Source organism: Rhyacophila brunnea, unplaced genomic scaffold (genome assembly GCF_057557595.1).
Source record: "Rhyacophila brunnea isolate RB1 unplaced genomic scaffold, BYU_Rbru_1.0 scaffold_6, whole genome shotgun sequence".
In the NCBI taxonomy this organism is placed as follows: Eukaryota; Metazoa; Arthropoda; class Insecta; order Trichoptera; family Rhyacophilidae; genus Rhyacophila; species Rhyacophila brunnea.
In genome coordinates, this window is record NW_028233276.1 from 45,369,611 (window position 1) to 45,657,968 (window position 288,358).

General features: G+C 32.5%; 1 protein-coding gene across 1 annotated transcript; it reads right to left on the reverse strand.

Moving 5' to 3' along the window:
* Positions 1-11,654: 11,654 nt before the first annotated feature.
* On the reverse strand, positions 11,655-172,312 carry LOC147065728 (uncharacterized). The gene is made up of 6 exons (XM_085956632.1): positions 171,636-172,312; positions 71,836-72,002; positions 65,389-65,575; positions 18,868-19,001; positions 15,167-15,413; positions 11,655-11,919 (listed from the first exon to the last, which is right to left on the reverse strand). Exons 1-6 carry the CDS (start codon positions 171,709-171,711, stop codon positions 11,834-11,836), a joined length of 897 nt encoding a protein of 298 aa, XP_085812758.1. The 5' UTR covers positions 171,712-172,312; the 3' UTR covers positions 11,655-11,833.
* Positions 172,313-288,358: the final 116,046 nt, after the last annotated feature.

Here is a 288,358-nt window from a genome sequence, read left to right on the forward strand (position 1 = left end):
ATTTTGGATATATTAGGGTTTGAAGTCTTCGTTTTGTTAGGACAAATAGAGTTTCTAAAAAAAACTATAATATTTGGTTTATATCTACATTATATTGCATATTCTTTCAGTTACTTCACTTTTACATTATCAAGTTCACGACTTTTGTAGTTGTTTTGCATTTAATCTCGAAATTGAAATATTTGCAGATGCCTTTGTTTTATACTCACGGTGCGAAGTGAAACCATGAATATTTATTATTTCTCTATCATTTTAAAGCTTTTGGTTATGTTTCTCAAATTCTTTCTAGATTTTGTAGTTGTTACAATATATCTCTTTTTTTTCTCTTCGACCATGTTCGATTATAATAGAATCATATGGGCCTCCACAGGGTAGAGGTTTGTATTAACAGATTTTGTTTTTTTACGAGAAATGGACGTCAGCCACTTTCTCAACCTATTAGGTCCATACCCTGAATCACACACAAATACAATAATACATACAATATATCTACCGTATTGCAATCGATTTTATGTGGTTTATATAAAAAAAAGATTACTTTTAAAATTCAATAAGACAAAGTTTAGTGACAACAAATTAGTGTAATATCGACGTATTTATAGATTTTAAAGCAGCATACTATATCGTCAATAGAAATAAGCTATATTATGAGACTATAGAAAAGTTTGACATATAAAAAAATTCACAAATTTTAATAATAGTTTCACTAAACTTCAAATAAAAATGGTTCAATGCAGGCAAAATAGACTGTGAATTATACATTTTGTGAGCTAGAAAGAAAATTGAATATAGAAAGATCACGATGTCGATAGTTTAATGGCTAAAAAAGAGACTTGAAAACGTTGAGAGTAATCAACTGAATAAAGAGAGTGGAGGACAGAGAGAAATGATCGAGTCTGTTTGAGGTAGCTACTGTTGACTCCGGATTGTAGTACCAGAAAAGTGTAACAACATTACAAGGAGTATTTTACATTATGAAACTGAAGTTTTCTTGGTTTATTTATTACAGAATAATATATTGTAATGGCTAAAAACCGAGAAGGTTGCAAGCTTCCAGCGCTCGGATATGCGATTATGCAAAGTTAATATGCCGGATCGTTGATCTTCGGCTGTGGGAGCGTACCAAAGAGTAATTCACTTATCCTTGCCACGCGAGGGTCAAACAAAGGTGAAGCACACAAGTGAAAACTAAGACTAACAACTACCGTAGGGTTGATTTGGTTCGTCAGAAGTTACTTTTGAAATTGTGAGGTTCATACCCATAACTGAAGGTCCACCAATTTCCACTATTTCTGAAGTCTATATTTTGTATTAAACGCTGTTTAAATCACTATAATATTAAATTTCAATATTAGAACATATAAAAAGCGCCTAGTTTAAAATCCCCCTAAAACGGTTTTGGAAAATTTTTGAGTTAGATAATATGTAGGTATTTAGTTAGATGGATATTTTTGTTACCTTGAAAGATTGAAGTTTAAAAAACGCCAAAAACCATACCTAGGTATGATCTAAAGTTAAGGTGACTTTCAAAACCAGTTAAAATGGTTGGGTGTGCTTTTCAAATAACCCTAAAATGTATAAGCAAAATAGAATGTATGAATTAAAAAATAAATTCATAAAGTTCACAGATTTAATTGATATGAGTTTTATCTCATTTTTCTCAAAACTATCTCAGAACTACCTAAAATCATTTTAGAGGCCTTTGAAACTAGGCGCTTCATATTATTATCATTAATATTTTACCTACTTTACTTTCATTCAATTCAAATTATTCGTCTATTGACATGATCAATACTTACATTCAAACAACTAAGCAGTGTAGCAGATTTTTTTATAGATTACAAAACTTGTATTTTCTTATTAATCTCGTTATAATATAAATTTTATCTAATTGTAATTAATTACTATGTTTAACTATATATTTTGTTATGTATAGCTGCAAGGTGGTGCAGGATCAGCCACGGAGATGGAATTTGGGAGGCTATATACACAAGATTGCGGAGTGTCGCATCCTCTGCATACTCACGTAGATTATATACTAGTTTTTTGTTGTAATAAAATAATTAAGGTGCAAACAACAAAACTCACCTTTGCTTCTTCGGGTTTTGGTGCTGATTTTTATCGAAGGGCGACTAATTGAGACTATTAGTTTCAATGTCGGTAACCTCCATTTTTATTGTTATTTTTTTATATTTTTCTTGATTCTGAATCTGTAAGTATTTTTTCCCTTGTTGTACTTGTTAGTTAAGTAGGATTAAGCCGGAGATTGATTGCAAATTGTTTAAAAAAAATAGCCAATATACTTGATTATCAATTATTAGGTTAGGTAAGGTTAGGTTTTCATTCTTTAAATTGATGAATTTTGCCAATATCAGATATGAAAAAATTTTCATATTGAATCTAGTAAAATTTGAGACCGTATAGTTTAAGGTCATTTTCCGATAAGAAAGCTCACGGCAAACTGTGCTACGATGAAATGTTTTAGTATTGGCTGCTTTAATAAAACGTCATCATTTGTAATATGATTAGCATAATATTATTATGATATTATTATCTTCATATTACACCAATACAGCCGTATCTCATTTTGGTTAAAACTGAGTAATTCGGTCGATTGGTATACGAATTTGTATAATATCATCTAATTTTCGTGAATTTTGGAGATAGACAGTATTGGAATAGAACCCCACAATTACTTACCAAAATGTAACTATTTCTATTAATAATTCAACGAACGGTGTAATTGCCAGACTCTAGAGTTGATTATTCATTCTATATATTGTAATCGAATAAAATTGTAACTGGAATTGTAACATATTCGCTAAAAATATTGTTAATATTTTTAGTAATCTACGCTGAAATATTATTCGCTCAATTTTGATATTTGCTCACAATGTTTTATTTTGGATGCATTTATTAAGGTTTCTTTAAAGCTCTTTTATTATTTGGTTCTAAATTTTAAAAGATTTAAGTTTTCTACTATTCCATTTGAGTCGTTTTTTACGACCTGGGTTTCGCCTTCCAGCACTATGCGCACTAATGGTAAACGCACACTGAGAATGAACACAATTAATTCTCGGTTATATAATAAATAAATACACCATTAGTACCTACTAAATAAAGGATTATATTGTATAAAAGCCAAATAAATATTCTGAATACTTGAAGTGTTTGTAAAAACCCGTACCTAATAGATAATAAGATACACTTATCACTATTAATACATTCAGTAGATGTAGCAGATAATTGTCATTACTGGGAAACAATGGAACTAGGTAACCTACTGACAACAATTAATAGCAATGGATATACTCCATAATTGATAAATTGAATGCATCAATCGCGGTACCAAAATGTCACGATTTAAAAAAGATATATTAGTTAAATACGTACTTAGAAGCTTAGTTTCTTTCCTTCCATCTTAAAATGTTTATTTTATTATTAATATATTTTTGCCCATGCGAGATGGCAAGACGACATCATAAAGACAGCGGACCCAAATTGGCTACAAATAGCCAAAAACCAGTCCAGTGGGACTCTTTGGAGGAGGCCTTTACCCGAAGAGGGGTTCTTATAAACCAAACAACTAATTACATATCACTGTTTAATTTATAAACATTATCGAATAGTATTATGTATATACAAAATAAAAAAAATCTTAATATATACCTATTAATGTATTACACGAAAATATAAAAAAAATTATAATTATTGATACTATATAAACTAGAAAATAAGTAGATAATACAATCATGGATAGATATATATACATAATAGTTATATTCATAGGTTATATATATATATATTCATTAGATATAGTCAATTAACTGTCATTTACTTTTGTTTGTAAGAAATAAAAAGGCTTTTTTATTTTTTTTTTATTATAGTTTTATAATATTATTTAAATACTACATACCATACCATATAGGTAAATACACATACATACATTTACCCATGTTTTATATTATAATAACTATATCATCATCATCATCAGCCTGAATCTATCCACTGCTGGATGAAGGCCTCTTCGAGCTGCTTCCACTTCTCTCAGTCCTGTGCATTGCGTTGCCACGTACTTCCGCAGAACTTCTACCTTGCGGACGTTTTGTACTTCTTGCATATCACTGGATGACTATATTTTTCCAACAATTGTCTCTTCTTCGAGCTATGTGTCCATCCCATCTCCATTTAAGGCTTTTAATAAAACTCTATAACATTGTTACTATTACATATAAACCCTTGTCTGCTTCCTTAGCCGCTCATTCCTCTTTCGCGTTATGCCCAGCATGCACCTCTCCATACCACGTTGTGCTACTATAAGTTTCTGGATCTCTCTTTTACTTAGGGTTCATTTTTCACACGCATATGTGATCACGGGAAGCACACACTGGTTGAACACTTTGCGCTTTAGGCACAGTGGAAGGTCCGTTTTGAAGACATTATTCAGGTGGCCAAAAGCATTCCAGCCTATACACCAAAATTATGGTCTCGCATGTAGCAATTATAGGCTATTAGGGATGGTCAGCTGGTCATTAAGGATATATTATGTAACGCTTAAAGTCCTCGTTGAAAATTTGTTTGTTTTTTTATACTTTATCATTTATTTAGTATGCAATACGATTTACACTTGTAATAATTTGTTATATAAGCAAGAATTAACTGTACCTATTCATTGTCCGTGTTCATTTTCTATTGGTTAGTGGGCATAGTGCCTGAAGACGCCAAAAAGCGGGTCACAAAAAAATACTCAAATGGAATAGTATAAGACTAAAATCCATTATAAATTAAATTCAAATTACATCAAATAACACCCTCGGCCGATAGTATTAACATTATTCTTGTAGTAAAAACTGTTATATTCAGCTCCATTACCTACAGTAAGTTTTGTTCATATTGATTTATTATAAAAAGTTAAACTATTATTTTTAATTCCTACGCAAAATACATTATACCTAATTATTATGGTTCATTCGGTCTATTAGTGTTTTCCTTATAAATAATATTATGTTTATGTTATTTAAGGGGGGACATGCTCAGCGTACGTCATAATGGAGCTTTTATGCTATTTTCAAAACATGATCCTTGAAATTCGTTAAACGTTGTAGATAATCTATTTACATAATTTTGAAGCCTTATTATCCTTTATATTTATTTTAAACATTTGATGACTGCATAAAGTATTTTTATTACATAAAATAGTATTATAATATATTTTATGTAATAAAAATATTTACAATATACCTATAGTAAAATATTTAAAATAAAAAAATATATTGACTATCTCTGTGATCCCAAATTTGACAAGAATTAGGCATTTCATTATTCAAAAAATGCCTAATTCTTGTCAAATTCGGGATCACAGAGATTATCAATATATTTTTTTATTGTAAATATTTCACTATAATAATGTCGACATAAATTTTACTAATGGTTTTATAAATGCTTTTAAAAACTAATAAATATAAAAAATCGTAACACCACTTCACACGGACGTACTGAAATATGACTATATTCTAAAACATTAGAGCGAGAGGTTTAAAAGAATACTATTTTATGTAATAAAAATACTTTATGCAGTCATCAAATATTTAAAACAAATATAAAGGATAAAAAGTCTTTAAAATTATGTAAATAGATTATCTACAACGTTTAAGGAATGTCCAGGATCATACTTTGAAAATAGCATAAAAGCTCCATTTTGACGTACGCTGAGCATGTGGGTCGTTAATAATAATCACTTACGTTTTATACATTTTTTTAAAACAGTTAAAGGTGATAATAATTATTACCACTTACTTTTAATTACTTACCACTTAATTTACACATATTTTCCAGAAAATAAAGGCAAAAGTGTATTCTTTATTTAAATAATTGTACCCATATACAAATAGGCTCTAATTTTAGTTTCAAATGACACACTTTCCCTAAAATAAGCGACGATCTCAATTATTTAGTAATTATTCCTACTTTGAATAATTTAAATCTAAATTTCCTTGGGATTGATGAATAATTAACATCGGATGGCGAAATTTACGATCTGGAAGGTCGCCTTTAGGAGACCGAGTCTGAAATTTTAACGAAGTTTGGATTCACCTCTCGCCATAGTAATTATGGTTCAAATTATATTCTTTAAGTATATGCCTAGTTAAAATCAGCTCAATCAAAAAAATTAAAATAATTTAAATGCCAAACATTTAGATAGTATATCAACCATTGGCGAAAGGTAGGGATAGGCTGTTAAAATCCGCCATAAATAGTGCATACTAAACTTTGTTAGTCATAATTCATTGAAATAAGACTACAATTTACAGATGGTGTTGGTTAGTTTTTAAAATTCAATTAGACCCTGCGGAAACCAAGCCATAATAGATAACAGTCAAAAAATACTCGTCTATCTATAAAATATCTAAAATTATGCAATTAAATCATATGTAACTTTGAATATTTTATAGATAGAATAATATTTTTTATCCATTATAGTTTGGTTTAGGCAGGGCTTAATAATTTAAAAAAAAAAGGCCGACAATAATATTATGTGTTATAATATGTATTCTTAATTCCACGAAAACAAATAAGTATGAATGAAAAAGTGTGCACAATTTTGTCGTATCGCCCAAAATATACCAAAACTATTATGGTTTGGTTTAGACAGGGTTTAATTGATTTTTAAAAATTAACCGATACCATCTGTAAATTGTAGTCTTAGTTCAATAAAAACAAGTACATGTGACTAACAAAGTTTAATATACACTATTTATGGTGGATCTTAACAGCCTACATCTACCCTTCGCTACTGAATCAACGTATGTACGTACGTATGTATTACACACAGAACAGATAATAAATAAAATTCCGATAGGCAAAAACAAATACACTACATTTTGATGCAGGGTTTTGAATGTGTGAGTTTCCTACGAAAATGAAACACGCGTTATGAAGGTGCAATAGTGTGTGTAATACACCAATATTAAATGAGCGTTAATGCATAAACCAAGGGCAGTTGTCAGTATTCGACGTATGGCGTATTCTTGACACGCGTTTAAGTTTATCCAGGATTATTCCTTATTCGAGGTCAGTTACCTGCTACTCATTACCCATTAGGTATTTCAGTTCCCATTATTTCTGAGTTCCTTGTCTTTACCTGTATTTATTGGTATCCTCCGAAAATAAGCTTAAACAAGTATTGGACATCGTAAATTTGCCGACTTACGTATTATTTAAGTATTTTGTTTTAAAGTTTATAACATACATTTTTTTTTATGTTTGATCTGGACAAATTCCGAGAAGTCAGTCTGCATCTTAGTAGTTGTGCTCATCACTACTTACTTATATTTTAATTGCCGATCTCATTTTGTGTTGTACGACAATCCAAGGTGGATCATCGTTGCTTCAAGTAGACTCCATTTTGGTCACTTTGATTGTCTAGAGTCCAGATCATGACTTACAGAGCTTGTGAGCTTTTTCTGTTTACCATTAAGCCACTGACCTTGTAGTATTTCTGTACTCTGTTTTCCATACAGATCATTATAAATATACATGTAACTTGGCCTGATCATTAGGTGTTAGATTTTGACCAATCTGATGACGTTCATTAAAGACAAGGTCATAAAGACTGTAGCGACGTCGCCAAATGCCATCTTGCAACAGCAGTTATATTTTCTCCCAATGTCAGATTGAACCTGTTATTAGTAATTTAAATTGGGAGTGTAATAACTGTGGAAAATCATACAAATCGTCTTGAATAGGATTATAATATATTATATTTTACTTGCGTTCTGGTGAGTTGCATACAATTATGAATTTTGTATGTAATTTTCTTATTACGCTGTTTTTTGTTATGAAATAAAACACAATGTGTAATACGTATTATGCTGGTATTGTTAATTATTAAATTATGACGTGTAATACGTACTACATATTGATGTACATTATTTTAAATATAACTGATTGGGCCGATTGCGGTGGTCCTCATTCCTTTCTTCCCACCTCCCTCAATTCCCAGTATTATTGTCACAAGACCAAGTGACCGACATTGAAGTTAATCCCTCCAAACCATAACCCGACATGCACCACACCCAGTCTTAATCGGGCGTATCACGTGGCACTACATTGGCGATGTGAAGCATCTAGTTAAGTTTTAGGCCGGGAATGCCCTAGGAGGAGATACCCAGGACTAAGGTTGCTACGCTCAGAGTGAGCTCTGACTGAGTTTAAAGTTACTTTCTAATGCAAAATGCCGGGAGAGAAGAGCACAGGGAAATTATGAAGTGACCGACAGTTACGGGTCATGAATCGACCGTGATTGCAAATAATATTTAGTTAATCCAAGACAGCTGTGCGCGTGGGCTTGTTGAATTTATCGCGCTCTATCTGATACGATACGAACGAGGCCGTTGTTAACTACTGAGTGACTCAAAACACATATGTTCGACCTTCGTTGCGCTAAATTTGATACGGTTTGAGCGAACATCGCGTCTATCATCCATCCTGAACTTATCATCATCATTCATCAACCTCATATATAATCCATCAAAAGTGTACTGTCCGCTTACCAATGCGTGAGTGCATGGACACCGAACCAACCCCAGCGTGCGCCAGCCCACTCAACATGCATCCTGTAGGTAAACCCCCTTCTCCTAGATTCATAATCCACCAATCCAGCATCACCCTCAAATTGAAGTCTACTACTCAGTTCTCGAAATGGAACGGAACGCACTGGAGCACCGTTACGGCTCGTGAAATTTGTAAAATTATCGCTCCGTCTCGTGGAAAAAATATGTTGACCGTCTGAGTTAGATAGGCCATAGAATAGAAAATCTGACACACTTATTTTCATAAAATACGCATACGATTTGATGACTATGTAAATATCTTCAGAAAATTTGTCGAGCGCTCCGGTTCGTAAACTTTTCCATTTCGAGCGCTGCTACTACTAAAAGCGTAACCAATAACAATGTTTAAGTTCACTAAATATTAAGTCGGAATCACACGAAGTAATCTTTTACTTATATACGTAGTTCTACCAGTGCACACTATTTGAATAATAATGATAATTAACAATCCTTACGACTGATATATTGTTTGGTAAATATTAATGCTCAAGGTCATCGTGTGAATATTTACCGATAGCTAGCGGAAAAATAATTCTTATGTACACCAGTCGTGGAAATCCTCTTTTAGTTGCGACGTTATTCGTGAATCTCATTAGTAGTTGATACTATATTATATTCTTAGGAAAATTTAAAGTGATTTCAAAAAATATTAAAAATACATCTTGAAAAATTAGGAAATCTTGAAAATCAATGTATGTCGTAAAACATTCCTGGCTTTTTAGGATTTACTTTTTAACAACGTTTTTATTAGCTCGTATTCTTATTTGTACGGTGGTTGTTTATCCGGTACAAATCTTGCAATCGATTTTTAACTAGCTTCTCGACTAGCTAGACATTTGAAACTTTTAGAATATATCAGAACACGATGCCAATGCATTAAGACTTTTAGCCATTTTTAAGTACAATAATTGAATTAATTTTCAGTTAATTCTGTTTTGTATGAAAAGTTATTTCGGAAGAAATCCGTAATCTAATCCACTATTATTGGTTGCTAACGGGGTCGTCCTAGCAACTTAATTATTAATATATACGTGCGTTACTATGGAAATCAAAATGACATTTCAGTATTCAGTATTTCTATATTTGTTTGTTTTTTATTTCATATCAAGTACAAGTTTGAGCGTATTGAGCATAATAATTCAACAGAAAATTTAAAAAGGTTGTACCTATATAAAAAGTTCTTTTTATCTTGTAATTATTTTAAAATATTTAATTAAATAAAACACATTATAATACAATAAAAACAAATTTATTCATTCATAGTGCTTACAAAATTCTTTACAGAGTGCTATTTCATTTTTAAATGTATTTACATTTTGCGTTTTAATTTTTATAATATTCGATAGGTAATAATATTTCATTGTTAACATTAATTTTCATTTTTAACCACATATATTTGATTTTTATATTTATAATATGTACACTGAACAGATAAATTGTTTAAATTTTATTATTATTACGTTTTATTACTTGATAAATTTTATTCCTAAATAATTCATGACTTCACGAAAAAATCTTAATAAACTTTTAATTATGAAACCTGAGATAAAACATTTAATAATACCGAGAAACCATAACTAGTAAAATTATTTAAATTTATACAATATAATATTTTACAATAATGAAACAATTTTTGTGGGAATATAATTAAAATATTACTAATAAAAATGGATTCGACATTAGTCTAAAAAGAAAGTTTAACATTAAATTCAATTTTAAACTGATGGTTTTATAATTAACTGATTGTGGGTATAATTAATTTATAAAAAAGTCATTGTTATTGAAGAAAAAAATCTGTAAGTAAGCTATCTAACTCAATTATTGAGATATATTTATAGTCGTAGATTTACTGTACTTCCATTTTGCAACGAAATATCTACATATAACTTCTCTGTTAAAATACAAACCAAGTTACGAACTCTTTACCTTATTCTAAAGGGTTAATAACACCGGCAGACTCGCAGACCCTACCAGATTTAACGATCGTCGTGAGAAATCTTTGATTTTAAAATAGCATTTACACGGAACGATTCAGCTTTCTCTCAGTGTTGACGCTTGATTTGATTGGTTAGTTTAACAGCAACATTAAACAGTATTCTCTCATTATGTTGTTACTTTGAATACTAACTGGAGAAAACGTTTAGACAAGTAATGAGTTGAAGATTATATTTACTAGGATATTATTTTTGTTTTGTATTATTATTGTCAATTAAAATAATGAATACAATCAGGCACGCTTCCTTTCAATATGTAAACGTGAAATTATTTATGGTATGTCAAGACACACACGTGCGGCGAGACTTGGAAGCTCGAGGTTATTTTCGTATGTTCTCTGCAATCTTCGACACAATTATGCCCAAAAATAGGAATTATTCCAATTCGCTCACGACTTCAACATACTCCAGGGAGCGATCGAGGAAGATGGTCGGGCTAGAGAATCTGCCAATGTAATATGAGCGTAACAGATAATCTTCACCACTGTCATAATATATTGTGTAATAATGAAAAATTGTAATCGTATAGAATAGAGACTCGACAAATTACCAAACTGGTTATAACTAACGGATTTCATATCAACAGAGTTTATTTGAAATTATTAAAATAATCTAAATTGCAAGGGGTAATATTTGTTTTTAATTTAGAAAAATAAAAAGTAATAATTTAAATAATCATTTGTAGACAGACCTTGGCAGTAATATCACAGACCGCTATCTTTTAAACTGATTTTTTTAAATTAATTTATTTTTTAATAATTATTTAAAATAATAAAAAAAACCTTATGTCCCGATAAAATAAGACATACTCATAAAAATATATCAAAATCATGACAATATGTAAGTATAGTATTTTTACCTAAACACACTTGAATTTTTTATTTTTCCACAAAAATATTATAAAATTAATGTATGTAGGTACAAAGGTTTTATTCTTACAATATAATAATATCATAAAAATGCTCAATAAAATATTTGTATAACATTTATTTTACATAAGCTGTGAGAAATATAGTCTTTTTAAAATTTAATGTTATTTTTTTTTTTTGATGATTGGTGTCCACTTTGATATATAATTTAATATACATGTGTATTATAGTAGTGCTTATTTTGAAGATGTGACGATATTGTATATATTTACTCCACAAAAATGGTGTCAGCTGATGTATGTATAGCTAGAAGATGATTTTATGAGATATTTTAACAGTATTTTGAAGCAGTAGTTTCTTAGAAAATTAATTGTTTGTACAGAAATATTAATAAACTAGATAGTAAAAATGGCAGCACACAAGTTTGCGATCTGGATGCGTCACCTGCAAAAAAAAAGTTTTAGCATTATTGATTGATAGTAGAAAATAATTTTTAAAGGGTAAATCAATTTCCAAACGCATTCGGGGTGGGGTCTAGGACAATCTGGCGCCGGACAACTGGACGATACGCAATCGAGTTAGATTAAAAAATAAATAGACGTTTGTGAATTATACGTAATTTAAAAATATATATTATTTATTAATATTCATATTGAAACTATTATATTATAATTAATTAATACTTGATGAGAATTTAAATAATATGCACATGTAAATAATGATTAAAATTATGTATTTGTTTACGTTCCAACGAGGGAGGAGAGAGTTATTATAAACTGCCAGGAATAATAATTCTCAATCCGCAATAAAAAAACTTTATGCTAAAAGCGTCTACTTTCTGTATAAAATCGTAACACAGTCTATTCATTCAACAGTGCGGTTCCCAATTGTCCTGACGTCCAGTTGTTCCAGTCCCGAAAATTTTATGTACATACACATATAACTTTTATAATTATCTCTCATATAAAATATTGTTATGCAATATATTATTTGTATGCTGTGTATTACGTTATATATGTACCTACCAGGATATATGAGATTTTAACATAATAATACATAAATTTCACCGAAATTGAACGTAGGTATCTTAGTTTATCTCTGCCATAGAGATATTATTTTTTTATTCATTGTGGTTACTTGGAACGTGGTTACGTGGAATCAATTGTTATATATGAAATAATTTACACTGAATTATGTTAGATTAATTTATTTAAATTAGATATTTGTAAGTAAATGTGTAAAACCTACATACAATTACTAATCTAAAGTAGTTAAATGTTTATTATTTCTGCTGTGTATGTTATAATGAAACAGTTTATCGATACTGCGGGAACTTTGTATCAGGGAAAGACTATACAAATTTTAACAGCGTTGTATTATGTAATTGTTCCAGAATACTTTTTGCTGTGGTTTAGAAAGTCTCAAAAGGTTTATTTTATTGTTTTAGATAGAATGTCATATATTAGGAGCAGAGAGCGAGGCAAGAGCTGATAAGGTGGAGTGACCAGATGAAAGAATTCAGTGGAAAGCTCGTGTAATCTGCCACAAGGCTTTCTGGGAGAGACGGAGAAGGCTTGGGCAGAAGTATGTAGTATTCTAAAATGATCATAATCTTTTGTTGAAGAAATTAACTAAAACTATTTTTTTAATTGTAACTTAATTGTATACAAATTATTTTGAAATGAAAATGTCAGTAAATTCCGTAATTTTATCATTAAGTGACCGTGGTGGAGTTATATATTTATAATAAAAAAATAAGATAAACTATTTTTTCAATATATAAAAATCTTTGCCCTGAATCAAAGCACACAAATAATATTCTGATTGCAAAACTATGCTTTGAACTTGCATTTTTTTCTTATTATCCAGCGCTTTTACATTGGGAGAAAAGCATAATTTAAAACCAAGAACTGTTCATTATATAAAAAAAGTAATTTTATTATTAGTTTTTAATACTGAAGACATATGCCTACTGGTCAAATTCGAAAAATATCTTTTGCCATGCTAATCAATCACATTATCTGGAAACGACTGTCAATTAAAATTAAAATGAAAATTTTCTCAAGACAGTTCTAACAAAGGAATCCAATAATTCGTATTGATTTAGTTTTCACAGCCAATTATTTATCGCTAAAAATAAACATGAATATTTTGAAATTGGAATCTTTCATAACGTTAGTGTATAATGTTCAATCAATGTATACTTTCAGTATTGACATATTATGCTTATAAAATATGGACCCCAAGCGTGAAATATAAAAGTGTATGTTGGGTATGATGTGTAAGAACTCGAAAAGAAATCATTTGATGAGCAATAGTCATTGTGCTGTGATAAAACCACATAAATTAAATACTGGGCCGAGTATATCACTTGAAGGTGAGCTAATCGCTGGAAAAATTAAGTAATCAAGTAGTATCGTAGAGATGCAAAATAACAGGAACTTATTTTATCGGGGATACACGTCAATAATGAGATGAATAAAGAAAAAATGAGAAAATACTCATCCTCGAAAGGGCATACATATTTCACAAATGTACAGTATGACAAATATAAATTTGAGAAAATCAAATTACCCGAATAAAATATTTTAATAAAGATTTAAATCGATTTAAAATCATGGATCAAGCATGTATATTACCAGGTGGCAATGTCACTTGTCAATAATCTTAACGATTTGCTCAATGTTGCTATTTAGCTGACAATAATACTATTTTTTTAATCATAAGCAATGCAATATAAGATGGTTACAATTTATTTAGTAATTGCTGTATCTTATTTTTAATTAAATTGTTACTAAGTTATAATTAACGTCTGTTGAACAAAAATGATTACATTTAGTAAACATGAGACTTAAGCGCGAATTATATTATGATGCATGTCGCTGTCTATCACGTGACTTCACAAGCTACCGCTACGGGAAAAAGTGTATAATGTCGTTTTTCTTGATGTTCAAAATGTTATCAGACTGATGCTCCCATACAGTAGCATATTTTGAACCTTTAAACTAACATTGTCAGTTTGAAAAATCTGCCGAAATCACCAGGTCTCCTTACATTGAACTGCACTGCATCGACACCTGCATGACTCAATGAACGTTTTTATCATCTTCTTCTACATGCCTACACTTTTCGACTGTCATGTCAAAATCACGTTTTTTTGTCTTTAGCCGTTGGCACTATGTATTTTCAATAAGAATGTTGTCTATTATCTATGGTCTGCAGGTTGGGTTCAGTTCAAAATATTATCTATGGATGTCATGTCGCAAGTAATTTGAACGCACGCACACGTAGAAACTGTTTAAATTAACTGAAATTAGCATGGATAATCAATAATAATTCAAATTACTAATACATTATAGTTGGCACTCTTCATCAGTGTCAATCTTCGGTGAATTTACGGAGACGGTGATCGTTCAAAGTATTCTCCAAAATGACGAAACTATAGACTAAATTTGTCGCCGCGACAGCGTGACACTAGAAGACATGCACTTCAATTTGATTCGCGCCTTAATCCCCAAATTTTGGGGTTATAACTTTTTTGTATTCTGAAATTTCAATTTTAATTATTAATATATCGAGTTTCTTGTGTGTCGTAGAATAAGGGATTAATTGGGTGCAATGTGGACTGGATTATATTATATGAAAAAATATTCAAATATCAGAGTATGAAATAAAATAAAACTATACTTACTTCCCGGCCATGCCAGTTTCTCATTGGTGAGGAGCCCTTGCATCGCCAGCGTAGTCGTGCCGGTCGACTGCTTCACATCCGAGACTCCGGGAATGCGCGTAGAGAGTGTTGATTTGCATCTGAGTACCAAAGCGCCTGATATGAAGAGAGGACGCTCGGCGCGAAGGCGTAACCCAAGCTTCTGGCTCGTGAGCCCGAGACTATCTTCTGGACTCGTCCACGGGCCTTCTAGGTTTAGGAAGGACGCCTGTTGATTTAAAAAATACCGCGTCAATAATATGTTTATATTAATTAACTATTTATTTTAATCAACGAATAATTCACAAGATTTTAAGAATGTACCATTCTAATTATTTTCAGAGAGCGCTTATGAGCAGGTATTAAAAAGGCCAATACTTAAAATTTGTCGCAATTAAGCATGGCAGTCGTTGCATAGTGGTAATGCACAGGGCGCGATACCCAAGAGACGTAGGTTCGATCCTGCCGGGTGTCTTACTTTTTATAAAAAAAAAAATTTCTATTGGCTATAATAATGTCTCGTGAGTGTTTTCAAAATTATGTATGTTCAATATATTTATTATATATTTAGTGCTAGAAGATATCAATATTTGGCAACGTATTTTTTCGACTAATTCGTGGTGTAAATGAGAACTATGCCATTCTTGGTAGCATTGACTTGTGTATCCCTGATAACTGTCTTAGAAATTGAGAGCATCGGTTGTTTGTTCTCTCAAGGAACAGAACTAACCTGCCATTCCCTGCAATTGGGAGGGCAATAACTCTGTTCAACCAAATCGATTCGGATGTTGATATATTCCATCTATGTGAGGATGAGTATAGGTGGACGTTGTTCTATAAATTCTTAAAATAGGGTCCACTTAGCTCATTCGGTGTACTTCCAAGCTTTATCATTTATATTTGTAATAATTTTTGTTCTTTTTACTTTACGTCTTTTCATACTGTTTTTGTGATACAGCATAATATATTTATTTCTTCTTTACACTGTTTCTTTGTTTATAAATGTCATGTTGTGTACGTCTTATATCAAAAATTTGTAATGTTCACGATATGCAAAATAAATAAATTTTAATTGAATTAAATTAAATATTATAATCTGGGAAATATGATAAAAAAAGCTTCATAGATGATTCAGCAATGATATTACAGTAACGCAAAGAGATTGGAAATTATCAAATAAGGAAATTAAAAGCACCTACACTTTTATTCTGTTATTCAATCAACTTTATAAGCACGTGCTTATGACGTGCTGAGTACAAATTCTCATTTTTAGATCAAAGTATACGTTATATTATATTCCAGCTTTCTAAATTCTTTTCTGACGTTAAGTACAACGTTATGTTATATTACGTTTATATAGTATATATGCCATCATCCCTATTATATTGGCAGTGTAAAATGTTTCAGTGAATAAAGGTCATAAATTGAACAGATATATGAAATATAAATATTAATCATATACATGTATACACCTGCCACTTATAATTAAATGAAGAATGATACATTATAAAATATTGTGAATTATTCGTAAAATAAAATAAATAGTTTTTAAATCATTAGCAAGTGCAAGTACGTTATCACTAAAATTTGGAGACATCCTGAGATCGGTTAGTAATTGAGATAATATTAATACTTTGATTTAAAATACAATAATAGTAACGTAATTTAGAAAGCGCTTCAGGAGTAGGTATTGTAAACCACTTATGATTAACTTCACCGCAATTAGATAGGACGTACGTGACTTGGTTAGCAGAATACAATTGTTTGAGTCCAGTGGGTGCGGGTTCGAATACCGCTAGGCGTTGTTATATTATATTTTTCAAGTATTTTCATAATTTTAAAATAAAAGATCATACAGCTTAAACATACTAAATATCCATACTCTGAATACTTTGATCTAAACCTATACAATATCATCTTTTATGTACTTACAGCATTTCAGTTCGTCAGCTGAATGCAGAACTATTCTAACTTACATTTGAAATTTTTGAGGAGAGAGTTTTTTGAAAAAACTTACTGAAATTATTTATTATCTTTATGGATAAATGGATGCATCATATTTTAGTAGGATTGAAGCAGGCTGTTTCAAAAAACTCTTCTGCAAAATATTTCAAATGTGAGTTAGAATAGTTCTGCATTCAGTTGACGAATTATTCTACGACTACTAAATGAACCACACTAAAATCTTTGATAAAACTTAAGTATTAAAATACGATACGTACAGAACAAACCTAAACTTTTTGATTAAGAATATATTATATATTTTAAATAATTATTATGAAATAAGGCATTTATTTCCAAACACTGACTTTTTACTTATGCACGATTCAATATTTTTAGTATTATGTATGATTTATGCGTAAACGATTGGTTTTAAATAACACGCCCATTTTAATTAGCTGATAAAACCTTAATTACAATAAATATAAGTAACGTATAATTGGGCATATCGGCGTTGGATTATGTCTTTGATTAATAAATATTACAAAAAAACTATTATGTAGTCATCATCATCATCAGCCTGAATCTATCCACTGCTGAATGAAGGCCTCTTCAAGCTGCTTCCACTTCTATCGGTCCTGTGCATTACGTTGCCACGTACTTCCGCAGAACTTCATATCTATCGCTATCATTTCATCGATCCAGCGGCCTCTAGGTCTACCTTGCGGACGTTTTGTACTTCTTGGATACCACTGGATGACTAGATTTGTCCAACGATTGTCTCTTCTTCAAGCTATGTGTCCAGACTATCTCAATTTAAGGCTTTTAATAAACTCTATTACATTGCAAACCCTTGTCTGCTTCCTTATCCACTCATTCCTCTTTTTGTCCTTTCGCGTTATGCCCAGCATGCACCTCTCCATACTACGTTGTGCTACCCTAAGTTCATTAAAAACACATTGCGCTTTAGGCACAGTGTACGTCACTTTAGAAGACATTATTCAAGCGGCCAAAAGCACTCCAGCCTAGTTTTACTCTGCGAACAATTTCATCAAATATACATCCATATATAGACATTTATTTAGTACTTATTCCATAATAGTTATAGTTTATTGTTATTTTGACAGTATTCCATTAAAGAGGACAAAATCGATCCTGAATTATTATTAAACTCTTTTGAATAAGAACTACATATTATTATGTTTTATTTTCTTTAATACGATGTCTTTTCCACCAATTCTTGACAGTTAACTCTATTAGAAAAAAAATATTTATTTATCGATTTCTGTACATTTTACATTGTATGCTTTTGACGGGTTTTATAAATTATAGATAATTCCGACCATGTCCGATCCTAATATGATCATATGGGCCTCCACAGAGTAGACGTTTGTATTAACAGATTTTGTTTTTTACGAGAAATGGATGTCAGCCAGTTGCTCAACCTAATAGGTCCATACCCTGACACACACAATTTGAAAAACAATATGTGTACTTGCCAGACCCAGGATTCGAACCTGAGACCCACGGCATGATAGTCCAACGTTTAAGCCACGCGGCCATCGTGGGTGTATAGATAATAGGTGATAGATAATTACATATGTATTATACGCTGTTTGATCTTGACTGTATGTGGTTTTATCGGTTTTTAAATAAACGTTTCATAGTATATATAATATTATATATAAACCTTACGGTCGTTCATAAGCCATGTCTTGGAAAGTTTTCTTGTACATACTGACCTCCTTTTCGTTCACGTGCCAGGATAGTTCTGAGACTGGCATCGAAGAATCTGACGTGCAGTTTACCCTTATTTCATCCCCCAAGGAGTAACGGGGGGAAAGTCCTTCCAGCTTGGGCTCCTTTTTGGGCAAGGCTGTAAGAAAAATAACAAATCAGTAAGATAAGAAAACATATGACACGAGGAAATTTGAAAGGGACTGGAAATGGTTGGTAATGATACCCGAGACACGTGACATGTTACACGTTACAATGCGTTGTCCTTTTCTCTAAATTCAATGTTACTTTGTCATGTATTTCTTTCAAAAAAAAATATATAAATTTATTATTACCGACTTAAGTGAATTTACGTATTCTAAGTAGGTAATTGTTATTTATCATACTGTTATACGAGTAATATATACACGCGGTTTAAGCGTCAGTTTAGAGCGTCGTGAGTCCCAGGTTCAAATCCTGGGTCTGGCAAGAACACACATTGTTTATCAATTTGTGTATGAGTCAGAAAATGGACCTAATAGGTTGAGCAAGTGGCTGATATTCATTTCTCATAAAAAAAATCTGTTAATTGAAAACCTCCACTCTGTAGAGGCCCATATGATCCTATTAGGATCGGACATGGTCGGAACTATACGACCCAAAGAGGTTGGACTGACTTTAATATACGGCCATATATTTCCAATACAACGGTGAAGTGTGATACGCGAACTGCATACATACAAGTTTCCAGACACGAAATTTTCTTACGTAAAATGAGCAGTCACATGAAATCAAACCTTCTAAATGTGTGTGTATTCTGTCAATGGTGGATACTCGACACAGGATGTTACGTCAAGATACACAAAATGATGCAGCATTATTTTAATCTACCTGTGCAGGTAGATATTTCATTCATCCAATCGCAAAACACTGGTATAATTTTATTATTGCAAACTGAACGAGACCGCGGACATGGTCTATATAATACTGAGAGCGAAGTGCAAAAGTATCAACACTTGCATAGTTGGAAGTTTAATATTGTGTTTATAGTAGGTAGTATTTTTATTTATTGTTGAAGTGGCAATACGTTATCTACTCGTGTTCATTATTCAAATATTATACGTACGTACTAAATGGATCACATTTTTAATTGTATTTGTATTTTAGGTTTATTTTTGCGTAGACAATTAGTAGATAGTTGACATAATTTTGATTTGTTCGAAAATAGAAAAGAACATTTCATAATTTTGTGTTAAATACTTGATTTATATTTACTAAACGTAATTAGTTGACTTAATATTTGTCCGAAAATTAGTTACATAGCACACAAATATGTATATTATGCTTAGAGCACTAATGGCAAAGCTAATAAAATACAAAAAAGTTTTATTTATTTTTTAAGACGTACCTAATCAACATTTATTCAAATAGGATTAAGAGTAATATTTTTAGATTGTATTTTTGTTTGGTGTCTATATTATATATTAACCACATTATTAGGTTTTTAAACAGGCCTCATCATAAGTAGACAACTGCGCCAACGTCATAGACGTGGGAGAAATAGTCACAAGTTTTAACAACTAAATTGCAATTGTTGGTGGCGTCTTTGCTTATGCTGATGCCAAAACACTTATTTACAATACACATTAGAGCTTTTCTTCACTACTAAATAATTGCTGAAGAAACAGTCTATGCAAATATATCATTTGATTAGTAAGTTCATCAACTAATTGAAGTAGGGTTTACTGATTCTGTTACAATTTTAGAATAGTCAATCACAGATTAATTAATTAAACTCACGAATTCTCAAAAACACGATTATCATTATTATTCATTACCACTTTTCCAATGTCGGTAGGTATATTCAGTTAGCAAGATAAATGTAATTATAATTAAACTATTATGCATTATTTAACATACATAACTTGAAAACACACCAGATATATTATTTCCTCTAGAAAAAAATATATTTGAAAAAAAAATACGAAACTCGACAGGATTTGAACCTGTATAACCATTGGTGTCGCGCCAATCCGTGCATTAACGAATAATTATGCTACAAGCCTCTACGCTAAATTAGTACGTCATACATGACATGCTTATCAAATTGCGTTATTATTGACTATCGATTTTTATATATTAAATCATTCGCTGCTGACTCTATAATGATTTTTTAATTAGCACCTTTAAAATGCACGTTAATTACATCGATCGGCCGCCTGGTCATTACGCGCATGTGCGTCTTCAGCGTCCAAAGTATTAAATCAAGCAATATTAATTACATTAATTACTAACTGACGCCCGGCTCCCGCAAAATATTTTTAGTTATAATGTCTACTTGAATTTGCTAACAATTTTTAATAAACCATTGAGGGGCTTGGTGTAGAAAGTTGGTAACCCTCATTGAGACTATTCTGTAATAATCGCAGTTAAAGTTTTTTTTCGAATTTAAAAATAAACTAAAAAAGCTGTCGAAGTTTTTGTTACCTACTGATTTATGGGATTTTCGAGGTTCTGTATGTTGTATTAAATCTATTTTATGAGAATATATTTATTTATCAATTTAGGTGGTTTACCAAGTTTTTACATAGTCATAAATAGAGTTGGGTATTTCCCGAGAAAATCTCAATCTCGAGATTCGGGATTTCCCGAAATGATGAAATTTTAAATTCTCGAGATTCGGGATTTCTAGAAAAGAATTCTCGAGATGTCGGGAAATTTAAAAAAAAAACTGCCAAAAATACATGATTTTTTTATGTAAGAAAACAAAAAAATAGAAGTAGGAAAACAAAATTCAAAACATTATTTATTAAAATAGAATTTCAAAAAACACAGACTGTCAATCGCTGCGTCTGACAATCGCATACGTTTTTGAGACACAAACTTCCCTGACGTTGAAAAATTGCGCTCATTTTGAGTCGAAGTTGGCTTAATTGTGTTAAATGCCCCGATTAGTCTGTGAACCTTTTATGTTTTCTGTCTCCTTTTTCATATAGAAAAATTGTTTTTCAATTAATTTTTGATAATAAAGAAATCCCAATTCCCGAAAAAAGATTCTCGACATCCGGGATTTCCATAAACGTTAAAAATTTTAATTCTCGAGATTCGAGATTGAAAATCTCGAAAATTTCTCGAGAATTCCCGTCGGGAAATTCCCGAAACCCAACTCTAGTAATAAAGTAAAACACTGAGGGTTGACAAAAATTATTATTTTTGATAGACATACATTAATTAACCAATAAAACACTGTAAAATATAAAAATAAGAAAATTATTACATAATTTATAAAAAAACACAGGAATTATAAGTTTACTCGTCGTCTTGTTCGTATTGAGCATCATCAAGAAGAGGAAGTAGCCTTTGTGTACTTTTGTTTGATTTTATTCAAACGAATAATACACAAGATTTTGAGAATGTAATATTCTATATATTGAACATACATAACTTGAAAACATATCAGATATATACCTACCCGCTAGAAAAAAATATATTTAAAAAATATATTTTTTTTACAAATATTTCAATATATGGAATATTACATTCTCAAAATCTTGTGAATTATTCATTTTAATGAATGAAATGGTTTATTAAATATTGTGCATTATGATTTCCTATTTAAAAATGCAAGTATTTACTATAATATGCACATGTCCGAAAATACGTATCAAAACCACGTATAAATAAGCTTTCCTGCATCTTTCCATAAGCTTTAGTTATGAGAAAATTCACAAAAGATTTCACACCGCATCATGTGTTTCATATGGCATAAACGTTCGCGTTAAATGGATACCCGTTCAAATAAAGTGCCGTCGGAGTTGCCCGCCGTTCCGCGCAATGTTCCACAATACCCCGCAACGTCCCACATAGCAGTGGCCGAAACGTATAACGGATTTATTCAGCCACGAAACACCTTTATTCCGATGCAATATTTAAGGCCCCTTTGGAAACAAAGCGAGTGCACTTCATGCTGATGCTTTTCACGGAGCACTGCCCGTTAACGTATCGGCTGATTGCATAACTACCCACCTACTTCAGTGTTACGGCCAATGTGTGAAAAAAATCGCAATAAAATATTTACACAGTATTGCATTGTAGATAGTTTAATATATCGTCACTGTTCTGGCAGAAGATACTAATACGAAAAAATGACATATTGAGTTAGTTATACCAAAATGTTCCTTATTTCAAACTTTACCGTCTGAAAACTTTTTTAATAAGTAAACAGTCTTTATTTTAAAGTCATCCTTTTTATGATTACTTGCGATAAACTCACATGATAGACCGTTTCAAATATTTTAACAACTTCAAAGTCAAATTACTCAAAACTAGTATTCTCCAGTTAGTGTGTTCTGCCAGAACAGAGACGATATTTTCTCTTCGGTTACGTTACATAATGAAGATAATGCTAGAAACACGTTACCACAACGTCACGTGAGTGCACGTGCAACAAAATCAGAGCATAAGATAATTTTATTGAAACTGCGCATCTATTCTGTACAACACAAGACTGCTTTCGGCCACTAAGGCAGCTTTCGAGGGTAGGTTTGTATCGAAGTGCACTTATTGTAACAATTACAATGAGCCGTCAAAACAGTCTATCTCGCTCTAAAATTTACCATAGCCAAAAGAGGTGCTATTAAAATATAGCACTTATTGTAATAATTACAAATAATTTATTGTAATTGTTACAATAAGTGCTAATACTTCGATACGAACCGAATATATGCGCTGATAACCTACAAAAATACTGTGATTTGAAACCTGTAATTTGAAGCTTCCTTTCATATGACTAAAATCAAAGTTACGTGAGAACACAAAAAAGCGTTCCATTACGCGTGAAGTGTCCAATGTGGTTTTGAAAATTTTTAAGATTTTTCTAACTAACACTGGTTTGATGACAGTAGGCTACAAGATCTCTCTGATAATATTTTAAATCTGCCAAGTAAAACATTGCACACTTTTTTTCCGTGGCGTGAGCTCTCGTGCGCTCACGTGACGTGATCGTAAAGTGTTTCTAGCATAAGCGAGCCACTAGATATTTATTTCAACTTTGAATAGAGATAACCAATATTTTCTATATATGTGGGTCACACCCATAGGAAATGTTTGATTAGTACTATCGCTCTCCGATTGGCAGCGAGTCCGAAATTTCATTGCAACTATAGTTGACAATTATTAGCCGTTTCACTGAAGTATGCTCTTAATAGAAATAGGCATGTTATTCTAATTTTAAATCTATTGTTAAATAAAGTATACAACATTTTGGGTTTATGGGGTTATGAAAATAAACACTTCATATTATTATTATGTATGTTATACAACAGCATTTTATGTAACTTTTCACACTTTGACTGTAGCAAACTCACTGTAGGTTAGTGCAAAAATGTTGATTATTCGCATTCGGTTGCAGTTTGGATTGATTTAACAATGAGAACTCGCTTACAATGTAGTTTGTCTGTAAACATTCTCTTTGACGATGAAATACTTATTTAAAATGCAAGAGTTTTATTTAAATGCTTTTACCCTTTTCTCTACTCAGCAATTATAATTGGATATCGATTGTGAATAATTCATGCATTTCGGAGACTCATGAACGAAATTTACACTTTAACGCGTAATCGTAAATGCCATATGGTAATAAACATTTATTGACACCGGTATTGGTTTAATATAAATTAAACTGAAGATAAAAACAGGGTAAAAATAAAATTTATTATTAAATATGATTAATTTATTTGTATTAAACCTACACACGTTTGTTTTGAGATTTATTTATTACAAACACAAAATATCCAATAATAAGAATAATTATACCAATTAATCGTAAAGGATGTGTAATAAACTAAATATATGACTGAAATTAAAATTATAAAAAAATAAATAATACTTTAGCAATTGCAAGCAATTAGCAAACTAGAAATTCAACACTAAACACAAAAACAAATTAATATGCTTAAGTTATTAGACACGTCAACAAAAATAAATAATTAAAAAATATATATATTTCAACATATTGACAGATTTGATTATAAAACACCAAATCCTTTTATTACGGACTACCAATAATGTTTTCCATGATATTATCGTGTTACATTATTACCTATGAAATAAATACTTGTGCTAATTTATACTGGGACAGTGCTAAGGTAGGAGAGGATTTAAGCACCCAGAGGCCCATTTACAGCACAAAATAGTCTCATAGAAAAAAATTAGCTTCCCATTATAAAATAAAAAATATATTTCATAATTGAAGACCTGAGAATGAAAACTGGGCAAAGACCAATATTCATTTACATAGTATTTAAAAAAAAAAAAAATGATATTGAAAACAGAATAAAGCCCAAACACAATTTATTTGATAAAATGATATGTATCTGCAAATATTTAATTATTTTGATTATAACATGTGCAAAACCACTTCAACTTCAATCACACAATATATTTTACAACGTTTTTATTAGCTCGTATTCTTGTTTGTCCGGTGGTTATTTATCCAGTACAAATCTTGCAATCGTTTTTAACTAACTTCCCGATTAGCTAGACATTTGAAACTTTTAGAATATATCAGAACACGATGCCAATGCATTCTTTTATTACTTTTAGCCATCTTTAAGTAGAATTGAATTCATTTTCAGTTAATTCTGTTTTGTATGGAAAGTAATTTCAAAATGTAATGTCAAAATGACATTTCAGTATTCTAAATTTGTTTTTTTATTATTATTGTATTTGTTTGTTTGTTTTTTATTCACTTCATAATCAAGTACAAGTTTGAGCATATTGAACATAATAATTCAACAGAAAATTTCTTTTTATCTTGTAATTATTTTAAATCACTTTATAGACTCTCCTGCAAAATTCACTATTTGGTCTTTGTCCAGTTTTCATTCTCAGGTCTTCAATTGTTTAATTCCAAAAATTGACGAAATAAATATCTACCAAGTACTCATTAATTTTCATTGCTCCCATTCGTCTTTATCGTTACACACAAATCCTGTTTTTCTTTTAAATGTTTTCTTTTTAAAATGGTTCTAAAGTTTTGCATTTCTCTTATGGGTACCAAGATAATAATTTAGCAGTCAATAGTGGATACTTATTTTGTGACTGAATACATTAATTAGTAATTATTAGTTCAATATTATTATTGGATTCGTATTTTTATATTTTTCAAAGGTTTATGAATTTGGAGTCTAATACCAGCTCGAGGCAATACTCTTGAGTGCATTCGGAGTATCAGTAAATATACCCTGGACTTTGGATAGGGATTATAAATACTGCAAGTAAATTTCGTCTAAATTAGAACAAGAAGAAAGCTCTCTACTTAATTTAATATAGTACCCTAGTACACTTCTTAAATACCCTAATAATTCAAATAATAGATTCTATTGTTCTAGAAGTTATACGTGGTGAGAGATTTGATTCAATGTACTGTAAAATACTTCCTGCCGCACATTCCATTTAAAAGTAAATAAAAGGTTGGAGCGAGATTTGAAAGAAGTCTTAGATTGATGATGCAGTAGTAGGAAAAATTAAACGAAAAAACCGAGAAAGAAGAAGAAGGGGGAGAGAAGGCATTAGTGGAGAGATCTGTCTGCAATAGAGCCCCGAAAATGGGTGGGCACCCTACCAAATCTGACTGTAATGGTTCAAGAGTGGTTCGTGTTAAAACTATAACTTAATTTGACATGAAACTGAAATTTATAAAAATTATTTATAATTATCAAATATAATGTATAAAATGTAAATAAAATTATTAAATATCACGTATACAATTAAAAATTAATAATATCTTAAGAGTGTACTCAATGGAATTTGAATTTAAATTATAATTGATTTAAGTTTTGCACTATTCCATTTTAGTCTGTTTTTGTGACCCGGGTTTCGCTTTTCTGCATCTTCAGGCACTATGCTCACTCACTAATGGTAGATGCATACTGATAACGATTACAGATAATTCCCGCGTATACTAGTGGCGAAGGGTGGAGGTAGGCTATTAAGATCTGACATAAATAGTGCACACTAAATTTTGCCAGTCAAACGCTTTTATTTTTATTCAACAAAGACTACATTTTACAGATGGTGTTGGTTAGTTTTTAAAAATCAATTAAACCGTGTCTAAACCAAACCATAATAATTAGGTATGCTATGGGCGATCCGACAAAATAGTGCACACTTTTTTTACAAATAAGTATTCTTTTATTTTTGTTGAATTAAGAATACATATTATTACACACGGTGTTGGTTAGTTTTCAAAATTTTGTGTTAACAATGTATGTCGAATCTTAACTCATTCGACGCGGATGACACGGCTGCCGTGTCCCCGTTAAGCGGCCGATCGATCCAATTAACATGTTATTTAAATGCGGTAATTAAAAAGTAATTAAAAGGTACGCAGCGATTGTGTTAACAGCCCACCTTCACGCTTCTCTACTGGCGTATATAATAAATTAATACAATAAAATAAGTTAAAAACCGTATTAGATATTTAAAGGTAAAAGTAAAAACAAATTTTAAACAAATTATTGAAATACCCGTAATAGATACATTAGATACCTACTCATTTTGACATTAAGTAAGCGTATTAAATTGTCATTTATCATAAAGAATGAAACTAGGTGATGTATTGGAAATTTATTCAAATGTTCAAAATCATTATAATCGAGTTCTACCACGTAAAGATTTCTTATTTTTGTGCCATATCCGTAATAGGATGTCAATAAGTTCGACCATTTTCTTTCTGTCCATCACTGTTTTATATACAGATAGATCGCAGTGCTTAAATTTCTGAGGTAAAGCTAACGTAAAGCTCAGAAGCAAAAGTTGTATCTTTTTCAGATTAGGTATATATCCAGTACCTTTGTGGAATTTAAAAAAATAGGAACCTAATAAGATAAATTGCTCGGTTTTACATTTAGTAGGCATTATTTTATGACGTGTGTTTAATTTTATCTAAAAAGTTTATGTTAATTAGGTATTAATTTAAAATAAACGCAATTATTAAAGTATTGAACTTGATTCACCCTGTAATTCTTAGGGAAACAACAGTCTTGAAGAGTGTTTTTTATTTGGTCGATCTTCGCCGTGACTATTTCCCGATTGTTTGATGAATTGAAAAAAAACGATTCATTTCACTTTACTCCAAAGAATTCAATATTTCCTTTTAAACGGATACACACGATTACAAGAGAAAGAAAAAGGTGATGTTTTAAATATTTCGAACTATCAATACACTATCAAAATGTATTATCCGTTTACATCAACGTAGATAATATCTAAAGTAAGCGATATATTATTTGAAAATAATCTAATTTAATCTTTTTGATGTATTAGATAAGTTATTAAGTTAGTATTAAAAAACGTGATAGGTACCTAAAGGACATAAGTCAAAACAATATGAATTGAGTTTTGTATGTTAACTATAATTTGACAGATAGATCATAATTAGTAATATTTTTCTGTTTCATAAAATATTACAAGAAAAACAATAGTGTTCTGGCTTATTTCTTCATAACTTTTAACATTGTCATTGAAATATGGATGAGTTATTTCCTTTTTCCTCGACAACATAAATTTTATATTTTCTTTTGTATCTCACAGTCACACATATGGGGCTATTCTATTATGATACGTCGAAAAAATGATAAAACATGGTAACGATAAAATATTATATTGAATATTTTCTTTGATATTATATTTAAAATGTTTAATGTTTTCTCTAAAATTGGAATTTTATATTTATTATTTTACATAAAACTGGGATTAATTCTGAATATTTAGAAGATATTAAATTTAATAATATCAAATTGATGATTGTGACATATGAAAATATTAATATCGAATATCAAAGCAAATTGGTAATTCAGTTAATGTTTAGTGGAAATCTTACTATTCTTTATAAAGTAATTGAGCAGATTATTCGTCATTTAAAACTGAATAGCTATCAATTATTTTACATAAAATAGGATTAGTTAATACAACTTCCACACTGCAGACGCTGATATTAATAATAAGTTCTGCCTATAAGTGAAACGGTGATTTATTTTATACCTAATGATATATAACCTCCTTACCTATACTATATGATGATTTATATGCGAGACTATAAATGAGGTAATGGTATAATATACATCATTTATATGTATGTATGTGGATTTTTTATATTTAAAAAATAAGATAAATAATTTAAGAATATTAGTGAATATATATTAACTAATGACGAGTAATAACTTTTAAAGACTGATATCATAGATATATCTCATTTGTTAACTCCATTAATTCCCAATACGTTATCATTGTTCTCAAAATGGACGATTTTACACCTTTAGAGTGTAGTATTTTTATTGTTTATAGTTACTAATGATCTAATATTAGGTTTGACGATTGATATACGCTTATCGAGTGTATATTATTGATAAGGTAGGGGGTGTTTTACAAACACTTCAACTATTCATAATTTGTTTGTTATATATGTTTTTATTTAATTTTTTTTTATCATATTGTGGATATTACAAATTATAAGTTTAAGACGTTCACAACATGACATTTAGAAACAAAGATATATAAATATAACAGTATTACATAAAAAAAGAGATAGATCAGTAGATAAATTAGATAGGTACAAGGAAGTACACCGGATGAGTTGAGCAGACCCTATTTTAAGAATTTATAAAACAACGTCCACCTAAACTCATTCTCACGTAGGCGGAATATATCAATACCCGAAGCAATTTCGTTGAACCTCTTCTCGTTCTCCCAATTGGCATTACCAGTGGCAGGTTGGTTCTGCACCTTGGGAGAATAAACAACTGACGGTCTCTATTTTTAATATAGTTATCAGGGACACACAGGTCAACACTGCCCAGAATGGCAGAGTTCTCATTTATACCTCGTATAAGTCGAAAAAAATACGTAGCTAAATAAATATTTCTTCTAAATTGCAGACTGCAGTATGTATTTATTGTGATCCTTGACTAGATAGGTGATAAAGTTTGTACCTACTTTATTGCATTGATTTTTTATATAAGTTAGAGTTAACTGTGTTTATTGTCAGTGTATATTTGCTTTTTGGTGAGTGTTCTTTTTGCATGAAGATGCTGAAAGGCGTAACCTGTGTCGAAAATAACGACTTAAATGGAATAGTACAAAACTTAAATCCATTAGAATTTAAATTCAAATTCCATCCAGTACCTTCGGTGGATGGTACTATTATGATATTATATAACGTGATAGGAAGGTGCGTCGAATTATTACTAGGTTTCAATAAATAACCAAGTACAGGTAGACCAAGTAATTACATAGAGTAACATACTCGGACACATAACACAGAAAGTGTTAGATTTGAATTGGAAATAATGGCAAACACCTCTATAGATTTTTGTTAGATACCTTACTCCTTCTCACAAATGAAGATAAAGGTCCAACACGTGAAAAGGTTGTCACGCCAGTGTGACACATGGACCTTTTTACTACAGTCACATAGTTAAAAGTTGGTAAGTATATATTATAATATATAACCTAAGGAAATTATTATATTTAATATTTTAATTTATCATTCGTACAAAATGTACGCGTAATATAAAGTTGCGGGTAGGTTTAACCAAAGTGACACCTGATAATTAGAATTATCAGTTTTTAATTGGCGACAACGATATTTTGATCTATTATCATATCCTACTTACTTAATATTATTATGTAACACGGTGCACTAAATATCTAGTTATTAGATATACCACTCAGCTATGCCGCATGTCGTATGATATAGAGGAGGAAATCAAGTGATATCGGTACTGTTTCAAGCAGTAGCGAAGAGTGGAGGTAGGCTATTAAGATCCGCTATAAATAGTGCACACTAAACTTTGTCAGTCATACGTATTTGTTTTCTTTTAAATAAGATTACAATAATTTACAGATGGTGTTGGTTAGTTTTTAAAATCCAATTAAACCCTGTGAAGACTAAGCCATAATAGATAATAGTCCAAAAATACTCGTCTATCTATATTTAGTTATTAGATATATCACTCAGCTATGCCGTATGTCATTGGACATCGAAGAGGATATCGAGTACTATCAGTATTGTTTAAAGGCATGTGATAATATATGACAGCAGATGGGCGTATTACTTGTAAATAATCAAGGAGAATGGTGAAATGATATGATGACCTTAACTTATTCTAGAGTCTAGGAAGGAGGTAGTTTTTGAAAAATATTTTTCTTCCGGTCAGGTGAGATATGGTTTAAAATAAGCGTTGAAAATATTCGTACACTTTTCTATTTTTACGATTTTACCTAGGCTTTGACTGCGACTTGCTGTCATATCGCCTTTTCTCATCTAGAAGGGGATTCGTCGATCAGATCCTCACTCCAATTTTGTTAAAGAACTTTACAATTTTGTTAAGTTCTTCCATCTTGCCCACCGCCTGGGCACCTTTCAATTCTTCGACATTCACAAAGTTATCCGCAATTTGTAGTTGTACTCTGTGTCGTTCATATTTCGGGCATTGTACTGCTATAATATTATGTACAATGTCCTCCAAAAGATCACATTCATCGCAGAGCTGCAAATCGCTTCTTCGCATGAAGACATCACATCTTTTACCCATTGTGTGACATATTCTTAGACTCACTATCAGCTTAGAAATTTTACATTATACAAAAAATCATAAAATTAAAAAAATCATGGATTATTTATTATAACTCTGATGTAATATTCTGTAAAATCTGGAGTAATCTATGTACCATTTATGTGTCTGTATCGATAAACATATTATTATAATATACTAACTGAAGTACCCGGCTTCGCACAGGGTCGCTTCGTGGGTATATTTATCTTAGGTATTAAAAAAATAATAAGAGGTAATTGTTTTTTTGATATTAAAATATCTGTGTCAGTTGTTCCGTGTGCTCGGCGACCGTCGCACGTCACCAAACGAGAGAGCGAGTGTTTACAAATTAATAATAACCAGTTGTGCGCGCGGCGTAACAATAAATTATTGTTACAAAGTTGTTTACATTTAAGTGTCTCTGACTACAGGGGCGCTTATTAAAAATCAAAAATACAACGTTGCCAGCAATGGATCACCAAAAAGAAACCCAACAAACAATGTCTTATGCATCAGTTGCTCAAAAAATGCAATTTCCGAAGAAGGAGCAAGCCATCGTTTTAGATGCTATCGAGGGCATCTCTATACGAGAATATACACTGTCAATCGGGAATAAGGTAGGTCCATGTCATATAAGATATGTATCTAGGATTTCCCAGGGAAGAATATGTATATACTTGAGTAGTGAAGAACAAGCAGATAAATTAACAGTAAATAAAGAAACAGTTAAAATTGGAAACCACGTACTAGAAATCAGGCCGCTGATCACCAAATCAAAGAGGATAATAATATCAAACGTGTGTCCTATAATCCCACACAGCGTTCTGGAATCAAAACTCAACGAATTAAACATAAAAACTACTTCACGTATTACAAGCATCAGAGCTGGTATTAACGAACCGGGCTATGCACATATTTTAAGTTTCCGGAGACAGGTTTATGTAAACCCAGAAGACACTATTAAACTGCCAGAGTCAATACAAATAAATTTTGATAATACCCTGTACTGGATTTACTTCTCCACCGAAAAACTGACATGCTTTATATGCAAAGAAGAGGGCCATCTGGCCAAATATTGTAAAACAACTGGAAATAATGAACCTCACACTGTACAATTGCCTGACTCTCTCAATGTACCAAAAGTGTTAACCTCTCTTTCGTTAGAGAGAAAAAATACACTCCAGGAGGATGAACTAGCCGCAGATATAGAGTCGGACAACTCTATTATCAACAAGGATACGCCAATCGGTTCAAAAAGGCCGTTGACCAGTCCAACTGATATCAGCAGCGTAGAATTTGAATTTGAAGATACAGTGAAAAATAATGCAATCTCACGCATTCCTGCACTCCAACAGACACCAAAAAAATCAAAAAAAGAAAGAAAAAAAGTATCCACTGAAGATACAAATGAACTTTTGTTACCTGCCAAGGAACATGTTGAAAGTAATCGTCATAGATTTCCAATCGATTATGAAACATTGCTCAGTTTCCTTGTGAAAACACATGGAAATCCCAATACCGAAATGATTGCTAATGAATTTACTACTGATATAGAAGCTCTTAATAACATGCTAACAGAAATCTATAGTCATTTAAAAGAACGCAGCATTAAAAGTCGCATAACAAAGATCAAGAAAAGACTCAGTAATCCACAATTAAAAGTTTCCAGTGAAGATATTAGTTCGTTGGAAGGACAAGAGGAACAATAACATAATGCATAATTCCAGCAACAAAGTTAACCAATTTATTCAATCTGATATACGTATTGTTTTCTGGAATACAAGAAGCATTCTTAATAGACTAGAGGAGCTTAGAGTGATGCTAGATGAAATTGATATTTTTATAGGCGTGGAAACATGGTTAAACGACACCATTCCTCACATAGTTATTAGCTTCCCAGGTTTTATGGTGCTTCGGCGAGACAGGACGTACGCCAGAGGAGGAGGTATAATTTTCATTATTAGAAATACTATAGCTTACAAAGCTATTAACAACCTCATCATTCCGAACATATCCACTGAAGTTTTGGGCATTACACTGACTAACCTTAAAGATAAAATTAATATCATTGCAGTTTATAGGCCCCCGAGCAATAGCGGAAATAATACAAATCTGTCGCTTCAGGAATGGGACCAAGTTTTTAGTAATACTCTATTAGATGATAAAACCATATTGGTGGGAGACTTCAATGCCCACAATGTCGCGTGGAATTGCAATAGAAATGATATAAATGGTTCTAGAATCATCTATACTTTAGCTGATTACGACTTAATTTTAATAAACAATAATACTAAAACCCGTATTGATCTGCGACGAGGTACAAAATCAAATATTGATTTAGTTTTTTCTTCTCCTAATCTTCTACAACAGATTGTATTAAATATAGATGAAGACCCCCGGGGATCGGATCACTATCCAGTGCGTATTAATTTATCTGTACAAAAAGCAATTTATTTCAAAAAGACTTTCAAGTTGCAGACCAAAAAAACCAATTGGGTTAAATTTAAAAATACAATGGCTGAAAATATTAATGAATTCAAAACAGATTCTTTTCTCAGTTTAAGTTCAGTCTCGCAGTATAAATTCCTCATTAAAAAAATCACACAAGCAATCATAGATTGCACCCCAAAAAAAGGGAATAATCCCCAATTTCGCCATAGCAATCCAGTAGAATGGTGGGATTCAGAGTGTGATAAGGTAAAGAGAAAAAGAAAAGCTGCCTTAAAAAAATGGGAATTTACCTTAGATTTTAAAGACTTAATTGAATACAAAAAGAATGCTGCCATAGCTAAAAAAACTTTTATAAAGAAAAAGAGTGACTGCTTTCGAAAATTTGCAGAGACCATCAATTTTAGCACAGACCTTAAGTATACATGGGAAAAAGCAAAAATTTTTAAAAACAAATGGATAAAAATTAGACCCGATAGTATTGAACAAAATATGCAAAATAAAGAGAAAATTGAAGCTGCTCTTGAAAGACTATGCCCACCGTGGGTTCCAAGTAACCCTAACATTTTCCCTGTTACCAAAAATAACACGCTATTCGACACTCACTTTAGTTTCATAGAATTCAGCATAGCATTAAATTCTCGTCAACATAATTCCGCACCTGGAACGGACGGGATAACGTATGAAGTCATTAATATGCTTCCCACTCCAATAAAACATATATTCCTTGACATTTTTAACCTCATGTTTCATAGCATGGAATTCCCTGACGAATGGAAAAGCATATTTATACATTTTATTAATAAACCTAATTCGGATAGCTTAAGACCTATTGCACTGACCTCATGTGTCTGCAAAATCTTAGAAATCATGGTCGCAAATAGATTTCGCTGGTGGCTGGAAAGAGAAAAAATTATCCCAGATACACAAACCGGATTCAGGAAAGGTTTTTCCTGTGCGGATAACCTAACAAATGTTGCAATGTATATTGAAGAATCTTTTAATGAAAAAAAACATACGCTAGGTATTTTTTTGGACGTGATTGGAGCCTTCAATAACGTTCAATCAGATATTCTCGTTGAAATATTGGCACAAATAGGGTGCCCCTTTAAACTCGTTAAATTCTGTTTTTTTCTTGTCTACGAGAGATTAATCTATACTAATTCAAACATAGATCTCCCGAGAACACTGTATAAAGGCGTTCCTCAAGGAGGAATTTTAAGTCCGCTGTTTTACATTATATACGTTAGCCACATTGTTCGCAATATACCGAAAGCTATAACAGTCTCCCAATTTGCAGACGATATATCTTTGTTCCTTAAAACTAAAGACCCCAATCAGGATAAAAATATAATGGAATGTGCACTAGAAACAATTAGAAATAATCTATTCAAACTGGGTTTGGATCTATCTCCGGAGAAAACGGTATTCGTACATTTCAACAAAAACAAAATACTGCCGGGAGAATTTCAAATTAAATTGAATGATATGATGATTAAATCAACTGAATCAGCCAAATTTCTAGGTATTTATTTTGACTTCAAGCTTTCTTTTGATAAACATGTCAATTACATTGCCCAGAAAGTCAATAGAGCCACCAACATTATAAAGTTCCTCAGAGGTACTTGGTGGGGATCACACCCTTCCACTCTAATAACTTTCTATAAAAGCTACATCAGATCCATAATGGACTATGGAAGCTATATTTACTTCCCAAAAAATAAAGGAGCAAAGCTACAGTTAGAACGACTACAGAACCAAGCTATCAGATTGGCTCTTGGCCTAAGAAAAAGTACACCTACTAACATACTACTTGCCGAAGCCAAGATAACATTACTAGAAGAAAGATCTAAATTTCTATGTAAAAACTTCTTGATAAAATGTATGTCAAACCGTACTTCTAATACGAGATACAATGTCAACAGATTTCTACAAACAACTATAACGCGAGATCGTACTCCGAAGAGATTTCAAATTTTAAAAGAAAGTATCCAAGCTGTAAATTGTATTGATCATCTGATTTTAAAAAGAGACTTCTACAACTTTTTTAATTATACATATGAGGATATTATATATAACGTTTTAACTAATACAAAAATAGGAATGGAGCTATCGCACTCCGACTCTCCCGACTTATTATTCAAGTCCAAATTTAGCAATCAAAATGTAGTCCAAATTTTTACGGATGGAAGCAAAATTCCCGATTCACCTTCAGTAGGTGTAGCAGTGTTCTTCCCCCAATCCAACACGTCGGTTGCCAAAAGTGTCCACAGATTCACTTCCATCTATACAGCAGAGTGCTTAGCCTTATACGAAGCCACTCAAATTGCACTTAATTACAAAAATAAAAATATCAACATTTTCACTGACTCCTTAAGTCTGATTCACTCGCTCGAAAATCCAAATTTCAGCATCAAAACTAATGACTACATTCTTAATATTAGAACCAACATTTCCAAATTTAGCAATAGTAACGAACACGGTACAAATATACAGATATACTGGATTCCAGCACATAAAGGAATTAATGGCAATGAAATTGCGGATCAATTGGCAAAAAAATCTGTAAAATACCCATCAGAAAATATAAGAATTCCATACACAGATTTTAAAGCCCAGTTTAAACAAACAATGAGCGAAAATAACGGTAAATATTTAGAAAATCTTGGGAAAGAAAAGGGAATATACTACTATCAAAACTTTTATAGTAGATCTCCTAAAACTTGGTTTAGTAAACATTGTAAAATAAAGCGAGATGTAATAGTGACAATAGCTAGAAGCAGGTCAGGGCATTACAGTCTCAACGAATCATTGTACAAAATTAAAGTGGTAGATAGCCCTCAGTGTCAGTGTGGACATCCCACTCAAGATCTTAACCACATTGTCTGGCAATGTGATGCCTATGACCAGGAGAGAGAAGTGTTATTGAATAAGTTGGGGAAATGCAGGTTATACCCTCCTTTTACGATTAATTCGTTCCTGGCAAAACCAAATATTTCAGTTATGAAAATTGTACATGAATTTCTCCAAAAATGTAACGTAAATGTCTAGTGTATAGTGTAACAAAAATGTAATTCTGTATCATTAACAATGTAACTATTTATGCCTGTCGTTAAAAAAAAAAAATGTATGTATACTTTTGTAAACCATTGTAAAGCAGAATAGCCTTCCATTCAGAGAAGAGCTCAATTGCTTCCAAATAAAGAAAAAAAAAAAAAAAAAAAAAATATCTGTGTTATACAATATGGCAATATGAAAATAATTCTAATAGGAGTAAATGTCAAACAAAAGACCACTAAATTAAAATCGAATCCAAAATATGCAAACGTTATTAATATGTTGTAAAAAAATCAAAATTGCATTGAACAAACAAACAATAAACGTTGTATTTTATATAATACTAATTAAGAAACCTTTGCGGGCGTGCGCACAACAACTGGTCAAAATTTCATCGCAATCGGATAAATGGTATAAGAACGCATACAAATAGAAGAAGAAAAAGATGGTTGTACTAATTCAAAAACCTTTGCGGGCGTGCGCACAACAACTGGTCAAAATGTCATCACAATCGGATGAATGGCATAAGAACGCATACAAATAGAAGAAGAAAAAGATGATTGTACTAATTGAGAAACCTTTGCGGGCAAGGGCACAACACTTGATCAAATTTTCATTGCAATCGGATGAATGGTATAGGAACGCATACGAATAGAAGGAGAAGAAGATGGTTGTACGAATTCAGAACCCTTTGCGGGCGTGCTTACAACAACTAGTCAAAATTTCATCATCGGATCGGATAAATGGTATAGGAACGCATACAAATAGAAGAAGATAGAATAGAAGAAAAAGAAAATAGTTGTTTCAATTCAGAAACCTTTGCGGCGTGAGCACAACACTTGATCAAAATTTCATTGCAATCGGATGAATGGTATAGGAACGCATAGAAATAGAAGAAGATAGAACAGAAGAAGAAGATGGTTGTACTAATTCAGAAACCTTCGCGGGTGTTGGCACAATTACTGACAAAAATAGGAACGCATACGAATAGAAGAATATAGAATAGAAGAAGAAGAAGAAGAAGAAATTGGTTGTACTAATTCAAAAACCTTTGCGGGTGTTACCACAACAACTGACGAAGGTTTCATTGCAATCGGATGAATGGTATAAGGACCATACGAATAAAAGAAGATAGAATGATGAAGAAAAAGAAGATGGTTGTACTATTTCAGAAACCTTTGCGGGTGTTAACACAACAACTGACGAAGGTTTCATCGCAATCGGATGACTGGTATAGGAACCATACGAATAAAAGAAGATAGAATAAAGAAGAAGAAGAAAATGATAATTTTTATAATTTAAAAACCTTTACGGGTGTGCATACAACCATTTACCAAAATTTCATTGCAATCGAATGAATGGTATAGGAACCATACGAATAAAAGAAAATAGAATGAAGAAGAAGAAGAAAAAGAAGGTGATGATTTTTCTAATTCGGAAACCTTCATGGGTGTGCATGCAACCACTTACCAAAATTTCATCGCAATCGGATGAATGGTATAGGAAGGCATACGGGACAGACAGACAGACAGACAGACAGACAGACATACAGACATTCATTTTTTATATATTAGTATAGCCTATACTCTTTGCGCAAGTGCAAGCAATAAGTTGACAAAGTTTTATTGCAATCGGACGAACGGTATGGTTGCGCATTAAATACGAACAAACAAACACACAAATACTATTTTTCATATATTAGAAGATATTAATATGTACATTGGTATTAAAGACATATTTAGGTACATATTATTATTTTTTTAGCACTACAACAGGCCATGAGGCCCAGTGACAGTAAAATAGTAGTGTAGTAATAAATGAAACAATCACAAACACCCAAGCTTTGAGAAAATCACATAAATATATTGTGATATCACAAGTAATCTAATACGGAGCTGCCGGATGAAAGGCCTTGCGCACTGGACTACAAAAGCCATAATATACATAATAATATGACATAATAATTTGCCTTGATACATATACATAACAAAGTTGTTAGTAATTATTGATAAGATTTTAAAACACGTCTTTCAAAATCTGTAATGTCAATATTTTGGTTAGCAACTTATTGGTGAAATATACGAAAAACGTATTTATTTTCAACGATGTATTAAAATATTCTATATAATATCTTGAATAAAAGATAATCAATTATTCTGATTACATAATACTACGAAACAGTTTTAGATATTAATATTATTTTCATTGAAATATTATGTTGGCCGTGAAAATATGGCTCCGGACAGTATGTTATGTATCTAAAATTGGCATTTTTAACGATGTGTTCTGGTTTCATTTCAGCAGGGTACCTTAAGCCAACGGCATGTCAGCAAGGCAAGGTAATAAAGACGGACGAGGGTTACCTACACTTGGCAGATTCCTTCCATACCGACCGTGACCCCTCTTTTCATTTGTTGCCTTCGAGTCGTATCGAAGTAAATTGACCGTGTGCAAAGTACGTTATGGATATACTAGACGTGTAGTGGCAGACATTACAGATCTTCGCATGGTGAGTTTTCAAATAAAGAACAATTTAATCTGTCGGTATTGCCAGCATGCGAAAATATTTCCGTACAAATGTAGCCAAGATAAAAAACTACATTCCTCATTTTTTTTAATAAATAATTTATTTTCCGTTGTAATAAACAGTAAGTGCCGAATATTATTCTCTGTGCTATTAGCTCTAAATATAGTTATTTACAAATAAATCATTGCTTTTAAATAGCTACCAATTTTAAGAAGTTCTGGAATCCTAATGAAGTGTGTAATAAAAAAAATTGGAATCATATTTCACAAATTTCAAAATGACGTTAGGAAGACTAAATGTTTGTTTAATGTTTGAGACTTTCGCGGTTGTTTTTTATCGTAATAGATTCATGGGTTTTCACTGCGTGTACTTCTTTCCTTGACGTTTCGGGCTCGTTGCTGAGGCCATTATCAATAGGTATCGAGGTATTTCTCTTACCTTACACATTTTAATACATCTTCTCCCTATCTCCCTCTTTCTCCTACGTTAACGTGTATGTTCTGTCTTAGTTTACCATTATATCAATCTATTTTTCCTCTCATACATACATTTACGTGAGTTTTCTATCACCTTACCCCTTTTAATATTTCTTTTCTTTCTCGCTTTCTCCTGTACAGTGTCGTATTTGATTTTTTTCTCGCTCCGCATTACAGATACCAAGACATGATAAAAGACAAATAATATTACATGTTTATAAATATATGTACCTTTATAATTTGTAAAGCAAATAAAGATAAAAATGAGCATTTGAATGCAATTCACGTAGAAAAATATCGAGTAGAATTTTTATAAAAAAAAACTTAACTTAATTTACTCTCAACGTTGTAGAATTTACAATGTTTTCTTTCATTGAAGGGTGCAGTAGTAGGTATGTACCCAAGTCCAGCATGAATTGCTGCCGACGTCGCATTATTCGGACACAACTTCCGGTGGTTTTAAACAATGTCTCTTCGCTTGTTTGAGAGTTAAACAAATTATAGCCACTTACTTTCTATTGGAGAATACTCACCCTCTGCTGGGGTGGGTTAAGACAGTCATTTAAACAGACGGCGTTTAAGTTGAATAATAATTTATTGGTTTATGTTGGACAGAACAATGCAGTTGTTTTATTTATTCACCACTGATAAGAAGCATGCTCGTAATTGACTTACACCACAGTGCTAATGCGTTTAGCTGTATTTAATATAACACGAATTAGTGTCAGTCTCATAAAAGAATAATATTTGAAAAAATATCTAAATTCTTATTATTTATTGGGAACTTTTATCACTTACACATTGAGGGGAATGGGACAACTGGTCGCCATGACAATTGGACGCCGTACTGTCGTAGACACGTATACAGAGCGTAGACGAGGAATTTTAATCAGTTTATATGTACTACTTAGTAGTTATAATTCATTTTACTCTTAACATAATGTTTTTTTATTGTGAATTGAGAATAACCATGTCTAAGGCCTTATATAAAAATTAAAAACTCTTTTTTCGTTGGAAATTAAACATAATATGCACGATTAAATCATTATTTACGTATGCATATTTAAATTCTCACCAACTATTAAATCATAATATAATAATCTAAATATAAATAATAATATTAAACATATTTTTTAAAAGTATCTATAAGTACATAACGTCTATTTATTTTCGAAATGCGTGGTGTCCAGTTGTCCAGGCGCCAAATCGTCCTAGACTCCACATTGAGATATGCGCATAAAAATAATAAGACAATTTTGAGGAAGTTTAAGTTTTACTATATATTTATTGTCGTAATAGAGTATACTGAGCTACTTTGACCATTGTTTAAATTGAAAATATTAAAATTATTTGGTCTAATTTGAATATTATTAAAGAGTAATTGTTATGCATTTAACAAAAATGTAAAGATGCCATTTTTCTTTGAATCTAGTCAACCTAGGAACGTGTATCATTTAAAATATCAAAAAAGATTGCATGAAGTAAGTACCTTTTTATGTGATTTTACCGAGGCTTGGACTGCAACTCGCTGTCATACCGCCTCTTCTCTTCTAGAAGGGGATCCGTCGATCAGGTCCTCACTCCTATTCTGTTAAATAACTTTACAATTTTGCCTAGCTCTTCCGTCTTACCCACCGCCAGGACACCTTTCAATTCGTCGACATTCTCATAGATATCCGCAATTCGCAACTGTACTCTGTGAAGTTCATATTTAGGGCATTGTAGTGCTATATATACAATGTCCTCTAAAACATGACATTCATCGCAGAGTTGCGATTCGCTTCTTCCCATGAGGACATCAAATCTTTTGCCCATTGTGTGCCCTGTTCTCAGCCTCAGTATTAAAGTAAGTACCTTATCCCATCATTGTTTCTTTGATCACTGCCAAGGAAAATGTATTATTTATATATGTAAAAGTTTTATTGTTACACTTACGTATTATTGTTTAATTAAATCAACCAAATGGCTCGAAAGTCTCATATAATTCAACGTTTTCATAGAAAATCAGGTATTATAGTGGAAAATAAAATTTGTATTTATTACCCAGTGGATATTAAAATTTTTAGTTTTAAGAAAACGTTAAAGGGAAATATTATATCTTCATTTTTACTATTTTGTTAATAATATGACTTTCACACTCTATACAAATGCGTAATAAGAATGAGATTAAATGCTACATTTATGTATTTACAAAATATTGTAAAAAATTATTATCGAAATAATTGATTTCAAAATTGATAAAAATAGTTTCAACACACAGATATAGAAAAAATGCTGACTCGTCGAGAATCAAATTGTTGAAGTACTTTTTTTTTCGGTCACTAAAATTTATTATTATCTTATATTGTATTATATTTGTTTTAAATTAAAAAAAAATATAAAGCATGAGAAAAAACGTAATAAAAATATGTAATAAACATACAACGTGACGTATAAACACAAATTCTAAATTTGAAAAACTTGAGAAATCTTTTATTTTAATCAAGTTTTGAAAAAAAACAAATGATACTCTGACAATAGTTTGACAGATACATGCAGTGCGGTAATAGCAGATAAAGTAATTTGTGTATCGATAAAATTAAATGTCCAAGAGAATTAAGGATAATTATAATAAGGATTTGGTATTGTAACCTACTGTAACATTAGACGATATACACGATAAATTAAAAAAATAGAAACATTATGGGTGAAGAAGAACCATCAGATAATGGTCGCCGTTTGAACGTGTTCAGCGATGGCGTGCTTCGCAAAGTCAGGAGACTACTAGACTCTGTCAAATTGACGCGGTAGCTCACAGACAAATGATTAAGTCTAACACCGGAACACAACAATTAAAAGACAACTTAGAGAGAGGAAACCGGGAGAAAGCGTATTTTGACGAATGGTACTGAGAGACATGGTAATATTTATGAATATTTTTATCTATATATAGTGTTCACACTTGGCCTAGTCTACCTTATCATGTAAGAATATTATTGAATATTAATTGTTTAATGAATAACTTTTAAAGACTGATATCATAGACATATCTCATTAGTCAACTCCATTAATTCCCAATACGTTACCATTGTTCCCAGAATGGACGATTTTACACCTCTTGAGTGTAGTATTTTTATTGTTTATAATTACTAAATGATCTATTATTAGGTTTTGACGACTTATTAAACCGTTATCGTGTGTATTAGTATTAATAGGATATGGGTTTTTTATAAACACTACAACTATTCTTAATATTTGTTTGTTATATGTTTTTATTGTGACCCAATTGACTTGATAGGTAGCTAATGGAGTTTTTACCTACTTTATTGTATTGATTGGTTGCATAAGTTAGAGTTAATAGTATTCGTTGTGAGTGTTTATTTGCCTTTTGGTGAGTTACACAGTGCCTGAAGATGCCGAAAGGCGAAACCTAGGTCGCAAAAAACGGCTCAAATGGAATAGTACTAAACTTAAATCCATTAGATTTTGTTAATGTCAAAAAGATGAATATCGTTTTCAGTGACCTTGTTAGCTTTATTTCACCATCCAAAATAAATTAATAACCCGTGTCGCAGACAGACTACTTAAATCATTGACATGTTCTTCCAAAGTTTAATTATTTTGTTTCTCAATATTAAAATTATTAGTTGAAATTACATTTTGCTGTTTATTATAATTTTTGCTGAAGGGTATCCGAATAAGCACAGTGTGATTTGATTTAATACTTGTGTAATTATTTCGACTAGATAACTATAATAGTTGAAAACTTGTTTTACACCCAATTTATTTTGATTATTTTTCCTATGAATAGTTTATTTAATTCCACACGAATACGAGCAGTGCATGTCGAGGTCCGAGTTTTAATTTAAAATTTACAATGGTTTATTATACAAAGTAGTTTTATCCCTTGCGAAACAATATACACGAATAAAGCTTGGTTTGCGTTAAGACTCTCATAAATAAGGCTGCGGCTAGTAACATAGGTAGTGCCTAGTTGTGTGGAGAGGAGAAGAATACATTTAGGGTTTTAGGATATCGTGACCGTGTACTTGACAGGTATGTAGTCTTCCCAACTTGCATTATTTATACCGCAGACCAAATTGTTGAATAATTTGTCAAAGGGAAAACTAAAATAAGCCAGGAAGAGTATCATATTCAAAAGACGGTAATTTAATCTTTGCAGCTTTATACTGTATATGGTCATGATACTTGGGTATTTTTTAAATATATTTTTATATTGTAAGTACCAGTTGCGAAGGGTGGAAGTAGGGCTGTTAGTATTCGCCATAAATAGTGCACATAAACCTTTGTCAGTCGTAAGCATTTGTTTTCATTTCAATAAGACTACAATTTACAGATGGTATTTGTTAGTTTTTAAAATTCAATTAAACCCTGCGAAAACCAAGCCATAATAGCTGATAATAGTCAAAAAATACTCGTCTATCTATAAAATATCTAAAATTATGTAATTAAATCATACATAACTTTGGATATTTTATGGATAGAATACTATTTTTTAACTATTATAATAATCGGTTTAGTTTTGGCATGGCTAAATGAATTTTAAGAAATGGACCAACAATAATATGTGTGATATTATGTATTCTAAATCTAACGAAAACAAATAAGTATGAATGAAAAAGTATCCACAACTTTGTAGTATCGCCCAAAATATACCAGAACTATTATGGCTTGTTTTGGGTAGGGCTTAATTGATTTTTAAAAACTAACCAACATCATCTGTAAAGCATAATCTTAGTTCAACAAAAATAAATACATATGACTAACAAAGTTGAATGTGCACTATTTATGGCGGATCTTTACAGCCCACCTCCACCTTTTGCTACTAGTAGGTACATATTATATCAAAACCACTATACCTCATTATAAAACTCTCCTTCGGCTGCCAACAGTATTAATTCGTGTATGGCAGACATGTCCAACTTTAAAAATAAACTGTGATCTACTATGCAGAATTAAAAGTCTTAATATCATTATTGAAAAAACGAACTACACCGATGCGTTTCAAATTAAATGATAGATGTCTTTAATTTTCACAAAAACATACTCAATTTCCCATTCGTCATAAAAATTATAGGTTTTGATATTCTTTTGGGCAGTCATCAAACTATAATCCTACTGTGCAATGAGCCTACTCCGCGTTTGTTTAAAGCGCATGGGTTTTATCTTCTCTTACTCTAACTTCTGCGGCTGGCCATGAGTGATGCAATATGAATAAAGTAATACGACGAGGGCACGCAGGCTTCTTCATGGTTGATTTCAAAACGACTCTCCCGTAAGCTGGCTAAGGAAATAGTGCTTAATGTTTGACCTTAAAAATCTCATAAAATCATTTTGTTGTATTGGTATGTGCACGCTTTTGAATTTTTATGACTCAATCCATATAGGCGTATTTTGTTGCGAGCGGCAAAAATACTTCCCGCGATCGACCGTCCGATCTTGATCAACGCGATTTACATGCGTACGGCGCTCAGAAAATAGCTCTATCTGATTTGCTTTTGAATTTGGTTTATCCTGAAGTTGTATTTTTAAACTTTTTCTTCCATTATTTATCTCTTGTCACCATAAATAATAAGTATATAATCCCTGGACTATGTATAGCGGAGTCTGAACGATACGAAGATATTTGAAAATATTCGGCCAACATAATTGGATAGCTGCAGCATCGCCAGGGATGGATAAAATTTGGGAGAAGGCCAAAACCCGGGGAGGAAAATGGTGAAGTACCTTCATATTGTTTTTAAATGTATGCAAAGAAAGTTAGTTACTTCTATCTGTCGAAGAAATCAAAACCCATATAGGATTAATGTTAGTTGGTACATCAAACGTTTTTTTTTTCCAAATTTACTGAAGGACGAATGATTCAATTATTCCGTTTTTAATTTATTTTATGCGTAGTTATACTTGTAATGTATATGAGTAATTTAGAAGGCCACATAAAGCTATTAAGCTTTATGTGACTTTATGTAAATTTTGGCGTTCAACTTATTTTACCTGTCATTGAAAATAATCAAAATGTTGGCAATTGATATTATATTTTTTTCAAGTGTGTTTTTGTTATTTATTATTTTATTACACATATATTAATTTCACTTAGATAACAATATTACGACGGGTGATAGAAATATTTTTGTGTTAATATATTTTTTTTTATACCAATTATAAAGTGTTTCAATCAATAACCATCTCGCAAATATAAATGGGAATCTTTTATTTCGGATAGAGGTCAAGTGGAAAACCTTATAAATATTTTTTTATTTAATTGTGTAAGCAAATGGGAAAAGTTACACTTGCTTGCATCCATCCATTTCCTCTATTTTATTGTTCTTAATATTTCTTCTCTGTTCTGGCAGAACACACTAACTGGAGAATAGTAGTTTTGAGTAATTTGACTTTGAAGTTGTTAAAATGTTTGAAATGGTCTATCATGTGAGTTTATTAAGTAATCTTAAAAAGGATGACTTTAAAATAAAGACTGTTTATTTATTAAGATGGTTTCCAGACGGTAAAGTTTGAAATAAGGAACATTTTGGTATAACTAACTCAATATGTAATTTTTTCGAATTAGTGTCTTCTGCCAGAACAGTGCTACAGTTACTACTATATACGGTTCACAGACCAGAGAAAATCTCGCAACACACTACCAACGTAAAGATCTATTCACGTAGATTGTTTTGCAGTTTTGTATTAGCGTTTGCCTCTACATCTAAATGCTTCTCTCTCTGATGGGTTCTCTTAACATACAGTTATGTAAATTCAGTAAATTCACATTTCAGTGCACGGCGATTACAGTCTTGGGTAACTGCTCCTCAAACATTCTCAGTTATAAAAATAAATGGTGTTCCACACCAAACGTAGTATCCTCTGATACGGCCGATTAAAACCGGGTATGGTGCGGGGTGGATGTGGTTTGGTGGGGCCAATAATTATTTTAAAGCGAAAGAGCTGAGGCGTTCATCTGAGATGCCGTAAGATAGATGATAGAGTCTGTCATATGATAATGTGTACCAATTCATTGAGTGTGGTGGTACCTAAGAAGTCACAAAGTCGGCGTAAAACCGTTGGGTCGAAGACACAATTGAGTTTAGAAAAAATAGCTGAGAGATTTTGAGTCACATTTTTCTCATATCCGTGTAAGATTCGTATATTTTTTGCGGTCCATGCGTTGGCATCTGTCATAGCTGTGATATTAACTTTCAATATGTCAGCCATGGCGCAACTGGATGCGGCAAATGGATAAACCATCATGTGCCCAGTAGTTTCCTCGATGTAACCGTTTGTGGAATCACCAAAGTACCATCATTTTCATATAATACGTCTTATTATATCGGCATAGCGTTCTTCAAGCAGCGACGGTATAAGGAGACGTAAAATAAATCAGAGGTACGTATATTATATGTTACATGTAGGTTTAAATTACAACAGTAAGAAATATTTATTAGATCAGCGGTTCTCAACCAATAGGTAACACCTCACATAGGATTCACTTCAGACTGAATAATTGTGATAGTGAAATACTACATTTTATACTAACATTTTAACTTAAATCACTTAAAAAGGCACACTGAATACTAAAATTAATATAACTCATTTATTATTCATTTAATTCAACTAAATATTTTAAATATTTATAAATATTGAATTCTTTTAATATTTATTTAATTAGATTAATTTTGTGTATCAGTAAGATTGTGAAAATATGTCAAATAAGTATAGTTTTTATGTTTTTTAGCCTTTTTTAATACAACATGACATAATCACCTATATAAAAAGTCCATGATAGAAGTAGGTAAATGATAAAAGAAATATATACTAAATTAAATGTTTTTTACTGTCTCAAACATCTCATACTTACCAAGTTGATCATTATTTTGACATATTTAAATAAAAATAGATTTTATTAATCAAATAATTCTTAAAAAAAATATATCGGAATCTATAATACTAACATCATGATATGATAGCTACATAAATTATTAAGTATTTTAAACTTTAAAAAAAATCAAAATATGATTATTGATGAAATTGTTTGATTTCCACCATGTCCTGCATCCTTTAACAGCGGCACCAAATTGACGCTATGATCTTTATATTACAACATTTAAAAATATAAAATTATTATTGTGGAAAATTTGAGCATCTCTGTTATTAGTTAAGTAGGTACGGTGGAAGTACGTGGCAATGCAACGTAGTGAAAGTAGTTTTGAGAAACCTTCATTCAGCAGTAGATAGATTTAGTTTTAGACTGTAGTTGATATGGGATTACTTTATTTTAATATCAGTCATTATATGAATGATATACTTAATTTACAATATGTATATTTATGTAGAAATTGAAAACGTGATCGAAATTGTATTTCTTGACAATTATTAATAATCACAATTTTAGTCGACGAGTCACAAATCCGATCTGCCGACTTTTTCTATCTTAAAAAATGACAACAACGGTTTTTATTTCACACTTATTATTAGATTAATATAATATATAATTTTGTTTTCTCAATATATTAGTTAACTGACATACCGTGACTTGAAAAAGCAAGTACCTCAATTTGTAAAGAAATGTCATGCAACTTCGCAAAAATTCTAAAGCGCATTTTGCAACTCATTAAATATCCGCGAGTGACGGAGCGCACTGCATGTAATAAGTGCATGAAAAAACGAGTGTGTTTAAAATTTACCACAACATGCATTTGATTGGTACTACATTGCGTCGCCACACTGCAAATGTATTGTTTGATTTTTACCGCAGTCATTTAATTGTTGCGGTGAAATTGTAGTACCTTTGTAGTACTGAAATCATTATTAAGATCTTCACCAATTAATTCTTCGTGGTAAGTTTTCTATTATCATGTGTGTTGTCAATTTATTTTATTAGATAATTGACATAAACGTCAAAAAATAAATTATTACCGTAGTTTATAAGAATACGTCCGGATTTCTATAAATATCTGCAGTGCGCATCTGGAAAACGAGATTTTTTTTAAATCAAACAAAATTTCGATACCTACCAAAAATGTTGGAGTTCACTGTTTGTATTAGATAATTTATTCAAGGTGTGCGCATTGCTCAAATTTGGTGGCTTACTTTATCGTACTACAATCAGTTTGAGATCTTCACCAATTGATTCTTTGTCTTCGATTTTATATTATCTTGGGTGTTGTCGATTTATTTTATTAGATAATTGACATCAACGTAAAAAAATAAATTATTGCAGTATTTTTTAAGAATACATTCGGATTTCTGTAAATATATGCAGTGAGCATCCGGATTTAGGCTGGGATGAAATTGGTCACACGAGATTTTTTTTAGACCATGTCCGATCTAATAAGATCATATTATGGGCCTCCACAGAATGAAGGTTTGTATTAACAGATTTTGTTTTCACGAGAAATGGACATTTACTCAACCTATTAGGTCCATACCCTGACACAAACTCAAATTGAAAAACAATATGTGTATTTATTTTGTCAGAACCAGGATTCGAACCTCGGACCCACGGCGCTATAGGCCGATGCTTAAGCCATGCGGCTACCGTGGGTAAGTTACCAAGAATTGACAAGATTGCGATACCAAAAATGTTGAGGTTCACTGTATTAGATAAATTATTCAAGGTGTGCGCCATTGCTCAAATTTGGTGGATTACTTTATAGCTCTGTTTACAACTATGTAACATCCCCCAGTTCGTTTTGCGGCGTCTCGGGAATAAGCAATCGGAATCGCGGTGACGTATGCTTTTCTGCTGTCCGCCCTGAATACAAACCAGGATAATCTAAAGAACTTTTTCTCACACAAATCATATTATTTGTGTCGCAAAGTTAGCCGCGTGCCACAGTTTGCGAACATCTTTTTTGTCTCGAATTAAGTGCGTACGGAAAGATAATGTATCTGCATACTTACTTAATATATATATTATGTACCAGTAGCAACGGGTGGAGGTAGGCTATTAAGATCAGCCATAAATAGTGCACACTAAACTTTGTCAGTCATAAGTATTTGTTTTTGTTGAACTAAGGCTACAATTTATTTACAGATGGTATTCGTTAGTTTTTAAAAATCAAATAAACCCTGCCTAAATCAAACCATAAAGGTTTTGGTATACTTTGGGGGATACGACAAAATTTGGACACTTTTTCATTCATACTTATTTTTTTTGGTGAATTAAGAATGCATATTGTATTGGTAGTGGTTCATTTTTTTTTAAATCCATTAAGCCCTGCCTAAATTAAACTATAGTACCTGTATAAAATATATTATTCTATCTATGAATATATATTTAAAGTTATGTATGATTTAATTGCATAATTTTAGATAGGTAGTTTATAGATAGATGAGTATATTTTGTCTATTATATATTATGGCTTGTATTCCCAGGGCTTGAATTTTAAAAACTAACCAACACCGTCTGTAAATAATTGGAGACTGATTTCAATGAAAACAAATATGAAGGACTGACAACGTTTAGTGTGCACTATTTATGGCTGATCTTAACAGCCTACCTCCAACCCTTCGCCACTGATATGTGCTATTAGAAATAACAAATATTTCAAAACGTATACATACTTATAATTTTATTAGTAGGTACTTATTTCACTTCTTATATTATAATATTATACTACACTTAAAACAGGTTTCATCTTAATAGATGTTTTCAATTAGTATAGTTTTACAACACAATATTAAATTTATAAACTCTCTTTTGACACACACAACTCCATAATATTATATTCTCAACATTGCAGAATAACATGTCGTTCTATCAAGAATTAACACTTAGGAATATTAATATGCATACCTACTAATTATACAGTTGGGTATTTCCGAGAAAATCTCAATCTCGAGATTCAGGATTTCCCGAAATTATGAAATTTTGAATTCTCGAGATTCGGGATTTCCAGATAAGAATTCTCGAGAATTCTCGAGAAAATTAAAAAAATACCTGTAAAAATCCTAAAATCAGTGTAAAAACAGACGAAATATTCCAAAAAATATGATTTTTAAGTAAGAAGTATAGTAAGAAGAGAAACAAAATAGAAGTAGGAAAACTAAAATAATTCAAAACATTCTTTATCAAAATAGGATTTCTAAAAACACAGACTGTCAATGGCTGCATCTGACAATCGCGTACGCTTTTGAGACACAAAATTCCCTGATTTTAAAAAATTGCGCTCATTTTGAGTCGACGTTGGCTTAATTGTGTTAAATGCCCCGATCAGTCTTTGAATGTTTTGTATTTTCTGTCCACTTTTTTGATATAGAAAAATCGTTTTTTCAATTAATATTTTTTAATAAAGAAATCCCGAATCCCGAGAAAAAATTCTCGAGATTCGGGATGGATAATCTCGAGAATTGTCGTCGGAAATTCCCGAAACCCAACTCTACCTACATACATGCACCCTAACAACATTTTTTTGTCTAAGCTGACTGAGTGTCTTGGCATCCACGAAATAGAGTTTTTAATGAAATACTTAATTTTTTTGAGAAATATAACCAAATGGATTCGTTTCCTGGATAAAAGACAATGAAAATATAAATATTTTTTAGATATTATGTGATTTGAAGCCTATAAATGCTTTGAGCATATTCCCTCGTCAGTTAGTGCATATGGACGCCGCAGTGCATACCCAAGAATCCCTGTGGTTTGCATCTTCCAATTGGATATAATAATAATTGGTCAATTGTTGTACCTTGGGGTAACAAGCTTAATTTACTTAACTTACTTACTTAACACAAAGTTATCAAATATAATTACAAGATAAAAAGAACTTTTTATATACAACGTTTTTAAATTTCCTGTTGAATTGACCGGCTTAAACGATCAGAAAAATGTGTACTTGATAGAAATAATACTGAAATGTCATATTGATTTCCATAGTAACTCACGTATATATTAATAATTTAGTTGCTAGGACCCACTTAGCAACCAATAATAGTTTTACTTTTTACGGATTTCTTCCGAAATAACTTTTCATACAAAACAGAATTAACTGAAAATGAAATCAATTCTACTTAAAGATGGCTAAAAGTATTGAAAAAATGCATTGGCATCGTGTTCTGATATATTCTAAAAATTTAAAATGTAAAGCTAGTCGGAAAGTTAGTTAAAAATCGATTGCAAGATTTCTACCGGACAAACAACCACAAACTAAAACGTTGTAATAAATACATATTATTCAAAAAGCAGTTAAATTTTTTTTTAATTTAATGGTAGAAAGATGCATTTACATGAGTTTCTTTCGATGATCATCACGAATGAATCATTAATCAGAAATTATTTTATTGCTTAAACGTTGCATTGAAAATAAGATTGAGTACCTACTCAACTCTGCGGTCAACTTAAATTGAAATACAGGTTGGAATTCACTTGTTATTTGAAAGCAATATTTTCATCAAGAAAAACAGGAATTGGAAAAAAGAGTGGATACAACTATTGGAATTTTGATTTAATTATTATAGGAGTATTAAATGAATGGACTGCATAGTGCATATCCATATAAGACTTCCAAAATATCAATTTGATTAGCTTCTTATTGAAGGAGCACCGTTATTTACAAAAGAAAATAGTGTAACTATAAGAGAATTTATTATTGACCTAACCTAACCTAACCTAACCTAAACTAACCCAAACTAATAAATAATCCAGTATATCGGGTATTTTCAAAATGCGTTGTCCGCTGTATTCCGTATAACCGAACAGTACCCTAAAATCTTTTCATTAAGAACTGCATTTATATGACCAATAATTGTATAAGGTCACTTTACCTTAACGAAGATTATAATATTAAACCTAACATCTGCTATGAGAGGACGTAACAAAATATCTTACTGAAAGCAGAATATGAACCAAAACTTTTCTCATTTCATTTTATGTTCATATTGAGTCAAGATTTTTTGCCTTCCACATATTAATCTTACAAATTAAGATCTAAATCCGGGTTTTTATTCCGAGTTGTAAACAGTTATGCAAACATTTAAGAGACAAGGTACATAGTTTCCACCATCACTAACATCCTATATGATAATGAGGTGCGAAATATTTATAAAAAATTGTAATAACTACAATTAAAATATCTTTGAGATTTAATCCAATCTTAATTGAGGCTGTGTTGTAGCAAAATGATTTGCCATTCGAAAAAATTAGTACTGGACGAACAAGAATACGAGCTAATAAAAACGTGGTAAAAATAATGAAATCGTATTAAAACCGCGTTTAAAAATTGAAGCAATATTAGTAAAAATGTAAATACAAAAAATACGAACTACATACATGTAAGTACGCTGAATGAGCTGAAAAGACCGTATTTTTAAATGTATTAAACAATGTCCATCTAAACTCATCCTCACGTATGTAGAATGCATCAATATCCGAAACGATTTGGTTAAACACAGTTATTGCCCGCCCAATTGGCATTATCAACGGCAAGTTAGTTCTGCACCTTGGGAGAGCAAATAATTGATGTTCCCGATTTATAAGATTAATGACACAAAGGTCGACACTGAAAAAGTCGTCGGAAAAAGTACGTAGCCTAATATAGATTATATATTATATGGAAATAGTACCCACAGGTGTAATAATAATTTATGTATCACATTGACTTATAAAAAATTGTTATATAATTAGTTACCTACATAGTACTTAAATGTTATTATTACGCTACTATAGGTAGGTTTAAAAACGTACGATTGCCGTATTATTTATCCAATATTTCGACGCAAAATTTTCATATTTCGTTTGAAGGATTTCAAATGAAAAAATAATTCGAAAAAATATTTAGGTACTATTCACAGTAATTCACAGTAATTCACAGTAGGTATTCACTTTCTTTCAACATAATTCGAATTATTTTTGTTTTAGTCATTATGCAAAAAAAAATTTTTTAGCGTTTCACCCATGTCTTAATAATTAATGCCAAATTTATTGAAATGATAATATTATATTTCATAATTAATTAGTAGTAAGTGTCGTTATGTACTGCCGCGTGTTTAAATATTTATTTGGACCCTTTTAAACAAATTTTAAAGCAGTGGAAACAGATTAAGCTTTTTTGCTTTTAAAATCAGAAAGAACTAATAATATGTTGTAATATCTTTCAATTAAAATTGTAAATTTTATTTATACAGTTACCGAGGTACTAAAAAAAAATCACAAATAAAATGGTCTTTGACAAAAAATCTTCTTTGAAGATTTATTTTATCGAGATTGTAAAATACCTTTATCACAGACCAATAAATTATGATTAAAATATATACTAAGTAATTTTATTTTAAGAAAATATTTCAATCAAATTGTGTTCAAAATAGGAATGTCAAACATGTTTTTTTTGTACTGAGGCATGGTTTTGTCGATCATTTTATTTATTCCTCTCCTGGATACAAATAGATATTTTCTTTATAAAATGCTAAAAATTGTTATCAGAAGCATAATATGTATCAAATTGTATTATACTTTTAATAATTATTATAATTCCATACAAAAATAAGAATGAATGTACCATTTACTTGTTATTTTATAATTTGGGATTTAATATGCCTACATACATAAACATTTATATAACCGGTGCTATAAAATAATATCGAATGTAATTATTAATTGATTGTGTAATATGTTTTCTTAAATTAGAAACAGTGGACGAGTTTGTATATCTTGGATCAACCGTTAGTGGAAAAGGTGGATGTGAAGCGGAAATAAGAATGCGCACACAGATTGAAAAAAATGCGATGACAGGTCTTACCACTATATGGAAGGATCGGGGAATTTCGTTAGCCACAAAAATTATGTTTTTGCAAACATTAGTGTTCTCTATATTTATGTGGAGTCGAGTCATGGACCTTGAGGACAATTGATGACTTTGAGATGTGGTATTTGCGCCGAATGCTTCGTATTTCTTAGACAGAATACAGGACAAACCAGTCAATCATCCAAAGACTGCAGATAAAGGAATGGCTCTCGACAATATGTTTGAGACGGTTTCTGCAGTTTTTTGGACATATTGTCCGGCGCGGACCGGGCAACCTTGAGAGACTGGTGGTTTTGGGTAGCCTCCAAGGAAGGAAAAGCAGAGTAAGTGCGTACGCGTGCTGGAAAGAACTGACTGGGGGCACCATTCATTCTGCCCTGAGAGAAGCGGAAGATCGAGAAGGATTGAACGTCTTGGTCGCTCAAAAGATGCCAAAATTAAAAGTGGTCACGATCCTCAGCCACGAGTGTACGACCAAGAAGAAAAAAATAATATAATATAATTATTATAATATAGGTACTAGTCGTCCATAAATGATGTCATGCTTTAAGGAGGGAATAGGTCTGATATAATTCTAATGACATGTCATAATAGGGATAGGAAGGCTGTAAAGATTGTGATCCTACAAAACCAACAAAAATTAAACTATTAAATATTCCGTGAGAACACAATACTAATTTATTTTGATCTATAAAACAGACTTTCCTAACTGGTGAGCCGCAAGCGGTTTGCAATTTACCGCAAGATAATAATTTATTATTGTGTATAATAAAATTCATTTGAAGAACTTTTGCAGACTCTGCTTGAAACAAATGCGGCAATTTGTGGCTAAGCTTTGAAAAGTTAAATATTAAAACTCATATTAAATTACGGTCACATTGACTTTTGCACAGAAAGCTGTCATAACAAAGAATTTGGCATAAGATTCAATGTTCACATTAAATTACATCGTAAATGTGATACAACACCATTGCAGTACTTGAGCTTTTAGAGCTTTCTATGTAGAAAGGGGCTCAGAACAGCACACCATTAATTTATATATTCTTTTCAACACTATAACAGACTATGAACATAAAAATAGTGTAGTGAAACAGTAATGCAGTACGTAGTAGAAGTGAAACAATCAAGCTTTTAGAAAATTACATAATTTTAACCGTTAATTAATGCATGATGATCTACTTTTTAATAAAAAAATATATACTCATAAAAATATTATGTAAAACGAATATGTGTGATTACGGAAAAATAATAAAAAATATTTAATAGTTTTTTTTATATATTTTCATCAAAAAATACTTCGTACCTAATATAAAAATGCTATATTATATTTTTGGCCGCGCGGTTTTAGCGTCGTGGATCTTAGGTTCGAATCCTGGGTCTGGCAAGTTTACATATTATTATTTTTCAATTTGTGCATGAGTCAGAGTATGCACCTAATAGGTCGAGCAAGTGGCTGATATCCATTTCTCGTGAAAACTAAATCTGTTAATACAAACCTCCACTCTGTGGAGGCCCATTTCATCTTATTAGATCGGACATGGTCAAAGAAGAAGATTTTTTTAATAATGAAATTATGTTTAACAATTATTATAATATCATAAATAATCAATCAATCCACCTTATAGAATCTAGTAATATTTTCCCCCCACAAAATCTAATATGTTTATGGTTAAAACCGACTTTGAATATAATCGTTGAAAAATAACTCCCAAAATCCGGTCAAAACATAATTTCTCCGGCTCGCGTCGTTTGATACAAATTATATCCAACAACCACAACTTTACTAACAATGACATATTATATCGGCAAATTTGAAATAATAATTTCTATTTTACCATTGGATATAAAACTATTTATGATAAAATCGATTTCTGTTTTGCTTAAAAAACCGAAACTAAATTTTGTACTGCACGTAGTATGCATTTAAGGGTTAAATCATAATACAAAATACTAGTGAGTGCCCACTACTATAGAATGATTCAATTTTTTTCCCCAAATCAATGAGATAACCATTGGGTCTATGTATGCGACCCGCTACTTTTACCTCACCTTACCACCCCACCGCTGATATTTAATATTTTTACCTACTCGTAATCAATTATTATAAGTGCATTATATTATGTTCAGAATATTTTGAGATATCAAAATTGAACTACTGGTAGGTACCATTATTGCTTTATCAAGTATATATTCATTATAGCACTACAATAATTAATTAGGCTCAATGGCAGTAGTGTAGTAAAACATTCGTTTAATAATAGAAGTGGAATATTGCAAACACCCTGGCTTTAAGAAAATCACATACTTAAATAATATATTGTCATTTCATCGAAAATCGAACCTGGAGCCTACAGATGACAGACAAGCAGTTTACGCAATTGCACAAGTTGTAAGGCTCATTAATTTGAATTTTGTAGTTTTTGGTTATAACGGAACAAACAGACAAGGCACTAGAATTGTATTATTAATATTACCACAACATACTTAGGTATATTATATATATTTTTAATTAAGTAGGTATGTAAAATATAATACTACTTTTCGAAGAAATGTAATTTTAGTAATAATAGTAACAGCGTGGTGTGACGCAAAAACGATTTTGAAGCACTGTACCAAAATACTCAATTACAACAATATTTGTTAAAGTAAAATATTGTGTATTGAATACTAAAACAAGTTAAGTAACATTGTTGTCGAATCAGATGATATAAGATGTATCTGGTGGCACATGACATTTTTTGCCGATGTTGACTTACCGGGTAAATTACCGCAGATATACGGGGAACTATTCCCGACACGTATCGCGCCCTATCTGTCTGGAATCCCTAATTGTTATAAGATTCATGCCTAATAATTAGGTACAACTGTAATGGCTCAAAATCAATGGAGATTTATGGTAATTGAGACCTTGCTATCGCGAATGAAGTGATTTGGATCACGTATGAAATAATCATAACAATTAGGGAATACACTGTAATGTGGAGATACGTGTAATTGAATTTGCGTAACGATTCAGAGTAACATTATATATAAATTTAGGTACACAATATTATATACTACATAAATAACATTAATTTGTCATATTATTAAAATAAGTAATATACTAACCAATGACATTATTAATAGACACGCACTCAATACAGTAGTAAGCAAGTAAATTCGCGCATAGCGACATTCGCACATGTATAGGTAGACGTCACGCAATTTCCATTATACGATATCACGCATCGGGAATTTATAGCAATATCACCTTTATTGTAATGGCGTTAGAACAGTGCTTCTAGTGTCAATGTTCATTTGAGCGTAGGAGGTTCGTTCGAATCGAACCATTCGGCAGACCCGACAAAATGCATTGGGAATTTATAGCAATATCACCGTATTGTAATGGTGTTAGAACAGATTATGCCATTCGGCAGACCCGACAAAAAAGTGAGTGTCATTTTTTTTCTAGATGCTTCGTCCATATTGATGTCATTGAGTAGAACACATAAAAGAGTTTCGTCGATATTAATAATTATAATACACCTTCAAGAGAATTATTTCAACATAAGTACTAAAAAGAGACATACAAAATATTTAATAATAAACTGAAACCATTCAACACTCTTTTTTAATAATTCAAAGTTTATCTTTGAACGAATTAAAATAATATTAATTGATCTTCTTAGAGTAAGTAGTAGATTCGTACCGGAGCATATAAAACAACGTTAACCTCTGGCTTTTTTATATCGATCTACGTTTTGTAGACAAGGCTTACTATAAATAGACAGACCATGACAATAAACTGTAGTGCTAGTTATTTTGGCCACACTTACAATGATTTGCGAATGCATTAATAAGGTAAACTGTTTATAGAAAATGATAATTGATGCATAATGAAATAAATGGTCGAAAATCTTCATTTATTGCATTGCATTCGAGAATAATCAATATCTACCACTAACATCGTAATTCTCATTTCAGTGCTGCGGCGCTGTATGTCTCACAAGGTGGAAGGCGCGGAACGTGGCGATGGACCGAGGAAAGTGGCACGTCTATGTTCCAATGCTGGAGTGTGTTAGTACGAAGTAAAACGTAGCAGTGTCACCATCATGGCCCCCACAAAGGGGGGGGGGCTGACAGGGTTCTAGCCTGGGGGCCCGGGCTTAAAGGGGGCCCAGCGTGGTGATTCTACCAGTTAAGTAAGATAACCATACACCACAGATTTGCTGTAATATTGAAAAAAGTCGCCTGCGGCGCCATGTTACATAAAGAATAGTACCATTTAAAATGACTGCAACACAATTAAGTGTAATATTATGATGATTGATATAATTAAATGATAATTGAAGTGTACAATTATATTTTATAAGTAGTTATTTTTAGTGTATTTCTTGACTAATTAATGACAATGACTATTTTTCCAATATGATGAAGGTTTGCAAGTTACTTGACTACAAGAAAAGAGGGTCGTGATCAGTGCTTCATAATTTATGATGCCAAGTGCCGACAACATAATAATTCTAGATTTATTTAAAAATACAAAGTATCGCTAAAAATAGACGAAACACCCCTAATTTTACCTCGTAGAACCTTGGTGTTCCACGGAATACCAGTTGGGGAACACTACTATAGAACATCACACTGCCCTTAACCTTTGCGATAGGTAGAAGGCCCGCCAAACATCTTGACCTGGGGGCCAGCTTCAGGATGTGGGGCCATGGCCACCATAATCATCATCAGATGGCGTCAATCCATTGCTGCATAGAAACATATTAACTGCCACATATATCCATAAATTTTATGAGTTCCTCGATCCAGTGGGTTTAAGGATATCTCTGTAGTCGCTTACTGTCTCAAATAACACTAGACTAGTGACATAACCAGCCCATTACCATTTAATCAGTTGGGCGATCTACATCAAATCGCGTACTGTTATCTGCCTCATTATATATTGGTTATTTTGTGGTATTTCCGCGTTATGTCCAACGTGTACCTTTTGATGCCACGGTGCGCTTTTCATATATTTTGCATTTTACTGGATTGAACTGAGGAAAATATTGTGACGTTATGCTTGTTCTTAAATTCTGTACCATATAGCTGAAAGTCTGGAAGTCACATTTTCAATATTTTCTATAATCAAATCTTCATCCAAATCACTTGCGTTCGGACTAAAACTCCATCTGTTGGACTACCGCACTTTTGCAAATAATATTTTAGCTATAGATTAATGCAAAAATGACTAAAATTAGACATCAACTCTTTCAGTTCTAAAGTGTAATAATTATTGGACTACCATCGTTTTGTAAGTAAGTATTTTGAAAATCATGTGACATTGGATTCCCAAATTTTAAGCATTAAGAGGATAAGTTTATTAGTTTATAATGGAAGTGCGGTTAAAAATGGGCGGAGCATGTTAGTTCACAGTTTTAATACGTAGCCATGAAGATGTTGCTGATGAGTACTTTGATGTTGGAACGTGATTGGGTGAAGTAAGTAATGAGTTTTAAATCTATTGGTTTATTGTCTGACAGTTTCTCTCATATATTATATTATTTATTTTATTAATAATTTAATAAAACAAACTCTTTTGATTGATAGTATACGACGAACGACATTTCTATTATTTTCCATAACGAAGTAATCAAATGACAAAGCAAACATTCTGCAACTGTCGGCGCTGATTCGTCCGGGAAAAATCCGTAGCCAGAGAAATCTTTTGAGTTTGGTTTGAACCGTCTTGACAAGCGAAATGTTATGGAATTAGGTTCAGATAAAAGGCGTCCTCTTTTCGCACGGACGTCACTTTTGGTGGGGCGGGTGATTTATCTTTTGGTGACGCACTGGTCAGACATACAATTTCGAGAAGTTTTCCGACGGACCTGATCCTTCACGATTTTGTTGTAGAATTTTTACAAAATATGTTTTGAAAATTATTTTGGTAAGTACTGTTTCTATTTTTTGTCATCATTTTCGTTATAAGCGTTGTAGCATTTGTAAAAATGAAAACAAAATTTATTTTTCGAATTATAATAATATAAGTTATGGAAACAGGTAGCCACTTAAAATTGAAGGGCACATGGCAAAAACAGACTCATCGACAAAATGATAATAACTGTGCATGAGATCAAAAAGAAGAATCGTTAGTGGTTGGAAAATTGGTTTAATATTAAGATAAAGAATTTATATATTGGTTTCTCATTTATTTTGAAATATAGTAACAGTGAAAAAAGTAATAAAAACTTATCCACAATGAGCTGATTTTTGCCTTGACCACACTTTCTTCTCCCTTTATTTATGAAGCAATGAAATCGATTTTGGTAGTTTTAATGATACCATTATTGAGAAATAAAATTCCTCTGAAAAAATTAGCATTTAAGTCTCAAAAACTCAAAAATGCGATGAGCCTGTTTTTGCCGTGTATTCTTCAATTATTAAAATAACTAACAAAATTCGTCTTTGTTAATTTCAATATCATGTGTTTGCACCAAGAAATATAAAAAAATAGACGAGTTCATAATTTCTTTGATGGATTTTTTATAATACAATAGCATTATCAAGTTTGTAATAATGGATATTATAATACACATGATTAAAAAAATGAAAAACAGGGAAGGGTTTGGTGACTATAAATCCTATAAATCTATAACCACAGTATTAAGAAGCTATTTTAAAGACTTCCCAATACGCCCGTAAAAGAGTGAAGATAGTAAAAATTAAATCTTTTTTTTTTTTTTTTAATGTTTTGGGTCTACAAATACAGAAAAATACGAATATGCATTACAAAGCAACGCATTTTACCACGTTTTTCTTATCTCGTATTCTTGTTTGTCCGGTGGTTGTTTATCCAGTACAAATCTTGCAATCGATTTTTAACTAGCCTCCCGACTAGCTAGACATTTGAAACTTTTAGAATATATCAGAACACGATGCTAATGCATTCTTTTAATACTTTTAGTCATCTTTAAGTAGAGTTGAATTAATTTTCAGTTAATTCTGTTTTGTATGAAAAGTTATTTCGGAAGAAATCCGTAATCCAATCACTATTATTGGATACTAAGGGGGTGGACCTAGCAACTAAATTATTGATATATGCGTGCGTTACTATGGAAATCAAAATGACATTTCAGTATTCTATATTTGTTTGTTTGTTTGTTTCAAAATAGCAAAAAAATGATTTGTTGACAATTGCCTTATTTGTCCTAAATTATTAATACATAGAATTGTCAATTTTTTATGATTCAACAGAAATTTTAAAAATGTGGTATTTAAAAAGTTCTTTTTATCTTGTAATTATTTAGTATTTTTCTAGAAGTCGAATTGAAATTGACTTTGAGCAAAGCCAAAACAATATTCATATTATTAATTGTCAAATTTACAACGAGTAAATTATTGGATTCCATTAGAAATTTTTCATTTTTTTTATTTAACTAACAAATAAGTCTTCACACATAATTTGAACACATCTCATGCGTATTAAAACCCACTCATTGGGTGAAAATCCATTTTAGAAAAAAGTACGACACCCAACGGGACTTGAACCTGTAACCGCTGGACTCGCGAGAGTGTGATTTTCCAATTAAACTACGGGCATATTAATTATTTACGATGATTTTAATTTGTAGACTTCAGATGAAATGCTTATCATAATTGCGTTATTAAAGTTGGCTAAGGGTTTTTGTATATTAAATGAAGGTAGGTATCAATTAAATGCCTTAATTACTAACCGAAGTCACAGATTAATTTTAAGTATTTATTTTGTAAAGCGTACTTGCACTTGTTAATATATTTTATATTACAGGTTAAAATCTCGTTGGGTGTCGAATTTTTTCTAAAATGCATTTTTTCTAGTGGGTATATACTATGAGATGTTTTCAAATTATGTACGTTTAATATTTATAATTATAATGTTACATTCTCAAAACATAATTGAGTTATTCGTTGAATAAAAAATATGGTTTATAAAATATGTCGTCGTTTTGATAATCATTAAACCTATTCTTAAAAGTAGGCAAATACTTTTTATCACATATTCTGATTGAAACACCACCTGTATTGTTTACAGCATTGTAGCCTATGTATTGATTTCAAGGAGGGAAATGAAATGTATGGTTCTATGACTTCTGAAATGTGGGATGCTCTTCAAAATAAGGGATTTAATTTATGTAAACAGCTTATACCCAACAAGAGAATTACTTATAAATATATAATATATATGCGCTGCATCCAGAGCATTTATAGACCGCATGATACCGGTAAATCCCTATTATTGGTACCTACCTCCGTTTAAACTACAAAAGCCAGATATATTAACCAAATTTGATAAATGGTTCAGTCGTATAACTATTATTGAACATACATAATTTTGAACACAATTATGAGAAAATAATATATAGCCAATAGAAAAAATCTTTTTTGAAAAAGTAAGACACACCACAGGAATCGAACCTGCATCTTTCGGGTTTCAACCCATGCACATATACCACTATGCTAAAGGTCCAACTAATTGCTTTTAATACTCTCTGAAGCGCTTTCCAAATTGAGCTACTATTGGAGATCGGCTTTCGTATTTTAAATCAATGTCGGTATTAATTTAATTACTATTAGTTAGTTTTGTCAGTTTGTTTAGTTAATATGGTACAGGTGGCTAAATTTATAAAGCACATCATTGACCGCAATCCGATGGATGCGGGTTTGAGTCCCGCCCAATACCATATTTTTTCAAGATTTTTTGTAATAGTTTAATTTTAAAAGTATGTACGTTGAATAAATTATGATACATTATTCTTGGCAATTATTATTTGAATAGAAAATAAAGCACTTAAGTATATAACTTATACCTACCAACAATTCCCAAATGTTCTATAAATAATAAACCGCGTTGAATAAGATCCTAAAGAAAATCCGACACGAGTCACGAGATTGGCGTATTCTTCTTGACAAAGAAAGTTTGTCACGTCGCACATGCACAAATCATAATACGGCACGTCCCATCACAAGGCGTGAGGCCCGCGTGAGGCCTCCTAGTTTGAGAAGCCCTGACAAACTTGGCATAATACAAATAATAAAATACCCCTGGTACTGTGCGCGAAATTTTATTAAACTTTTGCAAGATAAATATATCACACTCAACGTACTTTTGTGTAGATAGTATTATGGAAAGAAACGCGCGATTTCTTTAAGTGAATTTATAACAGTGTCTAGAGAATATCTATAGGCACCGTGAATTTTAATACTATCTAATTGATGGACGGTTTAATTATTTCATATCAATTGGTTTCAGCCATCACAAACATGGACCCCTCCAAACCAACCCGTCTCGCACCACACTCGGTATTAATCGAGCGTAAAACGATGTCCTACATTTGGATGTAAAGCATCAGCAGTTGTTTATGCCTGGGAATGTCTCAGGAGCAGATACCCAAGACTGAGATGGCCATACTCCCGACTGAGCTTTGACTGAGTTTACTGAAAGACGTAATTTAATAAAAAAAGTGCCATGGGAGAGAAACCCACGGAGACTTAACAGAAATAAATGCATATCATCATATAAATCATCAGCCGGGGTCAATCCACTGCTGAATGAAGGCCTCCTAAAGCTTCTTCCTACTCTCTCGGTCCTGTGTCATTTGCTGCCACGTATTTCCGCCAAACTTTACCAGTTCTTCAATCCAGCGGCTTTTAGGACTACCCTGTGGCCGTTTCGTGCTCCTTGGGTACCATTGGATAATAGCATTTGTCCAGCGGTCGTTCTTTCGGCAAGCAATGTGCTCCGCCCATCTCCATTTATAAGATACAAAAAAAATATAGCAAAAACAATACGGACAAACAAAACTATGTGAGGAGATCTTAATGTCTGCAATGAGACGCCGCAATTTTTTTTGAATACAATATAATTATTGGCCTTTGTGGCGACCAGGTCAGACGGCCTGATGGGCTCATCAGCTGGTTGGACCTTCTTAAGCATCTCTTCTCTCTCGTAGCACATTCGCGAACATTTTCACATTATATGGTTTGCATCATGTAGTTCTCCGCCACATGGACATGTTGGCCGGTTAATAAGTCCGAGTTCGTAGAGTTTGGCAAGAATCCATCATGGCCTGTCAAAAACTGACTGATGTAGTGGTCAGGAGTCAGTTTGGTTTCAGCCGGCTAATTTAGAAGATATAGATCTTCATAATATTATTCTCTGATGCTATAACTTGGAATGAACCTTGGCTTCAATTTATTATTGTCGGCAATTTGCAATTCCTTACGTAAACAAACTATTAAACATCATAGTGACAGTTGTTACTTTAAACATAAAAAAACGATAAATAATTATATAATTTAGTAATATAAGTTAAAGTGTATAGAAATAAACCAACGGCGTTCCAATAAGCGGTCCTTTTTCTTGAGTGTGTAATTTAATAAGATAATTAAGAGCTAGTCGAAGAATCTATGTTATCACAAGTTTTGTTTTTGTTTTCTTACGCCAAAGAAGTATAACTTCTAACGCGCGTACAAGTACACACACCGTTTTTTTTAAATACGTACTAATCACCTCACGGTGAAATTCTCTACGACCAACGCATAATTTAGTCATAATATGATATGTCTACGGCAAACTGCATATGTAAAATTTACATATTATTGTAACCCTTAAACATACTAACAGGAAAATATCATGGCGTTTTTATTGGTTAAGTCTTAGCGTTGTTTCAACTATTGAGCTAAATATTCTCACCTGCTATCGTCATATTGGAGCTTTTACTGACAATCCTGAAGGTGGGAGCCTCCGTGGAAATCTCGCAACGGTAGAGGCCCTCGGAAACCACCGTCAAGTTGGTGAGCTCCAGGTCGCAGGCGAATGCTGAGCAGTCAGGAGATCGAGCTAAGTTTACTCCAATCACTGGGAATGGTAACCCCGAAGGCTGCAAGAAATAATAATACATCAATTATAATGGATTTTGATATATAACTGAAAAATATACTTTACTAAAAAATTAAGCATTTAAAAGTTTTTAATTTTCTTCTTGAATAGATATGTATTTATTAATATTAAGTAATATCGTAAAGTTATGAAAGACATAGATAATATTTTTTGCTCATTACATCCGTATCAAGTAATCATGGTACAGATTTGTGGCATATAATATGGGTATACAATACTGATAGACATTCCAAAAAAAAAGGTGGACCGAGTGGGACTTGAACTCTTATTTTTCCCTTTCCGGATGAATGATAATATAGCCATTTACTGATCGTCTATGATTCATGAAAAATTATTTCTAATAACTACCTTTTATCTGAGGTGCTTTAAGTATCACCAATAGAAGGCGATTGGCTTTATAATCAACTAAGGAACTAACTTTTTTGTAATCGACATCTGGTTCTAGCCATTTTATTATCGACGTTCTTTTCATTGTGAGTAGGCAATGAACTTATACCGTAATAATTTCATTATTAGCCCACTTGGTCCTATGTTTTATTCAAATATATATAAAGGTTTTTTTAAGAATGTGATCTGTATGTTATGGGCCATGGCTAGGCTTACCATAATTATGAAACTCTAAGCTGGGACAAGAATGGAAGATAGGTCAAAGAAACAAATTTAACCACTAAAAATTGTTGTATTATTAAAAGAAGAATTTTGCTGCAGCATAAATTTTAGTTATTTTATTTACCTATTTATTGTACTAGTCGTACTTCTCGTTGGAATGACCTTTTTTATCATTTACTCATAAAAAAAGTTGCACGTAATGCCAAAATGGCCTATTGAGTTACTCGAACTATGTAGATATGAACATATTTATATATTAAACATACATAATTTTGAAAAACACTTTCTGAGAAAATATATTATAACCAATAGAATAAGTCTTTTTGAAAAAAGTAAGCCTCCCCGGCAGGGAATCGAACCACGCATCTCCCGGGTTTACGCCCCATCCGTTGCATTACCTCTATGCTACAAGGCGACGTACTAATTGCGACAAATTTTAACTATTGGCCTTTTTAATACCCACTCATCAGCGTTCTTCCAAATCAAGCTATTTTTTTTAGCTTTATCTTTTTAAGCTTAATTATATATTATCAAAACAATAGCTTCAATTTCAATTGGCAGACCAACCACAGCAGATTGAAGTGTATTGTGCACAATATGTGCTCCACATCCAATGCCGACGATATTAACTTCAAGTACTTATTTGAGTCATCTGTAAACGTTATTTTGCCATCTTCTATGTACGCCTCCAAAATTTGTGTTACAATTGTCACTACAAAATGCAATATTTTTATCAATCTCATGACGACGTACTATTCAAATTATGTTTTCAGTCAACATTTCCAATGTCTTGCCGTGAGCAGACTCAAAATGCAGCAGTTTTACGTGCATATCTAACTTCCAATGGTAAAAAGTATATAACAACGACAGGCGCTAGTTTTACTTCTTTTCTATTTGAAGTGTTGTTACTAACACTTACAAAATGCGTCTTCTGTCTACGGCAAATCATAATAATGTATTGTTGCCAATCATTCATACGCAGAATAACAGCCGGGACAAATTCCAAACCAGCCGGGACCAATGTGTGAAACCGGGACAATCCCGGTCAAACCTGGACGTATGGTAAGCCTAGCCAAGGCTAATGGGCCGTGATAACGAATGATTAAAGTGAAATAATATGCATGTTGCTCACAATACAGCAAGTCATATAATTTTTATACGCACCCTATTGCTTTTTTAATATTATTATGTTAAATTTTCTGGACAATGTTATAAAACAAAGTTTATTTAGGTTTTTAAATCAATCAATCCACCTTAGTGAGTCAATTTATCATTATGGGTTTCATTATAAGCTTGTGTTTGTGTCTTCGCGGGCACACGAGATAACTGGTCTCATGCAATAAAAGATGCTATTTCGTTTATATTGGAAATATAGACTCTATATTTTAATTTTAAAACTTTGTGAAGTATGGTCTATCGTACTGCGTTATCATGTATTGCTTATTTGTTATGTAGCTGTACGATGGGACCTCAATCAGTTTGTGCTTAGGAATTCCGAGTTAAGGCCGAGCCACACACGATAGAAGAACAACAGACAGATAGAGAAGCGACTGCATGGAAGCTCACAGTTTTGCACTATCAACAAAAATCTAAATTTTAAGCAATGTACGAAATAGCGTATTTTACGAAAGTAGAACGTACGAAAGTCGAGGTCCGCCTGTATATTTTAATATAATATGTTTTTCTTCTCGTTCACGATAGTCCTCACTGTAGCGTTTGATGTGTGGTTTATCGCTTTGGGCTTCGTCTGTGTGTCGTAGGTTATGGTGTTGAGGATGATGATGAAGAAGTCGAAGATGTAAATGTAGGAGCGAATTTTATTCGGCGTAACGGTCGGTACGATAGTATAAATACAGTGACAGTACATACTATTACGTACTGAGATAGTTACGGGCCAGGTACTTAGATTCGAGTGACATTTTGATAAATCAGTATTCGTATTTTATATTTCTTCTTTCTTTGGACATATCCGCCCCTTAACTGAAGCATATGGATACCACGCGGCGCCTTCAAGAATCCCTGTCGCTCGCCAGTCTTCATGCTTCATTCCAGATCAAACCAGCATCCCGTATCTCCGCCGTATACACTCTGTAGATTGTATTTAGCGGCCTTCCAGGACGCCGGAATCCGGTCGGCTTGAAGAACAGGCAAGCCAAGTTAAAGTTCTCTTCTGGCATCCGCAGCACGTAGCCGAGCCAGATCCAACGCTGTCTCTTCACTTTCAGCGTGATGAGAGGCTGCTTGGTGCGTTCTCTTATCTCCTCGTTGATCCTAAAGTCATACCACCGCACACCCAGTATTCGTCGCAAACATCTGTTTTCGAAACTCAGTATACGGTTGCTCTGAGCCTTCGTAAGGTGCCATGATTCGCTGCCGTAAAGCAGCACCGTCAGAATGCAAGCGTCGAATAGGTGGCATTTGGTTTTGATCGAATACATTCGTGAGTCCCGCATTTCGCATCGAGTTGAATGTTGCTCCAGCCATTCCCATTCGGATAGCGAGCTCTTTCTGCAAAATGCCATCTCCCGTGACGTGTACCCCCAGGTACTTGAAGCTGTCGACGCTCTCGATGTTTTGTCAGAGCGAAATCTGGATCAGGACAGGTGCTATTGCACAAGACGTTGGTTTTCTTGGCGTTGATTTTCAAACCAACGCGAGAGGAGTTGTTATGCAACCTGTCGATTGTCTCTTAAGAAGAAGTACACGCAGTGGAAACCCAAGAATCTATTATGATAAAAATAACTGCGAAAGTCTCAAACATTAAATAAACATTTAGTCTTCCAAACGTCATTTTGAAATTTGTGAAATATGATTTTACGATGAACGCGAGAGGAATTGTTATGCAACCTGTCAATTGTCTCTTGAATGCCCTCGATTGAGTTGTCAAATATGACAGCATCATCGGCGTATTCCAGGTCCATGGCTTCACCATGGGGGTAACAGGTGTGCCTCGGTCGGGTGGTATTTACTTCCGCAGTATGAAGTCAAAGAGAATGATAAAGTGAAACGGTGCAATGACACAACTCTGCCTGACTCCGGTCGTGACCCCGAACCATTCCGTGACAGTGTCTCCAATTCTGACACCAAATTCGCTATTCTTGTGCAGGCTTTTGATTATGGCAATGATCTTGGGAGGGATCCCGTATGCTCCCAGTATCATCCAGAGGGAGGGGCGGTGCGGACTGTCGAAAGCCTTCTCATAATCCACAAAGCAGCAAGCCATCGGACTGTTCAGCTCATGGATATGCTATATAATTTATACAGTCGAAAGTAATACCTAAACATTATATTCCAGTACATAATTATATTGAACGTGTCAGCGGTTTAAATACAAGTAGCTGTGAATTTTATTTATTATTACAATCATAATATAATATGATACTATGGGAATGGATTATTAGACAAATTTTCCATTGCGATACCGTGTTTTATATCGCCAATCAATTTGGTGATCCAGCTAAACAGTAAACTTGTTTACCGTTATATGAGTCGCTGGGAAATTATTATTATTGCGGTCAAATAATTTGATACATTAAAGATAGATATTTGATCAATATTATACTGACAGCTACATTTTTAATTAATTTTAATGAAGTTAAAAATATTTTTTTCACTATTATAATTATAATTTAAAATTATTTAAAAAATATTCCATTATTACAGTCTTAAATGTGATTGACGGTTTTTGCAATTATCTCAAGACCTCGAAATATGGCGGTTACCGACTTTTAACTAACAACATCAATAAAATTATAGCTCTAACAAACCGTCGCCATAGTACTTGTTTTCCGAATAGACCAATTGTCGATTGTTCAGGAAACGAAAAACAAAGTTCCCTGTCTTATATTTAAATATCAGTACATATATCAAGCACTCTGTCTCCTTTTTATGATTGCCACATTATCCAAGAAGAGATATGATGAATAATATTTTAGTATAATTCATTAAACTAAGAGAAAATACGTTTTATTGACAAGTACGCAATGTGGATATACGGATCATTCTCAGCGCTGGCTCCGAAAAGTGGATATTCGGAACAAAACAAGGACATTCGGAATGTAAGACCGTAGCGTATCGTTGCATGGACCACGGTATACCGTGTGGTCAAAAAGTACAAACTTAAAAACTTAATATATATTTACGTAAATTTTAATAAATTTACTGATAGGTACATGATTTTTTGTAAATAGGTGATCAAGTTGTATCAATGATCGTTTTTATCTAATTTCATAGGTAATTATAAAATATGCCATTCACCATTTTCTGTTTACAAAATTGGGAATCAACATAAAATTATATATCTAATTATAGTTATAAAAAAACTGTATCCATAGATTTACGTAATAATAATGTAGGTAGTAAAATTTTCCTAATTTCTATATTAAAACGGTGGCAATGATATTTTTATTGTTCACAAATAATGCTTCATTATGGATTTTAATCGAACTTGATACAATTAAACTTATTACAAACCATATATTGCATATTAGGTATTATGTTTTATTGGCATGGAACAAAAAATAGGGGCATCTGTTATTTAATAACCATTGATTGAGAATATTCTATCCTGAGTATAATATTATTATATAAAATAGTTCACTCACGAAACCAGAATTAACCTTAATATATCGTACATTAACTAAAATATCTATTGGATAGCCAATAGTATTATAATTATACTTAATGAAAATACAATCAAATGTACTGTAATTCAATGGAAATCCACCAAAAAAAAAATAGGTATAAACATACATCTTATTAATAAATGAGATTAAATATTCGCGTACATTTTAGCATGAATAGATAAAAAGTAAATTAAAAACAGAAAAAGTTTTGATTATAGACATTCATAATAATTATTTTTTAAGACCGTAGTTACCGAGTCACACTGTACAATTCGTATGACCGTTGGGATATTATCTCTGTTTCTCAGTACAAAATACAGTAATTTAGGTTAAAATACTTACTTCCATAACTCTGCTGTAAGTTCAGAGCGAACTGGTGATGTACCAGCCAAGATTGATAACTTTAAATTTGATAAATTCACTATTTAAACGATAGAAACTTAAAATAACACAATAGTAGTCAAAATCGCGCGCTTTGAAAGACGAAAAACAGACATCAGTCACATATGAAGTGAGCAACATTAGAAGTAGACAGCGCTATATGACAGCGATATGCGAGAGTGAGACCGAGCTATTCTATTTGACATTCGGAAAATAAGCACAAAGCAATCGTTGCGAAACATGGCGTATTCGGAGTTTTTAAAAAAATATCACTGTTTCTACATGAAAATATACAATTTTTATAAATGATTTCGGTGTAGTTAGACAAAATAAATATAACTGCATTAAAATGTCGATTTTGACAAAAATAGATATTCGGAAAACAAGTACTATAGCGACGAAACGTTAAAGATCTATGAAACGTCTTGTTTTTACGGAATGTGAGCAGAGAAGAACTAGTTTACCATTTTATTACTGGCCATCATAATAATATATTATTCACGCTGCATACTGACATCTATGAATATGTCAAAACTATTTCCCACCACAATTAATAGATACTGGTGCGTCATTATGTTAGTGATAATATAGTAAGTTATGTTAACAATACATTGTGGGTACTTACGCTCATTCCAGGCATGTATCTAAATATTTCTCTATCGCCCTTGAACCACTTTGCTGAATACAGCTGATCGTTCCCCATTCTGTATTGGCAAGAAAGTGTTGCATTTTCCCTAGGATCCGCTAGCACTGGTACGACTAGATTTACTATTTCATGTCCCCCACTCGATTCTGAAACAAGCAGAATAAAACACATTAAAAAAATATAACATTGAACAAATTGAAAAAAGTCGCAAGTCAAACAATATTAATAATGATATGAGATAAACTCTCTGGTAAAAATGTAATTCTTTCGAATTAAATCATCTATAAAATATCTATTTTCGTCGTGTCAAGTTTTAGCAAACTCGGTAAGGAGCTGACGGCAATAATAAATTCCGCATATCCGTTTATCATTTAGTCAGTCAGCCATTGACGCAAATGCCAGATAATAAATAGCTGACTCAATTATTTCAATAAAAAGAATATTATTTTGATTGTATAAATAGCGAATTCATCGGAAATGTCACTCGAATATAATATGTTTCCGGTCTTTATCCTTGTCTACTATCTCAATTTCCGTATCGTCCCGCACAACATCTCATTATACCAAGATGCGAACCTCGGATCCGTATCATAAGATTAGTATTGTAACATAACTACTGTAACATACTACTGTACCGACCGTTATGCCGCAAATAAAACTTGGTCCGGCATTCATCTTCGACTTTTTCATCATCATCCTCAACACATGACCTACGACACGTCGACGACTTCCACACATAATTTTAAGGTACAGAAAATAGTGTTGACGCTAGTCTACATGTCTTTAATAACAGATCTAAATACAGTCTTCTGATATTATTTGAAATATATATTATGATAGGGATAGTTGACGTCAATAATGGTTATGGAATTTAGTGCATACGTCACAACCGCGAAGCCTAAAGGAAATTTTGGATACCTAAGATAATCCTAAGATAAGTATCACAATTTTTTGACTGGAATGTGTTGGTGATATTCAACTAATAAACTTCAATCAGCTTCCTGGATAATAGAGTTTAAGTTTTTGATGCGAAGAGTTTTGGGAGTACCAAATTACTGCGATTAGGTAGTGTGAGTCAGGATACACTGGCGATCAAAATCCTAAGTTTGAACAGGGTATTGAATGACACACACCAACAGTCATTACACTACGGTTGATATGATAACAATTATTCCAGGAATGATAATGATAATTTAGAGAGAATTATGCTAGAAACACATTACGATTACGTCATGTGAGCTCACGAAAGCTCGCGCCATGGGCAAAATTTGTGCAGTGTTATTTGGTATTTATGTTATCAGACAGATGCTCCCATCCTGTAGCACATTTTAATTTAAGCCGATATTGTTTAATAGTAGTAGAACAAAATCTGCCAAAATTTATCAGAACCACACAAAGGTCATCTCACGAGTATAATGCCACACCACGTGGTATAAAGTTTATTTTTATTTTCTGAAATACAAATTTTTAAGTCACGTGATCTTATGTATTTTTTTTATTTTGTGGCTTAGAAGTGAGCTACAAACGCCAGGTAATTGACACAATATTTTTGCAGGTTGTCGGTTTTTATTATTGAATATTTTGGTGGTTCTAGCATGTGTGCTCACGTGATGTAATTTCAATATATTTCTAAAATTATTGTCAATGAAAATATCAATTCAATTCAATTCATTTATTTTACATATTGTGGACATTATAAATTATAAGTTTAAGACGCTCACAACATGACATTTAGAAACAACGAAATATTATTAAAACAATATTAGGTACATAACAAAACAGATAGATCAGTATTAAGTTATTCTACAGTATAAATGTGTAAATACAAAAAATTATATAGGTACAAGGAAGTACACCGGATGAGTTAAGCAGACCCTATTTTAATAATTTATAAAATAACGTCCACCTATACTCATCCTCACGTAGATGGAATATATCAACATCCGAACGATTTGGTTGAACAGAGTTATTGCCCTCCCAATCGGCATCACCAATGGCAGGTTAGTTCTGCTCCTCGGGAGAACAAACAACTGATGCTCCCGATTTCTAAGATAGTTATCAAAGACACACAAGTCAATACTACCAAGAATGTCAGAGTTCTCATTCACACCACGTATAAGTCGAAAAAAATACGTGGCCAAATATTGATATATTCTAGCACTTAAGTCTTAAACTACAGCATGCAAGCATACCTAAGAGAAAGTCAGTTGGATAAAGCCACGGATAGTATCCATATAACCTCAAATAAAGGAGTCTCAAAAATTTCTTTTGAACTCGCTCCATCATAAGGTCATATTTCAACTTATGCGGGGCCCAAACAATCGACCCACTCTCAAGCCGGCTTCTCACTAAGGAATTATAAAGAATTTTTAATACAGTAACATCTGAAAAGACCCGGGAAGTACGCAAGACGAAGCCCAACATTTTTGTAGCGCCTTTTTACAAATGATAGCAATATGACCACTAAATGACAGCCTACTGTCAAACGTAATGCCAAGATCCCTTACAGATGGTATTCGCGAAAGAACTCTGCCATGCATCGAATATTGGAAAAATAATACTCGCGAGGCTCTGGTAAATGATAGAATATTGCATTTTTCAATATTGAAGTCCAGTTTGTTACGCCTGCCCCAATCTAATATATTATCTATATCAAGTTGGAGTTGACGACAATTGTCCAAGGTGACAACTTCCATGAAGAGTTTCAGGTCATCAGCAAACAACAAAAACGTAGCAAACATATCGAAAAAAATGCAGAATTGGAAGGTTCTTTTTAGATACCCCATTGTTCCCCCTATTCCAGAAGCAGCGTCACTACGAATAATTTATACAAATAAAAAAAAATGTAGTCAAAAAAGTTAATAAAACGAAAATACATATTTATAACTCGCACACAGTCATTTAAGCCCAATTAGAGTAAAACCACCCAAACAACTATACATACGTCTCGATTTGGTTAGAACGTTTGACAAATGGATGACTTAGTCATGGTCAGCCAACAGAATTATGTAATCTGGCAAGCATACAGTGTATAGACGTCCCGATACCACTAGAGAGGTATATCGCAGGGGAAGCAAACTGCAGATCTTCAAAAATATTGAAAGTGAAAATAAAAATTGTCAAAATAATGCCTCTATTAACGTATATTATTTCAGGACAGCTTGTGTAAGCATGAAGGAATGTTTTCTGTGTCGAAGAATTTTTTCAACATGTCAGTTTTCTTCTTCTTTTATAGTTAACGCTAGCAGCACATAAAAAAATATTTACCAATTATGGCTATTGAAAAAAAACTTAATCGTTGTTATATTCAGAGCGTTGGAGCGGAGCTCGAAACAGGAGCATAGAGCAATGGGCATTTTACCCGAAGCAGGTGCGAAGCCGGAGCACCGAAAATTTGTAGTGCCCCACTGCTTTTGATGTTTTTCTTATTATTAAATTTTCGTCCTAAAATCCTATAAAAATAGTATATTTTGACACTTTGCAACACTGGAATTATTATTTGAAATACGGCAATACTTCTGAGTGATAAATAACCTCATTTTTTTTTTACAGAAGAGGTAAATAATAAGAGACGGATTTGCTGTCAGCAATTTTGTTTAACTCATTTAGTGCTAACACCGCGACTGGCGCGGTTTGGAACAGTTGGCAATTCGATATAATTAACATGTTATTTCAATATGGTAATTAAAATGTAATAAAAACTTCGTCAGTGATTGTGTTAATAGAATTATGAAAAATGACGATTATTTTATTTTTTAACATTTGTATACATATAATACTTATTAAAACTTGGTACTGTTCGGTTATAAGGAATACAGCGGAAAACACATTTTTAAAATACCCGATATACTGGATTAATAATTTGTTAGATTGTGTTAGTTTAGGTTAGTTTAGGTTAGGTTAGGTTAACCTAACAAATAATCCAGTATATCGGGTATTTTAAAAATGTGTTTTCCGCTGTATTCCTCATAACTGAACAGTACCTAAAACTTTTTACCCGGAGCGGAGCAGATCATGAAGCAGAGCTGGAGCAAGTATTAGGTCCCTGAGCGGAGCAACTCAAAAAGGGTCCGCTCCAACCATCTGGTTATATTCTTATCCTTATTCTTCAATTTAAGAAAACGATTTTTTGTTAGGTACATGTTCAAATTCGCGCTTTACATGCTCTTACTCCCTACTTATTGAAGTAAATGTATCGTTTGTCAATTTAAGGCTACGGCCGTATGTTGTAGCTTAACGACTGGGAAATGCCAATAGAAATGGCGTATTTCAAAAAAATACTTCCTTATTCTTAGGACAATAATTATTATAAAGCAATCATTATTCGTAGGATGTTTATCTCACTCGAATAGTCAAAGACATAGTTTATAATGAGTATATTTAGAATTATCTTCAAATGTGTTAAGTTTGCCCATTTTCGTAATAATAAAATGCCTAATTCTTGTCAAATTTGGGATCACAGAGATTATCAATATAATTTTTTATCGTAAATATTTCACTATTATAATGTCGACATAAATTATACTGATAAATTTATAAATGCGTTTTAAAATTAATAAACGTAAAAAATCTTAAAACCACTGCACATTTATGTAGGTACTGAAATATGATTATATTCTAAAACATTAGAGCGAGAGGTTTAAAAGAATACTATTTTATGTTATAAAAATACTTTATGCAGTCATCAAATGTTTAAAATAAATATAAAGGATAATAAAGCTTCTAAATTATATAAATAAATTGTCTACAACGTTTAAGGAATGTCCTGGATCATGCTTTAAAAATAGAAAAAAAGCTCCATTTTGACCCACGCTGAGCACGTCCACCCTTAAAATTCTCGTAAAATAATTAACTCTTTGGTGTCTATAATATTAACACGACTTGCAACTAAGCTTATATGAAATTAATCATCAACTCATAACACCGGGTTACTTGTACATATCGCTTCAATTATCTGAATGGCAATTGTAGCAATCTGTGTGAGGTAGTGAGCACTCAGCGTCCTTTGATGCTTTCAATCTAATAGTTAGCGGTTGCTTTTGGGTTCGGCTTTTATCCCTAAATAGCTTGAGTAGGTATTATGCAAACTGCTAAAACATATTATTGTACCTTTATGCGGAAACCCACTTACTCACTAACATTCTATGTCAAAGGTACGTGGAAATGTGTAACCTTGCTGATACGTAGTTCAACAGGTTATATTTAGAATTTGTGATTAACTATTAACGCTATTTAAGTGAATCAGTTTAATTGCCTGCGATTTTTTGTTGTTTGCTATTCATACACACCTTCAATACGATTATATTGTCTCTGTTCTGGCAGAATACACTAACTGGAGAATACAAGTTTTGAGTAATTTGACTTTGAAGTTGTTAAAATGTTTGAAATGGTCTATCATGTGAGTTTATTAAGTAATCGTAAAAAGGATGACTTTAAAATAAAGACTGTTTAATTATTAAGAAGGTTTCCAGACGGTTAAGTTTTAAATAAGGAACGTTTTGGTATAACTAACTCAATATGTCATTTTTTCAAATTAGTGTTTTCTGCTAGAACAGTGACGAATTATTATGTTACTGTAGTTTCTCATAAGGTATAGGGTACAAAACCATTTTCATTCCTTACCAAAGCATAATATGTTGTATTATGGTACGGCGGAGTATAGGTATTACAGATGAAAGACTGTAGTACTACAATGTTGCCAACTGTCATTGACAAAAACATGCCAGAAGTGGTACAACAGCACGCTACTCAGCAATATAAACGCCAGATTTTCTGAAAACAATATTTCAAAACCCTTTTTTTTGGTGAAAAAAGTGCAAAAAAATCACACCACATTTTCACAAAAATAATTATTTAATCTAAAAACCTACGATACGTAATAATTAGGTAATACTAGAGAGTGGAATACCTGATATTCAGCAATGCGATGGCATATGTCTAAGCACACATTAAATTATAATATCTGATGCAGTTATAATATCACTATAATGCCAAGAATGCTCCTGTTGTTTCATTATGTTGTTTTATTTCTCAAGTACTGACCTACCTTCATTAAATATCTGAATAAATAAACTAAATATCTAGGTTGATTTCAGCACATTTAAAGTTGTTGAAGTCATCAAAGACATTAATAAAAACGCCATAAGTTAGATGCATTTGTTTGCAAGCTAGATTTCTATAAAAAAATGCTAGATTTGGCAAGAAAAACGCTGGGTGGTAGTTGTTCGTGGTGATGGAGGAGGCGAGAATTTATTTACTGTTTCATATAACTACTAGGGTAGAATCGATGCAATATAATATATATATCGCCATTTCGATGCGATGTGTCTTTGACGGAAACTTGTAATCGAGTGACATGTCCAATCGATTCATTGACCGGCGCACTATGGAATAATAAGTTGAAAATTATTGTGAAACTGCGGATCCGCTATCTCATAACATTTTGAAATCGTATTATAATAATATATAGGTACTGACTGATTGCACGTGAAAATGAATATTTATTAAATAATATTATAATTATTGAGATCTGGGTCGCAGGAATCCGATGACAGCCACACATATTATGAGTTTTCACAGAGTGTATAATTATTATTATTTTGACATCAAGATTATTAATTGACAATTTCAGAAACAGATTTTCTTTTTCGGCTGTTATGATATAAAACAGATGAAGTGAAGTCAACGTTCCCTCTAATGTTTCTATTGTATGTGCGGATCATCAACGCATCTGAGCAGTGGCGTAACTAGGGTTGGTGTCACCCGGTGCGGTGAATTTACACCCCCCCCCCCTCCAAAAACACAAACACACACATAAAATTTTTCATTAAAACTTATATTTTTAAGGTATTTATTCAATTCAGTGATTTTATATAATAATAACACTAACAACGATATTTTTGAAGTAAATAAAAAAAATCGAACGCAATAATTTTTACTACGCCAGCTTTTGGTAATATCTGTGTATTTAGATAGCAACCAGATCGCTCAGCGATCTCAACCCTGTTCTTTCTTTCTTCGGGTGTTTCCGTCATTATTTTCAAAAGTCCACCTCTTTTCAAATTTTTCAATTTCGTAACTACATCCCGGTGTACTTTTTGACATAAATGCCTTTTTAAAAGATACAACCTGCATTCAATCCACCTGTTTCCAGATGCAAATTTCCCTTGCATATTTGCTGCAAAGCATATTATGATGCATTTGACAAAATTATCTGTTTCCGAACAAACAAATATATCACCAATTCTTAATTTTTGTGAATGCATTGAAGATGGCATTTCTGTTTCAACGATTTCCATTTTAGCCAGCCATTCCAATTTAAATAAAATTTATCGCAGGATTTCTTCTTATTGATGAATGTGTGAGGACTTATCTTGGCAGGTGTTGGTGAGATCATGTATTGGTATATGAAGTATCACGCTATCGTCTCAGTTTTTCCTCTGTTCTCTCATTTTCCACTGCACCACCTACTGCATAATATATTATTAAAAGTGTAGACGTTTAGTCCATAGCATCAGTCAATCACTGCCTCGCTTACAGATCGAATCAGCCACGCTACACGTATTACGAAATTCAAAAGGAATATAATTATTATGTCTAATTAAATATAATTTTTGTGTAGTATTTCAACAGGGCAATTTATTCCATTGGATTTTTTAGCTTCATATTTTTTTGCATATTAACAGACATAACATGGCATTATTTACGGTTTCTCTGATTTTGATTTGGGTCAGTAACTATCATGTTACTAGCTAATATACTGAGGGTAATTTTTGACATAGAAAATCATACAGAAAGCTACAAACTATTAGATATTATGCTGTGATTATAATTATGACATCCTATCTACTATTTATTTTGGCGAAAGAAATCGTAGTTGTATATTTGGTTTAATGACACAACTCTTATTAAGAAATAAAATATTAACAAAATATGCTACCATACATAATTTTGAAAACACTTATGAGAAAATAATATGTGTCTTATATTTAAAAAAATATATATAAGACACCGATCAGGAATCGTACCTGCATCTCTCGGGTATCGCGCCCATGCAAATATACCACTATGCTATAGGCGCCATACTTAATTGCGACAAATTATAACTAACGGCTCTTAATACTCTCTGAAGCGCTTTCCAAATGTATGTTCGTATGTTTGTATGTTCAATAATTAGAATGTTACATTCTTAAATCTTGTGAATTATCTGTTGAATAAAAAAATAGTTGAGTATGCAAACATTTACTCTAATTTATCAATGGTATTCGAAATGTGCGCCGCGAGCCGTTTGAAAAATGTAATAATTGCAGTCAATCTTAATACAATACGCTAATTAAAAATAATATTGATAATTCCTCCATTGCTGTACCAGTTTGTGATCTCCAATGCCTTCTTCTCACGAAATAAAATAATATTTGATCAGCAAGAAAATGTGAATAACACAAATTTTGATAGTAGATTCTGTGAGATCGAAAAAAATCGTGTATGGCATCTACAATCTGTCTATGTATTCTTACCTAGGTATTATCAGAATTAAAAAAATACTTTACTTAAAACTAGCAAAATAATTTTATAGAAGTAAGTAATTATTATATTATTTTTTTGCGTTCTGGGTCTATTTATTAAGTGCATCACTTTACCGCCGAGGTATGTTACTTGAGTAACTGCGCCTAGTTTGATTCTAAGCTTTGAGAACAGTAGGTTTGCCTATTCTACTAATTCGTATTTTTTAGAGAAGGTACTATCACTTCCCTCCATTTTCGAATGTGAATAGCAAGCTGTCACTTTTATTTTTAGTATGGTTTTTCGTCTGGATTTTAGGATGTGGAGGTGGACAATTAACACACCGGAATTGTTTTGGAAACGGCAAGGTATATTTACGTTAATATATTTTCTAAATGGTTACATTTTTATACAAATTCTTTTCAATTTAATTTTGACGGATAGCGAGGTTAACACTGCTTACTGAGTTGCTGTCAAAAACGCTTCTCCCACTAAAACAAACGGTCACATGTGAGCCGTAAAAAATGCGGCGCTGCCATTCGTATTTTTTAACGGCATTCAGATATTGTTGCCGGTCAGATATTTAACAATATTTAATAATTTTCGTAATCAGCCATTACTATTTGTTGATTTGATATCGATTTGGGCCTCTCCAGATTCACAGAGACATCCCCAAATGGGGGCCATTTGGGAATGTAACAGTACCTTGAAAATTTTTTAAGGCGCCACAAGACGAAAAGTTTGAAGACCACTGAGTCATATATTTTTATTTCTCGGAAGAAATATATATTTTAAATATTTCATGACTTTGCAATCCATCCGCCAATAAGTAATTGATTTTTACGATAGTTTTTTATTGCCATTCCTCCCAGCAAGTATTACTTTATTTTCATGGTGTAAGCTTAGTTGAATTTTGACACATAGGCCTATCCTAAAATACCACTTTGACACTTATGAACTTGAGTACGCTATGCTATACTTTATTGCCATGTGTATACGGCTCAGTTTCGTAAGCGCGGAATGTATTTTTTATGCAATGAATAATAGTTTGGGCCCTTTGCGAATTTGAATATAGAAGGTAACATACCTAAATATCGGACGCAAGGAAGTTGACAGGGTATATCAGATGCATTAAAACTTTCATGGTCGGGGGTTTTTCATGAATAATTGAATACGCTCAGCGGTTGACGCAGTAATGATATTGGCAATGTCACCTTGCGTGATAAATCGCGTTTACATTACGCAATGTTAAAGTTTAGCCGACGACAGGCCCACATTGCGTTCGGGTAAATATTAATAAAAGTTTGAGAAACTTTATATTTTTCTATCTGAAATTTGAGGAAGATTTTTTTGTTTAATGTTTTTTATCTACAAGACATACTTTTTTAATATCTAAATATATATTTCTTATTTATTGCTATATTATTACATTCCTATTTCAAAAACTAATACGTATTTTCTTCTTCCGTGGAAAATAATAAATATCATAAAAATAGTAATAATATCAATATAATAATAATATCATAGTATGATAAAAAATAAAATAAAAAAGAAAGTACCTAAGTCGTAGAAAGACATAATTTTTGAATGGATATTTAGTAATAATGAAAATATATGAGAAAGTTTTTTTTGATAAAAATATATTAAGTATCTTATTATCAAAAAAGATAATATTATAGATATTCGTAATTCAAAAACTAATAACTTCTTATTTTGTGAAAAATAATAATTGGTTAGGCCAATTATAGTCGCTTTCATTCCCATATTTACCTCCTACCTCAATTTCCCAGTTATTGTCGCAAGTCCAGGCGACCAGCAGTTACGGGTGATTAGTCGACTGTGATTGAATAATATTCAGTTACCTCAACACAACTGGCGCGTCTAGGCTTGTTAAAGCTAAACCGTTGATTGACGAGTAAATTCAAGCGCATATAGACTGATTCAAAAAGTGAAAAGTACGAGCGTGTACAGTGCAATCTCCGTTAATCAAACCACATGTGTCCGAGTTATCGACACAGGCTGTCTCCTCATTTATATTATCATTCATCAAAAGTATACCGTGCGAGTACCTACTAGGACATGAGGGCATGCACCAGGTACCAGCTTCAGCCAGACAGCTGAACATCAATATGGTCAGTGTCAGGACTAACTCCCGTGTAACCGCCCGCCCAGCATCCACATCCATCATCACAATCATTCCACCAACCAATTACAGTCCACTATGAAAAGCGCAACCAATAAATAATTAATTTCAAAAAAATTAGATCAGTATGATAAAGTTACCTGTAATAATAAATTATTGTTATACAAGATTTATCAGCTAATAAAAATAGGCATATTATTCTTCAAATAACATAGATAATTTACGATTTAAATATAACTTGTTTTATATCGTTATTATTTAAATAAAATTTCAGGGATTTCTGTCAATTTAGGAATTTAAAAAAATACATAAATCCTGCCGATGCGTAATTGACCGTAAACCACATTTAAATGTCGATTCTATTAGCCAAATTTTGTCTCATTTACACAAAAACTTTTTTTTATGTTGTGGCTGTCTAAATAATGCATTTATTTCGTGCTTTTAGGTTCAATTTATTACGTGAAATTGAATTATGAATCCATTAGCCGGAAAAAACCGGTCGCCTTTTTATAATAAAAGTGCGGCACGGCACAAATTAAGTTATATTTCGATGGCTTTATCTGTCCACTCACTGGCCACAAATGCAATTTAAAAATACATATATAAATCATATACGCTTTTAGTGATGAAATATTCAATTAGGTATTGTCAATTGAGTAAAAATAATTGTTTGATAGAAAAGAATCATTATAGATTCATATATACCCACTCATGTACATATGTATATAATTATAACAGCATGTTCCCAACATCCGGAAGCGGGCACCCAGGCTAGAATCTTTAGCGAGTCCCCTTACCTATCGCAAAGATTAAATACAGTGTAAAACAGTAAGTTGCGTTTTCCAAAAAATAGTGTTTGAGGTAAAATTAAGGGTATTAAGTATATTTTTAGCGGTTATTGAATACAATATCTACTCGAATTATAGAGTTGTCGAATATCAATACAAAGCAATCAAAAATTGTATCGCACAACCAAATAAGTATTTAAAACTGTTAATATACTTGACGTGATAAATTGGAAGACATTTATTTTGTGATGTGCGTTTATCTCATTTATTAGGTTGATCCCCCACGCTGGGCCCCTTTTAAACCTGGGCTCCCAGATTAGAGCCCTGTCAGCTCCCCCTTTGTGGAGTCATATATAGCAGTGGCGAAGGGTGGAGGTAGGCTGTTAAGAACCGACATAAATTTTAATAGTGCACGCTAAGCTCCAATTCAACTCACATTTTATTATTACGAAAAAAGACAAGAAAACCACTGTGGCTACTTTGTAATCAACAAAACAAAAAAATGCTATAGTTTTAGCTACGTGTTTTAAAGTCGGTAACCTCCATTTTTTAAAAATATGTTTTTCTTGGAAGTGATTCTGTAAGTTTTTTTTCCATCGTATCATAAAAAATCAAATCCAGTTGTTTAGATAAATATAATTAAACAGGAGGTTGATTGCAAAGACATTTATATTAAACAGCCGCTATGTTTTTTTTTATTTTACGATAGACATTTTTGAAATGTTCAAATTGGACTCAATTACTTATTATTTTAAATATAAACAATGCAATAGACTTTATTAAAATAACAATACATAATAGAACTTATCTTAAGTGATAGGGAGAGGCCCTCTTGTTTTTGACTAACTCCATTTTAATGACGTTAATGACATTTTTTTTTTGACATTTGTTTATTCCAATTATTTACTAATATGCTTGCGAATAAACTAAAAAAATATTCCATTTGCAGTCCTAATTTATGTGCTTGACGGGTTTTTGCAATTATCTCAATATTTGAAACAAATATTCTCAATTTATTGAAAGATAGTTCATTTAAAAAAATATTATATAAAATATGACATCTAATAATAGGAAATTATTCAAATTATTGGACAACATTCAAAAAGCGTAGCTACCGCATCGCAAAAGCATTACGTCCCTATCAGACAAGAAGCTTCAAATATTAGGCCAATAGTTGTAACTATGAATGAATGTTCTATTTTGTAATATTGTACCGTTCACGAAAAACTAAATCGCACATTTAGAAATACTGAGGGGGCCATTGTGTGATGTTTGCATATGGGGCCAAATATTTCTAGCTACGCCACTGTTGGAAGTTGATATAATTTGAAACAAACTGTTGGAATGTCACACATAAATGTACCGAGGAAACTCAGGTCACGTGACAAAGTACATACATTATTTATTGTCATTGTATTTTGTGAGAGTGGAGGTACGTTTTCTGTTTTAAACTCATAGGCTATTCTTTGTCTAATAATTTTAAAGCCAAACGCGTTTTTTTATAACAAAAATATACAAACTGTAATTTATAACTCAATTCACAACAACAGTGGAGTTAACAACTTTTGAAACTAAACAATTCATTTGACAGAAGTGTAAAGCCCCCCTCCCCTATTCATTATCTAAAAGGGTAACGCAACATTTGGAGGCTTAAGAATCTCTGTGATTGGAAGAGTGTAGTAGAACCGAATAGTTTGGACGGCTGTCAATGATGTAAAGACGATGATGGGCGATGAGAAAGAAACGAAGAAGGAAAACGTTTTAATTACGTGAGTATTGAATTTGACTGGATAACAGGCACGTGTTTTTTTACTAATCTTAACTGAACTTTTCTTGGTCGTAAACTTTATACTTTATCGTAAGTATTATTAGTAAGGTATATTTTAATCTGAGATATTTATATATATTTTCTATGTTTTAATTATCAAATGGGCTTTATTGTCTATTTCGGACTGTAGAGGCTTGTTAGTAGAGGCAATTCAAGAATATATAATATATTTGGATTTACAGTATATAGGTACATAACGAGTTGAGCGAATGGACAAAACTAAAAGCAATCATAGAGTATAAGATATAATACATTTATATGAAAAACTGTTATATATTTATATAAAAAGCAGTGTTTATTTATTTTTATAACATATTTAATAAAAAGTATTTCATACTAGGAAAAGCCTTTGATTGAGTATACTGACAGCTCAAGAAAAAGTCAAAACCCACAGACGCAAAAGAAAATATGAAATACTTAAAAAGCCCCTACTTATTGTATTTATTATACTGAAAGAAAAAGTCTTTATTCTTTCATGTATCACAAATTGTCTCCCTAACTTTTCTTTATTGTCTAAAGGCAGTTCGGTAACTTTTTTTTAACTTGACGTGGATCGTTCTCTTTTATCTTTCCGCTTATCGCATAGGTATTCATACCAAAAAACCAATTACTTAATGTAAAACGTCTTGACTTTTGCTTCATTGGCTGTTTTGACAAATTTTTGTTGCTGCCGAAATTTTCTTTTCCTTTATTATTCGTTTTGTATAAAAAATATACTTGCGAAAAAAATGGTGCGGAAGCAAAACAAAAACTTTTCTTTCCATCTTAAAAAAAAACAACAAAAACAGAAATGCAGTTTTATTAAATTGATTTATTATTTATCAATATGGGTCATTACCATCAGAATTCTATATAATACTAGAGATTGGCAAAATGAATTTTCCGACTAGTTTTCTTCTGGTTATGCTATCAATCAGTAGCGAAGGCTGGATATAGGCCATAAATAATGCACATTAAACTTTGTTAGTCAAACGTATTTGTTTTTATTGAACTAAGACTACAATTATTTACTGAAGGTGTTGGTTAGTTTTTAAAATATAAATAAACCCTGCCTAAACCAAACCTTAATAGTTTTGGTATATTTTGGGACACGACAAAACTGTGCACACTTTTTCATTCATACTTATTTGTTTTTGTTGGATTAAGAATACATATTACACATATTGTTGGTTATTTTTTTAAATTAATTAAGCCCTGCCTTACCAAACTATAATAGATAAATAATATTATTATATCCATAAAATTTCCAAATTTCTGTATGATTTAATTGCATAATTTTAGATATTTTATAGATATACATACTAGTATTTATTGACTATTATCTGTTATGGCTTGGTTTTCGCAGGGTTTAATTGAATTAAAAAAAAAAATGAACCAATACCATCTGTATAAATTGTAGTCTTATTTCAATGAAAACGTATGACTGACAAAGCTTAGTGTAGGTATCTACACAATTTATGTCGAATCTTAACAGCCTACCTCCACCCTTCGCCACCGCTATCAATGCAATCCTTGTCCATCCAGAAAGTGACTGCTCTTCTAAAGCATTTATTTTTACTTCTTCGTGGGCTCGTTTACAATTCGTATAATATACTAGCAAATATTAGTTCCCACCAATATCACTCGTAACTCTACGGTACCCCGTCGCAGGACGGATGTGATGCTTTATGATGCTGTGTATCGTGCGATCAACTTATTTGATGGCACCATAAAAGTTGATTTATGTTTTAATTAACTACCTATATCATGTTTGTTGGCGTGTTACAAAGATTAAATTTATAATTATTGTATTTATCATTTTACTTTAATACATACATAAGCACATACTTTCTTTTCTACTTTCTTGTTATATTTGTTGTTATTTTTGTAATTAAGTCATTTTTATAATTTGTATTTATTATGGCACATTGGCCAATCTCTGTGATACCATAATACTCTTTTCTAAATAAATAAATACAACATTTGAACATCACCAACAGCAAATAAATAAATTAATAATAATTAAAAACTTAAAATTAATACTATGTAGTTTTGTGCATGAATATAATATATATTTTCAAATGTTATGCATTACTCAATATGGGTTTTAAATAAATAAATAATTCATTAATATTAATGCATGCAGGGTGGAAAACTAATTTATTCATTAAATCCATAAAATATTTAATTACCTAATGGTAAGGGTAACGTTTTTAACAAAATCTGAAATTTAACACTTAAGTATATTTGACTGATAATTTTCATTTAAAATAATCCATAGGTACACGTATCTAAAAATAGTATTTTTTTAATTCATTTATAAACTTATCATTAAATAATACGATGTAAATTAATAATATGTGTTCATTTAGTATCAGATTTTCATTATAGTCTATTTTATAAACATTTTTATTATGTCGTATTCTTATTTGTCCGGTGATTGTTTATCCAGTACAAATCTTGCATACGATTTTTAACTAACTTCCCGACTAGCTAGACATTTGAAACTTTTAGATTATATTACAGCACGATGCCAATGCATTCTTTTAATACTTTTAGCCATCTTCAAGTAGAATTGAATTAATTTTCAGTCAATTATGTTTTGTATGAAAAGTTATTTCGGAAGAAATCCGTAATCCAATCCACTATTATTGGTTGCTAAGGGGTCTGGAGTCCTAGCAACTAAATTGTTAATATATAAATGCGTTACTTTGGAAATCAATATGAAATGGCAAAATCAAATGTGAGTATTACTTCTATCAAGTACAAATTTTTTTGATCGTTTAAGCTAGTCAAGTCAAATTTATATGATTCAACAGAAAAATTAAAAACGTTGTATATAAAAAGTTATTTTTATCTTGTTATTATATTGATAAGTTCTCTCGTGGTACCATAAATAATTTTGAATAAAACAGTTTTAGTTTTCCTGTTTCTATTTCGTTTGTCTTCTTACATAAATTTAAAAAAAATGATATTTTTGGAATTTATCTGTTTTTATAATGATTTTTGGATTTTTTCAGGTTTTTTTAAATTTCCCGATATCTCAAGAATTCAAAATTTCATCATTTCGGGAAATACCCAACTCTAGTTACGTCTACATCTAGCACGAATTGTATCGCGGGCTGCGAACTCGCAGTAGGTTGGAATAAGGCTGCAGATAATCTTAACGATTATTTGCACATATATTCTTCACTCGTGCTAACTGTTCCTTAGCATTTTGTATACTTTTTTCACATACAGAGATATGCTGTGCTTTAGAGCATACATAAGTGAAACGGCAAATAATTTTCAACAATAGGTGGGACGAAATTTCGCATTAGTCGCCAATCGCCGAGCAGCATTCGAGGTAGGAGCACGTCGATTTCTTTTGTGATGGCGTCGTAAGAATATATTCTTATATCGTGTAAAAATGACTGAAAAACGTTATGCCTGTACTTGAAAAAGAAAACATGTCAATGAATATATTATTATTATTATTAGATACTAATATAACAATAAACATAACATTAAATTGACGTATGTTGAATTTTTATGACAAATTATGTTCCGTTCGGCACGCGTCATTAGCATAGTCCGCGTGTCGCATAGACCGTGCCTTAGCTGAGGTATAGCCTTAATAAGCAGCATATATTTGGGACATGCGCAAGCAGTAATAAGAATCACAGGTGGAATAAATGTGAGCCGACACAAGTTACAGATTTTCAGCACGACGTCTCGCCTCGTGTCCGGAAAATTATTCATATGCAGCTCACCGTATACATTTCCACCACGAGCTTTTGTACATATGGCAGTATAGTATTGAGACCAAATCATGCGTTATTCTTTATTCACTGAGTCAATTTCTACATATTTTATAAAATCTGGTGCCTGTTACAAAAGTTCATGGCAAAGTACATGTAACCGTATTTATTATACTGCGCTTATATGTATGTATGTACTGATAATGGCGAAATAACAATAATTCTTGACTGGACATGGTGACCGCGCGGTTTAAGCGTTTGACGATAACGTCGTGGGTCCCAGGTTCGAATCCTGGGTCTGGAAAGTACACATTGTCACTATTCTGGCAGAAGACACTAATTTGAAAAAAATACATATTGAGTTAGTTATGCCAAAATGTTCCTTACTTTACCGTCTGGAAACCTTCTTAATAAATCAACAGTCTTTATTTTAAAGTCATCCTTTTTACGATTACTTAATAAACTCACATGATAGACCATTTCAAACATTTTAACAACTTCAAAGTCAAATTACTCAAAACTAGTATTCTCCAGTTAATGTGTTCTGCCAGAACAGAGACGACATATTGTTTTTCAATTTGTGTGTGTCAGGGTATGGATCTAATAGGTTGAGCAAGTGGCTGATATCCATTTCTCGTAAAAAACAAAATCTATAAATACAATCCTCTACTCTGTGGAGGCCCATATGATCCTATGAGGATCGAACATGGTCGGAAAAAAGGACATGGTGGCTTCACTGGCAGATTCTATGAACATGGTTACCCGTTAAACATGTCCATCTGGCGGAGAAATACAGGATGAAAACCACATCTTCTAGAAATGTCCTACAATGTGTACGGAAAGCGAAAAGCTGATTAAGTTGGTTTAACTAGAAAATTTGCGGCGTCATACTGTTCATATGAACATCTTTTTATTTGAATTGTTCGGTAGTTTGCAGTAGGTTTAGTTAGTTACTACAGTTTTTAATGTTGCTTTTATGGGCTCCTTTTACCCATGGCACTCTTAACTTAAAGTCATGTAAATTCAGTTACAGCACATAATTGAGTGCATCGTGACCACAGTCTTAGGTAACTACTCCCGGGACATTTTAAGTCATAAAAAAATACTAGCACCTCAATATTAACTTCAATACCAACTATTTGTTAATATATTATATCATAATGATAATATTATTGTTTAGTTATTTGAACGGTATTCTCTAAAATTATGTATAATATTTTATCTTATGGATATTTTAGTATTATTTAGGAATCCGCCACATTCACAAAATATAGATACCGCACGCCACTGGTACCTATCAACCTTTGAAAATATTTTACGAACAATTTTTGGCTTGACTTATAAACTGTTTGGATCGACTTGATAAACGTGGTGTGTAAACTTTATCACTATACGGCACACTAACGCTACAAAATCTTTTCAGTACAGCGTGTACTAGAGCAGCGGTATCCAAACCATTTCTGCTTACGGCCCGCTTTGATTAAAACACAAGTCAGAATGGTTACCTATTTTATGTAACTTATTTTGTACTTAATTAATCGCAACGTAACACAAGATAAAGATAGACTGCCAAACCAACCGTTCCACGCCAGACTCGGTCTTACATTTCTGTGTGAAAAATTAAGCCTGGGAATGTCTCAGTAGTAGTTACCGAAGACTGAGGTCGCAATGCGCTTAAGTGTGCTTTGTTTGAATTTAAAATGACTTCTTTGAAAAGAGTATAATTAGGTACAACTGGAAATGAACAGAGCTGCTTCTACCATTTAAAAAAAAATGTAAACATATTAAAATCCAATATATTGATTCCCTTCTATGGAAACTGGAACCAACTTCTAGTGATCTTATAACTGAGAGGTTTCTATGTTACCATAAGTCTTAAATAGTAAGAATACATAAATATCGGGAAATATTATATTATACAATACTATAAAATATCAAATTATACTATAAAAATACAGGGTGGCAATACCACCTATCAACGTTCTTGTCAATGCACTGAAAAATATTATTAAGCCAACAAAAATACTATTTTTTATATCATAAGCAAAGCAACACAGGGTAACAATATTTGAGTTTTGAGTTTGAGATTTGAATACCAATATAGATTAGTGGGTAACAATTTTGATAAAGCCGGTGTATTTGACATGATTTTCATTGGTATTATCTTAAAATAGTTTTTTTTTTAATTTATAAGGGTTCAGAAGCGTGTGAGCAAAATGCGACTAAACGATCAAGTGCATACGAGGTGCAACGTCGGTGTTCTGTTTATGCGATTGTGCAACAAATACACAAACGCTTTCGCATGCAGCTTATTATCAGCTGTGCGTACATTTGGCTGAAGGTTTGCTATGCTATGTAGTACATCGCTGCTTTACAGACAGATAAATTTAGACAGATGTATAATGTAATTTAAAATTTTGGCAATGTGAATCATTTAAAACACCGGCAGTAGTGGGGTGGTAGACAAAGTGGCCGCGACTAATTTCGTGAATCTCTGAAACCGCGGACCGTACCTTGAAAAACCATATTATATACAAGATGAACGTGACAACGGTTTTACGGTTAGCATAAAAGCTCAGGATGTGTGCCTTGCAACTTTAGTGTGCTTGCACATATATTTTTGAGGACGTGTTCGGCCGAGAGGAAATTTTATAAATAACCATAACGTAGGTACCGGTATCCTTTACTTGGTTTTGAAACAAAATTTTTGGTGATCCTAAATTATTTTTAGTTATTTATGTTTACTGCTGTTATTAGCTATACAACCTTGTAGTTGGATTATTATAAAGATGGATTTATAGCCCTAAATAGAATTCTGATGTCAATGGAATTTAACCACGTAAATTCCTATTCATTGATCAATATTATAAGTAATAACTAGGTACCATTATCTTTTTAGGTGGTTGAGTATAATGAAATATAAATAGACTATGATAATTATAAATAAAAAATATATTTTTAAAAAGCTGTTAGTTTTTCTATGACGATTAAACTTGAATGATGTCGAACATACATTATTTATTTGAAACACTTGAAAAATATTCGTATAACAGAAATATATTTGTACCAAACGGGACTCTGTCGGATTCCGTTCAATGTGTTTTACCAGGAGCAATCTATATAATACTTTGATCATGCCAACTATACATCCGTGGTTTTATCTCAAGTTTCGTTGATATTTCAGTATGAATAACTTAGTAAATATTTTCATGTTATTTACGTAGTTTTAATGTATATTTAATCAAAAAGCTTTGTCTGTTCGGTTCTCTTCTAAGAAATTGGAGGCGTAAGACCATCGCAAATACCACGTTAAAACTTGAAGTTGTTGAATAATTATTGTAAGTCTACCTACAGATACACGCTTCGCTGGGATGACAAAATCACTAATACGCTAAGTATGATCTCAAAAGTGTATTCTCCGTTTCCATACAAATTTTCTGCGGATATATTTTTAGATCTGAAATTTATATGTATATACTATATTTCAAAAATCATTTGCTATTTAATTATTGACGATCTTCAACTTCTGATTTTCAAAAAGGATAATTCAAGAGATGAATCTAACATAATTTTGTTAATATCTTCCAAGCACTGACTTGTCATGTGTGATACTATGTAAGCTCGAGGATTCATCTTTATTTATTATCATTTTTTAATTTATATTTTGATAGTAAATTTTAGAAGGAGAAGTAAATTTAAACCATTTCAAAAATCAATTCAATTTTTCTCAGCAATTAAGGCGTATTTAAAAAAAATATATACGTAGTCCAATATTAGTAACTTACATTTTCAATAAACTTATAAAAAATCATTTTTTTCTTGTTCTTTTAATAATATGCATATGGATATCATTTAGTGTGCTTCTTGGCCGGTAGAGTTCAAAACGTTTAGTATTATATTCTTTCCAAAAAAATTGCCGATCTTAGTTCTAGAAAGATATGGAAAAAAATTAACTTAATAAAATAAATTGGGTGATAAAGATCTTCTTCTTCTTTCTGTTACTTAGTTAGAGCATATAGATACCACACAGTGTCTCCAAAAATAATTCCTGTCGCTCGCCGGTTTTTTTTACACTTTTCCAAGTCATGCCAGCATTCCGTAGTTCCACGGTATATACTCTCTCGATGGTATTTAACGACTTTCCAAGATTCAGTTGGCTTGAAAGACAGAGAAACCAGGTCGAAATTTTATTGAGGCATCCGCAGCATGTGGTCGAGTCACATTCAACGTCACCTCATCTCTCTCAGCATGATAAAACGCTGCTTGGTCTGTCTCGCGTTACTCCCAAAAGTATAATACCGCACAGATACAATCCACTGTGGACATATTAATAATATTATATTCTCGAAGCTCAGAATACGGTTGGTCTGAGCCTTCGTACTGTACCATGACATGCTAGCGTAAATCAATACCTTCGAATTGAAAACATTGAATCGGCGTCATTTGGTTTTAACTAATTACAATATTGAGTCCCAGACTTCGCACTGAGTTAAATGTTACTGCAGCCTTTCCCACGGGAATGGGACGACTGGCCTCCGGACAATTGGACGCCGCACTGTCATAGACACGTGTACAGAACGTAGACGAAGTATTTTAATCAGTTTCTATCTACTACTTAGTAGTTTGAATTCATTTTACTCTTAACATAACATAATAAAAAACTCTTTCTTCGTTAGAACTTAAACATATGCACGATTAAATCATTGTTTACGTCTGCATATTTACATTCTCAACAACTCTATTTAATCATAATATAATCATTTAAATATAAATAATAATATTGAATATTTTTTTTAAATTACCTATAAATACCTAACGTCTATTTATTTTAGAATTCCGTGGCGTCCAGCTGTCCGGTGCCAAATCGTCTTAGACTCTTTCCCACTTGTATAGCGAGTTTTTTCTGCACAGTGCCATCTTCCGTGATGTGGATCATTACTCAGGTATTTAAGCCTGTCGACATTCGATGTCTTGCCCTTTACCATTTAGGGTGAAATTTGGATCAGGATACGTGCTATTGACTATTGCACAAAAAGTTGTTTTTTGTCGCGTTGATAAAATGTGTGGTAGATTAATTGCATCCTGGCTCAAAAAACTTAGATAATGGTCAAAGATTAGCACTCCATCATTCCTCAGAGCAGTGGTTGTAGATAAAAGACTATTAATATCATGACCGACGTCCGGTAGCAAAATATTAATAAATTATATGATGATAACTAACCCGTGACCTACGGCTTTAGACGCGGACGCAGCACCACTACTCCACTGCGAGCACAGAGCGACTGTGTACTTAAATATTATTATTTGCATGTCGCGTAAAGTGGCGTCGCATTTGGAGGTAGACGCTGCCACATCATGCGGCGTGGTTATATTTCAAAAGGACCATAATACTTAATTTGAAAGGGGCGTGCCCGGCGGGGGTAGCGCGTCTTTTTTATCGTCTGCTGGTCGTAAAAAACTCGCTCGGGTGCTCCGCGCCACTGTTGTGAGAAAATAAAATCGCGAAAATCGTACAAGTAAAAGCGAAACATGCCGTTTTCATTATCACGTCTCGGTAGGTATACAATTTCGTTATTAATAGAATAATCTTTCAGTGGGTTATTTTAAATTAATCCTCCCTCTTAAAGTATTTTTTTTTTTAAATATTCACAACGGATAAAACTTGGTTTAGCACGCCGAATATTATTATATCATTGACATTACGTTTCAGGATGCTGTCTATTAATTATATTCGATATATACGGTTGACATCCTGAAGTTAGAGCGGCAAGGATCATGGCGAAGTGGCTATCCCAACGGAAGAGACCCAGAGGCCGTCCAAGAAGGAGATGAGCTGACGCCGTAGAAGTGGACTGGCTTCATATAGGAAGACCCGGTAACTGGAGAAGTGTGGCGAGAGACCGGAGTGAGTGGAGAGCGGTTGTGGAGGAGGCTAAATCCCACCCGGGATGTAGCGCCGTGGAAGAAGAAGAAGATATACGGTTGATATATTTGATGACAGCTTTAAGATTGATCAATACGTATTTTTAAATGATTCAATTATTGTTATTATTGTATCAAATGGTTACATGTAAATTGTGCGTAAAACATTTAACCGTGGCACAGTTTGCCATTAGTTTTCTATCGGAAAGAGATGACCGTCTACTATACGATATCCAATTTTATTAGATTCAATATGAACATTAATTCACTTTTCATAGCTGATTTTGGCAAAATTCATGAATTTAAGAATGAAAACCTAACAAATAATCCAGTATATCGGCTATTTTAAAATTTGTTTGCTGCAGGTTTCCTGTAAAGTGTAAACTGACAAGAACCGTGTTTTATTTAAACATCAATTTTATGTCAGTACTGTACTACCCAAAGAGGTTGGACGGTCTTTAATATACGGGCATATATTTCCGATACAACATTTAACGGTGAAGTGTGCTACGACGAACTGCATACGTAAAAGTTTCCGGACATGGTATGAAATGCCTATGTTAAGTTTATATTACTTATAATAAGATAACTGTATCTATCTTTTATTCGCTGTATCTATATACCTACTACCTGACATTTTGGGACTCCAGTATTTCGTGATTAGACTAGATTAGATTTTAAAAAGGCGCTAAAAATGTTGGGCTTTATCTTGCGTACTTCCCGGGTCTTCTCGGATGTTACGGTACTAAAAATTCTCTTCAACTCCTTAATTAGAAGCAGACTTGAGAGTGAGTTTATCGTTTGGGTCCCGCATCAGTTGAAGTACGGCCTTATGGTGGATAGAGACTAAAAGAAATTTTTGAGACTCCTTTACTTTCGGCTGTATGGATATTTTTTATCCGTGGCTCTATCCGACTGACTTTCTCTTAAGTATGCTTACATACTGTAGCTTAAAATTTAGAAGGGATATTTATTTAGCTACATATTTTTTCAGACCTAGGACGTAAATGTGAACTTTTCCATTCTCGGTGGTGTTGGCTTGTGTGTCTCTGATAATTACCTTAAGAATCGAGGGCATCCGTTGTTTGTTCTCCCAAGGTTCAGAACTAACCTGCCACTAGTGATGCCAATTGGGAGGGCAATAACCATGTTTAATGAAATCGCTTAGGATATTGATATATTCTACTTAACTACGTGACGGTGAATTTAGATGGACATTGTTTTATAAGTTTTTAAGATAGAGTCTATCGATAGTTCACCTTGTGTGCTTCCATCTACCTCGTACCTTTATTTTTTGTTGCTTTATTTTATTTCTTTTCTTATTTTGTTTCTTATTTTATTACTTATTGTATTATTAAGTCACATCTCTCTGTATTTTTATTTTAAAAATTGTTAACACTTATTTTCTGTCATGTCGTGAACGCTTTGAATTTGTAATTTGTTATGTTCATTATAATTATGTAAAATGAATTAATTTGAATTTGGAATTTAGACAAAATCAAGTGAAATATTCGCTTACAATTGTATTTGGTATTAATTATTGGTTGAGTATTTAAATTAATTAGTAATGCTTGCGATGTCACGATGTCATTTCAGTGGGTGACATTCTTGACAAACATTGTGACAAAAATATGATTACGGTAATATAACCACGCTTGCAGAACTTACTGAAATTACCTCACAATCGCTACGACTAAATGTAGCTACTCTACCAAAATAATAACGATTTATACCAGTTTAAGTTATGTACATAAAAGATATTCATATTTACATAAATATGGTAGGCCAATGTATCCTCTATTATTAATTGAGCGTAGTTATACACAGAGCAGCCAGGCCACAATTTTGAAAAAAAAAATGAGTTATTGTGATTGTGTAAACACGTTTGTTTTACATTCTGCACATATAAGTCAAGGTGCTGTCATACAAAAATCTCATATAAATGCGTTTTAAAGATTTTGCAAATCGCATAATATGTCATACAAAAATGTCATATAGATGCGTTCTAAAAATATGCCATATTCGATCTGCAATTAATAAGCAACCAAATGATAATAGTATTTACTTACCTATTTATTAAAATCCTGACTGTAAGCTGTGTTTTTCTATATTCAATTTATAAACATTATTTTCTCAATTACATTATATGTTTTTCATTTTATTATAATATGTAATATAATATATACATTTTTCATGTAAAAATTAGTGTCAAGCACCTAAATAGTAATGTATAATTTACGAGTTTTTCGAATTATTTTCAGAACTTTGAAATTCCCATCATACTTGAATAACTTAGAAGTTTTTTTTAAGAAAATAGATGCAAAAATTACGATTTTTTTTTACAAAAATAAGAGTTAGATGCATTCAAGAATTAACATTTTAAAAAACCCGTTTTGCACGAAACAGCCTGAACTGCTAAAACACCAAAATTTCATAGATTTTATGCTTTTATCTCTTTATAAGTTACACAAAATCATATATATATATATAATATCTATCATTCAAAAGGTATAAACAGTATACAGAGGCTTTGTGGATTTAAAGAAACATACTTTACATAAAAGTGCTTCGATCTCTGTTTGAGGTTTGCGTGGGCTGGTTGCTTTGCGTATAACTACGCTCAATTATTACCATCTATCAGCGTATTAACTTTTGGCGCACAGGTAACTGTTTGTAGGTAAGACATGTTTCAGTTCATTTTAAGTAAAGACACCCACCAGTGTTCTCCAATAAGTCGAAGCATACAACGCTATCGTCAGACTGTGGAATGCTTATTAAAGATGTAGGTATGCACGTGGGGTATTTGTATGATAATATTGACCAGTGGGTCTATTCTATACTTATCGAACACTAAATTGATAAATAGTATCAAACTTAGGGTAGGTTTGTATCAAAATATTAGCACTTATTGTAACAATTACACGAAGCCGGTTTTTATTGTTGCAATAAGTGCGATATTTTAACAGCAGCAAGATAGGTGCTGTTAAAATATAGCACTTATTGCAACAATAAAAACCGGCTTCGTGTAATTGTTACAATAAGTGCTAATATTTTGATACAAACCTACCCTAAGTTTGATAATATTTTTCACTTTATCACTTTAGCGGTCGATAAGCATAGAATAGACCCACAGCTGTGAAAGCCACAAGGTGCGGTAAAGTAGAATGCAGTATAAAAACGGAGGTTCCAATGAGCTACCAGGCCATCCGCACTGACAGCGAGTTGCATACGTTCGACGTAGGTTACGCAGCATCTTAAAACATCGCATAATATTATAGTGTGTATGTGAAAAGTATTGGTTACTACCGGTCGCGTTTGCGGTAGATCTTAGATTAAATGATATCAATGGATAGTTTTAATAATCTACGTACAACGTTCGCCACCTTTGCTAATCGACTAATTGCTGCTTTTCAATAATTTACGTACAACCTTGACAACCTCTGTATCAGACACGAAGCGTAACGCATCAGTAGTAGCGTTTTGCAGTGCGGAGCGTGCAGCGTGCATATTGTGTTCACTTGTTTAACATGCACGCCGCATGAACGTTTGAGAGATCTTAAATAGCGTTTTCTCGAAAATATTTTTTACCTTAGTAGGTACAACACAAACATGGACCCACGAAACCAATCCACCCCATACAACACTCAGTTACCACAGACCACGGAATCACATACTCGAGTGTGATTCGATTAAGCTTAAATTGATATTTTTAATAAAAAAAATCCCAAGAGAAAGAGGAACACGGAGAACTAAAAATAATAATATAAATAATTACAAGTTAAAAAGAACTTTTTATATACAAGGTTTTTAAATTTTCTGTTGATGCTCAAACTTGTACTTTTGTCATTTTGATATTTCATTTTGATTTCCATAGTAACGCACGTATATATTAATAATTTACTTGCTAGGACCACCCCCTTAGCAACGAATAATAGTCTTTTACTTTTTACGGATTTTTCTGAAATAACTTTCCATACAAAACAGAATTAACTGAAAATTAATTTAATTCTGCTAAAAGATGGCTAATAGTATTAAAAGAATGCATTGGCATCGTGTTATGATATATTCGCAAAGCTTAAAATGTCTAGTTAGTCGGGAAGTTAGTTAAAAATCGATTGCAAGATTTGTACTGGACAAACAACCACCGGACAAACAAGAATACGAGCTAATAAAAACGTTGTAAAATAATACAAAAAAAAAGTTTCAAATAGTAGAGTTAATTTTACTTTAAAATATTAATATAAATGAGAACTCTGCCATTCTGGGTAGTGTTGATCTATGTGTCCATGATCCCTGATGAACTATCTTAGAAAAAGGGAGTATCAGTTGTTTATTCTCCCAAGATGCAGAACCAACCTGCCACTGGTAATGCCAATTGGGAGGGCGATAACTATGTTCAACCAAATTGCTTCGGATGTTGATATATTCCACTTGCGTGAAAGTGAGTTTAGGTGGACATTATTTTATATATTTTTCTCTGTCTCCTTAGCAAACTCGGTGTAGGTATTTCTTTGAACTTCTATATTTAGGTATTAATTGTATTTGCATTGCTTTTGCTCTTGCTATTGTATGTTTTTATTATAGTCTCTTTTAATATTTTCATTTTTACCCCCTTTTACTACTTTTCTTTTGTTTATTTCTTCTTAATAATAATGTTTCATGTCATTTTGTGAACGTCTTAAACTTATAAGTTGTAATATCCACTCCTTTTCCATTAATATTTATATTCCTTTTAAAAATTCACCTGTTTCATTTAAACGCGCTATCTCCAAAATTTTGTATAAATATATATATATATATACCTATATAGGTATATTTATATATATATTTTTATGTTACTTTTTTTTGTATATAATTTAATTATTCATTATTCTTCCTCATTTTTCTCATGTAATTTTCTTATATAATTTCTTTGTATTTATGTTATTCTTAATCTCTATCTTGTTAGGTTTAACTATATTATAATGTATATATGGAAACTTTGCTGGTTGCAATAACTTTTCATTATTATATTTTAAATTTTTGTAATCAATATGTAACTGTTTGTTTCCTTAATAAATAAAATAAATAAATACATATGTTAAAAAATAAATAAATTGAATGAATAAATAAATTGAATATATTGCGTGTGGTGTTTGAATTCATACTTTTGCCGCCATCCCTGTTCCATATCCGGCAAAACTGAAGCGACACAAATTTCCGACAATTCACAATCTTTTGCCATCACTGACTGTATCAAGCGACACAATAATGGCAAATGTAAAGTAGGCGGATGCAATGAATGTTCAGATAGCGTAATTTGAAAACGCTCGAAATAAAATATGTGTCGTTGACGGTCGTTACCGGAGTACGCCACTGTGATAACGAACAAAGAGATGTTTAGTAATTGGCGAGAATCTACTGTGGATTTTTTTATTTATATAAAATAAAAAAGACGTTAATCTTAAAAAAACACATGCTGTGTTCAATGATTTGAACATACATAATTCTGAAAATACTCATGAGAAAATATAGCCAATAGAAGAAATCTTTTTCGAAAAAAGTAAGACACCCGGCTGGAATCGAGCCCTGTGTATTACCACTATGCTACAACTGCCATGCTTAATTGCGACAAACTTTAACTATGGCTTTTTATTGTTTTTGTATAAGAGTATAAGTGTTAATTAATAATAGATTAAGACGATACATCAGTGAAACGGCAAATAATTTACAACTATAGGCGCAACAAAATTTTGGACTCGCTGGCATTCGGAGAAAGAACGTCGAGCTGGGAACACGTCAATTTGTTTCATGGTGGCGACGGGGGTATTAATTCTTAATTCGTGTAAAAATGACTAAAAAACGTTTACATTTACATTTACTTGAAAAAGAAAACATGTGAAGGAATATATTATTATTGTTACTAATAGAACATACGTTCAAGTGCCCACCACCACCCGTCATATATGCACAGCCGTGGATATGCACGGCCGCTTTCTATGACGCTTTAAACGTGTCTGAAAGAAGTGATTTTAAGTGCTCATTCCGTCCCGAGACGGAGCCGCACGGGACTGATGCTGCAACCATGCACCATAGTGCTTAAAGAATAAAGTTAAGAAAGATTTTTTTTTGTTTTTTGGACTAGCTCTGCTGTCCGCTGACGTTAAGCGCGTTGTGTACCCGCATACTGAAACATTAAATGGACGCATGTTGGATTTATATGACAAATTATATTTCGTTTGGCATGCGTCATTTGCACTCGCGACCTGCAATCCGCGCATCGCCTAGCCACGATCTTTTTAGACCATGCCTCAACTGAGGTATAGTCTTAATACCTGCTCATTAGTACTCTCCAAATTGAGTTACGGTAGGCGATCGATTTTTGTATTCTAAATTAAAGTATTTTTTTACCTACTTTAATTACTAATATACGTTACGGATCTCTCGAATATTTTCTATTGCAACTTACTTGAACTTGCTAATATTTTTTAATTAACTATTTATTTTATTCAATGAATAATTCACAAGATTTAAGAATGTACCATTCTAATTATTGAACATACATTATTCTGAAAAGACTCATGAGAAAATATAGCTAATAGAAAAAATCTTTTATCGAAAAAAGTAAGACACTCGGCTGGAATCGAACCAGCGTCTCTTGGGTTTTGTGCCTCTGCAGGTTTAACAAAAAATCACTACATACACTCGACAATTAATGTACACTCAGTAATATCCAAGGGTCAAGATAGTTAAATACGTCAAAGCTTAACTATATTAAAAATTTACTGGCATGGAACGTAGTTTAATACGAATATCCGGTACTATAATTAATAAGGGTACAATAAACGCAACGAAGTACATTGCTATCACGGATCACCCTTTTTCTGTGAACAAGCAAACATGAAATAATAATATACACTATTTATTTATAAAGATGTTTAAATATACTCTTTTATCAGAAAGGTTTTGAATTCTAATGGATTAGTTTTATACTATTCTATTCGGGTCATGTTTTTGCGATCCGGATGTCGCCTTTCGACATCTTCATACATTCTATACACTCACAAAAAGGCAAATAAACACTGACCACGAGTACTATTAACTCTAACTTATATAACCAATCAATACATTAAATAGGTAAAAACTCCATTACCTTCCTATCAAGTCAAGGGCCACAATAAAAAATATAACAAACAAATTATGAATAGTTGAAGTAATAGTAAAAAAATAATATTAATTGTTTAACTAATAACTTTTAAAGACTGATATCATAAATATAATATCTCATTAGTTAACTCCATTAATTTCCAATACGTTACCATTGTTCCTAGAATGGATGATTTTACACCTATGGGGTGTAGTATTTTTATTGTTTATAAGTTCCTATTCCTGATCTATTATTAGGTTTTGACAATTTATTATAATAAGCTTATCGAGTGTATTATTATTAAGAAGATAGAGGTTTTTTTTACTAACACTTCAACTATTCATAATTTTTTTGTTATATTTTTAATTGTGACCCTTGACTCGATAGGTAGGTATTGGAGTTTTTACCAACTTTACTGCATTGCATGGTTATATAAGTTAGGGTTAATAGTATTCCTGGCACAGAGGGCCTTAAGATGCCGAAAGGCAAAACTCGGGTCGCAAAAAACGACTCAAATGGAATAGGTAGTACAAAATTTAAATCCACAAGAGTTTAAATTCAAATTCCATCAAGTACCATCAGTCGATAGTATTAATATTAGAAATGTTTACATCAAGAAGTAATTATTCACTCTCTAACTTTTGTTACTGGTTAGAATTTTCGATGGTGAATGTTATAAACACAACATTTTGCAACAATTAATCACTATATTTAATTTACACCTAATAAAATATTAATGAGCAATAAAGAAGTTCATTTAATCATGAACTTTGCATTATTTGCTCTCACGAGCTTTTTCGGCGTCTGAAAGCTTCCTCGTTTGCTAAACAAAAGCTATATGTAGCGACGCTAACGCCGCGGCGCCCAACGTCGATGTCTTCAATTAAGGTAACTGGCACGTAATGAAATTTCATCTAAATTTTGTAAAGCGCAATATACGTGTAGACTTTGGGTGCTAAATGCTTGACGTTGTTTTTGGCGTCAAGCCATAGTTATTGGATTCGTGAATTTAATAAAGAGCAGACAGTCTCTTCAACATTCAATATAAATACAGACATCATTTTCCCCATAGCTCATTTTTGTTTTTATATAATAATACTTTGGACATCTTACAAGAATATTATTATGAAAATACTCTATTTTTATTAACCCATTAAGGGCCCACATGCCCAACGTAGGTAAGAATGGAGCTTTTATGGTATTTTCAGAGCATAACCCTGGACATTCCTTAAACGTTGTAGATAATCTATTTATATAATTTTGATGCCTTATTATCCTTTATATTTATTTTAAACATTTGATGACTGCATAAAATATTTTTATCACATAAAATAGTATACTTTTATACCTCTCGATCCAATTTAAGAAAACGATATTTTGTTACGTACATGTTCAAATTCGCGCTTTAACATGCTCTTACTCCCTACTTAATGAAGTAAATGTATCGTTTGTCAATTTAAGGCTACGGCCGTATGTTGTAGCTGAACCACTGGGAAATGCCAATAGAAATGGCGTATTTCAAAAAAATACTACCTTATTCTTAGGACAATAATTATTATAAATCAATCATTATTCGTAAAATGTTTATCACATTTGAATGGTCAAAAACATAGCTTATAATCAATATTTTTAGAATTATCCTCAAAAGTGTTAGTCGTGCCCATTTTTTGAATAATAAAATGCCTAATTCTTGTCAAATTTGGGATCACAGAGAATATAAAATATATTTTTTATCGTAAATATTTCACAATATAATGTTGACATAAATTTTACTAATGGTTTTGTAAATGCGTTTAAAAATTAATAAACCTAAAAAATCTTAACACTTGCACATGGATGTACTGAAATATGACTATATTCCAAAACATTAGATCGAGCGGTTTAAAATAATACTACGAGTATTTTATGTAATAAAAATAATTTATGCAGTCATTAAATGTCTAAAATAAATATAAAGGATAGTAAGGCTTCAAAATTATATAAATCGATTATCTACAACGTTTAAGAAATGTTCAGGCTAATGCTTCGAAAACACCATAAAATCTCCATTTTGGCCTACGTTGGGCATGTGGGCCGTTAAATGATAGGAGTAATTAACATGGCCGTACTCAGTTCGCCGCGAATTTCTATGAAAAAAGACATTTTTTTTTTAGAAATATAAATAGCCATAAATAGTTCATACTAAACTTTGTCAACCATACGTCTCTGTTTTCATTGAAATAAGACTACAATTTTCAAATGATGTTGGTTATTTTTTAAATTCAATTAAGCTCTGAGAAAACAAATCCATAATAGATAATAGTCAAAAAATACTCTTCTATCTATAAATACCTAAAATTATTTAATTAAATCATACATAACTTTGGATTTTTTTATAAATAGAATAACATTTTTATCTATTATACTTTAGTTTAGGGGAGACTTAATGAATCTAAAAATAAATGAACCGACAATATAATATTATGTATAATATTTATTCTTAATCCAACGAAAACAATTAAGTATGAATGATAAAGTGTGCATAATTTTGTCGTGTCGCCCAGAGTATACCAAAACTATTATGGTTTGGTTTAGCCAGGGTTCAGATGATTTTTAAAATTAATACTATCTGTAAATTGCAGTTCAATAAAAAAACTAATACGTATGACTAACAAAGTTTAATGTGGACTATTCATGGTGGATATTAATGGCCTACCTTCACCCTTCGCTACTGGTCTGTACAGTATATTAAATTATTTAAAACAATCGAATGGGACTGTATAATGAGCATAAAGTATGTTATGTGCTAATTTTTGTTACTATTTTCTTCTAACATGAATAATATAGAGTATGCTGCCGTTAAGAGAAGATTATAGAACATAGCTAATTTATTTTATTTATTTTTGATTAATCGAAATCTGTTTTTTTATGACTGGACTTACTACGGATTAAGTATATTTGACTATAAATTGTATAAAATTAAATATTGTTACTTAATTAGCATTTATTTGGTAGCATTACATTTCGTTGGCTGATACCAATAGGCCGACCAATGAATGGCCCCGATTTCATTACAAACTTTACGAAAAACTTATCCTCTTTGGGACAATAATGGTTTATTGACAGCTTCAATATTCAGACACTCAAGCTTTGTAATCAATATATATTTTTGCCTTGCCTCATTTATTTATAATTGCATATTTTATCATTTCTTTGAAACATCTGAAACTGCTATAGTTATATAATATTATGGGACCATAAACCCAGTCGTGCTTGATAATAATTTGTTAGATAACTAAACAATATTATTGCAGTATTTATGAATGTTAGCACCGTATAAATCTCTCTAAGTCTACATTAAACTGGGGTTTAAATTATAATTATATGTATTTTATTGCACAATTTATAGTAATTTTACTCAACTATATTACTTCGACTGGTTCTATAATTTATGCATTGCTTGTGACTTTCGTGATCGATTGTTATTATTGACATTCTGTATTATTAATCGCGTACTCCTGTCTGCTTATTAACCCATTCGTTTCTCTTACGGTCCTTTCTCGTGATGCCCAACATACACCTCCCCATGCTGTGCGATTCTTAGCCTTTGAACATCTCTCGTGTTCAGGGTCCACGTCTCGCAGTCATACGTGAGCACGGGTAGCACACATTGGTTGAACACCCTACGCTTAAGACATAATGGTAGGTCACTCTTGAAGATACTATTCAGACGTCCGAAAGCACTCCATCCTAGCATTGTTCTTCGAGCAATTTCATCATGCATGCTTCCGTCTATGGACACCTGCTGTCGTTTCCAAACAGCTGAAATGGAGATGGGCGGGGCGCACATTGCTTGCCGAAAGAACGGCCGCTAGATAAATGCCGTCATCCAGTGGTACCCAAGGGGCACGAAACGGCCACAGGGTGGCCCTTAAAGCCGCAGGCTTACCCGTTGGAAATGCCGGGTTCGATTCCCGACCGGTTGGCTTACTTTTTTCAAAAAAAGTTTTTTCTATTGGTTGTGATATACTCTCTCAGTTAGTGTTTTTCTAAATTATATAATGTTCAATAATCAGAATGATATATTCTTAAATCTTGTGAATTATTCGTTGGAATAAAAAAAATGCATAGTGATTTATTGATACAGTAGATATCACAAAGATGGTATAGAATATTGTGTTTGCACAATGCATATGCGGAAAGAAGTATTAGTTAAAAACTCGTCTTCTTGGTTCGAAAAGTTGGCCTAAACTTATTTAGAATGGATCTAAATATTGCTTGTCTGTTTGTACAGCGCTTGTACAGGAGAATAGTAGAAATCAAAAGCGCGTTTTTATAGCGCTTCGGGAAGGCACATAATAATTGTCTGCACAACGCGTGTGCGAAGGTGTCTTGCAGAACATATTATTTAGAACGCGTCTAACTATAATTTCTCTTCTTGTACAGCGTGTGCACAGGAGAAGAGTATTGTGTTAATAATGCGTCTTATCCTCACGCCAGTCAAGCAGGTACATCAAAAAAGTATCGAATTGACTGATACGTTGATACTTTCTTTCGATATGATACGAATGTCAAGTATCGCTGCTTTATCTTTCGATATGACGTCCCAAACTAAACCGTCAAATGCGTCTGGGGTAAGCGTCAACCAAATGCGAGGAAAATCGGTTTTATGAGCACGTGTAGGCCAGAAGGCACATAGATGTAGGGAATCCAATCCCGAGCCAAAATTTTGATCCCGGGATTTTGGGATTACAATTTGACGATCCCGGGACTGGTCCCGGGATTGGAATTTTTTTGATATTTTATATTTATAATATTATTATTATATTTATTCATATTAAAATAAAAAATAACATATTGTGTTTGACAATAAATACAATACGTCATATTATATTATAATAAAAAAATAAGAAAATTAAGCAGTTAAACAATTAAAACATAATAGTGTTACTGAATAGGCAAATTTCAAGGAGACCACTATGTTGTGACTAAACATGTAGACCATTTACAATATTTACATCTATATTTTTGGGAAAATTTTACGAAAAAAATTGAATGAATCCCTACCTATGGTGATATAATCAAAATATTTTGTGTGTGTGTGTATCTGCATTGAAAAATACTGTTTTGCATGCTTATCACTCATACAAGATTATGTCTGCAATACCAATTGATTATGATTGATAAAAAAATCAATCTCGAAACATTAAGGGATTATCTTTACTGATCCCGGAATTAATATGTATCGAAAATTGTCCGGGATCCCGGGATTGGATTCCCTACCCAGATGGGTACCGTCACAAAAAGGCGATGTCAGTACCTATACGCCGTGATGAAGGTCACAATATGAGCAAAACACGTGTCGTAAAATAATTTTTATATGTGAAGAGTACCAAGTGACAAATTTATATTATCGACCACAGAAATATGCTTATAAATAAAAAAGCGTTACGAGCTGATTATTCCCAGACATAAATTTAATAATAACATAAGAAAAGTGATGCCATCTCTGGATGACATGTCCAAACATGAATTAGATATAGCCCTGGCATTGCTCCTCTCGGTGGACCCATCAATTTTACTGGATACTTACAGACACCGACGTATATCCTTAACCAGACTATATCTCCATCGTTTTATATCTCCCTAGTATCTGCATTCGCGCGTTTCACTGGGTAAGGTACTTACTCTCTTTCTTATGCGTACTAAATTTTGATATGCGGCCGTTTTATGAATAAGTATATTGACACCAATTTATTCCGCACATAAAATTTTATTTACGTTCGGTTTTTTGAGACAAGCGCGCACGTATGTATGCTGAAGTTGACGGTAAATATTTGTCCACTGTAACGAATTCGTATTATAGTAGACGAAGGGTAGAGTTTATACGTATGAGATTTATTCAATTTATTATAATACCATTAAAGGCACCTTTCAAATGTATCATCCAATTTTACATCGTATAATATACATAATAAAAATGATTCATTTTTTTATTATAGATAAATCGTCACCCCAGGCTATACTGGAAAGCTTTATTTAAGGGTGTAGTGGTCATACCTTAGACCAGGGGTTCCCAACCCCGTGCCCGCGGGCACCATGGCGCCCGCGGAACGATTCGTATGTGCCCGTCACTATTTGACAGGGACAGAATTTTCACGCTAGCCTGACACACGCAGAAAACCCGAAGTAAACGAACGCCACGAACTGAGCCGATGAACGCCGAAGCACATGACAGTAGTCACGTGCTCGTACCGTCCTGATTGCTTCGGCGATCATCGGCTTAGTTTGGGTTTTCGGCGTGTACAAGGATTGATGTGCAAATAGCATTCCCCGCCTGGAACCGCGTTGTTGTCATTATGATTGCGATTGCTGCCCCGTTTGGGTCGCGACAGTTAGCTAGGAGACATCTTCGTCTGACGAAACACGAATTAGGAGTTTTGATATTCGTTCTATATAGTTCTAAAATGAGTGGACCTTTTTGAGATTTTTTTTTTGGAAATTTTGGAGCTTAAGAATGATATTTTGCTTAAATCCTTAATATCAGAGGACTTTTGGAATACAGTGGACAGAGAAAAGTTCCCATTTTTGAAAAAAGCTCCATATAAAACTGAATCATTTTTCGGTTCGACATATTTATGCGAATCATTGTTTTCAAACATGAACTTAAAAAAATCAAGATATAGATCCCGACTCACCGATGAGCATCTTTATGATTGTTTGCTAACAGGATTATCGTCATACTTTCCTAATTATGAGACACTGGCCAATGATATGCAATGCCAAAGATCACATTGACATATTGATATTCTATTTTTTTATAAAATGTTTTATTTATATTTGTATTTTTTGTTTACTTTGTTTACGTTTTGTAAATACATTTCTATGTGTGTATGCAATTTGAATAATATTTTTATTATTTTGAAACATTTTTGTTTATTATTTATTAATAAATTATGAATACAAGAAAATAAATTATGGGAAAATGAGTAGTTATGGAAGGAGTTTGTCGATTAAAAATAGGTGGTGCCCGCCACCCTACCGATATTTTATAATGTGCTCTAGAGTACAAAAAGGTTCGGAACCCCTGCCTTAGACTATGGGTAGTCAACCTGGTCCCTATCGCCCACTAGTAGGCGTTCCAGCTTCCATGGTGGGCGATAGAGGCATCAGCCTCAGGGATCTTATTAATAATTTAATTAAGTATATATAATTTTATCAGACTTCATGTGTCTATGTATGCAAAGTATAAATTTAATAAAAATATAGATTTAACTACAGTAAGTTGCTTCATAAAGATTTATTCTGCCAAACTTAGCGAAAGTCTGACATATAAATTATTTGGTAAGTAATTATTATTATATGCTTTAACTTACTGCTTTACTTACTTACTCGTACGGTACTTACTGAATCGGTGGGCGGTTAGAAAATTTTACTACTAACAGAGAAACAAAAGTGGGCGGTAGGTATAAAAAGGTTGACTACTCCTGCCTTAGACATACGATTCATTAAACCTTTTTCTATTAATTGATTAATGATTGGAAGTATCTACATATTCGATTATTCTTCTTCTTCTTTCACACTGTCATGACCCAGTATTGGGGAGTAGAGCAAGTAAAAGTTCGCGCCACTTCCCTCGGTCCATCGGCAACCTCCTGCCATGCCAAACCTGCAGCGCGCAGAGTGCTGAACCCTTGAGGCTGTGCACACAGGGGTACGAGGTGTGGCACTATCTGGCGGCATCCGGAACACATGTCCCAACCACGTAAAGCGTCTCTTCGTCATTACTGATCACGAAATCGAGTATTTGTAACGCGGTCGTACCAATGTACCCCTAAGATTCGGCGGAGACATCGATTCTTAGGGGTACATTCGAAGCCGAAGCCTTTTAAGCTTAATAAGATGCCATATCTCACAGCCCAAAGGAGCACAGATAGCACACATTTGGTCCTCACAGAATACAGCATTGACCTCCATGTGACTCCAAGTTGGCTGAATGCAGACCCCGCCAAATTACTATATAAGTATCATTTTCATTGATCGGTTTTAACTTTCATTAAGCTCGTAGTCAAGTTTTACTCTTACTAACAAATTTTATTGAACATACATAATTCTGAAAACACCCATGAGAAAATATAGCCAATAGACAAAATATTTTTGAAAAAAGTAAGACTCCGGCAGTAATCGAACCTGCGTCTTTTTGGTATTGCGCCCTGTGCATTGAATGCATCTTACTTTGTTTAAAAAAGATTTTTTCTATTGGCTATATTTTGTTTTGTTATGAGTGTTTTCAGAATTAAGTATGTTCAATAATTAGAATGGTACATTCTTAAATCTTGTGAATTATTCGTTGAATAAAAGAAATAGTTAACAAAGCTTAACTGTTTATCCATCTCTCAACTACTTCCAGTTACTTTCAGAGATCCAGTCATTCTCTTTTTTTCATGATAAAAGATGTGTCATCATTTCAAGATAGCTAGCACTTCGAGAGTAATCAATGCACTAACAAAGACGTAAACATTTTTGATGTAGTGCTGTGCAGATATCTATTTTAGTTTTTTTTTCTTTTATGCTGTTAACTGTCAAATGGTAACAATTCCACTTAGCTTAATAATAATTATCCGCTTCAAAGAAACATTATCACATGGTATAGAATAGTCAATAATACAGATATTTTGTATCAGTTGGAAATGTCTCTTTGAAGCGTACCAAAACCGCTCCTAATTATTATTAAACTAAGACATGTAATTGATACTACATAATATTATTATGTTTTAATTTAATTACTAATTAAAAAAATATGTTTTACGATTTTTTTTCTCGGAATAATGTTTGCTTTGTATTTAAATTTCAATTATTTTTTAAAAATATCATTCTGTGATTGTATTGAATAAACAACTACATAGATTACCACCGGCCTAGTAAATAAATTCATAATATTATAATAACGAAAAATGGAACGATCGAAGTTTAAATAATCGTTGATAGATAGAAGCATACATTTTCTTAGATAGCGTTCAAAAGAAATTTTTGAGACTCTTTTACTTAATGTTATATGGATACTATTCGTGACTTTATCTAACAGGCTTTCTCTTAGGTATGCTTAGATACTATAGTTTAAATGACAGAAGATATCTATATTTGGCCTATGTGTCCCTGATAACTATCTTAGAAATCGGGAACATCAGTTGTTTGTTCTCCCAAGATTGCAGAACTAGTCTGCCATTGGTAATGCCAATAATTGGGAGGGCAATAACACTGTTCAACCAAATCGCTTAGCTCATTCGGTGCACGCACTTCCATGTATCTACTTTATATTTTTGGTACACTCTTCATACTGTTTTAATGCTATTTAATATTAAATTTATAATTTGTAAATTTCACTATAATTTTTGTCAAAATGAATAAGTTTGAATTTAAATTTGAATAAATGAAGATACGAGTAAACCCATCGTCGAACTAAACTCATAGTTATCGTCCATAATGCTCCAGTGTCGGAAAGGATTCCATGGTAGTAGATCAGCCATCCGACCAGGAAGAAAGATTCTAGTATGGAAGCCTTGGACAGGACCTCGAAGCATTATAAGTCCCTCTACGTCTACTATATCCACTGGGTTGAATTTGATGTGGAAGGAACAGAATCAGACGCAGCTAATGAAAGTTAATGAAAGAGTATTATAAACAGTGGCGGCTCGGTCATATGCACTGCGGAACTGCAGCACCCCCAAGCAAATTGAGAAAATTGAATATTATAATATACATAATTTTTTTTTTTTTTTTTTTGATTTTACCGAGGCTTTGACTGCGACTCGCTGTCATATCGCCTCTTCTCTTCTAGAAGGGGATCCGTCGATCAGGTCCTCACTCCTATTCTGTTAAATAACTTTACAATTTTGCCTAGCTCTTCCGTCTTACCCACCGCCAGGACACCCTTCAATTCGTCGACATTCTCATAGATATCTGCAATTCGCAGCTGTACTCTGTGAATTTCATATTTGGGGCATTGCAGTGCTATATGTACAATGTCCTCTAAAACATGACATTCATCGCAGAGCTGCGATTCGCTTCTTCCCATGAGGACATCAAATCTTTTGCCCATGGTGTGCCCTGTTCTTAGCCTCAGAATTAACTTAAGCTCATTCCTCGTCAAAGAAGACTCTACAAACCAGGGCACCTCTCGTGGTGATGGTAGAATTGACTTACTCCATTTCCCCTTTTCTAATGATGCCCTATGGTGAAAATCTATCCACATACTATGGCACATTTTTTTTATAGCCTCATTCCAGTCCAGGTTTTCTGGTATCCACTGATGTGGTACCCCTGAATGGCCGGCTTCCTTTGCCAGATCATCTGCCCTTTCATTTCCCTCAATGCCCATGTGCGATGGGATCTATTGAAGGCATAGATCTCCTCCTCTATTTTTCTTGGCGTCGATCTGGTCAAGGATGTGGTATGCTATGGTTTTACTGTTATGTGAGCGAGTTGCTGCGGCAAGATGTTGTAAAGCGCTTTTGGAGTCTGTTAAAATGACAGCGGATTGCGCCGAGAAATCATCGCTTAAAGTGTATTTAATTGCTTCGTTTATCGCGATGAGTTCCGCCGTCATTATTGGTATCGCTGGGTTTAGCTTATAGCTCTTGTTTATACCTACTTCTGGTATCACAAGAGCTGCTCCTGCTCTATTCTGATCTTTGGATCCATCTGTATAAAGGTGGCTCCATCCTGCGTACCTCTCTGTCAGCATTTTTTCGACACGCTCTCTTGCTTTATCGGATACTATGCTCCGTTTTGGTTTGTCTATTCCTTTGACCTCTAGTTGGATAACAGAGCTGAGGTCGTAGGTACCAACTGGCCTCCTCAGCGAATACATACCTAGGCATTTTGTATTTAATACCTCCCAACTTTCTGTGGCTTTAAGGATTCCTACCAGTAGTGGGAGCTTTCTTTTCTCATAGTATGTATTGCTTTCAACGAGCTCGTATAGGAGTTTCACCTTTGCCAATATGGGGTTATCTATTATAGATTTCCACTTCATCCATGTCTTGGTAGCCAGTGCCCATCTCCTGACATTCAGTGGAGGTACGCTGAGTTCCGCTTGTAGCACATGAATGGGCGTTGTCCTGATAAATCCTCCACATATTCTTAATGCTTTGGACTGGATGCGATCTAGCCTCACCGAATTAGTTTCTGCAGCGGAGTGGTAAAACATGCTCCCGTAATCTAATCGGCTTCTAATGAGTGCCGTGTATAACCTTCTCATATGAATGGGGTGTACGCCCCACCCACCTCCCGCCAGTACTTTGAGTATGTTCAGAGGTTGTGTCAGGCTATTCGCGCAATGACTAATATGATGCTTCCACGTTAGTCTATAGTCCAGGTTCATACCTAAAAATTTATAAGTGTCTACTCTTTCTATTATAGTGCCGTCGATTTTTAAGTTAAGCTGGTTTTGTCTCTTGCCTCTGGCAAAAAGTACCACCTTAGTTTTGCTGGGAGCTACTTTGAGGCCTCGCGTTTCCAATAATAATTTTATTTCGTCAAGACTCTTCTGCATTAACCTTTGACATTCATCTACTCTTTTTCCCGAACAAAAAAGTGCAAAATCATCTGCATATTGTACAATGTTGACCCTTGTTATTAACTTTAATATGTCAGTTGTAAGAATGTTGAATAGTAATGGGGATAGGGGGTCTCCTTGCGGAAGGCCTCTAGAGCATACCGTACTCTTCTTTACATTATTAATGCACATGGTGATTTTTCTTTCATTTAAATACTGCTTAAGATATTTAGTGATCTTCCCACCGATTCCCCATTCATTCAACACCCTTGACACTTCTTTCACATGCACATTATTATACGCATCCTGGATGTCCAGGAATGTTGTCAGAGTTACTTCGTTTTTGACCTGTGCTGCATTGATGTCTAGTACTAGGTTGCCTATGTTCTCCAGAGTCGACTTTTGCCTTCTGAATCCCGTAGTATTGTGATGAAATAGTTGTTTTTTCTCTGCAAACCATTCGATTCTTCTTGCAATCATCTGGTTGAACGTTTTGCACATGCATGATATGAGTGCAATTGGTCTGACTGACGACACTAGGGTAGGGTCTCGCCCTGGTTTTAAGATTGGGATAATCATCGTTTCCTTCCATTGCCTAGGGACTTTTCCGGTTTCCATGATTAAGTTGAATATCTCCACTAGTTTATTTTTTCCGGTCTCTGGCAGCTGAGCGATCATGGAATATGAAACTTCGTCCATGCCGGGGGCAGTGTCTTTATTTTTGGTTACTGATCTTAGTTCCGCCACTGTAAGAATTTCATTCATTGTATCATTAGGATTATATGTTTCCTGTTCTGCAATTTCTTCCTTCGTTTCGTCACTTTTACTTGCTAGTTGTTCAAGGAGGAGTGACGCCATGCTTTCATCCAGTTGATTTTTGAATTTGTTTCCCGATTTGCCCTTCATCCAACTCATTTTTCTCCACATTTCTGAGTAGGAAGTCTCCGAGTTGACGGAGTCACAAAATGCTTTCCAACTTTCTCTTTTGGCTTTTAGGATTACTTTTCGAGTTGTGGCTTGCTTTTTCTTTAGTTCTAGGTAGTTTTCTGTTGAACTGATTTTTTTGAAGCGAGTATAGGCAAGCCTTCTCTCAGCGATTGCCTTTGATACTTCGGAGTTCCACCATGGTTTTGGTCTAAAGTTTGGGTGACTGCATACTTTGAGTCTCGGAATGCTTGAATTTGCCCCATTATTCAATATTGCCTCCAATTTATCATACTCTACTTGTACATCTCTGGTAGGTTCTGTAAGTCTGTCTATGTCATTTGAGATGATTTCTCGATATTGTTCCCAGTTTGCTTTAGGGTAATTTCTTCTTGGGATCATTTCTGTTTGGCATTGATTTTCCACAAACTCGATGATAATGGGTAAATGGTCACTGCCCATAGTATCGGAGTCTATTTTCCAATCGGTTTCCAGTACCAGCTCATTGGAGATAAATGTTATATCCGGTGCCGCTCCTCTCTGATTTGGAGGGGCGACCCTGGTACTTTGTCCATTGTTAATCGCTACTAAGTCAGAGTCAAGACATACGTCAGCGACATCCTCTCCTCTTGCGTCTCGAAGTATATGATCCCACATTGGGTGGTGTGCATTGAAATCCCCACCCATAATTGATCCCTCTCCCATTTGATCGAAGAGCCTGCTCCATGCGTTTTTCCGAATGGTAACATTGGGTTTACAATATATTGCTGTCACTGATTTTAGTTTTTGTGTCCCTCTGATTTCGACTTGACATGCCTCCAGTTCAGTTGGAAGGCCTTGTAGGGTCTTTTCTTTAGACGCCAGTGTTTTATGCACCAGTATCGCTATTCCTCCGTAACCATCCCCTCTGTCTTTTCTATACATCGTGTAATCATTGAATTTCAGATAGTCTAATTCAGACCTCAGCCAAGTCTCTGAGATTAATGCTATTGAAATTTTTTGTCTTATTAAGTAGAGTTCTATATCATCCTTCTTTTGCTTCATACTTCTGGCATTCCATTGTAAAATCCTAATTTGTTTTTTACTATCCATTTTGCTGCAGAACCTCCCCTAGAATTTCCCCTAAGTTTCCTTCTTTGAAGTGTTTGCATACCCAGTCCACTGCTTTAATTATTAGTTGTTAAATGATCTGCTGCCAATCTCCCCCTTTCAGCAAGACTTTCATAATTTCTCCCATCGCGTTAACCTCTGTCTTCCCTTTTGAATTTTTCTTATTTTTTGTAGGCTTTACGCTACTACCTGTAGCTATTATTGTTGAGCCTGAAGCTTCTACCACCGCTTCTTCTTTCTTTTTGATTTCCTTAGTTTTTTGAATTGTTTCGCTTTCATCTCTTCCTACGATTTTTTTTTGTTTTAATATGTCAGCATAGCTATTATTTAACATATTTTTTTTTGCTTCCTTGAAAGGTATGTTCATTTTTTTCATTGCTTCTTTGCAATTCTTTTCCTCTTGCCACTTTGGGCATTTTTGGCTATTTGCCGCGTGGTTGCCTTTGCAATTGATGCACGTAATTTCCTCATTTTTTTCGCAGGTTTTGTGGTTTTCACCACACTTAGGGCACGTTTCTACTGTACGTCCGCAATTGTTCGCGATATGACCATATCGCCAGCATTTGTAGCATTGCATAACCCTGAATACATACGGTTCTACAGCAAAAGAGACTCCATATATGTAAATTGTTCTCGGCAATATTTTCTCCCCAAATTTAATACTGACTGACGAGGTCTTTGTCAGCTCTCCTGTATCACCTTTTCTTGTCAACCTCTTAAGGTTGATTACTTTTGCATCACTTTTGATTTCCATTTGCAGTTCTTGGAGGTCCATATCAATGTCGACTTTTCTTATTACTCCATAAGAGCAGGAGTCATTCTCTTTGGTCACAAAACCGAGATCTTTGAGTTCTCCAGCTTGTTTCACTTTATCTGCTTCTTTTTCGTCTTCTACTTGGATGTACGTCTTTAAATTTTTATTGTAAATTTTCTGTACTTTTACTCCTGCCTTATGCAGCATCTGCGCTATTTTCAGCTTTAATGGAATTTTACTTCCCGTCGCTATCATGACGATGTTTTGGTTTCCCTTTGGAGTGACCCCAGAGTCTCTTCTGGGTTTTTTTCCAGAGGTCACCGTCTGCCATTCTTCTTCTTTTTCTCCAACCACTTCCTCTTCATCATCGTTTCTTTTCTTCTTCGTTTTTTTCGTTTCATTCACTTCCATTGTGGTGTTTTCCATTTTATTGTTTTTGCCGTTCACGCGGTCTTGGAATTCGCGCAACAGTGTGAACAAAAAACAGTGTGGACAACCCCTCGCTTCACAGCGTTTGACGCACTCCCCGCACAAAGTGCACTATCCGTGCAACAATAAATATTTTTCACTTTTTCTCAAGCACTGGCACTGATTGTCAAAATCACATGGGACCACACATGTTGAGTTTATTGTCAAATTCATTTACAAACAATATTATTTTTGTTGTATCACGTATTTATAAACGTTCGCGAGTAACCAGGCGAATGCGACACGAATACGCAAGCGAAGTTGTACAACCTCACTCCACCGCTGTTGGCTTCCGACTGATACATAAATTTAAGTATTTATATGAAAATATCAATATTATTTAAGCGTGAATTAAGCTCGCCCGCGCACCGATATATCCAATAATTATCATACACCGCGGTACTGCAGTACCATTTTCAAACGAATATGCTCGAATAGGCGCAGGAGAGGTGCGGAAAGCGGGGCACGCAGGTGGGAGCTTGATTGGTACTGCAGGCCCGGCAGTGTATCGCCGTTTCTGCGTTTCTACGGGAGCACGCGCGCGACAGCGGAGGAAAGAAACATAGCTTTAATGATTTATTAACATTGTTAAAATTTATTTCTGCAAGCAATTTATGCAATGTTCCTTATTTAAATTACTTAATAATATAATTAATAATTTTTATATTAATAGTAAAATATAACCCAAATAAACATTTTTTTATTTTTTTTAATCATCCGCAGTACCCCCGGATATCTTATCCACGAGCCGCCACTGGTTATAAATTATTTAAATATGGTTTGGTCAGTTTTTTCGCTGGGTACTTCCTTGTGCTTTGTATCATATTATACACAAACATTTCTTTTGATTATTTATTATTCTTGTTATATATTATATTTTATATATTATTACTCACTGTTTCTACATTGTATAGTTGTACCTATCCAACGGATACTCTATGACAGGCATGTCCGACGCGTCAATTGCTGGATGATTTTTGGTCGATCAGGCTCTACGCCCATACGAATCAAGTCGTGAAAATGTTAATATCGTGTTAGTTATAAATTATAACATAATATATTTTCATTGTGATTTGGAAGTGAAAGCATTAGCCATTCATATTTATATGTCTTTAACTTCAACCTATAATCACGAGGAAGCCTGCGTGTCACTTGATTTATATTGCATCATTCACGGCTTACAACTTACAGGAGTGCGAGAAAGAGAATATTGTAACTAACTACGGCCAAGAGTTGGTAAGTCTCGAAATCATGTTAAGGAGCAATTTCAATTTGAATATTTGACATGTCCTCAAAATCTGGCAACATCCTAATTTATTTGTGATTGATATGCATATTCTATAACATATCGAATGACCTTGTATTTTTATAGCATACATATTTTTTATAATATTATATAGACACTTACCCTATTAAATATCGACTTCATAACTTTTGGCAGCACCCATGATAATATGTAAATATCCACTCTTTGAAGACGTGGTTTTATCAATCATTACGTATTAGGCTTTTTAACAGTAAGATAATAGCTTTACAATGAATGTAATGAGTGCCCAAAATATAATTTTCACAACTGATGGGAAATTGAGTATTTATTTTGTTATGGGAGAATGTGGTAAGTCACTGCCAATTTTGATATTTAATAGTAGATCACAGCCTAATTGAAACTGGGCATGCCTTTTCTATGACATGCATAGGTATATTCATAGTTATAATTTGTGATCATTTAATTAAAAATAAACTCGAGCTTTACAAAATATATAATTATTAAACGAAAACGAATTAAGTGTGTATCATTTTATATTTTTTCAACAAGACGATTTTTTCTTTTTGTCTAATAATGTCCAGTGACTTTATAGTATATATTTACGGAGGTAAGCATTGGAAACTTGATAAGTCAGATCTTTTGTGAAGTATTTTTACGACTTCAAACAAACCTTGGAATGTCATTTAAAGCTTTGAAATGCTATACTATGAAAGAATTTAAGTTCACAGGAGAAATTTAACGTCAACTACTTTGCTGTCCGTGTCGATAAATGAAATTCGTAGAACGTACCACCTATTGATTAAAGAAAATTAAGCGACAGAGTATTTTTACAAAACATTTGAGCTTTTTTAATTAGTACCTATGTAAAGCTTTTGTGGATTTTTGTTTTTTCTTGATACATTAAATTTGATGCGAATTTTAATTAAATGTTAATAGGGAAATTAATTTGTGTTTCGAATTTCTGTTTTTTTATTATTAATTATTCTCTCAGATTATCAAAGCTGTTGTTTTATTATTTAACAAAAATAAATTATCCAAAGAAAACTTGCTAAATTAGCTAATGCTGGCATTGTTAAACGAATGGTAAAAGAGTTAAAGGACCAAAAAGTTTTGCATAGCATAAAAACTATAAATTGGTATCAATTGCTGAATAATTTGTTAAAAAACAATTAAAATAGTATGTACTTATATACTTATTCAAATATGTCAAAAATATGTCAGGATTTTATTTTTCTATTACTGAAGTATATTTTATTTTTATTAAAGCTTAGGTTTTTTTGAAAAAAAATATGTTAATCGTAAATGAAATTTAATAAAAAATGTACCTTAATATTGGATAATATTCAGTATTAAAGTAACAGCCAATAAAATATTTTTTGAATGATTTTTTTCGTTAAAATATTTATACTTGCACAGTATTTATTTATCGGAAAAATATACAGTATAATATAAAATATGTCGCGTCCTGGCCTGGCACTATTTGTCATAGCAGTACTTATATATTATATATATTATAATCTTTTAGCTAAGTAATACCGCTTTCTCAAAAAAAAAAATGAATTTGATTAAGGCACCAACGGATAACGATTTGCATTAAAATGTTAAAATGGTCGATATGTACTTACAGTATGTGGGGTTGCTGCCAAAATTTGGTAAGTCGATAATTTAGGTATTTAGAGTTAAAAACAGATTACGTGTCAACTTATAAAAATGTATGCTGTAAGAAAATCCAAGGATATAATATAGAACATGCACATAAATCATTAAAATAAATTAGCATTATGATTGATTTTAGAAGGCATCTCAAACTTTCACATTGCAATTACTCGATAACATGATTTCGAGACTTACCAACTTTTAGCAGTATGATATTATGTATCATGAAGAATCTATATATTTTTGTACGATTAAAGATTTATTTTTACCTATTTTCAGTTATTTTATAGCTACAAAAGACAGTTTTAGAAAATCTAGGCAAAAAATTGCCAGCATACTTGGTTTATGAGATAACCTTTGAAAACTATAGCGTTTCAATTTCATCCAAAATGAGCAGTGAGATTGTGTCACAGATAATCCATTATTTTAGTTATTAATGGTATGATAAATAAAAATTAAATACTAATAAAATTAAAGCCAAAAGACTGATAAAATAATTTTAGTTATTGAACATAGGTACATAACTTAAAATACCTCAGATATACTCACTAGCAAAAATCATATTTGAAAAGAATACGATGCTCGACGGGATTTGAACCCGTATAACAACTGGTATTGTGCCAACTGTGGATTAACCAATTATGCTCTAAGAGTATCCTATCTAATTACGGCAATTTAAACTAGTAGGTCTTACATGAAATGCTTATCGAATTGCGTTATTATTGACTATCAGTTTCTGTGTATTAAATCAATAACGCAATTTGATAAGCATTTTATGAAGGACCTACTGGTTTTAATAATTAATTGTCGCAATTAGATGGGAGACTCGTAGCATAATTGTACAGACGGGGCGATACCAGTGGTTATACGGGTTCAAATCCTGTCGAGCATCGTATTTTTTTCAAATATATTTTTTTCTTGTGTTTTTAAGTTATGTATGTTCAATATATGGAATGTTACATTCTCAAAATCATGTGAATTATTCGTTGAATAAAAGAAGTGGTGCATTAAAAATTTTAATTATTCTTTTTGCTTAAACTAACTCCGTTTGTTCACAATATTAAAAGAAACACTTGATAATGCTGCCGCATTTGACCCCAATTTATAGTAAGTATGTTACATTTGGGATTCAGTAAGTAAAGTCTTGAAAATCACTATATTTTTTATAGTAAAAGCGTAATTTGAAGTTACGGAGGCATTTTTAAAACATTATTATAAAGGTGGTGATTTACGTAAGCTCGGCATGAAAAAAAGTGGATATACTGTCGAAATAGTCCGTAAAATTTCGGCTATAACGTAAAACAAATATGGTAAAAGAGTAATGCGACATAAAAGGGGTATCTCTTTATAAAATTTTCCCTCGCAATGGCTGCTAATAAGTCCCGCTATGCAAATTTTAAACAGAAATGAAATTGTTTGAACAGTGATAAGCTCATTACACGGCTCGGAACAAACGCACCTGCTTGTGATTAAATATCCTTCAGATTAATCCGACAAATACTAATGAAATGAAAACATACAATTTTTTACGTACCGGGAGGAGGGAGACTTAAATACTTTGTGTAATTATATCATCTGCTTTGAATGTAAATATCAAACGAAGACAGCATTAATGCTCTGTAAACACATTATAACTCCAGACTATACACACATTGTAGCCAGAAATTATCTGTTATTCAAATTATTCAATTTTATAATTACCCATATTGATAGAGTTATTGGCAGTGTGTTTAGTTTGATTTCAATTTCTATGAAGATCAATCGATGACCCTATAGCTGATACGATGTTTTTCAAATTCTCAATGAGAAATGATACCATTTATAATATATTTATAAATACTAAGGTATACTAAAGATAAGTCTTTTTATTAATTATGTGACAAATATATTTTTTTTACATCAAAATTTTCCGAATAATACATAAAGCGGTCAAAAAAAATCAATTCTGACAATTTAAGTCCAATATTAGTCAATGTCTTGAGGCGTTCACGTTATTAGATGCACTGGATCAACAGCTCTCTATTATATTAAGGAACCCCTATAAGAACTCGTCATTTGTGCCATCCCCAGAAGAAATAGGCTGACAACGTCAACAGAGACGTACAGAGGCTGAGTGTGACCGACTGGAGAGAGAGCTTGGGATAAAGATTCCTGTAGGCCATGGATTTGAATAGTCTGTAACGCCAGCTTAAGTAAGTAAGTAAAGGATGTCGTTTCGATATATCTATTCATTTTAATAGTTCAAACCGAGATACACATGGCCTTAAAAAAATAATGAAAATTGTATACATATCATACATAAATACATTTAAATGTTTTTATACAAATGAATGATGTGTTTCTGTTAGTATTTACTAGCAATTGCGTGCGACACTATTTTCGTGAAATATATACACAGTAAAGAAATAGACTGATTAAATTTTAAAGCAACGACGGTTGTATCTAACAACTTGTTTAATCTCTATAAATATGGTGTCAGAATTATTAGGTAATCTCGTCGGTATCAAACATGACTAGAGTTGGGTATTTACCGAGAAAATCTCAATCTCGAAATTCGGGATTTCCCGAAATGATGAAATTTTGAATTATCGAGATTTGGGATTTCCAGAGAAGACTTCTCGAGAAATCGGTAAATTAAAAAAAAAACCTGTAAAAATCCTAAAATCAGTGTAAAAACATACAAATTCCAAAAAAATATAATTTTTTTTAAATTTATGTAAGAACACACAGAACAAAATAGAAGTACGAAAACAAAAATAATTTAAAACATTACTTAATAAAATAGATTTTCAAAAAACACAGACTGTCAATCGCGTACGCTTTTCAGATACAAAATTCCTTGATATTGCAAAAATTGCGCTCTTGAGTCAACGTTGGCTTAATTGTGTTAAATGCCCCGATCGGTCCTTGAACGTTTTGTGTTTTCTGTCTACTTTTTTCATTTAGAACATCGTTTTTTCAATTAATATTTGATAATAAAGAAATCCCGAATCCCGAGAAAAGATTCTCGAGATCCGGGATTCCCCGAAATGTTCAAAATTTCAATTCTCGATATTCGGGATGGAAAATCTGGAAAATTTCTCCAGAATTCCCGTCGGGAAATTCCCGAAACCCAACTCTAAATTTGACTGACTGCTCGACAAAGTCTATGCGATCGACAAAAATTGGATGTAGGTACCTATGCACACATTTGCATGTACCTCACGTATCACTCAGGTGCTACAATATAACCACTTTATTAACTCGTATTACACATTCTAATACACTGTTCTAAGTACGTTATTTAGAAAAAAAATGTTTCTTTAAATTTGGTTGGTACCTTGGGTTATAATGAAACTAATACGAGAAGATCGATAATAATAATAAAAAAAAGTATGAAGTAAGCATTTAAAGTCACAAACTGATATAATAATTATTATTGTGATCGTGTATCAGTACGTTGGATAAAAAAAATGTCTGGAGTTATTTATTTGTCTAAATAGCCTGGATGCCTACGGTTTGATTATTGTTGTAAAGAAATTATATTTCCAAGTATCGATAAACATTGACTTCAAACAAATGTTTGCGAAGCACGACAAAATATACTCCAAAAACATTTAAGCAGTGCATTTTATGGTAATTTCTGTTGACACAGATGTTTACACAGTTTTGCATAATTAATTTACGGACAGATGTATCGTGGTATGAGGACTAGGTATTATATTAAATCATGCGTAATTATTAAATTAACTCGTTTAGGTTGTGTGCTTAATAATTTATAAAACGAGGTCATGCGGAGTAACAAAACAAAATATTGTAGAAGACAGTGGGCGAGTGGAATCATCCATCATTTAAAGGAGACAGGAAAGAATTACCTCAAACAAAACACACCGAGTGTAGCATGAGTGTCATATACTGACTGGATATACTCATCTAATTATAATTGGATCCACGAAACACTATGAGACATCATGTTAAGATATTTTATTTGGAAACAGTCTTGAGTCACAATGAGTAAGAAGATCTCTTAGGCATAAAGCCCACCAAGACGGACAAGCGGGCGCAGTCGGCGTGAGAAGCGTATATTCATAACCATAATCACACGCCTCTTGCCGCGCATTACCCTTCACCTATGTAATAAGCGGCCCAAGAAGCACAAAATAATTATTATTACAGCGTCTCTCATAACAAAGCAATAAAAATATTATATTATTTCGGGGCTTGTAATTAATATTCACGACGACATTATTCTACCAGCGAAATATAAGACGCGCAATAAAATTAAACAATGAGTTCTGTGTTATTAAGTAATGGCTTCTCGCCCGTCGATCGACGACGCTTCCAGAGCGTGATTTTGCTCGCCGCGTTCAATGAATGGACTATGTTGTATTTTCGTTCATTCATATCGCCGAGAAGCCAAAAAACGATGACTCATGGGGCGGGCGCGCATAATGCGTCGTCAAATCCAGTGTGCGCTGGCGTATTTGATTACGTTGTATTTTCGATGATTCACATAGAATATGCGCTTCTCACGCCGACTGCGCACGCTCGTCCGTCTTGGTGGGCTGTATGCCTTACAATCAATAAATTGCCCAAAATAAATTCAATAACAAGGCTTATAAAATTCACAAACAATATAATGACAATCTTTTGCGTTTACTTGGTGGTGATATTCATGATAATGTATATACTGTAACTAACAAAGGTTCAAATATTAGGATGCCACGGTTGCCGAAGATGATGATGGTATTTATAGTGAACTTGGAATATGCATGGGTATGGCTCGTCTACATTCAGCCAACTTGGAGTCGAATAGAGGTCAATGCTGTATTCTGTAAGGACCAAATGTCGTTTGTTCAACGCGTTACCTGTACTCTTGTATGGCTGTGAGACATGGCATCTTACTAAGCTTCAAAGGTTTCGGCTTTTGAGCTTTGAGAATCGATGTCTCCGTCGAGTCTTAGGGGTACATTGGTATGACCGCGTTACAAACACCCGAGTTCGTGAGCGGACACAGCAGCCTTCGGCGATTGAAGTAATTGCGAAGAGATGTTTTACGTGGCTGGGACACGTGTTCCGGATTCCGCCAAAGAGTTAGACACTTCGAACCCTTGGGGGCAGCCTAACTGCATTTGTCCAGCGATTATCCGCTTACCATCTATCACATTGAATACTGCCTATCAATCAATTGATTTCATATTTAATATTTTTGCATTATACCAAACATTTACTTTTTCATAACAGGTAAATTGTATTTTTTGGATTTCTTTCGGAGTCCATGTTTCACGAAGCATTCGTGTTCGATATAATGCCAATTATTTCCTGTTTTTTTAGATATATTCTAAGGTAGGTTACAAAATTTGTAAATTATATAATGTCTTATTGAAATGGATGAAACAAAATCCAGATAGTCGTTATATTATGTGGAATAAATATTGTATATTGTTCAATTAAATTGATAAAATATCCGCCTACCAAAAATTTACAGTTAACACAATTGAAGTAATCGAAAGTTCAAACAATTACGATGAGATTTTCTAAATATCTTCTGTTCTTTCCCTTCATACATAATTGTTATTTCAGCTAATGTACCAACTCTCATAAAACAGTCTGTCAAAAGTCGACCTTTTGCTTTGGATTCATTATAATATTATTTTGGTAAATATACAGTTTACCTGATAATTGTTTTGTTCATAGTCGCACAATTATTATGTAGAATGTATCGTAAGTTAAGAAACTGGTAGTACCGAACAATTTTTCAAGTTTTTTTTTTCCATGTACTTTCTGATAAAAAAGGTTAGCCACTTTGTAACTTCTAAATGAAACTTATTACTTTTCAGAATAATATATTACAACATATAATTACACACGTCGTTCTGTTTAAAAACAATTGTCTAACAATAGCTCACTTACTAAATAGTTTTTTTAAAGAAAATATGAATAATTTTCAAAGTAAAAAAGTTGAAAATTTCTATGCCATATAGATTCTTGTAATAGCATCTTATTCGCCAGTTTTCGTTTCTATAGTCGAAAATTTTCTTCGAATTTAGTGTTGCAAGAAAAAAATAATATCGGAGAGCGTATCCGTGTAAGAAATTTTATAGAAAATCGATTCCGCTTCTATACTTTTATATCCTTCCATAATGCAGGAGACATAAAAATATCATTGCCACGTGAGAGTGCTTGATGAGATTTTATTTTTATTTCCAAATATTAAGTAAGATTCAGAAAATTCAATTTCAATATATTGTTATAACTTTGACTAAAAGTAAAATGCTGAATTTGTCGAAGACTAGCGACGGCTCGCAACGCCGGGTAAACTATGAAAATAAATACTTAAACCCTGACGCCTGCAATTAATAAACATGGAAACATGCTTTTCCTACTGATTCTCGGAATGCTGGTAGTCCAAATTTGAATTAAAATTAATTGCGGGGCGCAGGTTTATACGTCATTCCCGAAGTCTCTCGCAGCCGCGCTACTTTTGTGACTTTATTTTTCGACTTTTCGTAACGAATCCGTTTGGGAGGTCAAGACAAAAGCATGTATCCATGCCAAAAGTAGATAGTCATACATACAGCCATATCACTGAGATAAACAACGGTTACAGAAGAAATTTCTTCGACGTCTTTATTTTAATGTATATAATTATTTTCCTTTTGACAGTTTCTCAAACGAGTATTTTCCGACTAATGATATTCACGGTATGCTCGCCTTTCATTTTCTCGAAGCTCGTAGGTCACGTCTACTCTTAAAGCATTTCCCCTGCTCTCACGTGGTACAGTTTCCAATCCCGATATTCTGGAAAATTTGAATTTGTATGCACCCGTCAATTATATGCCTGGACCTATTTTGGGTGAAAGCTGTTACCTCTTGTCAGGCTCACCAGGCATCAATAGCGAGGGCTGTCCGGCTGGCCAATGCACTTCCTAGAGATGTAGACATCTGTAGCGATGCATTATGTATTTTGTTTTTAAAATTATGTTATATTCTTTAATTTGTATTATTTTTTTTTGAATTATTGTCGTTTTTGTTTTGTTTTTTTCTCTACTAATTTGATTTAAGTACCTGTACTTTTTAATCTAAATGTTATATTGTGAATGTCTTGAATTGATAATTTGTTATGTGCTCAATGTGTCTTTTTAAAATAAATAATATGCAATCTGCGTCTTTAGACATATACTTCAGTATCACACTCGACTGAGAGCTAAAGTTTAAGCATCATAATCTTCAATGGTAAGTGCAGGCGTGCAACCCTATTCTTGTATCCTCTATATTATCTCATAAGTTAAGTCCTAGTAGGTAGGTATTGATGATTTTAGACCTCTTGAATGTATTATTTATTGATCTAACATTAGGGTTTGACGACGTATACGCCGATTGATTGTATTATTAGTGATAGGGGATTTTTACAAACACCAATTATTCATAATTTGTTAACTTAATAAGTGGGTGATAAAGTTTTTACCTACTTTATTGTATTAATTCATTATATAAGTTAGAATTAATTATATTCGTTGTCAATGTATATTTACCTTTTGATGAGTGTACATAGTACCTGAAGATGCCAAAAGGCGAAACCCGAGTCGCAAAAAACGTCTCAAATGGAATAGTATAAAACTTAAATCTATTAGAATTTTAATATATTGTAGTCTTTTCTTGACCATGTCCAATCTTAAGAAGATCATTATAGACCTCCACAAAGTAGAAGTGGAGGTTTGAATTAACAGATATTTTTTTTGTTTTAACTAGAAATGGATGTAGGCCACTTGCTCATCCTATTCCAACTTCTGAATCCAAACAAACATTGATATATAATATGTGTATTTCTCAGACCCAGGATTCGAACCTGGAACCCACGATATTACAAACCAATGCGTTAACCGCTCGACATGGGGTCGGTCATTGAATTATAGCTATAAAAGTTTCAGCAATATTCATGGTCCAGTATTTTTTGAGTTATAGCCACTTATAGCAGAACAAACGGACAGAAAATAAAATATTTTGCGCTTATGTATCAATTGAATAGTCAAAATGCTGATTAAAGGCAGATAAAACTTCCGACAGATTCTTCAATTCTGTTATAAGTATAGAGTTAGGTACTTTTGTTTTATCATTTTTATTATAGAAAATTTACTTTTGCATGTCAAAAAACTTTACTACCTACATACCTACGCGTTTCTTCTTTTGTAATAAACTTTTTATAATTAAAATAAGTTTTCTTATTAACGTGTAGATGAAGATAATAATGCGTCATTCACAATTAAATGATAACACAATTTCTCGTATTTCTTCTGCAGATATTATTTTTTCTCGAGACTCGTTTTGTCAGTGTACTGTGAAGAATAATATATTACATAGCAATGTCTTTCAGAAAACTTACACTAACAGATGGGTATTATATTGTACGATTATCGAACGACATTTTTGTCAACTTGTTAGGCATAGATGAACGATATAAAATAATTATATGGCTCGTTCTTAGCCAAAACCTCTGCCCGAGATATATTAAATGTTGAGGTTAGGTTAAAACGAAATCATGTTAATATTACAACCACCAAAATTTCTGCTTAAATCCAGTTAGATTAGCTTTTATTACTTATTTTAAACCAAATGCCGCCTATTCAACGCTTGCATTCTGCTGGTGCTGCTTTACGGCGGAGCTACGGGATGCTGGTTTGACCTGGAACGGAGGACTGGGGATTCTTGGAGGCACCTCGTGGTTTCCTTATGCTCCATCTAAGGGGTGGTTATGGCCAAAGAAAAAGAAAACATTTTGAAATGTTTTCCTCTACGAGCTGCTCTCTCCTATAGACATTTGATTAAAATTCTTGCCAGTCTTGGGTTACTCACCCTGAGATATATATTCACAGTTATAAGAAATACTAATCATTTACAAAGAAACATAATAAAGTCACATAATGTGGAGCGGTTTGTTGGGTCTATTTTGAAAAAAATATTCATAATATTATTTTATTGATTTTTAAAACGGTGGAAGAGGGTGGGTCTAAGAAAATCTGCTAGGTGCCACTAACTGATACATATTCTTATCACTTTAACCGTAGAATACCGCATTTTGATACGTTCCCCATACCCAGACACTCCGCTTTTTCAGTTTAGCGATAAATACTTGGCCTGTAGATATAACAAAGAGTGTTTACATATGAGCTGTCGCATTCACAAGTGGTTATCGAATGCCCGTGGCTTAACGGTCATAGATACCTACTTATTATCAGAATCGTTAGCGTCCGTTTGTATCATGCGTGTTGTCTTGTCTGTTAGACATACCGCATCGAAATATTAAAGTAAACATTGGATGCCCCAGATAGTTGCACCGATTTATGAGTGGAATGAACCTTCCAATGGCCACAGATTTTGCGTGCTATATAATACTGAGAGAAGTGGGGACACCCCGTTTGTAGGATGTTTGGCAGGCAAATCGTCCAGGTTACGATCCTCAGTCATGGTCCTGACGAAGAATAAGAAGAAATATTCCACTTAACTAAAAAATGTATTTTTTTCCGTTTCCATAATATGTGCTCATCTGATTTTAAACGTTCAAAATGTTTGACAACTTGATTTTAGTTTTCTACCACTTATGTATTTGACGTTCTTTATATAAAATATACACATATTGTCTAAAAGCTTTCATTCATTTCGTAAATTGTATTCATCAAGGAATTATTAATTTATGTATTTTTTTATTTACACTTACACACTATATAAAAATATTTACTATCAACATCAAACCTCTCTCTAAAAGTGATTCTTCGACCATGTCCGATCTTAATAATATGGGCCTCGACAGAGTGAATGTTTGTATTAAGAAATTTTGTTTTTACCAGAAATGGTTTTCAGCCACTTGCTCAACCTATTAGGTCCATATTCTGACGCATACATAAATTAAAAAACAATATGTGTACTTTCCTGACCCAGGATTCGAACATGAGACTCACGACGCTATAAGCCGACGCTTAAGCCGCACTGCCATCGTGAGTGTTTATTCAGCATGATAAATAATTAGTAACCTGTATTGATCACTGAAAATGATTCTAATATTATATTAATTTAGTAGGTAAAAATAGAATTGAATGAATGAAAAGTGATTACCATTACATTAATTCATAGATTTATCTATTCATTGATTATAAAATCTGTATAGTTCTTTGATCCCGATCGTATTAAACTGCGATCAGATTTTTATGTACTAAATACTTAATCTTCTCAAAAAGTGACAAAACTTGAAAACCCTGTTATATATTTTCATTCGGTAGATTCGAAAAGTATAAAATAGGAATCTACGTGGGTAGGTACATAAAAGTCTTAAATCTGAATCTCTTAATATAGTAAGAAATGGTTATCGGTATGAATTATATTCCGTCTTGGTGAGTTATTGCATAAAGAGTCGTTTTCCCGAAAATCGTTGCCTTAGTTACATGAATAATCTCGTATTCATCGTACAGACTTCGCTAAGCACATAAACGAGAGCAAACGGGATAAAGGACGGCCATTTTTATTCTAACAGAACTGTGACGCTATTTATCAAAATCATCCAAGTCAAAATTGGATAATGCGAAGTATTATATCACTAGGACTTACACATTTAATGAAAATGATTATTTAACTGGTATTAACAGGGATTATTTTTGATAATTGAAATGCGCTATTGACAATGAAAAGTGGATAGAACTAGTTTTCATAGGTGTTGATATAGCGTATATACAGGAGTAAAGTCCAACCAGGGAACACAAAATAAATGGTAGTTTTATTATTACTAGTTGTGGTATAATTATAAAAAAGTCGAGTGTGAAAAAATATGAGATAAACTTAAACACGATGTATTAAAGAATACATTGTTATTCTACAACGTTTTTATTGGCTCGTATTCTTGTTTTGTCCGGTGGTTGTTTATCCAGTACAACTCTTGCAATCGATTTTTAACTAACCGACTAGCTGGACATTTGAAACTTTTAGAATATATCAGAACACGATGCTAATGCATTCTTTTAATACATTTAGCCATCTTTAAGTAGATTTGAATTCATTTTCAGTTAATTCTGTTTTGTATGAAAAGTTATTTCGGAAGAAATCCGTAATCCAATCCACTATTATTGGTTGCTAAGAGGGTGGTCCTAGAAACAAAATGAATTATATATACGTGCGTTACTATGGAAATCATAATGACATTTCAGTATTCTATATTTGTTTGTTTGTTGCAAAATAGCAAAAAAAAAAAAGATTTGTTGACAATTGCCTTATTTGTCCTAAATTATTTATACATAGAATTGTCAAGATTATATAATTCAACAGAAAATTTAAAAACGTGGTATATAAAAAGTTCTTTTTATCTTGTTATTATTTATTTTTGCTTCTACAATACTATGGTCTTCTAAAATAGTGTGGGAGTTTTTGTTGATCTCCGGTATACTGCATATAAAATAGAATAACAATTTAAGACGAATGGACTTAGTCGATTTTGAAATCTATCGCCACAATTCTCAAAAAAAAAACTGATACAGGGTGTACCAAAAGTAGAACGAAGCGGACTTCGACAGGGGGCTGAGCGACCATGTAATTGCGTATCAGTTCCCTGGAGGCGAATTTTATTGCATCAGCTTTGTACGCACGTTTGAAACTTTCCGGGAGCGCCTGTATGCGTGTCACAGTAGCCTGTGTAAGTGGGTTTTTATATTTTTCACTTGAGTTATCCAGGCAGTCTCTACTCCTCGTAAATTCGATGAAAAATCGGGAGGAACATTTTTATCGGCTGATCCCCGAGGAACCATTTTACCTTGCAAGTTTGGGCGGGAGGCTGTTTTGGTAAGAAATACATACGCTGATAATTTCAGATGAAAACATCTCTCAAAATGTGTTCACTTTTAAACAAGGTGACTAGCACTTTATATGCCACCCTGGATAAAGTGAGATATCCAATGAAAACATTGGCAAGAGAATTTAGATCGTTGTTTGAAAACGTTATCAAATTCACATTTTTTCTGCAAGTATCTTATAAACTAGGTACCTAAAATCATATTGAATAGCTACAAACAATATAAACATTTTTTTTTCAACATACATAATTTTGAAAAAACTTATGAGAAAATATAGCCAATAGAAAAAAAATTAAGACACCTCGCAGGAATCAAACCTGCGTCTCTTAGGTATCATGCCCTGTGCATTATCACTATGCTACGACTGCCATGATTAATTGCAACAAATTTTAACTATTGGTCTTTACTCATTTAGTGCTAACACCGCGACTGGAGCGTTTGGAGCAGTTGGCCATTAGATATAATTAACACCCTCAGTGTTTAGTAATTTTTCATTATAGCATACTAACATACCATTGACTTTCATTAAAAAACGTTACATCAATTCACTGATACCTGTATATATTTTACCTTCTTTAAAATTCGTAAATTTTGCAATTAAACTATACAAATTGATTTTGTAGGTTCTCAATGAAAAATATTTCATAACCTGTAATTTTAAATATGAAGGTAGTGTGATAAGTCTGGTAAAAATGAAATAATGAATGTTGTTTAAAGCAAAAAATCAGTCTTTTAGCTCGATACAATTTTTTCCTTTCAAAGCGTTGTTGAAACGGTCCAATAAATTGCAATAATATTCCCCAGTAATCGTTTTTCCGATTTTAAGGTTGTCAATGTGCATCCCTAAAAACTGTCGCCATAATCTCTCCAGCCGATGTAAACATCTTTGCCTTCTTCGGTGCCGATTCACCAGTAGAAACCCACTGTTATTTAAATGTGTAACGAAAGGGTCACCAGTGATTGTGTTAAGGTGACGCATCAGTGAAACGCCAAATAATTTTCAACTGTACGCGCGACGAAATTTCGGACTCGCTGCCATTCACTGAGAGAATGTTGACCCAGGAACACGTCACTTTGCTGCGTGATGGCGACGGGTCAATTAATTCTAAAACCGTGTAAAGATGACTAAAAACGTTACCCATTTACTTTAAAAAGAAAACATGTCAATGAATATATTATTATTGTTACTAATAGAACAATAAACAGAACATAAAATGGACGTATGTTGGATTTATATGACAATTAATATTTCGTTTGACAGGCGTCATTTTCACCCGCCACCCGCAATCCGCGCATCGCCTAGCGACGATCTTTTTAGACCGTGCCTCAACTAATGCATGGCCTTCTCATAAGCGCTCTCCAAAATGAGTTACGGCAGGCGTTCGATTTTTGTATTCTAAATTAAAGTATTTATTACTTTAATTACTCACCGACGTAACGGATCACTCCAATACTGTTGTAAGTGTTTTCAAAATTATGTATGTACAATAATTAGAATGGTACATTATTGAAATCTTGTGAATAATTCGATGAATAAAAGAAATAGTTATTTTTTTTACAATTTATAATTCAGATGGATTGAGCATGTAACATTCTTTATTGAACATCCATCGAATTCGCGCACTGTTAAATCACATTGGTGTGCATTAATTGTGAGGTAAGTACATTAAAACCAAAGTTTGGAGAGATCCTGACATCTGCTTGTAATCAAGATAAGTATATATTATTGGTACTTAACATAATCCCAACCACAAAAGCCAATTGCCAAAATTAACGCAATTTGTGTGGTGCTACAAATGTATATATATTAGCTATAAGCTATAAGTAGGACGCAGATAGCTCAATGAGTAAAGCATATATGTGAGAATCCAATGAATGCGGGTTTGAGTCCCATGTTGTCAAGTGTTTTCAAAAAGTTACCTTAGTACCTTATTATTTGTTGAAAAACAATTTTTTACATCAAACTCTGTATTATAATATCAGCCAAGCTAAAGCTGATTTCATCGGAAATACCTTTATTTAACGCTCTTTTAATAATCATAATAAAATATATTTCTCCACAATGGATCCATTTAATTGATCATCTACTTCCTTTAAGTTTAAGCGCGCCATTTCAAATATATTGTAAAATCAACTTCGGTTGAAAATAATATATACTACCTACGTTCTATTTCATTATTATGATAATCCATTCAACTTGTTTTTAATTAGATTTTATCTTTCGGTATCTTCATTTTAAATCTTTTACAATTAAATACCCAATAATCACAATTTAAACATTAAATTTTCTTAAAATAATATTACTCATGTATCCTTTGAAATATAAATTGAACTCATGGACACAAAACAATTAGAATTAAAATCTCATTGTATCATCAGTCAATGAAATTATTTTTGAAATATAAATGTATATTTCTCTCTTATACTCGTACCATTTTATTTATCTTTTATATATCTTTTAATACTCAAATATCGATATATTTCAATGCTATCAGTGTGTTATATAAGTATATTAATGTAATATAATAATTTGTCCGTTTATAACATCTCATTTTATTTTATGTTATCATAATTCTTAATATACCTGCTTTTTTATTGTTAATTATATTATATTACTATAGTACATAGATGTACTATCCTGTTATAACTCTACTGTTTGTATTTCCAACACAGTGACTAATTGTTTTTATCAGTAAAATAACAAATAAGTATTAGTACATACATTAAAAAACATCAAAATAATGAAAAATAAGGTCATATTAGTGTTCTTTAATGCAGCGGTCCCCAACCGGTGGTCCGTGAGAGAATTTTGGTCGTCCGGAGAGTAATTTGAATATTCTTATTTGCAATTTTTGTATTTATTAAAAAGTTTCAGTATATTCATATAATATTTTTTTTGCAATTGTAGCCTTAACGCTAGCACTGTGCAATGCAGAATTATTGAAGACATGGTTGAAGATATTGAAAATCAAGTGATCGCACTTCTGAAAAATTCTACGTTTTATTCGATTCAACTTGACGAAACAACAGATATAACTAACAAGGCATATGCACAGATGGCGCCGCAATCATGACTGGACATCATTCAGGAGCTGTTGCAAAAGTGAAAGACGTTGGACGTTACCCATCGCATTTTACATCGTGAGCAAATATTACAAGATGTCATTTTTGGCTTTCTGTTAAAAATGAGTACCGAGTGTTAGTTAAAAGGTCTTAAAAATCATTATATTGACATATAGAATTTTTAATGTGGAAAAAATACGTGGTAGTGGTCCGCGAGATTCAAGATTTTGAGTTTAGTGGTCCGCGAGGTCCAAAAGGTTTGGGACCGCTGCTTTAATGCACAGATAAATACATGCAATTCCTGATAATAATACTTGCCGTTGAAATATTAATTATGAAAATAATAAATTATCAGATTTTGGAAGCCAGTCTATCAAGGTATGTTAAAATAAGTGTGAATCAAATTTGTTTTAGCAGCAGTTAAAAAGGGGTAAATATTATATTATACGGGCATACAAAATAATACCCCAATGTCCTAATGTATAATGATACAATTTGATTGTTTTGCCCGCATCGTTACAAGTGTAGAGTACTTTTGACAATTGATTTAATCATTAAATTAATATTCAGTACCTATATAAAAATATTATTAAATATGTCATTACGCCCATAACACTCGTGTTGAATTAAAAAAAATATTTTAATTACCGTTTGGTGGCGCCATCCGAGTTAATTTGTCGTTAATACAAAGAAATCATTAGCCTAGATATGACTACGATAAGAATAGATTATCTTCTTTAAATTTCTGTTAGTGCAAGTAATTAAAAAAATATTTATTGATTTATACATTTATTTTCAGTGCATTTAAGGGGCAATATTATTATTAATAAATTCACGTATTTTTTAAAATAACATTAAGCAAACTTTTCAATGCATTTTTCAACACTAAGGATTTATTTTCTTCCAAACATTTCATGTATTGGCTTTTCAATACTTTCATTCATGTTGAGTGCCTGAATGAAGGTATTGAACAATGCATCAAACGATTTTGTTTAGTTACGTACCTACTCAAATTGCATTACTTATATCTTTTTTTGCAAAAGTACCACTATTTGTGAGTGAGAAAAATGTATTAATAATAATATTTTACATCGTTTTAGAAAGTTTAATAAGCATTTTGATCTTGAATGCACCAACAATAAATAACTATGATAATTAAATACTTTTGAAGTTAAATATCAATGATGTACCTAATATTATATTAATACTATCGACCGATGGTACTTAATGGAATTTGAATTTAAATTCTAATGGCTAATACCATTAGGATGTAATATTAAGCTAAAGCTGGTAAAAGAAGTTATATGGAACCATAAAAATGTAAAAACTTTCTACTAGCAAAGCAAGTCGGAAAGGACGTTTTTGGATGTAGATCTACGATTGCCAGTGAGGCCGGCGGTTCAGAGAAATATTAACAAAATAAATTGTTCTGGGGTTCATAAAATGCCTGATAGAACGCAGTTATTGAGATACATTTTTCCTCACCCGTCTCGCTGACTTATGGATAATATCGGGTTAAAGCTGATATTATGTAACGCCGGAGGATTCTTTTTTCTACGCAATGTAATGTTTGTTTCGGTATTTGTACCTATTACTTCAAAAGTTATAAGCAATTCTAATGAAATACGTTTGTTCGACATTATTACCATACGGTTGGTGACCTAGCTGCCGAATACAGTAGGTAGGTATAAAACGTATGTAGTTTTACGTCAAAAACGTTTTTTTATAATATCGTAGGTATAGATATTATTTATCAGATTAGGTGTTACATGATTTTTGTAGTGGGGAAGATGGACTACTACTAAAGGCTTAAATTAAAACTTTTGTTTAATTCTTTAGTTCAAAGCAAGCTTGAGGGTGGGTCTATTGTTTGGGCACCGCATCAGTGGCCACCAAGTATGGCCTTATGGTGGAGAGGGTTCAGAAGAAATTCTTGAGGTCGCATGGATACTATCTGTGGCTTTATCCAACTTACTTTCTCTTAGGTATCCTTACATACTGCAGTCTGCAATTAAGGAGAGTTTTGTATTGATTTATCTACCTATTTTTTCGACTTATACGAGGTATAAATGAGAACTTCGCCATTCTGAGCAGTGTTGACCTGTGTGTCCCTGATAACTATCTTAGAAATAGAGAGCATCAGTTGTTTATTCTCCCAAGGTGCAGAAACAACCTGCGGCTGGTAATGCCAATTGGATGGGCGATAACTATATTAAACCAAATTGCTTCATGTGTTGATATATTCCACTTTCGTGAGGGTGAGTTTAGGTGGACGCTATTTTAGAAATTCTAAAAATAGGGCCCCTTACCAAACTCGGTGTACTTTGAACTTCTATTGACGTATAATTGTATTTTCGCTGCTTTTATTTTAAACTTACTTACAAAATATTATAAACATTGTATGTTTATAATAAATGTTCTCTTTTTATATTTTCATTTTTATCGATTTTATTACTTTTTTCTTCTTCTTTATAATAATGTGTCATGTCATGTTGTGAACGTTTTAAACTTATAATTAGTAATGTCCACAATATGTTTAAAAAAAATTGAAAAAATACGAGAAATTAATTAAAATTTATTTAATTAGCCAAATATTTTATAATATTTATGTTAAAATACCTCTACTTCGTGAAGCAACATTAATATGCTGAGTTAAAATGAGTTGTTGGGTTTGTAACGATTATATCAAATTTTATGTTTCTTCAGGCGACAAATTAAATTATTATTACGCAAGTGTTGTTTATCTGGCTGGTGCATAATCTTAAGCAAGCCACTGCCTTGTACACTTGTCCTAGTACGCTCTGTTCTCTTTCCCCCATAGCAAATACAGTAGCAGATCAATTGACCTCATCATTAAAGTTGATTGGTGGAAAGCTGCTGGTACAATACTAGCATGATCTTAAAACGCAACAAGAATTAATCAAACAGTCTGTCAAGCAATTAAGCCAACTGAATATTCAAAGAATACAATATATGAGCGGCGGTTATTGCTCTCGAGAAAGTTTTTTTTTTCTCTTTATTGGCTTTAATGAGACTCGCTTTGTTGTGGAGACAATTTAAAAAGATATTTTGCTGTCGAATTTTAAAGTTACTCTTTGCGTGCATAGTTGCAGCGATATATTATTACGTTATAATATATGAGGCGTCTACTTTCAAAAGCCGATATGTCCATAATTCAATAATTATTTTTGTAACCAGATATATTGATTTCCACGTATGAGTAGTTATTATTAAAATTATAACAATATGCCCAATGATTTTTTTACATTAAAATAAGCAAAATAAAACTTGATTATATTTCTTTCTTGTATGCATTTATATGATATTTAAGAAGATGTAGATTAAAAGATGTTATGTTAAATTATAAGAAGAATAGGTATGTAGTTTTTTTTTACCTTAAGTGAGATTATGGCCCCCACATTCTGAAGCGGGCCTCCTTACTTATCGCTAATGTTACAGCCAGTATGACGCTCTACAGTAGCATTTTCCAAATGGCGTTCGAGGTAATGTTAAGGGTGTATTTTTAGCATTTTTTTTTGTATTTTTAAATACCGATGTCTACTCCAATTATGCAGTTGTCAAATATCGACATATTATTCCAAAATTGCATCGCACAACCATTTATTTTAAAATGATAATATACTCGAAGTGAAATACCGCCCCAGGCGACTTTTTTCATATTTGAGCAAATATTATGTGATATGTATTTATACGTCAGCCCACCCCCTTATGGGGGCAATGAGTGAGATACTTTTTACTCTTGTGATACAGCATTTAAGATTCTGTCCCGATCATTCCTTACCTTGTAGGGATGCTACAATACAGATCTACACGCTGCATATAATATAAAATGGTGGAAGGTATGGCGATGGTGCGATGGAATTAGCATGACGTTGTGCATCTTCAATACTTTATACATCGATAATCAACGATTCACTTATTCACGTACCATTCCTTATTGGGCTACAAAAGACCTACGCAACAAAAGCTACGTACTATATTATATTATATTATATTATACGCACGTCCGGAGTCAGAAGTCAGGTTCGGCGGTAGAGTGTACGTTTTATAACTTTGCACTTTTTACTACACCGATATGCCTCTGCCTGATTACCTCGTATGAAATTAGATCAAATGATATTCACTTGTACTAATATAATAAATAATAAAAATGCCTTTTTATTTCTTACAAACAAAAGTAAATGACAATTATTTGACTATAATATCTAATGAATATATATATAATCTATGAATATATCTATTATGTATATATATGTATATCTATCTTTGATTGTATTATCTACTTATTTTCTAGATTATGTAATATCAATTATTATTATTTTTTATATTTTTGTATAATACATATTATATATATTAAGATTTTTTATTTTGTATATAATACTATTAGATAATGTTTATAAATTAAACAGTGATATGTAATTAGTTTGTTTGGTTTGTAAGAAGCCCTCTTCGGGCGAAGGCCTCCTCCAAAGAGTCCCACTGGACTCTGTTTTTGGCTATTTGTAGCCAATTTGGAGCCACTATCTTTATGATGTCGTCTTGCCATCTCGCATGGGGTCTTCCTCTATAGCGTTTCCCTTTTGGGCCGTTCCATGAAGTAATTATTTTTGTCCATCTTTCATCTTATAGTTGCACTACATGACCCGCCCATTTCCATTTAAGTCTTTGAGCATGGATTCGAGCGTCTGTGGCTTTTGAAATATTTATTATTTTTGTGTGTACTAATATATCTAATATATATATGTAAAAAACTATTTTTAGAATATATTACATCATTTTTATTCTAGAGCCGGAGTACAAAGTTATGAAACATATACTCTAATAGCGAAAAGATTACCGGCTCACCAGTATCATAGCAGCGAGTAACGTATTATATTTCGTGACGAATTTTAATCTTAAATTAATCCATTTCAAGATATTTTACGCTATGTCAAAAAAAAAGATCACTTCATAACTCTGGTAATAATATTTAACAAGCTTACTTTGGTCAGTCAACAGAAATATTCACATAAACAACCAATAAAGATTGGAAGCCTTTGATATTATGTGGTTTTATATGAGACTGCTAAAGCCTTTTTGTATCACAAATGTATGTTATAAATATAAATAAACGTATGCTAAACCCATCAAAGAAAAGAGAACTTTTTTATGTAATACAGGATCGACGGTACTAGGATTAAGGTACGGTTACATAAAAGGACAGGTCTAGTAACCCATCATTGGGTGAAGAAAGAAAGAAAAATTATAAAGTTCTATTATATTAGTTTTCAAAAAAAAATGGTAAATACCCTTTTTAGTAAAATCCGAAAACAGGTTTGCTGTATAAATAACTGTAAAATTTTACCATGTATAAAGTTTAATATAATTTATAATGTGTTAATTAGTTTTAAACACCTCTGAAGGATTACTTTTTCTTTAAATTTAATGAAGAATCGTACCTTATATTAATTAGTGTTGATAAAAAAATATTATCAACTCTAAAAACTTCTGAGGTAATTCATACTACTATACTACGGTACTAGAATGGTACCTAATATCATGGCGTTTGTTTTGAATTAATTATAAAGTAAGTAGGCCGAATTGAAAGATTTCAAAACAACTTAGATAGTTTAAAAAATAATTGTCATTTAAAAAAAGTGAAATATTGTGTGACTTAAAATTCTGTTTTGTCGATTTTTTCAGCAGTTTATCCAATAATTAAGAGATAATAAAATTATATATTTTTATTTATTGCAGACCTGATGGAAGCCTGGTGGTCAAGCCAAAGGTCGTAGAGCGTGAAGAAGAGCCTTCGCCAGATATATGGATGGAATCAAGAGTTCCTCGCAGACTCATCCAAGTCACAATCTTGATTAATTTTCGTCGTCAATCATTTCGTGAAGTTTTGTTGAATTGAACGGTCTTAGAATTAAAGCTTTATGTAGTTAGGTACCTACGAACAATAAAATTATGATTTAAGTTTTGTACCATTCCATTTAATAGTACAAAACTTAATGCTATTATAATTAAAATTAAAATTCTATCACGTACCCTCGGTCCGGAAGATAGTATTAATATAATTACTTACCTGTTGAATCGTTTGTTATTTATAATAGGTTCTAGATAAATTGTTTTTTCACCCGGAATAATTCATGCGACGAATAATGAACATGAATCTCTAAAGGTTAGTCCAGGGGTCGGCAGTTTGTTAACTGAGAAGAGCCAAATTGTCGAGGAAATAGGATTATAAAGGTACCAGAGAGCCGCATAAATGTAATATACTTTTCTTTTTCTTTTTTTTTCGACAATGTCCGATCCTAATAGGATCATATGGGCCTCTACAGAGTAGAGGTTTGTATTAACATATTTTGTTTTTTACGAGAAATGGGTGTCAGCCACTTGCTCAACCTATTAGATCCATACCCTGACAGACACAAATTGAAAAATGTGTGTACTTGCCAGACCCAGGATTCGAACCTGGGACCCACGGCGTGATAGTCCAACGCTTAAACCGCGCGGCCACCGTGGGTGTCTAATAATATGCATATGTATAATAATTATGGATATGGATTTTTAGGGGGAAAAGAATGGCGTCTAAGCATCACTTTTGATAGGTTTTCTATATCTGGCAATTAGCTACTTATTCTTTAATTGAATACATGATTGTTTATTATCATATATTATTCTGCTCCTAAGTTTATTTTTTATTTGGTTCATAGATGACAATGTTTATTATGTAGAGCCAAAGATTGTGAGAATACCAAAAGCTAGTTTTTTTGAATGCTTCATCTTAGATTATGGGTCTAGGACGATTTGGCACCGGACAACTGGACACCACGGAGTTCGAAAATAAATAGACGTTAGGTACTTATATGTACTTTAAAAAAAATATTCAATACTATTATTTATATTTCAATGATTATATTACGATTTAATAGTTCGTGAGAATGTAAATATGCAGACGTAAATAATGATTTAATCGTTCATATGTTTAAGTTTCAACGAAAAAGGAGTTTTTATTTTATATAAAGCCTTAGGCATGGTAATTCTCAATCCGCGATAAAGAATACATTATGTTAAGAGTAAAATGAATTCAAACTACTAAGTAGTAGATATAAACTGATTAAACTACTTCGTCTACACGTGTCTAGGACAGTGCGGCGTCCAATTGTCCGGAGGCCAATCGTCCCATTCCCTAGATTATCGCTTCATATTATGATTTAGGCAAACTATTCCTTGTATCAAATATTATTATTTCTATTTTAAGCAGTTGTTTTATAGCTGTCCACTTGTAACAAACTCATAAGTTACAAGGCTGCTTGAGATGAGGTAAAATTGGAGTTTATATTTGAAGAGCCGAAAACGTATATGCAAAGAGCCACATTCGGCTCGCGAGCCGTTTATGCCATCCGCTGGGTTAGTCGAAACTATAGAATCAAATTTAATTGAAATTCACGTAAATATTAAATTTACATTCAGTGTAATAACATAATACCTATCAACTGCTGTAGTGAGTTAAGTTGCCAAAGCCTATTCGTTATGAAATCCGTAATGCTAGTGATGGCTCTGTGTTTCAAAGGCGTTATTCTAATGAATTTCTAAGCCTATTGACGTTTGAATAATGCCTATCATATCTTGGGGCCATGCGAAGTAGTACGTTACTCCATCACTATCACGCACATGTGTGCCTCCTTCGTAAGGGAGAAGGGAACAGCGAAAAATAATATATTCGCCTGATCGATTGATGCTTTATAACAGTCATGACGGTGCTTATTGTTAAAATATTTTCTACTATTTTTGAATTATTGATAAGCACTATTTTCCACGCAGTAGCATAAAATGTCTTTGAATTGAAAATTTTCATTAAAAATAATCAATACATATCTAAAAACAATAAAAAACAAATTATGAATAGTTGAAGTGTTTGTAAAAAAACCCCTATCACTAATAACATAATCAATAGGTGTATACATCGTCAAGACCCTAATTTATAATATATCATTAAATCATCACCAGCTGAGGTCAATCCACTGCTGGATGGAGACATCCCCAAGTTTCTTCCAACTCTTTCGGTCCTGTGTCGTTCGTTGCCATGTATTTCCGCCGAACTTTATCAGTTGGTGAATCCAGCGGATTTTAGGGTGACCCTGTGGCCGTCTCGTGCCCCTTGGGTACCATTTGAAGACGGCATTTGTCCAGCGGCCGTCCTTTCGGTGAGCAATGTGCCCCGCCCATCTCAACGGCAACGTCTATTACATCGCGTATTCCTGTCTGCTTCCTAACCAATTCGTTTCTCTTACGGTCCTTTCGCATAATGCCCAACACACACCTCTCCATGCCCCGCTGTGCGACTTTTATAATATATATATAAGAGTCGCACTGATACATACTGACCACAATGATATATCATTAAATAATAATCAGTATATACTACATTCAAGAGGATTAAAATCGTCAATACTGCAAATTTAATGGAGTTAACTAATAAGATATATCAATTAATAATACATATCATTTTTTAAAAAGTTACATTAGTTCAAATATTCTTACATGGGGTATTTTTACAAACTTTTACAGGATGCTGAAAGGTGAAACCCGGGTCGCAAAAAACGACTCAAATGGTATAGTGCAAAACTTAAATCCATTAGAATTGTATGATAAATTTTTTTCGAAGATGACAAAACAATTTTTGAAAAATTCCTTGTTTTAACGAACCTACCTACATTGTTTCTAACTTTAAAAATCGAGATAACATAAATAAAAATATAATTGAAAACCTTTCTATTTATTTTGATCTGAGCTTTGGTATTATGACCGGATCACTGCTATATTTGATATATATATATAAAAAAATCAAGTTATACACAATTTTTATAAAAATCGATAAGTAGGTATTTTGACACAATGAATTTTTCAAAAATAGTTTTGTCCAGACATAAAAAATCCAGACAATATTATTAATACTGTATTGTAACATCCATTGTAATACATATTGTAATGTCGGTTTATAATTCAGGCAAAATTTTTATAAAGGTGTCTTTAATCTTATAGCACCACATACCTCCAAGTACCTAACAACACTACTGTTTAAGAGTAGGTTTTGTGTTAATGCTCGTATTCTCAGCATGGGGTGTGTATGTCAATTTAATTTTTTTTTATTATTTTTTAATTATTTGTCTGTTTAACAAAGTCAAAAGTAAATAATAGCTTAAGGGCGGCACTTTACCCAGGAACGTAACAGGACACGTTCTTAAATAAAATTATAGACGTCAGCATACATTTTTAATAAGAAAAAAGGGTACAAGTCGGTTATGGGGAAACCAGGCGGGAAACGCGCTAATTGTCATAGCCGATTTTGGCAAAATTCATAAATTTCAAGAATGAAAACCTAACCTAATCTTACCTAACCTAAACTAATCCAACCTAATAAATAATCCAGTATATAAGCTATTTTCAAAATATGTTTTGAAAATAGCCGCTGGCTTCCCCATAACCGACTTGTACCGAAACAAGAACTTAGATATTATTTTGTACATCCTTTGATGATTTCCAACTAGTTATTTTAATACAGGTAATAAATTAGAGAAACTGGCTATAATTTAATTTTATTTTTCCGCCTTTTGACGTGTAGTCAATTTCAAATCTGTAATTACATATAACGTAAAATAAGTTTTTCCTCTTAAAAATTTCGCGCACAAGACCGTCGCTATTTGGGTATTTTTTTTTTGCAACATAAAAAAACTCGTGATAAACGGCTGAAAAGTTTCCATACATTATCGTTCCACCCTAATATCCGATGTGCCTATACACATGTTCCGCCTATGCGTGAAGCTTTGGGGTGCCTCCCCCGCCCCGCAAACCCCGTCCGCGGAATCACTGGAACATTATATAAATCATTTACCACTCGCTTCATATTTTGGCTGGAATATTTGATCACGCGCAACGGTTTTATGTTCCACGTATTTTATGTCACCTTTTAAATTCTAATACAAGCAGCAAGAAGAAGAATGTTATCGGTAGCTTTTTAAATGTGGGCCGACTGTGCATTGAAAAAACTTCCTTTGACAATTCGAAATAGTTTAAATAACGGATACGGTGTATTTAGATGTTATTTTTAGAAAAATGCTTATACCAAACCGAATCCGATGTTAATCAAGCATAACATAATTATTTTCCATGATCTTATTTGCATTTTGTTTTTGAAACTTTATTTTATTGTATACAATTGAGTCGCTTAGAATCATAACTCACATATTGCAATTTTGTCGTTTTTTAGTTAAATATGCCAAGTGATTCTAAATGAATTAATCTATTTACCGAAAAATAGTTGAGTATTAAAAGTCAATTTAAACCATGTGAAAATCGTTGACAAAGTTCATTGTTGGTGTTATATGTCGTATATTTCAAAGAATAGAGTTTTGTCACCAACGCCTTCCTAACCAATCGGGGAGCTCTATTTCTCATAGTATGCTGTATGTCTGCAACGTTAGGAGTATTAGGTATATATATTTAAAAAAAAAAGTTATTCGACTCTCTCACTCATTAATATTCTAGGGAGTTCAATACTGTTCTTCTAATTACAAAAAATAGTGCTCTGTTGGTTTTTAGCGATTATCTCAAAACTTGATTTTTGGAATATGTGAGTTATGATTCTAAGCGACTCAATTGTTAATGTTTTTTGTTTTATTATTATTATTATTATTCTTTTTCTTCTTCTCTCTTGTGAGAGTGATATTTGTTATAATGTAAATGTTGTGAACGTCCTGATTTACGATTTGTTATGTCCACAATGTTATGTTTTCTTAAATAAATATCGTTTGGATATAAATCACCACTATTTTTTATGACTGAAAATGTCGCAGGAGCAGTTACTCAAGACCAAGGTCGTCATACACTCAAGTGTCGTTTAACCAAATTTCTTCTTCTTTTTTTAACATGTCCGATCATAAGCAGATCATAATAATATGGGCCTCCAAGGGTTAAAGTTTAACGGATTTTTGTTTTTCGAGAAATTTATATTCGTTACTTGCTCAATACGCATTGAAAAACAACATGTGAATTTTTGTTGACAGCTCCCGAGATTCGAACCCAAGACCGACGACATTAATGGCTGATAAGTTATCCTGTCACTACAATTACTACCAAAGTATTGTTGAAATAAGTGCTAATGGTTTGATACAAACCTACCCTAAGCTCGATAATATCTATCACTTTATCACTTTAGCGGTCGATAAGTATAGAATAGACTCACAGGTCGAACGTTCCCAACCGCTGGTGGCACCGACTTGAGCCCCCATACACTTTACTCCGTACAAACGTACTCAATATATAAGATTTAAACAAACACATGTAAAAAAAAAACAAACCGGGAATTTGTTGATTCAAACTGTCACTAGGGCCGTTAAAAAAGTAGCGAGGCGATAATTGTTTTTTTTATTATGCCCTATCTTTAACTACTCTGTTGATTTATTCACTTGTATGGCGACATATAAATATGCACAGAAACCATACCATAGTATCTAGGAAAGAAATATCGGTATTAGGAATATCAAAAGAAACTATTGATGGTTACTAGTGTCGAACTCGGTAGAAAGGTACCATTACCGAAGTATCAAAGTATTTTTAAATACGTAATGATACTTGAAAGTATTGCTATCAAATGATCCTAGTCTCCGAGAACTATATACGATAGGAATCGGACAAAAACAAGTATCGATACCTGTATGGTATCGAAAGAGAAGTATCAATTTTTTGACATCACTAATAGCGCCTGTACACGTGCATGGATTTACTTGCACCAATAGTGTGTATTTTAAACTATCACGATAATAACTGTTCACATGTAAAAGTGCTGACTATCTCTCCAATCTCATTCTTCAAGAGTAAGCGAGACGCGGTGTTATAATTATTGTTTGCTACTATCTGACAGGTCGTGAAAATCGGTTAACTCATTTAGTGCTAACACCGCGACTGGCGCGTTTGGAGTCGTTGGCCATTAGATATAATTAACGTGTTATTTAGATGTGGTAATTAAAAGGTTAGCAGTGGTTGTGTTAACCTCAAAATGAGAGTCTGTATATAAATATGTATGCTAGAATACACAATTAATTTCATTCGATATATTATTGAAAATACACATAAAGCACAATGAAATTAGAATTATGCCTGATTTTAGAGGGTATGTCAAACTAAAGAAACGTATCAATTTTTTGACATCACTAATTGCGCCTATACACGTGCATGGATTTACTTACACAGTGTCTATTTTAAACTATCACGATAATAACTATTTACACGTAGACTAACCTCCACGTAACCTTGCCATTGTACACAGTGACAAGGATTTGTGTATATACGCAACCGTATAAATGTATTAGTAAAAGCCGGGCACTCGATTGGTTTACACTCGTACGCCGTATAATTGTATTAGTAAATTTCAAGCACTCGATTGGTTTATTCACGTTTTTATTCAAAAACATCTATTCCAAATGGCAAGGTTAGGTGACGGAGATTCTAAAAGTGCTGACTGTCTCACCAATCTAATTCTTGTCATTTTATTGAACTATGTGATAGGTCGTGAAAATGGGTTAACCTAAAAATGAGTCCTTGCGCGGTGAAGTTCGTTTTTTAATGTTTACTACTATTGTTCTACTGCACACTACTGCACAGGCGCGAATATCGCACAGTCCAATTGTCGCGTGAAAATTCAGAAGCTTGTGAACTTTTTTGACTCATTCATGCAATCTTGCAACTTGCACGATAATAGGTATTTATACGGGAATTTTATGTTATGACCGTGATAATACGCACTGTCAGCAGTAAATCCATGCACGTATAAACGGGCTATTATAATATGCTAATATGTCCCTAGATTATTCAGACTTAACTTACAAAAGTAAATTATTCTAAAATCTTAATGTTCGACCTTTACAACCCCTTATCATAAATTAAGTAAACACACATAAAATAAATATACTTAGCAGTACGTATTATTTACTGACTTTTAATTGCATCATTTTTTACCTTCGCTTGTAATACGATAAGCATAAAATAATAATAATGGTTTTAAAATATTTCAACAAATGGCGTAATTAATTCTGATAGCTCTACGTCAATGTATGCGAGCACATGTTTATAATACCTGCGAGTATAGAGTAAATTCGCATTTATATTTTCGCGAAAAAAATGAGAGATAATTTCGGGAACGCGTTTCAAACGTTGCGAAAATTTACATTTAAAATACATAAAAGAAAACCGCCCTCGTAAAATGGTAAAACAATCGATTAAACTCTGTTTGAATACGTTTTTTTAACACACTAAATCGATGTTTTTTGTCAATAAATTGCTATTATGCTGCGCGAAAATTCAAAAAATGTATGTGCAAACAATAATAAGATAATGAGGAAATTCTTTTTATGGTACAAGTAAGCTGATACATTTAAATGGATAAAGACTCAACAAAAAACGCATTTTTAAAATACAACTTTATTTTTATTAGCATGGTCAAACTAGACTATAACTTAATAGCGCCTGTAAACCTGCATGGACTTACTGGCAGCAATACCGCTTATTTTAAACTATTGTGACATTGTCACTGCTGTTTACACGTAAAAGTGTTGATTGTTTCTACAATCTCATTCTTCATGAGTAATGTATCAATTACATTGAGCTACTTTACGAGCTGCTTGTTGGCGAATTTACAATCTGCCTGTAAAGTCACCCAGTGTCATCATCGAACAAGCTAACAAGCAGATTGTAAACACTCTACCGATAAAAGTTGAAAGCCGGTCGACTTTACACGCTACACGCCGGCGTGTGGGCCTACTGCGTCTGCGCAAACTACGTTCTGTCAAAATAGTCGCTGGCTTGTGGATTCTCAGCGAATGGAAAGTTTTGTGTGTCATCATCACAATCGCAGTAGCTGAATCGCCCGCTATTAAATTTGCCAACAAACAGCTCGTAAAGTAGCTCAATGTAATTGACGCATAAGCGAGACGCGATGTTGTCATTTTATGGTACTATTTGAGAGGTCGTAAAAATCGGTTGACATCAAAATGAGTCTTTTCGCGATGTAGTTCTTTTTTTTGCCTGCAGGTTCGCCACTATCGTTTTACTACGCAGGCGCAGATCGAAAAAATCTCATCTATCGCATGAAAACTCATAAGCTGCATGCAACCTTGCAACTGCAAGATAATAAATGTTTACACGTATATTTTTTTGTTATGGCTGCGATAATACCGTCAGCAGTAAATCCATGCACGTGTAAACGTGGTATAAGATCATTTCGACTAATTGTCACGAAACACAGTAATATAAAGAAACATAAGAAATACAATAAAAACAATTAAACAATACAATATTAAGTATGTATGACCTATTTTAAGAATTTATTAAACATCGCTCACTTAACATCACTGACGTAGATGTAATAATAAGGCGTGCATTTTTGAAGCAAGTATTATTAGACAATTTTGAAAAGTTTTTAAATAACAACTGTCAGAATTTTAAATGAATGGTAAGTATTTATTTCAAAGTATCGGTATAAGCCCGCCAGTTTTAGTGTTGAATGTAAAATATTGGTATAGCAAGAAATAATATTCAAAAATCAGTAGTAAAAATAAATAATCATTATTTAAATGACATGGGCCAATAGATAAAATCAATATCCATTATTATTTTGATAGTATGAAAAGTAAAAAAACATTCAATGGGGCGCACGGCATTTTAGGGTTACCATTATCGCATTTTCCAAAATCTCTTAGGATAATAATATATAGGAGATTCCCGCGTAATATTAGAGAAAAGTTTGAAAACATTTTTAACCCGGGCTTTGAACCTTTGTGTCAAATTGTTAGTTTTATTAATGGGACGGGTGAACTTTTACCAGAAACAATAAGTGCAAACAAAGCACCCAAATTCAAATACTGCTCAGTTACCTCAGTGGATGTGGAACGGTCGTTTTCCACTTTTAAAAATATTTTGAGTGATAGAACACACACACAATCTTACGTTAAATCGTTTATGTGGCTGTATAGATAGACGAATATTCAAAATTCATTTGTCTGATCAGTTGTTAATTGTAGATGTTCTCAATCGAATGGAAACCGAAAAGTTCTACGTAGTATCAAAACCAGTTAACTACAGTACCTAGCCAACATAATGAGAGGACAAAAGTACAGCATTCCCTTACTTAATCAAGAAAAAATCAATACTTAACTCAGCCGAGGACGAAGCTTAAAAACTTTTGTGTTTGGCATGACTGTCTCAGATGATAGCGTAAAAATTGCTCAAATGGTGATCTCCAGTAGAGGATGACACGATAAGAAGTATGGGGATAAACAACTCAATCCGTGTCAGCATATTGATTGGCGATATTAAATAACTGACCGCGATTATAAATTCGTTAATATCCATTTCCCGTAGTGTCCAATTATGTAAAACTCAGTAAATAGCTTAATGCAATTATAATTTCCGCAATATTCATTTTTTAACATAGTCAGCCATATCCAATGACGTAAACTCTATTATATGGAGTAGCTGATTCAATTATAATAATTATATCCTAAATATTCTTTTAAATATATTATTTTGATTGTGCGTACCTACGCCAATAAATAGCGGATGATCATAATTCATTGGACATTTAATCCAGACATTTCAGTCTCTGTATCGCTCCGCACAACATCTCATTTTACTGAGACTTGGACCTCGGAACAGTATCATAAGTATTGTAACATAACTACTGTAGCAACATAGTCTTGTACCGACTGTACGCTGCAAATAAAACTCGCTCCTCCATCCATTGGAGCAACCACCAAATCTCGACCTCTTCATCCACAACACTATGACTCCCATAGAAAAATCTTTAAAAGATGTATCGGAAGTGAAATGGAATAGGGAACCGGAGGGTATGTTGACTCTAATGAATAACTCAGAATTTGGTGCGTGAAAGAAATGAACCCTGGTTTTATTATCTCTTTCCAAATAAATATCAATTTAATTATTACAGGTAAGTTTACAGATTATAATTCAGATGAGTGAAATCACGAGTATGCATTCTGATGAATTGCGAATTCGATGGGGCGAAGCGCAACGATAAACTTACAGCTAAATCTTTGATAACTGAATGACGATATTGCTTTCTTCTACTGAGTGTTGTATACTGATTCGATACAATAGAAAATGCTGCTATCAACTACTTGAATATTTTTGATAATCATGCTTATGAGGTTTATTGTGTAATGCATGATTCGTTTCGTAAATTATAAACAATTGATTTTAATTTGAACAATTATGCAGTTTTAATAATTGAACAAGATTGATTTTTATACAAACAACTTTTGTGCATATCATGGTAAACTTATATAGCATTATTTATTAATTTGCGATATTATTGAATAATTGAATTATTATATTATTTTGCTATTGATTCAAATAAATCACTTGTTTTGCAATTTTAACAATATTGTGTTGCAAGATGTAGTTATAAATTAATGGTTTCCTGCCAAGTCATGCTGGATGGTAGGGTATTCACTCTACAGGTGTAAAATTTAAATATTTTCAATATTTAAAAAAACTATTGAAAAACATATATAAGAAAATTATATTTGATTGATACCAAGAATGGATGAGAAATCAAATAAAAAGCTTTGTGTTTACAAACAAGAAATGTATTCACTGCGGTGTCGATGCAAAAATCATAAATAAACTTGATAAAAATGTGTTTTGATAAATAACACAATTACTACAATATAAAAAACATCCATTGAAATGTTATAATGAAATAAAGGAGCTTTTTTCGTCTTGCGCCACATCCGCCCCGAGCATTTTCTTTTGTTTCAAAATCTTTTCAGCATTTTGTTTTATTCTTAGGAGACAGACAGGCATGTTCTGTTTTATCCACTTGGAGAGAAATTCCATCGTCTCTTTGCGAACAAACGTGCAGCCATGTATTCAGATACTCCCAATATAATATATATTATTGTCGAATATACTCATTTAATTAAATTTAAACGATCGGGTTATATATTATTTTATTTGTTTTGAAACAACGCAGACTAATAAACATAAGAATTATAAGTGTATAAATGTTTTTTTTATACAGATGCATAATATTATCTACAAACATTAATTTATAAACGAACGGAAAAGAACATGTTGAACATACAAAAAAGCAATGAAAAATGTATATTATTATGATTAAATAATACCAAAATACAAGCTTTCATGGTTACATGTAAATTGTACTTAAACATTTCACCGTGACACAGTTTGACGTGAGCTTTTTTATAGGAAAGAGATGACCGTATATCTATTATAATAATATGCCATACGGTCTCCAATTTTATTAGATTCAATATGAACATTAATTCAATTTGATTGTAATTGACAAAATTTATGAATTCAATAATGAAAACCTAATCTAACCTAACCTAAGCTAAGAAATAATCCAGTATTTTCATAGCTGATTTTTGGAAAAATTCATGAATTCAAGAATGAAAACCTAACCTAACCTAACAAAGAATCCAGTATATCGGCAATTTTAAAAAATTATTTGCTTCTCGCTTCCTGTGTAAGTGTAAACCGACAAGAACCGTGTTTTATTTAGACATGAATTTTAGTCAGCACTATACGACCCATAGAGTTTGGACGGTTTTTAATATACGGCCATATATTTCCGATACAATATTTCAAGATGAAGTGTGATACGGCAAACTGCATACGTACAAGTTTCCGGACACGAGCTTTTGTAATATCTATTTAGTACAGGAAGTTCACAGATTGTACAACTTATGGAGGTAGGTATTGAATATTTCAATGAACGTACTGAGCGAACGGAAAATTTATTGGAGACATAAACTTATATATAGCAAAAAAGGTTTTATTTCAATATTAAATTTAATAAATTATTAAAATCATCAAGAAACAAATCATCCCCATGAGCTTGATCTTATCTAATAATAAGATTTATAACACAAAAACTGTAGATTGAAACTTCAATTTATTTGCTAATTCAACCAATATCAAATTTAACAGATTCACTATCATCAGGATAGACTAAAATATATTGGAATTGGATTGGGTGAAAAAAATAAAGTGAAATGTTCAGAGAATGTCATGTTATGTCAGTTATATTGTCCTCTCGAGATCTTCACTCTTATCATTGCAGTCTTCGTCAGGGGACTTTCGAGGGCAAGATGGTAAACTGTCTTTTTTATATATCATTTGACCGATTACTATTCTTAATTGATTTAGGGGTAATGATTTCTATTTATCTGAGAACGTACCTGTCAGATATACCAAATTTTTCCCGTTTTCTTGTGTTTTAGTATGTCTACTCGTTTGTATCTCTTTACAATTTGATAATAGAGATGTTTTTTATATAAAGCTCATGGTATGCACCATTGTAATTTAATACATAATTAATATCTATACATATTTTTTTAAATTTACGTTCAATTTTGAAATAATAATAATACTAATGCTAATATAATATAAACAAACTGATGAAGATATTGGTCGCCTTACAAAGAGGTTTCAGTTGAATGCTTCCCTTTAAATATATTATTATATTAATTACTAGGCACATAAATTATTAATAAGTATATAGACTAAAATAAAAATACAATGTTCATGTTTATAATATGAATGACAAGAATGGAAAACACTCGACTGTTAATTGACAGTGTTGAAATAAAAATAATGGGAAAAAGTTAAATGAGATGATCAAAATCCCGACGGTCAGATTAATATGAGTCAGAAATAAATGAGTTGAATGGAACAATTTTGAAGGATTTTAAAATCACTCCTAAAATCCAGGAATGAGTCTAAATTAAGCAAACGCGAATAGTAAAATGTTGGATTATGTCAATATTTTTATATGGAGTAAGAATTTATGTCAGTGATATCGAAAGTGGATGCCCGCATGGGGTGGTTCTAGAAGACTTAAAGAGGGAAAATAATGCAAATCGATAACTTTCATCCACCTTCACATATATGACTCATTTTGACATAGATGTTTTATACATTAAAATAATAAACATTGCTTACCATGTTGTCATATGTAGGGATTTCAATACCGAACGAAAATACTAATACAGACATTTCCTATTGAATACCGGTATTAATACCGATATTCGTAAAATATATGAAAAAAACAGAAGTATCATCCAATATTATATAATATAAATTTCTTTAACATGTTAATATTTTATAACACGTGCCATTGCTGGTCTACAAGGGCGTTGAAGGGCAACGGAAGTTAGCCAAACATCGCTTAATCCGACTAAAAAAACTACAGCTATGTTAATAGTTTTACATTAATTTTTATTACACTTTGTTTCCACTTTCAATGGCGAATACATCGGTATTATCTAATTTTTAAAACCGGCATTTCGGTATCGAAAAAAACTAAGATATCAGTATTGCAATCCCTAGTTATGTTATGTTCTTTAAGTAGTCCTACTAGAATTGCATGATAAAATTATATTCATTGTATATTTTTCCGAAGTAGTGACAAGTTCTGATTATAATTTAAATAGACAAAAAATGACCAATTCAAATCGCCTTTCGCCCCATATGTATCAATAAGGTTACATCTGTGTTTTTCAGTGATGATACGTACTGCTTTGGTGAGGACAAAAATCATATTTTAAATCAACAATCAACTCAACAATGTAGTAATGTGACTGCATTGAAGATAGTCCGGACGTTTGTCAAAATTTCCAGGATTTTAGAAAGTTAAGGCTATACCTCAGCTGAGGCATGGTCTAAAAACATCGTAACTATGCGACGCGCGGATTTTGCTAATGATGCGTGCCGAACGGAACATAATTTGACATAAAAAATCAACATGCGTCCATTTAGTGCAGTGGTTCTTAACCGATGCAGCGCGAAAAAAATGAGAAAAGCATAAAAATCCGCGAAATAGTGAAAACCGAAAATGTCCTTCGAGAAATTATGAAAACCGACGTAAGATCTAATGTGATTTCGATTTTGCCGAATCGATCGCACGCATCTTCCGTTGACCTCACACGCGCCACTTGCAGGTATCAGGTATATAGATTTTCACATCAAATAAATTCCATTTTATTAATTGTAATTTTAGTTTTCCATATTATGTATATAAATCATCTTTTTTTTAATATTTTTTTTCTTTGATTATTTTGTAATCTGTTTAATTTGTAATAAAAGTTATGTCTCCATATTTTTCTTTGTTTTCTGACCGTTTGATTTTGGTGCACCGCAATTTTTTCTTATGAGTAAAAGTGCACCGTGACTTCGAAAACGTTAAGAACCACTGATTTAAATATATTTTTACGACGCCATCACAAAAAAAATCGTTGTGCTCCCACCTCAAATGCCGCTCGGGGAATGGCGACAAATGCGAAATTTCGTCCCATTTATTGTTGAAAATTATTTGCCGTTTCACTGATGTATGCTCTTAAGCATGTGACTAGAAAATGTTACTAATTCATTGTTGGTCACAAATCTTAGATAGATCACAGCACCCCGCAGAGAATTAAAATGAGAGGCGTAAATATTCTCAGGTCTGGTCCTGGCAAAGCAAATTCAATATATTTAATGTGATACAGAGCTAGCTTTTATCGTGTATGTTATAAATACATACGAATGCTGTAGGTACAGAAAACCTTCGTTCAATCATTGACAATTTTACAGCAGTGAGAAATTCTCAATTTAAACTTCTTTGATACGACACAAAGAGCATTGATTAACTAAAGAAGAAAAAGACCTTCAATAGGCTATCGGAAATAATGATACTTTAGAACAGAATTTTAGATAAAGTTAAATAAATGTAGGTAGGTACCTAATATCAACACAATCATCAGTCAAGTTAATTACTATTTAAAATACAAACGATACAATACTTCTTAAAATTCTGTAAAGGCATTACCTAATGCCGGGTCCACATTGGCAACATGTCGCCGGCAACCTCGTTAAATTTTACGATAAGTATGATAATTATCATAAAATTTAACGAGGTTTCCCGCGACATGTTGCCAGTGTGGACCCGGCAAAATAATTACAAGAATGATAAGAAGAACGTTTTTAAATTAAACTTGACTTGACTAGCTTAAATGATCAAAAAATTTTGTACTTGACATATGAGGCGTCTAATTACAAAAAGCGACAAGTCCACAATTCAATATTATCGGGAAACAACGTTTTTATGTTTCTAGCTTCAATTATTTGTTTTAACATGAGATTTTTTTCCCGTTGTTGTATTCTATGTCATATTGTGTTTATTGTGTTGAACCAAATGGCAATTTGTTTCAGCCGATAAACTCTTAAATGTAATAAATATAGGCAAAATAAAATTTGACTTAGCGCTACTTGTACTTCATTTTTTAATTTATCCCGCATAAGGCACATATTTCCGTGGCACTGTCATAAGTTTACCAGATGCTACAGCATGGGAGACGCCCTTTTCAATTTTTCACGTTCCCTTATTGGTTGACTTAAACACGCGCGAAATCAACCAAGCTTTAAATAATATGAAACACGGACTTGGCGCTTTTTGTAATAAATCGAGACTTGAAATATTTTTTTTCGTAGGGTTATGTCGCGTTTTGAAATTTATAGATCAATACATATTGTGTAAAATTATACAAAGAATACGTGCGTATTTTTTTCTCGATTTTGACCAAATGTGGACTTATCGCTTTTTCAAATTGGACATCTCATATCATATTGATTTCCATAGTAACGCATGTATATATTAATAATTTAGTTTCTAGGACCCCAGACCTCTAGCAACCAATAATGGTGTCGAAATAACTTTTCATACAAAACAGAATTAACTGAAAATGAATTCAATTCTACTTAAAGATGGCTAAAAATATTTAAAAAATGCATTGGCATAGTGTTCTGATATATTCTAAAAGTTTCAAATATCTAGCTAGTCGGGAAATTAGTTAAAAATCGATTGCAAGATTTGTACCGGACAAAGAACCACCGGACAAATAAGAATACGAGCTAAGAAAAACGTTGTAAAAAGAACGAAAGTTCTTTTATCACCGATAAAATTTATCAAAAATATTCTTTATGAAAACACCTCACCCACTAGAAAAAATCATATTTGAATACAACGAATATAATATTGCAACGAATAATTCACAAGATTTTGATAATGTAACTTTCTATAATATTAATGAACATACATAACTTGAACACACCTCAGAACCCCACACACCTCAGACCCTCACCCCTCATTATTCGTTGAATAAAAGAAATGGTCTATTAAAAATTGTTAGCAAGTTTAAGTAGACGTTATAACTAAAATATTTGGCGAGAGCTAGGCGTCGGTTAGTAATTAAGGTAATTAATATTATTTGATTTAATATATAAAAAACCGATAGGTAGTCAATAATAACGCAATTTGACATATAATATTCACGTATGACCTATTAGTTTAAATAATTATCGTAATTAGATAGGAGGCTCGTAGTATTGGTGAATGCACAGTTGGCGCGATATCAGTGGTTCTTCTTCTTCGATGGCGCAACAGCTCAAGTCGAGCCCTGGCTTCCTCCACCGCCGTCCTCCAGCCGGAACGGTCCTCCGCACGTTTTTTCTTCCAGTTCCTGATGTTTAGCAGCTGGTTGGCATCTTTTGTAATGTTATCACCCCATCGTGTGCTTGGCTTTCCCAACGGCCTTTTCCCCCTGGGTTTCCTTCAAGGATCTTCTTCGGTATTCGTGACTCAGGCATGCGCTGGACATGGCTTGCCCAGTTTAGCCTCTGAAGTTTTATGAAGGTGGACAGTTTTGAATCTTGGTATAAGCGGTACAGTTCCGTGTTGTACCTAATTCTCCACTCCCCACCATCATTCATGGATGATATCAGTGGTTATATAGGTTCAAATCCCGTCGAGAATCGTATTTTTTTTCAAATATGATTTTCTCTAGTAGGTTTCTTAGGTGTTTTCAAGTTATGTATGTTCAATACATGGAATGTTACATTCTCAAAATTTCTAAAAATTCTTGTGAATAATTGTTCGTTGAATAATAAAAATGGTTTATTAAATATTCTATATTAATTGTTTATTAACGGCACACGCAGCGTAGAATAAAACTGTATATAGTTAATAAATGAGAATGACATAATCACCAGACTATAATATGGTTATCCCAAAAAAATGGACTATAAACAGAAAGAGCCTTACACGTTATTTCTGTTATGATATTTTAAATTATTTAGCAAATGCGTGAAGCTTAATTAAGTTGGTATACTACAAAAAATAATTAACATTGCACAGTTGGTATTCCGATTTCCTGACACACGCAATGGATGCCATTTTTTTTATGTTCATTGTGATTAACTGATTACTTACTCGATTGCAGTTATAAACGATTGTTAAATTGGTAAATAAATAATGTCACAGCAGTAGAGTAGCGTAGAGTAGAGAGCAGTAGAGTAGAGAGTAGTAGAGTAGAGTAGAGTGAAGTTATCTGGAAATGAAAATGAAATGCAAAGATATTTGTAACTAGCTCAATCAATGAACGAGTGTGCCTTTTTTTTGCTTCAATGGTGTACATTTAGGTCCATCTCTATAATAGAAGAAAGTTTTTTCAACATCTAAGCGCTATCCCTTGGATTTTGATACATTTTACCCTTTGTTTTAAGGACAATGGTTGATATCAGTAGTCGCTTACTCACTAAAACGGGTTAGTATCGCTCAAGTAAGTACCTGAAACAGCGATGCTTGTGCAATCGGTTAACGATTTTTCCTTTTTTTGCTTCAATTCCATACATTTAGGCTCCATTTCTATTTATAGAAGAAAGTTTTTTCAGCATCTAAGCACTATACATTGGGTTTTCGATACATTTACATTCTCTGCTTTAATGACGATGCCTGACATCGGTAGTCAATTAGTTACTAAAACAGGTGAGTGTCGCTCAAGTAAGAACCAGAAACAGCGAATAAACATAGACATCCAAAGACGTAATGCGGCCGCTGTTTTGAATAGCTTTGATGTATCCCGGAGACTGCAGAAGAAATTATAATAATATACTAGTTACTAGACGACACCTCGAATGCTTAGTGTACGGCCTGAGTGGACAGCGTTCGGCGGAGCGTTGAGCGGCGTGCGCACCTCAAATGTATAATCGTGTGTGAAAATGTTCGTAGACAATGTCTTTTTTTGGAGTTTTGTGAAAAATTATTACTTAATTATATTTATATTTAACACGGTGACTCATAATTATTTTGTTTTATTATACATATATTTGTATCGTGTAAATGTATGTTATTTTCCTGTGTATGTACTCGTATTATCAGTGATTTATAATACACTAATAAATAATGGTTTTATAAGAAGGAAGAAGGTTAAATTAGCTGAAAATTAAATTTAATAGTAGGTATAAAAAACAAATACAAATTTACCACTCAACAGAAAAAATGTAAAACTTGAACACAATATATTATTAAATATACAAAAGTACTTGTCATTACATTAAATTTTGACCTTGTTCTTTTTCATACTAGTTACTGCTAACCTATTATTAGGTGTAATAATTTAACTATCTCCCTTGACTTTCAACCCTAAGGTAACAATTTCCTGAAGTAGGTTAGGGTTGAAGGGTGCGCCGTTGGAAAATAAATCGTCGTCCTCATCACAAATGGGCGTAACCAGGCATGACAGCGTTCAAGGAGAAAATTATTTCAAAATCAAACAACAATTTATTATCAAAATAATATAATAATTATTATTTACAAACTAAAACGACACATTTTGATATCTTATTACTATGTTTAGGAATTTTAGTTACTAAAAAATAATTAATATGTACCTAAAATACGTAGATTAAAATTTCATAATTATTTGCCAAAAAATAAAAATAGGTGCTAAAAGTTAAGTAAGTATTACAATAAATAATATATATTTCAACAGTTTAATTTATTATTTATTCACAAATAGAAAGCGCTTTAAGTATACCAATTAATATTAAAATAATGCTTCAAATTTTCGAAAGTGAATCTTTGACGATTTGACACTAGAAAAATTTTATACGTGGAAAAACTTCTTTCTACTTGATTCTACAAATGTTATTATTGCAATAATGTAAATTAAACTATTTATGAACTAGGATGGCATCTGATGGATTTTCCAAAACGGTTTTGATATTCTGCAACGTTTGAAGTCCAATATTTTTATTTAAAATACTATTTAATTTTGTACTTATTTTTAATCCAATTGGTACAGGAACATTTTCTTCTTTTAGCAACAGTATTGTTTAAAATATTAATTTACTCCACTACTTAGTGACTTCTACTAGATTAGATGATTTTAACATTTCAATTGTGTTTATTAGTGTTATTGTTATTTTGTGTTTATGTGAAAATATGTGTTTAAACCTTAAGTATGTTAAAATATGTAATTATCCAAAATATACAAAAATATGTAACAAAGGTTGGATAGGTAATAAATAGGGCTTAAATTTCTCAAAATTGTCTGAGAGAATTGATATTTTGTTGTGGGGCCACTCAAAAAAAATTAAATACCTAAGAATCCTATGCCTACATAAGGCTCTCAAAGCCTAATGTGCAATGTATGACGTTTAATCCCATGGATTATAGATTCGATTCCCAGTGAGGTCACAATGTGGTTTTATAAATATTGGATATTTCTTACAACTGTAATACAATTGGAAAACATGGCCTATTGTAGTATAAAGATTGGAAACTCACAATAATTTATTAAAGCCATAAAAGTAATGGCAATCGATTCGTAAAATATGTAAAAAAAAATTTCGATCTAAAACCAGCCTGATCTTACCAAAATAATATTATATATATATATATATATATAAGTAGAATTCTATAAAAAAAAATTAACAATGATTCAATCTGTTATATTGAATTATGCCTAGTTTACTAGTAGAAATTCCATTTCAAAATTGTCTAGACTCCAGATTAGAGGTCGCCAATATAAGTGATATTTGTTGCGCCCCCGTTGGACTCTAAAATTTTGTTCTTAGGTGAGGCATTTATAAAAAATAATCCTCATTGAAATTCAATATTTTTTATCTTACAAATATTGTTAAGCCTGTTTGATAAAAAATTCTGCTTTTTTTCTCTTATAACGGCAGGTTGAAGAATAAAAAACATAAAAAAACCTATCGTAATAGATTCTTGGGTTTCCACTGCGTGTACTTCTCTCCTTCTTTCCTCGACATTTCGGGCTCGCCATCGAAATCCGTAGAAACCCTGAAAATATTAATAGGGATGATGGGTTACGGTTAAAAACGTCATGGCTTCCGACATTGTCAATAAAATCCAATATTCGAGCCGGTATCGCTGGTCGTAACGATTGACACATTACTCTGAGCAACGTTTGCTCTCTGCTAATCGCATTCCTTTTCCTATTCACAGAGTGACGTTTGCATTCATACACCTACACTACACATATCTCTTGATAATGGCGTCTGTAACGAGCCCAAAACGTCAAGAAAATAAGGAAGAAGTACATGCGGTGGGAACCCAAGAATATATTACGATAAAAAAACAACCCTGAAAGTTCAAAAAACATTATAGAAATAAAACTAAATACTAACACAGCCAAACCTGTCATCTCCTAGGTTTCCCGAGGCTTAGAAAAATCTCTTCTAAAATCCTAAAGATACTGTAATCGATTTTAAGCTGACTCATAAAGATATGAGTAGAGTTAAATACGAGACAAAGCAATTTTATAGGACTTGCAACACCAAACGTTGGTTTTTTCATATATACTGATTCTAGAACCAAACCTGATAAAACGTAGCATCATTATAACTTATATAATTCAATCAGCATAAAATCATGCCGTGATATTAAAGTAAATAAATATCAGCTAATGATTAGTTTTATATAACTTAAAGCAAATAAATATCTGCATAAAGCCACTAAACAATTATTAGCCTTCAGCATATTTTGATCAGTGTTAAAAACCTGGTATACAAACTCTACTTACAGAAACAAATTTAATTCATGCCATAAAATGTATTATTTAAGGTTTTTTAATAAAATTTGTTGATTTGGGTTGTAGATTATGGAATAATAATATCGTCTAACAAATAAAAATCCATGGACGCATGAAATCAGTAGAACGGGTTGAGGCATCCCCAGACATAGATTAGACAAAGATGAGAGATTTTCCGAATTCAGCAGCGGAAATCGCATTTATTACTTTATATTTCGCTCTTAGATCGATCTATTCATTATCTAGATCGATAACTATCAATAATTGGCTCATGTCCATCGACACAGCGTCTCAATCTTCCACGTACCTGGGCGTAATAATTGATCATAGCAACGCCATGTTGCCTCCGTGCTGCGATTTTGTGGCATGTTCATACACAAATAAAAAGAATACAATAAAAAGTTCAGTATCTGCGTGGTAGAGAAAATAAAACATTTATTATGAAATGTCGTGTTTGTATTTTTTTTTATTTACACCCCCTTTGTTGACTTAACGCTGTGCTGCACTAATTTGACAGCTATTTGACACCACATGCAATATGACATGCGACAGTGGCAGATCTTTATCCGCAGTCAGGAAGCTAACTTTGTATATTATATTAAATTTAAAGTAAATCTTAAATATTTTATAATTTTCGTATGTAACAGTAATGAGATTAAAATCATAAGCCTCGACAGTATGAAGGTATCCTAACATTTTTTTTATAATACGTAGTTTTATGTGAGTTAATAATTATTTGCGTATATTATTCCGTCTGATCCCACGGTGGCCGCGTAGTTTAAGCGTCGGCCTATAGCGTAATGGTGACCAGGTTCGAATCCTAGGCTGGCAAGTACTTGGGCATTTTCGCCAAAGTTTGTACATGTTTGAAATTTGGGTAATATTATTTTTTCACTCAAATTAACCATTTTTATATAGCTAGCAGATTCCTTGTTCTATTGCTGAATTGGTGATAGCAATTTTTCAGCAAAATATTGATTAATACAATATTTATATCATTTTTATTATGAAATTGGGCATAATAAGTTTCCGTTCCGTGACTACGAAACTTAGCTTTTAAAACATGAATGAAACACTTTTTATCACTTAAAAGAGCTCTATTAGATTAAAAAAACCATACACTTCAAAATAAAACTACAAATAGTCAAAAAATATTATTGAATTTTAATTCTTGGGCACATTTCGTTCCCCTCCGTTACCCTATGTCTATAATGGCAGAGCATTTTTCCTTTAGTATTTGAAAAAACCAATCAATGTTCGTTCTGCTATTTTTTTAAAGACAATAATCACTTTTACTAAATTTTATTGGAAAAATAAATAAGTTTCGTTATTTAATAATCAAATGAAAAATAGTTAACGTTCAACTTTTTTGGGGACATTTTCGGAATGGAACGAAATGGTAACGGAGTGTAATTTGTAAAGCTTAAGTTACATGTTACCATAAAAACAAATTTTTGTTTTATGAAATTTATTTGAATTTTTTGATAGACAGATAAATATTCAACGTGCGTCAAAATAACAAAACAAATCAAACTTAATCACTAAAATAGACATATTTTATAATAAATTTCACAATACTTGTAAAATAAGGTAGGTAATAATTTTGACACACTATACATTACCATAACTTTATTTGGCATTTATATTATTTGTAACTCAGATAAAAAATATTTTTAAGCAAATTAACAATATATGAAAAAAAAAATCAGCAAGGGATTCAGACGCGAGTTCCTAGCGCGGCACGGAGTATATAACTTTTACGAAAATAATTATAGTCAAACTCGGTTATTACGATCTCTGACATAGCGAGATCTCGGATGTAATAACGAAACATTTGTTGACAATTGGTTTATGATTTTCGCCATACATTTAATTCTTTCACTGTTATAACGAGCAACTTATCGGATATACCGAGCTAAAATACTGTTAATGTGTCGACCGTTTTAAAACATTTCGACCCTAAGCAATAAAATCCGATTGGACAGGATGCCGCCGGGGTCGGATTACGTTTATGACACTAGTAAAGTGTCTAAGTACCTACCTTATTGGTGTTTCACCGACAATAATAAAAAAGTATCCACGCATATGGTTGAAAAATCCAAGGTTTGTGAAGTCCGTAGGTACCTACCAGCGTTAATTACAATAAACAACTTCTTTTGTAGTTTATGAATGCCATGCTCGTTTCGGGGATTTTTACGATGGTTTCCAAATTTTTTATTTTCGGCTTTTTGTGTAATGTGACATGCTCATTTAAAAATACCTATTCTCTGATATAACGAGTAACGCTTATAACAAGCAAATTCAGTCGGTCCCATCTTCCTCGTAATAACCAAGTTCGACTTTATGTTGTCTTGAAATTTAATTGTATTCATCAACATAAAATGTAGCTATACAGGTTGATTGTAATCAAGACGTACTTTTCTGACATTTCGTGAATACCTACAGTTCTAGGTATTAAATCTAATCGAGTACACATTTCTGTTAAACGTGACAAAAAAATACTTTTTCATACATTTTTATAAATTTCTATGCCTAAAATGTATGGAGAAGTTTTAAAATTTTGGTGGCGTATAACAGAAAGAGTATGACAGAGCCAGTGCCTGTCTCGCAATTATTTCAGTCTGGTGTTTTTTCTTTTCCTTCTGTTGTTTTTTTTTATCTCCATACTTTTATGTGCGCTATTTTTGCGTATTCAGACATATCACATACTTTTTTAATCTTTATTATATTATTATATTATAGTCAGGTTATTTTTTATATTTTTTAATGAAAATATTTTTGTTTTTCATACGAACAGACAAAATAATTTTTTTTATAATCTATGAAGAACTAAACACACACTGTAAACCCAACTTTATGCATGCCATTTCGTTACTTTTACATTCCACATATACGTTACCACCAATATAGTTTCGGAGTGGAAGTAACGGATTCTGTTTCAGAAGTGTTTGAAGCCAAAATTTAGCTTAGTTTTATTGTTAAACCTGCGATATGTTTTATTATATCTGTAGTATGAAAGATAAGCTCCATATGTGTAGTATGTGAAATAGAAATATGTGTTTTCTTACCTTATAAATCGTGGTAACAGTAGTGGAACTTCTTAAATGACCAACCCAGAAAGCAACCTGTTCCGATAGCGATACCGACACACACCAACAATTTAAAGTGTACATGGCGATCAGTGTTATACAAAAATGTTGCTACATTAAAAAAAAACATATTTATAGTGAAAATTTTTCGCCTTCATGCTAAAATCGTGGTAACGGAATGTGGAGTTCCACTTTTTCAAATATCCTGGGACACACTTTAAACGTGATTTTTTTTCAATATTGGTACAAATTTACGAAAAAACTATATATTTTCCAAAAATATATAATGTAAGCTGTTGAAAACACTACGAATTTAATTTTACACACTCAAAATTAATGACGAAATCAGACTTTGTTTATTTGAATTTATGGGTGGGACATGGTAAAAACGCACTACCTTTCGATCTAAATAATCAATTAAAAATATATACAGGTCAGATAGTTGTATTTAACTGATTGAATAGAGTAAATTAATAAATTTGCATGTTAAAAGTACATAACTTTCCAACATTTTATAATATAATAACTATGAAAAAATCAATCAAAGTCATGGGACATGCCAAAAACGCAATGTACAAACTTTGGCGAAAATGCCCACTTACACAATGTGTAAGTACTTGCCAGCCTAGGAGTCATATTGATTTTCAATTTGTTTATGAGTCAGAGTATGGACCTAATAGGTTGATAAAGTGGCTGACATTCATAACTCGTAAAAACTTAATCTGTTCATACACACCTACACTCCGTGAAGGCCAATATGATCTTATTAGGATCGGTCATGGTCGGAAATTCTGTCCGATTCAGTGATAATATCTCCTTACTAGGCGATTACACTATTATAAGTAAAGAAGTATCGATAAGTAATTGTAATTTAATACTTTTAGCAATATATCTACCAGATCTATATACCATCTACAGCAGCCCAATTTCCTAACTATCGTCTCGTGTGGCACCAGACGATAGTTAGGAAATCGGGCTGCAGATACGCTGCATCGTATATTTAGCAACAAAAGTTGTGCGTTCAAAAGCTGTAATAATCATAACGTAAATATTTTTTTTATTACTGTGACATCTACCGACAAATTATTGTAACATATCATCATATAATCAGACTCAAGTTGAAGGCTTTTCATTATCAGCCTTAAACAAATAATTAAAAATTAAATCATTTCAAAAAAAGTTTACATTAATAATATAAATACATTAAATATCATTTAATGTTAGATATTTTTAAAAATAAAATTGCAATTCTTTTATGACTTTTTTGTGGAGGATTAAATTTAACTAACACCATATTATATTTTTATAATTTCATATTATCTACTTCCAAAACAAAAGTCACTCTTCGCCACTTGTATCCTTGCTCTGGTTCGTAAAAACATGACCACTGATGAAAACCAAGTTATACTTTATATAGTATTTCGTACTACTTCTTTGATTAGTTTGTGATTCTTGCATTGTAACCAATTTGATTGGCGGTTAACTGACCACGATGGGTTAGTTATGGCATCCAGCTGAGCTGCTGTAGGTCGCGGGGCTCGCTCCAACAGCTGTTAAAAGTGGATTTTGTTTTTCAGCGTGTGTTTGATATAGTGATATAGTGGAAGGCATAAATGCGTTGGACAAATGAACTGTCTATCAATAATTTTTCGTACAAGAAATAAGTATGTAAATATATATCTCCATTCTGGACTCTCAAATTATTATATATAATATTCAAAATTGGATTGAACCTGGTTACTTTTTAAATTGTATTCAAAATATTCTAGCAAATAATATATGTATTTATTGGGATAAATAACTCAATCCGTGTCACCATGATCAGCGATATTAAATAACTGACCACAATTATAAATTCCTTAATATCCATTTCCCGTAGTGTCCAATTATGACAAACGCAGTAAATAGCTTACTGCAATTATTATTTCCGCAATATTCATTTTTCCACATAGTCAGACGTATCCAATGACGTAAACTCCATATAGAGTAGCTGAATCAATTATAATAATTATTTCCTAAATATTATATACAAGATTATATTTTGATTGTGAGTACGTCAATAAATAGCGGATGATAATTTATTGGACATGTCACTCGAATATAAGTTCTCGGTTCGTTTGCATCTCAGTCTCTGTATCGCTCCGCACAACATCTCATTCTACCGAGATTCGGACCTCGGTACAGTATCATAAGTATTGTAATATAACTACTGTAACATACTCCTTTACCGACTGTTTACGCTGAAAATAAAACTCGCTACTCTATCCATCGAAGAAGCCACCAAATCTCGACTTCTTCATCCACAACACCATGACTCCCACATATTCAATATTTATTTATAGGTAATATAGGTTGATTAAGCTTGTGAATCCATACACGAGTACAATAACAAATGTTATAGAGTGCTGCGCGCTGTATCCAAAATACATGTAAAATTTACTGAAAACGTCAGGTCCGATACATACGATATGAGGCGAGCATTTAGCTTCTACTCCAGAGCTGTCGTATTATTATAATATTAAAACTTATAAATTAATAATGTTTATATTATATACGTGTGTATGTAAGTATAACTAAAATTAAATTGGTATTATGGTGGTTTACAAAAATCTTTATTCTAGCAATAATGTGGTTGAAAAAGACATTTGTTTTTTACCTTTTTACGAATACTGAAGTTATGCCTCAAAAATGCCAGGTGAAAAAATATTTTTAATAAGAACGAAAGCTACATTTTTAAAATAACTCTTAATTTAATTACAAATAATAAGCGAACTCAAAGACTAACACAAACATTTGAAGTCAGTTTTCTGACGTCATCTATGTTGCACTGGGCTCTCGCCCGGGGAATCTGGGTTTAATTTCCGGTGAGGTCATGGGTAGTTTTCTCAAAGCCTGTGCGTTTATTTGGTTGTTTTGATTTTACTACTGCGCTACTGTTTCACCACATTTCGGTCATTGAGCCCCGTGGTTTGATGTGGTGTTTAATAAGAGATGGATTTTTCTAATGGTTTATTTCCCAAATGCTACATTTTAAAACTTATGTGAATAAAATATGATCTCACCAAACCACATTCAGTATTTATCGAGCGTACCATGGATCCCTAAGTTTGATATGTAAAGCATCAATTGTTTTATGGCTGGGAATAATTCAAGATCAGTTTCTCCAATACTGAAATTTATATAAAGTATGTTTTGACTGAGTTTACACAGTTTAAGTTAACGGTGCCCAGCCCATGGGGATGGAGCATGTAGAGGCAAAATTAAATTAAAAATTGTAAATTATATTTAAAATTATTCAATTGTGAAATGACGTCACAACTACGTCTGACTTATACGTGGTGTAAATGAGAATTTTGCCATTCTTAGTGACCCTTAAAAATATCTTAGAAAATGTCTCATTTTGAAAGTTGTTTGTTTTAAGTACAGAACTAGCCAGCCAATGGTAATTTGAATTGGGAGAGCAGTAATAATTGTGTTTAAATAAATCACTTTGGATACAGATTTCCACTTGCGTGAGAACGAGTTGAGGTAGATGTTATAAATTCTTAAAATAGGGTTTTTGAGATTTGGGTCATACTTTTTTTAAATTTTTATTTATTAAGGACACAAACTATTACAGTTTGATTACAGAAATATGTTTAAAAATAGAATTGTGAAAAGTTATTGCAACCATCAAAGTTTCCATTATAATATAGTTAAGCCTAATAAAACAGAAAGTAAGAAGTAAATATGTACCTATAAAGATATTATCTAAGAAAAATGAGGAAGACTATTGAATAATTATAGTAATATAATATAGTATAATTATAATTAAGTAACATTGTTTTTTAAATATATAAGTAGGTATATAATACATATTAATAATATTGTATGTGTTAAGAATTATTGAAATTTATACATAATTTAAGTGATCTAAGATAGAACTGAAAAAGAAAATAATAAAAAAGGAAAAAAAAACATACGTTTAAAATTCGATTAATGTCCATTATACATAATTTTGGAGATAACGCGTTTAAACGAAACAGGTGAATTATTGAAAGGATCAACGGTGAAGAAATACATATTGTAATTTAAACAAGAGCGCCGAATAAAAGAGTTTTGTACATAATTACAATCACTACGACTGACATTGTAGGTACAAAGCTTGGTTTCGCATAATACTTGATGGAAATGGAAACCCACTCTTTCGAGTAGGGTTGGCGAGTCAACAAAACCATTGATAATTTTGAAAAGAAAGTACTGATCAAATTGGGAACATCGACTTTCTAAAGATGGTATCATAAAAGATGCAGTGGCGAAATAGAATTACCTAATAATTATATAAATTTTAATCATAACAGTAAGCTTTAAAATTGACGTGCTCACGAAATCGCTTTCATATACTTTTTGTTTGATGTTTCTATCTTCTATTATTGTTAATAATACTGTTACATAATTTTTATTTTGTCTTTTGTTTCATATTGTGAACGTCTTGTAACAAAATTGTGTAGTCCTGAGTCCACTTATTGAATACTTATTTTTTTAACAGGATATGCCTGAGGCTTTTCAAATTTAGAATTTTCATTTATTATGTAGTAAAATACAACGGCGGGAAAAATAATTCAAATTTATCGAGCATGACGTCTAAGTACGTGAATTCTGAAAAGTGATAACAGTGGTAATACTCGTACGTTTCATCAAAGTGAAGGTATCACTCTTCCAAGCGATAAACATCGCCGGTCTTTTCGTTCTATGGAGCGGTGCGAAAGTATCCGGAAGCCGAAATAAAAAATACCCTGGGTCTGATGTACTAAAGGGAGGAAATATGAAAAGAAAAAAAAAACATTATTTTTAGAAGCGATAAAGTGATGTATAGCGGTAGAAGGAATATGTTTGCCGCACTGAAGAGAGGAAAAAGTACAAAAAAAAAACTTTTTTTTTTTATTCGAGTTATATTATTTTTGTGAGTTAATTTATTGGGTCCATACAGTGTTGCTTTGGTAAAAATAACAAACGGTGCTTGAAATTAAATAATTTGCCAGAATAATAATTGAAATATGATTTCCCGGAAACGGCACAAGAAAACCTTTTTAATCTGCTTATATAAGCATTCCGGTCACTCGTAATCCTACTCCGTAATTGGTTTATATAACATTTAAATGATGATAAAGATAAACGGAAAATTCTTTCTCATTTTTATATATTTAAACGAGAAACTTGTGTAAGAGTACCATTTTTTTTATAAAATATTAGGTAATTGAAATCCTGTGCGACGTTATTTTTCAAAATCATTTTTTGTTATTTATAAAAAACATTAATTTTGTTGGAAAAATGTTTTATGTTTGATCGTTTATATTAGTTATTGGTTTAGATTTTGATAATTAAAAAAAAATAACAATACGATTGGTTAAAACCATACCATCGATTATAATGTTTAACATTCATTGTATTACACTTTTAGGACTTATCAACATGGCCCCCAAAAGGGGGGATAACAGGGCTCTAGCCTGGGGGCCTGGCGTGGCGGGTTGACTTGATAAGTGAGATAAACGCATATCACAAATGTGTCTTAATCGGGGAAAAAGTCGCCTGCGGCGCTATTTCTTTAAGAAGTATTAACATTTTGAAATATCTAATTGTGAGATGCTGTTTTTGATTATTGTGTGTCAATATTTGACAACTCTACCATAGAAGTGGATTTATTCAACAATACAAAAATAATCGCTAAAAATACAACGAATACCCTTAATTTTACTTGAAAAACCAATTAGAAAACGTTTCTGTAGAGCGTACCCACTACCTTTAATAAAATCGATAGGTAGGGGGGCCTCTAAAAATCTTAGTCTGGGGGCCCGCTTCAGGATATGGGGGCCATGCTTAACAGGTTAGGTTGGTTTTATAAATTGACATTAATTTCCCGAATAACATGTGACGTTATTAATTTAATAACACATACCTACGTTAAATATATTTAACCAAACCTAACATTTATCTACAATTTTTAGAAGCGATTTATTACTTTTTAGATAATCTATATAGTTAAAAGATTGAATTCAACTATATACGATAGTTTTAGATCGTATTTGTCAGAGAAGAATAATTTTATACGTAGCAAAAACTGACAAAGTATGGCATACTGAATAAAGGCTAACAATACACTCATTACTTTTATTGTAGTAACCTGTGGCTATTCAAAAAGTCATTTCCTTTACAACCAGTTAAAAACAGTGTTGCCAACTGTCAATCACAAAAATATGCCCAAATAAGGTAAGAAAATAATGCTAGATTTTTTCAAAAATAGAAACTAGCAGTTAAGAAAATATTTCAAAATTATTAACATTGTTTTTACAAGATGAAAATATCTTAGAAAAATTTTATATATTAAAGTCATTGATAAATTAAGTCATATAATTAATATTAGTGTGTGTTTACCTTTGGTGAGTGTACACGGCGCCTGAAGATGCCGAAAGGCAAAGCCCGGGTCGCAAAAAAACGACTTAAATGAACTAGTACAGAGCTTGAATCCATTATAATTTAAATTCAAATTCCATCAAGTACCTTCAGTCGATAGTATTAATATTAATATATAATTAATAAATGGACGCTGGTAAGTAATTAAGTCATCATTATGTATGTAGATAACATTAATTTTCTTTTATTGTGTTAACCTGTCAATTCATGGTGGAAATGTATTGTTTTGTTAATTTTAATAAGAACGAAAATTTTACAGTACTAATTCCAATTATTTAATAAAAAATTGAATTAGTACTAGTAGTATATTTGCGTTTTTATAAAATATTAATTTTATTTATGAGATATGTTAATTTTCAAAAAAATATATTTAATTTAAGCTGTTATTAGTTTAAAAACACTAAATATACCACCATACTCCAGATGAATACTTTGCAAGCAAAATTATGACTATTCGAAAATAATGAATCTGGCAAGAAAATTGCCATATATCTGCATATACGTACATCAGAAGTTATACAACGACCTACATAAATAAACCTTGTACTGCAATCCTTTCATGCCGTTAACAATGAAATTTATAACAGTAACAAATTACAATAAATATAATTAACAATGTAACGATTTAGTATAAAATACATACCTAGCTCAAACAAAAGTGTCAGCATCATAATAATCCAACCGGAAACAACTGACGGCATTGTTAATCTAGGCGACATGTTTTTGTTATAATATATGTAAAACAATTGTTTGGTTAATAAATTAATTCACTATCTAAGCACTTGGAACAATAAGTGGTCCTCGAGTGGCATCTCACTCAGTCGGGATCATTGTCTCCGTCACAATATCCTTTGTATTAAAAAACACAAATGTTACAGCAATTAATTATTTAAAAAATCTACACAATTTTATTGTCATTAAGCATAACAACACAGTTATTATTATTATTAATTTCAATCGACACAATTTTTTTTTATAATAATAATTATTGTAAGTAACAAAAGTGTCTTGTTAATTCATATTATTTATGGCTACATAATTTCATTAGCACACAATTTAAACATGTAAATATATTTAAAATAAATTGCAATGTTTACTATTAGTTTTCACTCAATTAACTCTAAGTAGGTATATTATGATTTTCATCGCCCACTTTCTCTGCGTGTTGTTATAAAATTCTGTGAATTTATTTTTTATTTTTATACTGGTAATCAGTTTTTAGTTGTATAGTATTATTGTGTATGGAAAATAGAATTGGTGGGCGTGACTAGGGCACAATTATGGTACATCCAGCTCGGTGCAAGGGCGCTAAGCGACTGTTCGGATGGTGCTTGTCGGGCAACGTTGGAGCAGCATCTCTGGTACTCGGCGCACGCGTATTGGACAGGACGTCGTTGTCAAAGTTATTTAATATACAACAACTCTTGGTTTTTCCGACAGACTTTTCACTGGATTTATAATATATTTTCAACTAGACACACCATTTTCCGATTTATTTTATCGAACATTTCAAAAATAAACATAAATCTTATCAGACACGTATATGACATCTTTTAAATTAGTTTTGTAAAGTCTTTTTTACTGTTATGTCAATACAAAAGATATGCCTAAACATGGTCAACATTATGACGGAGTAATTTACTTTCAACATCTCTTCAATACGTCAGCTGTATACAGCTGGCTATAACTTCTTCTTTGGTTTCCTAAACGCCGGATTAACAGTCCCAAGATGGCCGCGCGGCTGAAACGTCGGCCTATAGCGTCGTGGGTTTGAATCCTGGGTCTAGAAAGTAAACATCATATCGTCTCTGTTCTGGCAGAACACACTAACTGGAGAATACTAGTTTTGAGTAATTTGACTTTGAAGTTGTTAAATTGTTTGAAATGGTCTATCATGTGAGTTTATTAAGTAATCGTAAAAAGGATGACTTTAAAATAAAGACTGTTTATTTGTTAAGAAGGTTTCCAGACCGTAAAGTTTGAAATAAGGAACATTTTGGTATAACTAACTCAATATGTAATTTTTTCGAATTAGTGTCTTCTGCCAGAACAGTGACGATATTGTTTTTCAATTTTTGTATGAGTCAGAGTGTGGACATAATAAATTAAGTAAGGGGCTGACATCCATCTCTCGTAAAAATAAAAATCTGTTAATACAAACCCATATGATCCTATTAGAAGCGGACATGGTCGAAAACAAAAATATCGGGTTATCCACACATCGAATATCATCCTTGATCCTGGTTATTCCATTCAGTATTTATTTTATCGTTTCACAAAGTTCTACATATTTCCAGGTAGGAGTTCTTCATCTGGCACTATTGGAAGGATATCCGATGGCATATTTCGCACCATATTTATATTTTTTGATTCTACTCTTAAATACTGTTGGTCACCTAAGCGTATAAAAATTGGTATGGATAAAATAGTACAGAACATTTAGATACTACATTATTACTCAAACTTTATATAATTATTTTAAATACATACCTAAACTTATATATTAACAAGTCAGTGCAACTGTTTTCAGTATATACGTATTAAACCATCGTCTATTAGCTGTTGAAATTATATATTTTTCATCCATTACTATGGTAACTCAAATTCGCTAACTTGGGGTTTTTGGCAAAAGATGGTAAGTTGATAATTTAGGTATTTATAGTTACCAGTGGATTATATGTCTATATTATTATAAATATGTATGCTAGATAATAAAATTCAAGATTATAGGATGTATAGAACATGCACATAAAGCACATTATATAGCATTCTGTCTGATTTTAGAGGGTATGTCAAGCTTTCAAAATTGCAATTACTCCATAACATAATTTCGAGACTTAATAACTTTTAACAGTAACCCCGCGATATGTTCCTTCAATCATATGAATGGGCTAACTTTATGTTATATAAACTAAATCGTAAAAAGTAAAATAGTACTTACTTAGTATTGAAGTAAGGACCTGATCGGCAGATCCCCTTGTAGAAGTGATGACAGTGAAACGCTGTCAAAGCCTCAGTAAAATCTTAAAAAAATACTATATAAAAGAAACATGGGTCATAATAAATATATTTTTATCAAATAGAAGAATAAAATGTAGCGATAAATAAATTTTATAAAATATATTACATACAATAATTGTATTGTATAAAATGGGCAATGATTTATATTGAAAAATTTTCTTATCTACCTTTTTAGTCAGACTATAAATCATATTATATTTTTTATTAAGTGAAAAAATATTTTCCACTATAGTTCAACTCGTGTCAAAATCATTTTCAAACTTTGAAGATTATTACCAAAAAATATAAAAATATATATATTCAAAATAAAACCTGTTAAACCGTCACATCAATCATCTGGCTGCTAACTTCAAGGGTCATACTCCTTGCCTCTCCGTCTGAGATGGAAAACTCGTCTTAAAAAATACTCCCCTCTTCTCTATGGAGAAATGTTAGCATAACGTATCATTACTATAATATGGACGTAGATTATTTATGGCGACAGCAGAAGTGAGAAATGGAAAGAAAATAAAAATAAATCTTTTAAAAAAATTCTGTGGAACATCAGTGTAAAATTTCTACTAGGATTTATCATGTAATAAAACTAACTTTAAACGTATTTGATATCATAAATAATAATATTTATAACATACCTAATCTATGGGTTAAGGAACAAAGTTAAATTGTGGTAAAATGTCTTAAAAATTACAAGGAATGGGAATGGTATGATTGTTAAAAATTTAATATAAGGCATTAATAATAACGGTTGTGAACACCAATAACACCGTTACTTTTTACAATAAATTATTGTTGTAAAAACGGATTTTCTACACTAATTGTAAAATTAAAATCTGAAGAGACTAAAGCGTGACCCTAATTATTGATGTGCATGTCTGCATGGTTCATGGTGCACAAGACTGCTATCGGCCGCTACCGGCAGCTATCGAGGATAGTTTTAGCACTTATTGTAACTGTTTGTAATTGTTTGTTTTAATTGCATCTCTCTTCGCTGTGATAAATTTTAACGCAAAATAGACAGTTTTGACTGCTTAGACGGCTTACTTATTGTAACAATTATCATGAAAAACTACCCTCGACTAGCTGCCGATAGTAGTCTTGTGTGTGAAATAGATGCGCAGGAAGGCGAAGCAGAAAAATAGCGTCAGCGCGTTGGTGTCACCAAGTGAAGAATCTTACTTGGGTTAACCTTCGCGCTGCAAGAAATAAAGAGCTATGAGGATTGGGAAGTTTTACAAACACATTACATTCACGTCATGTGAGCGTATGTAAGCTCACGATAAGCTCGCACCTCGATCAGTTGTTTTACTTAAACGAATAAGTGTCAGTTAGCATAATCAGCCAAATTGTATCAAAACAACACGAAGGTCACCTCACACGTATAATGCTATACTACCGTTTTAAAAATTGTATATTTCTTTTGTTTTTTGTAGTTAATGTTCTGATGGTTATAGTATATGAGCCCACGTCGCGTAATGGTAATGTGTTTCAATTGTTAATCATTCAGAAGCTGGCCGCATTTCAGGATTATTGCCATTCTAACCCATGGAAGATCGACTATGAAGAGAAAACTAAAAATAATAAAAATAATTATCTTGAAATACACATACGAAGACAGTATTTATATTGCAATGACGTATAAAAGTCCTGATATCAATGTTTATCAAAAATTAAACATCATAAAAAGAGTGTAGATATTTTAAAGGACTTTCTTTAATAGTTATTAATAATATTATATGTGTGCTATAATAATTCTTACTATGTGGTTTTTTATTTTATCTACTTTTGACTTTGAGAGAAGTCTGAAGGAGGAATGGGTAAAGTCATTATATTAAATTCATCATCATCATCAGCTTGAATCTATCCACTGCTGGATAAAAGCCTCTTCAAGCTTCTTCCACTTCTCTCAATCCTGTGCGTTGCGTTGCCACGTACTTCCACAGAACTTTATCATTTCATCGATCCAGCATCCTCTAGGTCTACCTTGCGGACGTTTTGTACCTCTTGGATACCACTGGATGACTAAATTCGTCCAACGATTGTCTCTTCTTGTAGCAATGTGTCCAGCCCATCTCTAGTTGAGGCTTTTAATGAACTCTATCCCGATGTGATATATTATATTATTTTAATGTAAAGTTATCAACAAAATAGTGAATAGAATTTAAACATAAATAGCACAATGACAAATAATATAAAAATTAAATAAATATTTTAAAATTTAAGGTGAAACTATAAGGCAATAACATAATTATAATATTATTTTGGATACTACAATAATATGTCGAGATTGGCTTTTTAAGTTTCCTCCGCTGGCTCTCGTTTCTCGCTAATCTTTTATGCCTTTTAGTTCTTCCAAACAAACTCAATCTGCCTCTAGGTCGCTTCCGTTGGGGATCCCGACGATCAGGGTCTTTGACATCCTGTCGTCTGGAATTCTTTCAATAAGACACACATATTGCAGTCAGGTGATCTTATATAATCTACTAACGGTTTAGTATTCATTCAGCTCATTCATTCTGTAAGCCTCATTTTCATGGTGATATTATGAGCTTATCTTTGAGTAGGCAACATTATGGCATTATCACACGAATAATAATATATATATATATATGACAAGAGATGAATCTAATATTATACACATAATATTGTATAAATTATAATATATGCGAGCTATTTTCATTATATATTAGATAATATATAATATACATCATAGATTTCGCTGTCGCTAGTATCTAAATATCAGGATTAAAACTTACACTCTCAAGGCCGTGTGAATAAATAGGATATTTGTTTGTCATAATTTAGTTTATACTAAAACTACCCCATGTACGAGTTAGGGTTGCCAACTATTTTACTTATATTTTCGGGATACGTAGTCAAAAACAGAAATTTAAATAAAATATAAATTTTCATCGTGAATATCAGTGTTCATGCTATTATAATGCATATGGAATGCATCTTGTATAATATGTATTTTTACTATTTTTTTTTTACTATTTATTTCTACGTATTTTTTTCGACTTATACGAGGTAAAAATGAGAACTCTGCCATTCTGGGCAGTGTTGACCTGTGTGTCCCTGATAACTATCTTAGAAATAGAGAACATCAGTTGTTTATTCTCCCAAGGTGCAGAACCAACCTGCCACTGGCAATGCCAATTGGGAGGGCGATAACTATGTTCAACGAAATTGCTTCGGGTGTTGATATATTCCACCTACGTGAGGATGAGTATAGGTGGACGTTATTTTATAAATTTTTAAAATAGGGTCTGCTTAACTCATCCGGTGTATTTCCATGTACCTATATAATTTATAGTTTTGTATGTACATATTTCTACTGTTTAATGACATACTATCTATCTCTTTTTTTATGTCATGTTGTAAACGTCTTAAACTTATAATTTGTAAAGTCCACAATATGTAAAAATAAATAAATTGAATTGAATTGAATTGAAATTGAATTGAATATAAACAATAATTGACACCTCGAAAGTAATCTTTAATAATATAATATCTTCATTAAAAAAATACCGTAAGCATTAAAATATTTAATATAAAACATTGTAATTCTTACACATAAATTATATGCAATACGTACTTACTACACATTATATTTTATTTTAATTATTGCAATGTCTTTCTACCAATAATTATTGACAGTTAACAGCATTAAAACGATCTCGTGTTACTCTCAAAGCATCAATCTGCGACTTTATATTATAATGCTTATGTTATTCAATGCATTTTATTTATATATTTACACACATAGGTACGTATTATAAATTCACATTAGTTTAAAACGTTCAAAATATATATACTTGAATAAAGGAAAATAAGTTTAACAATTAAAACAGTAAAATAATTGGTACAGCCATACTTATATACTTATTTGTTAAAATTAAGTGTGATATAAACATAATATTAATTGCACACATGATATTATATAAGTACAAAAAATAATGAAATTGGTCCGATTTAGGAATACATAAAACCACCTCCACTTTTGACTACTAAACTCTCGCACAAGTGATTTCGTTAAAGTTATTGTTCTCCCAATTGGCATCACCAATAAGAGGTTAGTCCTACACATTGGAAGAACAAACGACTGATGCTACCAATTTATTATAATATAGTTATCAGAAATACATAGATTAATACTAGCTAAAATGATACGCCCATAATGGCTGAGCAGTAACGTGTCGGGTAATAATGTCATAAGTCCCAAGTTCGAATCCAGGGTCTGGCAATAATTCACATGTTGCTTTTTTCTGTATGTTTTGACCCAGAGTATGGACTTAACCGGTTTAGTAAGAGGTTGACATACTTACATTACTTTCTCGCAAAAAAATTTAAATCTGTTAATACAACCTTCACCCTGTAAAGGCCCATATTATGATCTTCTTAGGATCGGTAACCCCCCCCCCCCCCCCCCAATTTTAATATACTCAAATTATTTATTTAATAAAGACATTACGATTCAACATAATATATATTTTAATTGGCTATATCAGGGTTTCCCAAACTATGCAACGCAACACATTTAAAGATCTTATACTAAGTAGAAGTAAAATAAGTAAAACTAAAATTATTAAAGAATCCACTTCATATTGAAAGGCGATTGATGATCAATCTCCACTGATGTTTATGACGTCAATTATCTAGATAGGTTATGGCTCCAACAAGGGGGGGGGGGGGTGACAGGCTTCTAGCCTGGGGGCCTGGGCTTACGGGGTGCCCGGCGTGAGAGATCTACCAGCCAAGTGACATAAACACACATCACATACATGCACTAATAGTAAAACAATTTCGCCTGCGGCGTTGTTTCACTTCAAGCAAACTAACATTTAATAATATTATGTGGTTTTGCCATACTTACAATTTTTAACTAATATCAATATCTGACATGTCCATAATTGCGCATATCAACATAAAAGTCGGTGTATTAAAAATACAAAAAATCGCAAAAATACCCTTAATTTTACCTCAAACACCATTTGGAATATGCAACTGTAGATCATCACATTGCCTTTAACATTATCGATAAGTAGTGGGCCCGCCAAAGATCCTAGCTTGGGGGCCCGCTTCGGGATGTGGGGACCATGATCTAGGTATAGACGGAGGACCATCTTTTCTCACAGCGTGCGCATGAAAAAGATGGGATATATTATTTTTAACTGGCCGGCTGACAAGTCTTATCAGTTTAACGACAGTTGCCAAAATTGGCAGAACCTACAAAATAAACTAAGTGTTCCGTTAAAATTTCCTGGTTTGCGAAGTGTTCCATTACAGAAAAAGTTTGGGAAACCCTGGGCTATATAATCTGACGTGGATTTTGGCCGACTTACGAAGAGGCTACAAACATTGTAAATGATTGAGCTCTCATTTACATCATGTTGAAAATAATACATACTTAGCCAAATAAATATAATATCTTCTGCAGTTTAAACATAAGTTTAGTATGTTTTTATAATATCAAAAAGAAATTCAGTTAAATATCTAAAGAATGAATAATTATTCTTCAATTCATAAACACCCTATAATTAGGATAGTTATGCTGAAACAATGTAGCTAGAGTAAGCTTTTAAATATCTAATAATATTTCACTCCGGATGTGATCCAATCGGGATCCTGTACAAAGATATCAATATTTGGCTACGTATTTTTTTACGTACGTATATACGTGGTTTAAACGATAACTTTGCCATTCTTGGTAGTATTGACTTGCGTGTCCCTGATAACTATCTTAGAATTCGGAAGCATTAGTTATTTGTTCTCCCAAGGAGCAGAACTAACCTGCCATTGGTGATGCCAATTGCTCCCAATTGCAATTGCAAACGGCAATAACTCTGTTTAACCAAATCGCTTCGGATGTTGATATATTCCACCTACGTGAAGATGGGTATAGGTGGACGTTGTTTTATAAATTCATAAAATAGGTTTCACTTAATTCATTCGGTGTGCTTCCATGATTTATAATTAAATTAATTTTTTTTATAACTTTTGTTCCTTTTACTTTACCTTTAATACTGCATATTATGCATATATTTTGTAATACTGCATATGATATTTATTTCTTCTTTACACTCTTTCTTCGTTTTTAAATATCATGTTGTGAACGTCTTAAATTTATAATTTGTAATGTTCACGGCTCAGAGTAATGATATATAGAGGGGGCCTATTTTTCGGCAAAATAAAGCCGTGTTTCTAACGTATAACGCACAGTAGAACAACAATTTTATTATTATCAACTTAACTATGAAACGTTATACCATCGTGTTGCTTATCAGTACGACTACCAAATTTAAAAACAACATAGTTAACCATACTATGTTCTATTAAAATAACTAAAAATAATTACCAGTAACTATAATATGTTTAACACAAAAACAATATTTTTTTGCAACACGTGTTCGCAATTTTTAAATGAATGTAATCAGCCAAATCAATTTATTCCAGCGACGTTTTCATTTTTTTTAAAATTCAGCCGTAGAAATTCTATCTTACTCTAACGCAGTGATTTCCAAACTGGGAGGCGTGGAGTGTTGCGAAGGGAGGCGCGAAAAGTTTCACACAATTAATGTAGCCACAGGTTTGCAGTTTGCAAATGCTTATTTTATAAAACGGCCGCTAGATTGAAACTACATAAAACAGTCGTATAAAAGGTTGTTTGCAAACCTGTCTGAAAATATAGAGACTAATTTTATAATACCTCACTTATACAGTACATTGTGAAGCGCGCTGGCTATCTCGTGAAAAAATTAAATAAAAGGGTCAAATAATCATAATGTTGAAATTTGAGGAAAACTTGTTTAGGAACGATAATTTTGTTCTTAAACTTGTCTATTTGGTTGAAATTTAAAGAAAAAAAATGAGTGAATAAATCAATGCGAGGACCACTAATGCATTCACTGATTTAAAAAGACGAAGTGAAGGCATTCATAAAATATTGGAGCTTTGGAAATCAAAATTACAAAAAAAAATAAGTTCGCTTTGTTTCCACTTTTAAATGATTTGTACGAAACACTACTATTTTTGCTGAGTTCTCGGTTAGTTTGCTAATGCACTTTTCACGTTATTTTAATTTTTATTTTAATAGTAAAAAAAATTCGGCTTTGCTTTATTTCGAGGCTGTTAGATATTTAAAATATGTGGTTATGCGTTGCAATTTGATCTGATACCTATATGATGATTGATATACTTGAATGTTATTTTTTTATATTATTTAAAAATATGTCTGTATTATTTAATAAAATAAAGGGGGGTGGTGCCAAGATTAGACTTTTTTTTAAAGGGAGGCGTAGTAACATAAACAACTGCTCTTACGCATAGAGTTGAGATATTATAAGCGTGCCGAATGCTTACTCACTCGCACTTATGGTTCGTTTTTGTTCAGGCCTTGGTTCACGGCATGTAAAAAATAAATAAATTTTAATTTGAAAGAATTCCATTCCGGGATGGTTCTGGCTAGTCCGAGACGGTTGGTAGCCCTGCATACGACTTGTGTTCATTATCGTTGTAAATATAAAGTTAGCTCATCTCTTCTCGTCGTCATTAGTGTAAGGGGCGGGGGCAGATAGGTGACGACGTATCGGGTGTAATATAACCAAAAAGTTTACAAACACTTTGCACGTAACTCAAAGCAGAATCGCTCCCCTGTTGGCAATTCACGTTCTGTCGTGTGATTCATCGAACTATGAGACATTAAAAGTGGATAAGTAAAAGCCACTAGAAGGCGCTTTTGGTGCTAGTCAGCACATATAAAGACGTTATAACTGCGCGGAAAAGGTCGAAAACTACCGCTACATTATATAAAATGTATCACTTTGCGACACACCCTTTTCCAGGAAAGCTTTTTTTATTTTCTTAGTGTAAAACTAGCCGTAACTAACTAAGTTATAGGTTTTTGAACTAGCAATCTAATATACGAAAGTTTCTCAATTTAAATTCGAGTCGAATCAAATATTTTACTTACTTCATGAATAAATAAATATTGTAGCTCGCTCTCTCTCAAAATCTTCTCCTATATCTAATGAAGTAATTTAAAAAAAAAACGAAAAGCTCAACGATAATATCGCGTTGAAATGTTTTAAAAATAGATAAAAAGAACTTTTTACATACAACGTTTTTAAGTTTTCTGTTGAATCATATTAACTTGACTTGACTAGCGTTTATATCAATAATTTAGTTGCTAGGACCACAGACCCCTAGCAACCAATAATGATGTCGAAATAACTTTTCATACAAAACAGAATTAACTGAAAATGAATTCAATTCTACTTAAAGATGGCTAAAAGTATTTAAAAAATGCATTGGCATCGTGTTCTGATATATTCTAAAAGTTTCAAACGTCTAGCTAGTCGGGAAGTTAGTTAAAAATCGATTGCAAGATATGTACCGGATAAACAACCACCGGACAAATAAGAATACGACCTAATAAAAACGTTGTAATAAATTAAAAACTCTATATTTTCTTTCGAGACTAATTGTACATAAGGTATATAAATATATACAGTTTCATGTTACGAGATATCTAAAAATTAAAATTAGAGCAACGTTGCACAGAAAGGTGGATGTTGGGCAAACCATGGAAAGACAATTGGTTGGGCCAAATATGCTAGCCCTCATTCCTTTCTTCCCACCTACTTCCAAATCCCTTATTTATTATTGTCACAAAACCAGACGACGAGTAATTACGGGTCATCAGGCGACCGTGATTGAATAACATTCAGTTTGCTCAAGACAACTGGTGCGTGTAGGTCTTTTACCGCTTAGCCACAGTTTATTGATTAATTCAATTAAACTGACTGCTTCTAAAGATAGTTCGAGTGACATCAAGAAGGCGGCCGCGCTGCGAGCTTGTGATAGCATTGCCGTCGTTAACTACTGAGTGACTCAGAACGCATAATATGTTTGACCTTCGCTGCACTAAATCTGATACAGTTTGAGCAAACGTCTCATCTATCATCCATCCTGAACTTGTCATCATACCAGTGCGTGAGTGCGTGAACACCAAACCAGCCCCAGCGCGTGCCAACCCTCTCAACATAAAGGTCAGTGTCTGGCATCCTTTATAACCCCCCCTAGATCCACCAATCCATCATCACATTTAAATTACAGTCCACTGCAAAAGCGCCACCAACCATAAAATAGGCCAAACACATAAAGAGGCAGACGATAGAATAGTATAATATGATATACGACAACAAGCAAATGAAATATACAATGATTTCGATATGTCGTTCGCTGTTTGGATGTGATAACCCTTAGATGAATGCAGTGATAATCAATGGCTACAAAACGACCACTGATTTTAAACTCAGTAGATCAACGGACTCCTTGAGTCTTGACTTAGATTACTGTAGTCAAAAAATTAGAAGACATCTTTATTTAGCCACACATTTTCCCCGACTAATCCAAGACCTTGCCATTCTTGTAAGTATCAGAAGCATCATTTTTGCTTTTTTCTTCTCCCAACATTTCGAACTAGCTCAATATTAGCAATGTCAATTGGGAGAGTATTAACTATGTTCAACTACATAGTTTTGGTTTTTCCAGTTATAATATATCAGCTCAGTCATCAAAGTAGCTCAGAACACTCTATTAATATAATAATAAATTACGAATTGTAATGTACCATAAACCCACAATGGCCGAGCGGCTTGCGCGTCAAGGTCATCATGTCGTAGGTCCCAAGTTCGAATCATTAGTATGGCATATACACATTGTTTTTCAATGTGTGTTTGGAAGTTGAGTAAGGACATTCGAGACCTTCCGGGGACCATGGCAAACGAAGCCGGAAGAGATGCACTTTTTAATTTCTGTATTGATGTAATAAAAAGAATAAAAATAATAAATGGTGACATGTAATAATGATTCATGCCTTTCAGACCCAGTGACTGCAGTCATATAAGATAGGATAAGTATATGCTCAGAATATCAGTCCTATGTGACATTTCTTTTACCACGGGAAAAAAACTCGGCTACAAATCGCAGTCCTCAGTTCCCGATGAATACGACAAAATATTCATCAGAATCACCACCGCCAAAAATAAATTTTAATTTTAATATAAACTAATATAAAACCTATATAAGTAGGTAGTATTGTGGTTTACCCTGAATATTTTTTTCTGTGTACACTTAATTGCCAGCCTATGTCTTTGCATGTAAGCTAATAAAAGGATAAGCTTAATTAATTTCGGTTGGCTTGCGGGCATCCAGCCGTAGTTCGTGCCAAAACTTTTCTGAGCTTTCCACGGTACCTCAGCGAGATACGCACTACCCAATTGTTAGACGCTTGGTACTTCTTACGTGTTACTTCCCCTGCAACCCTTTGTCACATCCTCTAATCGACTTGAGATTAGCCAATTAATAAATTAACAGACTGAAGTATCTTGCTAGTAAACAAATTTATTCGTCAAGTTAAGGGATGTGTATTTAAAATTAAATATTCGATCAAGAGATTCAGTGTTTACTTTGTATAAATTTAGCACAAATTTAACGAGTTTGAAAATTATCTATGTTCTATAAGAAAGAATCTAATATTAAATAAAAATAATATTTTCAATATTCGAAAGTACTTACAAAAATTGTGATAATAAACTTGTACAGTATCGGAACTCAGTTAGTAATATCAGTTACCATAATTGGTTACAAAACCAATAACTTTCGATTGGTGGAATTTGTTGTAGTACCTCAGATAAAACGGGACTTGGATAACTGGACGCCAGAACAATTTGGCGTCACACCGTCGAATGAAATAAATAGATTTTATAAAGCAAGTAGATTAGGGATATATCCAATACTGAAAGTTTTAATTTATTTTGCTCTTAAAATAATGTTTTTTCTTGCGGATTAAGAATTATTATGCCTGATTGTATAAAAATAGAAGAAGTCTCTTCTCGTTGGTACTTAAACATAATATGCACAATTAAATCATTATTTACGTGTGCATATTTAAATTATCATCAAAAGTATTAAATAATAATAGAATAATTTAAATATACCAAATAATATTAAATATATTGTATTTTATAAGACAAGTATCTACAATTAATTCAAGAACATCTTTATTTTCGAATTTCATTCGATTGCGTGGCCCAATAATTATTATCCTAGACCCGATGAAACGTATGTGGTTATTTGAAATAATTCTGATGAATCATAGGCAGATCGATAGCTTAAATGCTATAATTCTTATCCGAATATGAGATATGAGTTCGAGTCCCACACGGTTTTTTTCTGGTTTTCGAAGACCTTTTCTAATATGCACATTTCTAAGATTATTTAAAATTACGTATTTTCTATAATAAAAATCTAACATTCCTAAATTTTCTGTGTTGAATAGTAAAAATTAATTACAATCGAGTTTATCAAATAAACAAATAGCATTTAGAAAATAAAAACTATCGAGAGAGGGTACTTAATGAAATTGTACCTAAATGAAATTCTAATTGACGTAAGTTTTCTATTTATATATTGTTTGTTACCCTGGTTTCGTCCTTATTTATATGATATTTTCATGTACTATGCACACTCACGAATGATTTAGTGGATGAGGATAAAAACAGAAGAAATAATAATAATTATATTTCATTTGAAATATTCTTATTTATTTTCATCGTATTATTTTTTGCTTATTTTTATTTCTCAAATAGATTATCATTTTTAATATTCTTATATTGTTTTTATCTGTTTGTCTTATTTTAAGCACTACTTACCTATTTGTATTATTAAATTATATTCAATAAAATACATTTTGTAATAAAACTCAATTAGTGTAGGTGTTAATACTTATTATGATTTTTTTTAAATCATCCGATAATTGTTATTAATCACACAAGTCAGTACTTTTCAAACTTATCAAACCTTTGTAAATACACACAGGTCAGCATTTTTCTTTAGTCTTGATATTTCATACTTTCTTGTTAATGCATTATTATATTAATATTATATAAAACTAGCTTCAGTACCCAGCTTCGCACGAGCTCACTTAGTTGATCTATACATATATATTTTGCTTATGTACTTAAATAATATATAATAATACTTATTTTTTTTAATATCAAAATAACTGCAATTAGGCATACAATAATAAATTTAAAATGAAAATAATTATTTTTAAATTTCCTGTTGAATTATTATGCTCAATATGCTCAAACTTGACCGTGATATGAAGTAAATAAAAAACAAACAAATATATAATACTGAAATATTTTGATTTCCATAGTAACGCACTTATTTATTAATAATTTAGTTGCTAGGACCACCTCCTTAGCAACCAATAATAATCTTTTACTTTTTACGGATTTTTCTAAAATAACTTTCCATACAAAAGAGAATTAACTGAAAATGAATTCAATTCTGCTTAAAGATGGCTAAAAGTATTAAAAAATGCATTGGCATCGTGTTCTGATATATTCTAAAAGTTTCAAATGCATAGCTAGTCGGGAAGTTAGTTAAAAATCGATTGAAAGATTTATACTGGACAAGCAACCACCGGACAAACAAGAAGACGAGCTAATAAAAACGTTGTAAATAAATGCGATTGCAGTAAAAGTCAAACAAAAGAACACCACACATCGAATGATATATGACAAAACTATCTTAATTTTTGGTTATAGTTCAAAATTGGAAGAAACACACACACAAACAAAAAAAAATGTGTTCTATACCTGTGTATATAATATAATATCAAACTATAAACTGCAAATATATAAAGTGATTAAATAGTAAAGTGTTAATTTAAAAAAAATCATCCTAATAAACATATTGGTTTTGACATAGGTGATATAATATAATGTGGTACTCGATTCAAGTAGATGCTAATTTATGTATTCTTGAAATATTTTCGATACGTTAAGTTATTCTCTTTTCGAAGCATAATATTATATTATTTTATCAGGGTTTATTGAAATACTTTTCATAATACTGGAAAATGTAAGCTTGAAAAACCATCCGATAAGAAATGTAACACAAAAGGAAAGATTACCCTAATGAAGGCGTATTACGAAAATAATATTGTAAGAAAAGAAAACTTTTTCTTCGTGAAAACTCGATTTGTTTCAAATAAAGTTACGCGACTTTTCATTATTATATACACGATATGCCATCGCGCACCCTAAAGTGACATCAAGAAATCCCATATAAGCGAGCAGGTTCACGTCAGGATATTTTAAAATTACACATCTAAACTTTCTACTTATAACAAACTTTGCCTCAGAAGGTTACATGCTATGTACATTTCGGGGAGCTTTGCCCGGTTTACTAATACCATTTACCGGATGCGAATACTTTCGTATGACTTCATATAAGGCTTTGCAATCCCTTTCATAAAGTTCAGACGACGGTCTTGCGAGATGTCAGCTGAATGGGACTATGTCACAATACTCGGTTGTTGGGCAAATTGTTTCGATTGTGGTCTTCAATACAATATTATGTGACACGTTTCAAACAGAACAAATAGGCAAACATTAGAATATTGTTGCTGTGTGTACACCGCCAGGTATCATCATATATATTATATTAAACTTGTAAAGGGTATTTTACGATATGTGTTTTTTTATGTATTAGCTCGTATTCTTGTCTCTCCGGTGGTTGTTTGTCAGGTACAAATCTTGCAATCAATTTTTAACTAACTTCCCAACTAGCTAGACATTTGAAACTTTTAGAATATATCAGAACACGATGGAAATGCATTTTTTTTAATACTTTAAGCCATCATTAAGCAGAATTGAATTCATTTTCAATTAATTATCTTTTGTATGGAAAGTTATTTCAGAAAAATCCGTAAAAAGTAAGACTAGTATTAGTTGCTAAGAGGGTGGTCCTAGCAACTAAATTATTAATATATACGTGCGTTACTATGAAAATCGAAATGAAATTTGAGTATTCTATATTAAATTTATTTGTTTGTTTGTTTTATTTACTTCATATCAAGTACAAGTTTGAGCATATTGACCATAATAATTCAACAGAAAATATTATAAAAACGTTGTATTTAAAAAGCTCTTTTTATCTATTAAGTAATTATATGTAATCATTTCAAGTTTAAAACATACTATACTGATGTTTACTCATTTAATGTAAGATTTTAAATTGTCACTTGCATACAAACTACGTTTATATGATAATAATTTAAACTATAGTGTCAGAAAGTGTCATTTTTAAAACGTATATTAATTTGAACATACATAATTTTGAAAAGACTTCTGAGAAAATATATTATAACCAATAGAAAAAATCTTTTTGAAAAAAGTAAGGAAACGAACCTGCATCTCTCGAGTATTTATACCGCCCATGCACATAATATAACCACTATGCTGAAAAAGTCATACTTAATTTGGACAAATTTTAACTAATGGCTTTTAATACTCTCTGAAGCGTTTTTCAAATTGAGGTACTATTGGCGATCGTCTTTTGTATTTTAAATCAAAATATGTATTACTTTAATTACTAACGGACGTCACGGATCACTCCAAGATTTTTTGTTGTAACTTACTTGAACTTGCTAATAGTTTTTAAGTAAATATTTTTTATTCAACGAATAATTCACAAGATTTAAGAATGTAACAATCTAATTATTCAACACACATAATTTTGAAAACAAATTGAAAGATTTTTTTGCTATTGGTTATAAATTATAATATATTTTCTCAGAAGTGTTTTTAAAATTATGTATGTATATTGTATTGAGTTGTGTGTATTAAAGTTAATGTTTTTACATAGTATTATTGTGAATACGCAGTGGCAGATAAGTAACAGTATAAATGTGATTGTATATACATATATCATAGGCAGATCGATAGCTTAAATGCTATAATTCTCACCCGATTATGAGATATGAGTTCGAGTCAAAACACGGTTTTTTCTGGTTTTCGAAGACCTTATCGAATATGCACATTTCTATCTGATGTTAATGTTTTTACATAGTATTATTGTGAATACTTTAATGCAATGGCAGATAAGTAACAGAATCAAGAATGGGATTGTGTATACATACTGTATAGTTTACTGTATACAGACAAACAATGCAGTCCGCTCCTCTTCCTTTCCCTTTCCTCGTTTCCAATGGACGGTTACGATTTGGTGCTTTTGTAGTCTCAGGCCTGCTGTCAAACTTAAGTTCGTTTTACTTTCCGTTAGTATCGATCATCGAGCGAAGACTTCGTTAGGCTCCAAGTTCTTTCTCTCGCCCGTACTTTCGAGATCTCGCGTCGGAAAGTTTCCCGTCCGAAATTGTTCAATAAACGTGACTGAACGTCAAAAGAGGTTATCAAGTCCGCAAATAAAGACGTACGTATAAAGTTAGTGTATATTATATATATATCGGAGAGAAATCACCATATTATATACCATTATTAAGTAGTGTGAGATGATTATTTTTTATTTTATTTATTAAGGAAAACAAACAGTTACGTATTGATTACAGAAATTTTAAATATAATAATAAAAAGTTATTGCAACCAGCAAAGTTTCCATATATACATTATAATATAGTTAGGCCTAACAAGATAGAGAGTACGAATAACATAAATATAAATAAATTACATAAGAAGATTACATGAGAAAAATGAGGAAGAATAATGAATAATTAAATGATAAACATAAGAAAAAAAGAGAAATAAAAAAGTAACATAAAAAAATAAACAAAAGAATATATATATCTATATATATATGTATAAGTAAATACATTATATTATATCTATTTGTACAAAATTTTGGAGAAATACTATTTCACTTATATGATTAATTCATAATATACATTTATTTTAATATTATAAAGACCATGGCCCCCACAAGGGGGTGGCTGACAGGGCTCTGGGGGACCCGGCGTGGCTGGTCGATCTGATAAATGAGAAAAACACACATCATAAATTTTCCCTAATGGAGAAAAAAGTCGCCTGCGGCGCTATTTTATATGTAGAGTCTGCTATGTCTGGTTTTGTGATGTAATATTTGATTACTGTGTGTCGATATTCGACAACGCCATAATTCAAATGGATTTATTCAACAATACAAAAAAATCGCTAAAAATACAGAGAATACCCGTAGTTTTTACCAGTAACAACATTTAGAAAACGATTCTGTAATAAGTCCCACTGCCTTTAACCCTAGCGATGGGTAGGGGGGCCTGCTTCAAGATGTGGGGGCCATGATATAGACCCACTCGGTTCAAGTTGCTTGTATGATAAATTTCAAAGAATCGAACTTGCATCTCTCGGGTATCGCGCCCACGCACATTGACCACAATGCTAAAGGACTCATAATTAATTACGAAAAATTTTAGCGAATGGCTTTTAATACTCACTGAAGCGCTTTCTAAATTGAGCTACATTGACGATCGGCTTTTGTATTTTAAATCACAGTAGGTATTACTTTAATTATTAACCGATGTCACGGATCACTGCGGAGATTTTTTGTTATAACTTACTTGAAATTGAAAGATTTTTTCTATTGGTGATACTATATTTTCTCAGAAGTGTTTTAAAAATTATGTATGTTCAATAATTAGAATGTTATATTCTTAAATATTGTGAATTAATGGTAGAATAAAAAAAAATAGTTAATTAAGAATACAATATAATAATTATGTTAAATAAATACCTGTTTCATATTATTTAGTCAACACTGATGCAATGAGAAAATATAACAGTTCTATGAACCTCACGTTTCTACTTACAGTGAGTTAATAATTCGTCTTCGTAGTTTTACTAAATATAAGGTTTAGGTTTATTAGCTTTCAATTAATGAGATTCAAGATTGAAATCAAATTTAGACAGATAAATGCTTACTAAAGAGAAACTCTAACTACAGAAATTAATTGTGAGATAACTTACTCATGAAATTTATAAAAGAAGTTGTTTTATTATTTTTTTAATTAAGTAAGTGAGAATTTCTTGGTGAGAAGGTATTGTATTATTTTTAATATGAATAAAAAATATTAAACTCATTCCATATTATTAAATTTAATACTTTTATTAATGTGTGCCATTATCAGATGTTGACAATGCTTTCGACGATTTTTTCTTTTATTTTAATGCTATGAACGTGGGTGAAGAGTTGAACGTTTTTCTTCTACCAGGATCTCGTTAGGTGAAAATATTTCTTTGATTCTCATATATTATCCTACTTAAGGGATGAAACATATTATATGAGTAGTTATATAATGTTGAATACGTATATAGTTTGTTTTATTTTATTTGTGATTACTAGTGAAAGATTTTACAGTTTATCTATACAATATACGGTATGAGCTTATATTAGTAAGTGGGCTCATTACTATTATAATTTCTTCTTTATTTATTTTGACCAAATCTGATCCTAATAGGATCATAATATGGGCATCCACAAAGTGGATACGAGAAATGGATCTTAGCCACTTGCTCAACCTTGAAACTCAGGTTCATACTTTGACTCAAAACATAAATTGAAAAACAATATGTGTATTTGCCAGACCCATGATTTGAACCTTAGACTCACGGCATTATAAGCCGACTCTTAATGCGTTCGACCATCGTAGGCGTTATAATTTATCATTATAAAAAATAAACCATGAGATGTCACGGAGACTTAATGCTTTCTAGATGTGGCTGTATAGACGCATCCTCAAAATTCCTTGGACTAACCAGGTGACAAATGTTGTAGTTTTTAATCGATTGGGAAGTTCTGTGTAGTTTCAAAACCAGGAAACCACAGTACCTCGGCCACAAAGTACTGCATTCAACAACTTGTTATTCAATGAAAGATCAATGGTAAGCGTAGCAGAGGACGACGCCGCATTGCATGGCTTAAGAACCTCCGTGATTAGTGCAGCTCCACTGAACTGTTCCGGGTAGCAGATAATAAAGCTAAGAACGCCATGATGGTGGCAGACCTCCGCTAGGGGATGGGAAAATAAGAAGAAAATAAAAATGGGATCAATCATTATTATGTTTACAAATATTCCACAATCCTATATAGACCTTCGCTACATTTTCAGGATTTCTTTTATGGTTATTGATTGTGGACTATTAGTTGAATCTATAAGAATGTTACTCTAGTTCCAGATATAGTCCGAAAAATTTAATAATATGTAAAATTGCACGGCGTGGGTTTCGAGTCCTTGACCCACTACTACACCACTGGACGATCATTCATGGTGACTAGAGTTTGTGCATCTGTGGTCGAAACGTTTTGCCCACTTCGCGGGCATAGTGTATTCGTAAATTCTGGCGACATTCCAAATAACTGTCCGACATAAATGTTATCGGAAAACAAAGGCCATAAACGATAGATTGGAGTAATATGAAAAGCAAAACGGCTAACGGACGTCTTTCAACAAGGTTTATTATTGTCTGATGCTTTTGTTTTATGTAAAGAGTTTGTCTCGTCGGTCGATAAACCGTCATATCAACACATCGGTATTTATTGTTAACACATTGACTGCTGACTAGATAATTACTTTTTAATTACCATATTTAAATAGCATGTTAATTATATCGAATGGCCACCTTAATCGTTACGCGCCCAGTCCAATGTATTAATCTTGTCTAAAATACCATTGACTTGACTTATTTCATATTGTTATTAGCTTGGATTTTATTATTGTATATGTAGAAAATTTGCGGCGTCATACTGCCAACGTGAAGATCTCTTCACTTAGAATGTTCGACAGTTTTGCTACACCTTTGCCTCCACGTGGTCAGCTCTCCCATGGGTACGTTAACATAATGTCATGTGAATTGAGTGCATGGCGATCTTAGTCTTGGGTAACTGCTCCCGAGACCATCCCAGTCATTAAAAAAGATTTGATGGGGCCATTAACTTCAATATCCTGGTTGCATATGCACGGTAAAATCTCGTGCCACTTCCCTCGGTCCATTGCCACATCTTATGCCTCTGGCCATGATAACCTCATTACACGTAGGTATATCTTTATTGTAGCATCACAGCATTTTTTTTTTTAATTTATTGATTTCAAACAGGTTCGCCAAATTGTGTAACGATTTTAGACAACACTCAAATACCAATACCAGTGGCGTGTACTTCATAGATGCTGTAGTTGCAGAGAATCTCCAGAAGAATTAACTCAATATAGTTATATTGGTTAGGCCAATTATGGTGGCCCTCATTCCTTTTTTTCTACCTATTAAAAATCGCAGTTATTGTCGCAAGACCAGGTGACTAGCAGTCACAGGTCATGAGTCGACCGTTATTTTAAGTTACATCCAGTTACTTCAAGACAGCGGACGCTGCTTGGCTTGTTAAAGCTATACCATCGTAATCTATCTGACACGATTTGAGCGAACGTCCTCTCTATCATCCGTCTTGAACTTGTCATCATCATTTATCCCAAAATCCAAGTGAAATGGTGAGAGTGAGATTCCAAACTGTCCGTTTCCCAGTGTGTGAGTGCGTGAACACCGAACCAGCTCCAGTACGTGCCAGCCCTCTCAACATCAAAGGTCAGTGCCTTGTATTCTCGTGTAAATCCCCCCTCTTATATCCGTAATCCACCATCAACTTCAAATTATACAATCCACTGCTAAAAGTGCCACCAGACCCTATTTCCTAAGTTGTCACTAAGGAAACATATCAATATATTCTGTAGAATGGGAAAGTTTTCATGTATACTACATATAAGTCGGAAAAAAATACGTAAGATACCTATCTAAGTAGAATCTATTCTCATATTCTACTTTACCGTTAGTGTCATTACCATAAAATAGTATCTCATTGCTAAATGCACTACGCGTTACAATCTCTATAGATTTCACAAAGTAACTTGCATCATAATCCGACCGGCAGACCTAACAATGTCCTATCTGCCACAAAAAAGACTTCAGTATTAAGGCGACAAAAATAAGGGAAATTCCCGAAGGTGTGTCTCAGGATAGCTCGTCGACGAGAAAGCTATAATAGTTACATAAATATTTTTACGACGAGTAGTGATATCTCTGTTTTAATTCAGAAGTATTGTAACTATTTTTCTTCATTGAAGAAATATCACACAGTTAATTTATCAACTACTGTTATTATAGGTACTGCTATTTTCAAATATCAAAATAAAGAAACAAAATAAAGCGTTACGTAGTTATTTTTTTTAATATCGTATTTTTCCAACACGAAATAGAAATTCTAATGGATTCAAGCTCTGTACTATTCCATTTAAGTCGTTTTTTGCGACCCGGGTTTCGCCTTCCGGCATCTTCATGCGTCGTGTACACTCACCAAAGGTAAACACACACTGACAACGAACACTCCTAACTCTACCTTACATAGTAAATCAATACAATAAAGTCGGTAAAAACTCCATTACCTACCTATCAAGTCAAAGGTCACAAAAAATACAACAAAAAAAAAAAACCCCGATCTTATTAATAACATATACAATACACTCGATAGCATATTATTATAATAAATCGTCAAAACCTAATAATAAATCATTATTCTTTATAAACAATAAAAATACTACACTCAAGAGCTGTAAATCGTCAATTCTAAGAAAAACAATTAATGGAGTTAACTAATGAGATATTAGTCTTTAATAATACTCTTACATGGTACCTACTTTTATAACATTATTTAAAAAAAAACTATACATATAAACACGCTAAATATAATATATATAACTCACCTAATATAATATATATTTATATAAACACCTATAAATACCTAAATCCTCATCTATACGATCTCATACATACATATAAAAATTTTGTGTCAATAACATTGACCATAATTATAGTCTCATATTTAAACATCATAAAGGATATAACAAAGGGCTACTAGGAAAGCTAAGTTGATCATTCAAGATAGGTAAGCTCTGTAACTGTGCTCTTTTTATTTCTAATATTTCTTGGTAGAATAATTGATAATCACCCGTATGACAAATGGAATAGTACAGAGCTTGAATCCATTAAAATTTAAATTCAAATTCCATCAAGTACCTTCGTCGATAATATTAATAATACGAAATAAAAATATTATACAATATATTACATTTTTATTTAGTTAACTCAGTGACAATCTGATAATTGTATGGTCACCACAGGCATGCGGTGACTATTTTGTAGTAGAGATGCTGTTGAAAAAATAATTATTTACCCACCATTTGCCACATTTATTATCAACTTACGGTTTTGTAACTAATACAATTTTGGCGGGTAATAAGATAGGTAGTACAGCGGAGTAGTAGTTTTGCAGTATTTTAAACCTATTTACGTAATATTCATAATATAAAACGTGAACAATAACAATAAACCGCAAAAGTCTCAAGTAATATAATATAATAAGCACATAAACGCATATGACTAAATGCTTTCTGCCAGAATAGAAAAATAATAATATGGCTTATTAATATTTTTATTTTCAAAACTATACACCATATGACTTAGTGCGTTTTACCAGGACGTAGTGCGTAAAATTGTATACATGTTGGCATTTAAAACAGAAAAACATCAAAACTGACTTAATGCGTTCTGTCAGTAAACCCTCGATATATTGTATAACGTTTAGAAAAGATCTCATTAAGTCAAATTTACAATACTAGTGCCCAATAGATACATTATATTATTCTATATAAATCTAATTTAGATTTAATTACAGAGAATCATTACTTAAATTAATCATTTCATACAACCTTTAATACTTACCTATATTTTATTTTAATACAATCTGTGGAGCTAAATAAATTCAATTGATTTTTTTGAACGAAGAATATTCATTAAATTATTGTTTTTAATAAACTTTTTTTATTTTTAAATTATATCCATATTATATTTTTTGCATCAATCGAGAGTGTTTTATGGAAGCAGACGAAACTGGTTTTCACCATTATTAATATAATATCGATGGTCTAAAATGTTAATACCCCGTATCTGAGCTATATGACGAAAATTACCTGTTGACGTACAAAAAACAACCCCGTATTTCCCGTATCTGTAGTTATTTTAACAAAAATGATACAGCCGTTTTAATAATTTCCTGTATCTGAACACTGCAGGAATAAACCTGTAATAGCCTGTATCTTGACTCTAAGCTGTCAAGCGTGTTGCATGACGTGTGTTCAATTCAGCTTCAAAATCTCACTTTCAAATGATTTAAAAGTTAAAACACTAAGTAGATACCTAATTAATATAACAAATTTGGATGCTTATCTTTATATATATTTATATCACATTTTATTGGATGTTATCATTATATTAGGCGTTATGTGTTTTTTACGTTACGAGTTATTGACATGGTATGTGGTTACAACATGCGTGAACTAAAGAGGCAGATACGGGAAATTAAATGTTTAGTTTCTTAAGCTTCCTGCTCAATTTGAAAAAAGCCATTTACGGGATGTTAACATTAGGCCATCGATATAATATTATTGTGTTTTATTTTAATTATCTCTTAAATATCTTCTGTCTCCCGGATTTTGAGATATTGTACTCTGAGAACATTGAGGACTGACGCTGGAAGACATTGGTTGTTGATCGACTCACAGATCAAAATGATAGCTGCTGATTTGAGTAACTGAGATCTTGAGAACTCAAAAAAGGTAGGTCGGTTGCTGGTTTCACTCGAGATACACGTCCTAGAATAGCTGCCTATTTATTTTTACACTTTTTTCTTTGTTATAATTATGAATCTATTAATTCTCATTGGTATAATGAATCATGCAAAATCTATTACTGAATACAATATAAATACAATATAAACAAGCCAAAAATAAAAATAAGTATGATCATTAATCACGCCATAATCTGCATTTTTATTATGAAAACGTAATAAACTCCAAATGATGAATTTGAGATATAATGCCGAAAGCCAAGAAATATAACTGTAATTATATATATAATATTCGTGTGTTATACGTACATAGCCTAGTAATGCAGTAAATTTAATATCGTATAATATATAACAAATTAATTCTATAAAATATGTAACGTGATAGACATATTATTACTAAATAAAAGAGCAAGTAAAAAAATAATACTAGAAACATACATAATTTTGAAAACACTGAGAAAATATATTATAACTAATAGAAAAAATCTTTTTGAAAAATGTAAGACACCCCACCCCGCAGGAATCGAACCTGCATCTCTCGGGCATCGCTCCCATGCACATATACCTCTATGCTAAAGAAGTCATACTTAATTGCGACAAATTTTAACAAATGGATTTTAATACTCTCTGAAACTCTTTCCAAATTGAGCTACTATTGGTGATCGGTTGTTGTATTTTAAATCAAAGTAGGCATGACTTTAATAACTAACCGACATCATAGATCACTCCAAGATTTTTTGTTGTAACTTACTTGAACTTGATAATAATTTTCCTCCCCTTATTCTTACCACAATATTTTCATTTTAATTTCATTCCGACCATGTACGATCCTAATAGGATCATATGGGACTCCACAGAGTGTAGGTTGTATTAACAGATTTTGTTTTTACAATAAATGGATATCAGCCACTTGCTCAACCTATTAGGTCCATACTCAAATTGAAAAACAATATGTGTAGGTACTTGCCAGACGCAGGATTCGAACCTGGAACCCACGACTTTATAGGGTGACGCTTAATATAATATAAAATGGTAAGGATATGGGACAACATACATAAATATATAAAGGTCTATTTAAATATTTTGTGATGTTTACATTTAAGATATTATTAAATTGTTATATTTCATGGGTAAATTAAGATTTTAGCCAAATTGTTGCGGCACAAATAAGCCATGTAAGTAGCCATGGACGGCCAAAGCAATAAAATAAATCCCGCAGAAACATATTTAAGACCAGGCAAAGGCGTCGTAAAGCCACCTTCCCGCGCAACTGGCCGCCCAAATTCCGCTCCGGCCCTGTCTTCTTGCCTAACTGCTGATAAACCCTGACCCCTGGAAAGTATTTCAGAGTCTTAGGTGGGGATTTTTAAAAGCCGTGGATTCTATGAGTTAGGTGCGCGCCTACGTTTATGTACGCTTGGGTTCGATTTATTTAATCTCAGGTTTATGCGATATGGCCGGCTTTAATCAACCACTCATATAAGAAGTAGGCACCCGAGTACAGGATATTTTAAAATACTTTTATCGTATCTATTGACCTAGATTTATTTATAAAAGAGTATTATGGCATTACATCGATTGACCAATGCAATACATAATAAATACAAATAATTATAAAAATGACTTAATGATTAGTAATTAATAATGTATGTGCTTATGTAGATATTAAAGTAAAATGATAAATACAAATATAAATTTAACCTATTTAACACGTCCACAAACATCATGATATAGTTAATTAAAAATAATTACATGATAAAAAGAACTTTTTATATACAACGTTTTTAAATTTTCTGTTGAATTATTTATTATGCTCAATATGCTCAAACTTAAACTTAAAAAACTTAAAATGTCGTTTTCTCATTTCATTTTGATTTCTATAGTAACGCACGTATATATTAATAATTTAGTTGCTAGGACCACCCCATTAGCAACCAAGAATAGTCTTTTACTTTTTACGGATTTTTCTGAAATAACTTTTCATACAAAACAGAATTAACTGAAAATGAATTCAATTCTGCTTAAAGATGGCTAAAAATATTAAAAGAATGCATTGGCATCGTGTTCTGATATATTCTAAAAGTTTCAAATATCTAGCTAGTCGGGAAGTTAGTTAAAAATCTATTGCAAGATTTGTACTGGACAAACAACCACCGGACAAACAAGAATACGAGTTAACAAAAACGTTGTAAAAACGACTTAATTAATTAATAATTAATAATGTATGTGCTTATGTAGATATTAAAGTAAAATGATAAATACAATTATAAATTTAACCTATTTAACACGTCCACAAACATGTTCTCAATAGCAAAGGGTGGAGGTAGTCTGTTAAGATCCGCCATAAATAGTGCACACTAAACTTTGTTGGTCATACGTATTTGTTTTCATTGAAATAAGACTACAATTTATAGATAGTGTTGGTTAGTTTTTAAAATTTAATTAAACCATGCAAAAACCAAGCCATAATAGATAATAGTCAAAAAATACTCGTTCATCTATAAAATATCTAAAATTATGCAATTAAATCATATATAACTTTGAATATTTCATAGATGGAATAATATTTTTATCTATTATAGTTTGGTTCAGGCAGGGCTTAATGAATTTAAAAAAATGAAACAACAACATGTGTAATATGTATTTTTAATCCAACGAAAATAAATAAGTATGACACAATTTTTTCGTATCGCCCAAAATATACCAAAACTATTATGGTTCGGTTAGGCAGGGTTTAATTGATTTTTAAAAACTTACCAATACCATCTGTAAATTGTACTATTAGTTCAATAAAAACGAATACATATGAATAACAAAGTTTAATGTGCACTATTTATAGGGGATCTTAATAGCCTACCTCCACCCTTCGCCATTGCATGATATAGTTAATTAAAAAAATAAATCAACCTCTATGGTGCCATCAAATAAGTTAATCACACGATAGACAGGATCATGGAACATCACATCAATCCTGTGACGGGGTATCATGAAGACCGTAGAGTTACGAGTGATATTGGTGGGAACATGAGAGTTAATATTTGCCAGTATATACGGATTGTAAATTAACCCACGAAGAAGTAAAAAGAAATGTTTTAAAAGACAATAATTGCATTGACAGCATGCCCAGAAGAAAACTAGTCGTAAAATTCATTTAATTATGATTATCGTAAGGAAAGAATCTGTATGTCCTTAAGTAGAGAAATCTAAGAAATCTATTGTGGACTCGATCCAACTTAATTGCGTGGATGGACCTGTTAGGACTATGTTACTCCAATGAAAATGGAAGTTTTTTTTTTTTTTAATTTGAAACGTTGATTAATGCTCAGACATCACCTGGAAAAGTTTTAGATTGGGTTATTATACCGATAAAGCTACATTAAATGTGTCCACACCCCTCTGTATGTAGCAACCCCCATTCACTGCCGTAGCCACGGGGATGATTTGTCTCTTCCTACACAGTCCAAGCACTACATTCTAGTAATTTGTATCGAGATATCTCGTCTCGAATATCCTCGAGAAATAATTTGAATAGACCAATCTGGAGAAATAAAGTTTCTGAACTTTCGAGAATTCTCAATACTCAAGAAATTATCAACGGTATTCTTGAGCAATCGAAAAATTACAGTATTGGATGTAGGTATCAAATAGAGTTAGTTAAAACCTGAAATCGAAATTGAAAATATACATAACTGGAAGAAGAGACGATTCCTGGATAAATTTAGTCGTATATCAGAAACAAGAGGTAGACCTAAAGACATAATTAAATTCTACATTCGAAGCAATGCACATGATACAGGAAAATACAATCAGCTTGGAGAGGTCTTCATCCAGCATTACAAGTTTCTATTTTGATAATGAATAAAGATTAACAAGGTACCTACGCATTATAAATATTATACTTATTATATATTGTACTGAATATGTTCATAGCATTTAAAGTAAAGGTTCTAACACAACTTTTGAGTTAATCCTTAAATATCCTGATGTATTACGGTAATCTTTTTATCCACTCAGTACATATGCTTTGGATATGTCCAAAGAGGTTCACTGAATATCCCATTTAACTCCATTGTCCCTGTTTATTGTGCTAAGTAACATAGTTGTTCAATGAACCAATACAATTGTTCAATAAAATTTTACCCCGACGTTATCCCTGTTATAATGTTAATCGTAAAAGGGTTTCTGTAAACTAAAATGCGACAATAACACTATACTACGCGTGCCTGAATATCCGCCTTGCTAAGACACAAAATTATGGCCGGTATTCACAAAACATGTTGTACGGGACTAGTGCTGTCGAATCTTGTTAGTATAACAGGAATTTTTGATGAAACTCTACGTCTTTGTATTTAACAAGGTAGGTGGCCAAATGGCGATGAAGGTCACAGATTAGGTAAACGGTTTGATAACTGTATTCCGACAGTCCTTTTATGTGCATAACTTCGTGAGATTTCAACCGATCAGAACGTTTAAATTGTACTTTGTAAACCATTAGATGCTACTTTCTTTATTTCCATCGTTGATAAAAGTAGTTCTTCGTCCATAATTCTCCGATTCATTTCCACCACTGAAACATTTTTTATTTTGATGGCTGATTGGCATCGTCTTGATGCACTCGAGTAGATTCACTGATATAAACAAACTAAATATATGTAAAAAATATTAGTCAATAAAAATAAATAAAACACCTACCTACTATATCAGATTTCTGTCGTAAACCACGCTGACGGGAATTTAATGGATGTGGGTTCAAGTCCTGCCCGTACCATTATTTTTTTCAAAAAAAATATTTTTTAAATAATATGTGTGTTTTTGAGGTATTCGGGCCCACCATACGTCAAAATGGAGATTATCATATTTTCAGAGCATAAGCCTGGACATTCCTTAAACGTTATGGATAATATATTTATATACTTTTGAAGCCTTATTATCCTTTATATTTATTTTAAACATTTGATGACTGCATAAGGTATTTTTATAACATAAAATAGTATTCTTTTAAACCTCTCGATCTAACGTTTTAGAATATAGTCATATTTCAGTACATCCATGTGCAGTGGTGTTTATAAAACTATTAGTAAAATTAGTGTTAACATTATATAGTTAAATATTTACGTTAATGTCTGTGGCTCCAAATTTGACAAGAATTAGGAATTTTATTATTCAAAAAATGGGCACGCTTAACACGTTTGAAGATAATTCTAAAGATACTAATTATAAGCTATGTCTTTGACCATTCCACGAATAATGATTGTTTTATAATAATTATTGACTTACGAATTAGGTAGTATTTTTTTGAAATACGCCATTTCTATTGGCATTTTCCAGTGGTTAAGCTACAACATACGGCCGTAGCCATAAATTGACAAACGATAAATGAAGTAGGGAGTAAGATAATGTTAACGCGTGTATTTAAACATGTACCGTTTAAAAAAACGATTTTTTTTTCGGTTAAGTAGGTACCTACATTTCTTTTTTAATTTGTGTGTTTAACATTGATATGTGTTTGAAGTATTTCAAATTGTATATGTATAATAACGAATGCTATATGTTTTATTCTTGCACTTTGCACTTGCAAACGAACATACGACTAGTTTTAATTAATCACTTTGTTTTTATTTCATACATTCACTGCGTTGTAGAATTTATTATTTTCATATCTAGGATATAAACTTATTTCGATCTTAATAAAATGTTATTACAATATTTAATATACTCATAAGATTGTACTAAGGCTCTGGCATTATAATATTTACACGTTAAACGGAAAATAAGGGTAAATGTTAACATGACTAGTTAACGCAAGATTTCACCTGATAATATCCCAACTTCACGATGCATTTTCTCTACCCTCATAACTGCCAAGGCGTCCTTAATCGTGACATGTAGGAACCCTAACGATAAGTATTATCTCAGCATGATAGGTGGATAATATATATAAACGTGTTTTCGAAGAATCAAATCATCACGTGGGCATGATTTGCGAGAAAACTTTCCCATGAATAATTTATAAGATTCGCTCCCGATACTTAAAACTGACGGCACGCGTCTCACACTGGCAAATCGAGCAAAATGTCCGAATACTACTCAATCATGAGCTTTCGCAAGCTTGGTTGACGGAAATTTCAGCGGAGAAGTAATAAAAAACGATGTTTTTGACTTTTTAGCGGTGGAATTCGGACAGAATGTTCACTAGGCCAAACATTTTCCAAAACAGATGTTATACAATTGAAGAATGTTGAGCTTCGTATGTATTTAAATTTATTTGTTTCCTGGATAATATGTCAAATACATATGTCGTTTTTTAAACATGTGTTTGGAGTCAGAGTATGAACCTAATAGATTGAGCAAGTAGCTAACATCCATTTCTCGTAAAAACAAAAGCCTGTTAATACAACAAGCACATATTTTGATCTTCTTAAGATTGAACATAGTAAGTAGTTTAAAAATGGGGTGTTTCCATAGATCAGGCCATGTTTCAAGGATAGAAGACACCGAGGTTGCGGACGATAGATGAAAGTAAAGACATAAACTGAAGATTATGATTGAAAATGTGTTCATCAAGAACTATTCAGGGAAGAGATTTTTTTAATATAAAAACCACCTTTTTCGGTGGCCATTTTGAACTTTATAACGGCCATTTTGAAATCACCAATATCCTGGCTTCGAAAGCACTTAGGATCACAATCTTATTGGTTAAAACTTTCAATTAACAAAAACTAAAAATTATAATCATGGACATGCCTGAAACACTTTTATTATCTTGGGTTAGATTATCAGGAGCCTATAACCATATTATTGTAACACGAATAAAATACACATTAATAAAATCAATAACAATAAAAAAAAACTGAGTAGGTACCTACATACCTGAATTCGAATAATCTTTCTATCAACCACGATATTGACATAGTCGGTTAGATTAAAATATATAATAATATAAAACTGTTAATAAAGGTAAGTATATAATAATATACATAAATTTACGAATGATAAATTCCTTATTATTGCAATTACATATTTATAAAAAATCTCAGAAATATGGAACTGGAGTGAAATCAACCTTACATCTTTAATTTCCCGAGTGAGTGTTCTTATACATTGAGCTATCGATCCGCCTATTATTTGTGTGAATTATTACTAATCACTATGCTCTTTGTAGTACTTCAAAGTTCGCCAGATGAAAAACGAACAGGCGATGAAACACGCCTCATCTATAATAGAGATACTGCATTTAGGTTTGTTATTGTTTTTGATATAATAAAATATATTGATTTTTAGATATTTTTTTAAACGAATAATTCAAAATAATATTTTGAGATCTTAAACAAGCTTTTCGATTCAATTAGTTTCCTGGTTTATTAATTAAGTCATAATATCGTCACAGTTCAGGCAGAAGACACTAATTCGAAAAACTTACATATTGAGTTAGTTATTCCAAAATGCTCTTTATTTCAAACTTTATCGTCTGGAAACCTTCTTAATAAATAAACAGTCTTTATTTTAAAGTCATCCTTTTCACGATTACTTAATAAACTCATATGATAGACAATTTCAAACATTTTAACAACTTCAAAGTCAAATTACTCGAAACTAGTATTCTCCAGTAAGTGTGTTCTGCCAGAACAGAGACAATATTATAATGTAATGCGTATAATGCTATAATTTGACGCCCACGTTGGCAGAACGGTTACGCGGTAAGCTTAAATTCACATGTTACTTTTTCAATGTGTATTGGACCCAGAGTATGAACCTTAGATGTTGACCAAGTGGGTAACATCCATTTCTGGTAAAAAAAAAAAACATAAATATGGTAATACAACGTCCATTCTGGAAAGGCCCATTCCAATGTAGAAAGGTAAAATAACGTAATCCACATGCATCAAATTTTACAGGAGGCACAATTTTTTTGTGGTTTTCAGTCAAAGGTTAAATATATATAACCGTGAAGGGCATGATAATAATTAATAATTTGGTTTTTATATCCCTAATCTAATATTAATTAATAAGTTGATAAAAAAAACTAATAAAAATGATGGTTAAGTCGTTTTTCCCATTTTTTTTTTTAAATTGGCAGTTAAATTTAGACAATAAATCGGCATTTGCAGTTTACATCTTTTGGAAACAACGTGTATTTAGTCGTGTACAACGTTATAATCCAATAAAACCTGTTTTAAAAAAAAATTGAGGGTTACGCCCTTTTTCCTTTCTAAAGTCAATGTGATATGACATGGTTTAAAAAATGAAAACTAATGTTTATTATTATAATGTTTTTTTTTTATAGATACATAAAAAATGTGACGTTAAGCCACATTCTTGTAGCACTATTACTGTAATACCTAAGTACATAAAGGTTAATAAAATTTAAAGGTTTAAAGGTTGTATTTATGTTTTACAGCTCATTAGTCGTTGAGCGAGCTAAAATTATATCGCAAATGCCATTCACGTAGGTTGGAATTTAAATAAAGCTCGCCCCGTAGTCAACTTCAGTACCTACTATCAATATCACGGGTTTTTTTGAAATCTAAAAGGATACGATACCAGAAAACATTTCAGTATCAATACAACAATGTTAAAGCTTTTTCCACATTGAGCTTTCTTAAAATTTCAGTTTGACGTTAGCATCACAAATATTTTGTTTATTATATTTTTAATTTTTATACTTGATCATTCACTTAATATGTTGATAATAAGGTTTTTACCTATTTTATTGTATTAATTTGTTATAAGTATAAGTAAGGATTAATTGTATTCGTTGTCGGTGTGTGTTTACCATTGATCAGTGCGCATAATGTCTGATGATTTATTTAAAGATTTATTGAACAGGTATTTTTTTCCGACGTGTACGCAGTGAAAATGAGAATTCTGCCATTATTGGTTGTATTGACCTGTGTATCCGTGATAACTCTCTTAGTAATCGAGAGTTTCAGGCATCAGTTGTTTGTTCTCCAAACCAGCCATTGGTAATGCCAATTGGGAAGGCAGTAACTTTGTTCAACCAAATTACTTGACATATTCATATAATATATGTAATATATAACCGGAATTGATAGTGTTACAATAGTTTATGTAAATTAAATACTGTAGGTATATTATTGTTTTATCTTAATTATTAACATATTGTACCACCTGAATGATGGTTGAGAAGGTGATTGACATAAGAAAATCTGTTAAATTCACTCTAAAATTGTGAGATAATAATCATAATAATTATTCATATAAAAACAACAAAGCTGACTTAAACCTTCTTATCTGTTTATCCTACGTTGACATTCTGGCCTTTCATTCGACTCCTCAGCTAATCAAATACCAAAGATAAAGAAGAGATTCTGAGTGAATTTTCTCGATTCGTTTCATTTGACTTTAATAAAATTAACTAGTTACCGAACAAATCAGAGCCGTGGGAGGTGAGGTGACCCTTAAACCCGTTTAAATACTCAATGCTTCCCATAACGGTTTTCGTTAATCAATTTAAAAATTTACTTAGAGCCTTTAAATGTCTTTAAGAACCTTAAGAATTCCAAGGATCATAGTAATTAAATTGATCGTAATTTAAACTCGGTAAATTTAAATTCTATATTTTTGAAAATTATGTCAAGTGCTTCAACCATTTTATTAACTAATTAAATTGATTAATTGGACAGGCTATCATTGTAGAATTCTAATTTATTAACTATAAATACACATCAGTAAAAGACTACAGGCATTTTAAATATGGTGATGTGATAGGACGCTCGGACTCTCGTATAAATGATCCCATAATCAGCGAGCTCAAAATTCTAAACTTTTACGAGTTACCTGTGAGGGCGACAATTTGGTACTTACTTGGTAAAAACTTGTACAATTCAGTCAGGTCAAAAATCGATTAGCTTAGGCTTAGTAAAATAAATTAGAAATTGATGACAACATAATTGAATTATCATTGCTTAGATGTAGTAAAGTGTAAGAATAATATATTTATAGATGTCACAAGACCATCTCGTAGTTTTCAGACAATGTTAGACGAAACTTTTGGTGGCGCTTTTTGCAGTGGACTGTATAATTTGAAGGTGATGTGGATTCCGAATATAGGGGTAGGGGAGATTTAATAGAATGCCAGACACTGACCTTTATGATGATTTATAATGGATCCGTGGTCTGGTTACACTATAACTCGCGCGGCATTGTTCGTCGGGTTACCCGGTGCGCGGCACTTGACAGTACACTGTTAAAGGATGCTAGGTGAAGTTAATAAATGATTATCATAGGTCGTACGAATGATGAGATCCGGTATCACGGCTTGCCAGGTATTCAGAAATATCACTTGCACGACGGTCACACCATACCAAGTTGACCTGGCCGTGACCCACGAATAACTTCTGAATCAGTATGTATAAGGCAATGCGGTAACACGCACTCGTTTATTTGGCTATCTTGAAGTCACTGAATGTACATTGCAGTCACGGTCTATTGTGACTCGTAATTGCTCATTGTCTGGTCTTGTGACAATAATAATGGGATTTGAGGGAGGTGGGAAGTAAGGATTACGGCAACCACAATTTGGCGCAACCATCATCTGTCTGAGTGTCTTGAGAACTTGTACTATTCAGTCAGGTCAAAAATCGATGACGAAAAGAAAAACCTAACCTAACCTAACATACCGCTAAATTCTGGGAGAAACGAAGACACCTGTTAGATGGTTAATCATCTGGAGAACGATTTTCAGTCATCAGAACCTATAGACGCCTTAGCTGAGTGAAATAAATTAGGAATTGATGATATTATCAAATATAAATGAATTATCATTGCTTAGATGTAATAAATTGTAAGAATAATATATTATGTACAACAGTGATGTCACAAGATTTTATCGTCTCATAGTTTTCAGACAGTGTTAGACGAAACTTGTTCTGATCCTTACATCAAAATCGCTCATATCAGACGTTGTAGATGCGAATTTGACAACGTTTGGTAAAAATTACATATTAATATTTTCGATGTGTGTGGGCAGAGATTGTTTTATAGAATGGCTTACAAACATTCCTCATAAACAGTAAGTATTGAAACAAAGTATTTTGGATGGGTACTTGGATGGCGACCTGGGTTTCACCTTTCCGCATCTTCAGGCACTATACGAACTCACTAATGACAAATAAACAATGATATTAATATAATACGAGTATATTAGTATTTCTTTCTCTTCTTGTTAACAATATTGGCATATTCCACTATACTTAATATTTTATTTTATTATTGATATTTTTATGCAGTGTTAAATATTATATAATTTAACGAGAAGACCATTGAATATATTAACAAATATGTACATCAATAAGGTCATTTACGGACTTGAAAACATAATAAAGTTAAATTTTGAACAAAAAAGCAAAAAAAGAATATTTTGGTGTGGTCTAAGTTATATACCGAACTGTTTTCAATGATATATCCGAGGACACTCGATATGAATACAAAAATAATACTTTTATCACGTGGCACAGTAAAAACCTTGTTAACATAACGAATGAAATCGTCAAGTTTTATCTTTCTCTGTTATAATATTAGAATATTAAAATTGTTTTAATATAATAATTGTTAAAAATACCGAAAGGGGTCATGGTCCAAACAAAAAGTACAAGCAAAAAGTACACACGATGAACATCATAGGTCAACAGAATGTTCGCAGAAGTATCTCTTTGCATGGCCCCTGTAATTTTATTGTACTCGAGCCCCGTTTTGTGGTGGAAACTGGACAAAAATAAATATTATGACTCAATTTAATGTGAAATTTGTTAACAGACAATATAACTATAGCAATATAAAGGCGGTTCAATGTTTTAAATGTTAAACTCATTACCATAGTTCTCTTTAAGTTGAAATATTCCCAAGTATTCACAAAGAATTCTCCACGCAACATTTATTTTTAAGCCAGCAACTCAGTGAATAAATTATCGGTGGCGCTTTTAGCAGTGGACTGTATAATTTGAAGGTGATGGTGGATGCTGGATTACGGATCTAGGGGGGGGAGGGGTTACACAGTATGCCAGACACTGACCTTTGATGTTGAGAGAGCTGGCGAATAGCTGGGACTTGGACGATACACTTTTGGATAGATGATATGAGTGGTTCACAAGCATAGTGAAGCAAGCCCAATCTGGTTATTTTTGAGTAAGCTAGGTTAAAACATAATAATTTCAGTATTTCTAATTCTCAAAGGGAATGATTGCAATTCTGAAAAGTTATTTTAAGAACATTTAAGTTATTATATAAGGGAAACTATTATACCCTTACACAATAAGAAATACTAAAATATTATGTTTGAACTTAGCTTACTCAAAAATAACCGGAATGGACTTGGTTCACTATGCTTGTGAACCACTCATATTATATGAGGTTGATGAATGATGAGGATAAGTTCAGGATGGATGATATAGACGCGACTTTCACTCAAACCGTAACAGACTTAGTGCAACAAAGGTCGAACAGATATGTTTTAAGGCGAAGTCTTCATTGAGCCTTTTTTAAAGAGGCACCTAGCGGAAAAATACGAAGCTTGCAATTTGAGACATTTTTTTGATAATTTACAATTTCAACTGTAATAATGTATAAATATGTATTTTAAAACATTAAAAATAAAAATATTTTTTATTTTAAGTCAAAGACAAACTTACAATTGTAAAAAATGTAATAAAATGTGAATTTGTTCTATCGATCCGCACCCTATTATTACATGTATTTTATGGTCATATTTATTATTAAAATTAAGTTTATTAAGTTTTCTAAGCATCACCCAAGCGATTTTTGACAAATTCATAGTTTTAATATTTTTTATATCTATTTTAAAAAACTTCGATTTTTATAAAAAATATAAATGTGTATAACTTGAAATCCTTTTTATTTATATAAATATAAATATTTTATTTATATTTATAAAAATAATTGATTTGATATAAATAAAAAGGATTTCAAGTTATACACATTTATATTTTTTATAAAAATCGATGTTTTTTAAAATAGCTATAAAAAATATTAAAACTATGAATTTATCAAAAATCGCTTAGGTGATGCTTAGAAAACTTAATAAACTAAATTTTAATAATAAATATGACCATAAAATACATGTAATAATAGGGTGCGGATCGATAGAACAAATTCACATTTTATTACATTTTTTACAATTGTAAGTTTGTCTTTGACTTAAAATAAAAAATATTTTTATTTTTAATGTTTTCAGATACATATTTATTCATTAATACAGTTGAAATTGTAAATTATCAAAAAAATGTCTCAAATTGCAAGCTTCGTATTTTTCCGCTAGGTGCCTCTTTAAAAAAGGCTCAGTGAAGACTTCGCCTTAAATCACTCGGTAGTTAACGCGGCGCAGTAACACGCACCCGTTCGGTCTGCTGATTTTATTTTATTCGCAATCACGGTTGTTTTATGACCCGTAATTGCTCATCGTCTGGTCTTGTGACAAAAATAAATTAGGGGATTTGAGTAGGTGGGGACTAAGGATGACTGCGACCACAATTTGGCCCAACCAATCATTTTAAAATAAAACTTAATGTTAGTAGCTATGTTGGCATCCGTCACGTATAAGCCACATTAACCGTCTCATAGTGACTATTTTAATAACAGAAGGCTGTCCACTCACGACCTCGAGTATTTTTGGTTGTACCATAGTGTTGTACCAGGGAACTTATACAAGTCGGTGGAGACTCAGAGGATTCCGTTGCCGTGGCCGACCTTGCAGCGGTGTGCACCACGTGGCGAAAGGCTCGAGACGTGGAATTGCACCGAGTCGTTTGTTGGCTCGGTATGTTGGCTTTGCTGGCAGGCTATATAAGCTTGGTTTTATTATCGTGGCGGAGTATAACAGAATGCTAGATGCGTTACAGAATTAGAACTATTCAAATATTATGTTTAAACCTGCTTTACTCAAAACTAACTAGAATGGACTTGGTTCACTTGGGTTATGCACCACTCAAATGATAACTGACTTCCTGTAGCCAATATTTCATATAGAGAAGGAGAAGAAAAGATCATGAAAATCTTAATTTTTAACGACGTTAAGGTTATTTTATATTTTTTTTCTAAAAAAATCTCAAAATATAAATAATACATAGGTATTTTTATTAATAATTTCTATTATCATTTTGTAAAATAGAGTTCTACCAATTAAATGCTAACATATTTAATAATCGTAAAAACTATACGGAAACTACTATCGCGCTGTACCTACTTCAATCCAGTGGGTCTATTCTATACCTACTACTTATCGACCTCTAACGTGATAAAGTGATAAATACGACGGCTAACTAGGGTAGGTTTGTATCAAAGTATTAGCACTTATTGTAATAATTATCATAAGTTGGTTGTAATTGTTGCAATGAGTTCTATATTTTAACAGCACCTCTCTTGGGTCTGATAAAATTTAGAGCGAGATAGACAGTTTTGACTGTTTAGACGGCTAAATTATTATAACAATTATAATACTTCAATACAAATATGTAATAAATACTATCACTTTATTTCACTATATACATAAATTGAGAATACCTGAGTTATCTGCGCTTTGCCGATGACATAGTAATTTTCTCGCAAGACTCAGAAGACCTCCAAAGCAGAATGCAGGAACTCGCTGAAGTACACAACAAAGTAGGATTGAAAATAAATGTAACAAAGACGAAAGTCATGGTCGACTGCTTTGCGAGCCAAATAGAGATCTTCATCAATGGCACTCAGTTCGAACAGGTGAAAAGCTACATCTATCTGGGACAACAAGTGTCTATAGATAGATGTATATTTGATGAAATTGTTCGCAGAGTAAAGCTAGGCTGGAGTGCTTTTGGCCGCCTGAATAATGTCGTCAAAAGCGACCTTCCATTGTGCCTAAAGCGCAAAGTGTTCAACCAGTGTGTGCTTCCCGTATTCACATATGCGTGTTAAACATGGACTGTAAGTAAAAGTGAGATCCAGAAACTTAGAGTAGCACAACGTGGTATGGAGAGGTGTATGCTGGGCATAACGCGAATGGACAAAAAGAGGAATGAGTGGATAAGAAAGCAGACAAGTGTTTGCAATATAATAGAGTTTATTAAAAGCCTTAAATGGAGATGGGCTGGACACATAGCTCGAAGAAAAGACAATCATTGGACAAATCTAGTCATCCAGTGGTATCCAAGAAGTACAAAACGTCTGCAAGTAGACAAAAAGGCCGCTGGATCGATGAAATGATAACGTTCTGCGAAAGTACGTGGCAACGCAATGCACAGAAGAGGCCTTGATCCAGCGGTGGATAGATTCAGGCTGATGATGATGATGATGACGATGTCGATAGTCGCCTTGTGTATAGAATAGCCCGCGGGTGTCGGAGAATGGAAAGAAAAATATAAAATTTTACTTCTGTCGCGTGTGCTCGACACACATACTTTTTTTTTTGTTTTTTTGACGTTATTTTGTGACATGAACAGATTATTCGAGATTTCCCACGCGGATGGACATGGACACGTTTTATTTCAGCGTCACGTTAGCGAAAAAAGCTTGCACAGAGAGATACTTGGAATTAGTAGTTGTTGTGAATATCGCTTCCCGCAAAAGTGGTTTATTGCACATGAGCCGCTGTCGGCACTCTACTAAAGTGCTCCGGAGCGAGATGAAAATTATTGGCTTTATACTGATTTATGATAATGTAAAAGGTGTGACTGGGATATGAATCAGAATATGAAAACAAATTGTTTGATTCGGCTTAAAAATAAACAAAATCAAAACAACTTAATTTTTACCGATATTTGAAATTAGATTTATAACAAAAACGCAATATAACGCAGTGGAAATGACTCCATACTAGGCAATTATATAAAGCCTACCTTCTTAAGAAAAATATGTTTAATTGCATATTAACATATTTAGATAATAACATATACGTGATTATTTTGCCAATGACAGATTTCTTATATATGTAGGAATGTATTAAACAGATAACAAAACAATCTGCAAAGGTTTAAAAAAAAGTATACCACAGCTCGCCTATTGCCGGGCCATCTGTCTTGATGCAAATAAAGGTCGGATTATGTGTGAAGGAATTGTGAATTTGTTTCGTATGGATTTTACGTCACGTAACCTCAGTCAGTCTATCGAATCGTATTATAATGAGGTAGGCTCCTATCGCAGAGCCTAAAACCTTCGCGCAGAGTATTGTTATCATGACTATACTTTGTCAAAAATAATTAATAATTAAATGATAAAAAATATATATTTCTATGACATTTAATCGCATGTTATAATAATATTTAGATTGTTTTTAAAAATAAAAATAAATTTTATTTACTGATCTGTGATGTGTATAAATATTTTGAAAAATACGTAATTTAAATTCATCGCCTACTTTTATGTCGTCAGTGAGTTTTTGATGTTTCATTGAATTAGTGTGTACATATTCATTAGTAGTAATATTCTTATTTCTCGTAAATATACCTGACAAGTGTGCTCTTTTATCTCAGATCTCCATAACCTACCATTTTCCAAAAGTCACCCTTCGCCACTGAATTATATCGATACCTCAGTTCCAAGTCAAAAATTTGCAGTTTTGAGTGAAGTATGAGAAAATGCTTAGAATACCGATATCTACCAGTTCCAAAATGTAACAAGTGATAGGTAATTTGTGATTATTTTAGAATGACAGTGGTTATTATTCTTTAGAATTATACGTTAATCCCGTGGAAACTCCCTATTTTATTAATATTAAAAAAACATAAAATTATGTTTATACCGACTATTTGTGATTTGATTCATCGTAGGTACCACTAAGAATAGCGATTGCTAGGATTTCTCCAAATTTTATAAACATAATAGTTTGGTTTTGAAATATTATGTTTTGAGATATTTTTAATTATTCTACGACATTTGACTTATTTTTGTTGACAGCTGTTTTGGGCTATGGATTCATCCTCAGACCGGTTTACGAAAACATATATTATTAAAGAATCAGATAATAAAAAATAATCCTGAGCTAATCAAATTAATAATTTAATATTTTATAATGATATTGGGAATAGTGGATTGTTTTGTGGATCGTAAATAAGCAACGTAGTTTTAATATACGATTAACTTTATTTATATTCAACTGCATGAATATTATTATACAGAATGATTACATTTTATATGAGCGCGTTACAATTAACCGAAGAGAACCAACTGGTATCACGCCGACACACACAGATGCGGCGTAATAATGGGAAGTTGAATCTGTCTCCCTCTTACAAACAATAGTCGGTATCTAGCATCGGCGCAGCGAGTGCTAGGTCTCAACACGTACTTCTTTATTCTTATATTATTAATAATATAATTTATTTATATTGTTATATTATTCTATTAGATCTCTCAACAAATGACATAGTAATTTTCTTGTCAGACTCAGAAGACCTCCAAAGCAGAATGCAGGAACTCGCTGAAGTAAGCAACAAAGTAGGCTTGAAAATAAATGTAACAAAGACGAAAGTCATATTCAACTGCCTCATCAATGGCACTCAGCTGGAACATGTGAAAAACTACATCAATCTGAGACAACAAAATGTCTATAGATAGATTTATATTTGATGAAATTGTTCGCAAACTAGGCTGCTAGGCTAGTGCTTTTGGCCGCCTAATAATGTCTTCAAAAGTGACCTCCCAATGTGCCTAAAGCGCAAAGTGTTCAACCACTGTGTGTTTCCCGTAATCACATATGCGTGTTAAGCATGGACTGTTAGTAAAAGTGAGATCCAGAAACTGAGAGTAGCACAACGTGGTATGGAGAGGTGCATAACGCGAAAGGACAAAAAGAGAAATGAGTGGATAATGAAACAGACAAGGATTTGCGATGTAATAGAGTTCGCTAAAAACTTCAAATGTGCTGGACACATAGCTCGAAGAAAGGACAATCTTTGGACAAATTTAGTCATCCAGTGGTACCTAAGAGGTACAAAACGTCCCCAAGGTAGACCTAGAGGCCGCCGGATCTATGAAATGATAAAGTTCTGTGGAATTACGTGGCAACGCAACGCACAGTACCGAGAGATGTGGAATCAGCTTGGAGAGGCCTTCAGCAGTGGATAGATTCAGGCTGATGATGAATAACCTGCCTAAAATAAAATAGTGCCACAATCGTCAAGATGTCTTAAAATTATATCAACAACTTTGAATCACTTACTTGTCTCATTCTCTGATTATTCCGAGACATCAATATTACATTTAGTATATTATGTTAAATTAGTAGATTGAATATTAAAGTCGTGTAGCTTTTAATTGAATCACCCTCTAGCCCTTTCTAAGCGTTACGAATCCCGACTTAGTACAACAGTGCGCGTTGTTATTTCAAGCATCAATAAATCGTAATAAATGTCAGTCAAACATACACAAATAGAGTAGTAAAAAATCGGAGTCAAGTTCAAAAATGATTATGACAGAACCTAATATTTTATGTGACTCTAAAAATAAACATTCGTCGCCTAAAACTGATAAGAAATCACGAACAAGATTTCTTCATTGAAAAAATGCCGGCTTACTCGAGCGGCGCCATGACACTTACGAAATGGTGCTGGACTAATGCGTCGATGACAGATTAACAAGTGTAAGAACAGTTCAGTATTATAGTCTACGGCTACGATTTCGACAAATATGTCATACACATAATGAATAATAATATGGTTTATGACTTTTATGAGCATTTTTGTTGAGTGTGTTAAAAAAATATCAGTCATAAATAGCTCATTTTTATAGCATCCAGGACATCTCAAACTGTGTAACTTTTATTTGAACTCCCATACACATTGCAGCACTGCAGGTCGAGTATAAATAAATCATCCTTGAGAACTACTGGCTATTTGAGAGTAATGTACTTACCACCAGTGCCTGGTTTGTACCTACCATTGACTCCGAACTGAATGGAATCGAATGACACATAGTTTATAACAAAACGGTTTATTTTTCGAATACCTATTAGGCTATTACAATTCGTAAAATATTAAATTTCAAACACTTTTTGCACTTCTAAATGCTTTATAGTCACCACAATTTTATTTTCAAGTTCATTTGTTTTTTTTTTTTATTATATTACTTCAATAACCTGTGGGTCTATTCTATACTTATCGAACACTAAAGTGATAAATAGTATCAAACTTAGGGTAGGTTTGTATCAAAATATTAGCACTTATTGTAACAATTACACGAAGTTGGTTTTTATTGTTGCAATAAGTGCGATATTTCAACAGCAGCAAGATAGGTGCTGTTAAAATATAGCACTTATTGCAACAATAAAAACCAACTTCGTGTAATTGTTACAATAAGTGCTAACATTTTGATACAAACCTACCCTAAGTATGATAATATTTATTACTTTATCACTTTAGCGGTCGATAAGTATAGAATAGACCCACTGGTACTAGAATAGGTAATCTCTTATTTTATTATAATGACATGATAGTAAGTAACTCGAGTTATTTTCGACTATAAATATAAGAAGAATTCTCCATAAAAAAAAATAGTAGTCATGAATCAAACCCTTTTGAATAGTGTTACGAAAAAAATAATTCTCAAGTGTCTGTCTCACACCAGCAGACGATGATTTGCCGCGCAGTGTATAAAAATTCAGTAGCGCGGGACCTGGTGTAGCGTAATACGACAATTTCCGCATTTATGCGGGAACGGGCATCTGATTGTTCGTGTCTTTTCTTTATAAATGGCTGATAACTAGGGTAAATAAATAATTTTTGTCTGTTTCACCTAATTCTATAACCAGAAAATAGTATTTAAAAATGTTAATCAATGATAAACAAAGAGACATATTGAATCGCGGACTCCTAGGTATATTTAAATGACACCTTGTTCAAATTATTTTCCGAAACTATTTACTCGCGGATAATATAATAGCAGATAGGCGAATGAATGCAATCTCCAAAAGCATTCCTTTTGTAAAAATATTTTGTAAATTCACTTTGATCAATGTAAATTTCGAATATTCTATTTAACAGTTTACGCACCAAATAGTTTTTCAATCATTAAAAAACAATATAACTTATTATATCGCAAACTCGTATCGTTACAAACACGTCAGTCAAATGTCTTCGACGCACATGCACTAAGAAGCGATAAGACACTATATACGCGGCAAATTTGAATTGGCCCGATGACTGATATTTTTTTATTCAAGACACGCTCCCGAAAAATATTTATTTAAATTAGATAGAACAAAAGTTTAGGCTATCCATTGACAGATGTCAAGAGAAGGATGATTTCTGAATAAATTAAATCAATGTTCGAATTATTCGCGCCTGGCCGAAAGGAGTACTAGGCAAACGAAAATCGAAATGACTTTAGTCAGCTGACGCGCGGATGACTCGCGCGTATAGGCTGACTAAAGTCAGTTGCCGCGTTAGAAAGGCTAGAGAGGTTTTCGAGGCACTTCCAATATTGACCCTGCAGCGCGCGTCCGACCATACTAGACCGCCGTTAATTTTAATGCCTTTTATCCTTTTGGATGACTAAATTCAATGTGGGCGCCTTTAATCTTTGCATGTCGTGATATACCTACAATAACGATGCTTGGTTAAACTTCATTTCCATAATATTAGTCGCAATTCGCAATTTATGCGAACATAATAATACGGTTATAAATATTATTAGATGACTTTATTAGAACATTATCGTCATTGGCAGTATGGCACTAACCTAATCTAACTTAACTTATATGCGTATTGTATACAGCATGGTTTCCCAAACTTTTTCTGCAATGGAACACTTCGCAAACCCGGAAATTTTAACGGAACACTTAGTTTATTTTGTAGGTTATTTATTAGCGCAGCTAACCATTCTGCCAATGTTGGCAACTGTCGTTAAACTTACAAGACTTGTCAGCCAGTCAGTTAAAAAACAATATACCCCATCATTTTCATGCGCACGGTGTGAGAAAAGATGGTCCTCCGTCTGTATCTAGATTGTGGCCCCCACATCCCGAAGTGGGCCCCCAGGTTAGAATCTTTGGTGGGCCCCCTTCTTCCCGCATAGGTTAAAGGCAATGTGACGATATACAGATGCATATTCCAAATGGTGTTCGAAGTAAAATTAAGTGTATATTTAGCGATTTTTTGTATTTTTAATACACCCACTTTTATGTTGATATGCACAATTATGGACGTGTCAAATATCGACAATAATCAAAAATTGTAAGTATGGTAAAACCACATATTATTAAATGTCAGTACCTATGCTTGAAGTGAAACTGTGAGTGAGTTTGTGATGTGTGTTTATCTCACTTGGCTGGTCGATCTCTCACGCCGGGCCCCCGTAAGTCCAGGCCCCCAGGCTAGAGGCCTGTCAGCCCCCCCCGTTTGGGACCCATGACCTATCTAGATACTTGACGTCATAAACATCAGTGGAGATTTATCATCATTCGCCTTTCAATATGAAGTAGATTTTTTAATTATTTTAGTTTTACTTATTTTGCTTCTACTTAGTGGAAGATCTTTAAATGTGTTGCAGTATATAAAACCTTTGCAAATTGTCGCGGGACACCTATTCAGGATTTTGGGAAACCCTGGTATACAGCATTTACGGAAGTTTGTACGTCAGTGGTGAAGGGTGGATGTAGGCTGTTATGATCCGAAATAAATGGTGCTCACTAAAGTTTATCAGTCAAACATATTTGTTTTCATTGAACTAAGACTAGTTGATAATACTTAAAATAATATATTCTTTTATCTATCAAATATCTATAATTATACCATTAAACAATACAAAAATTTACATAATTTATTGATAGAAGAATATTTTTTATCGATTATGGATTGGTTTAGGCAGGGCTCAATGGATTTAAAATAAACTAACCATCGCCATCAGCGATATTATGTATTCTTAATTCAACGAAAACAAATAAGTAAGTACCTGCCTATGACTTAAAAAGTGTGAACTATTTTTGTCGAATCGCTCACATCATACCTAAACTATTATGGGTTGGCTTAGGCAGGGTATAATTTAATTTAAAAAATAACCAGCACCATCTGCAAATTATATTTTAAGTTCAATGAAAACAAATAAGTTAGACTGACGAAGTTTAATATGCACTATTTACGTCGAATCTTAACAGCCTACCTCCACCTCTCCCCACCGGTCGTGAAATCGTGTATCAACAATAGATGGACGTATAATATTAAGATCAAATACATCTCTAAATACCTAATAAAAACCATCGGAATACAAGGGAAAGAAAGAAGAAAATAGGAATGTAAATGCAAGTTAATAATACAAACGTGTGATTTTCTGTTACAAATCATTGACATCCTTCAACATCATTGATATTTATATTAATATCAATATAACAGAACACAGTCCACCGTGTTCACTTAATTTGAGGTTAGGTAATTTTATAACTAGAAAGTTAGCATACTACCAGTAACAGCAGCGCCATAATGCCGCCCCATTTTTGTATACAATATTTTTCATCATCCGTGTTCGTGTCTTTTTTGGTCACCAATGACGTCAAAGTGCAACGGAAGTAAACTAGACATCGCGAACCCGACAAAAAATACAGTCCTGTTAAACCTTTTAGGTTAATTAATACATTTTGTTTCCAACCAGTGAGCTGATTTTTTTTAAAGGAAAGATATTTTTGTTATTCAGTTAAGGTAGCTATTTCTATATATACCAAATATGATTTGCCGCCCTTTGAGTAACTGCCGCCCCCAAGCGACGCTCAATCTGCCTACCCCCACGGGACGTCACTGCATACGACATCCCGAAAGATAGCAACTTTTACATCTTATCATTGAAGGGAAGATTTTATTTAAGCGAAACCCTGGTAGAAGAAGAAAGTCCTGGCTCAAGAACCTCAAAGACTGGTTTGAGCTCAGCACTTCATCCCTAATTAGAGCAGCGATGAGAAAATGGCCAAATTCATCGCTGATCTTCAATAACGGATATCGCATGAAAAGAAGAAGGTTATAAAATCTTTTTTAAGGTAGAATTATATTTAAAAAAAAAAATTTTACGTGTGGCTTCAATAATATTTTTTTATCTATAATAATGTAACATAATTTATATAGATAATTGACGTTGAATAAATAGTTCATTTTAATTAATATAATATACTCACTTATTAATATACGAGTAATATGGATAATATAAAATAATGAAAAGCTGTGTGCGATTATTAATTAATAATACCCACGTGATATAATAATAATATTTGGTAGCTTTCGTTTATTTGTATCGTCTAAACTAATTAATCGGTCATCAAATATTGAATATTTGGTTGTGACAGAGCCAACGAGCATTCGATAATTTGTTTACTGCTATTAATCATATTATCAAACTTAGTTCGTTTACAAGGCTATGTGGATAGCGTTTTAGTCCTTCTTGATTTATTAGTGTATATAATTCCGTATTGTGCTGAAAATTATGCGAAAACCACTAAACCTAATTCAGTGTTGTAAGACCTGGGTCCCAAGATGAGTACAAATAATTATTACAAGATAAAAATAACTTTTTATATACCAAGTTTCTAAATTTTCTGTTGTCAAATTATGCAATTGTCAATAAATCATTGTTTTTACAACAAACAAACAAATATAGAATACTGAAATGTCATTTTGATTTCCATAGTAACGCACGTATATATTAATAATTTTGTTGCTAGGACCACCCACTTACCAACCAATAATAGTGGATTAGATTACAGATTCTTCCGAAATAACTTTTCATACAAAACAGAATTAATTGAAAATGAATTCAATTCTGCTTAAAGTATTAAAATAATGCATTGGCATCGTGTTCTGATATATTCTAAAAGTTTCAAATATCTAACAAGTCGGGAAGTTAGTCAAAAATCGATTGCAAGATTTGTACTGGACAAACAACCACCGGAAAAACAAGAATACGAGCTAATAAAAACGTTGTAAAATGTATTAAGCTAACTAAATATCATCATCATCATCAGCCTGAATCTAACCACTGCTGGATGAAGGCCTCTTCAAGCTGCTTCCACTTCTCTCGGTCCTGTGCATTGCGTTGCCACGTACTTTCGCAGAACGTTATCATTTCATCGATCCAGCGGCCTTTTTGTCTACTTGCAGACGTTTTGTACTTCTTGGATACCACTGGATGACTAGATTTGTCCAATGATTGTCTTTTCTTCGAGCTATGTGTCCAGCCCATCTCCATTTAAGGCTTTTAAAAAACTCTATTATATTGCAAACACTTGTCTGCTTTCTTATCCACTCATTCCTCTTTTTGTCCTTTCGCGTTATGCCCAGCATACACCTCTCCATACCACGTTGTGCTACTCTAAGTTTCTGGATCTCTCTTTTACTTAGGGTCCATGTTTCACACGCATATGTCATCACGGGAAGCACACACTGGTTGAACACTTTGCGCTTTAGGCACAGTGGAAGGTCACTTTTGAAGACATTATTCAGGCGGCCAAAAGCACTCCAGCCTAGCTTTACTCTGCGAACAATTTCATCAAATATACATCTATCTATAGACACTTGTTGTCCCAGATAGATGTAGCTTTTCACCTGTTCGAGCTGAGTGCCATTGATGAGGATCTCTTTTTGGCCTGCAAAGCAGTTGAACATGAGTTTCGTCTTTGTTACATTTATTTTCAGACCTACTTTGTTGCTTACTTCAGCGAGTTCCTGCATTCTGCTTTGGAGGTTTTCTGAGTCTTGCGAGAAAATTACTATGTCATCGGCAATGCGCAGATGACTCAGGTATTCTCCATTTATGTGGATCCCTTTGTCATTCCAGTCAAGTTGCCTGAATAAGTCTTCAAGGGTAGCTGTAAATAGTTTAGGTGAGATTGTATCACCTTGTCGGACTCCTTTGCTGATAGGAAATATGCGTGATGGTTTATGGAGATTTACAGATGCTGTTGCGCTACTGTATATATTATTGAAAATATTTATATAGCGCCCAGGGATTCCTTGTTTTCTGAGTGCGTCGAGTATTGAACATTTCTTTATCGAACCAAACGCCTTCTCATAGTCTCTAAAACCAATGCATAGTGGCAGTTTGTATTCTTGGTACCGCTCTATGATTTCTCTGACGACTTGGATATGGTCCATAGTGCTGTATCCTCCTCTAAATCCGGCTTGTTCTCTCGGTTGGTTCTCGTCTAGTACATTTTGCAGACGGTTTGAGAGAATTTTTGTGAACGTCTTGTAGAGAATAGGGAGTAGACTTATTGGACGATAATTTGCTAGGTCTTCTCTGTCACCTTTTTTGTGAAGAATGACAATGCTGGCATTTTTCCATACCTCTGGGACATCCTCTTTGCATATGCAGGCTGTGAACAATTGTGCAAGTACTTTATTTGCATCCTTTCCCGCTTTTTTGAGGATATCTATCGTTAAACCGTCTTCCCCGGGGGCTTTCCCACTTTTCATGTAATTTAAAGCATGGGTTACTTCCCAGGATGTGATTTCGGGAGTATGGTCTTCCGAATTTTCATTTCTCTGAAGATCTAAGTCTATAGTCGTATTGTCAGTGTCATCACTGTAGAGATCGCTGTAGAACTCTTCAACTCGGCTTAACAAGTGTTCCCAATTTCTGACGATAGAACCATCTTTTGCTTTTAGTGCTGTGATTTGACGTTTTCCTATCGACAAGCATTGCTTGTTTTTGTTTAAACTTCTGCCTGCTTTCACAATTGCTTGTATGAGGTTTACATTGAATTTATGAAGGTCTTCTCTTATCTTCCTTCGGAGGGTTTTGCAAAGTGATGAAAACTCTATATCGTTTTGTGCCTGTCTATCGCTCTTGGTTTTTCTTCTCTGCTCCATAAGATTCAATGTTGCCTTCGAAATCTTGGTGGAAGGTGTAACTTCTGAGCTTTTTACGCCTGTTTTTTCTGCACATTGTAGAATAATACTCGTTATACCCTCCGCGTTGGATAGGGAAACGGTTTCGTTCTCATCTAAGAAAGCCGATAGTGCATTTTTGAGTTCATTTTGGAATTCAGTATTGTTCTGCAGGTATACGCGAGCATTTGACTTCTTCTGCAGTTTGAATCTTTCTGATTTGACGTTCAATCTTATCTTACATCTCACCATCCGGTGATTACTGCCGGTGTTAAACTGATTGATCACCTTACAGTTTAAAAATGTATATTTTCTGTCAGTGAGGATGTAATCGATTTTGCTGGTTCTTCCTGACGGGCTTCTCCACGTCCATTTACGTGTAGGTTTATGTTGAAAAAAGGAATTCATGATGTGAAGATTGTTGGATTCTGCAAACTCCACAAGCATGACCCCTCTACCATCCCTTGAGCCATGTCCGAAATTTCCGACCGCTACGTCATCTCTTTGGTATGATCCAATACGTGCATTGAAATCTCCCATTATGATGTTGAAGTGGCATTTACTTTTATTTTTCAAGGATGTTATTTCCTCGTAAAACTCTTCCACTTTTTGATCAGGATAGCTCTGTGTCGGAGCATATACTTGCAAAATCTGAATCCGGTACCTAGCATTGATTTTAAGTATCACGCTTGCGACCCTGTCAGAAATGCAGTTGAACTCAACTATGCGGTCCCTCCAGGCTTTGTTGACAACAAATCCAACACCGCTCGTGCATCCTTCATCGGTCCGACAACATCCCAGTGGATATTCCGGAGCTCTTCTTGAAACTCTATAAGTTTGGCATCGCTGGACAATGTTCTTGCGTTATATGTAGCAATGGTCATCTGTTGGCAGCCTTTTCCGGGTCTCCGGGGATTGTTAGCACCCTCTGCCTTCCTTCGCTGATCGCTGCCGTGATCAGTATCAGATTGGCCGCCGGAGAATGAGGGCCGAGTTTTAGAAGTTTTTGTTTTCATATGAAGGTTTTGGACATAACACACCACGCTGTCTAGACGGGTTGGTGTGTGGTTTTTCTGTCTGGGTGATCCTTCCCGTAGCCAAAGGTCTCTCGTTTTAAGGTGCCAGAGTTTCGGCTTGCAACCTTCTCTATTAGCTACAGATATGTTGCCTTATACAGCACATTATCTGTATTGCCCGAGGGACGCCACGCGGAGGCTAGAGATAGGATTTGCTGACTTTCTTGGACAGTGGCGTCTCAACATTTTTTAGAAGTATACCTATTGGCATCAGTATACATCATTGAGGCCATAGTCAGCCTTTGCCCTCCTAGATATACTATAACTATTGTCATCATTATGACGTATAATATACAGAGAATAAATAAATTAAGATTCGGAAATGATACCACGCTAATCGCTACTGACGAAAGAGAACTCATAGAGCTGCTACACCGGGTAGAGGAAGACAGTCACAAATACGGTCTCCGTATTAACTATAATAAGACGATATTAAGAGAGATATCGATCAGGCTAACGTTCTACCTGCAGCAAGTACACTCAAAAACCTAGAAACATTGAAGTTGTGTTTATATCTGGTAGACCGTTAGTGAAAAAATCAGATATGAAGCAGAGTTAAGAAGACGTAACTCAGATTGCGAAAAATGCGATGACACGTCTCACCACTTCACAGAAAGAACGGCGAATTTAAATTGCTACGAAAATTATGCTTGTGAAAAAATGAGTGTTCCTCATATTGTTGTACGGTGTCCAGTCACGGGCCCTGAGGGCAAAGACGAATCGGCCAATCACTCAGAGACTACATAATATAAAGAAATGACTTTTGACAATATATGTTGGACATATTTTTAGCGCTGATCGGATGGAGGACTGCTGATTTTGGGTTGCCACGGCTAATATTTTAAAATGTTAATCTATATTTTTGAAAGGCCTCGGAAATATGTCTTGGACCGATTTGAATTCCGACACATACCTTTTGTGTTTTGAGATGACTCAGATTCTTAGAGGTCACGGAGTCATGCGAGCATACCTGCACCGGTTTAAAATAACATCTGATGGAAAGTGTCCATGGGACGACGGAAGCGACCAAGACGTCCTACATTTACTCCTAGATTGTCAAATCTTTAGCAAGGAGTAGCACAACCTGAACTTTTTATTACAGTTGGCAGATGCGGACATTCGAGACCTTCCGGGGACTATGGCAAATGGGACCGGAAGAGATGCAATTTCTATATTGATGTAATAAAAAGAATACAAATAATAAATGGTGACATGTAATGATAATTCATGCCTTTCAGATCCAGTGACCGCAGTCATATAAGATAGGATAAGTATATGCTCAGAATATCAGTCCTATGCGACATTTCTTTTACCACGGGAAAAAACTCGGCTACAAATCGCAGTCCTCAGTTCCCAATGAATACGACAAAATATTCATCAGAATTACCACCGCCTTGCGCTAGAAAGAATTTTCCAGGGTTTTTGCAAGGCGGTTTCATAGGCCCTGGCCGAATTCAAATTAGCAATACAAGATGCGGGTAGAAGAATAGTTTTTAATAAGGCATATTCTCTCAGCCGGTACAATTTTCATTTGACTAGAATCAAGTAGAGTAGTTTGCATGCCAAAGTCGTTCGTCTTCAAATCGATAGTAAATGCGAGGTACCCATAAAGGCATCTAGAAAAAAAAATACCCTTTGTTATTTTTGAATTGATTCGTCTAGATAAAAAAGGTAGATAATATGTTTAAAACATGTACATCAGGATATGCAAATATTCTGAGTATTATACTATATTACCATCATTAAAAAATGAATGTAGTGAAGTTGTCTAAAAAATGTACTAGGACAAAGTAATTTGAATTCGCAGTCTTTAATCTCTCATGTACATTTCGGAAAAAAATGTATTTATCTACATAGATAAATGCAAGTGCAATCGCAGTGTACAGAATGGTTACTGATATTTAATTTGTAGTATGTGTATAAGCATGGCCTCTACTAGGGGAGGGGCTGACAAGGCTCTAGCCCGAGGGCCCAAAGTTATGAAGGGGTAGGGGGAGGGGGCGTAACGCATATGCTAGTTAAATGAGATGAATAGAAGACAAAAGCGATTTAATAAAGCATCGATTTTTGTTTTGCTTATTTACATATTATGTTACATGCACTTTTCGTACAGATTTGGTCCATGGATGGTAAAAAATTTCGCATACAGCGCTGTTTTACCTTATGTAATATATTAATAACATTTTAATAATTACAAGATAAAAAGAACTTTTTATATACCACGTTTTTAAATTTTCTGTTGAATCATATAAACTTGACAATCATTAATAATTTAGGACAAATAAGGCAATTGTCAACAAATCATTTTTTTGCCATTTTGCAACAAACAAACAAATATAGAATACTGAAATGTTATTTTGATTTCCATAGTAACGCACGTATAATATATTAATAATTTAGTTGCTAGGACCACCCCCTTAGCAACCAATAATAGTGGATTGGATTACGGATTTCTTCTGAAATAATTTTTCATACAAGTAACTGAAAATGAATTCAATTCTACTTAAAGATGGCTAAAAGTATTAAAAGAATGCATTGGCATCGTGTTCTGATATATTCTAAAAGTTTCAAATGTCTAGCTAGTCGGGAAGTTAGTTAAAAATCGATTTCAAGATATTTACTGGATAAACAGCTACCGGACAAACAAAAATATGAGCTAAGAAAAACGTGGTAAAAATGTGTAGTTGTTAGACTCGAATGTACTATTTTTTATGTTTTTATTATTGTGAGGCGATCATTAACTACTTTTTATAATTTAATTAAAATAAAACACAAAATAATATTATGTATAGTACTTTTCCACTTAGTTCAATAATAATCAAAACCGGTTAAATCTGCTTCAGAAAGACATCGTCAACTGGTTCCGTAGACCACACCTTGATGGTACCATAGAACATTACTTTCACCTAACCGTCCTAACCTAAAGATAAAAAATTTGAAAGATAAACATCTCGCGTATATAATAAAATTAAAAATGTTGTCGACTAATATCTTGGGTACTTGTATCAATGTTGTCATATCTCAAATCAGACATGGCAACAAGTACAAGTCGACGAGATAGATTAAATTATTTTCAATTATGAGACAAAATAAATAGATCAATATGGCCCTGAATAAACATGTCTCTATTTTTAATCATTCGATTGAGTGGACAGAAAAATGGAGCTAAGCCGAATTATACACGCTTAATTGTGTAATAATAATAATCATATAATATAACATTGCTTATTGATAATAATACTAGTTTTCTATTTGATATCTCATAATTTAATACTAGGCCAATTAATAGTTTGGTTTTGGAAATATATATTTATTTTCCTAAGTTAATATTAACACAGACAGATTACCGAGAAGACGACCGAATTCAATGACAAAAGTGTCAACACATGTTACCTACTTATCGACATACTTAGGAAATAATGATTTTAATAATTTTGACCAAAAATCATAAAATTTGAAGATATTATGATACTGACAGCGGTATAATACTGGGTGAAACTGCTGCCAGGAATATTAGATCCATTTATAACATTGAATAGTCTTCAGGTAAGGTGACGTTCTTGCATGCTCTTTAATATTAGACTGGAAAAGGAATGAAAAAAGTATTCCCAGCGCTAGAAGCCTCCTGTAATAAAATAAACCTACAGATAAATGATACAATATATTATATATACTCGTATCATATACTCGTACCTATCTTTTTCACATCACGAGAAACGTCGTATTATTGGACAGCTGTACGTACCTACAAACCATGAAAATTGTACAATCAACAGTTTAGTGAATTTTATATATATAATGTATAATGTAGCAGCGAAAGGTGGAGGTAGGCTGTTAAGATCTGAGATACATAGTATACGCAACACTTTGTCAGTCAAACGTTTTTGTTTTCATTGAACTAAGACTATAATGACGTGTAGATAGTGTTTTTTAGTTTTTAAAATTCATTTAAAACCCGACTAATCCAAGCCATAATAGATAATAGTAAAAAAATATTCGTTTATCTATAAAGTATGTATCTAAAATTATGGCATTAAAACTGATATAATTTTAGATAGTTTAGAAATAGAAGAATATTTTTGATCGATTATAGTTTGGATTAGGCAGGGCTTAATGAACTAAAAATCTAACCAAAACCATATGTAATAAATGTACCTACTTATTATTTTATTAATTTAACGAAAACCACTAAGTATCACTGAAAAAGTGTGCACACTTTTTTTTCTTATTATATCAAATCGTAAACTATTATGGTTTAGGCAGGGTTTAATTGGATTTTAAAAACTAACCAGCACCATCTGCAATTTGTATTCTTAGTTCAATGAAAACACTATTGCTCTATTTATGTTGAGTTTTAGCAGCCTACCTACACCCCTTGCCACTGGTATAATGTATAATGATTATTATCACGAAGAATTTTAATAATACTGTAGTTCCTACACAAAACATTTTTCGTTTTGAATCGATCAATTTGTATTATTTTTTACTTATTTGGTACCTATATTATTATTATTAAAGACCATGTCCGATCCTAATAGGATCATAAATGGGCATCCACAGAGTAGAGGTTTGTATTAACAGATTTTATTTCTTACGAGAAATGGATATCAGCCACTTGCTCAACCTATTAGGTCCATACTCTGACTCACACACAAATTGAAAAACAATATGTGTACTTGCCAGACCCACGATTCAAACCTGGGACCTACGGCGTGATAGTCCAACGCTTAAGCCGCGCGGCCACCGTGGGGGTACCTATATAATTATAGTATAATAATTTAGGATTATAAGTTTTTCGTTGAATTATTCAGTTGGCAATATTGACGTGATGTCCATCGATCAGAAATCCATCGTTGATGGAGCTACGTGCCGCTAGCAATTTCATCATGAAAAACGGCCATTTTGAAACCAGTTTGAGGCAGACTACGCATGCACTATTATGATTTCATCTAGCAAACGAGTGTAAACAGAGCTTTTTAGGTACAAGGAAGACATTCATTGATACACAAGCTCTTTTATAATACGTATATACATTTGTGCGCATGGCCTTCTAAGTAATTATCATCATCAGCCTAAATCCACCACTGCTGGATGAAGGCCCCTTCAAGCTGCTTCCAATTCTCTCGGTCCTGTGCATTGTGTTGCCACGTGATTCCGCAGAACTTTATCATTTCATCGATCCAGCGGCCTCTAGGTGTACCTTGCGTACGTTTTGGATAACACTGGATGACTAAATTCGTTCAACGAATATCTCTTCTTCTAGCTATGTGTCCAGCCCATCTCCATTTGAGGTATTTGAGGCTTCCAAGTAATACTGATATTCAACCTTCAGTACTACATCTCGTTCGCGATAGGAAATAATATTAGTATTTTTTTCTTGGCCTTTTTTAGTTTTTCTAAAAGTGAGATTATTCCATTCCTCAGTAAGGCAACTCATGGCATTCTTGAACATAATTCAATGCAATAATTTTCCTCTCATAGCTACCGGAGTTATTGAAGTTTGAGTCAAGATAATAATATGATTTGATACTAAAACTTTTTTCAAAATATTCTCATTCTATGATTTTCTCTTTCAACTCTGTATAATATAATATAATATTATGACAAAATTATTCTTACTAATTTTCCACCAATTATAAATTTACCAAAAACCACAGATATTCGTTGTACCGCTATATTGTCAGAATAACTCTACAAACATAATATTTTACATCCAAACCTTAGTATAAAAGAAGTCATCCGAAAACTTGTGTATGGATAGATACCCTGTGCGAGGTTCTCCCTGAAGTAGACAATTAGTCAGCCAAAAACTTTTAACGAGTTGGAATGCGGGGAAAATTTGAATCCTATAATTTTAGGCCGAGTGGAAATCATATAAAGGTAAATCCTCTTAACACGCGCATAGCAGAAGTGTCGTTATGGCTGGGGCTTTACGGGTCCCGTGCATTGCGTTATCAAAACGTATTACGCCCTTCTGTTCGCAGGGGCTAAAATCATTAATTTAAAATGTTTATACGGCGTGATTGTGTGAAAGGACATTTTTAATGAAAGGATCACTTACGCGTAGATACTATTTATAGGATACGTTTTCATTTTATCATTTAAAATATGAAACATATTACGTAAGTACATAATCAAAATATATAGTGACATACATATTATTATTGGCATGTAAAAAATACCGCCATTTTATGCGGTATTAAAACTTTTGTTTAATTCTTTAGTTCGAAGAAGGCTTGAGAGTGGGTCTATTGTTTGGGAACCGCATCAGTTGAAGTATGGCCTTATGGTCGAGAGGGTTCAGAAGAAATTCTTGAGACGCCTATACTTGAGGTTGTATGGATACTATCCGTAGCTTTATCCAACTGACTTTCTCTTAGGCATGCTTACATACTGCAATTTAGAAGAAATCTTTATTTAGCTACGTATTTTTTTCGACTTTTACGAGGTATAAAATAAATGAGAACTCTGCCGTTCTGGGCAGTGTTGACCTGTGTAACTATCTTAGAAATAGGGAACATCAGTTGTTTATTCTCCCAAGGTGCAGAACCAACCTGCCACTGGTAATGCCAATTGGGAGGGCGATAACTATGTTCAAACAAATTACTTCTGGTATTGATATATTCCACTTGCGTGAGGTGAGATTAGGTGGACGCTATTTTATAAATTTTTAAAATAGGGTCTCCCTAGCAAACTTGGTGTTCTTCTTTGAATTTCTATATGTGTGTAATTGTATTTTCACTGCTATTGCTTTTGCATGTTTATATTATGTTCTCTCTTAATATTTTCATTTTTATTCCTTGTATTACTTTTCTTTTTTTCCTTTATTCTTTACAATAATATTTCATGTCATGTTGTAAACGTCTGAAACTTATAATTTGTAATGTCCACAATATGATAAAAAATAGATAAATTGAATTGAATTATCTCATTTTGTGAGCAAAGGAAAAAATAGCTAGTATTATATTATTATAACATTACTTTTCGAGAGAACAAAATATATGAGATTGATTTTTAGACAACTTGTGAATTTTTATCTCAGTGTAAAAATTATTTAATGGGCCAATAAATTCTTTATTATCCAGAATAGAGACGATGAACAGAAGAGACCAGGGGCCATTCGTAGCTGTGGCACCACTAGTATATATTATATTTATTTCATCACTCTATAAATAATGGATTTTCAGAATTATGGGTTTTTTTATTACTAAAGTAATTTATAATCACTAAATATTGAATTATGTATGTAACGTTAATAATTTATATTAAGATAATTCGTAGTATTATAGTCGTTTTGTGCATAATGTGGGGTAAATATTAGTATACTTACCCTCTATTGTTCGATGGGTCACGGTTTTACATCCCATGATAAGGAAAAAATTATATTTTTTATTTTACCCGTGTTTAGATCCAGCGCATGAAATCTAGCGAGTTGGGTGAATAACCAATAAATACCCTAGGAAATGGTCTGTTGAAATGCATCTACAATGTTGAAGTATATATTGTATATTTTCCATTATAAAGTAAAAATGGTAATTATATAATACCAATATTATACCTGATACTTGGGCTTAGGGTGCTTTGCGGTGAATGATAGGAAACTGAACATAATCTCGAATCACAGGATAGGTAACTGACAACCAGCACTTTATTTTCAAACACATTACTAACTATACAATATTCGTGGTTATGTAATTGATTTTGTCGTTGTAAAAGCATGCCAATTTCAAATAAAATCAAATCGGCTCTGATTTCGTCAATCAATCACAACTGCAATAATACACAAATTCACACGTATCATCGATTTATTATTACGATAATAACAATATATATAGTATTTTAATATCTTTAATGATACATGACTTCACTATACAATTCATCATCATCATCAGGGACGCGACAACCCGGTATGGGTCTTGGCCTCCTCCAACAGTTCCCTCCACCTGCTCTTATCCAGCGTGGCTGCTTTCCAATTCGGTACCCCCAGAACACGGCAGTATTCTGCCAGTGACTGCCGTATTCCGTATTCACTATACAATTAGAATATAATAATTAGTTTTAATGTACGAGAGTGTATACACTTCTATTAAATTGGTTTATCAACCTGGGTCTTTCGCTTTTAAACATCTTTAGATTGTTGTATACAACTTTATGGTCAAATATACAATTGAAAAATATTGCAATTACTTAGGTGCCTATTATATGACTAAGTACACCTTACAAATAAGTACAAAAGAATAACTTAAGAAAACAACGACCCATACCGACAGGCTACAAGAATAAAAAAAATGTGCTTACATACCATGAGCTATAAAATGTATCAAGTATCGAACAGTTATAATCTTCCTATTTGCCTTTTCACAACCAGCCAAGTTTTACTAGATGGTGTAGTAGGCCAGGTATTTTTGGAATAAAATAAATCACATAAAAACTTATGAATCCTTACCAAAATTACTCATTTCCCTATTTTTTCGTTATTATCATACTAAAATAATAAATATGTGTTTGAAAATATACATGAACTAGGTACTACTAATCTTGGTATAACGTCGAAACGATCATGCAAGTTAATTTGCTTATTGCCTTACAGTACATAACAAACTTCGTAAATAAACTCTCTCGTGACACTTAAAGGATTAATAAGATAATTTCCATACTAAAACCGATTTTAATGGAAAGTCGCAAAACCGTTATAAAATCTATGTACATGAACTAACATATCGAAACTATTAATAATACGTTATCGATACGGTGATATTGAAAATTCTTATTTGTTCCTATTGTTGGAACAGTGGTAGTTTTCCTTGAACCAAATGGGGTAGTTGGCTGCCAAAAGTATGAAAATTCTAATTTTTTGTATATTATTATTGTAGTGTGAATATCAAGCTAGTGTAAGTATGGCATTTATTTATGATTTTATTTTCTAATGACCTCTTTTTTCTTTTTGAACATTTTTTTCTCTCTTTACGATCGTCTTATGATTTTATATAATAATTAATAATATAATATAATCGAAGGTTGTTTATCACCTTGGCAAATTTTTCAGAAGGAAGCTATACGAGAAGCTTCATAACCAATAATAACCAACCAATATATAACCAACACTGCGTTAGACAATATGAAATAAAGTCAGCCTTGAATGTTGACACAATTAGTAATATTTTCATATTAATATGCTAACTTTTGTTACTTAGTCTGCGAACCATGTATGGCACTTGCAAGTTTTGCTGGTTCATTAACGTTTTAGTGGCAAAGTTTTCTTTTAAGTAAATATCATAAACCTTTGTTTGCGCGTCCCCTTAAGTAAGTATATAATATGATAGTATACCCATGGGTCTGTACGCCATCCATTAGTGATGTCCCACTGAGAGACACCTGCACCAGGTGCTTACGATTATTAGATTATGTAATTTGTCCTTAAAAGCATTTTACGCCAAAGGTGTGAACAACATCTTTAAATATCAGGAGTATTGAAACAAGAAATTTAATGAATATTGCACGATTTTTTTAATATTAATAATAAATTATTACATACAATAAAATTGACTATAAATTTTTTAATAGCAATCCAAAGAACACTTTTACGTTTATATTTATTAAATAAATCATTCAAATTCAAATTTTATTTATTTTTACATATATTGAACATTACAAATTATTAACTTGTTCACCGTGGAGCATTTGATTACTTTTTAATTACCGCATAATTATATCGACTGGCCAATTACTTAGTGTACAACAGCTGGTGTACCGTCCGTGTGGAAAGGATTAATTTAAGACGTTCACAACATATTAATAAAACAGTATTATTAAAAAAAGAAATAGCATTAAACAGTAGAAAAGTGTAAATACAAAAAAATATTAATTAGATACAATGAAGTACACCGAATGAATAAACAGACCCTATTTTAAGAATTTATAAAACAATGCCCACCTATAATACGCATCCTCACGTAGGTGGAATATGATCATCAGACATTTAAGGTAGCTGATATTGAAGTATAATTTTTTTGTCATTTTTACTCCTGGCGGAGTATTTAGATTTTAGGCTGACGTAATACATTTTTCCTGTGATTGGTTTTTAACTATTGATTTAATTACTCACTTAACCCTTATTGAGAGAGTAGAAATGGTGGTCTATAAATGTACAGCGTTGAATATATCCATGAATTCGATTATGACACAATTTTTACAATTAAAAAAGTCCATTCATGGGGATAAACAACTCAGAAAATTGATAGGTGATATTAAGCCGACTGTTTACGCTGCAAATAAAACTCGCTCCTCGATCCATCGGACCAACCACCAAAATATCTCGACTTCTTCATCCACAACACTTCCACTCTCATCCACACTCATCCACACACACATCGAATTACATACCAACATTCATTATCACGGAATTTCAATAGCAATATTGATACCATAATTTTCTCATTATTGACATTTTTTTGCAACTTGTGAGAACATACAACTTGCCAGTTAATAAGTTATCGGAGCAAACACTTTTATATTTGCAAGAAAGACAGAGTGTTTGTTTATCTACTAGATGTGTAATTAGTAATGGTAATAATACTTTGAAAATGCACCCAGGACGGGTCTAGGACGATTTGGCACCGGACAACTGGACGCTACGGAATTCGAAAATAAATAGACGTTAGGTACTTATAGGTACTTAAAAAAATATTTAGTATTTATATTTAAATGATTATATTATGATTTAATAGTTGGTGAGAATGTAAATATGCAGACGTAAATACTAATTTAATCGTGCATATGTTTAAGTTCCAACAATAAAAGAGTTTTTTATTTTATATAAAGCCTTAGGCATGGTCATTCTCAATCCGCAATAAAGAATACATTATGTTAAATTAAAACTACTAAGTAGTAGATAGAAACTGATTAAAATACGTCGTCTACGTTCTGTATACGTGTCTATGACAGTGCGGCGTCCAATTGTCCGGAGTCCAGTTGTCCCATTCCCACCCAGGACAGTATTCATTTATGATCGATCGATATGAGGATCGTCTATGAAGTTGTGGGTCGAGGTTTCTATTCCATGACTGGTCATAAAAACATGTCGTTTTTTTGAGTAGGTATTTGATCTTGTGGGTTGGATATAAGGATATTTAACATTCTTTTTTTTTTAATATAACCCCACTGGTGGCTCTCATGGTGCAGTGGGTAAGGCGCTGAACTTCCACCCGAGTGTTCTGCGTTCGATTCCCGGTGAGGGCACAATATTTATATGATTTTCTAAAAGCCTGGGTATTTGACAAAATTAGTAATAACCACCTTGTACGAAAATCAAGTAAGAACATGTTTATTATTAATTCTAAAAAACTATATAACCCCACTCTATAGACTCGTGTGAAATTGGTAATTTGTTTTTCAATTTGTACAATTTTAATTGAAAATTTAAATTTAAATCTGTAATATTGTTTAATACATTTACCAACTGAAAATCTACTGAGTAATATTTATATAAGTTGCATGTTATTATATTATATATAATATAATATCACACAATAGATTATTCATGAATTATTTATAGATTACAATTGTTTCTATCGGTATCGAGTAGACAGCGCTGAAATGCTTTCGTCAAGTTCAAAGAAGTCACATTAATAATATATAGATAAGAGTGCTTGAGGATAAAACTATAAACATTATTTCCAGTAAATTAGCAATATTATTATGTAAAACTTTGCTTTGACTTACCAATCCGCTGGCATTCTGATTGAAACAAGATTTTCAGCTACGCAGAAAATTTCTAAGAAGTAACTATCACTAATTCACAATAAATGAGCGATAGGCTTTGTTTGTTTAAATACTTTTCAATTCAATTCAATTCAATTGATTTATTTTACATATTGTAGACATTACAAATTATAAGTATAATACGTTCACAACATGACATAAAACAGTATTATAAAGAAGAAAGAAAAAACAAACGCAGTGAAAATACAATTAAACATCGTAGTTCAAAGAAGTACACCGAGTTTGCTAATGAGACCCTATTTTAATAATCTATAAAATAGCGTTTATCACTCTCACGCAAGTGGAATATGTCAACACCCGAAGCAATTTCGTTGAACATAGTTATCGCCCTCCCAATTGGCATTACCAGTGGCAGGTTGGTTCTGCACCTTGGGAGAATAAAAAACTGCTGTTCCCTATTTCTAAGATCGTTATCAGGGACACACAGGTCAACACTGACCAGAATGGTAGAGTTCTTATTTATACCTCGAATAAATCAAAAACAATACGTAGCTTAATAAAAATCTCTTCTAAATTGCACACTGCAGTATGTAAGCACCTAAGAGAAAGTCAGTTGGATAAAGCCACGGATAGTATCCATACAATCTCAAAGGAGTCTCAAGATTTTCTTCAGAATCCTCTCCACCATAAGGTCATTAAATAATTAAATAAAAGTTTTAATACCGTAACATCCGAAAAGACCCGGGAAGTACGCATGACGAAGCGCAACATTTTAAGCGCAAATAACCAATTTCAAATAACAACTTTTACCTCAGTAATATTATTAATATTTATTATGTCAAAATTCATTTCTCACCGAAGGAATAAGATACCTTGTGTAAGCATTATTAAATCACATGTAGTTCAATAATTAATATGCTATCACGATTGAATGAAGATCTCACTCACCATTTTATCTTGGTAGAGAACTGTCACTCTGTATCATCGTGCCTCGACCAAAAATATCTACCTAACTGTTATTTTTTATCACTGTCTCTATGTAAACTGTACATGTCATCCGATAAATAAACACGCAACCGTTCTCAACAATCGTACTTCAGTTCTTCACTTATTTTCTCATCACACTATCACCCGCTCATGCCAAAATTGTATTTAAATTATTTGAATATTAAAAGGTACTGACTAGTATTTTTATCAGCGTGTTAGTGGCTAACAGATCAGAGTGAGCTTTCAACAATATTATTGTCTCATTGATTTGTTTAATATAAAAGTTATTGTTTAACTTTCTTTTCTTTGTCTATAATGTATAAGCTTTGTCGGTTTACGCAACATTTGAAATACACAAGTCTTGTATACGCTCCAACAATACAAATAATGAAATAACATTACTTCAAATGAGATTGGTTTGTCTCTCGAATGTTTTTGTAAGATGAATTAAATAACATTATGTATATTACACTCTATGGTTTCGAGTAAACACAATATATGCGTATTATGCTTTATGGTTTGAAGTTTGTAAATCAAAACAACTTCTTAAACATGTATAATTTCATCACGGGAATGTTTGCATAGTTTGTGTGAGTGGTGCGGGTAATGGCTGGTGGAAATATGGCCTTAGGGTGACCTTGTGTAAAGTCACATCTTGAGTGAACGTTGTAGTAATATTTTAATTTAAACCATGAAATGTCTTTATAACTAACGAAACCGTATATTTTGTAAAGCCCCCCGTTAATCCAAGCGTCGTAACTACTCTCAGATAATATACTCCTTCGCCGTACTACATTCTTCAAACAATATTTTCTTGCCACAAAATGTAAAGTATGCACAATGGCATTATACTAAGTAACATTAACTTGCATAAGTACCTACCTACCAACTATTCACGTGATCGATGTTATAACCGTTTTTATTTTCAACTATTCTTTCACACCTGGTATATAAAACGATTGGTTGGTCCGATTGTGATGACTGTCATCCTCAGTCCCCGCCTACTCAAATACCCTTATTTATTATTGTCGCAAGACCAGACGACGAGTAATTACGGGCCAAGAATCGACCGTAATTGGTAAGAACATTCAGTCAGCTCAAGAAAACGAACGAGTTTGTGTTGCCGCGCTGCGTTAACTACTGAGTGATTCAAAACATATCTGTTCGATCTTCGTTGCACTAAGTCTGTTACGGTTTAAATGAACGTCGCGTCCATCATTCATACAACCTATCATCATCATTCATCAACTTCATATATCATCCATCAACAGTGTACCGTCAACTGCCGCGCACCGGATGACCCGAACAAACAATACCGCCCGAGTGATAGTACAACCAGACCACGGAGCATTCATCAACATCATAAAAGATCAGTATCTGGCATCCTGTTTGATCGCCCCCCCTCCTACCATCCACCATCACCTTACAATTATACAGTCCACTGCTAAAAACGCCACCAACGATACATGAAAACGCTTTATGACTCATCAAAGCATGGTTTACTGATAAGTATATAATATAATATTGTGTGATAACTTAGTGAATTACTCTAGAATAGGCTGCGTGGCGAGTCGATCCTGCACTGCTCATTCTATTATCAGAGTAGTGAAATGTTTGCCTGTCAGTATCTCTGAAATTAAATCGATATACTATTTTCGATTACACTACTAACAAAAAAAGATAATTAAGTATCCTGGGTATCATGGCCTGTTAATCAAGCCTCTAGTGGCGTAAACTGATCAACCAATGTGTCCCGCCCGCCTCGCCACTTCCAGTGTGCAATATAATAGTACATTGTATTAAAGTTGAGTAGTATATTGCATAAGTAAATATGTTAATAATAATAAAACAAATCATTAGGGGATGCTATAACCAATAAGACAGGCCACATAATGAGTCATGTTGGTAAATCTAAATGCTTTTTGGCACGTTGTATGTAGAGAAATAATGGTTAACTTTGAGTAAAATTAGTACGTAGTATAGTCTGAATAACTCTGTGTAATAATCCTAAGTTCTAAGAGAGAGTCTTCTTAAAAAGTTTACGGATATAAGTAAACTGTTTTCCTGGAGAGTAAACAAAAAAACAGACAGCATCTCGTTAATATCTGTAAAGAGTCAACAACAGAACTCTTACCACTAAATACTATTCTCGGTTGTTTCCTCGTGGCTAAGGATCATGACTATGTTAAAATTTCGTCATCTATTTAGCGATCAAGACTTTACACTCCTCTCAATCTTTTATTTGCAGGGCAGAGTGAAGGCTGATCCAGTAAACTCCTTCAATTGGTCGCTCCAGCACACCAACGTTATGTCTTTGCTTGGAGGCTACCCAAAACCACCAGTCTCTCCAGGTTATCCGGTCTACATCAAACAATATGTCCATAAATCTGCAGAATGCGTCTCAACCATATTGTTGAAAGCCGTTTGTTTATATGTGGTATCTCGATGATGAATTGGTTTGTCTTATGCTCTGTCCAAGAAATACAAAACGTCAAAAATTAACACTTCAATATGTCGAAGGTATCAATTATTGTCTTTCGCTCCCATTCCCTCAGGGTCCACGACTCGGTACCGTACAAAATATGGAGAATACTTGTATATTCACAAATATCATTTTCGTGAAAATTGCAATTTCCCTATTCTTCCATAATATGATCCTTCCGTAAGACATGAAAACGTATCTACAAAAAATGCGTTTTTTAGTTGAATATGCAAAATTGTTCGTATATTATTATACTATGAGTAAGAAAATAACCTTAAACGTATCTCATAATTTAAACACAAAAACATAGCTGAGACATTTTTGTGTTTATAGATTCATTTTGAAGTCATTTTATAATACTACATAAAAATAAAAAGACAATATTTAGTAACTGAAAAACATAGGATGATATCCCATTTTTTTTATAAATAATGAACATCATCACTGTGTCAAATGGGAAAAAAATCATTCCGATGCTTAAAAAAAACTTTATTATTCATACTAGTTTTGCTAAAAAGTTTAATCTTGAAAAAAAATTATTTTCAAATTTATTGGTAACACAAAAACGTAAGTAAAACATTTTTTAAAACAGTATTTTTTATATAGATCATCAAAATTACATTTTGTTTTTTAACTTATTTAGAAGAGAATTGATGATTATACTCGTACTTTAAAAAGTTGAAAATTTCATCTTTCTATCATTTTTTGTTTTGTTAAAAAAAACCTCTTGATACAAAAAATAATTACAAGATAAAAAGAACTTTTTATATACTTGCCACGTTTTTAAATTTTCTGTTGAATCACATAAATTTGACAATTCTATGTATTAATAATTTAGGACACATAAGGCAATTGTCAACAAATAATTTTTTGTGCTATTTTACAACAAACAAATATAGAATACTGAAATGTTATTTTGATTTCTATAGTGACGCACGTATATATTAATAATTTAGTTGCTAGGACCACCCCCTTAGAAACCAATAATAGTGGATTGGATTACGCATTTCTTCCGAAATAACTTTTCATAAAAAACAGAATCAACTGAAAATGAATTCAATTCTGCTTAAAGATGGCTAAAATTATTAAAAGAATGCATTGGCATCGTGTTCCGATATATTATAAAAGTTTCAAATGTCTAGCTAGTAGGGAAGTTAGTTAAAAATCAATTGAAAGATTTGTACTGGACAAACAACCACCGGACAAACAAGAATACGAGCTTATAAAAACGTTGTAAAATAATAATACAATGCTATTATGTTTTTCTTTAGTACTAAATACACAATATTAAAGTTAGTAATATCATTTACCTTAATATTTATTTAAAAAAACTATTTGCAAGAATCATATATTATACGGATACGGTAAAGAAGAAAAAAATGTTAAAATAATGTCAGTCTTAAACCATCATTTTATTAATAATATATTATAGTCTTTATGTTGTAAATGTATAAATTTATTCAATGTTTCTTCGCGTGTTCTATCTATTCTATTTTATTTCGTTACGCGGAGACGTACACTTAACGTCTATATAAGTTTTACGTGGTTAAACTTTCCTTATTAAGTTAATCGTTAAAGCATGAACGGTGAATGCACGGTTATATCACATTTTCAACGTGGGTACGCCACAAATATTACCGTTGGAGCGGGTCGGAGCGTCTGAAATAAGAAATGATTTCCTTCTTATAATGTCAAATCTTTTTTACGCTAAGAAAATTATCAACTCGACTTCGATATCTCAAAAGTTTCTTTCATAATTCATTTTATATAATATTAATATGAAATTCAACGAGTTTATAAAACTATTCGTGGCGTTACAGCCAAAAGATTGTAAGTCTCAAAAACATGTTATGAAGTTATGGCCATTTTAAAGCTTCAAATGTTCTATAAAATCGGTGTATGACAAACCTAATTGAATTTAGGTTTTTTAAATGATATATTTCCACAGTGTTAATTAATAACCCATATTATCTAAGATTTATATACAACATTTTTTGTATTTATTAATAGACGGTAATACTTATCAACTTTTGGCAGACAAGATATTACTATTGAAATCACAAAAGAACATCGTCGAAAGTCTTATAGTTGTGGTCCCATTGTGAAAATAGCGATTTTAGAAGCGTTAGATCAATAATTAATTATTTTGTCCATAATACGTCAATTTACACACTATTATGGAACAATTAATTTATCCCTTCCATGGATGGCAACATAGAATGAAAAATAACATTTATTACACAATATACATAATTTTTAAAACATTTCTGACAAAATATATTATAATCAATAAAAAAAATCTTTTTTTTTGAAAAAAGTTAGACACCCAGTAGAAATCAAACCTGCATCTATCGGGTTTTGCGCCCATGCACATAGACCACTATGCAATAGGCGTCATACTTAATTGCGACAAATTTTAACTAATGGCTGTTAATATTAATATTTTCTCAGAAGTGTTTTCAAATTTATGTTTGTTCAATAGATAGAATTTTGCATTCTTAAATTTTGTGAATTATTCGTTGAATAAAAACAAATAGTTAGTTACAAATTTAATACATTGAGAACACTTTTTACTTATTGTTACAAAGTTTTGGCATAACATTTTTGAATCAGCATACTATATTTTGACATCAAGTTTTATTTAATAATACCGTACGTGGTCTTAATAGCCATTTTCTACAACAGATTATATTTGATAAAGGTTTAACTATTAAACCTAAATAAATTCGTTAGTGTCGACTTACAAACTTTTACCTGATCACATTGAACAATTATCAAACTTTTATCAATAATATGACCACATGTAAAAGTACCTCCCTGTGGTCTTATCAGATCCAATTTTTTAAGATGGGTATAGCTATCTGATTGAATACAAATATTTAATTATTAACCCTAGATATCTAAAATTTCGACTTACCAACATTTAGCAGCAATCCTACGGTATATAACCGACATAAATTATGAATTAACTATATATTAAAATTAATAATTCAGATCTTATTTGTTACTCTTTTCTTGACCTCTTTAAAATATTAATTCAGATCTTATTTGTTACTCTTTTCTTGACCTCTTTAAAATATTAATTCTCGCGAATGAAGAGACAGTCATTTAACATCAGTCAATGTAACAGTCTATGTAAAAGGTTTTAGTCAATATAAAAGGCAGAAAACAAATTTTTCAACCAGTCTATACTCCTCGCATTCAAACCATGGAACATTAGGCTCAAAAAACATATAATATAATGTAGTTATAAGGAAAGGTGGCCATACGAGTTAAGAAGAAATTTCTTCGATGTCTTTATTTTAAGATATTTAACTATTTTCCTTTCGATAATTCGTCAGATGACTATTTTCCGACTGCCTTTCTACAAGGCATGCTTAATTTTCACCCTCTTGAATCTCGTCGGTCTCTTCTGCTCTTGAAACACTTTTGCCTCTTATCGCGAGGGATAGTTTCCAATCCTGGTGTCCTAATGAATTTGAATTTACATGCACATGTCAATTACCTATGTAGTCGCAGCCATGATTTATTCTGGATTGGAACCGTTTCTTCGTGTCAAGCCTATCAGGTACCATTAGCGAGGGGTGCAAGATTATTAAATACGCTCCCTAAAGACATATAAATTTTCAATAAAGTACTTGCATTTTGTTTTTGAAACAGTATTTTTCTGTTTATAATTGTATGTTTTTTGTTTTTAAAAATTTTATTTTTCTGTATTAAATTGTATTTAAGTATGTTTTGTTTTTTTTTGTTTTTATTATTATTATTATTTATGCTATATACATTTTTATTCTATATTCTCTTGTGAGGGTAATGTTTGACTTATAATGTAAATCTCATGTTGTGTACGTCTTAAATTTAGATTTTGTACATAATATTTTGTATTCTTAAATAAATAAATTAATAAAGATATAAGCCGAAAGAATTAGTTAAGTAAGAAAATAAGAATAATATACATTGTGATCGATGAAAGAGAATCACTAATTGTGAATCAGTAGTGTGATGAGGTAGTATAACACCTGTTCAATCGACGAGATAGGTAATATTTTCTATTAAAGTACGTGGTAAAACAACGTATATGAGCAAAAGGAATAAAATCCGTTCGGAGAGGCATTCATTCAGCAGCGGATTAGCGCATTAGCGCATTAGCGTCATTAATGTACTAGTTTATAAATGTATGGAATCATGTAGTGAGTTAAACAATATGTTTTCTAATCAGAGTTTCTTATCATTATTTTGTTCTGAGACAAACAATATTCACTGTTATTGGAAATATATTAATGTTTTCTGAAAATCTAGGTAAATTTAATTAAGTATTTGACAGAGAATTTCTTAGAGTTTTATTTAATTATTGATTAAATTTCCTCTAAAATTTATTAAATAGTACAACAATATTATGTATCTATATTGTTGTATATTATTCTGTACACCTCGAGGACGTCTTACGAAACAGGTCCTGATTATTATTAAACTAAGTAGAATAGCTATTATAAACACATAGTATGTTTTATTTTAATTAATAAAATGTATTTTCATCAAAAAATGACAGTTAACACATAAAAGAATGTATATTAATGTGCTTGATAGAAATAAATTATATAGCTTAAACACAGTTCACTCAAACTATGTAATTGAATGTAAATAAGTTGTTGTCAATTTTTAGTATGTCACTCCAAGCGTCTAAATGCTTGATTCAATTTGAAGTGCCAAGCACTTATGAGCTTTGCGCATTCAATTATTATTTAATTAAGCCGAGCAGCCAAGATTACTACTGAATATTTCTATGTTTTAAGACATTATGCGAATGAGCTTTGAATATTTTATGTCGTTAAAAACTTCATACACGAAGCGTAGTCTCACTTATTGTGTTTTATGCAAATTTGACTGCGCGTGGTTATGTCCTGGAAAGAGAAAGACTGAGATCTACACACATATTATATTATATACTACCTACTACCTCCTCCAAGGCTGCTACACCGCGAGTCAAAGCTTCGCGAAAGCTCAACTAATTATCATTCTAAGTGACAAAACTTTTACATCACGTAATAAAGTTTCCATATGATACTTTAATAAGAAAAAAATGTATTATATATGTTAACTATCGTTTTTTTATTCAACAGCTACCCAGGACGGCTAATAAATAAAAGAGTCCATAATCAGAAAACTTCACATTCGACTTGATTTTCCTGAGCCGGACTCTACAGTCTGCCTGTTTGTCTGAATATCTTTTTGATCATATTTTTTGCTGATACACTAATTATTATTTGAGCACCGCATCATTGAAGTTAATTCCTCCAAAATAAAAAAAAAAACCCCGCCACTCACCACACTCGGTCTTAATCGAGCGTATCACATGGCCCTACATTGGCGATGTAAAGCATCTCATCAGTTGAAGTTTGGCCTTGTGGTCGGGAGGCTTCAGAAGAAATTCTTGAGACTCCTTTACTTAAGGTTGTATGTATACTATCCGTGGCCTTATACACAAACTTTCTCTTATGTATGCTCGCATGCTGCAGTCTGTAATTTAGAAGAGATCTTTGTTTAGCTACGTATTTTTTCGACTTATACGAGGTATAAAATAAATGAGAACTCTGCCATTCTGGGCAGTTTTGACTTGTATGTCCCTGATAACCCAAGATGCAGAAACAACCTGCCATTGGTATTGCCAATTGGGAGGGCGATAACTATGTTCAACCAAATTACTTCGGGTGTTGATATATATTCCACTTACTTGAGGGTGAGTTTAGGTGAACGCTATTTAATATAAATTCTTAAAATAGGGTCGCCTTAGCAAAATCGGTATACATCTTTGAAGTTCTATAGATGTATAATTGTATTTTCACTGCTTTTGTACGAGTATGTTTATATTATGTTATCTTTTTATATTTTCATTTTTATCCGTTTTATTACTTTTCTTTTTCTTTCTTATTAATAATAATGTTTCATGTCATGTTGGGAACGTCTTAAACTAATAATTTGTAATATTCACTATATGTTTAAAAATAAATAAATCGAAACCCGAGTCGCAAAAAACGACTCAAATGGAATAGTACAACACTTAAATCCATTAGAATTTTTACTTAATAATTGGGAAAATAAATTATATATTACTAACTGATTATCGTTACATGTGAGTAAAATATGAGTATTCCATTTAGAAAATTAGAAAAGAATTTAATATAATATAAAATATAGTCATCAGATAAATGATAATATAGACGTATTTTTCTTGTTATCTTTATTCATTTGTATCTAGCCGAAAAGCTTTATCTGTTATATTATTGTCGTCGCTTGATACAACAGCCTGAAAAAAGCTCCTGAAAGCAATCTCGGCGAACAAAAACCTGAAAGAGGCAAACACCGTTGACGTAACAAATGACACAGAGTGATATTGGTAACGCCCTTTCATTAAAAAAAACTCATTAGTTCTCCGGCGGGCGCAACAGCGGGGGTCCGTTTTGACCCCATCTGATCACTTGTTACGTTCTTGTTTGTCGGACAAAATGGGTTAACTCGCATCACGTTAACGATGTATTTTGATTATGCAAAAAAGGAATTATAACACATATAATAGGCAATATATACAGGCGCGCAAACAAGGACGGAGTTTCGGATCCGGACCTCCCCAAATAAAGTATATTAAGATAATATAATTTATTATTACTTCGCCTTCTGTTTCTTCGTTTATTTTTACACATTCATACATATAAAATAAACAGTGGCGGCTAGAAGACTTTCTAAGTGGAGGGGTTTTGCCATTAATTATACCAACTTTAATAATGAAGAAATGGGTGATTTTTCAGAATATGTAATATGATTATCTGAGTCGTTATATTTTTATTATTATAGACTTACCATTATCATACAGCGAACGTTTTTACTCACCTAGGGTTATTGGAGTCAGTCCCCAGTATGCCTATACTAACGTCAATGCATTCACATCTTTACAGCGTAGACAGCATTGGACTGAGTGACTCCCGGTCAACTAAAAATAGACGCCATAGCTTTCTTACATTAATTTGTACATAGGCGTCACCATGCGGGAGTATTTAATTGAATTAATTATTTTAATATCTCTATAAAATCGTAGCGGATTTAGATGGATAAAATAAATTAAATAGTTCATTTAATCATTTAATTAAGTAGGTATATTATGACATAATGATAAAAATATTGGACGTGTATTATTGACATGATAGCGATGTGGGGATGATCCCTACGAACCCTTAAGGTAGAACCACCACTGCATATAAAACCAATTTAGGTTACAAGAATTGTCTGGTGGCTCAACTCTGCAGAACCTTGAATCTTCACAGTGATCTAGTGGATATGTTTTGTTCTCTTGCTTTTTTCAAATTAAGTTGCTAATCCACGACTAATTGTATCTGGACGACTGTTTATTTTTATTGTATTTTTTTTAAATTGTATTTTTCTTTTCTTGCATCTGTCTTATCTATCTTATATGTTTTTTTTCTGTTTTTCTCTCTCTCTCTATTTTTTTATAATTTTCAATAACTCTCTAATTATATTTATTACAGCTATACATAATATTTGATCTAATTTATTTTGATTTATTATGCTTTTTGAGTTCACCTGTTATTAGGACCATCACATATTATTTTTTCTATATTATATTCATATTTTTATCCTTTGTGATTGATCCTGTTAGTTGACCTAAATAAATAAAAAAAAATGATCTTAAAATAATTGAGGATCGTGACCCGGATGATTTGGCTGTCGAATAACCTTCTCATCAGGTTCATCCCTCTCCTCTTGGCATTATAATATAATGCAAGGCCTGTTTCAGTGGAAGACCCGTGGCACTCATAAAAACGTGCAACCATCTGGAGCATCACTTATTTATAATATTCCAATGCATCAAACTAATAGACAAGACAGCGTGGACCGGACGATACAAACGGACACTAATTATCCTAATAATTATTACTTTTAAACAACGCGCATTTGATAACCACTTGTGGATGCGATATATCGGTATAACTCGTAGGTGAATACCTTAGTTATAACTGTAGGTCAAAGTCAAATATTTATCACTAGAATAAAATGGCGGTATTCGGGCATGAGGAATGTACCCGGAAAATGCGAGAGGGGTCCATGGTTGAAGATAGCAGGTGGGGTAAATTCTGAAGTCAGTGGCAGTTCTAGTTGGTATTATAATACATCTGAGGTGTTTTCAAGTTATGTATGTTCAATATATTATGGAATGTTACATTCTCAAAATCTATAAAAATTATTCGTTAAATAAAATAAATGGTTTACAGAATTTATTAATCGGAAAGAAAACGTCACAGAATTCCAAATCACTTTGGTATATTTATGTACGTTATTTAATTTAATCATTATTAATTGTCCTCTGCTACGCTTCCCATTGATCTTTCCTTGAATGACAAGTTGGGGAATGCTGTATTTTTGTCCTCTCATAATGTGGCCGAGGTACTGTTGTTTCCTGGTTTTGATACTACGTAGAACTTCTCGGTCCTTCCACATTCGATTGAGAACTTCAACATTTGTCACCCGATCAGTCCAAGAAATTTTGAGGATGCGTCTATACAGCCACATCTCGGAAAGATCAATGGGGAGCTTAGCAGAGGACGGCGCCGCATTTCGTGGCTTAAGAACCTCCGTGATTGGTACGAGTGCAGCTCCACTGAACTATTCCGGGTAGCAGACGACAAAGATAAGATCGCCTTGATGGTGGCTGACCTCAGCTAGGGGATGGCAAAATAAGAAAAAGAAGATTAATTGTGTTTATAGTAGAAATTGGGCGATCCCAACGGAAAATATTTGAATAAAAAGTTTACCTCTAATAATTATACTGTCGTACGATTGACCTTTACTTAGAACTTAAATTCGAGGAATCGAATTTAATTATCTTCGGAAAAGTATATTTCTCTGGAATCGTTATTTACTTATGCAAATGATATCAAGTTTCTTTTGTAACATTCATGAGAGATTCTTTCTCGCAGTACAAAAAAAATCCCGTTCCTCGCTTGGTTGTAAATTGTATTTATTTTTTCAGGCATCAAGGGTTTTTTCTAATAAGTTTTATTTTTTTAAGCGTTCAGATGCTCCGTATAAATTTATTTCCAATAATAAGAGTTCTATTTCCGCGTAGCAACATTTTCGTAATTCATGTGGTGATCTGTCGGTTTTCATTTTTTATTTCATTTTTTATGTATAATTTTTTTATTCTTATTTTATACAAGTACCTACCTACCTAATAGAATAATTTCTATATATTATATTTAATTATTTTTTTAATTATTTCTTAAGTAATATTTATTAATTTAAAAAATCGGTGTGTGTACTTATTTACGCGCGTTAGAAGTTATACTTATTTGGCGTAACAAAACAAAAACAAAACATGTGATAAGCTAGATTCTTCGACCAGCTCTTAATTAGCTTGTTCAATTACACACTCAAAAAAAGAGCCACTTATTGGAGCGCCGTTGGTTTATTTCTATACACTTATTTAACTTATATTACTAAATTATATAACTATTCCTCGTTTTTTTATTTTTAAAAGTAACAACTGTCATTCTCACGTTTAATCGTTTGTTTATGTAAGGAATTGTAAATGGCCAACAATAATAAATTTGTTGCCGAGGCAACGAAACAATTCTACTGTCAAACTTGCATTTGTATACAGCTGACTGATTAGCAGCCAACTTCATACTGCCGCGCACTTTCTTAAAGGTATGCGCGCGCAGCTCTCAATTTCACTCTCTACCAAACGCCCCAAAAGAAGTATAACTTCAAAAATTAATAATATTTTTTACACATTATCATTTTAGCATCTTCTTTCTCTTCATCATTTGTAGCATTTTACGTTAAGTACGAACTGTTTCCATGTACATATTTTACCATTAATCTCCAGGTGATGTTATATTTTATACAAGAGGACCATTTTTTAAAATTATTTTTTAATGCTTGAATGAAGAATGTTCTTTCTTCGGCCATATCCGTCCCTTAGTTGGAGCATGATGCCATTTTAATATTGTTAACTACCAATAAATTATTAAGTATAATCAGTTAGATTTATGTAGTTAAATAAAACAAAAATATAGTAGGTATTCAATACAAAATAATAATAAATAAATATCTGTTGAGACTATTACTAAGATCGTCATCATGGCCTGGGGGCCCGGGCTCAGCAGGGACTCGTCGTGCCATGTCGACCAGATAAGTGAAATAAATACACATCACAAATTTGCTCTAATATAAAAAAAGTCGCCTGCTTAAAATATGAAGCTGTGCGATGCAATTTTTAATTATGTGTTGATCCTCGACAACTCCATAAATCCGTATTTAAAAAAACGCTAAAAATACACATTAATTTTACCTCGTTCACCATTAAATTTTAACAAAGCTACTGTAGAGCGTCACACTCGCTTAAGAATGTGGGCCCATGATCGTCATACACATATATTTGGGTTAATGTCCTCTATCTGGACTAAATGTTTTCAACCAAACTAACAATTAACACTTTAACATATTATCCAATCCATAAATCCATTATGTTAGACAATGAAAAATAATGAACTTCTATTCTATACCACACATGAATAAACACGAAGCACGTATCCCGGCTAATTGCGACTGAAAGAAAAACACTTGCAGGCAGGCCAAGTTGAAAATTTTCAATCGACTTGTTCCCTCACGTACCGATTCAACTTTTAGATTGGGCCTTTGAAACTGTAAAATAGATTTTCTCCTTACGTTAGACTTAAGACTTGAGAGCATCTACTTTTAAACTTGATCTCGTTAAACGTATATGCCTTGCGAATAACATGATATCATCTTCTTAGTCCAGTTTGTATATATGTTTATTTAAACTCAGAAAATTATAATATATCGGGAGGGGGGGGGGAATTTAACTTCACATACGAGTGGTTCACAAAAAATATTATGGACCAAGTCAATCAAAATGGAATTATAAGAAGATATTTTGACCAAAAGTTAAAACTCCTTTTGTAAAATTCAGGAATGTTTTCACTGTATATTCCTACCATATTTTGATAGTACATGGATCAATTTAAATAAATAGTCGAAAAAGAAAGTATATATAAGCTTTATTAATATTAGCAAATTAATGTGAGCAAAAACCTCTTTATTCTGCTGAAGTAACTGTCAAAATGGACATGATTCACATTCAATTTTACGTCTTATCAATACTAGTATTGCTATTTATGCGGAAAATTGTAAAGCTACGATTGTGATAATAACACACCATATAGAAATATGTTTTATCTAGCCACTTTTATGAAAATTGGACTTGATCCATAATAATTATTGTGAACCACCCATATGTCATATTTTTTACAATATTGTTCGTATGAAAGGGTCACCACTTATCGGGGGGTGTTTTAAGTTAGAATTTAACCCCCGATGATATGTATAATATGTTCAGAAGGTTGCATCGTGTGTGTGACATGTGATGGGCAGCATTAATGGAAATAAAAGTTGGTATTTTTGTACTGCTTATATAATGGCGCAAATAGATTGGTTGTCATTACACGGCGCTATAAAAAGACAGTATGTATATTAATTTAAGTTATGAGTGAAGGCGTAATATGGTACTTTTGGAAGAGATATTAAAAAGGGAACGGCGAGCTGCTCGGGTCGATCACATATAAGGAGCAACAACATGTCAGTTGTAGGGTTGTAATAAACCTCTACAAAATAAACAGTGATTGGCTAAAGTACAAATAACAAGGACATAGTTATTGCAGATTTGGACAAAAAAAAGTTATCCTTCACATATACGTACTCGTACTTTAATTAAAATCCATCTCTATACAAAAATGTTTTCTGCAACATTTTTGGTTTCATATTATATTTTTACTAACTTCTCTCACTTTTGGAAAGCTGGAGATGACAATTTAAATAATATAACCTCATAAATATTTAATTTTCACTTTTTAACCCCGTTTTGGCTTAACACCCTCCAATATTGAAAATCATCGAGAATAAAATACGGACTTGCCTTACCTTACTTATAATTCCATAATAAAAACATGATAAACAGAATAAATGATAGTAATAACGTGTGAAAATGAGTAAAACAAAATAAACAGGTATACTTTTTACCTTTATTGACAGCGCAGTTTACTCCTGTCGGCAATAACTACGCGTAGGTATCTACGTTTTAACGTAGAATAAAATTAGCTCGTAAAAGACGGAAGCTCTCCGAATATTTTGAATTATAAATATTATTATACAGGTAATGTTAAATGAATAAAACATTAAAGCGTGACAATGAATGATAATGAAGAGACCTTTTTATCTTTTAATGTTACACAGAACTCAAAAGAAAATAAATAAAGTTTACAGAGCAGATAATTACGACCGCAGCACTGTTATTTCTTCGCTTCCGGAAGAGATGAAAACGGAAATAAGACATTCCATTCAATAGGCACACGGCTCTCAACTGCTGTTTCGTGAATAATTTTACTTTGTATAACTTTTAAATGCCTTAGAAACATACATATTATAAAAGTCTTTGAAGAGTCGCATGACTATTAGTTTAATTTTGTAGTAGTTAGGTAGAGTACAGGTGACAAAATTGGTAAGCCACATTTTTCTATATCCTATGGATGTGGGTTTGAGTCCTGCCTAGTACTATATTATAATATATAGACAGGCCTTGCGTGACCCTGAATGTCAAGAATAATAGATTCAAGCCGTGGAGAAGACCGTGGTGTCATAAAGCTAACTCACGATTCTCAGAAGAAGAAATTATAGGTGTGTCACTAAGATTATGTGGACTAACAAATGTGTATACTACAACGTGATACAATAAAACCACGGTATTCCGGTTATATTATGAAATGACAAAATTTTATTATTCCTCAGCCCAATGAATATCGAAGGAAAGATCTACAGTACTTATACGTGGCAAAGGAAGACACTCCGTGGACTAAGAATCTCCACGACTGACATGAATAAAGCTCCACCAAACGGTTAGTTAAACTATTTTTTATATCCAACGATTAATTCACAAGATTTAAGAATGTAACAAATTTATATTTTATTTAACATACACAATTAGATAGATCCTGATCCTGATGGGATTTCGTCGTGGATTCATTGGACTCGCGCCAATGTGCTTTACCAATTGAGCGAAAGACGTCCTAATAAATTATAACGGTGAAATTAACTAGTAGTTTTACCATGAAACTTTTATCAAATTGCGTTAATTTTTGCCTTAATTTTTAACAGACGTGCACTTTTTTCAAGTACGTGTGTTAGTATCTGAGATGTTTTCAAAATGATGTATGTCAGTTAAACAAGTAGTGATCAAGATTTATTTTGTAATAAAATACAACGATCATAATTCAAATTCAAATACAGTGAACATTCTTCTTCTTCTTCTTTCGACCATGTCCAATCCTAATAGGATCATATGGGCTTCCACAGAGTAGAGGTTTGTATTAACAGATTTTTGTTTTTTACGAGAAATGGATGTCAGCCACTTGCTCAACCTATTAGGTCCATACCCTGACAGACACAAATTGAAAAACAATTTGTGTACTTGCCAAACCCAGGATTCGAACCTGGGACCCACGGCGTTATAGTCCAAAATTTAAGACGTTCACAACGATGAAATTAACATCGCTCTAATGACGGCTGATATCCGATAGGGGATAGCACACGCTTGAGAAGAATATCCGTTATCAACATCGCTGATACTAAAACATGTGGCTGGTCTCAGCTTTCTCCATTTTTTACTATTCCAATATCTTCGAAAAAAATCGTGAATATGTTAAATTCCTATAAGGCTGTCGAGATCTTTTTGTGGCTTTCAAGGATCCATATAAAGTACACCTTGCTTGTGACGTAAAAATCATTCTACGCGCGAGATCGACCAAGAAAAATATCTGCATTTTCATATGCATAGTGATATTTTACCCAAATAAGTGAGTAAGTTTAGTTTATCAGTAAATACCTCGACCATCAAATGTCGTTTTCTAAAACAACTGCAAAAATTCTTCTATACCATGTCCTCTAAAAGAAATCAATTTTTATTTTATCACATTTTCTAGTGCTTGGTATTCTCATTCATATACCAAAAGAAAACTACTCAAGTATACATTGGTAAACTAAATAATCCTCGATAAAATAATGTGATATTCAAAATCTTTTTGTTGAAATTCGTATTCGCGTATTGCGTTGCTTTCCAAAAGATGTTGAGAACGAAATATTCAATAGCTTGTAAATATATTACTAGAGTTGTCACTTAAAGACAAATAAAAGGTCAAAGATGGGGCCTGCTTTGGAGACAAGTTATTGATGACGCTCTTTTCCACAATACGAAAAAATGAAACAAGTGCCCAATGCTGCGGAAAGCTCTTTCAAATAATATTAAATAAATCCATGTAACGCAATTTGAATTGTTTCAACTCAAACTTAGGGGCGAACGAATAAATATTTGAAAATACGTTTTAAAACTAACTGTAACTTAAGAAAATAGATATCGAACTCTATAGTATAGTTATTTTTATCTTATTCTCTGGGTTTCGTCTTCTAGTGAAGGTTATCGACAAAGTATAAAGTTTATGTGCGTATCCTGGGCCAATAACTCAAATTGTATTATCAAATTTTATTGAGTTTTACATATAGTGAACATAATAAATAATTAATTTAAGACGTTCACAACATGACATTTAGAAACAAAGAAATATTATTAAAGCAGTATTATATAAAAAAAATAGATTAGTATTAATATTAGAAATTATAAAATATACAAAAACAAGCAGACCCTATTTTAAGAATTTATAAAACAATGCCCATCTATTTATATTCATCATACGTAGGTGGAATATGTCAATGTCTGAAGTGATTTGGTTGAACAGAGTTATTGCCTGCCCAAATTGGCATTTCCAATGGCAGGTTAGTTCTGCACCTTGGGAGAACAAACAACTAATGTTCCCGAATTCTAAGATAGTTATCAGAGACAATATAATATTATTATAACCAAAATATTTTTGAAAAAAGTAAGGCACCCTGCAGGAACCGAGCCTGCATCTCTCGGGTATCGTGCCCACGCACATAATTTTAACTAATGGCTTTTAATATTCACTGAAGCTCGAATATTTGTTGATAAAAATAGTTAATTAAAGACAGAACATTGTTTAAAAAAATATTTATGTTGTGCTTATGTCTTCCTTTAAATGTCAAAACGGCAAATAGAAAGAAGTATTTAAAAATAACAGGCGGACACATCAATAGTATTTATTAAAGTAATTATAGAGTATAGTTTGTTTTCAAATAACACAATTTGATAAAGTATAATTATTTCTAATGATAACATCTATGACTGTTAAAAATTCAAGCCCACTTCACCCACTTGGCGTACAGTAGTATTGGCACTAATCCAGATTTCCTCCAAATGTCATTACTTATTCAAAACAACTTCCGCCTGTCCTGATAATTTAATTCTCGTTGTTATGACTCTCATAATGTTATAAATCATTGCCAATAATAATACAATAATATAATGAAAAACTGTAAAAAAAAAAATACACTTAGGCGTTCATCGACTTTACTGCTAGTGTATTGACTTACAAGTGGGCGCAGCACATGATAAATAAAAATGTTCTACAAAATAATTTTGTTTCGATAAATGTAAATGAATGTGATTCAAAAATAAACCTCACCTTCATTACAATAAGGGCCCGCAGCGTTACTACGATACAGCGTTGCTAATTTAGCGATTTTCTTGTTCTTTCTTTAGCTTGCAAAAAACGCATCTGGCTTGTGGCGTTTTTATTAGAATTTTTTGATGCCTCCACAGCTTTTAATGTATTGTAGAAACGCTAGATATTTAGTTCATTTATTTTCATGCACATCAAATTTCTAACTATCAGATACTTAATACAGGTAGGTCGGTACCTATTTTAATGAGAAATAAAAGACAATTTCATGCATTATTCAATGTTTTTGTATATTACTCCGAATTTCCACGTATATAAAATAATATGTTAACAATTATTACTCATCTAAAAGGTATGTTCTTTAATTCTTTATGTCTGTCTTACAAGATAGAAGTTTTCTTCATCAATCATGAAACTTCAACTGCCTAAAACAATCTATAATAGTTTAGGTAAGCTATGTGCGATCCGATAAAAATAGTGCACCCTTTTTTAATATTTTTTATAGGTTTTCATTGAACTAAGAATAAACTATAATATGGTGTTGGTAATTTTTTTTTCAATTCATTAAGCCCTGCCTAAACCATACCATATTCGTTACAAAATATTCTTCTATCTATAAATATCTAAAATTATGTATGGTTTAATGGAATAATTTTAGTTATTTTATAGTATAGATAAACGAATAGTTTGGCTATTATCAACTATATAGCTTAGATTAGGCAGGGTTTAATTGAATTTCAAAACTAACAAACAATATCAACAGTTGCAGACTTAGTGTAGTCTCATTGTAGTTAGGGATTGCAATAACGGTTTTAAAAATCTAAAATACCGGAATTTTCGGTATTAAGAAACCACAGTCGTTTACGTTTTGAAAATGAATTTATTGTTATTTTTCATTGCTTTTTTATCTACTAACTGTATTGCCTATTCAATTGAGGGTATAAGTTATGTGATGCTAAAATGAAAATATATTAACTGAATCCAACAACGGTGAAATAACAACAAAACAAAATCCATCAAACCTACTTATAAAATTGTCCGGATAAATTAACATAATATTATTTCGAAATATAAAAGATCAGTGACAAATTTTCAATAATTATTCTATAATGCAATTAATGATATGACTGTATAAGGGTTGAAGGAGTTTTTCTTGCACCCGCACTTATTTGCACTTAATGAACTAGCCTTTTAGAGTTATTTAGTTAAAATTATCAATATATTTAAATTATTTGTGAAAATCACCAGTTCTACAATATTGTATAGTATTTATGATCAAGAGATATTTTTAAATGTAAACATAATGTAAGAAGGTAGATTTTTGCTATAAAATAATGTTTTAAACAGGTTTTAATAGCTATATTTACTGTTTCTTTATATTTTAACGAATACCGGTATTAAACCGGTATACAATAATAAATACCGAAAAACTGGTATTGATATTTTCATTCGGTATTGCAGTCCCTAATTGTGGCCTCAATGAAAACAAATACGTTTGACTGACAAAGTTTAGTGTGCAATATTTATGTCGGATCCTAACAGCCTACCTCCATACTTCCCCACTGAAATCTACAAATAGAGCTAGAAAGCATATTTATGTAATTTGTATAACAAAATGAAACTGAAATATGGTATCTATTCGGTTTACAGATAATTATTTGAATGAACCTACTCCTATTAAATTTTGATTATGTACTAATTAACTTGTTCATCTTGCAATGATCAATCACAAGGACATATTATTGGCTGTTGGCCCAAATGACAAAGCATATTCCTGATAAATTCAAACTCACAATCATAAGTACATTTATTTAGTACCTACGACAAAAAATAATAACATACAGCACTTTTTAAATGAAACTTTTATTGTTTTAATATAATGGTTACCACATTTATATGTAACAAAAACAAAAAATATTTCAATCCCTGCTTCTTGTATTCGTTCGCAGTATTGAAATGTATAAGTCAATATTATTGTAATTGGAAAAAAGCTTTCCGTATAATTTCGAGCTTTTGTAAAACTTTATCTGTATGGAATTCGAGATAAATTCTGAAATTTAAACTTGATTTGTTACGATATGTTATTTTACTCGATTTTACTATTATTTTACAGGTTGGATGTATCATTTTTTTATCGTGAGACTAAACCTATATTTTTAATCTCATTATATTATTAAACGCGATAACTCGGGCTGGATCCTGGCTTCCTGCAACAACTCCTTCTACCAATCAAAATAAGTTCCTTATCAACATAGAATCCCAAGGCTTATCTACTCAATAAATTAGTATTCTGCTTCTTCTTCAGCACTGTATTGAATTTCTCGACATTACTCTATTTGAATATATGTACATAATTTGAAAACATCTTATGCATATACACACTAGAAAAAATTATTTTGTAGTAAAAATACGACACCCGACGTGATTTGAACCTGTATCTCCTGGATTCGCGCCAGTATGCTTTTTCAATTAAGCTACGGGCATCTTAGTTAATTACGATGATTTTAATTAGTAGTTGTTACATAAAATGCTTATCGAATTGCTTTGTAATGTTGTCTATCGGTTTTTGTACATTAAATTAAGGTAGGTAATTAATTAATTTAATATACTAAAACCGATAGTCAACATTATAACGCAATTCGATAAGCATTTCATGTAACAACTGGGTACTAGCTAAAATCGACGTAGTTTACTAATCTTAGTATTCGGGTACGTATTAGTACGGATACCCGTAGCTTAATTGGAAAACCATACTGGCGCGAATCCAGCAGATACAGTTTCAAGTCCCGTCGGGTGTCGTATTTTTTCTACAAAATGATATTTTCTAGTGTGTATATGTATGTATTTTTTTCAAATTATGTATCTTCAATATATGGAATGTTACTTTCTCAAATCTTGGGTCTTATTTGTTGAATAAAAAAATAGTTTATTAAATTACTCTCTTTGTGAAAATGGTCTACATTTTCATCAACTAGTCAGCACAGTCTCACAATCTTGTTAGATTGATCTGCGATTTAATTTGTGTACATAACATACAATTCAGCGTCGTATGTCTTTTCTTTCAAATATAACCGTTCCTGATAGGCACATCCAGACATTTAAAATTCTAAAGCCATAAAATACAATACGAAACGGTTATAATATTCATACCTTCATACGAGTTATAGATCTGTAACTACATTATTAGCAATTTAATTTAGTTGAATATATTTACAAAGTATCTAGTATAGAAAGGCACATTCAGCGCCTAAAAATGGAATAATTTCATGACTAAACAAACATCGCTTTTTGTTGTAATAAAGTTAGACAAAAACCTGAAATGGAAGTAGTTAAAGCACGTACTTTGAAGAATAAATTAATCGTTACATAAATTTAATCATCCAGTGATACTTATAACAACGTATAAAACGGCCAATCGGTAGACCTAGAGGCCGCTGGCTTGACGAAATAGTTGAGTTTATAGACACAATTAAACTGTCAGATTATAGACATTGATATGTCATCTGTGAATAATAATCATAGCTCATTCATATTATTATTATCACTCTGATTAGTTATGAATGGTAATAACAGGTTTACGATAAATTTTTGTGTATTTCTCCAATTTGAATCAAATGATAAAATACTGACTTATTTATATGCGGGTTTGCTAGTTTGATTTCTATTATGTCAGGTTCACAAGATAGTGTTTAGTATATTTTACGATTTAATATGTAATAAGTTATAACAGTATCTACACTACTGTACAAATAAAACTTTAGTACTATACAGCCTGCCAATAGAGCGTGTGACCCAATATAAATATTTTGGGTTAATGAGAAATGGGATCAGTATAAATAATAAAAACGAAAATTGAGATTCCAAAAAATTCATTTTTCAAAATGATAACTCTAACCTACGGCTGAAACAACTGTAAACCCCCCCCCCTCCCCCAAATTTGACCATTTTCGGGCGGACTTATAGGAATATAAGCAGGGTCGATTAAGAACGGATCAATTTCTGGCGCCTGAGAACATTTTAAAGCCATCCTTTGACAACTTAATTAATTATTTTTTTAATAATAGTCATTTTTACTAATTTAAGACTAATAATAATGAGAAAATATTTATACGCTGGTATTAGGAAGGAAATATCAGATGTCCTTGCTGGCAAAGATTCCTGATTTTGTTATCTTAGGAAATAATAAAACACTGCAGAAGACGACACTACATTTCACAGTTTAAAACTTAAATAATAGATAATATGATTACAGTTTCACAGAGCATAGACCACATTGATGATGGACGATCTTCAATATGAGATGTAATGGAGAAGAAGTATATAAACGAGATCTACTGTATACATCAAATTTTTATTTAAATAAAATCATTATTTGATATGTAGATATTATCAAGCTATAAAAACACTAGGTACACGACAATTTAGTACGTATTTATATATTATATAGACGCATCCTCAAAATTCCTTGGACTGACCGGGTGACAAATGTTGAAGTTCTCAATCGAATGGGGAAGGACCGAGAAGTTCTACGTAGTATCAAAACCAGGAAACTACAATACCTCGGCCACATTATGAGAGGACAAAAATAAAGCATTCCCCAACTTGTCATTGAAGGAAAGATCAATGGGAAGCGTAGCAGAGGATGGCGCCGCATTTCGTGGCTTAAGAACCTCCGTGATTGGTACGAGTGCAGCTCTACCGAACTGTTCCGGGTAGCAGACGACAATAATATAAGATCGCCTTGATGGTGGCCGACCTCCGCTAGGGGATGGCACAATAATAAGAAGAATATATTATATCAAAATGGATTTATTGTGGTTAAATATCACACCAAAAGATGTTTGATAATAAATATATTTGTCGGCTTGCTACGAAAAGTTTTCAACTTCAAAAATTAAACAATAGAGATAATAGCATTTAAAGTTTTAGTTACACTAAATATAATATTTAACTTAGATATATTTAATGTATCTATTTGTATATATTTTTACATGAATTTACTAGTATTAATTCAATAAATCATGCAGAAATTTCTACTAAGAAACACACAAATCTACGAAAATAAATCAAGTAACTTGGGGAGTATTTTTATAATTACAATATAGTCTGTGAAAAGTTAGGCAGTGATATTTCTAAAATTCAAATGATTGTCGTTTTTTATGGTATAAGAATTTTCGTGACCTACGGCAATGACAGAATGATATATAATATTCCCTTGGGTATATATAACTCAGGCATTAAAAACACTCGAGTTTGTGAGCTCACGCGTCAGTTATTGGTGACCACACAAAACATGGACGTCTCTGAACCAATCCGCCCCGCACCACACTCGGTCTTAATCCAACGTATCACGAGACCCTATGTTTTGTATGAAGTATCAGCAATTGTTTACGCACAAGAATGTCTCAGGAGCAAATACTCAATACTGAGATTGCCCCGCTCTCATGTGCGCTTTGACTGAGTTTACTGAAAGACGCAATTTAATAAAACGTGCCATGGGAGAGAAAGGTATAGAGACTTAGAAATAAATGAATTTAATGATAATATATAAGATACAAAAAATAAAGCTAATACAATACGGATAAACAAAACTATGTAAAGAGATTTTCATGTCCGCAATACGACGCTACAATGTTTAAAACGCAACATAATTGGTCTTTGTGGCGACCAGATTGGACGGCCTGATGGACTCAACAGCTGTTTGGACCGACTTAAGCATTTCTTCTCTCTCGGAAAACATTCTCGGACGTGGTGTGGTTTACATACTGTAGTGCTCCGCCATACGGACATTTTGGCCGGGTAACAAGTCCAAGCTGATAGATCTTGGCAGTGATTCCGCAATGGCCAGTCAAAAACTGATTGGTGTAGTGATCAGGAGTCAATTTGGTTATCTCCAATCTACATTGTATATTCAATAAGAACAAAATATGTATGCCTCTCCTTGGTATAAGCATCGCACTTTCGATGCCAGGTCTTTGACGCTGCATTCTTTACTATTGGTAATAGATGGATTATGAAGAAGTACTGAAATCCCGAAAATGCGATGCTCCCCAGCCTTATAACACATCCACACTGATTTCGTCGGCATGGCTGTTCATTTCTTTCTCTAAAGCGATACTTTAAAACCAATCTACGCATTACAGGCCTTAGGTACATGGCAGTAGTCGTGAGACGTGACGATTTACCGAAGGTTCTCGTTATAAATTTTCTTATAGTCGCAACGTCATTATTTTGTATATTTAATTTTAATTTAATTCTCTAATTGAACACAGTAATTCATCAAACTTCTTGAAAATGTCTAAAAAAGATAAAAATTAATGTTACGTAAACAAATTATATTTTCTTTTGTAATTCAACATTTTTCTATAAATATATCGTAAATATTATCTGGAAATAACTGTTGATAAATAATTATTGTTATGTTAGATATTTTGTCACATCGAATATCACATCGTCACATCGATATCGTAACTACATTATATATATTATTAAATAAAGAACGCTATATTCTGAAATATTGATTACAATAATAAAAGTTTAAACAATCGCTTAAGAGAAGCTTTTATTTGTATTTACAAGAACGACTTTGTTTTCAAAATTCTAAATGTAGGACTCTACTCTTACAAGCATCGGTACCAGTAAATCAACCCCTAGTAACAGTCTATTCTCAGTCGTTAGTATTATTTGAGAATCGTACCCACTTGCAATTTAGCTATCTTCTGCAGATCTTTAAGACAGAGTGAAGGCTGCGCTATCCCTATTTCTTTGATTTGCCTTCTCCAGATGTTACATAAAACCACCAATATCTTCAGATTTTTCGATCCATGATAAGTATAACAACCTTTATTTTTAGTCTCTGAATGATAAATTGGTTAGTCTTATTTGTATCCAAGGAATTCGAAGCATTTGGAGCAAGCACCGCATTTCACTGTCAACAAACTATTGATCACTTTGAAATGCGTTTGATGGCCATCACTCACGGCAAACTAAGCTATTATAAAGGATACTAATTTTGTTGTTTTTATAATTCCACGACCCTTTTATATACGTAATAGTACGACGTGTCATAACATTTTTAATAATTTATATACGCCTTCTTATTTCAGCTTTACATCCCCTATTTCCTTAATTATAGTAGTTGCCACGTATACAATTCTAAGTAATATTATATAACTCATATTCTACAAAAACGTTAGTTGGCGACTTTTCCCAGCAATCTATATTCGAGATCATAAATAAAACATTTTTTTCTAATATCCAATAGAAGCTGAAAGTTTTAATTCGACATATATTATTTCCGTCGTAAATTTTTCCTGTTAACAAAGAAAGTTACGCACATTTAATATTGACAGGAAAAGGTTTAACAGCTTTCTTTTACGCCTTTACTTAATTTATTACATTGTGAATTTTACGGCATCCTAAATGACATTGGTAATGCTTTCAATGACATCCATCATTGATTAATGCCAACTACTGAAACCTTTCTAAAATAATTATCTTTAAAAAAAAAATTTTTTTAATTTATTTTAATTATTGACAAATGCTAATTATAATTTATTGTGTTTGGAAAACTATGGGAAAAGTTTTAATTTATTTCTACAATTATACCATTTCAAGAAACGTTAAGAAAAATTGCCAAATAATGATTTTTTTTTATATATATTATAGAATGTGTCTACAGATTTTGAATAAGAACCGGTTGATATTTTGTTGAGGCCTTTATAGTTTATAGTATAAATGTAAGCGATGCTCGAAAAAAAGCATGCGACAGGTACCTAATGATAATATTAATACCAACTAATTTTACTTGCAGATTTATACGTAAAAAGGTTTACTTCTTCTTCTTCTTCTTCCACCCTGTCACGTCCCAACATTGGTGCATAGGGCAAGCACAAGTTGGCGCCACTTCCCTCGGTCTATCGCCAACTCTTGCGCCTCCCGCCATGTCAGACTTGCAGCACGTAGGTCGCTCTTGTAGCACCGCTGCAGGGTGAGGGAGGGTCGGTCAAGCGACAGAACCCTTGAGGCTGTATCACAAGGGTACGAAGTGCCGCACTCTTTGGCGGCATCCGGAATACGTGTCCCAGCCACGTAAAGCGTCTCTTCGTGATAACTTCAATCACCGAAGGTTGTTGTGTCTGCTCACGAACTCAGGTGTTTGTAACGCGGTCATACCAATGTACCCCTAAGATTCGGCAGAGACATCGATTCTCAAAGCTCAAAAGCCGAGACTCTTGAAGCTTAGTAAGATGCCATGTCTCACAGCCATACAGAAGCACAGGTAGCACGCACGCATTAAACAAACGACATTTGGTCCTCACAGAATACAGCCTTGATCTCCATGCGACTCCAAGTTGGTTGAACGCAGAGCCCGCCACACCCATGCGGATTCCAAGCTCATTAGAAATACCACCATCATCGACAACTGTGGCACCCAAGTATTTGAAGCTGGACACCAGCTCGACGGGCAGACCGGAAACCCGCAGAGGAGTGTCGGCGTCGATGCGTGCAGCACTGCACATGGATTTGGTCTTAGCCGCATTCAGATGTTTACACTTTACTTATTATTATATATAAATTTGAATTCGATTGCCCGCTTATGGAATTCGAACGAGCGGAGCTGTTTGCCAGGGTCCGTCCTCACACGGGCCCAATTGGTCATGGAGATCTGGTAGCAACCGAGGCCAACTTTGCGGCATTTGAGAAATTTGCAGCGTCGTATGGGGAGCGGGATAGACCCGACTCTTCTGTAGACTCATCCATTTCAATTCGTGACACTCAGTATGCGGGTACACAAAGCGCTTAACGTCAGCGGACAGCAGAGCCAGTCCAAAAACAAACATTTTCTTTCTTAACTTTCTTCTTTCAGCACTACGGTGCATGGTTGCAGCATCAGTCCCGTGCGGCTCCGTCTCGGGACGGAATGAGCACTTAAAATCACTTCTTTCAGACACGTTTAAAGCGTCATAGAAAGCGGCCGTGCATATCCACGGTTGTGCATATATGACGGGTGGTGGTGGGCACTTTAACGTAGTTAATTTGATTTTCTATAGTCTTTCTTCGACAAAAGCACTATTATATTTTCATTTAAATAAAATTATATCAAAACAAACAAAAAACACCATGTATGTGAGTAACCAAAGCATTTTCCTTGTATTTACAAACAATGCATCGAATGCTATCGACGGAAAGTGTTTTATAGTGACAAATTTCACTATACCTGCTAAACACATTTTGCAGTTGCAAGTATTATAATAAAAATAATTCACCTTTAATAAAACACTTTATTTGGCTTTTCAGAAAATATATAAGTACCTTTATATTATAAAGTTAATAATTACATTAATTTCATGATTTCTAATAAACAATATTCAATTTTATATTCAGTGCATAATATTTAAAAATGAAACATTCATTATTGGAAACATATATAATATATAGATATAGATATCTAAGTGTCTATGTCAGTGGCGAAATGTAGAGGTAAGCTGTAGAGATCTGACATAAATAGTGCACACTAAACTTAGTCATATTACATTATTTGTTTTCATTGAAGTGAGAATATAAATTTCAGATGGTATAGATTAGTTTTTTTTAAATTTAATTAAACCCTGCCTAAAGCAAACCATAATAGATATTCGATAAAAAGAAAATTATTCCGTTAAATTGAAGGTACATAGTTTTAAATATTTTAAAGATAGGCAAATATTTTTTTTATCTATTATGGTTTTGTTCCACAGCCTAATTCCACTCTTTGCCATTGATCGATGTAGTTATAATACTTTAAAAAAATGATAAATTGACTCATTCGCTGCTGACTAGATAATGACTATTTATTGTTGTTTTAATTTAATAAAACGCAATTTTTTTGTCGTACTTATTCCACGTTTAATCAATAGATTAGTACCGGTTTCGTCCGCCTCAGAGGGACATTTTCAACTGTCAGACAGACTGGACAGTTGAAAATGTCCCTCTGACGCGGACGAAACTAGTCCTAATCTATTGATTAAAAGTGGAATAAGTACTACAAAAAAATTGCGTTTTATTAAATTAAAACAACAATACAATGCAGTTCCACCATGAATTGACAGTTAAAAGAAGAAAAAAATGACTATTTAATTATCACCTTTAAAATGCACGTTAATTACATCGATCGGCCGCCTGGTCATTACGCGCCAGGTGTGTCTTCAGCGTCCAAAGTATCAAAAGTACGATTAGTCAATTTTTTACCTGACCCGAATATGTTTACTTTGAGTTTATTTCACACATCGGCGAACGGAGAAGTTATTGGGAGAAACTCGTTCATAAAATACGTGCGAACAAAAGCACTCGAAAATGTACCGAGGAGGAAATTGCAAAAAGTCTAAAACGGTGTGTTTTTTGCGCCTATGCATGCGGATACGATAAATTCGCAAACGATCCTTTCACACTTGGTTTTTGCTGTAAGCCAAATATCCGCCACGGAAATCCACCCCCCCCCCCCATACTAATGGACATCTCACATGAAAGCATCCTACGAATATAAACCGATCCGAAAATCTGTCATTGTGCGTATTCATTTGTGATAACTCGCTATTTTTACTAAGTGCATGTCGCCATCTAATTTTTAACTCTACAAAAAAAGTTATAAGCAAAAATCCTACGGAAGGCGCCGTACCGCAGGCATCAGTTTTACAAACGTTACGACCAAAATACAATGTATATTAAGAGTAGCTAAGGTTTCCCCATTAATTTTCTGTAGAATAGCTTTACTATATTAGTCTAATCAATCTGAAACATTCACTTATAAATTATTTGTGGTCGCTTTTAGATATAAATATAAATGAAAACATTCAATCTACTTTCTGAAATATAAATTCAAGACTCTGATAATGAGCTGAATCATGTGTGTATCATTTGTATATGCATTGAGCGTGTTATCCATATCATAGCCACGCCACGCCACGTCACTGCCTGTGATTCATCTATCATATTGTGAATCCTGTGGTTACATGTAAATAGTACGTAAAACAGTTCAGCGTATCACAGTTCGCCGTGAGCTTTCTGATCGGAAAGAGATGACCATATTACACTAAATAATTTTCATTGCTGATTTAGGCAAAACTCATGAATTCAAGAATGAAAACCTAACCTAACCTAACAAATAATCCAGTATATTTTCAAAATTTCTTTGCTGCTGGCGTCCTGTAAAGACATATAAACCAACAAGAACCGTGTTTTATTTAGACATGAATTTTATGTCAGTACTATAATACGATCCAAAGAGGTTGTATACGGCCATATATTTCCGATATAACATTTCACGGTGACGTGCGATACGGAAAATTGCATACGTACAAATTTCCGAATACGGAATGAACAATAGCTATCCATAATAAGATTATATTCATCAAACTAGTAGGTATATTAAATAATGAAAATCGCATTTGTATATTTTATCTTCACTCAGAAACTAGTATTGTGTTTCCACAAATCTCCTGTATATGATGTAAAATCCCCACCGATAGTAAAATGTCTTAATGTTTAACTTTCGTTATATAAATAAGGTGCGCTAATTATATACTATTTAAAATATATGATAAATAATATGGTTTTATTTATTGCAAGGAACACCTGTTTGATAGTTAATAATGCTGCTACATAGGTCATATAAAACCCTCATGCATAAACTTTACTAGGCGTCACTAACATTATTAATATTATATATTATAATATAATTATATAAATCAATATTATATATTATAATTATATAGTTGTAAATGATTATAATATCATTCAGCTCGTCCAACTCACTCTACTCCGAGTTATTTCATAATAAATCGAACTCATTTCCTCTTTAAATCGATTATACTATGAGATTTGAAAAATGATTAATTAATAACCACTAAGTCAACTGATAATTATCTTTCATATTATTTTAACCACGTGGGCGTTGGTAAATATTTCCATTTCATAACACAAATAACACTATAATCACATCTGTTCGTGTGATAAGGCCGTGAAGGTGGTTAAACATGCAAAATCCTGAAAAGTCAGCCGGGTCACTGGATTGGTCTTTCTCCACTAGCTTTAGATTTCATTTCACATAGTTGCTCCGATCAAAATTTAACTAATTCATGTGGGCTTCTAATCGTGACACACTCTTTATTAAAGAATTTATTTTATTTTAATTTACTATATCAATTAATACTTATACAAAGCAAAATGTTTCATAAAAAATGCTTTTAAGTTCAGCACTTCCACACATTTCATAAAATTGGTAAGCCCAATTCTTAGTATCGGCAAGCATTATAATTATATCCTATAGGAATTCCAATAAAATTGTTATACAACCCTTGAATCAGCATTTGGATTTATATGGTCAGAGCATGACATATAATATTCGTTGTTTTTTCGGTTTATTTCACGGCCTACTTTGCTTTTCAAAATAATATTAATGATTAGGTACTAAATGAAAACAATAAAGATTGTACTCGTATGAAGTATATTTTTAAGGTACCTAAGTAATGTGAATAAAATGTTGAATAAAACTGTAGTTTTTATCGTTGATTCAAATTATATTATAATATTAAAGTTTTTAGCTAGAAAATATATACCTAACATAGCATCTGAATAAATTGGTAGAAGTGGCTTAATTGGTTTAAGCATATTGGATATACGGGTTGAAATCCCGTCGAGCATCGTATTTTTTTCAAATGTGATTTTTATGGTGGGTATATATCTGATATAATATATATTATATATATTTACACCCACGGTGGCCGCGCGGCTTAAGCGTTGGACTATAACGCCGTGGGTCCCAGGTTCGAATCCTGGGTCTGGCAAGTACACATATTGTTTTTCAATTTGCGTGAGTCAGGGTATAGACCTAATAGGTTGAGCAAGTGGCTGACATCCATTCCTCGTAAAAACAAAATCTGTTAATACAAACCTCTACTCTGTGGAGGTCCATATGATCCTATTAGGATCGGACATGGTCGGATATATCTGAGGTGTTTTCAAGTTATGTACGTTCAATATATGGAATGTTAAATTCGCAAATCTTGTCAATTATTTGTTGAATGAAATGAAAAGAAATGGTTCAGTAACAGGTAATTGAATTTTCCAATGATGAAAATAGTCATATATTATTACAATATTATTTATTAAATTCATTTAAATCTTTGAGTTACCGGAATCTTTATATGAAACAATGTCAACTTACGTATATACAAAGCTCAGCTTTTGCGTTGGAGGTTTACCGGCACAAATTTTTGAAGCTTTGACGTCATCGATGTAAAAAAAAAAAAGCTTGTCCTCTGACACAATCTAAATGACATGAATTCAATTTGCTCCCGTAGACGTCGTCGGGTATGTTACATCGCCAATGTTATAAAAACAATATTAATTCAGAATAAATGAATATGAAGACGTGTATCTCTGTTATTTCTTGTTTTATTTCTATCGAGTCTACATTATGTATCTCGTAAAGATAACAGACCATATTGTTATATAAACTTTGCGCTCTCTTGAATAATATTATCCCTACACCCATGAAATATTCTGTTTCTTCACAGCATAAATAATATTCACCTTGTTAATATAATGAAATCCTGTTCAATTTTAATATCAACTTGTTTTTGACGGGTAAAACCACAATATGAATAAGTTCGCTCAGTAAGCGGATGAAAGCATATCTAGAGCTTATGATTTCTCGACTTTTCCATTTCACGGGATTCCAAATTAGTTTATTGATTTCTCGTTTTTTTTTTCTTTTTACTTCTCCATGCCGAAGAACAATTTAAACAAGAGATTATAAAATAAATATTCCGTTCAGAATCAAAGTTTTTTTTAGTTCTACGAACATAATTTTTTCGTTTTTTAAATTCCAGTTGCAAACGGTTGCTTGATTTTTTCGTTGAAACTTATTCTTTCATAGTAATAAGTTATCAATTTCTCTTGAGTTTCGTTGCTGATTTCTTGAGAAATGAGGATTCTCGAATTTTCGTGAAGTTAGAGATTCGAGATTATCTTTTGTGATTATTTCTTTAGATTCCTCTATGCATAGCAGATACCGGCTAAAACAAGCTACCACCTAAAACATTACATTTTTGTATTAAATGTTTTAATTCTAGCTATCTGGTACTGCTCTATATGGGAGCAAAATTGGTTAGGTGTGAGACATTAATATTACTCGTGAACAATAACAATAAAGTATAGTAAGTACAAACAAAAATTATAAAAGTAGCATAAATTATCATAATATATCACATGTCATCTAATTTTTCAACAAGTTAATAAAATATTATTCATTTTTATCATATCAGTAAATATAACCCTCAAAACCTACGATGGTCGCACGGGTTAGGCGTCGGCCTATAGTGTCGTGGATCCCAGGTTTGAATCCTGGGTCTGGCAAGTGCACATATTGTTTTTTAATTTGTGTATGAGTCAGAGTATGGACCTAATAGGTTGATCAAGTGGCTGACACCCATTTCTCGTAAAAACAAAAATCTGTTTATACAAACCTCCACTCTGTGGAGGGCCCATATTATGATCTTATTAAGATTGGACATGGTCAGGAATATAACCTTTATTTATTAACTATTTATTTTCTAACACTCAAATATTGTGGTGGTTTTCATACATGATAAACCATCAATAAAATAAAGTTTGAATATTATGTTTAATTCAAAAATTGAATTTCATCCAGTATACAGGTAATTGATTTTAAGCTTCGACTAGTTTAACTATCTTTTTCTACTCATTTAATCCTCTATCAGAGGTCGACCACTACTCAAGGGTAGTCTTTTCTTTATCGTTTGATACCCGGAACCAATTGGTGCAACTGCACTCGTATTGATCAAGGAAATTGTTAATACTCGAAATGCGACGTCGAGCTTTGCTACATTTCTTTGAATAATGAATAAAGGAATGCTGCACCTTTGTACGAAAAGTGGGATAACTATTTATTTAGGTTAAAATGAGAATGCTAATTATTAATTTGATTTAATAAAATGCATTTTTTTATCGCACTTATTGCACTTTTATTTAATATCAGGACCGGTTTCATCTGCCTCAGAGGGATACTATCAACACCCCGAAAATGTCCCTCTGAGGTGGACGAAACCGGTCCAGATATTAAATAAAAGTGGAATAAGTACGATAAAAAAAATTGCGTTTTATTAAATTAAATTAATAATATAATGCATTTCACATAATTTTGAAAACACTTCTAAGAAAATATAATATTATAACCAATAGAAAAAATCTTTTTGAAAAAATTAAGACACCCCTCAGGAATCGAACCTGCATCTCTTGGTCTCAGATGTCAAAATTATGTATGTTCAATATTTACAATGTTACATTCTTAAATATTGTGAATTATTCGTTGAATAAAAGAAATAGTTAATTAAAAATTATTAGTAAGCTCAAGTAAGTTACAACAAAAAATTTTGGAGTAATCCGTGAAGTCGGTTTGTAATTAAAGTAATGCCTACTTTAATTTAAAATACAAAAGTCGATCGCCAATAGTAGCTCAATTTAGAAAACGCTTCAGAGAGTATTATAAGAGCCATTAGTTAAAAATTGTCGCAAGTAAATATGGCGCCTTAAGCATAGTGGTCTATGTGCGTGGGCACGAAACCCGAGAGATGCAGGTTCGATTCTTGAGGGGTAGGGGTGTCTTACTTTTTTCAAAAAGATATTTTTTATTAGTTATAATATATTTTCTCAGAAGTGTTTTCAAAAATTATGTATGTTCAATTATTATTAATTTGATTTAATAAAACGCAATTTTTTATCGTGTCTACTTATTCCAACCCCCTGAAAAAGTCCCTCTGATGTGGGACCGGTCCAAATATACGACGATATAAGGACGATACGAAATTTGCGTTTTATTAAATAAAAAAAATAATGTAGGTAATGCATTTCCACCATGAATTGAAAGTTAACACTATAAAAGATATTCAAAATTATCATTAATGTTAAATAATTTTGAAGTATTATCAAAATACTATTTTACAAAATCTAATCGCGCATAACATTATTTCTATAGATGTGACGTTATACACAATTTAGTCACGGAGCAGTCAAAATGGGTATAAAAGTTTTCGTTGACTTTTCAATGAGAAGGTCAAACTTTACGGTCAGCGAATTTAAGCGAGTACCTAATTTAATAGCCCTAGACATTAAGTTACTTTAATTTTCGCTTCGTTCTGCTACTTAATCAAACTGGCAGTTTAATTACGGCAAGATAATAGTACAAAATAGATAATTGTGTCAAACCAAGAGATTACTAATAAATTTTATTATACACTACCAAGTTTAGTTGAATTTATCGTTAAGTGTTTATGTTCTTTTAAGTAAAACTTATTTAAGTGCAGTAACTCGAAATCACTACAACGAAGAAATGTGAGATCAAAAATTTATCGTAAAATATTACCAGGGCGCCTTTATATCCGAAAGACATTTAATTGTGAGTGTATGGATTTACAGGCAGCAATAGTGTGTATTTTAAGCTATCGTGACAATAACCGTTTACACGTAAAAGTCTTGACTGTCTCTCCAATCTCATTATTTAAGAGTAAGCGAGACGCGATGTTATCATTTTACAGTACTATTTGACATATCGTAAAAATCGATTAACCTCAATATAATTAATTCTCTTTGCGCTGTAGCTAATTTTTGGCCGTTAGGTTCGCCACTATCATAATGCGCAGGCGCAGATCAAAAAAGTCCCGCATGAAAATTCTGAAAAACAAGTCGGTTATGTGGAATACAGCGGCAAACACATTTTGAAAATACCCGATATACTGGATTATTTGTTAGGTTAACCTAACCAAACCTAACTTAACCTAAACTAACCCAAACTAACAAATAATTCAGTATATCGGGTATTTTCAAAATGTGTTTGCCGCTGTATTCCACATAACCGACTTGTACCGCTTCCGAACTTTTTTAATTCATGCATACAATCTTGCAATTGCAGGATAATACATGTTTACACGTACATTTTCTTGTTACGGCCGCGATAATACGTACTGTCAGCAGTAAATCCACGCACATGTAAACGGGGTATAAAACGTATCCGACAATTAATATAAATACAAGAACAAATTATTTATATTCGAAACAATTTTAATGATGTTTTTTTAGATTAATAAATTGATTATGACACATAATAATAATCATAATGTAAGTGTTCAGTTCTAAAGTAAACTAATTCTACGTGTGTAGAATTACCTAATGGAGGTTTCGTAGAATGTGAAAATTTCAAAAGTATGTATAATTTACTGTTTTGTCAATTAATTGTGCTTTTGTTACAAGTCCTTTTACTGGAACCCAGGTGGGAACAGAGGTAATTTTCATAGCCGATTTCGGCAAAATTCTTGAATTCAAGAATAAAATTCTACCCTAACATAACCTAAACTAACAAATAATCCAGTATATTGGGTATTTTCAAAATTCGTTTGCAGCTGGCTTCTAGTAAACAGACAAGAACCGTGCTTTCTTATGATTTCTTTTTTATACAATTCAATTTCAGTAATTTTTCCTAAAAATCAATGTTATGAAAGAGCATATTTTAGGTAGGTACGAGTACCTACCTTTCAAATTTCAGGGTCTAAGTGTTTCCATATTAAATAAAATCGAAACTTTTTGATTTTTTGAACAGTTAGTTGCCTTATATAATAATTATTATGCATCTACTAGATGGCATTAGTAGCACAAAATTTTCAAAAACTAGACGTGGTTCATTTTAGAACTGTATACTGTATTTTCCTATGTAACCCTTTCTTCAGAGTGAGAAAAAGTTCGATTTCTCAGTCCTAAAAAAACATTGATCATTGGTCAAGAATTGAATTGAAGTAATGATCTGTCAAAGCAGTTATCTCCGTCGCCATTTGATATTTTGAAAAAACAAACTTCATTATCGTGGCCCTTTTTATTGTGGATCATGACTATTTTAAATGTCTGAGTTATGTCTTTCCAGCAATTTCTACACCCTGTCGTTTGGATAGATAAAAGGGTTGAGAAATATTTGGCGTCATACACTTGTAGGCCATTCTATACGAGCAGGTAAAAAGTTCCGTGTTATCGGTTACCCACCACCTCTAAATTTTTTAAACTACACATGACTTTGAAAAACTGGCTAATATGAGCATTGATGACGCTTTAACACACTTTACACAATGACATGACGTAATCGGTGCAGGAGGACAACCACTTGTTAACACCTCACGAAGCGTTCCGACCGCCGCCCGGTTTTTGAGTGCTTCCTCCCGCGACCAGTCAAAAAATCGTTTAGATAAACCAACGGTTTGGTTTGCGGCGCGTTTATCAATCCCAATTTATCTCCACATATTATAGAATGGCTCTAAACACCCTCTTTCCCTATCGTGTTAACCCTCGATGATTCCATTGAGATGAACATTTTAAAATGATTGTTCTTTCTGACTATATGGACAAAGAAGCAGAACCCTTTCATACAATATGTTTTATGTCTTGTTTTTTTTAGAATGAAGATATTCGTCCTCTGTGCCGCCAGCCAACGCCTGATTTAAATATATCTTAAGATTTCAATCTTACATCTCTATTTTCCTTTATCATCTAAGTCTCAGTAAAAAAGATAATTTTTAAAACATTAAGCCCCGTTTACATGGTTCACCTTTGACGATCATCGTGGAGGAATCATCCGCAGTGACCCGTGTAAATGCACATTTATCCTCGAATCGAAAGTGATCATCCGGAATCGAAATCTAATGAAGTTGAACATGTTCTACTTTTCGATCATCGCGGATGATTGCAAAAGTGGCACGCATTCGCACCACGCCACTGCCCATGCCACGCATGAGCACTGCGCCCCTGACTACACTGTCATCATAATAATTATTATTTACATAAGTACGTAAACTGTCATTCTGAATTGAAAACAAACCGATTACATAAATACTTCCATGATATTACGTCGCATTACCCATGGTTTTATCCACCAACTCCTCTTTTTCCTATTTCTCTTTTTCTCTATAAAATTTCTTCATTCATACAACAAATAATAAATAATTATTAAAAGCCTTAAATGGAGATGGGCTGGACACATATCTCGAAGAAGAGACAATCGTTGGACAAATCTAGTCCTCCAGTGGAATCAAAAAGTACAAAATGTCCGTAAGGTAGACCTAGAGGCCGCTGGATCGATTAAATGATAAAGTTCTGCGGAAGTACGTGGCAACGCAATGCACAGGACCGAGAGAAGTGGAAGCAGTTTGAAGAGGCCTTCATCCAGCAGTGGATAGATTCAGGCTGATGTTGATACAACAAATAATCACTAATTGTTTGAATTCCAGCCTGAACTGTTATTTCAGTTGACGCCATTTTGAAATGATTTGAGTATTTCACTTTCGGTGACACGTATAAACAAGCAGTATGCAATTCCCTGCGGATAATCATCTTTAAATGATTTTTAAGAGACGGGATTCTGACCCACCCTTCACAGCTTTAGAAAACTGAGACAACTGTACCGTAAGTAGCTCTAAAAGTATATTTGTAAAAATAATATAGAAATATACTAATATTTTATTTTTCAATTTCTTCAACAATACTTTATGTTGACTTTAATGCTACAAATGACAAGGGTGGATTATCGTACCGATAAATTGATTTCTACAGCTTCCAAGTAGAGGTGAATGCGAAAATGACCGGAACCCTCAGATGAAAAGGGATCTACCCAGTTGTGAATAGAAAGTTAAGTCACATCCTCTTTTTAAATCGAGAGTTTCACCTAGATTTTACCTGTATAGAGCGAGCAGGTAGCTGCCATAATGGTTTTATTTGTCTGCTTACATTGAAAGAAAAAGAAAACTCCCCGCGCCAAGCCGTGACAGGATAAAGTATCAAAGACTCTCGGACACAGATGGACAAACATGTTCGCTTCGTATTTTCCTCACCAGAGATACTGCAAACAAAATAAAAGCTCCGAGTTCCTAGATACCATTAATATTGTACTTGGAAAACTCCCTTCTTACTAGCATGCGATTTTTATAGGAGAGGTTATTATTTTTCAAAGTATGATTTTCTGTAGATACCTTTGTGTGATAAAACTATTAAATATATATTAAAATGTTATGTAGGTTTGAAGACCATTTGAAAACGTCCGAGTTCTATGTACATTATACGTATCATTTGTGTTGAGTGTTATTGAATATGCCAGCATTATTTGGAGTCCTTACAGGTCCGTCCACGCAATTAAGTTGGATCGAGTCCACAATATATATCTTAGATTTCTCTACTTAATTACATACGGATTCTTTCCTTATGATAATGATAATAAAATGAATTTTCCAACTAGTTTTCTTCTGGGTATGCTATCAATGCAATCCTTGTCCACCCGAAGAGTGATTGCTCTTCTAAAGCATTTTTTTTTACTTATTCGTGGGTTCATTTACAATCCGTATATACTGGCAAATATTAATTTTCATGTTCCCACCAATATCACTCGTAACTCTACGGTCTTCATGATGCTGTTTATCGTGCGATTAACTTATTTGATAGCACCATAAAGATTGATTTATTTTTTATTAACTATAGCATGTTTGTGGACGTGTTAAATATGTTAAATTTATAATTTTACTTTAATAATATCTACTTAAGCACAATGTACACAGTATGTCATACTTTCTTGTTATATTGGTTGTTATTTGTAATTAAGTCATTTTTATTGTTTTTATTTATTATGTATTATGGCGCATTGACCAATCGCTGTAATGTTATAATACTCTTTTCTAAATAAATAAATAAATAACTATGCTCATCATCGTCAGCTGTATGAAAGCCTCTCATAGATCCTTCCACTTTTCTCGGTTTCTAGTTATTCGCTGTCATGTTCGTACTATTATACGATCTCCCAAGTTTCAGAGTATGTTATACCCACCAATTTTTGAAAGTTAATAAGGATTAATAAATATTAGCCATGGAATATGATGCAATACCTACAGAATTACTCTAATTTGATAAACACAAAATGTGGGGCATCACATGGCCATAGTACTATGGAACCACGGAGGATATCACATACAAGACGTCAATAAACTAATTAAAATGATATCTATAAACATGGATAAAAGGAAAACACACCTTGCGCCCTTCGTCTATGTACTTGCATTTCCGTTGAATAAACTTTAATGTTTTAACTTTTGTGAAATTTTGTCGTTTCCCGATCATCTTCTCGCCATCTAGTCTAAATACATCCTTGAAAGTTAATCACCTGATAATTACTTTTAAAACGACGGTCTTTAAACGTAACAGCTATGAATACTACTCAGAAGTTGCACAGAAGTCCAGTCTTTCGTAAAGAGACGAAGGAAGGATAACACCATCAAACCACATCAGGTTCCTGTCAACCCAAGCTACTTATTTCCTTTGCCTTCCTTCATGTGGGATATAACAGAACGTTCGACGATCTAGCGGGTTTTAAGGCATCCATGTAGTGGTTGAGTATATTTTTCGTACCACTGTATAATATTTGTTTGGTGATTTTTCAGTTATAGAGCGACAATTGTCAAGTCTATTGGCATTTCATTAGGTTGGAGACCTCTATCATATTGGATACAATGACTGTTGCTTTATCCAAATGTTTTGTGTGGTCTTTCATCTAAAGACACATCAATCATAATGAGGGAGGACTACTACAAAATTTCAATTGCTAACTAATGATTTTTTAGTACCTATATAATATGTACCTACCTGAAAACGCAGTGCACAAAACCAAAAGGAATAGAATCATTAAGAAAATGATGAATAAATTGTAAGTATGGCAATAGCTTCTAGGATTCGTCATGAGAAAATTCAAGCCATTCAAGAATCCAAATGTTTTACGTACACTCTATCTGTCGTTAGTACGGAGTATTCTTGAGTATGGGTCCATTATCGGGAGTCTTCATGAGGTTTCCTATAAGCTTGTTTTAGAGCGTGTTCAGAAGAAATTTCTTCGACATCTTTATTTTAATGTACTTATATAATTATTTTCCTTTTGACAGTTTCTCAAACGAGTATTTTCAGACTAACTTTCTTCAAGGCATGCTCGCCGTGCATTCTCTTGAAGCTCGTAGGTTACTTCTGCTCTTAAAGCATTTTTTCCTGCTCTCACGAGGTATTGTTTCCAATCCTGATATTGAATTTTTATGCACCCGTCAATTACATGCGTGGTTCTACATGACCTATTTTGGGTGAAAGCTGTTTTCTCATGTCAGGCTCACCAGGCATCAATAGTGAGGGCTGTTCAGCTAGTCAATAGACTCTCTAGAGATGTAGATATTTTTAACATGATGCATAATGTATTTTGTTTTTAAAATTTTATTTTATTGTTTAATTTCTATTATGTTTTGCTTTGATTTTTTTTTCTCTAATAAGTTGATTTGCCTGTACTTTTTATTCTAAATATCATGTTGTGAGAACGTTTTGAATTAATAATAATTGGTTATGTGCTCAATGTGTCTTTTTAAATAAATAAATAAATAAGTTGAACAAAATATAATTATTATGCTTCCAGTGAAGTTTCCGGTTTCCGGAATAATTAAAATGGTCGCTAGAAGGATGTCCTGTTTACGGATTTATTATGAAATAAAATCCGATTACGGCAGTATCAGGTAATACCATCGAAAAGCCGGAGCGGTTCTAGTTATCAGATATTCGATATCGACTCGTTAAATTCGAGAATGCTTGCATTTCATAGCCTTTATTTTCACACAAAGAGTACTGGCAAGTAATTGCTGGGTGGGTTCCAGCCCCCCAAGGGGGTTGGTTTTATTACGTTCACCGGCTTTTTTCACTTTCAAACGTTACAGTACGCTTTATGTGACCCCAGCTGAAAGGGTTGCAAATAAAATAGGACGTCGATATTCAACCTTCTTTGCGCTCGACCCCTACTAGCGGTTACTTGGTGAAATAGTTTTTAACATAGGTATAAAAATAAAATTTATTTATCAAAACATTTTATAAATCAAATTGAATGCATCTGAAAATAAAAGGATTGTACATTTTCACATTTAAACTAATGAATATAACATATTCCTGCCGATACGACAACTTTCTGAACAGGTTTCTTCTTCTTTCTTTCTCGGTTTCATTAAGGGTGATAATTGCTTGGGTAAATGCTACCCAATCGTAAGGTAAATCTAATATTTTATATATGTGTATATCGTGGGATTAATATGCATTACGTTGACATATTATGTATTAAATTGTCTTAAAGTATTTAACTTTTATGGATGTGTTATGTCATTTATTGTTAATGTTTTACTCTATTATAATTATTATGTTGGCATTTTTTTTTCTTAATAGTAGGTTCCTAATTATTTTTTCACTATTTAATCTAATGAACTATGTATTAATATTATATCCGTTATTTACAAAAACTTTAAATTTTTGAAAATGTTTTTACATAATATACCTGATCCTTTAAATATTTAATTAGAAAAACATTACACCGATTGGCCAATGTGCCATAATAAATACATCATATTAACCAAATATAAATATGACTTAATTACAAACAATAACCAATAAAACAATAAGGTAGACGAGAAAGTATGTTCTTCTGTAAATATTAAAGTAAAATGATAAAAACCATTTTAAATTTAACCTATTTGTAGCAATCATACCGCTCAGCAGTAAATGAGTGACACACTTTAATATGTATGTCTTGTTGTCAAAACAAAACAATAGAACGATAATAGTCTTCAGCATTTCCTCAATCATAACTAGATTAGTATGGTATGTTATGATTTGTTAATTGCAACAATATCTCTTTTAATATAATATGTACTGTATTTGTATAAATTGTAAGGACAATGTATGAATCCTCACTCACTCGTTGAGTCCGTCACGAGACGCACTACTACTATTGTCCTTCACTTGATATAGTCAACCGTCATTCCACTCGCATCAAGGCTCTCAGTTTATTAATATAAACGATCTCTTGATCACATCGATCTCACCAGTACATCATTGCCCACGATTATAATCGCACGCTGTCATCTTTATTAAATTATTATTGTATTTATTGTAATCTTATATCGACCAATAAACTGTTCTCCACAGCATCTACCGCCAAATATTTAACACATCAATGAATATTATATAGTTCACAAAAATAAATCAACCTTTATGGTGCCATCATGAAACATTACATCCGTCCTGCGACGGGATGATATGATAATATAATGAAGCCCGCAGAGTTACGAATGATATTGGTGGAAACATGAAAATTAATATTTTCCAGTATAGACGGATTGTAAATGAACCCACGAAGAAGTAAAAGAAATGTTTTAAAAAAGCAATCATTCTTCGGGTAGATGGTGATTTTTTTGATACCCAGAAGAAAACTAGTCGAAGAATTCTTTTTATTATCATTATTATAATAAAAGAATCCATATATCTATAAGTTGAAGAATCTAAGAAATCTATTGTGTACTCTATACAACTTCATTATGTGGACGGACCTGTGAGGACACCAAATAAATAATGTTGGAATATTCGAGAATACTTATCACAAATGATACTTATATAATATTATAATGTATGTACAATTATTACTCGGACAACTTAGGTCATAAGATTTTTACCTTCAGTATTAAATTGTTATATAAACACTAGTTAACTGTATGTGTTATCATCGGTGAGTGCGCATAGTCAAATCGCAAAAAAATGGAATAATACAAAACTAAAATCAATTACAATTATCTCTATATTATTTGCTTGGCTACATTATAATATCCGATAGCTTCAACTTAGCAAATGTAGTCAACGATTTTTTTTTTTGCTTCTACGCAAATTAATAATTTAAAATATATTTATAATAGTAGTGAAATGTCAATTGTTTTAGAACAATCCCCATCATGAAATCATCTTACTCTATGCTGCTTGAGAACCGATTGATTAAATTCCCTCTTTGATCGCGTTACAAAATCGAGGGAACTTTAGTAATGCCTCCCCTTTCCATGCATATTTAAAATTCCCTCACAGCGCAAGAAAGTGAATTTATTCAGATGTTTTTCGTGCGTCTTTAAATGTGAAAAGCTGTACTCATTGCAGACTGTATTATTAAAAAATCATCGGAAAACTGCGGATACAACCTGAAACCTCTCATTTGCTATGTATATTAAGTATTAACCAATCACAACACAAATGTTGTACACAGAATAAGCAGAGAACATAATATTATTTATTCAATACATTAATTCTATCTTATCATGAAGAAAAATCATCTTTTTATAATTAATTATTATCAATTATTATATATAATATATCGATAAAATTATTATGGTTCTTCATTTAATATTAAATCAAGTTCAAAGACGTCCATAAATTGGACATAGTTATGCAGAAAGTAGCCAGTTCACAAAAAAATAAAAAAATGAGATATGATATAGATCAGATGCGAGAAGGTTTTCTCCACGTTCTGCTGAAAATAGCCAAGCCGCAAACAAATTATTCTTGAAATAAAATACTATTTACAATTTTACATTTCACATTTTGCATACATTTTTAATATCATGTTGTTGTTAAAGTGTCATTATCTCAGCTCGACATTATTGTGGACTGGCTACATTCTGTATAACTACGTTCAATTTAAATTACTCTAGACACAATATTATATTATTATAATACATGTTAGTAACATCATCACCTCGATTTAATAACAAATTTGTTGATTACTTCTGTTAGGTAAAATTTAAAAATCTTAGATAACATAGTCATTGAAGTCAATTAACAAGAATAATTAATAACACTCACGTGGATGATAAATGATTTTTAAGAGTTTCTGGTTTACATTAAAAATATTTAATAACTTAAATCTCGGAAATAGGTACAATAATAATTAATTTGTACATTTCCGTTTGTCGTGCATTATAGCAGATTGATTAATTATTATTTCTACATAATATTATATTAAATTTTTCTGAATATAATATACCTACGTATATATTTTTTTCTGTTCTACTATTCAAAAGATTCCAGTTAAAAAGAAAGTAAATTCGTAGTTAGAATGAAGAACTAGCTTTAATGAACCAAACAGCAGTTAATGACAGAGCAATCAGCAGAAGCATTCGGCCAAATGACTTTTTACAAACTCCATTTCTTCCACCCAGCATTTAAATTTATCACTTCGCATTTCTGAATTTGAATCTGCTTTGGTCACTTTTAAGAAAATTCTACACAGACTTTAACTTTGTAGTACCTAGTCTTTATTTTAACTTTTATTCGGTAAGTACTCAACTCAGCCACGTGGTGGCGTAGTTGATAGAACGCCCGTCTCTAACACCATAGGTTACCATTTCCACGGTTTATTTTTATTGTATCACAATTGGGCTCGTTACATTCAAGAAACAATGTCGTAAAATATACTGCTAGAATTTAGTGTATGAATATAAACGATGCTTCAATAGATGTACCTGTCCAATAGGAAGGAAAAAATCTAATGAGATCTTGAGAAAACATTGGGGTATAAAGAAATACACGGTCCAAAAATGAAAATGTACAATAAAAGTTACTTTAAATTCTAATGGATTTAAGTTTTGTACTATTCCATTTGAGTCATTTATTGCGATCCGAGTTTCGCCTTTTCTTTCCAAGTTGAGTTACTATTGGCGATCGGCTTTTTTATTTTCAATCAAAGTAGATATTAATTATTTTGATTACTAATCGACGTCACGGATCACTCCAAGATTTTTTGTTGTAACTGACTTGAACTTGGTAATAATTTTAATTAACACTATTTTCCATTTAATATTTTAAAAAAATGTTACTTTTTTGTTTATAATTATTATTCAATATTCTTCCTAATTTTTGTTATTGAATTCTTTACACTTAATGATGTTCTTCTTACTTTCTTATTTTCTGTCTTGTTAGGTTTAACTATATTATAATTTATATATGGAAACTTTGCTGGTTGCATTAACTTTTCACTATAATACTTTTCAACATATTTTACAACGTTTTTATTAGTTCGTATTCTTATTTGTCCGGTGGTTGTTTATCCAGTACAAATCTTGCAATCTATTTTTAACTAGCTTCCCGACTAGCTAGACATTTGAAACTTTTAGAATATAACATAACACGATGCCAATGCATTCTTTTAAAGAAGAAAATCCGTAATCCAATTCACTATTATTGGTTGCTAAGTGGGTGGTCCTAGCAACTGAATTATAAGTATATACGTGCGTTACTATGGAAATCAAAATGACATTTCAGTATTCTATATTTGTTTGTTTTTAATTTACTTCATATCAAGTACAAGTTTGAGCATATTGGGCATAATAATTCAACAGAAAATTTAAAAACGTTGTATATAAAAAGTTCTTTTTATCTTGTAATTATTTGTAATCAATATGTAACTGTTTGATTCCTTAATAAATAAAATGAAAAATAAAAATGAAAAAAAATATTGTTTATATTTATTTACTCAATAACGTAATATATCGAACTGGCATAAGACTATGGTCGCGAATATAGTTAGGTATTATATAATATATTTTATAAGTTTCAATTACATAGTTGCATCAAAATAAACTCCAATGAAATATCAACAGTTTGGAAAACAGAGATCTATTTAGAAGTAAGTATAATATAAAACTTTGAATAATTAGTTATAGCTATATTACAATATATCAAACCGTGGGAAACAATAGGCCCCAGTCTCATATATTCCAAGATAGTGAAATTGCTTTACACAATTAATTATTACTGGGCCACTGGCATACATTGTATAATAATTACTGTGAAAAAAAAATAATCTTCACTGTCGAAACTCTTAGCAAGACGTGGCCAACAAAATTCCGATTCGTCCACAAAATAAACATTATTCATTTAGATTCCCCCTTGCCCGTATGATGTGTAATAATTTATATCGCCTAGTACTCAAATTAATTGACCCCTTTATTATAGTTGATTGATCGCAATAAAAAGACAGATGACACGCTCATTTGAGCATATCAAAAGACGAATATTCCGTTATTATCTATCATAGCTTGGTTCTTCGGAATAATTGTTATTACACATTATAATGAAACATAATATGGCCAACAGATCGACCGCGGCCTTATTTGTGAATAGTTTGACAAACATTATATTTTTATCTGTTTTTACATAAATACAATATTATTATATTAAATGGCCACCTATACTAACGTAGGCCCGTTTCAGACGGGACACCGGTGTCGTTGTCTTATATAATAAGGAAGCCTTTGTATTCGAATAAAGAGGGCTTTGTATTATGTTTATGAACGCCCCAGAGCTAATGAGTCAACGCGTGTCCGGTACACTTTTCCGTCGGCCGCTACATTCACAAGCCGCCGATACACTTGTTTTTATTACCGCAGCCAGTTTTATGTTCTAATTTATAACGCGAAATTATGCATTGACTCATTAGCTCTGGGCGTTTATAAACATAATACAAAGGCCCGTTTATTCGAATACAATGGCCTCATATACGACACCGGTGTCCCGTCTGAAACGGGCCTTAGGGTCGCATATGGCGCAATATTTATGGAGATTGCCGGTTATGCCTCCAGCGGCACTCTAGAATAAAATCATTATCCGAAATAAGAAGTACTTTAATTAGGGGACAGCAACTCTCGCTGATCTCATTCATAAAAACCTACATGATGACATCATCAGACGCGCAGAGTTCTGGCTGGGGTGCTACCCCTCAACCTGCGCGTCCAAGTACGAGGATCGATCACCCTTCTCTTGGGAGGGATCAACTGCATCCGAACGAATGCTGAGATCTGCGAACAATTTAACCCAATATAGTCTATGTTTTGAGAGCGCGAAGCCTCATACGGCTGCGTTGTTAAATTTGATGGATTTAGAACTCTCCATAAAGTTTATGAATGAATCCCTACAAAAACTACACGGATAACGTTAACATGGACGCAAAAGGCTAATTATGACCAACTGGAGAGAGAGCTCGGGATAGAGATACTTGGAAGACGGTTGTGTATTCTGCTATGGATCTGAATTGTCTATAGCGACAGTCAATTACCTAAGTAAGTAATTAGTCATCATCAGCCGAGATCGATCTATTGCTAGATCAAATTCCAATTTTAAATTCAAATTTATTTATTTACATAAAATAATGAAATATACATATTACAAATTCAACACGTTCATAACATGATATGGAATATTATTAAAAACAGTATTAAAAAACAAAACTCACAATGGCCGAGCGGGTAACTTTTAGGCCTGGTTGATCAAGTGGTTAACATACATTTCTTATAAAAACAAAAATCTGTTAATACTACCTCCGCTCTGTGGAGACCTAACATGGATAAAAAACTGAGGATTAGGCGAAATTTTACTATGAAAGTAAAAAGTAAAGATCTCCTATAAATAATAGCTTCTTCTACTTTTCTCGGTCCTTCGTTCTTCGCTACTACGCAAATCTATCAAACCTCATGACTTCGTTGATAATTATTAATGCTTCAAATACACTCTATGACGATTGATCATATATATGTCGAAAAACTCGTTTCTTATGTTGGCGTCCTGTGTCACAGGGTGTCACAGAGTGTAAATACGATGTCATAGCTGTCATACAATTCTTCTTCTTCTTCGACCATGTCCGATCCTAATAGGATCATATGGGCCTCCACAGAGTAGAGGTTTGTATTAACAGATTTTGTTTTTACGAGAAATGGATGTCAGCCACTTGCTCAACCTATTAGGTCCATACCCTGACTCACACACATATTGAAAAACAATATGTGTACTTGCCAGACCCAGGATTCGAACCTGGGACCCACGGCATGATAGTCCAACGCTTATGCCGCGCGGCCACCGTGGGCGTCATACAATATGTATGTATAAATGTCGGAATGGCATAGATTTGATCATAGACACTAAAACGCTCTTAGCATATATGTGCCCGATCGTCATATAGTCTATTTGAACCTTAATAACAAGAAATATGAAATAATATAATAAAAGAGAACAACGAAAGTGAATATTAAACATTCACTTTTATTCAATTTAAATTTTAAACAATGAAAAAAATCGATTAACAACAATAATATAAAATAAACTTAAGGCGTATGGGTTTATTCGGAAGAATCAAATTTGACGTAAGCGCCATAAAAAATAACAATACTCGAAGCGCATATCAAAGTAAAAAAACAAAAATCGCTTCGCTCGGCGTCTCGCGTAGTAGATACGAAATCAGAGGCTTTAAAAGTGTTGAATTAATAATATTTTTTTCCTAACAAATTTTATAAACATTTTTGTAGTCGGTAGAATAAATTATAAGAATAAAAATAGTAGACCTCTAAATAAGAACCTCATATTATTGATATGCTGAATTTGTGAAGTGACACCTTTTCTTGAACCTATCATATTGTAGGTTCAAATTCAGTGCAAATATTTTTCAAAAAAAAATCTAATACTAAAAAACACGAAAGTGTAAACAAATATAATTTTATTCATTTTCATAAGCTAACATTACAAATTATAAGTTTAAAACATTCACAAGATGGCATGAAAGATTTCTGTTTTTATTAAATTATAAAAAAATGACTCATAAAAGAAAGCAATTCAATGAATATTTGTCGAGGAACGTTTTTTTTTAAATTTAGTACACAACAATTATGATTTAAGAAACAATTATTATAATAGCGTGTATTTGACGGCAGTACGTTTTGGTCGCCGCGGAGGATTTCGGAACATTAGTATATAGAAAATTAATAATTGGTTCCTTAATTAGTGTATAGGTTTAACGGTATGCAATGTATTAGAATAACTATTATAAATTGTTTTTTTTATAATTTTATTTTCTTTTCCATTGATAATTGATATTATTATATTGATAGATATTAATTGTTAACTTGATAATTATTATATTGAGGGTTTCTTATATCCTTCGACCGTGTTAGTCTAGGATCAACGAGTTCAGGCAATACACAATTCATATAAATCTTGTCACTTGTGATGTGAAGAGTAATATTGTTTTTATTATTCAATGAAATAGGTTCTTACCTCAATATATGTTTTACTTGAGTTAAATAATTACTAATAAATGCCTAAGGTGATTCCATTCAATTCAACTCGGCATTAAATATATTAAATTCTAAAAGTTTTGTACTATTTCATTTGAGTCGTTTTATGTGATCCTGGTTTCGCCTTTCGATATCGTCAGGATGCGCACTCATCAAATATACACTGACAACGAAAGCAGCTAATTCTCACGTAACAATAAATTAATACAATAAAGTAAGGTAAAAACTTTATCACCTACCTATTAAGTCAAAGTGCACAATGAAAAATTTAACAAACAATTAATTATGAATAGTTGAATTGTGGCAGTATGAAAAAAAAAGATTTTACCACAAACCATCTGAAAAATACATACATCATAAAACATATACGTGATTTTGTGCCCCAAAACACTTATTTTATTATTATTTTGACGATTAGGAAAATTATGACACATGTTTCAGTGGCCATTACTATGACAGCATTCGAAAACGTATTTTACTTTAAATTTTCTACAAATTTACTATTCGTGACATAAACCACTTAAGATCGATAATAAATAGACCTTGAAAAATAATATTATTTTGTTTCTATTGATAATGCCAATAAACATACTCCTGGATACGTCCCTTTGAAAATAACAAAACATGGCCACCCAGGTACATAAAAACTGTATTAAGTACATGCAAAGTTTTTCAAATCGCTTAAAGCCCAACCAAGTAGGTATTTATCAAAATAATTAAAGTCCACCTATATTTATTTTTATCTAAACTGCTCAAGTCCAAAATATTTTTTTTTATAAATGTTGCACCGAACGAATACCTTTAGGACTTCTTTGTAGCCATCGTGGTTATAAGATTCAATTATCTTACAATATCTCACATGCTGCAACCATTTGTATTACAAGATAATAAATAATATAATATAACTACATTTTTCTCAGTTTGACATTCTGTGGTATTTTATGATGTTTGATTTGTCAACACAAATTATAACACCTGGTCTACGTCATGTGGTCTTGCCAATTTGATTGTTACTGCGATGCGAGTAAAGGTCATTTTTCTATGAGTTAAAATACTGTTCGCGACGGATAAAATTTTGTAAAAAAAAGACGTCATCACCCGTTGAAATTCAGAAGCCTACTAAGGTTAGAAATGAGAAATTAGAAAAACTATATAGATTAATCGATCAAATGGTCTCTTTTTGTTAATTTTGCAAAATAATTATATCTCTAAATTGTCTGAAAATAGTATAAATACATGAAAACGTACGACGTGTTTTGGTAATATAGCGTCACTAATTGTACCGAATTTATAGGGTTTTATTTATTTTTTCATTGTTAATTATTATTTATAGTATTACTTGAATGTTATATTATAATAAAAATATATTTTTATTGTGCAGTATATATTATTTTGTGAGAAAAAATCATTCAAAATTGGCTGATGTATACTCTAACTAAAATGGCTTTAAAATATTTATTTTTCTGATATTAAAAAAAAAACGTAGATTAATCAATCAAATGTATTATTTTACCCATTTCTTTCATACAATATATACCTGCAAAACTATTATTAAGTTCAAAAATTCACTGTGGCGTGACAGTCGTTTTGGCCAATTTCGAAAACAGGACCGACTATTTGTCATTTATTTTAAAAAGTAAAGCGAATCAGAAAATTTTAATGACACAAAAAATTTTAATTGAATATTATTTATTAGATTTTAAATAAATAAAGTGTTTATTATGTGTCAATTCGTGTTAAACGTCCTTGCCATTTCCACGATTCTGAGAAGACAGGAAAAAACGGGTCCAATGGCCTTAACGAACTTAATACATTCAATTCACAAAAATTTAGTTATTTAAAAAAGATAGAACAATTGGTCAAAAATATGCTAACCGCACGATACACATTAACATGAAACATCACATCCGTTTTGTACTATATAGTATGAAGATCACCAATGTATGAGCTATATACTCAGTGGTTTCCAAACTTTATGTTACTATGCCTCCCTTTTAAAAAATCTAATTTTGGCGCCTCCCCCTCTTTATATCATTAAATAATACAAACACCTTTATAAATAGCCAAAAATGTACTAAGTACTACAATGAAAAAAACTTAATTGTAAAAATAAACAATATTGTACTACTTTTATTATATTGATTTTTAAATTAATTTGTTTTTCATGCGATAGATGTGCTTGTTTATTAGCAAAAAGTGCTCTTTTCTACTACACGGGGTCGATATTTGGATTTCTTTGCAGCTAATGCAGAAAATTCAGTTTCGCATAAATATGATGTTACGAATGGTAGCAGTACTTTACTTTACTTTACTTTCAATGAATTATCGCATGATAATTCTATCATTTTTTTTCCTTTTCAATATAGTAGTCAATTTCATCATCGTTCATTGAAAATTTTTAATGGATTCTATCATGGGCCCATCAGCCCATATCCTACCGATGAGGTTAAGGGCAGTGTGGTGCTCTAAAGTAGTGCTTCCTAAATTATACACAGGAGTTATCATTTAAGTACATATAGAAAGCATAATATAGGTATCACATCAAATTACAACGCACAATCACATATTTAAAATATTTAATAGTCTCGAAACAAAGTAAACTTTTTTTTTTAACTATTAGAGTAAATTTGTGTTATGTTATGCCCGGGCTCTTTATAAACTATGCATTTGCAAACTGCAAACCTGTGGCTACATTTGTGTTAAACTTTTTGCGCCTCCCTTTGCAACACTCCGCGCCCCAGGGAGGCGCGCCTCCCAGTTTGGAAATCGCTGATATACATGGTGATACGACACCTAATACTTGCTAATATAAAACGATGTACTCACCTACGCCTAGAAATTGTATATTATAATACCATAGTATTATTAAATTATACAATATATTAAATAAGACGTATAGAATGTGTATTTCGTACAAATTTAATATAAAATATCACCGAAAGAATAACAAAATCAATACAATTAACAACAAAGGGCCTCATACCGTAAAATCTCAGTTTTCAAAAAATAGTTCGATATTATGTTTGAAGCGTC

Coding starts and splice junctions, on each gene's coding strand:
- LOC147065728 (XM_085956632.1), bottom strand. CDS start 171,711: ATGTCGCCTAGATTAACAATGCCGTCAGTTGTTTCCGGTTGGATTATT. Junction 65,576..71,835: donor GATACATGCCTGGAATGAGC/GTAAGTACCCAC, acceptor TATTTCTTGCAG/CCTTCGGGGTTACCATTCCC. Junction 11,920..15,166: donor GAAACTGGCATGGCCGGGAA/GTAAGTATAGTT, acceptor TTTTTTTTGCAG/GTGACGCATCCAGATCGCAA.